At 40.3% G+C, this 228,398-nt stretch overlaps 6 protein-coding genes and 1 long non-coding RNA gene across 9 annotated transcripts; 1 reads left to right on the top strand and 6 right to left on the bottom strand.

Moving 5' to 3' along the window:
- Positions 1–2,396: 2,396 nt before the first annotated feature.
- Positions 2,397–23,230, bottom strand: LOC148112994 (cytochrome P450 2J2-like). 3 transcript variants are annotated; one of them, XM_087872415.1, is made up of 9 exons: positions 19,721–23,230; positions 15,960–16,122; positions 12,478–12,627; positions 12,107–12,267; positions 11,219–11,395; positions 7,792–7,933; positions 5,495–5,682; positions 4,649–4,790; positions 2,397–3,810 (listed from the first exon to the last, which is right to left on the bottom strand). In XM_087872415.1, the coding sequence occupies exons 2-9, from the start codon at positions 16,030–16,032 to the stop codon at positions 3,626–3,628; spliced, it is 1,218 nt and encodes a 405-aa protein (XP_087728541.1). In that variant the 5' UTR covers positions 16,033–16,122; positions 19,721–23,230; the 3' UTR covers positions 2,397–3,625. The 3 variants fall into 3 exon arrangements, with proteins under 3 accessions (XP_087728541.1, XP_087728539.1, XP_087728540.1); XM_087872413.1 differs by having other exon boundaries at positions 20,224–20,475; XM_087872414.1 differs by lacking the exon at positions 19,721–23,230 and adding an exon at positions 16,879–17,359.
- A 2,137-nt stretch (positions 23,231–25,367) lies between these two features.
- Positions 25,368–58,301, bottom strand: LOC148112995 (cytochrome P450 2J5-like). Its single transcript, XM_087872183.1, has 9 exons — positions 58,131–58,301; positions 53,566–53,728; positions 36,813–36,962; positions 36,450–36,610; positions 34,479–34,655; positions 30,290–30,431; positions 28,574–28,761; positions 26,725–26,866; positions 25,368–25,720 (listed from the first exon to the last, which is right to left on the bottom strand). Exons 1-9 carry the CDS (start codon positions 58,299–58,301, stop codon positions 25,536–25,538), a joined length of 1,479 nt encoding a protein of 492 aa, XP_087728309.1. The 3' UTR covers positions 25,368–25,535.
- Positions 58,302–67,818: 9,517 nt separating this feature from the next.
- On the top strand, positions 67,819–72,674 carry LOC148112996 (uncharacterized). The gene is made up of 2 exons (XR_015728557.1): positions 67,819–68,121; positions 70,940–72,674. It is a non-coding gene; the product is annotated as an uncharacterized LOC148112996 (long non-coding RNA).
- Positions 72,675–73,870: 1,196 nt separating this feature from the next.
- On the bottom strand, positions 73,871–93,545 carry LOC117659711 (cytochrome P450 2J5-like). The gene is made up of 9 exons (XM_087872416.1): positions 92,503–93,545; positions 86,726–86,888; positions 83,187–83,336; positions 82,831–82,991; positions 81,828–82,004; positions 79,492–79,633; positions 77,561–77,748; positions 77,252–77,393; positions 73,871–74,317 (listed from the first exon to the last, which is right to left on the bottom strand). The coding sequence occupies exons 1-9, from the start codon at positions 92,671–92,673 to the stop codon at positions 74,133–74,135; spliced, it is 1,479 nt and encodes a 492-aa protein (XP_087728542.1). The 5' UTR covers positions 92,674–93,545; the 3' UTR covers positions 73,871–74,132.
- A 10,516-nt stretch (positions 93,546–104,061) lies between these two features.
- LOC148112997 (cytochrome P450 2J2-like) lies at positions 104,062–105,989 on the bottom strand. The gene is made up of 3 exons (XM_087872184.1): positions 105,830–105,989; positions 105,483–105,643; positions 104,062–104,232 (listed from the first exon to the last, which is right to left on the bottom strand). Exons 1-3 carry the CDS (start codon positions 105,987–105,989, stop codon positions 104,062–104,064), a joined length of 492 nt encoding a protein of 163 aa, XP_087728310.1.
- Positions 105,990–112,305: 6,316 nt separating this feature from the next.
- LOC148112998 (cytochrome P450 2J5-like) lies at positions 112,306–145,177 on the bottom strand. The gene is made up of 9 exons (XM_087872418.1): positions 144,990–145,177; positions 140,515–140,677; positions 128,947–129,096; positions 128,590–128,750; positions 126,613–126,789; positions 117,576–117,717; positions 115,645–115,832; positions 115,336–115,477; positions 112,306–112,752 (listed from the first exon to the last, which is right to left on the bottom strand). The coding sequence occupies exons 1-9, from the start codon at positions 145,158–145,160 to the stop codon at positions 112,568–112,570; spliced, it is 1,479 nt and encodes a 492-aa protein (XP_087728544.1). The 5' UTR covers positions 145,161–145,177; the 3' UTR covers positions 112,306–112,567.
- Positions 145,178–169,056: 23,879 nt separating this feature from the next.
- LOC148112999 (cytochrome P450 2J5-like) lies at positions 169,057–215,802 on the bottom strand. Its single transcript, XM_087872419.1, has 9 exons — positions 215,605–215,802; positions 204,958–205,120; positions 190,030–190,179; positions 189,676–189,836; positions 182,257–182,433; positions 179,370–179,511; positions 176,618–176,805; positions 176,309–176,450; positions 169,057–169,502 (listed from the first exon to the last, which is right to left on the bottom strand). The coding sequence occupies exons 1-9, from the start codon at positions 215,773–215,775 to the stop codon at positions 169,318–169,320; spliced, it is 1,479 nt and encodes a 492-aa protein (XP_087728545.1). The 5' UTR covers positions 215,776–215,802; the 3' UTR covers positions 169,057–169,317.
- Between the last annotated feature and the right edge of the window lie 12,596 nt (positions 215,803–228,398).

A 228,398-nucleotide genomic window follows, 5' to 3' on the forward strand; every position in this document is an offset into this window, starting at 1 on the left:
CCTCCACCTCTCCAACTCTTGTTTGGCTGATATTCTTATCTTATTTTAACTGTTTTCTTTTCAATATATTTAATCTATTATTTAACTATTTCCTAACATACTCTTCCAGGGTGACTCCCAACATATTTTTAATATTAATCATTTCCAGCATACATTAAGTTCAATCACAATTGTATATCTTGTTTTATCATCCAATAATACATTAATCATTCAAATTTAATCATATTTACCATTCTCAACTTTGTTTACAATTTAAAATTAAAACATATTATATCAGGCATATTCTCTTCTTATTCTCTCATAATCTAATAAATTTTCTTAGGTTTATCTCTTATTAGTATATATTCTTGTATTTTTATAAAGATCTCATTTTTAACCATCTTTATATCAATTCTCTATTTTAATTACCTTCGTTTATTCTCCATCTTTATTATTCTATAAGCACCTCCTGTTTATATTTAAAAGTCATTTAAACATTTGAACATTTAAATATTACATTTTAATTTTATCTATTTTATTTCTTCATTTCCCTATCTGTCCATAAGCATTCGACTTCAAAATCCGTGTTTCCATGTTTCAAACTCTATGAGTCATTTTAATTCTTTTGTAACATCTGTTCCATATAAAATCCATCAGCTTCCCTTCTTTTGTTCCTACACCACATCTTTTGTTCTTGCGCCAGTTAGTGTCGATTTTAATAGTTCCATTATATTTCTTCTTTCTTTATCAAATCATCCATAGACAGAATAGGAATCTCCAAAATCCAAAAGTCCATAGGTATTTTCAAAATAATCCAAAACAAGTAGCAAGTCAGAATATTTCTTTTTCAAGCAGAAGGCGAGTCTCTACAATCCACACTTTCACTTAGTCACAGCAATCTCCATTTTGTATCCATTATGTAACCATCTGTTTCTCTCTCTTCTTTTAACTTTTAAAGGTGTTAAATCCATAGTTATCACTTTTTGCTATTTTCTTTTTCCAAGGATCAAATCAATTCCAATTTAAAGAAAAACCCAATTTTCTGGTATATTAATAATCAATTCTACCAAGTCAGCCTGTACCAAGGCAGATTCCTTAATGGGTCTTTGTCTCCTCTTATTACTTTGCCAGATCTTCATGCCCCACAAATCTACAGCCACTATTTAAAGCTGGGGGTCTTATTGGTAAAAGTCCATACTCAAGTGTTGTTTCCCGCCAGGGTTGGTGTCACTCACCTGGCTTCGAAGTACCCCGTTCTTTCTTCTTTCCTCCTGCACAATTTTTTCCCCAGTTTGTCACGACTTCATGGCAGCCGCCATGGCTGCCACCCCCCACCGCCGACTCAAAGAGTTCCTTCCGGCCTCCGAGGAATTTGCCTGTTCCTCTCGACCGTCTGAGGTGCCCCTCTTCTTCCCCTGTCCCTGCAAGATGGATTCGGTCCGAAGACCCATCGACAGCGGTTCGTCAGTCAGGGTTTTCGCGGGGCTTATCAGAGCCCGGTATTTCCCCGACTGCATCGCCGCGATGCCAAACCAGAAGTTCGTGTTGTAAATATGATCTTGAGGTGAGCTCAAATTGTATTTTGAATTTGTTAGGTACCTTTATTTTAATATGTATAGTAATTAATATGATCAAAGTATTACAGAAAAAGCTTTTATTAAAATTATTTTATATTTATGCATTTTAGTTCTCTATTATATGTTTTGAACCTTTTTTTGCTGTTTTTTCATATCCCTTCATACTATTATTTTTTAAGTTCCTAAGTACTTCTACTGTCTTTCATTCTTTTATTTTTCTCTTTCATGGATGCAATGTTCTTTGGAACCTTGTTTAAACCAAGTTAATGGCCTTTTAAGCTTCCTCCGCATGAGTAGGAGTTCACTTTTTGAATAGTAAGAATTATATGTCGGGGGGGGAGCATCAGGATTTTAGAGATGCTTAGGTGAGGCATGGTCAAAAAAAGCTTGGGAACCACTGACTTAGATGAAATAGGCCATGTATCAATTTGATAAATGAATAAAAAAAATATTCTGCATATGGAAATGATACTGCAAAGCTGGTTTATTGCTGCTATGGTTGTTTCTTTCAGACTTCACTCAGGATACATCTGTTGAAATGGCAACAGAAACTATTCTTGAGCTGAAATTTTAAAATCTATTCAGGGGAAAGGCAGGATTTTTTTCCCTGGGTGATCGCACTCTTAGACAAAAAGGGGAAAAAACATAGTTAAATCAGTCTCCCAGATAATGGTCTTCGGTAGTATTAAAGTCAGTGAACAGAATTTGCCAGTCAAGAGATGAGAGATCAGCATCTATGAGATCATAGTTGGCTTTTTTAAAGTTATAATTGAGGAACCCGTTGTTATGATTATCTTTGTAAGGACGTATATTGAGACAAAAATCAATCATGCTGTGATCACTGTTGGAAAAGGGTTCTTTTATTTGTAGGCCATACATTGAGTTTAAACTGTTGCAGAAGATAAGATCAAGGCAGTTGTTGAGTTGTTACTTACTAGATGATCCAGTCCTAGATTAGTGACAGCATTGTACAGGGTTGCATGTATGGGTTCAGTTGTACATTCATTTATGATCCAATTAATAAGAGGTAGATTGAGAGATAGATAAGAAAGATAAGAGGGTGTGGGCAGGAGGCTGCCCATGTTAATAGTGAAGTTAGCTTGTTTGCATGGTCAAGGTTGTAATCAAGGGCTCTGTAACATAGTAAGAAGCAAAATATGGTATTTAAGGACAGCTCGCAGATGATGGTCTTAGAAAGAGCGAGTTCTTGTGTAACTTGAATATTTTTTAGATTTATGGACTTTTTATAGAAGATAGCTATTTAGATCTATTTAAATCTATTTAGATCACTCTATTTAGATCAAATCATTCAGATGCAACTGGTTTTCAGGAAGCACTTGGGGAAAGGTCCCAGAAGCCTTCTGTTGGGAATCTACTCCAGAATACAGGGATAGAGACTAGGCAGGATTAACCCCAAGGGACCGCTTTCTTTGCATTGATTCAGAAGAAGATTTTGAATAATCAAAGAATTCTGGAAGAGGAATTGCCAGAAAATACAAGTGGAGCAATATTGGGAAAAATGTCTCCTATAGAAAATGATTATACTATAACTAGAAAGGGCTCTAGATGAGACATTTGGATCCAGTCTACATTCAGGCCTAAGTATGGGATTAAAAAAATGCATTGGTTGCTCTTGTAGATCTTCTGCCCTGGAATGTGGGTGGATAGAAGCCCCTTTCTTCTTCTGTTAATTCTGTCAGCAGCATTTCATCGCTTCAAGCATGGTATCATTTTGGATTATCTCTGAAGTTTGCTCTGGCTGGAGAATGTGAAGTTTATGGGAGAAATTTATTAAAAATGAAAATAGATACTAAGACTAAATGGAAAGTTAATACACTTTTTGGACACCCAAAAGTAACAAAGGGTAAACAATTGAAAAGCACATTTTTCATACACAGTTTCCGAGTCTTTGGTTGATCTTGTTAGATATGTTTTGTGATATATTGAACAAGTTTCGGTACAGACTAAATAGAAGCAAAGCACAATATTAAGTGAATAGATGTATAGAGGGAACATTTATCAAAATAGCTACTCCTTAATAATTGTTTGCTTTTGGGGGGGGTTTAAGTTTAATCTTTTGTGGGAATAGCACACAGTTTGTAAGGGTGTGGTGGCATTGCCACTTTTACAACAGGTGCTTCGTTGAGTTTTTTCACTCCTTCAGGCAACTGGAAGCTGAAGGCCCTCAACAGGTTGGTCAGAAAAATGAAGATCTCAATTCTTGCCAGCAGCTCTCCCACACATATGCGTTGACCTATAGATGAGACAAAGCATTCATAAAGGGAATAATAATCACTTTTCTAGAATATATCCCATTAGCAAGGGAATCTGAAAAGATCTGTAACAGATGAAATAGATTTTCATGTTGAATTCTGGTATCTTCTAGCAGATTCAATTCCTAGTGCTGCCTAGGAATTGGGGAGAAATAATCCAGAATCAGGGGTGGGTTCTACATTTTTTTACTACCGGTTCTGTGGGCGTGGCTTATTTTGTGGGTGTGGCTTGGAGGTCATGTGACTAGGTGGGTGTGGCTAGCTGGTCAGAGTCATTTCTGGAAGGTTCTCGCACTTACGACCAAGTCCTCAACTTACGACCAGACTCATTTGTTTGCTTTTAACACTGATCAGCTGTAGGACGGCCCTTTGAAGCCCCCCGGCAAGAGTTTAAACAGTTTTTTTCCCTCTAGTCATCAGCTGGGACTCAGGAGGCAGCAATAGATTGGGGGTGGGACCAAATAAAAGGTAAGAATAACGTGGGTGGGTGGGAGGGCGGGGGGGGGAAGAACCGGTTCGGTGACGTCATATCGTCACCGCTACCGGCTCGGCCAAACTGGACCGAACCAGGAGGAACCCACCACTGTCCAGAATGTCAGCTTTGCTGTGACTGCCATGGATCTGTCCAACTACTATTGGACCGCAGAGGCTGGTTTTTTGTTTATAGCCTAAGGGAAGTTCAGACTCTCTTAGTTTTGAAACTAGAAGGAATAAGGATTCCTTGCTTTCCTGTTCAGGCCATGATGACCTCAGAACATCTCAGGGGTGGGAATGGTGAGAATCTATAAGTAATAAGCTGCTTTGGGCTCATAGATGTACCTATTCCGAAGGGCAGAAACTCTTCCCGTTCAATGAACTTCCCATCCTTATCTAAAAAGTGATTTGGGTTGAATTCTTCAGGTGTCTCCCATTGCTCAGGATCAAGAAGAACAGAGCGCAGGTCTGGCCAAATAATGGTCTCCTACAAACAAAGAGATGATTAAACAGAACAGTTTCATAACTGCAACAGGTAAAAAAAGTACCAACAATATGGATGAAGCATTTGGTTTTAGCTTGCCTTTATGGACACACCTTTGTGCATTTCCAGAGCAGTTTCAGAGAGCAGTAGCTGCTCAATGTTTAGCTTCCTTTCTTTCATCCCGTCCATTTAAACAGAGAGGTGGATGCCTATTTATCACATCAAATTGCTCCAAGAAATGGACAAAAACCATATCCAGATATGACCAGTGATGCGATTCAAGTAATTTAACTGTCAGCTCTGGAAGCTATCTTTTTTTTGGGAGCTTCTGGGCTGCCACATTTAGTGTCTGGGAAAACAGGAGGGGGGATTTCAAGGAGTCAGTGGAGAATTAGCATTCCTTTCTCTGGGAACCAAGAATCTGAATCTGCTGAATCTCAACACTGGATATGACTACAATTTTTAACAATTTCAGCCATTAATCACTTATCATCTTCCTAGAATAAATAGAAAATATTATTGGTTCTAGCTTTAAAATCTGAGCTGTGTTTGGATTCAAACTCATAATCCATCCCCACAAGTTTGCTATTCTTGGTTATTCAATTTTGCATGACTACATTGGCAGTTTACAAACAGAGAGCTTATGTCAAATTCTGATTTTTCCTCCATGCTGGACTACTGCAATACTGCCTGAACATGTTCCTCACCTTTGGAATGTGGTAACCCCTGATCTTCACATCCTTTGTACTTTGCCTGGGAGCCCCAGCTAGCAAGACATATTTTAGACGCTGTACTTCATGAATCACAGCATTGGTGTAGGGCAGCTTCTTCCGATCCTGATAGGAAATTGACTGTGAGATGTCAAACACATCTTTAATCTCCTTCTGGACTTTCTCTAGAAAAAATAATGGAAATGAAGCTTTATTTTGTTCATTCAAGCCTGTTGCCACCAACGTTCTGGCCTTCTCCTTCAAGTTATTGCCAGCTTCTAGGCTCCATGTCAATTGGAATTCCAAATTTGCAGTCCCAGTTGGACCTCCAATGCCTGTTGCCAGCTCATGGACCTTTATGCTGCTACTTGCACCAGACCACCTGACCAAGGACTCCAAATCTATCTCTGATCTCTGGGCATTGCACGCTTCCCACTGGTCTCTGATCTCTGATCTGGGCCATGTACTTCACTGCCAAGGTCCCTGTTGACTCTCTGGGCCAGTTCTTGCTTCTACTTCCCCCAGATTCTCATTCTTCTGGGCTGCAGCTCTGATTCGAAGCTGGCTCTTCAATACACCTTCATCAGCCTTTCACTCTTAGCACAGATTCTCTACCTTGACCACTGGGTTAGACTCACTGTAGGCTCACTACCTCCTACCAGTCCCTCATTGTGCTGCCCCCCTCATGCACACATGCTCACAATGGAAAGTTCAAAAGTTATTATTCAAAACCCCAAAGGGTTTCAGTGGTTAAATCAAACGTTGAATACCAAGCTCAGCATGAGACAAAATCTCAATAAGATTCAGTCCAAGAAATACCAAACAAAGTCCAAAGCCAGTCCTAAATCCATACACAGGATTGCAAATCAAACCGCACTGCATATCGGACATAAATACAATCGAGAGAGTCCAGAGATATTTTACGAGAAGAGTTCTCCGTTTCTCTAACCGCAATAAAATACCTTAATGCCACCAGCCTCCAAATTTTGGGCTGAGACAACTTAGAACTACGCCGACTTCAGTCTGACCTAAGCATAGTACATAAAATTATTTGCCGCAATGTCCTTCCTGTGAATGACTACTTCAGCTTCAACCACAACAATACACAAGCAAATAATAGATACAAACTCAAGGTAAATCATTCCGCACTCGATTGCAGAAAATATGACTTCAGTAACAGAGCGGTCAATGCCTGGAATGCACTACCTGACTCTGTGGTTTCTTCCCCAAACCCCCAAATCTTTAACCTTAAACTGTCTACTGTTGACCTCACCCCATTCCTAAGAGGTCTGTAAGGGACCTGCATAAGTGCACCAATATGCCTACCGTCCCTGTCCTAATATTCCTTTTTTACTTACTCTTTTCATGTATTCAAATTATGTTTATACTTTTACCTGTTTTCATATATATGCTTGACTTATGTTTAAGTCACAAAGAACAGGAGGTAAGAAACCGGACACATTGTTCCAGCAACACCCATTACTTTGGATGGGATTCAATAGGCAATGCCAGTACAATCCCTCACAATGGGTGAGATTGCCTCCTCGTGAATACCCTGGCCAACCAGCATTGTGCCTGTCGGCCATGCATATCCTTTGATCAGGACGAAGTGCAGACTCCACCTCCTTAACCTCATTTGACTGCCAGCAGATACTCATGATCCCAGCCTGGATCATCCAGGCTCACCTGTCACAGCTGTGGCTCCCTCGGCTCTGTCTCAGACTGCCACTCATCCAATAGTCCTGGCTGTGGTTGTCCCATCAGGCTGGAACTCTCCGCTCCCTGATCCATTTCTCTCCGTTGCCGCCATGCTCTCTTTCCCCGAAATGTCAAGACCTGGCTCCTTCTTCTCTTCCTCCTCTGAATTCACATCAGGAAAGCGGTCTGCAGGAGGGTCTGTTACACTCATCCTGGTTATGTCCCTCAGTGCTTCAGACAATGGTCCTAGGTCTCAGCCCCTCTGGAACCGCCTGTTGGCTGGCTCTGCCTCTTCTACCCCAAGCTTGGTAGGCTTCTGCATTGAAAGTGTTAAATCTGACCTGATTTGCACTGATTTCCAGTTTTTAGCTAAATATTTTATTGAAAGAAGAAGGAAGAAGGCTCTATGTTCATTTATTTAGCATATGGCAGGCTTTCTCTGTCGACATTCTTAGATTTCCTTTAATCCTGCTAAATTCATAATTCTGCTTATAGAATCAAGAATCTACATTGGAAATTATTATGAAGAATTGATTTCAAATAATTTTGGTGTATTTTAAAACCTGAGAGTGACTCTTGTTCCATGCCTGTCTCACCTTGGATGTTGGGATGATTGGTCAAGAGGAGAAGTGCCCACATCAGAGTCATCATGGACGTCTCTGTTCCAGCAAGAAAAAAATCAAAAATACACAGAGCCAGGTTCTCTTCATTGTAGGTGGATTCTGAGTCATTCTTGCTCTGAAGTTTAAAATGGAAAATAAAAATTACAACAAATTCTATCCAGGTTTTCTGTAGTAATTTTTTATCTTTGTATCTCAAATTTAGAGAATAAATACATTCCTAGTGGTTATGTAGGAATATCAATGCAGGAGAATAATACTATTACTGGTAGATTCACATTAAGACACAATCTTAGTTATGCCCAAAGTGATGCATGTGACTGCTCTAATTATCAGATTTTGTGGCTATTATGCAATACCATGACAATTTATGCAATGTTTAGAATGTGGATAATTCTCAACTTACTATCATTCATTTGGTGATCATTCAAAGTTTTAATGGCACTGGAAAAAAGTGACTTACAACAGGTTTTCATACCATTGCAGCATCCCTGATCCTAACCTTAACCCTAACTCTGGGGTCATGCAATCACCATTCGTAACCTTCCCAGCTGGCCTCTGACAAGTAAAGTCAATGGGGAAAGCCAGATTTGTTTAATGAACACATAATTCACTTAACAAATGCACTGATTCGCTTAATAGGTCTGGCAAGAAATGGGGCAAAATTCACTTAATAGCTGCTTTGCTTAGCAACAGAAATTTTGGGCTCAGCTGTGGTTGCAGGTTGAAGGCTACCTGTGTTAGATTCTTGTGAGACAACATTAACCTTGCAGCAAACCAGTGCAACTTTGTGAAGAATTGGGGGACAACTGATACAATACAGGCTATTTGTCTAGTGATAGAGAAATGTCAGAGTTTAGGCAGCGTGACTAGTATTATGAGATAAATCCAGGAGCAAAACACAGCACACAGAGCCTTTAGATAATTAACAGTGGTTTTATCTACAGCTAAATATATAGACTTATATGTGGTAAATACCTTATCATACAGCTACTGACACAAGGAGAGCAATGAGTTACACCATGAGAGAGAACATGAGTAGAAGAGAAAACGCCGTCTAATGGCTTCCCTTATATAGGCAGCTTCTTACCCAGCTTCTTAAAGCATCAGTAACCGTGTTGCTTCATTCCTATTGCATCAGCTTTCATCTTGATAAGCAACCCATCACAAATATGGCAGTCACTGAGCTAAAAAAAGCTTTTAAACAACTATCATATGGCCTATTTCTTTCTCAACCACAAATGGTCCAATTCTCACCATTGCTCTTTATACTTAGTACGTACACTGTAACCAGAAACCTTCAATTACAACACCCATGGATGCTATTATATGCTGATGATATCATGGTAGAGAGTGGAACCCTTGAACCATTCATTCAAAGGTGGAAAACCTGCCTTAATGGTTTAGGAATGAAGGCCAGTATTAAGAGGACTGTATAGCTTGAATGTGGTAACCAGACCAATGATCCACTCAAGACTGATGGAATGAAATTGTAAATAAAGTGACTCACGATAACTTCAAATCAAGAACCTTTTTCTGAAAACATTGGCGAGGAAGACCTTTTTTCCTTGTTTCAAACTGTTTTACATTTTACAGATGGTTAAGACTGTAAAAGTATCTGTCCTTTGCTGAACATTTCAGGGAAAATAATCATTTCAGTATAAATGAATCAAGAATCCCTGTTAATTCTTCTCCCTCTTAATGGAATTACTTTATAAAAAGGGGAAAGAAATGATAGGCAAACACGAGAGGATGACAAATGATAATAATTCTAGCTTACTCCACAAAGAATTTCCCTTGTTTAATGAGAGTTTAAGATTGCAAAAGTACGGACTTCTGGGAAGATGGCTAACTGAGCACAGGGAGAGATCTCTGAAGGATTTTTTCCTTGGGGTGTAGCTCTTCTGCCTTTTAACTGGCATCCCATCAGTTTTTATGACCCTCCCGGCCAGGTTGTGTTGAAGAACTTACCCTCTGAACCCTCCAATACAGCTGTAAACCGGCAAACAGCTTCTGGAGTTGAACCCCAAAGCTATCTGCATGTCAAAAGCTGGGAGGGGAGGGACTCAGTGGTGGGTTGCCCCCGGTTCAGTCCGGTTCTATAGAACTGGTAGTAAAACCAGCAGGAAGTTCCGCCCACCTGCCATGATGTCATAATTGTCGATCTGCGCGCGTTCCCATTGCAAACTGGTAGTAAAGATAAGTAGAACCCACCTCTGGAGGGGCTGCAATCTGTTCAAGATTGAGGAAGCAGTCATTTTGAAATTCACCTTTCAAACAGACAGTAAGTTATGTCTTTCTCTTCTTAATCACCTTCAACGACTTTTAATCTTTTTAAAGTCAACTTAAAAAGAAGCTTTTTCTAAGTACAGCCCGCTGTACCTTTTTGAAGACTTATGCCATTGTAGGGATTTCTTTTTGTCTCAAAGAACAAACAAGGCTTATAAGGCAAGCCAAATAAGGAAGTGTGGTGAAAGAAAAAAAGCTGATGGAGAAAGATGAAGGTTGGAAGCTGTGATTTTAGTTTACTATTGCAGTAACTGGTAGCTTGGTCTTCTTAGCTGTGGGTGCCTAAAATCTTCTGATTCTGATTAAAAGAGGAAGCCAAGATGGTGGAGCAAAGTATAAGAGATACGTTTGAAAGGTCTCTAAATAGAATGTGCCAATTTGTTGACCAGCTGTTCTCTGGTGATAAAAAAAATCCTCTCAAATTTGTTCAGAGATGCAACCATGTGGAGAATGTTACCAAATTGCCGAGGCAACTTCACAAGTAGCTGAACATGCAGAGGAGTTTATCACAGTTTTGGAAGAACCTGATATTAACTTTCAGTACTATGGTTATAAACCTCTCAACACAACTGAAATAAGAGTGTCGAGAAAGAAGATAAATTTGGGGCTTTTTCTTTAAGGACATTAACAAGGTTGAGGATCTCGTGATAAAAAGAAAGGCCTATAAGTCTTTGATAAAACTTCCAGAGAAGAAAAAAAATTTACTCCATGAAGAGCAGCTAGAAGGAATGACTTAAACTTAAAGAGTTAACTGGAATTAGGATGGAATTTTCTTCTTGTTATGTGCAACTGAAAGAAAGATTTTTCTTTCTTTTTCTCTTTCCCCCTGTATTTCACACCCTCTTTTCCCCACTCCATTCCCTCCCCTATTTTCTTATTTTTTTCTTCTTTTCTTTGTATTTTATATAATAAAATAAAACCTTAATAATAAAAAAAGATTGCAGAAGTACAATATAACTCTTATTTAGAAGTAACCTGAATTAACATCGGCTAAATTCAGAATAGAAATTGAATGCAAAAGAGGGAAAAATCCAGTGAAGACAATTTCAGTAGCCCCTCCTGTTTGCTTATAGCAAGGAACATAATAATTTCTCCTTTATGTATTAAACCATACCTTGTCAATCTGAAGAAGATAGTGATCAATGAAATCTTGTGGCTCATGCAGAGCGCTGGATTCCTTGTGTTTCTCTATTTCCTGCTTTGCAAAGGAAGTGATCACCTCTACAGAAGCCAATGCCTCCTTGTGAGGGCCTGGGAGGTAGTTCATTAATTGTCGAAACAAAGCAAACAGCTAATAGAAATGGAAAAGGAAAAGTTTATTTATTCCCCAACTACAACTAAAGAAAACTCTAAAGCAGCTCACAGTAATAGACCACACTTAATAAACAAAGAAAAACATTGCTAGCACATTAAAACATGGCAAAGTATTATTAAGCAGTACTAACTCTTCACATGATCTTAATTCTATCCCTCTATTAATACGGCCTAAGACTCTGTTGGCTTTTTTGGTGGCTACATTCAAAGAAGTTCTAGAAGTCTGGATGGAAGCAATGGGTTTAAATGATAAGGAAGCAGATGTTGGTATCATATTAGAAGAACTGTTCAATGACGGACTCACCCAGGAAGTGATAACCATCTTTTCGAGAGCAGTTTAAACATGGGGTGGACAGCCATCTACTGGTGAAACTGAAATGATGGATTTCTTCATGGGCAGAATCACTTTGGTACAGTGGTTAATGTACCAATCTAGAAACTGAGATATTGTGAGTACTACTCCCAACTCAAGCAACTCAACCTGGACAAGAAAACTGCAAAGATTTGTCCAGGTTTTCACCTTGAGTCAAGACTGATTTAAGGACAGACACACCTACTGGAAATAATAGTACAATACAATAGATGATTTCCAAGACGTCCTTCATGGATACTATTCATGTTTACATGAAATTATTGATATAAATATATGGTAGGCTTTGTGGGAGCTTTAATATAAAATATGACTCACCCCATGAAAAAAGCTACCAGAGAATTTCACAAGAATTTCAAGGGCTTGAATTAACTTCTGGAAGTTTTCATCGTCAGGAGCAAACTGATGTCCAAAACTCAAAGCACATATGACATTAGAAACTGCATTTATTACTGGAAGTGATGGGTCAAATGGCTGTCCTGAAAATGAAGGTATTTTATAATGAATGTTTAAGGAAGAGAGCTTGTAAGGGGATGAAGGAATATAATTGGGAACTCTACCAATTGTTTCAAAAAAAAAATTAAAAAATCAAATCAATCAAATCAAATATATGTGTTCTTTTTTGAAATACGCAGAATGGAAAAAAATTCTGCAGACAGAGACCTGAGCCATTACCCCAAATTACATACCTTTTGTTTGTCTAAAGATCTCCACCAATGTCTGAGCTCCATCTTCTATTTGATGCTCAATGCTTTTCTTGCCCAGGCCTAACATCCGCAGAGAACTGATGCCAATGTGTCGCTGCTGTTTCCAGATGTGACCATTGGAATTAATAATTCCTGAGGACATCAGCAGACAATGATAAATGATTCCTGATGACATTCATGTTAAAAAAACCACTTAAGTTTAGTTCTTGCTAAATATGTTTCTGGATTTCAGGTGGAAATACCAAAACCTTGTGGCATGTTGCCACTTTGTAAGATTCTGGCTATGTTATTTTTGATTTAAAAAATATTTATTCGTTTTGGGTGTCACAATGGGAGACACATGTGGTATAGTGACCCCAGATGCAATACCCCAGCTTCTATCTTATATGATGGACATCAGAAGCTTCTCAGTTGATGTAAACATTCATGAAAGAGAACATATGTGACAGGATCTTCTCAAGGGTGGCAGGATCCATCCACAATTTCCTCCTACAAGATTGAAACTAACCAGCAAAATAGGCAAATGGCTTTTTTATTCAACAAGTTTAATCAAATTAGCAATAAAGGAGAATATTTGTAGCTCAGGGTTGAGATGCAGGGTCCTTGGTGATCTTGAGTGTTTTCTTGCAGGCTTTTCACTACCCAAATTCTAGATAACATTATCAGTGCTTATGATCAAGTTATGCCAATGATCAAGTACAACATTTTAAATTGTTTTATCTAAGCTATCAATAAATTAAGAAACAGTTATAAGTAAAGTTTACTTAAAGTTAACTAAGCTTATTATATTGTGAGCCAGCATATGATAGTGCTATTTAAGCATGCGTGATAATAAATGATCAATACTTTATTTTTAAAAACTTCAAATTAAGGAGTTCGAGAATAATATATTTCAAAGATACAGTAGATGCAAGATGGAAGGGTAAAAAATGATTGAATAAATGAAGCAATAGGTTTAGTGTCACGTTCCGGTGTTTAGCAGACAAGAAATGCAGACAAGAAAGTTACTTGGGTACTTTTCATCTGGCAATCCGGAAACCTGGCACAGAGTGACAAACAGTAAACAAAATAAAGTCAGTGCTAGTGTGATTTAACCCTCCACCCCTTAAATGCCCTTTAACCCACCCCCACAGTTCCACCACCTGGGCCCCGCCCCATATAATTACCACCCCTCACATGCCACCACTTTGCCAGTGTCCTTGCAGCTGCAGAGTTTTCCATCTGGCATGCCATGTTTTCGGCATGCCAGGCTCCCTGTGCCTAGTCTGCCGCCCATATGGTCTACTGTGCATCAACTGTTTACGATGACGGCCTCCCGAGAGCTCTTTAGCTGTGGCAGGCTTGTCAGGGCTGTGCCCGCCCTCCCCACAGCATGAGAGGAGACCCGTGGTATGTATGGCCACTGCGTGGTTCAGCTGTGTGGCTTGCAGCCTGTCAGCAGGTGTTCGGCAGGCGTGGCTTTTGGTGTGAATTTCAGCAGGCGCGTTCCAGCTGGCGGCTCTCCATCCCCGCCCGAATGGCAGCCCCGGCATGGAGAGCCGTGGGCTGACATTTAGTATGTATAAACAAATTAAGAAAATGCCTAAACAAATGTATGACATTTTTGATAGTCCTTGTGAAAAGGATAAATGTCCAGAATCTCATATTTAAAAAGGACTCAAAACAATCTTCTGGGCATTAGACCATGTATGGATGATCTTCAGGATGAAATATTTGAATGCAGGGTGTCAGAGAAAACATTGCAAATGTTAAGATCAATCAATCAGAATAGAGCTGGAAGTGACCTTGGAGGTCTTCTAGTCCAAACCCCTGCTTAAGCAAGAGATGGTATTCAGCAGGTTCTGACCAGTTCTGGAGAACTGGTAGCGGAAATTTTGAGTAGTGCAGAGAACCACTAAATATCATCTCTGACTGGCTCCATCCCCATCTGTTCTATTCTGCAAAATCCCCATTTCCTCCTGATCAGCTGGGACTTGGGAAGCAGAGAATAGATGGGGGTGGTGCCAGTCAGAATTTTTACCACCGGTTCTCTGAACTACTCAAAATTTCCACTACCGGTTCTCTAGAAGGTCAGAACCTGCTGAAACCCACCTCTGCAATGGAGGTGATTGATTGAGTAATAACAGCCCATTGTTCCAGTCTGTCAAGATCTTTTTGGATCCTGAGCTTGTCTTCTAGGATGTTGGCTATTCTTGAAAGCTTAGTGTCATCTGCAAATTGAATGGGTTCCCCTTCTATTCTTTCATCTAAGTTATTTATGACGATATTAATGGGGCCTAAAACGGAATCAACTCCTGTTGACTTCTTTTTAAAAAAACTGTTGTCTTCTCTTTTTTTAGTTGTCATTTATTTTGGTATTGAATGTAGTTATTTAAATTGTTATTTTGATTTCAAGCAAGATCATTAAAGCTGCTGATTTTATTCCAATTTTAGAAATGTTATTAGCTTAGAATAGATCCCAATTAAATCTAATTCCATGACTATGTAGGTAATCAATATGAAAGTAATGCTTTAGGTGGTTTGATCCAGTGCTGAAATCCAAATTTTTTTTACTACCGCTTCTGTGGGCATGGCTTGGTGGACATGGTGTGACTGGGTGGGCATGGCTTGGTGGGTCTGGCAGGGGAAAGATACTGCAAAATCCTCATTCCCACCCCACTCTGGGACCAGACAGAGGTGGTATTTGCCGGTTCTCCAAACTACTCAAAATTTTTGTTACTGGTTCTCCAGAACCTGTCAGAATCTGCTGGATTTCACCCCTGGGGTTGATCATATAGAGAGAATTGGTTAAAATCAAATTTGCAAAATTTGAAGAAAGTGGCCAAATTTGAAGAAAGAGGAAAAAATATTACTCAAAAAGAAAGGATTAATGGAAGGAAAATGAAGGATTTTAGTTGAATGGGGATGTTGAGAACCTCAGAAGAAAAAGGTGGATGTTTAGTGAAAAAGAAGTAAATGTCTAAGAATATAGGAATGTAATGAACCAGATAGAATGCAATGGAGATGTATAATAATTTGGTAGAAGGTGAATTATAGCTATATATATTGCTTACCTCATGCCATTAAGTCATTTTGTTAACTATCTCTTACTTACCCCTGCCCCATGTTATGCATAATACCACCAAAAATTATAATAGTCTGATGGTTATTTAGGTACAGTTTCTTACTACTTTTTTTTTTTATTTGATTTATATGCCGCCCTTCTCTGGAGACTCAGGGCGGCTTACAATGTGTTAAGCAATAGCCTTCATCCTTTTTGTATATTTTATACAAAGTCAGCTTATTGCCCCCACAAACTGGGTCCTCATTTCACCTACCTTAGAAAGGATGGAAGGCTGAGTCAACCTTGAGCCTTGGAAGATTCGAACCAGCAGTAAATTGCAGGCAGCTGTGTTAATAACAGGGTGCACTAAACCACTGTACTATCAAGGCTCTAGGTACAATTTCTTACTACTTGCACTTACCCCTTCCTTTTCCTACAGTAGTCAAGAATGCACCCTCTGGTCGATCAGAGAATTCTTCTGGGAAGCTGGTCATTACTTCTTTCACAGTTTTGAATCCAGACAGCACTACTAGAAGGCGAGGTCCAAGCCACAAAGAGTATACATTTCCATATTGTTTTGCAGGCTGCCAAGTGAATCAAAGTTGAGAATGTTACAATCAAATAAAACAGATTGTTTATAGTTAATGTGCCAGAATGAATCCTCAATTCCAAGACCTTTCACCTTATTTTCTCTCTCTAAGATTCCTGCCCAGAACTTTTGCTCTTTTGCTTCATTTATTTTCCTCAGATGTTCCTTTCTCTATGTTTCTGCTTGAAATCTACCATCTCCTGATTGCTCGGATGAGAGATGATCTTCTTACTGCATCTATGACAACTCACCATGGCCAACTTGCTGCAGCCAACTCATCACGAGACAACTCACAATGGCCGATTTGCCACAGGACAACTTGCCGTGGGAAAAGAGTTCCCCTAATATTGAAGAAATAGTTTAATAGAATCATTAAAGAAAGGATGCCAAAGAAGGGACAAAATAAAATGTGAATGACAAAAATTAGAATAATTTTTAAATTATGTTAAATAATTAAATTGAATTGTTGAATTATCCTGTGGCGAGTTAGCCATGGGGAGTTGTCCCATAGTGAGTTGGCCATGGTGAGTTGTCCACAACAAATTGACTGTGTCGAGTTGGCCATGGCAAGATGACGGAGGCAAGCTGTCCCATTCTGCTTCTTACTACCCAGTCCTTCTGCAACTGACAAATAGCAATAGCACTCAGACTTATATATTGCTTCACAGTGCTTTACAGCCCTCTCTAAGTGGTTTACAGAGTCAGCCTATTTGCCCCCCCCCCCAACAATCTGGGTCCTCATTTGACCCACCTTGGAAGGATGGGAGGCTGAGTCAACCTTGAGCTGGTCAGGATCGAACTTCAGAAATGCAGCCAGCAGTCAGCAGAAGTAACCTGCAGTACTGCATTCAAACTACTGAGCCCCACATAGGTGAGCCATAATGTCAGGTATGCTTCCTTCAGTATCCAGGAAAGAAAACCCCAAACTCAAGCATTTTGAAGAATCTGGTACTTTTACTGAATATGAAAAGATTAACATCCCAGTGAAAAGCTGGAAGTGATCAAAACGCGCGAAATGCATCTACTAAGCTTCTTCCCCCCCTCGTGTTTATAGTTTCTCAGCCAATCTAAAGGTCTTCCAAAGGTCAGGTGGCAACACGTCTGGCAGCGTCATCCATCAGGAATGTAAAGACAGTTGGTCGGCCATCCCCTTCTGAAATTTAGTTTCGATTCCCACGAAGTCCCCTCCTACAAAGACAAACCCCCTCCTGCTCTCTCCCCCCCTTTGCTCCATACCTAATCCCTCCCCGTTTCTTATGGCAGCTAAAGCAGGAAAGCTGATGCTGACACATAGCTTGTCTATGAGTCACATCTTTTGAACACTACCATTTGGATGGTTTTCAGAGGCTTTCTCAACCTCTTTGCCTTCTGCTTTTTTCAGCCATCAACTCCTCAGCTTTCCAACTGCAATTACATTGCTAGTACATTCTACAGCAGGGATGTCAAACTCAACGCCTGCGGGCTGGATCCGTCTCATGGGGTGCTTAGACCTGGAAACAGCAAAGGACCAGCCCACAGTGCCTCTGCTAGCAAAAACGGAGCTCAAGAGCCCCCCACCCCCAATGAGCTTTGTTTCTACCTGCAGAGGGCTCCATTTTCTCTAAAACTAAAAACAAAAGGAAAAATGTTTCCCCTTTTGCATTTGAGCATGCAACAAGGGACAGGAAAGGTGAATGGGAAAGAGGAAAGAAAAAGAAAAAGATGGGAAGATGGGAAGAGAGCAAGGAAGTAAAAAATAAGGAAAGAGGGGAAGAAAGAAGAAAGAATGAAGAGGGAAGGAAAAAGAAAAAAGGGAGGGAGGGAGGGAGGGAGGGAGGGAGGGAGGGAGGAAGGAAGGAAGGAAGGAAGGAAGGAAGGAAGGAAGGAAGGAAGGAAGGAAGGAAGGAAGGAGATTATAATGAGAATGCAGGAGGATCTGAGGAAAGTCCTGTCTTAGCACTTGGCCACCACAGGTGCCCCGACACGAATGACGTTGAGCTGACCATGCCTATCCCAGCCACACCCAGCCCACCACTCGAGGACAAATACAACCCTGATGCAGCCCCCAATGAAAATGAGTTTGACACCTCTATTCTAGAGATTATGCACTGCCATGAACTATTGTTCTTCATCTAATGGATTGATGGAGTAATACAACCTCCATCTAAACAATTGGGTAAGCTGTTAAAACAATTGATCAACTTCCTTTTTTTTGTTCTATTTTTATTTTATTCAAAAGAAAAGTTAAAATACAAAATTCAAAAAATATGAAAAAAATGAAAAACTGCAAAACAAAAAGCTGTTTTAAAAAGTACATTAGAAAAAAGAAGAAAAAACTAACACACATGTACATATTATCTCCCCTAGTTGAATACTGATTAATTCATAAATAATAGTTTTCCACCCATTGTGAACAGGCTCCCAAAATTTTTAAACCAAACTTATTTACAAATTATTGACCTATCATCTTGATGCTATATTAATGAAAAAATAGATAACAACAAAAATAAAAAAGGCAAGATTAAAGCTTTAAATCCCTCTGTTAACAAACTGTTATTGTAATCAACTCATAGAAAATTTATCATGGCACCTTATCTATCCCAAATAATCCCAGGAGTTAACAATGATTCATCTGAGATTAAATATCCACTTTGTTTCTTAATACAATCTCTTGTTGTATGATTAAATATAATAAATTTAATATCCAAAATTGATCTATCTTCCCATATAAATCCAGCTCAAATTGTTTTCCAGTTAAGTGTGATAAATCCATTCCCCAATCACCTTCAATCCTCCTAGGGAAAACCAATTTTTCACTTCTCCACTCAGTTAAGTTTCTCCTGTTGTAAAGAATTCAGGGAGATGTGTGCAATCAACTCAGTTATTTCTAAGTCTGTACCCAAAGGTGCTTTTTCAAGAGGCAACTGGACTTTCTGGTTTTTCTAAGTCTGTACAGTCCATTTTTCTTTCCAATGAATCTGCTGCTTTCAAATCACATTCCTTTTCTGAATCTAATTTATCCACGGCTACATGTATCTGAATACTTTCCATAGCCATTATCATTTCATCAAACTTTTTAAATTTCTAAAAGGGCTTTCAACTAGGGATTCCATGTTTCCAAACTTTTTTTAGATATCCACATTTGCTTGTCTATAATCTAATACATTGTTATTCTTTAATTTAGCAATAATAGATAAAAGAACACAGGAAACAAAAAATGCAGAAGTAAAGTAAAGAAATAGATAATGAAGCAGGGAAAATATTTTTCTGGATATTTTGATCCAAAATTAAAAGGAAAATTTAAAAAATAAGCTCCAAATATTGTGAAAATTAATAAAATGCAAAAACCCTGTGGTGAGTGTCCAATATAGTTGTAAATCAAATGAAAGCATTTTCACTACCCAAGAACACACTGTGTTTCCTTATACAAAAACAAACCTTATTTAGAACAACCACATAAGTTAAAGGGAGAAAAAAAGAACTGATACAGTCCAGCAGGAAGTTAAAATAAATCAGCATGCAGCCAGACAGTCAACTTTTAAAGATAAAAAGTAAAGTGAAGCAAACAATTCTAAAAGTGAAGTTAAAACTCAGGAATGCTTAAGAAAACTAACCTGCTGAGAGGAAGATGGATGAGTGGTGGCTTTTCTGACCACTCCCACAGGGAACTGGAATCTTCCCAGGAGAATCTATGGCTGTCCAAAAGCTGTCTTGGGTCATTTCTAAGTGCTTTCATTTAAATTGAGGAGCAGGACTGCCAAAAACCAGCTTTGGCAGCAAAATCAGCAGATCGGCAGCAGCAAAAAAAAATTAAAAATTCATACTGTTCAGCAGCCATCTTTAGGAGAAAATATTTAAGATTGAACTAGAATCTGCCTTCTAAAAATTCAGCCCCATTATTTCACATAGTGCTCTATGAAACAGCTATAAGCAAGTTTTTCCTGAATATTCTGGTATGTTGAGGAAAATAACTAATCAAGTGTCTTCACTAGCATTTGAAGAAATGTATTCCTCATTGTGTGAGAATATTTTACTAGATTAATACATTTGTCCATAAAGTTGGTATAAAGGAAACAAGTGAGAATGATCTTGTGTATTACTGGTTAGAATTAAATACCTTTAGGAAGTAATCTTCATGAAACCAAAACCCACTTGCCAAGGAAGTCCCAATGAGAGGTAGAGTGAAAGGACCGGGAGGCAAATGTCTTCGGGACCAGAGTTCTTTCAGGAAGAAGAGTATCAACAGAGCAAGCAGCAAAACAAACAAAAATATCCCTGTCACCATCATTTTCCTGCTTTTTCTTTGATGACCACTGGTGGATCTGAAGGTTGTGTGCTTTTGTCTTATATATTCCATTGATGGGAAACAAATAAGCAACGTGTCTTTTGACACTGTCTCATTAGTGATGGGTTTTTGTCAACAAGTTATTATCACATTAATTGGGTTAATGAGGTTACCTCTGACCATGTGCCATTCAAATAATAGAGGAAGAGATTAAAAAATAATAATCAAGGGTTGTGCAATCCATTTTATCCCAAACATTGACAACATGCCAGAATTATTTTAAAATCCTAGTGTACCAAGTATCAAATTATAGGTAGAGAGCTACAGATGTTTAGAAATACCTATCAAAACATGATGTCACCAATCAGTTGCCTAACCCATGAGCACATCTGAAAATGATTCATGCTAAAGTTTTAGCAGGGACAATCACCCATCTCTGAAGTATCACACTTAAAATGTTCCTTTTAGACAAGAGGCGATCACGCGCAAAGCGCACGCACAAAGAGAACCAGTAGTAAAGTCGGTTAGAATCCACCCCTGGACAAGAGTACATGAAAACTAGTATTTGGATAGAAATTTGTTGAAGAGAACTCAATTTATACATGTCAACAAATACACATTGTTAATGGGAGTAATGATGATTTAAATGAGCTGTGTGAAATCCAAAAAAGTATAAGACAAGGATGTCCTCTGACTCCACTGTTGTTTATTTTAGTACTGGAAGTTTTCAACAAAAAAATAATAATTAAGAATGAAACGTCTAATGAGAGCTTTTGCTGACAATTTAGTTATTTTTGTACAAAATGCCAAAAGCAATATGGAATATCTGATGAAGAAGCTAAATGACTTTGTAGGTTTAACCAGTTTCAAAATAAATAAGCAAAAAACAAAAATGCTGGTTAAAAATAGCCAAGACTGAACTTCTGATGAAGAAGTCACATTTTAAGGTGGAGAAAAGTTAAATATCCTGGGGTCATGCTTACAAATAAAAATTCTAAATTGTTTCTAAATAATTTGGAACGTTCATGAAAATCAGGTATGCCACTATCTGAGATTCTCCAGCCAGGATTTCAGCTCTTATACCAACCAAGATTCCAAGTCAGAGGAAGAGAGATGGAAATGAGAACAATACGGTATCAAGATATTTTGCTCCTTAGGTAACTGTTTGTGGGGCCCTGAATAAAGAATCAAGTATAAACTGTGAGTACTGCTGCTGTACTGTCTTCCTCATTGCCCAGGCCTTTGACTTCATTGCCCTGATGTTGGCAAATTTAACCAAATTTCTTATATGCTCTGCCTTCGATCTTCCTGACAAATTTGTGTTCACTTGCTAACAAGATGGATGAAATACTCCTTTTAAACAGATACAATTCTGATTTTCACAGAGCAGCTGCCCTATGCTTTATTGAAACCTGGTTACATGATGATATTGATAACAACAGCATGCAAATTCCAAGGTTTCAGATACATAGAGCAGACAGAATTGCAGAATCATCCGGTAAAAAGAAGGGAGGAGGCTTATGCTTATATATCAACAACAGCTGGTCTCAGAATATAACTATAATATATAAATTCTGTGATGAAAACTTAAGAGTCTTTACTTATCAACTGTAAACCATTTTATTCTCCGTGTGAGTTCTCCTCATTTCTACTAATTGCTGTTTATGTCCCCCCACAAGCCTGTGTAAACAAGGCATTATGAACTCAAACTCCAGATTATGGAGGCTGAAGCCAAATACCCCGATTCACTGGCCATTATTTTGGGAGATCTAAACAAGGCAAACTTAAGGAAAGAGCTACCAAAATACTTTCAGCATGTCAATTGTCCCACTAGAGGCAAGAATACTTTAGACCATTGCTACACAACACTAAAAGATGCTTATCGATCCTTACCATGAGCAGCTGTGAGACATTCTGATCATTGCATGATTCACCTTGTACCTGCTTACAGGCAAAGACTTAAAACCACAAAACCAACAATTTTTATTTTTATTTTTTAATTTGATTTATATGCCGCCCTTCTCCGAAGACTCAAGGCGGCTTACAATGTGCTCAGCAATAGCCTTCATCCTTTTGTATATTTATACAAAGTCAGCTTATTGCCCCCACAACTGGGTCCTCAATTTACCTACCTTAGAAAGGATGGAAGGCTGAGTCAACCTTGAGCCTTGGCGAGATTCGAACCTTGCAGTAATTGCAGGCAGCTGGTCTTAATAACCAGCTTAATAACAGGGTGCCTTAAACCCCTGTACTACCAAGGCTCAATTAAATCAGTGAGGACCAGGATGGAGGAGGCAAAGTTAAAGCTACAGGCCTGCCTTGACTGCACTGATTGGAATGTTTTTGAAAGTACCTCTGCAGACTTAGATGAACTCACAGAAACTGTAACATCATATGACAGCTTCTGTGAAGACCTATGTGTACCGACCAGGAACTTGCGAATATACAGTAACAACAAACCTTGGTTCACAGCTAAACTTAAGCAGCTATGTCGTTCCAAAGAGGAAGCCTACAAATAAGGTGATAAAATGCTGTACAATCAGGCCAGAAATGTATTAACAAGAGAGATCAGAGCAAAAAGAAGCTACTCTGAAAAGCTAAAGAATCAGTTCTCAACAAATGAACCAGCAAACATGTGGAAAACTCTTAAAAATATCATCGATTATGGCAAACTTCCTTCCCAGGCTGAAGGAAATCAACAACTGGCAGATGACCTGAATGTGTTTTACTGCAGGTTTGAAAGGAAACAACAGCCACCTATCTCCACAACCCCCATCTCAGACACACTAACAACAGCCAAGCCTCCTACAACTAACCCATCCCATTACCTTCCCAACCCCTAGTGATCACAGAAAAGTAAGTGCAAGACTTATTTCACAGACCAAAACCAGGAAAAGCTCCAGGCCCAGACAATTCCTTCTTGTTTAAAAGTCTGTGCTGACCAATTGGCCCCCATCTTCACCTGTATCTTCAATAAATAGCTAGAGATATGCTATGTTCCTTCTTGCTTCAAATGTTCTACTATCATCCCAGTGCTGAAGAAGCCCACCATCAAGGAACTGAATGACTACAGACCAGTTGCTCTAACGTTATGAAATCCTTCAAAAGGCTAGTGCTGTCCCACTTGAAAACAATCACAGATCCGCTGAAAGACCCCTTGCAATTTGTATACCGGGCAAATAGATCAACAGATAATGCTGTTAATATAGTTCTGCACTACATCCTACAACATCTTGAATCTCTAAAGACCTATGCAAGGGTCCTCTTTGTAGACTTTAGTTCAGCATTCAACACCATCATTCCAGACACACTTCTAACTAAGCTAAACCAGCTACAGGTACCTGAACACACTTGTAAGTGGATCATAAGCTTCCTAACAAACAGGAAGCAGCAGGTGAAGCTAAGCAGAATCGCATCAGATACCTGTACAACTAGCACAGGGGCCCCCAAGGATGTGTGCTCCCTCCACCTCTCTCTATATACCAATGACTACATCTCAAATGATCCATCTGTTAAACTACTGAAGTTCGCAGATGACACAACAGTGATCGGTCTCATTCGAGACAATGACGAATCTGCATATAGACGGAAGGTTGAACAACTAGCCTCGTGGTGCGACTGGAACAATCTGGAACTGAACATACTCAAAACCATAGAAATGGTGGTGGACTTTAGGAGAAACCCTTCCATACTTTCACCTCTCACAATACTAGACAACACAGTATCAACAGTAGAGACCTTCAAATTTCTAGGTTCTACCATATTGCAAGATCTAAAATGGACAGCTAACATCAAAAACATCATCAAAAAAGCACAACAATGAATGTCCTTTCTGTGCCAACTCAGAAAGCTCAAACTGCCCAAGGAGCTGCTGATACAGTTCTAGAGAGGAATTATTGAGTCTGTCATCTGCATCTCTATAAGTGTCTGGTTTGGTTCTGCAACCCAACAAGACAGACACAGACTTCAGAGGATAATTAGAACTGCAGAAAAAAGAATTACTACCAACCTGCCTTCCATTGAGGACCTGTATACTGCATGAGTCACAAAGAGGGCTGTGAAAATATTTACAGACCCCTCACATCCTGGACATAAACTGTTTCAACTCCTACCCTCAAAGCGACGCTATAGAGCACTGCACACCAGAACAACTAGACACAAGGACAGTTTTTTCCCGAACGCCATCACTCTGCTAAACAAATAATTCCATCAACACTGTCAAACTATTTACTAAGTCTGCACTACTATTAATCTTCTCATCATTCCCACCACCCATCTCCTTCCACTTATGACTGTATGATTGTAACTTTGTTGCTGGTATCCTTACGATTTATATTGATATTGTTTCCTAATTGCTTATTTGTACCCTATGACTATCATTAAGTGTTGTACCTTATGATTCTTGATGAACGTATCTTTTCTTTTATGTACACTGAGAGCGTATGCACCAAGATAAATCCTTGTGTGTCCAATCACACTGGGCCAATAAAGAATTCTGTCCTATTCTATTCTATATTCAAAATTATCAATCTCTAGGCCATCAGGGCAGGGTCTGAGTGACTCAGAAATTCATGATCAACAAGACAAAACCAAAACGTTATCATGATCCTCACTCACACTGAGCAGCACACACTTTGTCTGGTCTTTTTCTTAGCAAACATTCAGGCCTAAGTATGGGATTAAAAAAATGCATTGGTTGCTCTTGTGGATGTTCTACCCTGGAATGTGGGTGGATAGAAGCCCCTTTCTTCTTCTGTTAATTCTGTCAGCAGCATTTCATCGTTTCAAGCATGGTATCATTTTGAATTATCTCTGATGTTTGCTCTGGCTGGAGAATGTGAAGTCCACAAGAGAAATCTAGTAATAATAAAAATAGGTATTAAAACTAAATGGAAAGTAATACACTTTTTGAACACCCAAAGGAAACAAAGGTTAAACAAATGAAAAGCACATTTTTCATACAGAGCCTCCTAGTCTTTGGTTGACCTTGTTAGGTGTATTGTGTAAACTAAGCAATATATTTAACAAGTTTCGATACTGACTAAATAGAAGCAAAGCACAATATTAAGTGAATAGATATATAGAGGAAACATTTATCATAATAGCTACTCTTAATAATTGTATTCTTTTTATGGTGTTTAAGTTTAAGCCTTTGTGGGAATAGCACACAGTTTGTAAGGGTGTGGTTGCATTGCCATTTTTGTAACAGGTGCTTCGTTGAGTTTTTTCACTCCTTCAGGCAACTGGAAGCTGAAGGCCCTCAACAGGTTGGTCAGAAAGATGAAGATCTCAATTCTTGCCAAAAGCTTTCCCACACATATACGTTGACCTGCAGATGAGACAAAGCATTCATAAAGGGAATAATAATCACTTCTGTAGAATATATCCCATTAGCAAGGGAATTTGAAAAGATCTGTAACAGATGAAATAGATTTTCATGTTGAATTCTGGTATCTTCTAGCAGATTCAATTCCTAGTGCTGCCTAGGAATTGGGGAGAAATAGTCCAGGATATCAGCTTTGCTGTGACTGCCATGGATCTGTCCGACTACTATTGGACCCCAGAGGTTGGTTTTTTGTTTCTGTCTGAACAAGAACCAGGATAACTCTTATAGCCATAGATGGATGTGGATGCCATTATGTTGAATGGAAATAAATCTTTGCAATAATTGGAGATTACCTTCTACAGACCATGTTCTGCAGGGATGAAGGGCCACTAAAATAGTATCCCATATTTAATATTTTCTACCACCCAAGGTATGGAGATAGAAAGCTCTACCTCTCCTTGCCTAAAACCTCTCGAGAGGCCTTTTAATTGACTGAGAAAATGTCTATGGAGATTCTCAGGCATTCAGGTCATGGTTGTCTCAAAGGTGCTTTTTCAAAAGGCAACCAGACTTTGGGTGTTTTTTTTTTTTTGTTTGAAGATGTTTTGCTTCTCATCCAAGAAGATTCTTCAGCTCTGACTGAATGGTGGAGGATGGAAGGATTTGCTGCAAGGAATGTAATAACTCTGTGGTCCAGATCATCAGTAAGAAGCTACAACTAAGTGAGTGTTCTTTGGATTTAGCTAATAATTCTCCCCAAACACCAGAGTTAACTGTACAATCTAATCCATATCTTACAAAGCTCCAATGGTAGAATTGCCGTCTGATTGTTCCTTTGTAGTTCGAAGTTTATAGCCTAAGGGAATTTCAGACTCTTTTAGTTTTGAAACTAGAAGGAATAAGGATTCCTTGCTTTCCTATTCAGGCCATGATGACCTCAGAACATCTCAGGGGTGGGGATGGTGAGAATCTTTGAGTAATAAGATACTTTGGGCTCATAGATGTACCTATTCCGAAGGGCAGAAACTCTTCTCTCTCTATGAACTTCCCATCCTTATCTAAAAAGTGATTTGGGTTGAATTCTTCAGGTGTCTCCCATTGTTCAGGATCAAGAAGAACAGAGCGCAGGTCTGGAATAATAACGGTTCCCTGTAAAAAAATATAGGATGAAATAGAACAGTTTCATAATTGCAACAGGTAAAAAAGTACTAACAGTATTGATGAAGCATTTGGTTTTAGCTTGCTTTTATGGACCCACATTTGTACATTTCGGGAGCAGTTTCAGAGAGCAGTAGCTGCTCAATGTTTAGCTTCCTTTCTTCCATCCCTTCCATTAAAACAGAGAGCTGGGTGCCTATTTATCACATCAGATTGCTCCAAGAAATGGACAAAAAACATATCCAGATATGACCAGTGATGCGATTCAAGTAATTTAACAACCTGTTCTCCCTAATAACTTGCTGGGTAGGCATGGCTGGGGGGTTGTCATGTGTCTGAGTGGGCATGGCCAATTTGATGTCACTCTCGGCAAGGTGGGGTGGCGCAGGCAGGCCGAAGCGGCTGTGGCTGGAGCCGTAGTGTGGGAGCAAAGTGCCCCTGTGCTTGCATCTGCACAGCAACAGCAATGTTCCGTATTGCAGTACATTTGCACTCATGATAAACCACACTTTCTTCTGCTTCAGGCTCAGAGCTGTAAGCCGTGTCTGGGAAGCACTACGGCAGAGAGAAGCGGATGAGTCTGATTCTCTGGCGCCTCATCTCTTGCTGGATCTTGCTGCCCGACAGTCAGGGTTTTTGAAAGATTTTTGCCCAAGGAAACGACAGGTGGCCACTTCTGGCCTTTGTTGGTGCAGCTGCGCATACATCAGTCGCTCGGGGAGATGCACAACCTTCTCCCTGCCCCAAGACACTAGCCTGCCACGTTCATGGCCACTGCTGCAGCAAACATGGCAGGCCAGTGTCTTAGGGTGGAGAGCAGGTTGTGCGTCTCCCTGGGCGACCGATGCATGCCCAGCTGCACCAAGAATGGCCGGAAGTAGCTTTTCACTATTTCCTGCTGAATTTTTTTTTAAAAAACCCTGACTGTCGGGCAGTGAAATCCAGCATGAGATGAGGTGCCGGAGAATCAGAGACTGCCATTTCTCTCCACTGCAGTGCTTCCCAGACACGGCTTATAGCTCCGAGCCCAAAGCATCGGGAGGCGAGGGCTGCCTTGAGCGCAAATGTACCACGATGATGTTGAAACCCTGTGGCTGAGCAAAGGTAAGTACAGGGGTGCTTTGCTTCTGCACTAAGGCTCCAGCCATTGCCACTGCGCTTCAGCTGCCTGCGCTGCCCCACCTTGCCACAACAGTGCCATTACCTCATTCCAGCTGGCGAGGGCTGCAATAATCTTTCCACACTTCTTGTACAGTGGAGATTTCCAGCTGCACTCGGAGCAAGTCTCCCTCCCCCACCATCGCCCTTACCTTCTCAGGCCATGTGAGGAGCGACTGGGAGGGGAGGGGCCAGCCAGTGGTGGATTCAGCCGGTTCGTCAAACTATGCAAAATTTAACACCCGGTCTGGTTGAACCGGTGTGAACTGGCTGAACCCAACACTGGTCATGACTACAATTTTTAACTTAACTTCAGCCATTAATCACTTATCATCTTCCTAGAATAGAAAATATTAATGGTTCCAACTTTAAAATTTAAGACGTTTTTGGATTCAAACTCATAATCCATCCTCACAAGTTTGCTATTCTTGGTTATTCGATTTTGCATGACTACATTGGCAGTTTACAGAGAGCTTATGTCATATTCTGATTTTCCCTCCATGCTGGACTACTGCAATACAGCCTGAATATGTTCCTCACCTTTGGAATGTGGTAATCCCTGATCTTCACATCCTTTGTACTTTGCCTGGGAGCCCCAGTTAGCAAGACATATTTTAGACGCTGTATTTCATGAATAACAGCATTGGTGTAGGGCAGCTTCTTCCGATCCTGATAGGAAATTGACCGTGAGATGTCAAACACATCTTTAATCTCCTTCTGGACTTTCTCTAGAAAAAATAATGGAAATGAAGCTTTATTTTGTTCATTCAAGCCTGTTACCACCAATGTTCTGGCCTTCTCCTTCAAGTTATTGCCAGCTTCTAGGCTCCATGTCAATTGGAATTCCAAATTTGCAGTCCCAGTTGGACCTCCAATGCCTGTTGCCAGCTCATGGACCTTTATGCTGCTACTTGCACCAGATCACCTGACCGAGAATTCCAAATCTATCTCTGATCTCTGGACATTGCACTCTTCCCACTGATCTCTGATCTGGGCCATGTACTTCGCTGCCAAGGTCCCTGTTGACTCTCTGGGCCAGTTCTTGCTTCCACTTCCCCCAGATTCTCATTCTTCTGGGCTGCAGCTCTGACTCCAAGCTCGCTTTTCAATACACCTTCATCAGCCTTTTGCCTTTAGCACACACTCTCCATCTTGACCTCCAGGCCTGTAATGCCTTCTGACTAGAACTGGGTTAGACTCACGGTAGGCTCGCTACCTCCTACCAGTCCCTCATTGTGCTGCCCCTCTCATGCACCCATGCTCACAATGGAAAGTTCAAAAGTTATTATACAACATCCCAAAAAGTTTCAGCGGTAAACCAAAGGTCGATTACCAAGCTCAGCATGAGACAAAATCTCAATAAGATTCAGTCCAAGAAATGACAAACAAAGTCCAAAGCCAGTCCCATACACAGGGTTGCAAATCAAGTCACAAAGAACAGGAGATAAGAAGCCGGACACATTGTTCCAGCAACACTTTGGATGGGATTCAATAGGCAATGCCAGTACAGTCCCTCACAATGGGTGAGATTGCCTCATCGTGAATAACCTGGCCAACCAGCATTGTGCCTGTCGGCCATGCATATCCTTTGATCAGGACAAAGTGTGGACTCCACCTCCTTAACCTCATTTGACTGCCGGCAGATACTCGTGATCCCTGCCTGGATCATCCAGGCTCACCTGTCACAGCTGTGGCTCCCTCGGCTCTGTCTCAGACTGCCACTCATCCAATAGTCCTGGCTGTGGTTGCCCCATCAGGCTGGAACTCTCCACTCCCTGATCCATCTCTCTCTGTTGCCACCATGCTTTCTTTCCCCGAAATGTCAAGACCCGGCTACTCCTCCTCTTCCTACCTCTGAATTCACATCAGGAAAGCGGTCTGCAGGAGGATCCATTACACTCATCCTGGTTATGTCCCTCAGTGCTTCAGACAACAGTCCTAGGTTGGCTCTGCCCCTTCCATCCCAAGCTTGGTAGGCTTCTGCGTTGAAAGTGTTAAATCTGACCTGATTTGCACTGATTTCCAGTTTTTAGTTCCTCGCTAAATATTATATTGAGTATTCAAAGAAGGCTCTCTGTTCATTTATTTAGCATATGGCAGGCTTTCTATGTGTACATTTCCTTTAATCCTGCTAAGTTCATAATTCTGCTTATAGAATCAAGAATCTACATTGGAAATTATTATGAAGAATTGATTTCAAATAATTTCAGTGTATTTTAAAACCTGAGAGTGACTCTTGTTCCATGCCTGTCTCACCTTGGACGTTAGGATGATTGGTCAAGAGGAGAAGTGCCCACATCAGGGTAATCATGGTTGTCTCTGTTCCAGCAATAAAAAAATCATAAATACACAAAGCCAGGTTCTCTTCCTGGTAAGTTGATTCGGAGTCATTCTTGCTCTGAAGTTTAAAATGGAAAATAAAAATTACAACAAATTCTATCCAGGTTTTCTGTAGTTATTTTTTATCTTTGTATCTCAAGTCTAGAGAATAAATACATTCCTGGTGGTTATGTAGGAATAACAATGCAGAATAATATTGCTACTGGTAGGTTCACATTAAGACACTATCTTAGTTATGCCCAAATTGATGCATATGACTGCTCTAATTATCAGATTTTGTGGCTATTATGAAACACCATGATAATTTATGCTATGTTTAGAATGTGAATAATTCTCAATTTACTATCATTCGTTTGGTGATCATTCAAATGTTCAATGGCACTGGAAAAAAGTGACTTACAACAGGTTTTCATACCATTGCAGCATCCCTGACCCTAACCTTAACCCTAACCCTGGGGTCATGTAATCACCATTCCTAACCTTCCCAGCTGGCCTCTGACAAGCAAAGTCAATGGGGAAAGCCAGATTTGCTTAATGATCACATGATTCACTTAACAAATGCACTGATTCGCTTAACAGGTCTGGCAAGAAATGGGGCAAAATTCACTTAATAGCTGCTTTGCTTAGCAACAGAAATTTTGGGCTCAGCTGTGGTTGCAGGTTGAAGGCTACCTGTGCTAGATTCTTGTGAGACAACATTAACCTTGCAGCAAACCAGTGCAACTTTGTGAAGAATTGGGGGACAACTGATACAATACAGGCCATTTGTCTAGTGATAGAAAATTGTCAGAATTTAGGCAGCGTGACTAGTATTATGAGATAAATCCAGGAGCAAAACACAGCACACAGACCCTTTAGATAATTAACAGCTACTGACACAAGGAGAGCAATGAGATACACCACGAGAGAGAACATGAGTAAAAAAGAAAACGCCGTCTAATGGCTTCCCTTATATAGGCAGCTTCTTACCCAGCTTCTTAAAGTAGCAGTAACCCTGTTGCCTCATTCCCATTGCATCAGCTTTAATCTTGATAAGCAACCCATCACAAATATGACAGTCACTGAGCTAGAAAAAGCTTTTAAACAACTATCACATGGCCTATTTCTTTCTCAACCCCAAATGGTCCAATTCTCACCATTGCTCTTTATATTTAGTACGTACACTGTAACCAGAAACCTTCAATTACAACACCCATGGATGCTATTATATGCTGATGATATCATGGTAGAGAGTGGAACCCTTGAACCATTCATTCAAAGGTGGAAAACCTGCCTTAATGGTTTAGGAATGAGGGCCTGTATTAAGAGGACTGTATAGCTTGAATGTGTTAACCAGACCAATGATCCACTCAAGACTGATGGAATAAATTATAAATAAAGTGACTCATGATAACTTCAAATCAAGAACCTTTTTCTGAAAACATTGGAGAGGAAGACTGATAAGGCAAGCCAAATTAAGGAAGTGTGGTAAAAGAAAAAAAGCTGATAGAGAAAGATGAAGATTGGAAGCTGTGATTTTAGTTTACTATTGCAGTAACTGGTAGCTTGGTCTTCTTAGCTGTGGGTGGCTAAAATCTTCTGATCCTGATTAAAAAAGGAAGTCAAGATGGTGGAGCAAAGTATAAGAGAAATGTTTGAAAGGTCTCTAAAAAAAATGTGCCAATTTGTTGACCAGCTATTCTCTGATGATAAAAAATCCTCTCAAATTTGTTCTGAAATGCAAACATGTGGAGAATGTCACCAAACTGCTGAGGCAACTTCACAAGTAGCTGAAAATGCAGAGGAGTTTATCACAGTTTTGGAAGAACCTGATATTAACTTTCACTACTATGGTTATAAACCTCTCAACTGAAATAAGAGCATCAAGAAAAAAAAAATTGGGGCTTTTCTTTAAGGACATTAACAAGGTTGAGAATCTCATGATAAAAAGAAAGGACTATAAATCTTTAATAAAACTTCTAGAGAAGAAAAAGATTTTATTCCATGAAGATAAGCTGGAAGGAATGACTTAAACTTAATGAGTTAACTGGAATGACAGTGAAATTTCCTGCTTGATATGTGCAACTGAAAGAAAGGTTTAACCCAAGATTTCAAAATGTACATCTTTTTACATATCTATATAGATATATAGATATATAATGCTTAAGTAATTCTCAACGTAGGCAAAAGGTACTGAAAATGTAATCGAGCGTACCTGTATTAAGAGAAAGTTAAAGAAAATGATGTGCCAGTTTAAAGAAAAACTCTGTATTAAAAAGGATGTTTATGTAAAAAAATATTATTCTATAGGGTAGTTTGGAGGGAGTGATCTAAACGTAATACTGAAGTTTAAAGCTTATATGTTAAGAAGTCAAAGAAAAAATGTATTAGAAAGATTTGATTTTAAAAAGTGTTTTTTTTAAAGTTTATTACTTTGAAGGGAAAAATGGGTAAAAAACCTTTTTTTTCAGTAAGGTCAAAGAATTTGAAAGAATACAATGAATTTTGTAAATAAAAATGGTAACAGTTCACAAAGGTTACTAGGTGCAAATACAAAACACATTATTTTCATAGGAAGGAACATAAAGCAGGAATGGTTAAATTGATTATTATTATTTTTTTATTGCAAAAGTTTTACAATTATTACATTTTCACCCTTTTCCCCCCCCTCCACCCCCCCAAACTTCCCAACCTCCCTAACCCTCCCCTCCCCCCAGACTTCCCTATAATATACTCATAACTCGTAAAAAAAAACACACACAAAAAAACCCTTAATATGACACTTATGTGTAAACTTGAACCCCTCCCTCCCCTGTATAATTTTTCTTTTTACCTCGTTACATTAAAATATTTCTAAAACATTATTTTCAAATAAAAGCTATTTGATACTTTCTAGTTTGATATTTGTTCTGAACATATTCTATCCATCTTTTCCATTCCCATTCATAAGTCTCTTGTGAGCAATCTTTTAAGTATGCTGAAATCTTCGCCATCTCTGCAAAATTGATTATTTTATTCAAAGAGGAAAGTATGTTTTTATTTTGATATCACTTCTGGAATTTGTGCTTGTGAAGAAAAAAAATGAAACTCTGACTTTGGCTTTGTTGATTAGAAAGATTTGGTATTATAGGAATGGCTAGTTATATATTAATGTGTAAAAGCCCAAAGTTGAAGTTGGAGTGTGTTTATCTTGTACTGAGCTAGGAAGGGTTGGAAGTCAATGCCCCCTTTTCTTTCTTTTTCTCTTTCCCCCTGCATCTCACACCCCCTTTCCCCCACTTCCTTTCCCTCCCTTATTTTCCTGTTTTTTCTTCTCTTCTTTGTATTTTATATAATAAAATAACACCTTAATAATTAAAAAAGATTGCAGAAGTACAATATAACCAGTGGTGGGTTTCAATTTTTTTTTACTACAGATTCTGTGGGCATGGCTTGGTGGGCATGGCATGGCTTGGTGGGTGGGACAGGAGAAGGATACTATAAAATCTCCATTCCATCCCCAATCCAGGGGAAGGATACTGTAAAATCTCCATTCCATCCCCAATCCAGGGGAAGGTTGCTGCAAAATCCCCATTTCTTCCTGATCAGCTAGGATTTGGGAGGCAGAGAATAGAGGGGGGTGGGGCTGGTCAGAATTTTTACTACCGGTTCTCCAAACTACTCAAAATTTCCGCTACTGGTTCTCCAGAACTGGTCAGAACCTCCTGAAACCCACCTCTGAATATAACTCTTATTTAGAAGTAACCTGAATAAACATGGGCTAAATTCAGAATAGAAGTTGAATGAAAAAGAGCCTGGTGGCGCAGCAGACTAATAGCCTGTTATTAACATTTAGCTGCCTGCAATTACTGCAAGTTCGAATCTCCCCAGGCTCAAGGTTGACTCAGCCTTCCATCCTTTCTAAGGTAGGTAAATTGGGGACCCAGTTTGTGGGGGCAATAAGTTGACTTTGTATAAATATACAAAAGTATGAAGGCTATTGCTTAATGCATTGTAAGTCGCCCTGAGTCTCCGGAGAAGGGCGGCATATAAATAAATAAATAAATAATCCAGTGAAATAAATTTCAGTAGCCCCTCCTGTTTGCTTATAGCAAAGAATATTCCTTGTTTATGTATTAAACCATACCTTGTCAATCTGAAGAAGATAGTGATCAATGAAATCTTGTGGCTCATGCAGAGCGCTCGATTCCTTGTGTTTCTCTATTTCCTGTTTTGCAAAGGAAGTGATCACCTCTACAGAAGCCAATGCCTCCTTGTGAGGGCCTGGGAGGTAGCTCATTAGTCGTGGGAACACAATAAACAGCTAATAGAAATGGAAAGGAAAAGTTTATTTATTCCCCCACTACAACTAAAGAAGACTCTAAGCAGCTCACAGTAATAGACCACACTTAATAAACAAAGAAAAACATTGCTAGCACATTAAAACATGGCAAATCATACATGATGTCAGACCTCAAAAATCCTCCAGAAAAGGCCATCCCAAATTCTTGGAGAAAAGAATAATTATAGAGGCAGTATTATAAATCTATTATAAAATTATCTTATTCTCTCATTCTCTCCAGGAGACTTTGTAAATATGATTACCGATAGCTAAGTAAGCTATGATTCAAAAAATTAGACTAACTGGATTCACATGCCAAGCTAAATCATGTATTAACTAAATGGGTTGGAGTTTCAATCTGCTAGCTTTTCATAACAGAACAACAGAGTTGGATGGGACCTTGTAGGTCTTCTAATCCAACCCCCTGTTCAAGCAGAAGACTCTATATATCATTTCAAACAATGGCTGTCCAATCTCTTCTTTAAAATGTCCTGTGAGGGAACACCCACAACATCTGAAGACAAGCCATTCCATTGATTAATTTTTCTCCCTGTCAGGAAATTTCTCCTTAATTCTAGATAGGTTCTCTCCTTGATTAGTTTCCATCTATTGCTTCTTTTCCTGCCTTCAGGTGCTTTGGAGAACAGGTTAACCCCATCTTCTATGTGGCTGCTCCTCAGATATTGGAACACTGCTATCATGTCAACCCTTCTTTTCACTACATTAGACATACCTACTTCCCTCTATGTTTTATCCTCTATCCCGATCATCCTAGTTCTCTTTTCTGCATTCTTTCCAGAGTCTCAAGATCTTTTTTTTTTTATCCTGGTGACCAAAATGGGATGCAATATTCCAAGCGTGGTCTTACCAAGGTATTATTAAGGGGTACTAATGCTTCACATTATCTTATTTGTACCCTTTTACTATCATTATGTGTTGTACCTATGATTCAAATGTATCTTGTCTTTTTATGTACGCTGAGAGCATATGCACCTAAGACAAATTCCTTGTGTGTCCAATCACACTTGGCCAATAAAGAATTCTTTTCTATTCTATTCTATTCTATTCTATTCTATTCTATTCTATTCTATTCTATTCTATTCTATTCTATTCTATCCTATCCTACTCTACTCTACCCTACTCTACCCTACCCTACCCTATCCCTCTATTAATACATCTTAAGACTCCATTGGCTTTTTTGGTAGCTACATTCAAAGAAGTTCTAGAAATCTGGATGAAAGCAAGAAATTTAAATGATAAGGAAGCAGATGTTGGTTTCATATTAGGAAAAATTTGTAGGAACTGTTCAATTATGGACTGACCCAGGAAGTGATAACCATCTTTTCGAGAGCAGTTTAAACATGGGGTGGACAGCTATCTACTAGTGAAACTGAAATGATGGATTTCTTCATGGGCAGAACCACTTTGGTACAGTGGTTAACGTACCAATCTAGAAACTGAGAATTGTGAGTACTACTTCCAACTCAAGCACTAAGTCAACTGGGTGATGGTGGACAGGTCCTGCTCTCTCAGCCCTAGGAAGTAGGCAATGAAAAACCACTTCCAAAACCTGGACAAGAAAACTGCAAAGACTGGTCCAGGTTTTCACCTTGAGTGAAGATGATTTAAGGGCAGATACACCTACTGGGGATAATAGTACAATACAATAGATGATTTCCAAGACGTCCTTCATGGATACTATTCATGTTTACATGAAATTATTGATATAAATATATGGTAGGCTTTGTGGGAGCTTTAATATAAAACATGACTCACCGCATGAAAAAAGCTACCGGTGTATTTCACAAGAGATTCAAGGGCTTGAATTAACTTCTGGAAGTTTTCATCATCAGGAGCAAACTGATGCCCAAAACTCAAAGCACATATGACATTAGAAACTGCATTTATTACTGGAAGTGATGGGTCAAATGGCTGTCCTGGAAATGAAGGTATTTTATAATGAATGTTTAAGGAAGAGAGCTTGTAAGGGGATGAAGGAATATAATTGGGAACTCTACCAATTGTTTCAAAAAGTAAAAAAAAATCAAATAAAATACATGTGTTCTTTTTTGAAATATGCAAAATGGAAAAAAAATTCTGCAGACAGAGATTTGAGCCATTACTCCCAAAATTACATACCTTTTGTTTGTCTAAAGATCTCCACCAATATCTGAGCTCCATCTTCTATTTGATGCTCAATGCTTTTCTTGCCGAGGCCCAGCTTCCGCAGAGAAGTGATACCAATGTGTCGCTGCTGTTTCCAGATGTGACCATTGGAATTAAGAATTCCTGAGGGCATCAGCAGAAAATGATAAATGATTCCTGATGACATTCATGTTAAAAAAACAGTTAAGTTTAGTTCTTGAGAAATATGTCTCTGGATTTCAGGTGGAAATACCAAACCCTTGTGGCATTATTATTATTATTATTTATTGGATTTATATGCTGCCCTCTCTCCAAAGGACTCAGGGCAGCTCACATCAGCGAAATAATCCCAATAAATACACATTAAAACATAGTAAAACAGACTAAAACCAATTTAAAACCAATTTAAAACAGTAGACCCCATCAGTCCAGGCTAGGGCATTTAAACAGCCATGTCTTAAGCTCGCGGTGGAAGGTACGAAGGTCCGGGGCCAATCGGAGACCCAAGGGAAGTTGATTCCAGAGGGTGGGCATGCCCACAGAGAAAGCTCTACCCCTGGGGATCACCAGTCGACATTGTCTAGCCGATGGCACCTTGAGTAGGCCCTCTCTGTGAGAACGCACCGGGCGATGGGAGGTCAATGCTGGTTGCAGGTGGTCTGACAGATATCCTGGGCCTAAGCCATGAAGGGCTTTATAGATCAACACCAGCACCTTGAATCTCACCCGGAGGGCAACCAGCAACCAATGTAAGTCGCGCAGGAGAAGTGTAACATGGGAGTATCGGGATCCTCCCATCACAACCTGCGCGGCCACATTCTGCACCAGTTGAAGCCTCCAAGTGGTCTTCACGGATAGCCCCAGGTAGAGAGCATTGCAGTAATCAATCCGGGAGGTGACTAGCGCATGAGTGACTGTGCATAGGGCATCGCGGTCCAAGTATGGGCACAACTGGCGCACCAGGCGAACCTGGGCAAATGCCCCCCTGGTCACAGCTGTTATATGCTCCTCCAAGCCCAGCCTTGAATCCAGGAGGACACCCAACTGGCATGTTGCCACTTTGTAAGATTCTGGCTATGTTATTTTTTTATGTAAAAATATTTATTCATTTTGGGAGTCACATAGACACCGGGAGAGGCATGTGGTATGCTGACCCCAGATGCAATGCTTGTCAGTCTCTATCTTATATGATGGACATCAAAAGCTTCTCAGATGATGTAAACATTCATGAAAGAAAACATATTTATTTATTTATTTGTTTGTTTGTTTGTCAACAAGTACAAGGAAACAAGTAACAGTATAGACATAGACATGGACACATGAAAAAAAATTCTCACAAATAAAAGGAAATAAATAAGCAAAACATAATCATAAACACATAAGATGAGTACATATAAATGGGAACAGTAGGACAAGGATGGTAGGCATGCTGGTGCGCTTATGCATGTCCCCTTAGGGACCTCTTAAAAAACATGAAAGATCTACGGTAGACAGTTTAAGGTAAAAAGTATGGGGATTAGAGAAACTAACAACAGAATCAGGTAGAGTGTTCCAGACATTAACTACTCTATTGCAGAAGTCATATTTCCTACAATCAAGATTTGAGTGAATTATATTGAGTTTGAATCTATTGATAGCCCTTGTGTGTTATTACGGTTGAAATTAAAGTACTCATTTACAGGTTGGACGTTTTGGTAAATAATCTTATGATCTAAGCTTAGGTCGGAACGTAGACGGTGTAGTTGAGGCTATCGAGGCCTAAAATTTCAAGCCTGGTGGGTTAGGGAATTTTATTTTGAGCAGAGGATTTGAGTACTCTTCTAGTAAAATATCTCTGGACCCTCTCTAATGTATTGATGTCTGAAATACAGTGAGGGTTCCAGGCAGGTGAGCAGTATTCAAGTATAGGTAGGGCAAAAGTTTTGTATGCCCTAATTTATATGTGACAGGATCCATCTGCAATTTCCTCCGATGAGATTGAAACTGTCAGATGTAAATGCCTTATTCTCCAATGTGTAAATAATGTATATATGGAACATCAGAGGTTAACTTATTCTTTGGACTTTAATGTATTCATAACTTACCACTCCCATTCCTAGCTCCACCCCTTGTATATATAAGGAGCCACCCTCACCATTCTCGTTGCTTCTACCTTGAATATTCAGTGAATATAGAATGCCTATCATAATTAAAAAGAAATATATTTAAAGCTTTAACTTCTATTATCTTTATTGAGTCTGATCCTGGAAATATTGCAACAAGCTGGTAGCAGAGGATGGTTAATTGACTCAATAAGTAATTAAAAATGTCCAAGAAAGATAGGCCCAACACCAGGGCCTACAGCAAAGAAATAGAAACTGATCAAGAGATGATCAACGAATCCACCAATGCGATTTCGAGAGAATCCGAAGAATACACCACTGAAGAAGAAGAACTAATGAGTGAAAATAATGACCAGAAAGAAATCGAAATAGAAAATAACGAACTCAGGTCAGAGATATTAAAGATACTAAAAAGCCAAAAGAATGATGAAAGTCTCATCGCGGACCTCCAGGAGATGCTGAAGAACAGCGGAGCAGCGAGAGAGAAAAACGTCATTAAAGAAAAACCCAAAGATCAAAAAATCGTAAGTGAGATGACTACTGAGAAAATAGTTGTTAAAAAGAAAAGATGTGATCCCGCGCGAAATTTTGAATGGCAGCCATCTTGGTTTCAACGAACTTCAAAAGAGAATGGAGCAGAGCCAATCAAAACGCTCAGTTCAAAATTTCTGGCGCGAAAAACACTATCAGACGAAGAAAGTGAGAAAGAAGTCTCAAACTCTTCAGATGATCCAAAATCAGAAAGTGAAGACGATTTAACAAAATCTCAAGTAAAATCAGCAATGAAAACGCTTTTTGCTGCTTTTGGGCCAAGACTGAAAATTACCAAGACATCTACGAAGAAGCAAGAAATCAAACCGGCGACTCAAGACCTGCACGCTCCCATCCTGACTTCGAAAGCGACGACGCCCGAGCCCAGAGAGCCATGCCGATTTCACCCTACACCACAGACAAAATCGAATACCAACGCACACAAAAAGAAGAAAAGAACCGTCACCACCACCAGAACCCCAAAAACCGAGCCAGAGACCGACTCATCTGAGGAGGAGCGGATCGAGAGAGCTGAAAGGGAGAGAACCTTCCACGACGCCACCAAAGAAGAAATGAACAACGCGCATGTGCGAAACTACGTAGACGACCCAGAAGGACTTGAACTGGCCAGAGAACCGCGCAGACTCATTGCAAGCATCCCAATGCCGTTCTGTAATTTCCTGCACTTGAGAGATCACGGACTGCCCCAGGTTGTAAGTAATGGACAGAATAATGTAGGTAACTTACCCAGTGACTTCCCAAAACTTAGAATTGATGGCATTAATTTACAAGAGTGGTATCAACAGCTTCAGGTTATTTTCATGAAAGAAAATTTACTATTCTTTATAACTAGCCCTCCAAGAAGACCTTGGACTTTAAAAATAGATTGTTTACATCATAGAGCATTTTTCATAATAATATCTAGCGTGTCTCCTGCAATGTATCATAGCATCAAACCAAACCTAACTGTATCAGAAATAATTCAATGCATGTTTAATCTATTTCACAGCGATAGCGTAGCTACAACCACAAGAATGTCTAAGGATTTCTTTTCCTCTAGAGTAAAACCAGGGGTTTCTATAAGTGAGCATTTGATAAATCTAAACAAAATAAGAGCTGAGCTACAATTGAGGGGGGAAGTGATTTCAGATCAAACAATGAAAAGTGTTATTATCAATTCACTTGATCCATCATGGGATAGCTTTATGTCACACTTAGATACCATTAATTTGGGATATTTATCCATAGAAAGTCTATCTAACAAATTGATAGCAGAAGACAATTCAAGAAAAAATCGATCCAGTAACCAAACAGACCACAAACCTTTTAGGAAAGTAGTCTTTCAAGATAAACATAATGAGGCCTTTAGATGCTACAATTGTGGATCCAGGGAACATAGTAGAAGAGACTGCCCCAAAGTCTCAAGAGAGAGACATAGACCAGAATATAGGAGCAAATATAATTACAGACAATCTTCCACAGATAGACACAAATATAGAAGCCCACCAAATTACAAAGAAGGTAGAGGGGGTAGAGAAAATTCAAAAGAGAGGAAATCTGGGTCACTGAATGGGCTAAATAAGCAAGACAGCACCAGAACACAGCAGGATGAGAATAACAATTGGCTTATTGATTCTGGTGCAACAAATCACACCACCAACAACAAAAGTATATTATCTTCATTTATAGAAGATAAGTTTGTGATAAAGGTAGCTAATCAAGAAAAGGTTCAAGTACTAGGCAAAGGAAATGTGACCTTGCCTGGTCTAGGGAAAATAGAGGGGGTATTATTAATCCCAGAAATACCTCACAACATACTAAGTGCCATAAAATTAAGCAGAGAATCTGATATCAATATAGTTTTCTCAAAGGGGAAAGCAACTATAGAAAAGAACAAAACAAATGTAGGTACTGTAATGATAAAAGGAGGTCTACCCTATCTGATAACTAAAGAAAGATGTTTACATAACATTGATTCAAATATGGAAGATTGTATTGAAGCAGATGATGAAAATGTCAGTAACAGTGACAATGATGAGTGTAGAATAACTCATAATCACAAAAACACATACAAGGAAAAGAAACCAAAAATAGGTAAACCAATTCATGATGAGTGTGCTCACATCTTACACAGGAAGTTAGGACATGCAAGCTTTCCTGTAGTACAAAAAATGACTGAACACGCAGAAGGTGTCAAAATAAAAAATTGTGAAAATTATTTGGAATGCTCAGTATGTAAGTCCACCAAACTAAAAACCAGTCCCAGACCAAAAAAATCTAACAGATCAACTAACAATATTTTTGATTTGGTACATATGGACTTAGTTGGTCCATTAAGTCCCTCAATTACCTATAGAAAACGTTACTTCCTAACAATAGTGGATGACTACAGCCGATATGGTTTTGTTTACACATTAAAGCACAAGGATGAAACATTTCAGAAATTTAAGGAATTCTACAAACGTATAGAAACACAACATAATATCAGAATAAAGCAAATTATGACAGATAGGGGATGTGAGTTCATGTCTAAAGAATTCTCCCAATGGTTAAAGGATAGAGGAATGTTACATTTCACGTCCAATCCTTTTTCTGCATTTCAAAATGGAGTTGCAGAGAGGAAAAATTCCACACTACAAACCATGATTAGGTGCACATTAGAGGATGCTGGTTTAGGCAAACAATTTTGGTCAGAGGCATTACATTATTCGAATTACACTCAAAATAGAACCTGGTCCAGTATTGTGAATAAGACACCATATGAGGTGATGTACAATAGAAAACCCAAATTATCACACATGCACATATTTGGAGTCACTGCAGACGTACACATACCTAAACAATTGAGGAGAAAGGGAGAAAACGTATCCAGGAGATTAAGATTCATGGGATACGAAACTGGAACCAAAGGGTACAGATTTATTGATAGTAATAACAAATTTATAGTATCCAGAACAGCTGTGTTCCATGAACAGGCCAATTGGTCAAAATTGCACCTTAATGAAATATTTCCTAATAAATGTAAAGATACGATATCTTGCGAGGAAGGAACAACAGAAAATCAAAATATTAACAAAAGTAAGAACAAAACCAAAACTTGGACTAATAGTCAGCATAAAATAAAGACAGACACATTAACAAAAAAGGAAGCTAGATATTTGCATGATAACCATAGCAAGCCTGAAAGAACTATTAGAAACAATAGAAACCAAATACCAAATAAATACAAAGATTACATAATGCATATGAATGGAGAACAAATAACACCTAATACATATGAAGAAGTATTGAAACTTCCACATGAAGAAAGAGAAAAATGGGAACTAGCTATGGAAAAAGAGATGGAAAGTTTACAAGGATTAAATGTATTCACACCTGCGATCGCACCTAAGGATAAAACAATTATAGGTACCAGGTGGATTTATAAAATTAAGAACTTAGAAGGAGGCAATACCTTATACAAGGCTAGACTAGTTGCACAAGGCTATGCACAAAAATATCCAGAAGACTATACTGATACATATTCACCCACAGTGAGAACAGAGAGTGTCAAAACAGCCCTTGTAGTAGCATCTGCACTCAATCTGGACGTATTCCAATATGACATACAGACCGCATACTTACATGCAAAATTAGATAAGGAAATATATGTAAGAGCACCACACAGTCAATACACTAATAAGAACGAAATTTGGTTATTAAATAAGAGTCTGTACGGATTAAAGCAATCCGGCAAAAGATGGTACGATTGCTTGGTAAAAGTACTTAAGACCATGGATTTCAACGCCACCACTGCTGATAACTGTTTCTTTGTAAAAAAGAGTAATGATCATATTGAATTTGTATTAATTTACGTGGACGATATTTTATACATTGGAAAGCATAAAGAGAGCAGGGAAATCTTTGTAAATAAGTTAAATGAACACTTCTCACTGAAATCTCTGGGTAAAGTGAATAAATACCTTGGTGTGCAAATTAACAAAACTAAAAGGGGATTCAAACTTACACAGAAAGATAAAATCATCGAACTCCTAAACAAATGTAACTTAAATAATGCTAAAACCTGTGACACCCCTATGCAAACTGATTTTCTTAGAAACACTGATGAATCTTCCCCTGAGTTTAAAGACAACACATTTTACAGATCAGTTATAGGTTCACTCCTTTATATATCTAATTGGACTAGGCCAGATATTGCATTACCTCTCAATCTATTGTCAAGATATGTTAGTAAACCAACCTTGTATCATTGGGAAGCTGTCAAAAGAATTCTAAGATATCTGAAGGGTACATTAGATTTTTGTTTAATGTTGGAACCCAATAATGACAGAGAACCAAAAATTACTTGTTATGCTGATGCAGATTGGGCTGGTGATACATCATGCAGAAAGAGTACTTCTGGTTATGTTTTTCTATTGAATGATTGTCCAGTTTACTGGTATACTGGTAAACAAGAACTAGTAGCCACTTCTACTACAGAAGCGGAATATGTTTGTTTGTCCAAAGCTGCAAATAACCTTGTATGGTTCAATGATCTGATCACTGATGTTTGGAAGAAACCCACCTTACCATTTATTATGCATGAAGACAATAAAGCGGCCATTGAAATATCCAGATCCGATGCAATTGGACAAAGGTCCAGGCATATTGATATAAAGTTTAAGCATGTGAGACAACTGTCTCAAGACGGATTCATTAAAGCAATACATTGCGATACTTCTGAACAATTAGCTGACATATTAACAAAACCCTTACCTTCTAAACAACACAAATATTTAACTTCTAAATTATATGTATTATATTGTCCTGAATCAGAATGTAATTGGTGTTGTGTAACGAACCGGCATTTAGAGGGGGATTTGTCAGATGTAAATGCCTTATTCTCCAATGTGTAAATAATGTATATATGGAACATCAGAGGTTAACTTATTCTTTGGACTTTAATGTATTCATAACTTACCACTCCCATTCCTAGCTCCACCCCTTGTATATATAAGGAGCCACCCTCACCATTCTCGTTGCTTCTACCTTGAATATTCAGTGAATATAGAATGCCTATCATAATTAAAAAGAAATATATTTAAAGCTTTAACTTCTATTATCTTTATTGAGTCTGATCCTGGAAATATTGCAACAGAAACTAACCAGCAAAATAGGCAAATTGCTTTTTTTATTCACCAAGTTTAATCAAAATACTAATAAAGGAGACTATTTGTAGCTCAGAGTTGAAATGAGGGGGTCCCTTGATGCTCTCTGAGCTTGAGTGTTTTCTTGCAAGCTTTTCACTACCCAGATCCTAGGTCTCAACATCTTTTCTGTAATGTGGTGACTAAAACTGGAAGCATATTCCAGGTGTGGTCTCACCAAAGATTTATAAAGCAGTACTAATACTTCATGTGATTTTGATTCTATGCCTCTGTTTATACAATCAAGGGCTGTATTAGCTTTTTGGACTGCAGCCACACACTGCTGGCACATGTTTAAGTCATTATCTACTAGGACTCCAAGGTCCCTCTCAGAGTTACTGTTTTTGAGCCAGGTTTCACCTAATCTGTACTTGTATCTTTGGTTTTTCTTGCCTAGGTGTAAAACCTTGCTTTTCTCTACATTAATAGGGCAATGGAGGTGATGGATTGAGTAATAACAGCCTGTTGTTCCACTCTGTCAAGATCTTTTTGGATCCTGAGCTTGTCTTCTGGGGTGTTGGCTATTCCTGCAAATTGAATGGGTTCCCTTTCTATTCCTTCAACTAAGTCATTTATGAAAATATTAAAAAGTACTAGGCCTAAAATGGAACCCTGTGGCATTCAACTGCTTACTTCCTTTCATGTCGATGTAGTACCATTAAGGATTACCCGTTGAGTACAGTTTGTCAGCCAGTTACAAATCCATCTGGTGGTGATGCTGTCTATCCCACATTTTTCTAGTGTACCAAAAAGTAGATTATGATCTACTTTGTTGAATTCTAACTTCACTATGTCCACACCATTTCTCTGGTTTGCTAATTCAGTCACTTTATCAAAGAATGAAATAAGATTGGTTTGGCCTTGTTAGCTTCATTGCCACATAGCAAAATGATTATCTGTTGGACATCATTAATGTCTCAAGGAAATCACCTGTAGAGTTTATGAAATCAGGCAGCAAGGTAGAAAAACCCAGGATGTATTAACTTTGCTAATGCCCATTTGACAGAAAATATTAGCTAAGTTCATGGGCTGGAAGATATAAATCAGGAAGATATAGGAGTGCCGTTTTATCAAGATATTACTAAATTACATTATGAAAAAAGGACCACTTTCTAATCCCTAAGGAACCAATTGCTTAAATTTAGAATTTAACTACAATTTTGGTTTCTTCTTAATCATATACCAGTCAGAAAATGTAGAAGAAATTTCAATTCACTGACAAATGCAATTTGTCTCCCTGCACTTAAGAAAACATGAATCTTCCTAGAACAGGCTATAGCTGCAGGTTGGTAATAGGAACAACCAAGCTATCATCAATACAAATAAAAATAGCTTGAGAGATTACAGGGTCATAAAAAGAAAAAAAAGATGAGAAATACTACTTATACAATTGTATATTTAGTTACAGAAAAACAAGCTATGAATCATAGAAGCCTGGAAGCCTAGCATGGAGGTATACTAGTCCAATCCTAAACTCAAGGCAGGACCCTTATACTGTACGATCCCATGCACATGATTCTACAGTCTATTCTTGAAAACCTCCAGTAATGGAGCCCCTGCAACCCCAGGAGTCAAGCTATTCCATTAATTAATTGCTCTCACTGTCATGATATTTGTCCTTATTTGTAGGTTGGATCTCTTTGACAAGTTTCCACTCATTACTTCTGGTCCTGCCTTCTGGTGCAGGTTATTCTAGAGAATAACCAAATCCTGGACTTCCGGTTTTACTTCCGTTGCCTTCGGAGCCTGATCCGCGAGCTCTGTGATCAGCTCTGATCTCTCCTTATCAGAGGGTCCAAATCCAGACCATAGCCACCCCGGAGGGTTGGTGAAGCAAAGGGGGACCACCTAGCAGGTAGAGGGGAGACGCATCCCCCCCCAACTAGAAAAGCCCCCTCCACCAACAACAAGGAGCAGCAGCAGCAAATATGGCTGCCATGAAGCCGAAGATGACCTGAATACACAAGACTGAGCAGGAGCAGAGAAAGTCAGTCAATTGTGAACTGGGCAAAAGAATAACTTTCTTTGAAAATATCCCCAAGAAATACAAGGGGGAAGCATACTGGAACTTAATAATTATATATTAATAAGCATACTGGAATTTAATAATTTTAAATTTTGTATTGGTATGTGTTTTAGTTCTGGCTATGCACCTCCCTGAGTCCACTAGGAGAAGGGCGGTATACAAATTGAATTAAATAAATAAATAAATAAACTATTTGCTAGAGGCGGAATAAGCACATTTACAAAAAAAAAAGTCATAATATTTAAGAAGAGAAACTTTGTAAAGAAAACTAAGTTAAAAAATTGAACTCTCAAAGTGAAGGCGTGACATTGAAAAGGTATTTTAAAAAAAATATTGGAATTTGATCTGGAATTTGTTTACATTTTATTACTATCAAATTTTAGTACTATTTGTTCACCCACCTATTGTATTTAAAACCTAAAATAATTAAAACTGGATTATCAGCAGTAGGCAGAGAGGCAACACCAAGCTGAATCATGAGCGCCATCTGCTGCTAAGAGGAGAACTATGCACCTATGGGAATTTTTATCTTTGTTGGATTATAACAATTTATTTATTTATTTATTTATTTTATTGGTTCGATTTATATGCCACCCTTCTCCGGAGACTCAGGGCGGCTTACAATGCGTTAAGCAATAGCCTTCATACTTTTGTATATACCTGCTTAGTAGGGCTTTCGGGCCCCCCCCAAGCGGTGTTCTTTTTTATACAAAGTCAGCTTATTTACTTCAAATCTACTTTAAATTTCAAAATTACAAAACTGTTGAGCAAATAAAAATGATTGGAAAGGACGTGAATAACCCCCTGGATGTGTTTGTTTTTTTTTAAATTGGACAGACTGTAAAATAGAAATAAGTGAAGATAATGATATAGAGCCGACATACCTTTGGGTACATTGACCTACATTTGGGTCAATATTAAAGTGGGGGGGAGGAAATGACATTGCCATAGGTCTATACTACAGGCCACCCAACCAATCAGAGGAAGTAGATGAACTTTTTGCTAGTCAGCTAACTAATGTATGTAGGAAGCACATGACAATAGTAATGGGGGATTTTAACTATCCTGACATCAACTGGGAGACAAACTCTGCACCAAGTGGAAGATCTAACAGATTCCTAACAAACCTAGCAGACAACTTTGTTTCCCAAAAAGTAGAGAAGGGAACAAGGGGGTCAGCCATATTGGACTTAATTCTCACTAACAGAGATGAAATGATAGAAAGTGTTGAAACTACAGGAACCTTGGGGGCAAGTGATCACACAATATTGGAATTCAACATTATGCAAACACAAGTAGTAGAACAAAGTCAAACTAGAGTCTTGGACTTTAAGAGAGCTAATTTCGATAAACTTAGAGAGAGCTTGAGAAGGATTCCATGGATGAGAATCCTCAAGGGGAAAACAACTCAAGAAGCTTGGGAAATTTTGAAAAGTGAGATTATAAAAGCCCAGTCTAGCACAATACCAATGAAGAAGAAAAATAATAGATCTCAAAAGAAACCAGCATGGCTGCATAAAGAACTCTCTAACAAATTGAAAGACAAAAAGGACAAGTATAAAAAGTGGAAAGAGGGGCAAATAACTAAGGCAGAATATCAGCAAATAGCCCAAGCCTGTAAAGATGAAGTGATGAAAGCTAAGGCTCACAATGAACAAAGGCTTGCGACTAAAGTAAAAAATAACCAAAAAAAAAAAAAAAAAGCTTCTTCCAACATATTTAAAACAAGAAAGAAATCAAGGAAACAATTAGCCCATTGCTGGGAGAAAGTGGCAAGAAGCTGACAAGCAACAGGGAAAAAGCAGAACTATTTAACTCATTTTTTGTCTTTACACAAAAGGAATACACAGTCCAACCTATCAAAAACAGCACCATAAAAAACAGATTAGGAACACAAGTTAAAATAGGGAAGAAAATGGTAAGTGAACACCTGTCTACCCTAGACGAGTTCAAATCACCAGGACCAGATGGATTACACCCCAAGGTTCTGAAGGAACTGGCAGATGAGATCTCAGAACCACTGAACTATATCTTTCAAAGAGCACAGAGGAACTGCCAGAGGATTGGAAAAGAGCTGATGTAGTTCCCATCTTCAAAAAAGGAAAAAAAAATAGATCTAGGAAACTACAGACCTATCAGCCTGATCTCAATACCAGGGAAGATTCTGGAAAAGATAATCAAACAACGAATCACCAAACACCTAGAAGCAAACCAAGTAATAACCAAAAGCCAACAAGGGTTTGTCAAAAACAGATCATGCCAGACTAATCTTATTGCATTCTTTGACAAAGTGACAAAATTAGTGGATCAGAGGAATGCTGTCGATATAATTTACTTAGACTTCAGTAAAGCATTTGATAAAGTAGACCATAACCTACTACTAGATAAAGTAGAAAAATGTGGGTTAGACAGCATCACCACCAGATGGATTCATAGCTGGCTGACCAACCACACTCAATGTGTAGTCCTCAATGGAACTGCATCTACATGGAGGCAAGTATGCAGTGGAGTACCCCAGGGCTCTGTTTTAGGCCCAGTGCTCTTCAACATCTTCATCAATGACTTGGACTAGGGGATAGATGGGGAACTCATCAAACTTGCAGATGACACCAAGCTGGCAGGAATAGCCAACACTCCAGAAGATAGGCTCAAGACACAGAAGGATCTTGACAGACTTGAACATAGGGCGCTATCTAACAAAATGAAATTCAACAGTGAAAAAGCAAGGTTCTACATTTAGGGAAGAAAAACAAAATGCACGGGTACCATATATGTGGTACCTTGCTCAATAGTAGTAACTGTGAGAGGGATCTTGGAGTCCTAGTGGATAACCATTTAGATATGAGGCAGCAGTGTGCAGCAGCTGCCAAAAAAGCCAACACAGTTCTGGGCTGCATTAACAGAGGGACAGAATCAAGATCACGTGAAGTGTTAATACCACTTTATAATGCCTTGGTAAGCCCACACTTGGAATATTGCATTCAGTATTGGTCGCCATGATGTAAAAAAGATGTTGAGACTCTAGAAAGAGTGCAGAGAAGAGCAACAAAGAGGATTAGGGGACTGTAGGCTAAAACAAATGAAGAATGGTTGCAGGAACTGGGTATGTCTAGTTTGATGAAGAGAAGGATCAGGGGAGACATGATAGCAGTCTTCCAATATCTCAGGGGTTGCCACAAAGAAGAGGGAGTCAAACTATTCTTCAGAGCACCTGAGGGTAGAACAAGAAGCAATGGGTGGAAACTAATCAAGGAGAGAAGCAATTTAGAACTAAGGAGAAATTTCCTGACAGTTAGAACAATTAATAAGTGGAACAACTTGCCTGCAGAAGTTGTGAATGTTCCAACACTGGAAATTTTTAAGAAGATGTTGGATAACCATTTTCTGAAGTGGTGTAGGGTTTCCTGTGTAAACAGGAGGTTGGATTAGAAGACCTCCAAGGTCCCTTCCAACTCTGTTATTCTATTCTATACCAAGATATTAAGGATTTTATAAAAGAATAACCTAAGGAGATGATGGAAATATTTGGCTGTATGGATCATATAGAGCAAAAACTGGAAAAGATAATACAAGGAATAACAAGTAAAGACCAAGACAATGAGGAAAGAACGGAAATAACTGAAATAGAAGAGGAGACTGTAGAATCAGAAAATCAAAAAGAAGAAAAGGAAAATATCTTAGAAGATGTGAAAAGGAAATGGGAGAAACAGGAAGATAACGGGGGAGAAGAAAAAGGGGCTAGAATAAGTAGTCATAGAACAAAACAACAGGGGAAAAGGATGAGGGGAGAGAAAGTTAGAAGTCATAGTCAAAATACAGACCTAAAAGTAGATGGAATAAATGAACTAAAAGAAGTATATGGGAGGCAACCTAAAATAAAAAGATTAAAAATTTGGATGAGGGTGAAAGATGTGGGATAAAGGAGAATGAAAAGAAAGGGAGTGTGAAGCAAACATTTTAATGATAGTATTTTAATAATGTGCATGAATATTAGAATCATATAACTTGGATAATTGTTTATATGTGGTGTAAGAGATAAAAAATATTTTTGAATATATGTTAGGAATGTAGTAACATAATGAATATAAGAAATGAAGGATTAGAGAAAACATTATAAACAAAAAAAATGTGATTACTAAAGAAAAACTAGAGATAGTTTGATATATTGGAATATTGAATAAGGAAGAAAGGAAAGATCACGTCTTTGATTATTAGAATGATAAGCAAAAGGGAAAAAAAGAGGGCTAAAATAGAAGTAGAAATATGAGGGAAAAAATAGTAAAAATAGATAGTAAGATGATATGAAGTATGATAGAATTATGAGGAGGTTTAGAGTTTAAAGATGACAGTAGAAACTATATGTTAGCTAAATTAAAAATGAAAATGGATTGTAATTATTAAGAAAAATATTGTAATGTTTATTGAAATGTATATTGAAATGTATGAAACCCAGGAATCAAAACATTCACGAAATGAGATGTATAAAATTAAAAATTAAAAACTTTTTTAAAAAAGAGGGAATAATCAAATCTTCTTTGTGACAGCCTCTCAAGTTCTTGAAGACAACTATCATATCCCTCAATCTTTCCCTTCAAATAGGCTAGACATAGCTATTGTCATACAATTTAACCCTTTCTCATCTTCTCTGCACACTTTCCAGGATCTCAACATCTTTTTTGTATTGTGGTGACTAAAACTGGATGCAGTTATCTTAGTATGGTCTCACCAGCATGGTGTAAAATTATAGTGTCAATTCTCATTGTCTGGACAGTATCCTTGTGCTGATGCAACCTAGAATTGCACTGGCTTTTTGGCAGCTGCAGCACAACACTGGCTCATACCTAAGAGGTGATCCACTAGAACACCTAGATCCCTCTCACAAACACTACTGTTGAGCCAGGGACCATTTTTCTATACTTATGCACCTAGTTTTTCCTGACTAGGTGCAGGACCTAATGTTTCTCACCTTTGAACTACATCTTATTGGATAAGGCCCAATGCTCAAGTCTGTCAAGATCCTTCTGCATCTTGAGCCTATCTTCTAATGTATGGGCTATTTCCCCCCAATGTGGTGTCATCTTCATATTTGATGAGTTTACCTTCTGTCTATAAATTAGAATAAAAATAGAGTTAAAAATACATTATTCCATTCTCTTTAATAAAACAAAGGATAGAGGTATAAGAATTCTAGCAAGTCAACTAATTTTCATTTTAATCATATACCAGACCAGTTCGTTCTCACAGGGAGGGACTACTCAGGGTACCGTCAGTCAAATTATGCCGACTGGCGACTCCCAGGGGGAGGGCCTTCTCTGTGAGGGCTCCAACCCTTTGGAATGAACTGCCCCCGGAGATACAGAATATCCATGATCTCCGTGCTTTCCGCCGTGCCCTCAAGACGCTGATGTTCCAACAGGCGGGGCTAATCATATGAACATGTGAATGATTTTTTTAAAAAAATGTTATCTAATTCTGGGTTTTATTTAATTGACCAAACTAAGTAATAATTTTAATTAGTAATTTTATGATGTTTGTGTGTCTATATTTTTCTTGACTGTACACCGCCTTGAGTCCTATGGGAGAAAGGTGGTATAGAAATATAATAAATAAATAAATAAATAAATAAATAAATAAATAAATAAATAAATAAATAAATATACACCCCTCTCTCCAAATATACTATTCCACAGTGATGATGTGAAGGATGGAAGGATTTAATGACTAGATGACTGCAAATAATATAAATCCTTCCATTCTGTACCATTCAGTCAGAAGTGAAGAAGATTCTTGGATGAGAAGCGAAATGTCTTCAAGGGAAACGAAAATCCAGTTGCCTTTTAAAAAAGCACCTTTGGGATAATCAAATTTATAACTCAATTTGGTGTGAAACTTTTTGTATTGGATTTATTCATAAAAGGAACTATTTCATAGGGGAAGAGGAGAGCTCAAAATATAGAAGGATAGTGCGGGAGGAAGAGAGAGAGAGAGAGAGATATTTCAGCCCTTGGTATGAGAACAAAAGTATGATGTTAATTACAAACCATCAAATTTATTATCTGGCAAATTGAGAATTTGAAAGCCTAAATGACTGCACTAATAAAAGACCCCAGAAACAAAAGTACTGCTAACTTTTAAAGAGATGATCATACTGTTATACAAACGTTGCTTTCTGTGCAATTCCTTTGGAACAACCTTGCGCTGATTTGCTCACTTCGTGCTCAATTTAGGATCTATCAAGTACCAACTCCTGTTGGCTTAATTTTTTTTTCTTTTTTAAACAGTTTTCTTCTCTTTTTTTAGTTGTCATTTATATTGGTATTGAATGTGGTTATTTAAATTGTTATTTTGATTTCAAGCAAGATCATTAAAGCTGCTGATTTTATTTCAATTTTAGAAATGTTATTAGCTCAGAATAAATCCCAATTAAATCTAATTCCATGACTATGTGGGTAATCAATATGAAAGTAATGCTTTAGGTGGGTTGATGATCATATAGAAAGAATTGGTTAAAATCAAATTTGCAAAATTTGAAGAAAGTGGCCAAATTTGAAGGAAGAGGAAAAAATATTACTCAAAAAGAAAGGACTAAAGTGATAAAGGAAAATGGAGAGTTTTAGTTGAATGGGGATGTTGAGAATCTCAGAAGAAAAAGGTGGATGTTTAGTGAAAAAGAAGTAAATGTCTAGAATATAGGAATGTAATGAACTAGATACTGTAGAATGCAATGGAGATGTATAATAATTTGGTATAAAGTGAATTATAGCTATTTGCTTACCTCATGCCATTAAGTCATTTTGTTAACTATCCCTTACTTCCCCCCGCCCCATGCTATGCATAATATCACCAAAAACTATAATAGTCTGGTGGTTATTTAGGTACAATTTCTTACTACTTGCACTTACCCCTTCCTTTCCCTAAAGTACTCAAGAATGCATACTCTGGTCGATCAGAGAATTCTTCTGGGAAGCTGGTCATTACTTCTTTCACAGTTTTGAATCCAGACAGCACTACTAGAAGGTAAGATCCAAGCCACAAAGAGTATATATTTCCATATTGTTTTGCAGGCTGCCAAGTGAATCAAAGTTGAGAAATATTACAATCAAATAAAACAGATTGTTTATAGTTAATGTGCCAAAGTGTATTTTATTAATAATAAAATACTTTAATGAAGTATTTTAATAATAATAAAATACATTCTTTCCTAAATCCTCAATTCCAAGACCTTTCACCATATGCAACTGTCTACTCTTTAGAAACTTATTTTCTCTAAGATTCCTGCCCAGAACTTTTGTTCTTGTGCTTCATTTATTTTTCTCCGATGTTCCTTTCTCTATGTTTCTACCTAAAATCTAGTGTTATATAAGTCTAAATCCTAGTGCTATTGCTACTCTAGAGTTTATGGGCTGCCCTGAAAAATTGTTCTTCAACCCTATAGGTTGTAATCTGAATTAAAATTGGGCCACAAGAGCAATTATCCATCTGAGTTATTGGGTGAGTTGTTAAAAGAAAACAACTATGAAACAAACAAGAAATTTAAAAAAATGCATTACAAAAAGAAAAAAACAACTAACACACATACATATATACATAAAACTACTACACCCATCTCCACAATCCCCATCGCAGACACACCAACAACAGCTAAACCTCCTACAACCTACCCTATCCCATTGGGCCCACCACCTCTGGTGATTACAGAGAATGAGGTGCAAAGCCTATTTCACAGACAAAAGCCAGGAAAAGCACCAGGTCCAGACAAGATAACACTTCTTGCTTAAAAATTTATGCTGAACTGGCCCTCATTTTCACCCTTTAATAAATCACTAGAGATGTTTGTGTTCCTTCCAGCTTCAAATGCTCTACTATGAAGAAGCCCACCATCAGGGAACTGAACAACTACAGACCTGTTGCTCTAACATCTGTAGTTATGAAGACCTTTGAAAGACTAGTGCTCGGCCACCTGAGAACAATCACAGATCCACTGTTAGACCCCTTGCAATTTGCATACCGAGCAAATAGATCAACAGATGATGCTGTTAATATGACTCTGCACTACATCCTACAACATCTTGAATCTGCAAAGACCTATGCAACGGTCCTCTTTGTAAACTTCAACTCAGCATTTAATACCATAATTCAGATATTCTTCTAACTAAACTAAATCAGCTAGCTGTACCTGACCATACTTGTAAGTGGATCATAAGCTTCCTAACAGACAGGAAACAGCAGGTGAAGCTAGGCAAAATCACATCAGATACCTGTACAATTAGCACAGGAGCCACCCAGGGCTGTGTGCTATCTCCACTTCTCTCTATAAACCAATGATTGCATCTCAAAAGATCCATTTGTTAAATACAGAAGTTTGCAGATGATACAACAGTGATTGGTCTCATTCAAGACAACAATGAATTTGCATACAAACGGGAGGTTGAACAACTAGCCTTGTGGTGCAACCAGAACAATCTTGAACTAAACACACTCAAAACCGTAGAAATGGTGGTGGATTTTAGAAGAAAACCTCCTATACTACCACCTCTTACAATATTAGACAACACAATAACAATAGTACAGTCCTTCAAGTTTCTAGGTTCTATCATATCTCAAGACTTAAAATGGACACCTAACATCAAAAACATCATCAAAAAAGCTCAACAAAGAATGTTCTTTCTGCGCCAACTCAGAAAGCTCAAACTGCCCAAGGAGCTGCTGATCCAGTTCTACAGAGGATTATTGAGATCATCTGCACCTCCATAACTGTCTGGTTTGGCTCTGCAACCAAGCAAGACAAACACAGACTTCAACAGATAATTAGAATACAGAAAAAACAATGGCTACCAACCTGCCTTCCATTGAAGATCTGTATGCTGCACGAGGCAAAAAAAAGGGGACTTTGAAAATATCTACAGACCCCTCACATCCTGGACATAAATTGTTTCAACTTCTACCCTCAAAAAGACGCTATAGAGCACTGCACACCAAAACAACTAGACACTAGGACAGTTTTTTCACCAGTTGTTTTTCATTAGTTGTTAAGCTCTGCTTAACAACTAATTCCCACAACACTGTCAAACTAAGACTGTATTCCTATTATTACTGTGTTACAAACTAAGACTATATTACTCACTATCTGACTCTGTTGTTACATCCTCAAACCCCCAAAACTTTAACCTTAAACTGTCTACCATGGACCTCATTCCATTCCTAAGAGGTCTGTAAGGGGGCGTGCATAAGCGCACCAGCGTGCCTACTGTCCCTGTCCTACTATTCCCATTTATTCATACTTATTTAATATGTATATCAGTGATGAAATCCAAATTTTTTTACTACTGGTCCTGTGGGCGTGGCTTGATGGGCATGGTGTGACTTGGTGGGCGTGGCTTGGTGGGTGTGGCTTGGTGGGCGGGGAAGGGGAAGGGGAAGGATACTGCAAAATCTCTATTCCCACCCCACTCCAGGGAAGGATATTGCAAAATCTCCATTCCCACTCCACTCCAGGGGAAGGATACTGCAAAATCTCCACTCCCACCCTACTCCAGGGGAAGGATATTGCAAAATCTCCATTCCCACCCCACTCTGGGGCCAGCTAGAGGTGGTATTTGCTGGTTCTCTGAACTACTCAAAATTTCCGTTACCAGTTCTCCAGAACCTGTCAGAACCTGATTGATTGCTTATTTGTTCCCTATGACTATCATTAAGTGTTGTACCTTATGATTCATGACGAATGTATCTTTTCTTTTATGTACTCCGAATGTGCTGGATTTCACCCCTGATGTATATACTTATACCTGTTTATACTTATATGTTTATATGTTATGTTCATACTTATACTTGTTTTCTCATACATGCTTGACAAACTAAATAAATAAAAATAAAAATAAAATAAATTATTCTTCTCTTCCTTACTAGTATCTATCTCTTCCCACTTGTATCTTTCAATTATATTGTTTTTATTTGTTTCCTAGTACAATTTGATAACTTATTAGTAACCTTGACTATCACGTTGTTGTATCTTTTTATTTTATATTTTATTCTCCTTATATACACCGAGAGCATATACACCTAAGACAAATTTCTTGTGTGTCCAATCTTAATTGGCCAATAAAGAATTCCATTCCATTCCATTCCATTCCATTCCATTTCTTATTCTATATTATTCCCTCCAGTTCTATACTGATTTATTCACTGCTACAATTAGTTTCCTAAAATTTTTAAACTAAATCTATTTGCAAATTATTAAACTATCATCTATATATTATATTAATGAAAAAATAGTTAACAAGAAGAACAATGATAATACAAAGGGCAAGATTAAAGCTTTAAAGCCCTCTGTTTACAAACTGCTATTGTAGTCAACTCAGAAAATTTATCATGGCATCTTATCTATCCCAAATCATCTCAGAAATTAACAGCGATTCAACCAAGATTAAATATCCATATTTGTTTCTAAATACCATCTCTTATCAATTGTTGTCTGATTAAATATAATAAATCCAATCTCCAAAGTTGGTCTATCTTCCCATAAAAGTCCAGATCAAATTGTTTTCCAGTTAAGTGGGATAAATCCATTCCCCAATCACCATCAATCCTCCTAGAGAAAACCAATTTTTCACTTCTCCACTCAGGTTTCTCCTGTTGTAAAGAATTCAGGGAGATGTGTGCAATCAACTCAGTTATTTTTAAGTCTGTACCCAAAGGTGCTTTTTCAAGAGGCAACTGGACTTTCTGGTTTTTCTAAGTCTGTACAGTCCATATTTCTTTCCAACGAATTTGCTGCTTTCCAATCACATTCCTTTTCTGAATCTAATTCATCCACAGCTACATGCATCTGAATATTTTCCAAAAACTTTTTGTGGAAAAGTTCATCAAACTTTTTAAGTTTTTAAAAAGGCTTTCAAGTTTCAAAACTTTTTTAGATACACATTTGCTTCAGCAGCCATCTTGAGGAGAAAATACTTCCTTGTCATACTGTATATGACTCATGCAGATAGTGGAAATAAATTTTGTCTAGAATTCAGATCCAAAAAGCTTTATAAATTATTATGGAATTGAAGAATTATAAGGGTCTATTTAGACTATAAAGTTCCACCTATTGTCCACCGCAGGAATATAGAACAAAGCATCTTCAACAGAAGAATGTCTAGATTCATTTGAACAAAATGAAGGGGAACCCACCCTCTCTCTGAAGAATTGGTTCCATTATCAAATATTTCTGATAAGATTGAACTAGAATCTGCCTTCTAAAAATTCAGCCCCATTATTTCACATAGTGCTCTGTGAAACAGCTATAAGCAAGTCTTTCCTGAATATTCTGGAATGGTGAGGAAAATAACTAATCAAGTGTCATCCCTAGCATTTGAAGAAATGTATTCTTCATTGTGTGAGAACATTTTACTACATTTGTCCACAATTTTGGTATAAAGAAAACAAGTGAGAATGATCTTGCGTTTTACTGGTCAGAATTAAATACCTTAAGGAAGTAATCTTCACGGAGCCAAATCCCGCTTGCCAAGACAGAGCCAATGAGAGGTAGAGCCAAAGGACCAGGAGGCAAATGTCTTCGGGACCAGAGTTGTTTCAGGAAGAAGAGAATCCGCAGAGGAAGCCGCAAAAAACACAAAAATATCTCTGTCACGATCATTTTCCTGATGATTTTTTTTTCTTTGATGCTCACTGATGGATCTGAAGATGCTTTTGTCTGATGCTTTTTTTTCTTCCTGTTTTATACACTCTATTGATGGGAAAAAAATAGGAAGGTGTCTTTTGATGCTGTCTCATTAGTGATGGATCTTTGTCAACAAGATATTATCACATTAATCCGGGTTAATGAGGTTACCTCTGACCATATGCCACACAAATAACAGAGGAAGAGATTTTTTTAAAAAATAATCAAGGGCTGTGTAATCCATTTTATCCCAAACTTTATAGTATGTCAGAATTATTTTAAAATCCTAGTGTATCCATGAAATCTACCTAAATACAAAAAAGAACCTTGTTGGGTCAGAGAGATGTTATCTAGTCCAGGATTATATCTTATGCATAGTTAGAGAAGCCCAGCATCAGGATTTTATCATGAAAAACCTCACTCAACTTTGCTTACAAATAAGGGAACAGCTTCATGAAGGCTTCATACTGTTGAACATCATCTCTGGTTGCTGTGCAGCCTTTTGCAACTAAAATAAGTGTAATCTTCATGCTAATAAGGAGAGCTGTTGTAACAGATTCTGCAGCAACTGTTATTGATTGAAAGGTATCCTAAATCCAAGCAGAAAATTATAGGTAGAGAGCTATAGATGTTTAGAAATACCTATCACAACATGATGTCACCAATCAGCTGCCTAACCCATGGCCACATCTGAAAATGATTCATGCTAAAGTTTTAGCAGGGACAATCACCCATCTCTGAAGTGTCATTAAACCTAATGAGATCAGGTGGCTTGAATAGGATCTAATTATCCTTTATGACATTATGGCCCAATACTTTTATTATTCTTATTATTCCTTACAACTAAATTACTGATTGCTGTGATGTATCTTATTCTGAGCATAGCCTGAAAGCTGAATCTTTAAAAACATTTTTTTGAAGTTCACATCTGTCCTTGTTCCTGAGCTCCAGATGTTTTTTTGTTCTCCTTAGGTAAAGAGCAGCTCTCTAAGAATGACTCATGTTTCACTTGGTTCCTAGAGTCATTCCACAATTATCCCTTCACAGGACCTTTAATTGGTAATTTGGCCCATGTCACCAGGATAAGAATCCTCCTGTTCTCTCCTTGAATTATCCTCTCAATTGTTATTAATTTGCTTATTCATTAAATGTATAAATTGTCCCGTTCACCAAAGGGACTCTAGGTGTTCTTCAATAAGTGACTTTCCCTGACTGATTTTGCCTCTACCCCAGTCCTTGTGATACATTTTTTTAAAAAATACCCTTCCCGTCCTATTTGCAGTAAGTGAAGCATGATCAAAAGTATATGAATTAATGTGATAATATCTTGTTGAAATAAATACCAGCAGTGATTTGATGGAGCAAATATGGGTTGCTATTACTTTCCAGTCAATGGAGTACAGCAATCAGAAGAAAAAGCTAAAGCATCAGACTGAACTTTGCCCACCAGGCTTCCGGGTGCTGCACCAGCCAAGGGCCTAGGGGAGGGGAGGGGGGGTGACGGTTGTTATTAGGGAGACCCTTAGTCCGTGGGAGGTCACTGCTCCTAAGATAGACGGGTGTGAGATCCTCCTCATGAAGTGGGGCCCTCATGGGCAGTTGGGCTTGTTGACTGCGTACCTGTCTCCCAGCTGCGTATCAACAGCCCTGCCCGGGCTACTCGACGCCCTATCAGGGTTGGTGGTGGAGTTTCCCAGACTCATTGTTCTGGGGGACTTCAATCTGCCATCCCTGGGTGGGGCGTCGGGGGTGGCTCGGGAGTTCGTGGCTTCCATGGCAGCTATGGACCTGACTCAGATTATTCTGGGCCTGACACATGAGGGGGGCCACAAGCCCAATCTTGTTTTTGTCTCGGAGAGTGGCAGGTGGAGTTCAGTGGGGGATTGTCTTCCATTTATCCTCTGTCATGGACTGATCACTATCTCCTCTGGCTGGGTTTCCAGTATACCACCCTCCTCGCTGGGTGGCAGAGCCAACCATCTGGTTCCGCCCCAGGCACCTGATGGACCCGGAGAGGTTCCAGACAGAGCTTGTGATGATGCCTCTTTCTCTCTCCTATACCCTGGTCACAACCCTGGTGGATGCCTGGGATGAGGCTGCTGCCGGGGCTCTTGACCGGGTTGTTCCTTTGTGGCCTCTGACACGATGCAGATCCTGGTTGGCACCTTGGTTTACCAAGGAGCTCCGGGGGATGAAGCGATGTAGGTGAGGCCTAGAGAGCCGTTGGAGAGCCAGTCGTTCCGAATCTGACCGGTCCCAGATAAGGTCGGCCACACAGGCCTACCTGGTGAAATTGGTGACGGCAAAACATCGCTACTTCGCCAATGTCATTATATCTGCAAAGAATCACCTGGCTGCCCTGTTCAGGATGTCCTGCTCCTTCTTGAATCAGAGGGTGAGGGAAGACCCTCTGCGAGGGCGAGCCAAGGAGTTTAGCCAGCACCTGTTGGACAAGATCGCTCAGATTCGGGATGGCTTGGACTCTGACTGGACAGAGTCAGATGGTGAGGAGGCAGCGGGTCCTGTGCTTTGGGAAGAGTTCAATCCTATTACCCCAGAGGAAGTGGACAGGATCATGGGGAAGCTGAGTGCGGCCACTTGTGTACTGGACCCGTGCCCCTCCTGGCTGGTTTACTCAGCTCGGGAGGTGACACGCGGCTGGATCCAGGCAGTGATAATGGCTTCCTTGGGGGAGGGAAGCTTTCCGGCTGCCTTGAAGGAGGCGGTGGTGAGGCCCCTCTTCAAGAAGCCGGCTTTGGATCCAGCTGTTTTGAGTCATTTTCGTCTGGTCTCCAACCTCGACTTTCTAGAGAAGGTTGTCGAGAGTGTGGTGGCACGTCAGCTCCAGCTGGCCCTGGATGAAGCGGATTACCTCAACCCATGCCAATCGGGTTTCAGGCCCGGGTACAGCACAGAGACGGCATTGGTCGCACTGGTGGATGATTCTGGAGGGCTCGGGACAGAGGTTATTCCTCTGTTCTGGTCCTATTAGATCTTTCGGCGGCTTTCGATACCATCGACCACGGTATCTTGCTGTGGTGCCTCGAGGGGCTGGGAGTGGGAGGCACCATTTTACGGTGGTTCTCCTCCTACCTCTCAGGTCAAACGCAAGCGGTGTTGGCAGAGGGGCAGAGATCAACCTTGAGGCCCCTCACTTGTGGGTTGCTCCAGGGGTCGGTTCTCTCACCCCTTCTGTTCAACATCTATATGAAACCGCTGGGGGAGAACATCTGTGGTTTCAGGGTGAGGTACCACCAGTATGCTGACGATACTCAGCTCTTTATATCCACCCCGAACCAACCCAGTGATGCCCTCGACGTGATGGCCCGATGCCTGGAAGCAGTATGGGTCTGGAGGGGAAGGAACAGGCTTTGGCTCAACCCTGCCAAGACTGAATGGCTGTGGGTACCAGCATCTCGGTCCAAAGGAGAGATTCCATTGTTGGCTATAGGGGGTGAAGTTTTACCCCCTGTAGACAGGGCACGCAACTTGGGTGTTCTCCTGGACTCACGGTTGAGTTTAGAAGACCATATAACGACCGTGACCAGGGGGGCATACGCCCAGATCCGTCTGGTGCGCCAGTTGTGCCCCTACTTGGACCGAGATGCCCTATGCACAGTTACTCATGCGCTAGTCACCTCCCGTATTGACTACTGTAACACTCTCTACATGGGGGTGCCCTTGAGGACCACTCGGAGGCTTCAGCTGGTACAAAATGCAGCCGCACGGGTTGTGATGGGAGAATCCCGATACTCCCATGTAACACCTCTCCTGCGTGACTTGCATTGGTTGCCGGTTGCTGTCCGGGTGAGATTCAAGGTGCTGGTGATGACCTATAAAGCCCTACATGGCTTAGGCCCAGGATATTTGGCGGACCACCTGCAGCCAGCAACAACTTCCCATTGCCCAGTTCGCGCCCATAGGGAGGGCTTGCTCAGGGTGCTATTGGCTAGACAATGTCGGCTGGCGGCCCCCAGGGGTAGAGCCTTCTCTGTGGGCATGCCCACCCTCTGGAATCAATTCCCCTTGGGGCTCCGGCTGGCCCCTGATCTTCGCACTTTCCGCCACGAATTAAAAACTTGGTTATTCAAGTCCTCCAGCCTGGACTGATGGGGTTTAATATGGGTTTTTAACTTTTATCTGGTCTAATTAGGTATTTTAACTTTGTACTGTGATTATTGTGGATTTTATTGTTGTGAGCTGCCCTGAGTCCGTTGGAGATAGGGCGGCATATAAATAAAATAAAATAAAAATAAATAAATAAATAAAAGGAAGCAACAGCAATGGTAACACAAATAAGAGAGAGAATTCCCAATCAGGGTCTAGGACCGTGATGGGGAACCTATGGCATAGGTGCCGAAAGTGGCACCCAGGGACATCTCTCTGGGCACGCCAGACGTTGCCCGTTGCCCTTCCAGGTTCTGATGTGCACATCTGTGCTAGCCAGCTGGTCTTTGCACATGTGGGAGCACTGGAAACTGGAAGAGCAGCTCCCTGGTGAGCATGCATCCACCAGGAAGCTGAGCTTCCAGTTTCTGGCATGGACATGCGCACCAGCCAGCTGGTCTTCATGCACGCATGCATGCCGGAAGCAGGAAGATCAGGTGACTGGAGCACATGTGCATGCTGGAAACCAGAAGATCAGGTGACCAGCATAGAAATGCATACCGGGGAGCTGCTCTTCTGGTTTTTGGTGCTCCCCCCCCCCCCCGGTGCACACTCCATTTTGGTGACAAAAAGGTTCGCCAACACTGGCCTAGGATAACTCATCCTGGCCAACTTGCCATGACCAACTTTCTGTGGCCAACTGGCTACAGTCAACTTAACATGGCCAACTCTATTTGGGCCAACTCGCCACAGGACAAGAGTTATACTAATATAAAAGAAATGGTGGGATATTATCATTATTAAAGAAAGGATGTAAAAGGAGGAACAAAATGCAATGTGATTTTAAATAATTGAATTGAATTGTCCCATAGAGAGTTGTCACGTGGTGAGTTGCCCGTGGTGAGTTGTCCCATTCTGCCCCAAACACTATGTGATGAGAGGAAAATTTGGAATGCCTGAATCCTTCAAACTAGCTTGGTCCACATATATCTCTTAATAGAGTTAACATGGATCATTGGAATATCAGAAATAGAGATTGTTTTATCATTAAATCAACATCTTGACAGTCAGAACAATTAATCAGTGGAACAGCTTGACTCCAGAAGTTGTGAATGTTCCAACACTGGAACTTTTGAAGAGATCGGACAACATTTGTCTGAAATAGTATAGGGTTTCCTGCCTGAGCAGGGGGTTGGACTAGAAGACTTTCAAGCCCCCTTCCAACTCTGTTGCAGAAGCAAGACACGCGCGAGAGCAAAGCGGTTGCGTGTGTGCGAGCCCGTTGGGAACCAGTAGTAAAGGTAAATAGAACCCATCCCTGTTCATTACCATGCTGAAATTTGGTCTTCTATATGTAATTTAGGGCAAAAGCAAGTAGCATATCTGAAAGCCATGGTGTTGTGACTCCGGCTCCCGAGCCTGTCCTCACGGAGGAAGATGACTCTGAAAGTGATGGGGAGGAACTGACAAGGCCTCCCTCTCCAGGACCCTCCTTTCTGGCAACGCCTCAGGTTCCATCCGAAGGCCAGGAGGAAAGCATGTCGGGGCACCCACTAATAGGGAGTGATGAAGATCAATCTTGGATTGATCCCAGGCAGCGTCGGAGGGAGAGGCGTGCGCAGCAAAGGAAGTGGTGGGGAAGGGCCAGAGATTGCTGAGTCACTGAACCATGCCCCACATGGGATAAGGTGGCTCAGCAATAGGAGCTCTAGTGGCTCAGCAGACTAATAGCCTGTTATTATCATCCAGCTGCCTGCAATTACTGCTAGTTCAAATCTCACCAGGCTCAAGGTTGACTCAGCCTTCCATCCTTTCTAAGGTAGGTAAAATGAGGACCCAGTTTGTGGGGGCAATAAGCTGACTTTGTATAAATATACAAAAGTATGAAGGCTATTGCTTAACGCATTGTAAGTCGCCCTGAGTCTCCGGAGAAGGGCAGCATATAAATCAAATTTTAAAAAAAAAAAGTGGGTGGGGTTGCTCTGCAGGCTCTGTGACGGACAAAAACTGCATATCGTGAGCTTTGGATGGGATATTTTTCGGAATTAAGGTTTGGACTTTGTGAATGACTTCTGACTACTCTTTGAACTCTTGGTTGCCCCAGCAACGGAATACAGATACGCTGACTCTTATTTCTAGAGGTGATAAGAAACTTGGCAGGCATTCGGAAAGTAGCTGCCAGAATTTTTATCTGCCAAAGGGATTCAGGTCGGCTTGTAAAAATAAATGACTGGTAGACATCTTTTGCTCGTGTGTCTGCCTATGTGAGGTGTGGGGACAGAACACATGGTAGATTTTCGCATTGAAAGTGTTAACTGGAGTACCCCAGGGCTCTGTTTTAGGCCTAGTACTCTTCAACATCTTCATCAATGACTTGGACGAAGGGCTAGATGGGGAACTCATCAAATTTGCAGATGACACCAAGCTGGCAGGAATAGCCAACACTCCAGAAGATAGGCTCAAGACACAGAAGGATCTTGACAGACTTGAACATAGGGCGCTATCTAACAAAATGAAATTCAACAGTGAAAAAGCAAGGTTCTACGTTTAGGGAAGATAAACAAAATACATAGGTACCGTATATGTGGTACTATGTTCAATAGTAGTAACTGTGAGAGGGATCTTGGAGTCCTAGTGGATAACCATTTAGATATGAGGCAGCAGTGTGCAGCAGCTGCCAAAAAAGCCAACACAGTTCTGGGCTGCATTAACAGAGGGACAGAATCAAGATCACGTGAAGTGTTAATACCACTTTATAATGCCTTGGTAAGGCCACACTTGAAATATTGCATTCAGTTTTGTCGCCATCATGTAAAAAAGATGTTGAGACTCTAGAAAGAGTGCAGAGAAGAACAACAAAGATGATTAGGGGACTGGAGGCTAAAACATTTGAAGAAAGGTTGCAGGAACTGGGTATGTCTAGTTTGATGAAGAGAAGGATCAGGGGAGACATGATAGCAGTCTTCCAATATCTCAGGGGTTGCCACAAAGAAGAGGGAGTCAAGCTATTCTTCAAAGCACCTGAGGGTAGAACAAGAAGCAATGGATGGAAACTAATCAAGGAGAGAAGCAATTTAAAACTAAGAAGAAATTTCCTGACAGTTAGAACAATTAATAAGTGGAACAACTTGCCTGCAGAAGTTGTGAATGCCCCAACACTGGAAATTTTTAAGAAGATGTTGGATAACCATTTGTCTGAAGTGATGTAGGGTTTCCTGCCTGGGCAGGGGCTTGGACTAGAAGACCTCCAAGGTCTTTTACAACTCTGTTATTCTATTCTATTCTATTCTATTCTATTCTATTCTATTCTATTCTATTCTATTCTATTCTATTCTATTCTATTCTATTCTATTCGTTTCAGATTTGTACCGATTTCTAATTTTTAGTTCCTCACTGAATATTTTACTGAGGATTCAAAGAAGGCTCTCAGTTTATTTATTTAGCCCATGGCAGGCTCTCTGTATATACATTATTTGCTTTCCTTTAATCCTGCTAAATTCATACATCTGCTTATAGAATCAAGAACCTACATAGGAAAATTATTATGAAGAATAAATTTTAAATAATTTCTGTGCTTTTAGAACCTGAGAGTAACTCTTGTTCCACTAGCCATGTCTGTCTCACCTTGGATGTTGAAATGATTTGTCAGGAGGAGAAGTGCCCACATCAGAGAAAACAAGGTTGTGTCTGTTGCAGCAGAAAAAAAGTCTAAAATACACTGAGCCAGGTTCTTTTCATTGTAGGTAGATGTTTAAAATGGAAAATTACAATGAATTCTATCCAGCTTTTCTGTCATTTTTACTTCTGTATCTCAAGTCTAGAGAATAAATACATTCCTAGTGGCTATATAGGAATACCAATGCAGAAGAGTAATAATTAAAGTCATAGAGTCACACTGAGACACTTATCTTAAAATAGACAAGATGAAAGACAGTCTCAGGTTCTGAAGAACTTTAATGTGTTTTGTTTTAATTGATAGATTACCTCAGGAAATGTTTGCAGGTGGAACAGTGACTAATCTGTACTTATTAGAGTGAGTCACAAAAATTCAGAAGCAGCATTACTAGAATTGCCGCATGCATTCATACATTTAAAGTCATGCCCAAATTGACACCTATGACCGCTCTAACTATCAGATTTTGTGGCCATTATGCCATATCACAATAATTTATGCAATTTTTAGGATACAGGTAGTCCTCGAGTTACAATCATTTGTTTGGTGATCATTCAAAGTTTCAGTGACACTGAAAAAAGTGATTTATAACAGCTTTTCATACAATTGCAGCATCCCCATGGTCACTGGCAACTGGCATGCTTTAATTGCATTGTCCTGGGATAATGCAATCACCATTTGTAACCTTCCCAGCTGGCCTCTGACAAGCAAAGTCAATGGGGAAAGCCAGATTAGCACATGATTCACTTAACAACTCCAGTGATTCGCTTAACAGCTATGGCAAGAAAGGTCATTAAATGGAGCAAAATTCACTTAACAACTGCTTTGCTTAGCAACAGAAATTTTGGGTCCAGTTGTGGTTGCAAGTCGAGGACTACCTGTGCTGGATTCTTGTGAGACAATATTAACCATGCACCAAACCAGTGCAATTTCACGAAGAACTGTGGGACAACTGACACAATACAGACCATTTGTCTAGTGATAGAGAAGCATCTTGAGAAGCAAATCACCACAGATATGGCAGTCACTGAGCTAGAAAAAGCATTTGAAGAATTATCACATGATCTATTTCTTTCTCAACCACAAATGGTCCAATTCTCACCATTGCTCTTTATACACAGTACGTACACTGAAACCAGAAACCTTCAATTGCAACACCCACGGATGCTATTATATGCTGCTGAACATGAAGCAACCTTGAATCGTTAATACAAGGGTGGAAAACCTGCCTTAATGGTTTAGGAATGAGGGCCTGTATTAAGAAGATTGTATATCTTGAATGTAGTGACCAGAACAATGGTACACTCAAGACTGACAATGCCAATTTGTAAATAAAGTGAGCCAGCTCAAAGTCATTTCAAATCGATAAAAGTTGTTTCTAAAAAACAAAAAAATCATTTTTTTTTCCTGAAAGCATTGGAAAGGAGGATCTTTTATCCTCGTTTCAAACATTTTACTTTTTTACTGATGGTCAAAGCAGTAAAAGTATCTGTTGGGGAAAATTGTGCAGCAGTTGTCTAGATGAAATCAGAGGCACTAACACAAAAGTGTAGTCTTTTATATGTGTACATAATATATATTTAACATTCAACATCCCAGAAGGAGAAAAACACAAGAGAGTCAGGAATATCATGAGGTAAATTTTGCAATATACAGAACACAGAGAAGAAAAAAGGCGGGAAAAATGGGAAATGCCCCCCCCCCTTTATACTTAAGGCAACCAATCATAGCGTAGATTGCCTCATGCATGAGTCAGCACCCTCTAACTAAGCAATTTTCAGCTACTAAATTCAATATCCTAACAGTATCTGTCCTTTTCCCAACTTTTCAGGGAAATTATTTCTTTAACTATGAATTAATCAAAAGTCCCTGTTAATTCTTTTCCTTCTTAATGGAATTTCTTTAGAAAAAGGGGAAAGAAGTGATAGGGAAACATGAGATGATGAGAAATGATAATAAATCTAACTTCCCCCACAAAGAATCTTCCTTGTCTAATGAGAGTTTAAGATTGCCGAGGTACAAATATAGTTTTTATTCAGAAGCAACTCAGAATAGTAGCTGAATATAAAAAAAAATCATTTGTTTAAGTATGAATTAATCAAAAGTCTCTGTTAATTCTTTTTCTTCTTAATGGAACTTCCTTAGAAAAAGGGGAAAGAAGTGATAGGGAAACATGAGATGATGAGAAATGATAATAAATCTAACTTCCCCCACAAAGAATCTTCCTTGTCTAAATAGAGTTTAAGATTGCAGAGGTACAAATATAATTGTTATTTAGAAGCAATTCAGAATAGGAGCTGATTGAAAAAAAAATCCAGTGAAGACAATTTCAGTAGCCCTTCCTGTTTGCTTATAGCAAGGAATATAATAATTCCTTTTTGATGTGTTGAATCACAATAAACTCATACCTTCTCCATCTGAATAAGATAGTAATTAATGATAGATAGATAGATAGATAGATAGATAGATAGATAGATAGATAGATAGATAGATAGATCAGAGTTAGAAGGGACATAATAGGTCATCTAGTCCAACCCCCTGCCCAAGCAGGAAAACCTACACCATCCCCGACAAATGGCAGTCCAATATCCCCTTTAAAGCCTCCGGTGATGAAGCTCCCACAACTATTGAAGGCAACTTCTGTTCCATTGGTTGATTGTTTTCACTGTCAGAAAATTTCTCCTCATTTCTAGGTTGAAGCTCTCCTTGATCTGTTTCCATCCATTATTCCTTGTCTGACCTTTCAACGAAATCTTGTGGCTCATGCAGAGAGTAGGATTCCTTGTGTTTCTCTAGTTCCTGCTTTGCAACAGAAGTGATCACCTTTATAGAAGCCAAGGCCTCCTTGTGAGGGCGTGGGAGGTAGCTCATTAATCTTGGAAACACAACAAACATCTAATAGAAATGGAAAAGGAAAAGTTATTTATTTCCCACTACAACTAAAGAAGACGCTCAGCAGCTCACAGTAATAGACAGGATTTAATAACCAAAAAAAAAAAAAAAACATTGCAAATTCATTAAAACATGGCAAACCATACATGGTGTCAGACCTCAAAAATCCTCCATAAAAGCTGTTCCCAAATTCTTAAGAATTATGTTGTAGGCAGATAGATTATCATAAAGATATTATAAAATTCTGTTATTCTCCTATTCTCTCCAAGAGCATTTGTAAATATGGTTACCCACAGATAACTGATTTAGACCAACTGGATTCACATGCCAGGCTAAATAATGAATTAACTACATGGGTTGGATTTTTGGTCTGCTTGCTTTTCATAACAGAATAAAAGAGTTGGAAGGGACCTTGTAGGTCTTCTAATCCAACCCCCTGTTCAATCAGGAGACTTTATACCATTTCAGAGAAACAGCTGTCCAATCTCTTTTTAAAAACTCCAGTGGTGGAGCACCCATTTGGAGGCAAGCCTGGTTATTCTCCTGCTCAGCAAATTTCTCCTGAGTTCTAGATTGCTTCTCTCCTTGATAAGTTTCCATCCATTGCTTTTTGTCCTGCTTTCAGGTCCTTTGCAAAACAAGGCTTGACTCTCTCTTCTTTGTGGCAACCCCTTAGATATTGGAACACTGCTATCATGTTATCCCTAGTCCTTCTTTTCACTAGACTAGACATACTCAATTCCTACAACCATTCTTCATGTTTTAGCCTCCAGCCACTTAAATCATCTTTATTGCTCTTCTCTGCACTCTTTGCAGAGTCTCAGGACTTTTTTATATCATGGTGACCAAAACTGGATGCCTTATAAGGCCTTATAAATCTGTACTAACCCTTCATGTGATCTTGATATCCCTCCGTTAATGCAGCCTAAGATAGGATTGTCTTTTTGGTGGCTGCAGCAGAAGTTCTGGATGGAAGCAATGGGTTTAAATCATAAAAAAGCAGATGTTGGTTTAGTATTAGGACGTTTGAAAGAACTGTTCAATGATAGACTGACCCAGGAAGTGGTGGATCATCTTTTCTAGAACTGTTTGAACATGGGATGGACAGTCATCTAGTGGTGTTACTGATATAATGGATTTCTTTATGGGCAGAATCATTTTGGTACAGTGATTCATGCACAAGCCTAGAAACTGAGATATTCTAAGTACTAGTGATAACTCAAGCACTAAGTCAACTGGGTGATGCTGGAACAGTCCCTTTCTTCCAGCCCTAGGAAGTAGGCAATGGACAGCCACTTTTGAAATCTTGACAGGAAAACTGCAAAGACTTGTCCAGGCTCTCATCTTGAGTTAAGACTGATTCAAGGACAGACACACCTATTGGGAATAATAGTACTGTCTATCCTGAAGCTGACATATATGGTTTCCAAAGCTTCCTCCATGGATTCCATTCATGATTACATGAAATTACTGATGGAAACATAGGTTTGGGGGAGTTTTAATATAAAATATGACTCACCACGTGAAAAAAGCCACCAGAGAATTTCACAATAATTTCAAGGGCTTGAATTAACTTCTGGTAGTTTTCATCTTCGGGAGCAAACTGATGTCCAAAACTCAAAGCACATATGACATTAGAAATTGCATTTATTGCTGGAAAGGAAGGCTCAAATGGCTGCCCTGCAGATGAAGATATTTCATAATTAATTATTAAAGAGCAGGAATTCTAAGGGGATGAGGAAAGAGAATTGGTTCAAAACTTTAAAAAAATAAAAAAAATACTGTACATCTTCTTTTGTTCCAAATACACAGAATGGAAAAAAATTCAGCAGATGGGGACTTGAGTCATTACCCCAAATTACATACCTTTTGTTTGTCTAAAGATCTCCACCAATGTCTGAGCTTTGTCTTCTATCTGATGGTCAATGCTTTTCTTCCCCAGGCCCAGCTTCCACAGAGAAGTGAGACCAATGTGTCGCTGCTGTTTCCAGGTGTGGCCATTGGAGAAAATAATTCCCGAGGGCATTGGCAGACAGTGATAAGTGATTCCTTATAAAATTTATGTTTAAAAAAAAACCAGTTAGGTCTGATCTTCCAAACATCTTTATGGATTTCAGGTAGGAATACGATTCTGGCTATGTTATTTTTTCTTTAAAAATATTTATTGGTTTTGGGAATCACAAGGACACTGGGTGACATATGTGGTATGGTGACCACAGGAGCATTGCTGGCCAACCTCTATCTTATATGTCCAGAATCCTTATATTAAAAGGAGTCCCTTCAGGTTTTACTCTGCTAGTCGTGCTCATCTCCATTTCTAGGCCGTTTCTAGGCTATTGAGCCAACCTTATCCAAAGATATTTCTGTGATCATGTGGCCAGCATGACATCATGCCACAGTGCAATGCATGTGGCAAAATATGGACTGCTTTTATCTTCGCACCGAAGTGGTACCTATGCGTTCAAACTGCTAGGTTGGCAGGAGCTGAGTCAAGTGATGAGAGTTCACTCCTTCATGTGATGGTAGGACTCAAACTGCCAGAGCACAGACCTTCTCTGGCACCTTTTAAGCCACTGAGTTTAAACTGGGGTATTAATTGTCCTTAAAACCAAAGTATTCACATCTCGGTCTTTTATCCACCTCCATAGAGTAGATCTGTTCTTTGTTATGCTGTCTAACTTTAGTGGTCTTCTGACCATTCTGGAACTCCATAATGAAATGCCTAATGCAAGAATTGATGTTTCTTCTATCATGGTTCATTAGTGATAGTCCTCAACGTACAACCACAATTAGGACCACAATTGTTAAGCAAGGTAGTTGTTAAATGAGTCATGTCCAATTTTATGATTTTTTTTAATAAGGTTGTTAAACGAAGTCATTTTTTTTCAGTCCATTGTAACTTTGAATGGTCATTAAATAAATGGATGTAAGTGGAGAACTATTATAATCGTTCCCTCCTAAAGCTCTCTCTTTCCAGTCACTTTTCCTCTCACCTGAGAACGTTTCTGTGTATGTGTAGTCGGTTACATGCTCAGAACAATTCTTTTTCTAGGCCAGTTTTCCACCTTGCATTTATCAGAGAACAAAAATGATTGGCCTGTTTGGGTGATTATGGATGGAGGACAGTGTTGCTACTGTACTTTCTCCATTCTGTCAGAGGTTTAGGAGTTCTTACTGAAGGTATCTAAAAATTGTATCTGAAATAGTATGAGTCTTCTATTGCAATGTTATAAGAAACTTGTAAAGCAGAAATTTCGGATTTCCAGTCAAAGGTTAACATATACACTGTATTTGGAATATTTTGAGTCTTCTCCTGCAATGTTATATTGTAAGAAACTTGTAGACCACAACCTACTACTTGGTAAGCTAAAAAAAAAGTGGGATATCACCACTAGATGGATGTGTACCTGGCTTATCAACCATACTCAATGAGTAGTCCTTAATGATACGACATCTACATAGAGGGAAGTAAGCAGTGGGTACCACAAGGTTCCATCTTAGGCCCAGTACCCTTGAATATATTCATAAACGAATTAGATGAGGGACTAGAAGGGGAACTCATCAAATTTACAGATGATACTAAGCTGGCAGGAATAGCCAACACCCTAGATGATAGGCTCAAGATCTAGATTGATCTTGACAGACATGAACACTGGGACCTATCTAACAAAATGAAATTCAACATAGAGAAAAGTAAAGTCTTACACTTAAGCAAGAAAAACCAAAGTTACAAGTATAGTTTAGGTGAAACCTGGCTAAATAGCAATAACTGTGAGAAGGATCTTGGAGTCCTAGTGGACAATCAATCAAATATGAGTTAGCAGAATGTGGCAACAGCCAAAAAAAGCCAATGCAATTCTAAATTGCATTAACATAGCGAGTGAATCAAGATCACGTGAGATGCTGGTACCACTTTATAAAGCCTTAGTAAGCCCACACCTAAAATACTGCATCCACTTTTGGTCATCACATTATAAAAAAAAGATGTTGACACTCTACAAAGGGTGAAGAGAAGAGTGACTCAGAAATTCAGGGCCACCAAGACAAAATCAACAAATACTTCATCTGGTGGGGTTTTTTTTTTCCTTAGCTAACATATGATCTGAAAATCAAGGACATTCATGTCACTCAGCTGTGATCACTTTCCGTATACCAGGAAGCTTTGCTGCTACCACACACCTCTTTATTTAGATCATATCATTCAGATGCAACTGCAATTTCTAGGAGGCACCTGGGGAAAGGTCCCAGAAGCCTGGCAGGCCCTTCTGTTGGGAATCTACTCAGTCTCCAGAATGCAGGGATAACAAAGGGACTAGGCAGATTACTCTGAAGGGACCACTTTATTTACATTGATTCAGAGGAAGATCTTGAATCATCAAAGAACTCTGACAGAGGAATTGCCAGAAAAGACAACTGGAGCAAGACTGACAAAAAATATTTGGGGAAGGTTGTAGAGAAAGTGATTAGGCTGCAACTACAGAGGGCTTTAGATCACGGCTGTCAAACTCGCAACCTGCAGGCCGGATGCGTCACGCACTGGCCACCCCCACCCCCCGGTTTGGTGAAGGGGATAAAATGTCATGATACGTCACGTGATGCTGCCGTGACAACGCAAGTGTGACACCCCTGCTTTAAATGAAGCTCATAATTAGATCCAGTTGAGGTTCAGCTGGGATGAAAAATGCATTGGCTGCTCTTGTCTTGTGGATGTTCTGCACAGGGATGTGATGGGGGCATATTTTCTTCTTTTGCTAATTCTCTCAGCATCATTTCATCCCTTCAAGCATGGCATCATTTTGGTCTATTTACGAAATCTGGTTGGGGAACATGGTCCATAGGAGAAATTTAGTAAAAATGAAAAAGATACCAAAAATAAAAGAAAATATGTTTTATTGGCATCCAAAAGGAAACAAAGATAAAGCATGATAACCTTAGTTTTTTTCACACACATCCTCCCAGTCTTTGGTTGACCTTGTTAGGTATGTTGCATGAACCCAGCAATAGGTTGAAGAAGTTCAGTATTGAGTAAATAGAAGCAAAACACAATATTAAGTTAATTTGTATATGTATGAAACATTTATTGTACTGAACAGCTCTTCTGTATTTAGTTTTATGCTTTTTTGTGGTGTTTAGGTTTAAGCCTTTGTGGGAATAGCACACAGTTTATAAGGCTGTGGATGCATTGTCACTTTTACAACAGGTGCTTCATTGAGTTCTTTCACTCCTTCAGGCAACTGGAAGCTGAAGGCCTTCAACAGGCTGGTCAGAAAGATGAAGATCTCAATTCTTGCCAGTTGCTCTCCCACACATACACGCTGACCTGTAGGTGAGACAAAGTATAAAGGGAATAATGATCACTTCTCCAAAATATACCCCGTCAGCAAGGAAACGTGAGAGAAGATTTGTAACGGATGAAACACATTTCCCTGTTGAACCTTGCTATCTTCTAGTATTGCTTATTATTTAGCATGTTATTATTTAGTCATAGGAATAGCTTTTGGGGATAGTGCTTTGAATCTGTTGGTGTGCTGAGCCATTGATCAAACTGCTTTGTTAAATCAGTTCATGAGCCATGATGACACAGTGGTTAGAATTCAATATTGTAGGCTAACTCAGCTCACTGCCAGCAGTTCGATTCTGACCTGTTCATGGTTGTCTCAGCTTTCCATCCTTCTGAGGTCACTAAATTGAAGACACAGATTGTTGGGGGCAATATGCTGATTCTGTAAACCACTCATAGAAGGCTATAAAAGCACTATGAAGAAGTATATACTGTATTTTTCGGACTGTAAGACACACCTTTTCCCCAGTGGATGGAAATGTCCCTGCATCTTATAGACTGAATATGGCCCTGTTTTTAGCCTCCCAAAACACGGGGGTGGGGGTGTTTTGGGAGGCCAAAAGCAGGGCCATATTCGAATGTCCTGTTTTCGCCAAAAACAAGCCTGTTTTTGACGAAAATGGGACACATGAAGGGTTTACGAGGCTTGCAGAGTGTTCCTGCAGGCTGGGGAGGGCAAAAATGGGACACATGAATCAGGAGGCCAAAAACGAGCCTGTTTTTTCATGAAAATGGGCCCGTATTTCACAAAAATGGGATGCGCAGAGGGTTTGGGAGGCCTGCAGAGTGCTCCTGAGGGCTGAGGAGGGCAAAAACTGGATGTGTGGAAGCCAAAAAACTAATTTTTTCTCGTCATCCTCTTCGAAATCATATTCCGAAAAATATGGTAAGTGCTAAGTGCTTGCTATTCCTAAATAGACAGAATGCCAATCTGAGCAGACCATCTGTTTCCTGCTCAGGAATGCCTGACTATAAAGGTGATCCTTGCATAGGAAGGTTTATAGTAAGGAAGAATGCTATTGATAACATTGATAAAATCTTAATCTACCTTATAACCTTTCACTTATAACCTTTAGCACTAGCTAAACCTTTAATAAATCTATTGTTCTTAGTTTTATATACTACTCCATAGGGATTTACTGCACTCTGAGAGTGATTTACAATGTCAGCACATTGCCCCCAAAAATCTGGCTCCTCATTTTACTGACTTTGAAAGGATGGAAGGTTGAGTCAAATTTGAGCCAGTCAAGATCAAACAGCTGGCTGTGGGCAGAGTTTTTCTGCAATACTGCATTTTAACCATTGCCCCACCATGGTTCAAGCTTTAGCTGAACTAAGCCACCTAAATTCTTTTTATTATAAGATGGATGGCATACTGTATTAATTACTTGTCTTACTATGACCCTGATGATGTATGCAAGATACTGCTTTTAATGATTGTTTTATAAAGATATGTATTTCCATAATATGTATCAATATTTCTTTTTGAAATACATTTATTTTTCCCTGTTGAAGCATTTTGCCTTATTTTGATGGATCAAAAAGTTATTCAGTAATCTACCAGTCCCAAAATCTCAGTTATCTGTAACACCAAAAAGCCAATATTGAAACAGTTTACTCAGACCCAAAATTATTTCTCAGGATGCCCAATATTTATAGTTATTTATAGTCCTCAACAGGTCAGTTTACTTCTAAGTTCTCCAAAAAGTTTTTTCTTCTTCTTCTTTCACCTCTTAAGCAGTTATCAGACAATGTTTATAATCCTAGGTGAATCCATCAGATTTCACCATGTCTTCTTAAGTCACACAGTCAACTCTTCAATTTCAGTGATAATTCCTGGTATTTGTATCCACTCTACTTAGAAATCTTCAAAAAGTCTCACAATTTGTTCCGCATCAATCGTGAAGCAAGTAAGTATAAAATAATATGCTAAAAGGCAGTCTTCCAGATGTTGTTTGTCTCCACTCTCTTTTCTGCCTTATCAATCCTCAGATTATTCCAATGTTATTCCCAGCCTTGTAAAAATATAATATATATATTCTTTCACCAGTGGATGGCACCTTCTCCTAAAATTTCAACATTACACAAAATCTAACAGTTGATTGTTGTTCCAATTTTCTTCAAGCAATTTCTTCCAATAATCAACCAAATATTCCCAGCATTTCAAAATGCCTTTTCAAAATATTACCAATAAAATATTTGAATCCAGTCTTTCTGTATTTTAAAACTTCATATTCTCCCCTTAGGTTTCACTTTCGGTAATTTTTCTCTAAGTGTTTATTCGCCACTTTCTCACCGCTTTAGAGAGTCTTTCTTTTGGAATTTCTTTTCTTTGGGATTAGATCTCTAGTATAGAACTTGAAAATCACCTCACCCAGTTCCAGGCCACTGTTCACAAACTGCTCCAGCACATTTCCTTCTTCAGTTGCCCCAGCTTCTCGGTGGCCATAATGGTCACCTCTCCACTTCATTGTTGGATGGGAGGGCACCTCGGATCAAGCAGAAGAGCCGCCGCTCTCCGTGATCTGCAAGGGCCCCCCTCCTTTCTTTGTCATCCCTTCAGGGTGAGTTTAGTGCCTTAGGGCCCTCCAACGATGAGGATTCGGCCTAGGTTCACAGAGCCCCGTTACCCACGACCGTCCCGCAGCAATGCCAAACTGGAATTCCTAATCTTGTAGCTATCTTACAAAGCTCTACTGATTACAATCTAAATATAAAATCTAAACGTAATTAATATTTCTTTGTAGTTTAAACTTGGTAGCCCAAGAGGAATTTCAGACTCTCATGGTTTTCAAACTAGAAGGAACTTAGATTCCTTGATTTTCTATTCAGTCCATGATGAATTCAGAACAACTCAATGTTGGGGCGGTGGGAATCTATAAGTGATAAACTGCTTTGGGTTCATATACGTACCTATTCCGAAGGGCAGAAACTCTTCTCTCTCTATGAACTTCCCATCCTTATCTAAAAAGTGATTTGGGTTGAATTCTTCAGGTGTCTCCCATTGTTCAGGATCAAAGAGAACAGAACGCAGGTCTGGGAAAATAATGGTCCCCTGCAAACAAAGAGATGATTAAACAGAGCAGTTTCATAAGGGAAAAAGGCAGAAAAGTTCAAATAATATTGATGAAACATTTGGTTTTAGTTTGCCTTTATGGACCCATATTTGTTCATTTCCAAAAAGAGTTTCTGAGAGCAGTGGCTGTTCTTAGCATGTCTCACTTTTGGAATGTGGTAATCCTTCATCTTTACATCTTTTGTAGTTTGTCTGGGAATCCCAACTATCAAGACATATTTTAGACGCTGCATTTCATGAATCACAGCATTGGTGTAGGGCAGCTTCTTCCGATCCTGATAGGAAATTGACTGTGAGATATCAAACACATCTTTAATCTCCTTCTGGACTTTCTCTAGAAAAAAAATGGAAATAGAAGCTTAATTTCCTTCATTTGTTTCCAAATTTTAATCCTTAGAGGCCTATTGCTACCAATGTTCTTCAGAGTATGTGATCTTCTCCTTCAATTTATTACTGGCTTCTGAATTCCTTATCTATTGGAATACCAAAGTTCACAACCCCAGCTAGGCCTCCAACCCCAGTTGCCAGCTCATTGACCTTTATGTCACCATTGTCCCTGGCCCACCTTACCAGAGGGCTCCAAATCCATCTTTGGTCTCTGGGTTTTGCACTCCTCCTTCCAATCCCTGACCTCTGATTTGGGACACATACTTCACTTCAAAGGCCCCTGTTGACTTTGGGCAAGTTCTTGCTTCCAGTCCCTGCCAGTGTGTCATCCTTCTGGGCTGGCTTCAGCTCCAGCTCCAAGATAGCTCTTCACTACACCTCTATCAGCCTTCCACCTTCAGGACACACTCTTTGGCATGGCTTCCAGCCATGCAACCCCTTCAGACTGGCACTGGATCACACTCAGGGCCACCTCTCTACCTCCCACCAGTCCCTTAGGAGTGCGGTGGCACATGCATTTAGAATGCTGGGTTGACAATTACAAGCCTGCGTTCGAGACCTGAGTGCTGCTCTATGCTTGGGTGAGCGCCTGTCATTTGCTCCAGCTCCTGCTGATGTAGCAATTTGAAAGCATGCAAACATGAATAGATAAATAGTTACCACTTTGGTTGGCTCATTTAGGGGATATGAAAGGCATCCCCAACTGGGCATCCCCCAGACAACAGTGATGGCACTGGTTAATACTTTTAACCTGGAAGCACCTCGGTACTTCCAACATTTTATGACGATGAACAGTCCCTTGTCCTGATCATGTCCCTCAGTGCTTCAGACAATGGTCCTAGGTTGGCTCTCCCTGTCCACACCAAATCTTCACTGGTTGGCAGAGTGAAAATACAAGTCTCAGCTGCCTCTGGACTCTAGATCAATCCCCTGTCTTTGCCAGGCCATCCCAGTTTGGTCCCTTCAGTCTCTGGACTCCAGTCAAATAGCAGGAAAGGCAGTAGCAGGGCAGGAAGAAGATAAGGTTAAGGGGAAGATTGAGGGCTTCCTTTGGTGCTCCAAGTGGTGAAGAATCTCCCACAATTTCCCCATCCCTTCTGTTCATGGCAGGGAGCCTTGTGTCATGCATCTGCTTGTTCCCACCATCTTGATTTATTATTGTTTGGAAATTTAGTCTTGTATATGCAATTTAGTCCAGAAACAAGTAACAAATCTGAAAACCACGGTAGATTTCTATGTTGAACATGTTAGATGTTTCAGATTTGTATTGATTCCAGTTTTTAGTTCCTTGCTCAACATTTTATTGAGAAATCAAAGAAGGCTCTCAAATTCTTTCTGTGTATGTATGTATGAACTCGATTGCAGAAAATATGACTTCAGCAACAGAATGGTCAATGCCTGGAATGCAATGCCTGACTCTGTGGTTACTTCCCCAAACCCCCATAACTTTAACCTTAAACAGTCTACTGTTGACCTCACCCCCTTCCTAAGAGGTCTGTAAGGGGCATGCATAAGCGCACCAACGTGCCTACCATCCCTATCCTACTGTCCCCAAAAAGGATTTGTATCCTTTTTCTGAATTCATAATCATGTTTATACTTATATCTGTTACCTTATGTGTTTGACAACATAATAAATAATAATAATGTTATGAGAATGGCACTTGTTCCCATTGCCAGATATGTCTCACCTTGGATGTCAGGATGATTGGTCAAGAGGAGCAGAGCCCACATCAGAGTAGCGAAGCTTGTCTCTGTTCCAGCAGCAAAAAAATCAGAAATACACTGAATCAGGTTTTCTTCATTGTAGGTAGAGTTGGGGTCCTTCTTGCTCTGATGTTTAAAATGGACAATGAAATTTACAACAATTCTAAGAAGATTTTTTCTGAAATCTCAACATCTATTTTGTAATGTGGTGACCAAAACTGGATGCAGTATTCCAGGTGTGGTCTTATTAAATATTTTTAAAATGGAACTAATACTTCATGTGATTTTGATTCTATGCCTCTGTTTATACAGCCAAGGATTTTATTAGCTTTTTTGCCTCACACTGCTAACTCATGTTTAAATGATCATCCACTAGGACTCCAAGGTCCCTCATGGTTACTGTTTTTCAACCAGATTTCACCTAATCTGTACTTACTTTGGTTTTTCCTGCCCAGGTGTAAAACCATGGTTTTCTCATTTATGTATTTTTTTTTAGTCCTCAATTTATAACTGTTCATTTGGTGATTATTCAAAGTGTCCTCAGCACTGAAAAATGTGACTTATGACCACTTTTCATATTGTTGCAGCATCCCCATGGCCATGTGATCAAAATTCAGGTGCTTGGCAACTGGCATGTATTAATGATGGTTGCACTATCCTGGGGTCATATGATCACCATTCGTATCCTTCCCAGATGGCCTCTGACAAGCAAAGTCAGGGGGGAAGCCAGATTCGATAAACGATCACATGATTCATTTAACCACTGCAGTGATTCACTTAACAACTGTAGTAAGAAAAGTCATAAAATGGGGCAGAATTCATTTAACAACTGCCTTGCTTAGCAACAGAAAGTTTGTGCCCAGTTGTGGATGTACATCAAGGACTAGCTGTACTGGATTCTTGTGAGATATCAATAAGCTTTCACCAAACCAGTGCAACATCATGAAGAGTTATGGGACAAATGACACAATGCAGTCCATCTGCCTATTGATGGAGAAGCATCTTGAGAAACAAAACACCATAGATACGGCAGTCACTGAGCTAGAAAAAGCATTTGATCATGTACCACATGACCTATTTCTTTCCCATCCATAAATGGTCCAACCACTCACCATTGCTCTTTATAATTAGTGTGGACACTGTGACCATAAAGCAACCGTGGATGCTGTTATATACTGATGATACCATGATGGAGAGTGAAAGATGAATTGAAGCATTGAACCATCCTTGAACCATTAATTCAAAGGTGGAAAATCTACCTTAATGGTTTAGGAATGGAGGTCAGTATTAAGGAGACTGTATATGGCTCAGTGGCTAAGACACTGAGCTTATTGATCGAAAGGTCAGCAGTTCAGCAGTTCGAATCCCTAGTGCCACATAATGGGGTGAGCTCCCATTACTTTTCCCAGCTTCTTCCAACCTAGCAGTTCGAAAGCACGTAAAAATGCAAGTAGAAAAATAGGGACCACCTTTGGTGGGAAGGTAACAGCGTTCTGTGCACCTTTGGCATTTAATCATGCCGGCCACGTTACTACGGAGTTGTCTTAGGACAGCGCTGGCTCTTCAGCTTTGAAACAGAGATGAACACTGCCCCCTAGAGTCAGAAACAATAGCACATATGTGCGAGGGGAACCTTTACCTTAAATGTGGTGACCAGACCGATGGCCCACTCAAGACTGATAGTATCAAATTGTAAATAAAGTGATCCACTATAACTTCAAATCAATAAAAGTTGCTCTTTAAAAAATCAAACTTTTTCTGAAAATGTTGGAGAGGAGGCCCTTTAGTCCTTGTTTCAAACTGTTTTACATTTTTACTTATGGTCAAAGCTGTGGAAGGATCTGTCCTTTTCCGATCATTTCAAGATAAGTTTAAGTTTACTTTATTGTCATTGCACCTTGTACAATGAAATAAATGCCATCTTCAGTGTACATCATACATAAGAAAACTATAAATAAAAAAAAACATCCTTTACGTTCTATACAATTAAATTGAGGACCCCTGATACTGCATTAATATTACACTATACAGTGCAACAAGTGTAATAAGTATGTGTGTATGTATGTATGTATGTATTTGTCTAGTGCGCATGATTTTTTAACAAATTTATTTATTTTGTCAAGAATGTACAAGATAACAGGGATAAGTATAAGCATGATTATGAATACATGAAATGGGTACGAATAAATGGGGACAGTAGGAATTGAATGAAAAAGAAAAAAAAATCCAGTGAAGACAATTTCAGTAGCCCCTCCTGTTTGCTTATAGCAAGGAATATAGTGATTCCTTTTTCATGTATTGAACCACAGTAAAACCATACCTTCTCCATCTGTAGAAGATAGTGATCAATGAAATCTTGAGGCTCATGCAGAGCGCTGGATTCCTTGTGTTTTTCTATTTCTTGCTTGGCAAAGGAATGGATTGTCTCTGCAGAAGCCAAGACCTCCTTGTGAGGACCTGGGAGGTAGCTCATTAATCTTGGGAACATATTAAACATCTAATAGAAATGGAAAAGGAAAAGTTTATTTATTCCCCACTACAAATAAAGAAGGCTCTCAGAAGCTCACAGTAATAGACAGCACTTAATAGCTAAAAAAACCCACTACAAGCACATTAAAATATGGCAAACCATGTTTTAGTGTCAGACCTCAAAAGTCCTCCAGAAAAGCTGTTCCCAAATTCTTCCAGAAAAGAATTATGTTAGAGGCAGATTGATTTTTATAAAGCTATTATAAAATTCTCTCATTCTCTCCAGGAGCCTTTCTAAATATGGTTAACCATGGCTAACTAATCCATTCTTCAAAAAATCTGGATTCACATGCCAAGCTAAAAAATGAATTAACTACATGGATTGGATATTCGGTTTAAATCAGAATGAAGCAGATGTTGGTTTGGTATTAGGAAAAAATTGTAAAAACTGTTCAATGACGGACTGACCCAGGAAGTGGTCATCTTTTCTAGAACTGTTTAAATATGGGATGGACAGCCAACTGCTGGTGAATACTGAAATGATGGATTCCTTCATTGGCAGAACCACTTTGGTACAGTGGTTAATGCACAAATTAGAAACTGAGTATTAGTCCCAACTCAAGCACTCAGTCAATTGGGTGAAACTGGACCAGTCCCTCTCTCTCAGACCCTGGGAAGTGGGCAATGGCAACCCACTTCCAAAATCTTGACAAGAAAACTTAAAGACTTGTCCAATCCACTGGAATAATAGTACAAAAGATGATTTCCAAGGCTTCCTCCATGGATTCCATTCATGATTACATGAAAATACTGAGGGAAACAGTTTTGCCTCTTTAATAGAAAACATGACTCACCAAATGAAAAAAGTGACCACAGAATTCCACAATACTTTGAAGGGCTTGAATTAATTTCTGGAAGTTTTCATCTTCAGGGGCAAACTGATGCCCAAAACTCAAAGCACATATGACATTAGAAACTGCATTTATTACTGGAATTGAAGGGTCAAAGGGCTGTCCTGTAAATGAAGATATTTCATAATGAATTATTAAAGAACAAGACTACTACAGGATGAAAAAAATTATTGGGAACTCCTATCAATTTTTTCAAAAATGTAAAAAAAAATTCATATCAAATACACATATCAAATACCCATTTCTTGTTCAAAATACACAGTATGAAAAAATGTGAGCCATTACCCCAAATTACATACCTTTTGTTTCTCTAAAGATCTCCACCAACGTCTGAGCTGCGTCTTCTATTTGATGCTCAATGCTTTTCTTGCCCAGGCCCAGCTTCCGCAGAGAAGTGATGCCAACGTGTCGCTGCTGTTTCCAGGTGTGGCCACTGGAGAAAATAATTCCTGAGGGCATCAGCAGACAATGATAAATGATTCCTTATAACACTCATATTTTTTTTAAAAAAACCTTATAACACTGCCTTGTCAGGATTTGGAAAAGAGACCAGAAAGACAGCAGAATGGTTTGGCTATCTGGATCCGAGAGCAAAGCTGCAGCCAATAATCGTTAGCACATCTCCTGTCTGTCTGTTGGACTTTGCTATGAGCAGCTCGCAGAACCTGTAGGTTGCGCTCACTGGAACAGGCTTTATATGCAATTAAAGCTCTCATTTTTTCCTCGATGGCTGGTGTCAACTCCTCCGAATGGGCTTCAAACCAATCTGCTGTCTTTCTGATCTCTTTACCAAATACTGACAAGGCAGTGTTATAAACAGCATTCTTGAAATATTCCCATCGTTCAGATACATTTACTTCAGCCTGGCCTGGGAGAGTTTCCTTGAGTGCTTGTGCAAATTCCTCCACTTTGCCCTGATTGCGGGTCTTGTTGATGTCAATTCGTGGTCTTCCCGTCTTCTTCGAGTGATGAAATATCTTTGTTTGCAGTTTTATTCTGCTGCACACCAAGGAGTGGTCTGTATTGCAAGCAGCACCCTGATAGCTGCGTGTGATTGTAATATTGGGGTGGTTGGAGCGCCTGGTAAGAATCAAGTCAAGCTGGTGCCAATGCTTCGATCTTGGATGTCTCCAAGAGACTCTGTGTTGAGGCTTTGTTTTAAAGTATGTATTGCTAACGCAAAAACCATAGTAGCAGCAAAACTCCAGCAGGCATTGGCCATTTTCGTTCATCTTCCTGACACTGAACTGACCTAAACAAGTGGGCCAAGGTTTGAGATCAGAGTTTTCCTTCACCTACATGAGTTGCCTTTCAAGGCTGATGGACACCATCTAACCACTTTTTCCCACACACACAGCTAACAAGACTTCCCACTTACACTCAATCAAACAGCCACTCTCCCCTCCTCCTAGAAACAAGCAGATTCATTCATGAGGTGAACTGGAGCACTTTCCTCCCTGCAGTCACTTGATTCACTCTCTCAAACAGACACTCCCCTTTCCCCTAAAACAAGCAGATTTACCCATGAGGAGAGCAGTATTGACAGCAGTATTTCAGTATTTGAGGGGTTGCCACAAAGAAGAGGGGGTCAATTTATTTTCCAAAGCACAAGAGGGCAGGACAGGAAAGAATGGATGGAAACTAATCAAGGAGAGAAGCAACCTGGAATTGAGGAGAAACTTCCTAACAGTGGGAACAATTAACAAGTGGAACAGAAGTTGCCTTCAGAAGTTGTGGGTGCTTCAACACTGGAGGTTTTTAAGAAAAGACTGGACAGCCACTTATCTGAAAGTGAGCAGAGGGCTGAACTAGAAGAACAAATGCTCTGTCTTACACATTGGCAAAAATAAATAAATAAATAAATAAATCAGAACACCAAATACAAGCTGGGCGGATACGACTTCATAGACCACCCTCACTCTGTCAAGGACCTTGGAGTACTCATGTCAAATGATCTAAACACCAGAGCTCACTGTAATAGCATTGCCAAAAAGTCATTAAGAGTTGTCACCTTAATCTTGCGAAGCTTCTTCTCCGATAATATTGTACTGCAAACTAGGACATACAAAACCTTTGCTAGACCAGTTCTCAAATACAGCTTGTCTGCTTGGAATCCGCACTGTATATTGGATATTAATACAATTGAGAAAGTCCAGAGGTATTTCATAAGAAGAGTACGCCATTCATCTACTTACAACAGAATACCTTATGCCACCAGGCTTGAAATTTTGGGCTTGGACAACTAGGACAACGCCACCTACAGTCTGACCTAAGCGTAGTACACAAAATTATCTTCTAAAATGTCCTACCTGTCAATGACTACTTCAGCTTCAACCGCAGTAATACACAAGCACACAATAGATACAAACTCAAGGTAAACCACTCCAAACTCGATTGCAGAAAATACGACTTCAGCAACGCAATGGTCAATGCCTGGAATGCACTACCTGACTCTGTTGTTATATCCCCACCCCCCATAACTTTAACCTTAGACTGTCTACTGTTGACCTCACCCCATTCCTCAGAGCTCTGTAAGGGATGTGCATAAGTGCACCAGGGTGCCTAGCATCCCTATCCTACTATCCCCATTTATTTGTACACATTTCCTATGTTCATATTTATGTTTATACTTATACCTGTTATCTTGTACATGTTTCTCTAAATAAATAAATAAATATCCCTTCCAGCTCTGTTATGATTCTGATTCTGATTCTCTCTTTCCAACCACTTTCCCTCCCACCTGGGAACATTTCTGTGCACATGTAGTATGTTATATGCTTAGAGCAACTCTTTCCCCAGGCAAGTTTTCCACCTTGCATTTATCAGAAAAAAAAAATAGTTGATGCATCTGGTTGGTCATGGATGATGGAGAGTGCTGTTACTTTCTCATTCTGTCTGAGGTTTAGGAGGGTGGTGCTCATCTCTGTTTCAAAGCCGAAGAGCCAGCACTGTCCGAAGACATCTCTGTGGTCATGTGGCCAGCATGACTAAATGCCAAAGGCACATGGAACACTGTTACCTTCCCACCAAAGGTGGTCCCTATTTTTCTACTTGCATTTTTTACGTGCTTTCGAACTGCTAAATTGGCAGAAGCTGGGACAAGTAACGGGAGCTCACCCCATTATACGGCACTAGGGATTCAAACCGCTGAACTGCCAACCTTTCAATTGACAAGGTCAGCGTCTTAGCCACTGAGCCACTGTGATCCTCAATCCAAGGTATTTAAGTGTTTAAATTGTTTTCTTGGTTTCAGGTAAAATAACTATATAAAATAGCTGATTTTATTTCAATTTTGGACATTTTATTAGCTTAGAACAGATCTCAACTAAATCTAATTTTTATACATAGAAAGTACTGAAAGCTGATGGTTCTGTATGTGGGTAGTCAGTATGAAATTATTGCCTTTAGGTGGGTTGACCATATAGAGAGAATTGATGAAAATCCAAGCTGGAGAAAGTGGCAAAATTTGAAAGAAGAGGCAATTTTTTTAAAAAAAAGGTAAAATATGAAACAAAGGAAAGGATTGAAGAGGTAAGGGAAGATTGAGAAAGTTTTTGTTGAATTGGGATGATGAGAGCCTGAAAAAACAGGTAGATATTTAGTGAAAAAGAAGTCATGTCTAAGTCAATGTATGAATGTAATCGACAAGATAAAATGCAATTGAGACATATAATAATTTGGTGAAAACTGGATTATAGCAATATTTCTTTTGCTTACCTCATTACTTTAAATTATTTTGTTAACTATCCCTTGCTTATTCTCCCCATGTTATGCATATTATACAAATTGTAACAGTGTGATGGTTTTTCAGATACAATTCCTTATTATTTGCACTTACCCCTTTCTTTCCCTAAAGCAGTTAAGAATGCATCATCTAATCGATCAGAGAATTCTTCTGGGAAGCTGGTCATTGTTTCTTTCACAGTTTTGAATCCAGACAGCACTACTGCAAAGCGATGTCCAAACCACATGGAGTATATATTTCCATATTGTTTTGCAGGCTGCCAAGTGAATCAAAGTTGAGAAATGTTACAATCAAATAAAACAGATTATTTATAGTTAATATGCCACTTACAGGCTTTCCTAAATCCTCAATTCTAAGAATTTTTATTTTTATTTATTTATTTATATTTACTTACTTATTTATTTATTTTTATTTATTTATTTATTTTGTCAAGCATATATAAGATAACAGGTAAAACCATAAACATAATTTGAATACATGAAAAGAGTAAAAGTAAAAAGAAAGATTAGCACAGGGACGGTAGGCACACTGGTACACTTATGCACGTCCCTTACAGACCTCTTAGGAATGGGGTGAGGTCAACAGTAGACAGTTTAAGGTTAAAGTTTTGGGGGTTTGGGGAAGAAACTACAGAGTCAGATAGTGAATTCCAGGCATTGACCGCTCTGTTACTGAAGTCATATTTTCTGCAATTGAGTTTGGAACGGTTTACCTTGAGTTTGTATCTATTATGTGCTCGTGTATTGTTGTGGTTGAAGCTAAAGTAGTCATTGACAGGTAGGACATTGTGGAAGATAATTTTATGTACTAGTCTGTCAGTCACATCCTTTGAATGCTACCGTTTGGATGGTTATCAGAGGCTTTCTCAATCTCTTTGCCTTCTTTTTTCAGCCATCAATTCCTCAAATTTCCAACTGCAGTTACATTGACAGAGCTTGGTGGTGCATGAGCCATGATGGTACAGTGGTTAGAATGCAGTACAATGCCAGAAATTAGGCAGTTCAATTCTGATCGGCTCAAGTTTGACTAAGTTTTCCATCCTTCCGAGTTCGGTAAAATGAGGGACCCAGATTGTTGGGGGCAATATGCTGACTCTGTAAACTGCTTAGAGAGGGCTGTGAAATGATATATAAATCTAAGTGCTATTGCTATTCTAGGGATTATGGACTGCCCTGAAGAATTGTTCGTCATCTGATGGATTGTAATCTGAATTAAAATTGGCCACAAGAGCACTACTATCCATATAAATTATTGGGTGAGTAAGTTGTTAAAACAATTGATTAACTTTCTTTTTTTCAGTTCTATTTTTATTTTATTCAAAAGAAAAGTTAAAATACAAAGCTCAAAAAAAAGGAAAACTACAAAACAAACAAGACATTTTAAAAAGTGCATTACAAAAAGAAAAAACAACTCACACACATAGACATATTATTCCCCCCTAGTTGTATACTGATTAATTAATTGCTACAATATTAGCTTCCCACCCATTGAAAAAAAAGAAAGGCTCCCGAAATTTTTAAACTATTTGCAAAGTATTAACCTATTATCTATATATTATATTAATATATATATGTTATATTAATGACAAAATAGTTAGCAAGAAGAACAATAATAATAAATAGGCAAGGCTAAAGTTTCAAAACGCTTTGTAAACATACTGTTATTTTAATCAACTCGTAGAAAATTTATCATGGCATCTTGGCTATCCGAAATTTATTTATTTATTTTATTTATTTGTCAAGCATGTATAAGATAACAGATATAAGTATAAACACGATTCTGAATACAGGATAAGGATACCAATATATGGAGAGAGTAGGACAGGGACGGTAGGCACATTGGTGCACTTATGCACGCCCCTTACAGACCTCTTAGGAATGGGGTGAGGTCAACAGTAGACAGTCTAAGGTTAAAGTTTTGGAGATTTGAGGAAGAAACCACAGAGTCAGGTAGTGCATTTCAGATGTTGACAACTCTGTTACTGAAGTCGTATTTTCTGCCGTCTAGTTTGGATCCATTTACCATCAGTTTGTATCTATTGTGTGCTCTTGTATTGTTTTGGTTGAAGCTAGTAGGACATTGTAGCAGATGATTTTATGTACTATGCTTAGGTCAGACCAAAGACAGCAACGTTCTAAATTGTTTAAGCCCAAAATTTCGAGTCTGGTAGCATAAGGTATTTTGTTGCGAGTAGAGGAGTGGAGGATTCTTCTTGTGAAATATCTCTGGACTCCTTCGATTGTATTACTGTCCAATATGCAGTGCGAGTTCCAGACAGGTGAGCTGTCTTCAAGAATTGGTCTGGCAAAAAAATTTTATGCCCTAGTTTGCAGTTCAATATTACCAGAGAAGAAACTGGTAATAACCTAATCCTAACCTAAGATTAGGTTAACAACTCTTAATGCTTTTTTAGCAATGCTGTTACAGTGAGCTCTGGCTCTTAGATCATTTGAGATGAGTACTCCAAGGTCTTTGACAGAGTGAGGGTCATCTGTTAGGTCGTATCCGTCCAGCTTGTATTTTGTGTTCTGATTTTTTTTGCCAATATGTAAGACAGAGCATTTGTTGGATGAGATTTGGAGTTGCCAACTGTTTGACCATTCTGACACATAGTCGATGTCTTTTTGTAGAGTAGCAGCATTGTCAGTGGTGTTGAATAGTTTTACATCATCCGCAAAGAGAACACAGTTGCTTATAATATGATCACAAAGGTCATTTATATAAAGTATAAATAGTGTGGGTCCTAAAATGCTGACATGGGGGACACGGCTGTTAACAAGTGCAGGGTTTGATAGGGCGCTCCCTATTTTGACTACTTGTTGCCTGCTTGATAGGAACACAGCTATCCACTTATGCAGGGATCCGTAAATGCCATACATTTTTAGTTTTAGGAGTAGTTTGTTATGTACCACTGAATCAAAGGCCTTAGAGAAGTCTATGTAAATTGAGTCTATTGCTTTGCCCTGGTTGAGTTGTGTAGTCCATATGTTTTTGCAGTGTAAGAGTTGCAGATTACAGGACAAATTTTTCCTGATACCAAATTGTTTGTTAGAGAGTAGGTTGTTTGTCTCTAAGTGGAGGGTAATAGATTGGTTTATGATTGATTCCATGACTTTGAAGGTGACGCAACATAAAAGAGTAACAGTGATTCAGCCTAGATCAAATATCCACATTTATTTCTAAATACCATCTGTTATCAATTTTTGTCTGGTTAAATATAATAAATTAAATCTCCAAGTCAGTCTATCTACCCAAAAAAGTCCAGATGGATTTGTTTTCCAGTTAAGTGTGATAAATCCATTCCCCAAATTGCCTTCAATCCTCCTAGGGAAAACCAATTTATTACTTCTCCAATTAATTAGGTTTCTGCTGTTGTAAAATAATTCAGGCTTGAACTTCATGGAGGTATGTGCAATCAACTCAGTTCTCAGTGTGTACAGTCCATATTTCTTTCCAATGAATCTGCCACTTTCAAATCACATTCCTTTTCTGAATCTAATTTATCTCCAGCTACATGCATCTGAATATTTTCAACAGCCATTATCATTTCATCAAACTTTTTAAAAGGCTTTCAACTAAGGATTGCATTTTACCAAACTTTTTTTCAGATATCAGCCAGATGCTTGTCTGTAATTTGGTATATTGTTGCTCGGTATAATTTAACAATGATAAATAAGAGAACAAAGGAAACACAAAATGCTGAAGCAAAGTGAAGAAATAGATATTGAAGCAGGGAAAATATTTTCTGGCTATTTCGATTCAAAGTTGAAAGAAAAATTTAAAAAATAAACTTCAAATATTTTGCAAATTAATAAAATGCAAAAACTCTCTGGTGAGAGTCAAATATAAATGTCAATCAAATGAAAGCACTTCCACTATCCAAGAAAATGCTGTGTTTCCTTACAGAAAAGCAAAACTTATTCAAAACGACCACATAAATCAGAGGGAAAAAGAAAAAAAGAACTGATAAAGTCCGACAAAGGATTAAAATAAATCAGCATTCAGCCAGCCAGTTAACCTTTAAAGATAAAAGGAAAGTGAAAGAAAAGATTCAAACAGTGAAGTTAAAACCCAGACACGCCTAAGAAAACAAACTGCTAAGAGGAAGATGGATGATCTTTCTGATTGCTCCCACAGGGACCTGAAATCTTCAATATTCCCATTCCCAGGAGAGTCCATGGCTGTTCAAAAGCTGTCTTGGGTCATTCCTAAGTGATCTCATTCAAATCCAGGGAGCAGCACTGCCAAAGAACCAGCTTTGGCAACAAAATCAGCAGGTTGTCAGCAGAAAAATGAGAAATTCCTACTATTCAGCAGCCGTCAGGAGGAGGAAATACTTCCTTGTAATACATGACTCATGCAGTTAGTGGAAACATTTGTCAGCGTTGAACACAGATCCATAAAGCTTTTGAAATCATTATACAATTGCAGAATTAGCAAGGGACATTTAGGCTATCAGGTTCCACCTATTGTCCACTGCAGGAATATAGAATAAAGCATCTTCAACAGAAGAATGTCTAGCTTCATTTGAGCAGAATGAAGGAGAAACCATCCTCTCCTCTCTCTCTCTGAAGAATGGGTTCCATTATCAAACATTTCTTGGTAAGACTGAACTAGAATTTGCCGCCTAAAAACTTAGCCCCATTATTTCATATCCTGCTCTGTGAAACACTGATAAGCAGGTCTTGATCTGGATATAGTGGCCTGATGAGGAAAATAACCAAGTGTCATCACTATCATTTGATTAATTAAATTTCTCATTATGCAAAAATATTTTACTAGGTTAATATATTTATATAGAGTTATGATACAGAGAAAATAACCGAGAATGTTTTTATATAATCATCTTCTTCTTCTTCATTTAACGACTCCATAATCCCTTGCGGGGTAGAGTCTGGGCAACTGAATGGAGCTAACTAAGTTTTTATGGCCAGATGCCCTTCCTGTCACCAATGCAGAATTTTTGTTCGGCAGATATATTCTCAGTGTGCCCAGAGAGAGAAATATCTGCCTCCACCTGGGATCAAACTCACAGCCTCCTGATTGTGAGGCGAGAGCTCCACCTCTAGGCCACCGCACCACTCCTGAGAATTATTTTATATATTGTTGGTTAATTATTTAGAACAAAATACCTTACGAAAATCATCTTCATGAAGCCAAAACCCATAAGCCCACAAGATCCCAATGAGAGGTAGAGCCAAAGTCTTTGAGCCCAAAATTGACTCAGGAAGAAGAGAATCAGCAGAGCAAGCAGCAAAACAAATAAAATTGTCCCTATTGCCATCATTGTCCAGTTGGTTTTTTTTCTTTGATGCTCATTAATAGATCTGGAGATGGTTGTATCATTTCATCTCATTCTTTTAACTTTTCTTCCTCTTTTATATACTTTATTCAGCCCCGTTATTTCACACAGTGCTCTGTGAAACAGCTATAAGCAAATCTTACCTAAATATTCTGGTACCATGAGGAAAATGATCCACGGTGAGAAAATGAGTGGTTAGAGTACAATACTGCAGGCTACTTCTGCTGACTGCTGGCTGCCTGCAATTTTGGCAATTTAAATCTCACCAGGCTCAAGCTTGACTCAGCCTTCCATCCTTCTGAGCTTGGTAAAATGAGGAACTGGATTGTTGGAGGCAATATGCTGACTGTAAACCGCTTAGAGAGGGCTGTAAAGCACTGTGAAGCGGTATATACTGTAAGTCTAAGTGCTATTGCTATTGCTAAAATAACTAATCAAGTTCATCACTAGCACTTGAAGAAATGTATTCCTCATTGTATTTTACTTGATTAAGTACATTTATCTATAATTTTGATATAAAGAAAACAAGTGAGAATTATCTTGCATATTACTGGTTAGAATTAAATACCTTAAGGAAGTAATCTTCACGGAGCCAAAGCCCACTTGACAAGACAGATCCAATCAGAGGCAGAGCCAAAGGACCAGGAGGCAAATGTCTTCGGGACCAGAGTTCTTTCAGGAAGAAGAGAATCAGCAGAGCAAGCAACAAAACACACAAAAATATCCCTGTCACCATCATTTTCCTGCTTTTTCTGGTGGATCTGAAGATGACTGTATGCTTTTGTCTGATACTTTTTTCTTTTCTTCCTCTTTTATATACTTTATTCAGCCCCGTTATTTCACACAGTGCTCTGTGAAACAGCTATAAGCAAATCTTACCTAAATATTCTGGTACCATGAGGAAAATGAGCCATGGTGAAAAAATGAGTGGTTAGAGTACAATACTGCAGGCTACTTCTGCTGACTGCTGGCTGACTGCAATTTTGGCAATTTAAATCTCACCAGGCTCAAGGTTGACTCAGCCTTCCATCCTTCTGAGGTTGGTAAAATGAGGAATTGGATTGTTGGGGTCAATATGCTGACTGTAAACCGCTTAGAGAGGGCTGTAAAGCACTGTGAAGCGGTATATACTGTAAGTCTAAGTGCTATTGCTATTGCTAAAATAACTAATCAAGTTCATCACTAGCACTTGAAGAAATGTATTCCTCATTGTATTTTACTTGATTAAGTACATTTGTCTATAATTTTGATATAAAGAAAACAAGTGAGAATTATCTTGCATATTACTGGTTAGAATTAAATACCTTAAGGAAGTAATCTTCACGGAGCCAAAGCCCACCTGCCAAGACAGATCCAATCAGAGGCAGAGCCAAAGGACCAGGAGGCAAATGACTTCGGGACCAGAGTTCTTTCAGGAAGAAGAGAATCAGCAAAACACATAAAAATATCCCTGTCACCATCATTTTCCTGCTTTTTCTGGTGGATCTGAAGATGACTGTATACTTTTGTCTGATACTTTTTTCTTTTCTTCCTCTTTTATATATTCCATTGATGGGAAACTAATAGCAGCATGTCTGTCTCATTAGTGATGGAACTTTGTCAAGAAGATACTATCACATTAATTTGGGTTAATGAGAGGACCTCTGACCATGTGCCACACAAATAACAGAGGAAAAATTTCAATCAAGGGCTGTGTAATCCCTTTTGCCATAAACATGACAGCGTACCAGAATCATTTCAAAATCATACTGTATCACATGCCCATCAAATCTATCTGAATATAAAGGAGAATCTTTTTGGGTCAGGGAGGGATTATCTAGTCCAGGATTATGTCTCATGCAAAGTCATGTAAACCCAGCATTGGGACATTATCATAAAAAAAACTTCACTCAACTTTGCCCTCAAACGGATTTGACCGGAAGCATCGCGGCAAGACAGATGGGGAACAGTGGGCTCTGATGAGCCTTGCGAAATCCCGGGCTGATAAACCACTGTCGAGAACCTTCTGTTCTATGCAGATGAGGTCTTATTAATGTCATGCACAGGTAGGGATGACAGAATTGCTGCACAGGTTTAGTTCACATTGTGCACCCAATGACATAAAGATCTAAAGTAATTGTTTTGAGGAAGAGATGGAGTGGAGTATGGATAATTGGAGCCTGGGTAGGGAATGTACACATCAAGTTAAGATCTGCCTACACAAAGGACTGGTTTTCACAAAAAGCAAGGTCCTTTGCTCCCACATTTTAAGAAAAAGGGCTACAGCCTGTGCCAATCCCATAGGGCAGCTTGTCAACTATAGTTACTTGTGTTGTCTACTTCCAGTCATCAAAATATATAACAGCAAAATAGTGTCAATGATGACAAATGGCACAGAGCTGTGGGAATATATAAATGCCCCTTTACTGGAAACGATGCAGTCTACTTTTCTGAAATGTATCCCAGGGGTGGATAACTCTACACTGTTTCCAGCAATAAGGGTTGACTTGGATATACCTCCTATACAGGTAGTCCTTGATTTTCAACAGTTCGCTTAGTGACCATTCAAAGTTACAATGGCACTGAAAAAGTGATTTATGACCATTTTTCACACTTATGACAGTTGCAGCATCCCCAAGGTCACATGATTTACATTTGGATACTTGACAACTGACTCATATTTATGACGGTCGCAGTGTTCCAGGATCATTTGATCACCTTCTGCACCTTTTTTTTTTATTGCAAAAGTTTTACAATTACATTTTCACCCCTTCCCCCCCCCTCAACCCACCCCAAACTTCCCAACCTCATCCTCCCTAACCCTCCCTAACCCTCCCCTCCCCCCGGACTTCCACACAATATACTCAGATCAAGAAAAAAAAAACCCTTTGTATAAAACTTGAACCCCTCCATCCCCCTTATAATTTTTCATCTTCATTCTTCTGCACCCTTTTGACAAGCAAAGCCAATGGGGAAACCAGATTCACTTAACAACCGTGTTACTAGTCTAAGAACGGCAGTGATTCACTTAACAAATGTGGCAAGAAAAATCGTAAAATGGTGCAAGACTCACTGAACAAATTTCTTGCTTAACAACATAATTTTTGGGCTCAATTGTGGTCATACATTGAGGGTTACTTGTACAAAGCCATCTAGTAATTAAAGTATTCAACTAGAAAACTTGGAAAACATATTGTGGCTGAAGATCCCCGTCTGTAGACCCAGATAGATTGCCTGAGCATGCTACTTCGCAATTGGGCTAACCAGTTTTCAAAAGTCTTCACAATGTGGCTTCTCTATCCAAATTTCAGTCCAATTTTATCTAAAAGCCAAAGAAGGAATGCCTGAATCCTTCAAACTAGGTTACTCCACATATATCTCTTAATAGAGTTAACATGGATCAGTGGAATATCAGAAAGAGAGATTGTTTTATCACTAAATCAACATCCTGACAGTCAGAACAATTAATCAGTGGAACAGCTTGACTCCAGAAGTTGCGAATGCTCCAACACTGGAAGTTTTGAAGAAGAGATTGGACAACATTTGTCTGAAATAGTATAGGGTTTCCTGCCTGAGCAGGGGGTTGGACTAGAAGACTTTCAAGCCCCCTTCCAACACTGTTATTCTAATTCTGATTCTAATGTATGGTTGAGGAACTTGGTTGATGGATTATGAATCCCAGGGCCCTCTACCCTCTACCCTTTATCATATTATCTGGGACTTCATGGCACAGTAGTTCAGAAATATATTCAGAAATATGGAACAGCTTGCCTTCAGATGTTCTGGGTGCTTCACCACTGGAGGTTTTTAAGAAGAGACTGGACAGTCACTTCTCTGAAATGGTATATGGTCTCCCCCTTGAGGAGGGTGTTGGACTAGAAGACCTCCAAGGTGCCTTCCACCTCTATTCTGATTGATTGAATATAAGGAATCAAGTATAAACTTTGAATACTGCTGCTGTACTGTCTTCCTTGTTGCCCAGGCCTTTGACCTCATTGCCCTGATGTTGGCAAATTCATCCAAATTTCTTATATTCCAAAATATCAGTCTCTAGGCCATCAGAGCAGGGTCTGAGTGACTCAGAAATTCATGACCACCAAGACAAAACCAAAAAGTTATCATGATGCTCATCACACTGGGAGCAGCATAGACTTGGTCTGGTCTTTTTCTTAACTAACATGTGATCTGAAGATCTAGGACATTCATATCACTCATGGTGAGATCACTTCCCCTATACCAGGAATCTTGCTGCTATCACCCACCACTCTATTTAGATCACATCATTCAGATTCAACTGGTTTTCAGGAAGCACTTGAGGAAAGGTCTCAGAAGCCTGGCAGGCCCTTGTTGGGAATATACTCCAGATTATAGGGTTAACAAAGAGACTAGGCAGGATTAACCCCAAGGGACCGCTTTCTTTGCATTGATTCAGAAGAAGATTTTGAATAATCAAAGAATTCTGGAAGAGAAATTGCCAGAAAATACAAGTGGAGCAATATTGGGAAAAATGTCTCCTATAGAAAGTGATTATACTATAACTAGAAAGGGCTCTAGATGAGGCATTTGGATCCAGTCTACATCCCATAAGTATGGGATAAAAAATGCATTGGTTGCTCTTGTAGATCTTCTGCCCTGGAATGTGGGTGGATAGAAGCCCCTTTCTTCTTCTGTTAATTCTGTCAGCAGCATTTCATCGCTTCAAGCATGGTATCATTTTGGATTATCTCTGAAGTTTGCTCTGGCTGGAGAATGTGAAGTCCACAAGAGAAATCTACTAAAAATGAAAATAAGTACTAAAACTAAATGGAAAGTAATATGTTTTACTGGCATCCAGAAAGAAACAAAGGTTAATAACAAGCTTAACGTGTATGGAGATTCCCAATCATCCAGATCGTGGTTATTTCAGAGATGCTTTATTCCAAAAGACAACTGAACTTAATTGGGTTTTTTTTTAATTTGAAAATATTTCACTTCTCATCCAAGAAGCTTCTTCAGTTCTAAACTGACCGGTGGGGAATGACTGCCAGAAGCTGCTCACATTCCCCACCTCACCTGCCACCACTGCAGCTCAGCAGTCCGATTGTCCTGACTGAAGCTGCTCTGTCAGGCTGGTGCCCTCCGCGCCCCAGTCCACCTCTCTCTGAACCTCCATGGTGTCTTTCCCCAAAATGTCAAGACCCAGCTCATCCTCCTCCTCCTTTTCTGTTTCATGTCCAGAAATGAGTCCATATGCAGGTCCATTACACTTATCCTGGTTGTGTCCCTCAATGCTACAGACAATGGTTCTAGCTCGGCTGTGCCCCTTCCACTCCAAATCTGTGGCCCGGGGTCTTCACTGGTTGGCAAGGTAAAAAAAATACAAGCCTCAGCTGGATCCCAACTCTGGACCAATCCTGTCTTCTCCATCCCATGCCATCCCAGCTCAGTGCCTTCAACTTCTAAGTCTCCAGTCAAGTAGCAGGCCAGGTAATAGTAGAGCAGGACCCCCCCTTTGGGCCCAAACAAATATTTCCCTCCTCGAGTCCATTCAAAGCCAGTTCTTATGTCACCTAATGGGAGTCCCCCCCCTGTGTGAGCAATGCTGCAATCTGCCTGGAACTGGGCATACCATCACTCGCTACTGTTCTGTGGAAGCGTGCTATTGGCTACTGGCTGACCCTGTGGGTCAGACTTCCAGATTACTGTTTAGGCCAGTGCTTATGGCGGGACGACTTCCACAGTCCTTGGGCCAGCAATATTCACACCAAACTTATGAAGATAGGTATTCCCCCTATTGAAGCCCTTATGCTTGGCCCAGATGCAGCCAAATCACTGATATTCCAGCGATTGGATGATATTGAAAGACAACAGAATCTGGTATTTGGTGTGGGAGTATGTTCTCCGTTTTCTCTCGGTATTACTCCCCGAACACACACCCCTAAATATCTCTCTATGCTATCCTTTGTCAAATACAGGTTGGCCTTTCTAAAGGCATGTTTTAATGTGATCCCCTTGAATGTCCTAGAAAGCAAGTGCTTAGGGAGTGTGAAATCCACCCACTGTTCATGTGACGGCCGATCTCCGGAATCGTTGGCTCACATTGTATTTATATGCCCCCATTATCGGGAGGTAAGGTCAGAACTTATTTCTCCCATTTGCCAAAGATTTCCTGGAACATCTGAAAATCTTAGCCTTCTCTTCTTACTCCAGGATACTGATTCTAAGATTACATTAAAGGTAGCAAAAAATTTTGCTGCAGTATTGGTATGTAAGAGTCAGGGGAAGGGACAGGCTGGACCCATTGACTGAGGAGAGCCTCACTGATCGTCAGCAGTTGAGCTAGCTGGTGGTTGTATAAAGTGCCGATGTGTAGATTTTATGCAAATTGCAATATAGTATTTTCTACCTATGTATAATTTTAATCAACCATAGTCCATATAGATTGGAGCTAAAAAGAATTATAACACATGAACTATGAGCTTGACAGAGTGGTTTTCTACCACTGATCTTGTTGTCGTTTTGCACTTCAGTCTGGTCATGTGCCAGCTACGTGCCTTGGATATTTTGGTTTTTTGGTCTATGACCGCAATAAAGTATGCTGCTGCTGTAGAGCAGGAAAAAGGTAGGTTTAAGGAAAAGATTGAGGGGTTTGTTTGGTGTTGTGAGTAGCAAGAAACCCCCTACAGTTCTCCCATCTCTTCTCTTCATGGCAGGCAGCATTGCACTGTATAGCTGCTCGTGTCCGCCATTTTGATTTTTTTCTATATTCATTACCAGTGGTGGGTTGCACCCGGTTCGGACCGGTTTGCAAGAACTGGTAGTAAAACCGGCGGGAGGCATGTGCAGAAGCAAGGCACGCGCGAGAGTGAAGCGGTTGCACATGCGCGAGCCCATTGCGAACTGGTAGTAAAGGTAAATAGAACCCACCCCTGTTCATTACCATGCTGAAATTTGGTCTTCTATATGTAATTTAGGCCAAAAGCAAGTAACAAATCTGAAAACCATGGTAGATTTCTTCATTGAAAGTGTTAAATGTTTCAGATTTGTACCGATTTCCAATTTTTAGTTCCTCACTGAATATTTTACTGAGGATTCAACGAAGGCTCTTGGTTTATTTATTTAGCCCATGGCAGGCTCTCTGTATATACATTATTTGCTTTCCTTTAATCCTGCTAAGTTCATTCATCTGCTTATAGAATCAAGAACCTACATAGGAAAATTATTATGAAGAACAGATTTCAAACGATTTCTGTGCTTTTAGGACCTGAGAGTAACTCTTGTTCCACTAGCCATGTCTGTCTCACCTTGGATGTTGGGATGATTTGTCAGGAGGAGAAGTGCCCACATCAAAGAAGCCAAGGTTGTGTCTGTTGCACCAGAAAAAAAGTCTAAAATACACGGAGCCAGGTTCTTTTCATTGTAGGTAGATGTTTAAAATGGAAAATTACAATGAATTCTATCCAGCTTTTCTGTCGTTTTTACTTCTGTATCTCAAGTCTAGAGAATAAATACATTCCTAGTGGCTATATAGGAATACCAATGCAGAAGAGTAATAATTAAAGTGGTAGATTCACACTGAGACACTTATCTTAAAATAGACAAGATGAAAGATAGCCTGAGGTTCTGAAGAACTTTAATGTGTTTTGTTTTAATTGATAGATTACCTCAGGAAATGTTTGCATGTGAAACAGTGACTAATCTGTACTTACTAGAGTGAGTCACAAAAATTCAGAAGCAGCATTACTAGAATTGCCGCATGCATTCATACATTTAAAGTCATGCCCAAATTGACCCCTATGACTGCTCTAACTATCAGATTTTGTGGCCATTATGCCATATCACAATAATTTATGCAATTTTTAGGATACGGGTAGTCCTCGAGTTACAATCATTTGTTTGGTGATCGTACCAGCATCCCCATGGTCACTTGGCAACTGGCATGCTTTAATTGCATTGTCCTGGGATAATGCAATCACCATTTGTAACCTTCCCAGCTGACCTCTGACAAGCAAAGTCAATGGGGAAAGCCAGATTAGCACATGATTCACTTAACAACTCCAGTGATTCGCTTAACAGCTATGGCAAAAAAGGTCATTAAATGAAGCAAAATTCACTTAGCTTTGCTTAGCAACAGAAATTTTGGGTCCAGTTGTGGTTGCAAGTCGAGGACTACCTGTGTTGGATTCTTGTGAGATAATATTAACCATGCACCAAACCAGTGCAATTTCACGAAAAATTGTGGGACAACTGACACAATACAGACCATTTGTCTAGTGATAGAGAAGCATCTTGAGAAGCAAACCACCACAGATATGGCAGTCACTGAGCTAGAAAAAGCATTTGAAGAATTATCACATGATCTATTTCTTTCTCAACCACAAATGGTCCAATTCTCACCATTGCTCTTTATACACAGTACGTACACTGAAACCAGAAACCTTCAATTGCAACACCCACGGATGCTATTATATGCTGCTGAATATGAAGCAACCTTGAATTGTTAATACAAGGGTGGAAAACCTGCCTTAATGGTTTAGGAATGAGGGCCTGTATTAAGAAGATTGTATATCTTGAATGTAGTGACCAGAACAATGGTACACTCAAGACTGACAATGCCAATTTGTAAATAAAGTGACCCAGCTCAAAGTCATTTCAAATCGATAAAAGTTGTTTCTAAAAAACAAAAAAATCAACTTTTTTTTCTGTAAACATTGGAAAGAAGGATCTTTTATCCTTGTTTCAAACATTTTACTTTTTTACTGATGCTCAAAGCAGTAAAAGTATCTGTTGGGGAAAATTGTGCAGCAGTTGTCTAAATGAAGTCAGAAGCACTAACACAAAAGTGTAGTCTTTTATATAAGGTGACCAGATTTTAACATTGGTAAAGAGGGACATTGTGGGCGTGGCTTATTTTGTGGGCGTGGCTAGCTGGTCATGTGACTGGGTGGGCGTGGCTAGCTGGTCATGTGACTGGGTGGCCATGGCTATGTGTATAGGGTAAGGTGAACAGATTTTAACATTGGTAAGAAGGACACCATTGTGGGCGTGGCTTATTGTGTGGGCGTGGCTTGGAGGCCATGTGACTGGGTGGGCATGGCTAGCTGGTCAGGTGACCTGGTGGCCATGGCTATGTGTATAGGGACTACTCAGAGGGCTGAAAAGTCATTTCTGACAGGTCCTCGCACTTTTGACTGGTCCTCACACTTATGACCATCCTCACATTTATGCCTGTGCAGCATTCTTAACAACCATGTCACTCATTTCACAACTGCTTCTCTTCACCATGGTGATAAGATAGGGCAAAAAACGTAAAATGTGAGGACAGTCGTAAGTTCGAGGACTGGTCAAAAGTGCGAGGACCAGTCAAAAATAACTTTTTCAGCCCTCTGAGTAGTCCATATGCACAAAAGGACTAACCAGAGGGCTGAAAAAAGTCATTTCTGACAGGTCCTCGCACTTTTGACTGGTCCTCACACTTATGACCATCCTCACATTTATGCCCGTGCAGCATTCTTAACAACCATGTCACTCATTTCACAACTGCTTCTCTTCACCATGATGACAAGATAGGGCAAAAATGTAAAATGTGAGGACAGTCGTAAGTTCGAGGACTGGTCAAAAGTGCGAGGACCAGTCAAAAATAACTTTTTCAGCCCTCTGAGTAGTCCATATGCATTAAAGGATACAGCAATAGAGAGGGATGAAGGAAGAGAAATTAGAGTAGGAGTGAGGGTAAGAGAGGGAAGAAGAGAGGAGGAGGAGGAGAAAGGAAGAGGAAATAGGGAGGAGAAGAAGAGGGTGGGGGGAAGAGAAAGTAAGAAGGAAAGAAAAGAGAGGTGGTAGGTTTGAGGAGAAAGATTGCTGTACAATAAAAAAGATGAAAGGGAAGAAAGCCAACCCCAAACAAATATAAAGATATTAAGATAAAGAATGAATTGTTAAACTTTAAAAATAAAAGAGAACAAATATGAATAAATAGCAATAATTAGAAACACACATACAAACATACAATGTATTTTCTTTGAACAGAATATTTGGCTGGTTCACAAATTTAAACAGTGTTTAGTCATTTCAATTAAATTTACAATTTCTATATTTCCTTTTTGCCATATTTATTCCTCATCTATTTTTTTTAAAAAAACAATATTACCCTTCATCCTCATCTCTAATCTTAATCAAATTCAATTTTTCCCTTCTATTCTATATTATACCCCTTTCCATTGTCATCTATTTTTATATCCATCCTCACATTGGTTAATTATGTAATTATGTAATACAGTTGTTTAATACAAATTCAACATTTTAATATAAATCAATTAGTTATATAACTATCTTTTTTGTATATTAATATGAACATGAATATTCCAATTATTTCCATGCAATCCAATTTCTTACAAATCAATTAATTATATTTACTAATAATAATAAACCAAATAATTTCCCCCATATATTCCTCCAAACCAGAACTTAACCATTTCTGCTTTCAACACAGTATACAATTAATAGTATCTCAATTATTACAATTCCCTAGTTAAAAAGAGCTTTTTTTTCTTTTGTGTTTTAAAATCTTGAACTCTCCTCTTTTGCCCTAAATAATTTCCCATTGTTTCCACCTACCTTTTTTGGTGAGGAAAAGGAAAATAAATCTGCTGCCTAATTTTCCAACGTTGCAAGCAAACACCAAAGCCAACAGCCTGTTTTACTTTCATTTTCGTTTTGAGCTTGGTTTGCACAAAGAGAAAAAAAAACTGCTGGAGCAATTTAGGAAGAGCAGAGCCCTGCGCAAATCAGCTGAGAGGGGGAAGCCGAGCTAATCAACATAGGGCGGCCCTTTGAAGCCCCGCGGCAAGAGTTTAAAGAGTTTTTTTTCCCTCTAGCCATCAGCGGGGACTCAGGAGACAGAATGAAAAATCGGGACTTTTTTAAAACGCCGCGGGACGCGGGACAAATTGCTCAAAAGCGGGACTGTCCCGCCAAAAGCGGGACGTCTGGTCACCTTACTTTTATATGTGTACATAATATATATTTAACATTCAACATTCCAGAAGGAGAAAAACACAAGAGAGTCAGGAACATCATGAGGTAAATTTGGCAATACACAGAATACATAGAAAAAAAAGGCGGGAAAAATGGGAAACCCCCCCCCCGCCCTTTATACTTAAGGCAACCAATCATAGCGTAGATTGCCTCATGCATGAGTCAGCACCCTCTAACTAAGCAATTTTCAGCTACTAAATTCAATATCCTAACAGTATCTGTCCTTTTCCCAACTTTTCAGGGAAATTATTTCTTTAAGTATGAATTAATCAAAAGTCCCTGTTAATTCTTTTCCTTCTTAATGGAATTTCTTTAGAAAAAGGGGAAAGAAGTGATAGGGAAACATGAGCCGATGGTGAAATGATAATAAATCTAACTTCCCCCACAAAGAATCTTCCTTGTCTAATGAGAGTTTAAGATTGCAGAGGTACAAATATAGTTTTTATTCAGAAGCAACTCAGAATAGTAGCTGAATATAAAAAAAAATCATTTGTTTAAGTATGAATTAATCAAAAGTCCCTGTTAATTATTTTCCTTCTTAATGGAATTTCTTTAGAAAAAGGGGAAAGAAGTGATAGGGAAACATGAGATGATGAGAAATGATAATAAATCTAACTTCCCCCACAAAGAATCTTCCTTGTCTAAATAGAGTTTAAGGTTGCAGAGGTACAAATATAGTTGTTATTTAGAAGCAATTCAGAATAGGAGCTGATTGAAAAAAAAAATCCAGTGAAGACAATTTCAGTAGCCCTTCCTGTTTGCTTATAGCAAGGAATATAATAATTCCTTTTTGATGTATTGAATCACAATAAACTCATACCTTCTCCATCTGAATAAGATAGTAATCAATGATAGATAGATAGATAGATAGATAGATAGATAGATAGATAGATAGATAGATAGATCAGAGTTGGAAGGGACATAATAGGTCATCTAGTCCAATCCCCTGCCCAAGCAGGAGACCCTAAACCATCCCTGACAAATGGCAGTCCAATATCCCCTTTAAAGCCTACAGTGATGAAGCTCCCACAACTATTGAAGGCAACTTCTGTTCCATTGGTCGATTGTTTTCACTGTCAGAAAATTTCTCCTCATTTCTAGGTTGAAGCTCTCCTTGATCAGTTTCCATCCATTATTCCTTGTCTGACCTTTCAATGAAATCTTGTGGCTCATGCAGAGAGTAGGATTCCTTGTGTTTCTCTATTTCCTGCTTTGCAACAGAAGTGATCACCTTTATAGAAGCCAAGGCCTCCTTGTGAGGGCGTGGGAGGTAGCTCATTAATCTTGGGAACACAACAAACATCTAATAGAAATGGAAAAGGAAAAGTTATTTATTTCCCACTACAACTAAAGAAGATGCTCAGCAGCTCACAGTAATAGACAGGATTTAATAACCAAAGAAAAACATTGCAAGTGCATTAAAACATGGCAAACCATACATGGTGTCAGACCTCAAAAATCCTCCAAAAAAGCTGTTCCCAAATTCTTAAGAATTATGTTGGAGGCAGATAGATTATTATAAAGATATTATAAGATTCTGTTATTCTCTTATTCTAACCCGGAGCATTTGTAAATATGGTTACCCACAGCTAACTGATTTAGACCAACTGGATTCACATGCCAGGCTAAATAATGAATTAACTACATGGGTTGGATTTTTGGTCTGCTTGCTTTTCATAACAGAATAACAGAGTTGGAAGGGACCTTGTAGGTCTTCTAATCCAACCCCCTGTTCAATCAGGAGACTTTATACCATTTCAATGTATACCTGTCCAATCTCTTTTTAAAAACTCCAATGATGGAGCACCCATTTGGAGGCAAGCCTGGTTAATTATTCTCCTGCTCAGGAAATTTTTCCTTGGTTGTAGATTGCTTCTCTCCTTGATAAGTTTCCATCCATTGCTTTTTGTCCTGCTTTCAGGTCCTTTGCAAAACAAGGCTTGACTCTCTCTTCTTTGTGGCAACCCCTTAGATATTGGAACACTGCTATCATGTTATCCCTAGTCCTTCTTTTCACTAGACTAGACATACTCAATTCCTACAAGCATTCTTCATGTTTTAGCCTCCAGCCACTTAAATCATCTTTATTGCTCTTCTCTGCACTCTTTGCAGAGTCTCAGGACTTTTTTATATCGTGGTGACCAAAACTGGATGCCTTATAAGGCCTTATAAATCTGTACTAACCCTTCGTGTGATCTTGATATCCCTCTGTTAATGCAGCCTAAGATAGGATAGTTTTTGTTTTGTTTTTTTGGTGGCTGCAGCAGAAGTTCTGGATGGAAGCAATGGGTTTAAATCATAAAAAAGCAGATGTTGATTTAGTATTAGGAAGTTTGAAAGAACTGTTCAATTATAGATTGACCCAGTTAAGACTGATTCTTGAGTTAAGACTGATTCAAGGACAGACACACCTATTGGGAATAATAGTACTCTCTACCCTGAAGCTGACATATATAATTTCTAAAGCTTCTTCCATGGATACTATTCATGATTACATGAAATTACTGATGGAAACATAGGTTTGGGGGAGTTTTAATATAAAATATGACTCACCACGTGAAAAAAACCACCAGAGAATTTCACAATAATTTCAAGGGCTTGAATTAACTTCTGGAAGTTTTCATCTTCAGGAGCAAACTGATGTCCAACACTCAAAGCACATATGACATTAGAAACTGTATTTATTACTGGAAAGGAAGGGTCAAATGGCTGCCCTGCAGATGAAGATATTTCATAATCAATTATTAAAGAGCAGGAATTCTAAGGGGATGAGGAAAGAGAATTGGTTCAAAACTTTAAAAAAATTAAAAAAATACTGTACATCTGCTTTTGTTCCAAATACACAGAATGGAAAAAAATTCAGCAGATGGGGACTTGAGTCATTACTCCAAATTACATACCTTCTGTTTGTCCAAAGATTTCCACCAATGTCTGAGCTTTGTCTTCTATCTGATGGTCAATGCTTTTCTTCCCCAGGCCCAGCTTCCACAGAGAAGTGAGACCAATGTGTCGCTGCTGTTTCCAGGTGTGGCCATTGGAGAAAATAATTCCCGAGGACATCGGCAGACAGTGATAAGTGATTCCTTATAAAATTTATGTTTTAAAAAAAAACAGTTAGGTCTGATCTTCCAAACATCATTCTGGATTTCAGGTAGGAATATGATTCTGGCTATGTTATTTTTTCTTTAAAAATATTTATTGGTTTTGGGAATCACAAGGACACTGGGTGACATATGTGGTATGGTGACCACAGGAGCATTGCTGGCCAACCTCTATCTTATATGTCCAGAATCCTTATATTAAAAGGAGTCCCTTCAGGTTTTACTCTGCTAGTCATGCTCATCTCCATTTCTAGGCCGTTTCTAGGCTATTGAGCCAACCTTATCCAAAGATATTTCTGTGATCATGTGGCCAGCATGACATCATGCCACAGTGCAATGCATGTGGCAAAATATGGACTGCTTTTATCTTCGCACCGAAGTGGTACCTATGCGTTCAAACTGCTAGGTTGGCAGGAGCCGAGTCAAGTGATGAGAGTTCACTCCTTCATGTGATGGTAGGACTCAAACTGCCAGAGCACAGACTTTCTCTGGCACCTTTTAAGCCACTGAGTTTAAACCGGGGTATTAATTGTCCTTAAAACCAAATCACATCTCGGTCTTTTATCCACCTCCATAGAGTAGATCTGTTCTTTGTTATGTTGTCTAACTTTAGTGCTCTTCTGACCATTCTGGAACTCCTTAATGAAATGCCTAATGCAAGAATTGATGTTTCTTCTATCATGGTTCATTAGTGATAGTCCTCAATGTACAACCATAATTAGGACCACAATTGTTAAGCAAGGTAATTGTTAAATGAATCATGTCCAATTTTATGATTTTTTTTAATAAGGTTGTTAAACGAACTCATTTTTTTCAGTCCATTGTAACTTTGAATGGTCATTAAATAAATGGATGTAAGTGGAGAACTATTATAATCATTCCCTCCTAAAGCTCTCTCTTTCCAGTCACTTCCTCTCACCTGAGAACGTTTCTGTGTACATGTAGTAGGTTACATGCTCAGAACAATTCTTTTCCTAGGCCAGTTTTCCACCTTGCATTTAACGGAGAACAAAAATGATTGGCCTGTTTGGGTGATTATGGATGGTGGACAGTGTTGCTACTGTACTTTCTCCATTCTGTCGGAGGTTTAGGAGTTCTTACTGAAGGTATCTAAAAATTGTATCTGAAATAGTATGAGTCTTCTATTGCAATGTTACAAGAAACTTGTAAAGCAGAAATTTCTGATTTCCAGTCAAAGGTTAACATATATGCTGTATTTGGAATATTTTGAGTCTTCTCTTGCAACGTTATATTGTAAGAAACTTGTAGACCACAACCTACTACTTGGTAAGCTAAAAAAAAAAAAGGTGGGATGGATAGCATCACCACTAGATGGATGTGTAACTGGCTTATCAATCATACTCAACGAGTAGTCCTTAATGGTACGACATCTACATAGAGGGAAGTAAGCAGTGGGTACCACAAGGTTCCGTCTTAGGCCCAGTACCCTTGAATATATTCATAAATGAATTAGATGAGGGACTAGAAGGGGAACTCATCAAATTTACAGATGATACTAAGCTGGCAGGAATAGCCAACACCCTAGATGATAGGCTCAAGATCTAGATTGATCTTGACAGACATGAACACTGGGACCTATCTAACAAAATGAAATTCAACATAGAGAAAAGTAAAATCTTACACTTAAGCAAGAAAAACCAAAGTTACAAGTATAGTTTAGGTGAAACCTGGCTTAATAGCAGTAACTGTGAGAAGGATCTTGGAGTCTTAGTGGACAATCAATCAAATATGAGTTAGCAGTATGTGGCAACAGCCAAAAAAAGTCAGTGCAATCCTAAATTGCATTAACAGAGCGATTAAATCAAGATCACGTGAGATGCTGGTACCGCTTTATAAAGCCTTAGTAAGCCCACACCTAGAATACTGCATCTGTCAGGTTCCAATGTTATCTCAAATAAATTTCATTCTCAAACACAAAGTCTTTGATGAAATCTATTATTTATTGAAGAATAACGATCTAGTCCTGAACTCATTTGCAGCCGAAACTGATCCTCTGATCCCAAACCCCTCCCTTTCCATTCCTCAAATCTCAGTGTCTCATTGGCCATCTTCCAAGTCCATCTTTCATTTCAGTTACTTCAAGTCAAGGAATTTCCCCCCTCCTCCCATCACCTAGGTGATGTTATCTGCCGGGGGGAAAGAACTGGGTGAAAAGTCAAGCTACTACTTCTAACAGGCTCTTTCCCACTCATTCATGTCAGTGCTGGGGAAATCATAGTTTGGAGCGCTGATATCCGGCCCTTCTCCCTTCATTTCTCCAGAGCGGCCTGCCGCAAAAGAAAAAAAACACAACAAGTTAAGTATCGTTATCCCCTCCGAGGGTATGTCCCCCCCCTCCTGACTTCCCCGGGTGATCTGCATGGAATTTGGCTATAAGGCAGTCACTTGGGCAATTCTCTTATCTAGGCTTGTCCTAAAGAAGTACACCAGTTGTCGCTCTGGTAGGGGAGGCAGGGTCCCAATGACTCTCCTGAATTCACGGATATGCTCTCTGATGGGCTTCCCCTTCTGCATTAGGTTTCTGAGCTCATCCTCCACATAGGAAGGATGCAGATCTTCTTGCGCTGCGAGATTCCCCCTTCTCGCAGATGTGGCCCTCCTCACTATCGAGAGCCCACCTCAAGGAAGGGTTTTGGGACCCAGAGAGGTGGCATGTGAAAACGAGGGGATTGAGGGGTTTTCTAACAAAATTTTTAGTGAAATTTTTAAGGGGTCCTAGGGAGGGGGAGGGTCAGATTGGAATTCAGGCTGTGGGTATGGGGGATAACCCATAAGGGGGAGGGTCGGGTCTGGCAGTGAAGCGTGGCATGGGGGATGGGGGACCCGGGATCGAGGGGGGGTTAGAGCTTCTCCAGATAGTTTTTAGAACATCAGTACTGTAGGTGGGAGGGGTAGATATGGCGGGAGCAGGGGGCCATATCGTGTTAGGGGAGTGCGCACTCGCTGTCTATGAGCGGTGGCGTGCTCCAGCCCCCAAGGCTCTACTCGCTTCTCAGGTTGCATAGACCCTCAGGACCCAGGCCTTCGGCTGATGCTGTGCAATGCCAGGTCCGTAGTAAATAAAGCCCCCCTCATCTGTGATCTTGTTCAAGAGGGGGGTGCGGACCTGGCAGGTATTACGGAGACCTGGTTGGGCCAGGAGAGGGGGGGTTCCCCTCGTTGAAATGTGCCCGCCAGGTTTCCAAGCATTCCATCAGCCGAGGTCACAGGGGAGGGGCGGGGGGTAGCGGTTATCATTAAAGAAGGTCTGAGACCGAGGGAGGCCACTGTTCCTCAGACGGCCGGCTGTGAATCCCTTTTTGTGAAATGGGGTCATGGGGCTCAGATGGGTTTGCTGATCACGTACCTGGCTCCCTGCCACGTGGCAACAGCCCTGCCCGAGCTACTCAACGTCATCGCCACAGTGGCGGTTGATTCCCCTAAGCTTATGGTCATGGGGGATTTCAACCTGCCGTCCGTGGGTGAGACATCAGAGATGGCTCGGGAGTTCATGGCTTCCATGACAGCTATGGACCTGACCCAGTTAATTCATGGCCCTACCCACACAGGGGGAAACACGCTGGATCTGGTTTTTGTCTCTGGACAGTGGTTGAGGGATCTTGACATAGGGGATATAGTTACTGAACCCTTGTCATGGTCAGATCACTCTCTCCTTTGTCTCGACTTTCGAACCGCTGCACCCCGCCGCAGGGAGGCGGAGCTGGTAAGATGGTTCCGCCCCAGGCGCCTGATGGAACCTGACAAATTCCAGATGGAGCTTGGGCCATTTCCTGAGGTTCTGGCACACGCCTCGACTGGAGACCTAGTGGCCGCTTGGGATAGGGCGGCTGCTGGTGCTCTGGATCGGGTCGTGCCTTTGCGGCCTCTGACCCGGTGCCGATCTCAATTGGCTCCTTGGTTTACCGAGGAGCTGAGGGAGTTGAAGCACCGGAAAAGACGCCTAGAGAGTAATTGGAGGGCCAGTCTTTCTGAATCTGACCGGACACTAGTAAGATCCCACATTAGGAATTACTTAGTGGCGATAAAAGCAGCGAAATGTAGTTATTTTGCTGCTCTTATTGCGTCATCAGATAATCGCCCGGCCGCCCTCTTTAGGGTGACCCACTCCCTGCTCCACCAGGAAGCGCGGGAGGACCCCTTGGAGGGTAGAGCCGAGGATTTTGTTCAGTATCTGTATGACAAAATCACTCAGATTCGGGAAGATTTGGACTCCGACTGGGTAGTCTCAGGGGGAGAGACAGGGGCAGGCCTTGAGAATGTTATCTGGGATGAGTTTGATCCTGTGACCCCTGAGGACGTGGACAGGATTCTGGGTAGACTGAATGCGACCACTTGTTTATTGGACCTGTGTCCTTCCTGGTTAGGACTGGCTTCCCGGGAAGTGACACGAGGCTGGCTCCAGGGGATTATAAATGCTTCACTGAGTGAGGGTGACTTTCCCGCCGCCTTGAAAGAGGCGGTGGTGAGGCCTCTCCTCAAGAAGCCTTCCCTGGACCCGGCAATGTTGGTAAATTATCGTCCGGTCTCCAACCTTCGCTTTGTTGCGAAGGTTGTTGAGAGTGTGGTCGCGCAACAGCTCCCCCAGCACCTGGATGAAACGACGTATCTGGATCCGTTCCAGTCGGGCTTCAGGCCCGGGTACAGCACGGAAACGGCATTGGTCGCGTTGGTTGATGATCTCTGGAGGGCTCGGGACAGGGGGTGCTCCTCTGTCCTGGTCCTGTTAGATCTCTCAGCGGCTTTTGATACCATCGACCATGGTATCATGCTGCACCGGCTGGAAGAGTTGGGGTGGGAGGCACTGTGTTGCGGTGGTTCTCCTCCTTTCTCTCTGAAAACATCCTGAAAAAAAGGTTGAAATTTAGTCCTCAATTGTTTTTATTGGGTATAACTACGGATTGTACAGCATTAGAGACTAAACTGATTTTAAACTTAATATCAGCAGCTAGGCTGTTGGTAGTGCAATACTGGAAGAAGGACTCTTTGCCTACTATTGAAGAATGGACACTGAAAGTAGCAAATTTAACGGAAATGGTGAAAATTTCAGCGTCTTTGAAGGACTATACACAAGAAAGATATATATCGGAATGGAGAAGATGGATTGATTATATTCAAAATAAGTATCAGACAACAAAATATCAAATAGCTTATGAATGAATATTAAACTTTAGAAGTATTATGTGATCTATAGTGGAGTTAAGGTTTCAGGGGAGGATTTGGTAGTTTAAGAATAGTTAGGTTAATTTAACTTATGATTGTTAATTGAAATACCCTGTATTTTGCTCTGGGAAGTCTGGGGGGGAGGGTGGGATGGGAAGGGAGGAAGGGGTGGAGGGATGGTGGGGAGGGAAAAAGGGTGGGGGGAATATTGGGGGGGATTTCTTTGTAAAACTTTTTAATAAAAAAAAAAGAAAGAAATACAGGGCCACCAAGACAAAATCAACAAACACTTCATCTGGTATGTTGTTTTTTTTTTTTTCTTAGCTAACATATGATCTGAAAAGCAAGGACATTCATGTCACTCAGGTGTGATCACTTTCCGTATACCAGGAAGCTTTGCTGCTACCACACACCTCTTTATTTAGATCATATCATTCAGATGCAACTGCAATTTCTAGGAGGCACCTGGGGAAAGGTCCCAGAAGCCTGGCAGGCCCTTCTGTTGGGAATCTACTCAGTCTCCAGAATGCAGGGATAACAAAGGGACTAGGCAGATTACTCTGAAGGGACCACTTTATTTACATTGATTCAGAGGAAGATCTTGAATCATCAAAGAATTCTGACAGAGGAATTGCCAGAAAAGACAACTGGAGCAAGACTGACAAAAAATATTTGGGGAAGGTTGTAGAGAAAGTGATTAGGCTGCAACTACAGAGGGCTTTAGATCACGGCTGTCAAACTCGCAACCTGCAGGCTGTCAAACTCGCAACCTCACGCACTGGCCACCCCCACCCCCCGGTTTGGTGAAGGGGATAAAATGTCATGATACGTCACGTGATGCTGCCGTGACAACGCAAGTGTGACACCCCTGCTTTAAATGAAGCTCATAATTAGATCCAGTTGAGGTTCAGCTGGGATGAAAAATGCATTGGCTGCTCTTGTCTTGTGGATGTTCTGCACTGGGATGTGATGGGAATTCTCTCAGCATCATTTCATCCCTTCAAGCATGGCATCATTTTGGTCTATCTACGAAATCTGGTTGGGGAACATGATCCATAGGAGAAATTTAGTAAAAATTAAAAAGATACCAAAAATAAAAGAAAATATGTTTTATTGGCACCCAAAAGGAAATAAAGATAAAGCATGATAACCTTAGTTTTTTTCACACACATCCTCCCAGTCTTTGGTTGACTTGTTAGGTATGTTGCATGAACCCAGCAATAGGTTGAAAAAGTTTCAGTATTGAATAAATAGAAGCAAAACACAATATTAAGTGAATTGGTATATGTATGAAACATTTATCGTACTGAACAGCTCTTCTGTATTTAGTTTTATGCTTTTTTGTGGTGTTTAGGTTTAAGCCTTTGTGGGAATAGCACACAGTTTATAAGGCTGTGGATGCATTGTCACTTTTACAACAGGTGCTTCATTGAGTTCTTTCACTCCTTCAGGCAACTGGAAGCTGAAGGCCTTCAACAGGCTGGTCAGAAAGATGAAGATCTCAATTCTTGCCAGTTGCTCTCCCACACATACACGCTGACCTGTAGGTGAGACAAAGTATAAAGGGAATAATGATCACTTCTCCAAAATATACCCCGTCAGCAAGGAAACGTGAGAGAAGATTTGTAACGGATGAAACACATTTCCCTGTTGAACCTTGGTATCTTCTAGTATTGCTTATTATTTAGCATGTTATTATTTAGTCATAGGAATAGCTTTTGGGGATAGTGCTTTGAATCTGTTGGTGTGCTGAGCCATTGATCAAACTGCTTTGTTAAATCAGTTCATGAGCCATGATGACACAGTGGTTAGAATTCAATATTGTAGGCTAACTCAGCTCACTGCCAGCAGTTCGATTCTGACCTGCTCATGGTTGTCTCAGCTTTTCATCCTTCTGAGGTCGCTAAATTGAGGACACAGATTGTTGGGGGCAATATGCTGATTCTGTAAACCACTCATAGAAGGCTATAAAAGCATTATGAAGAAGTATATACTGTATTTTTCAGACTGTAAGACACACCTTTTCCCCAGTGGATGGAAATGTCTCTGCATCTTATAGACCGAATATGGCCCTGTTTTTAGCCTCCCAAAACATGGGGGGTGTTTTGGGAGGCCAAAAGCAGAGCCATATTCGAACGTCCTGTTTTTGACGAAAATGGGACACTGAAGAGTTTACGAGGCCTGCAGAGTGTTCCTGCAGGCTAGGGAGGGCAAAAATGGGACACATGAATCTGGAGGCCAAAAACGGGCCTGTTTTCTCATGAAAATGGGCCCATATTTCACAAAAATGGGATGTGCAGAGGGTTTGGGAGGTCTGCAGAGTGCTCCTGAGGGCTGAGGAGGACAAAAACTGGATGTGTAGAAGCCAAAAAACTATTTTTTTCTCCTCATCCTCTTTGAAATATAGGTGCATCTTATACTCTGGTACGACTCATATTCCGAAAAATATGGTAAGTGCTAAGTGCTTGCTATTCCTAAATAGACAGAATGCCAATTTGAGTAGACCATCTGCTTCCTGCTCAGGAATGCCTGGCTATAAAGGTGATCCTTGCATAGGAAGGTTTATAGTAAGGAAGAATGCTATTGATAATATTGATAAAATCTTAGTCTACCTTATAACCTTTCACTTATAACCTTTAGCACTAGCTAAACCTTTAATAAATCTATTGTTCTTAGTTTTATATACTACTCCATAGGGGTTTACTGCACTCTGAGAGTGATTTACAATGTCAGCACATTGCCCCCAAAAATCTGGCTCCTCATTTTACTGACCTTGAAAGGATGGAAGGTTGAGTCAAATTTGAGCCAGTCAAGATCAAACAGCTGGCTGTGGGCAGAGTTTTTCTGCAATACTGCATTTTAACCACAGCCCCACCATGGTTCAAGCTTTAGCTGAACTAAGCCACCCAAATTCTTTTTATTATAAGATGGATGGCATACTGTATTAATTACTTGTCTTACTATGACCCTGATGATGTATGCAAGATACTTCTTTTAATGATTGTTTTATAAAGATATGTATTTCCATAATATGTATCAATATTTCTTTTTGAAATACATTTATTTTTCCCTGTTGAAGCATTTTGCCTTATTTTGATGGATCAAAAAGTTATTCAGTAATCTACCAGTCCCAAAATCTCAGTTATCTGTAACACCAAAAAGCCAATATTGAAACAGTTTACTCAGTCCCAAAATTATTTCTCAGGATGCCCAATATTTATAGTTATTTATAGTCCTCAACAGGTTAGTTTACTTCTAAGTTCTCCAAAAAGTTTTTTCTTCTTCTTCTTTCACCTCTTAAGCAGTTATCAGACAATGTTTATAATCCTAGGTGAATCCATCAGATTTCACCATGTCTTCTTAAGTCACACAGTCAACTCTTCAATTTCAGTGATAATTCCTGGTATTTGTAATCCACTCTATTTAGAAATCTTCAAAAGTCTCACAATTTGTTCCCCATCAGTTGTAAAGCAAATAAGTATAAAATAATATGCAAAAAGGCAGTCTTTCAGACTTTAGAGAGTCTTTCTTTTGGAATTTCTTTTCTTTGGGATTAGATCTCTAGTATAGAACTTGAAAATCACCCAGTTCCAGGCCACTGTTCACAAACTGCTCCAGCACATTTCCTTCTTCAGTTGTCCCAGCTTCTCGGTGGCCATAATGGTCACCTCTCCACTTCATTGTTGGATGGGAGGGCACCTCGGATCAAGCAGAAGAACCGCCACTCTCCGTGATCTGCAAGGCCCCCCCCTCCTTTCTTTGTCATCCCTTCAGGGTGAGTTTAGTGTCTTAGGGCCCTCCAATGATGAGGATTCGGCCTAGGTTCACAGAGCCCTGTTGCCCACGACCATCCTGAAGCAATGCCAAACTGGAATTCCTAATCTTGTAGCTATCTTACAAAGCTCTACTGATTACAATCTAAATATAAAATCTAAATGTAATTAATATTTCTTTGTAGTTTAAACTTGGTAGCCCAAGAGGAATTTCAGACTCTCATGGTTTTCAAACTAGAAGAAATTTAGATTCCTTGATTTTCTATTCAATCCATGATGAATTCAGAACAACTCAATGATGGGGGCAGTGGGAATCTATAAGTGATAAACTGCTTTGGTTCATATACGTACCCATTCCGAAGGGCAGAAACTCTTCTCTCTCTATGAACTTCCCATCCTTATCTAAAAAGTGATTTGGGTTGAATTCTTCAGGTGTCTCCCATTGTTCAGGATCAAAGAGAACAGACCGCAGGTCTGGGAAAATAATGGTCCCCTGCAAACAAAGAGATGATTAAACAGAGCAGTTTCATAAGGGAAAAAGGCAGAAAAGTTCAAACAATATTGATGAAACATTTGGTTTTAGTTTGCCTTTATGGACCCATATTTGTTCATTTCCAAAAACAGTTTCTGAGAGCAGTGGCTGTTCTTAGCATTTCTCACCTTTGGAATGTGGTAATCCTTCATCTTCACATCTTTTGTAGTTTGCCTGGGAGCCCCAACTATCAAGACATATTTTAGACGCTGCATTTCATGAATCACAGCATTGGTGTAGGGCAGCTTCTTCCGATCCTGATAGGAAATTGACTGTGAGATGTCAAACACATCTTTAATCTCCTTCTGGACTTTCTCTAGAAAAAAAATGGAAATAGAAGCTTAATTTCCTTCATTTGTTTCCAAATTTTAATCCTTAGAGGCCTATTGCTACCAATGTTCTTCAGAGTATGTGATCTTCTCCTTCAATTTATTACTGGCTTCTGAATTCCTTATCAATTGGAATACCAAAGTTCACAACCCCAGCTAGGCCTCCAACCCCAGTTGCCAGCTCATTGACCTTTATGTCACCATTGTTCCTGGCCCACCTTACCAGAGGGCTCCAAATCCATCTCTGGTCTCTGGGTTTTGCACTCCTCCTTCCAATCTCTGACCTTTGATTTGGGACACATACTTCACTTCAAAGGCCCCTGTTGACTTTGGGCAACTTCTTGCTTCCAGTCCCTGCCAGTGTGTCATCCTTCTGGGCTGGCTTCAGCTCCAGCTCCAAGATAGCTCTTCACTACACCTCTATCAGCCTTCCACCCTCAGGACACACTCTTTGGCATGGCTTCCAGCCATGCAACCCCTTCAGACTGGCACTGGATCACACTCAGGGCCACCTCTCTACCTCCTACCAGTCCCTTAGGAGTGCGGTGGCACATGCATTTAGAATGCTGGGTTGACAATCACAAGCCTGTATTCGAGACCTGAGTGCTGCTCTATGCTTGGGTGAGCACCTGTCATTTGCTCTAGCTCCTGCTGATGTAGCAATTTGAAAGCATGCAAACATGAATAGATAAATAGTTACCACTTTGGTTGGCTCATTTAGGGGATATGAAAGGCATCCCCAACTGGGCATCCCACAGACAACAGTGATGGCACTGATTAATACTTTTAACCTGGAAGCACCTCGGTACTTCCAACATTTTATGACGATGAACAGTCCCTTGTCCTGGTCATGTCCCTCAGTGCTAAAGACAATGGTCCTAGGTTGGCTCTCCCTGTCCACTCCAAATCTTCACTGGTTGGCAGGGTGAAAATACAAGTCTCAGCTGCCTCCGGACTCCAGATCAATCCCTTGTCTTTGCCAGGCCATCCCAGTTTGGTTCCTTCAGTCTCTGGACTCCAGTCAAATAGCAGGAAAGGCAGTAGCAGGGCAGGAAGAAGATAAGGTTAAGGGGAAGATTGAGGGCTTCCTTTGGTGCTCCAAGTGGTGAAGAATCTCCCACAATTTTCCCATCCTTTCTCTTCATGGCAGGGAGCCTTGTGTCGTGCATCTGCTTGCTCCCACCATCTTGATTTGTTATGGTTTGGAAATTTAGTCTTGTATATGCAATTTAGTCCAGAAACAAGTAACAAATCTGAAAACCACGGTAGATTTCTATGTTGAACATGTTAGATGTTTCAGATTTGTATTGATTCCAGTTTTTAGTTCCTTGCTCAACATTTTATTGAGAAATCAAAGAAGGCTCTCAAATTCTTTCTGTGTATGTATGTATAAACTCGATTGCAGAAAATATGACTTCAGCAACAAAATGGTCAATGCCTGGAATGCACTACCTGACTCTGTGGTTACTTCCCCAAACCCCCATAACTTTAACCTTAGACTGTCTACTGTTGACCTCACCCTATTCCTAAGAGGTCTGTAAGGGGCATGCATAAGTGCACCAACGTGCCTACCATCCCTATCCTACTGTCCCCAAAAAGGATTTGTATCCTTTTTCTGAATTCATAATCATGTTTATACTTATATCTGTTATCTCACGTGTTTGACAAAATAATAAATAATAATAATGTTATGAGAATGGCACTTGTTCCCATTGCCAGATATGTCTCACCTTGGATGTCAGGATGATTGGTCAAGAGGAGCAGAGCCCACATCAGAGTAGTGAAGCTTGTCTCTGTTCCAGCAGCAAAAAAATCAAAAATACACTGAGCCAGGTTTTCTTCATTGTAGGTAGAGTTGGGGTCCTTCTTGCTCTGATGTTTAAAATGGACAATGAAAATTACAACAATTCTAAGAAGATTTTTTCTGAAATCTCAACATCTTTTTTGTAATGTGGTGACCAAAACTGGATGCAGTATTCCAGGTGTGGTCTTATTAAATATTTTTAAAATGGAACTAATACTTCATGTGATTTTGATTCTATGCCTCTGTTTATACAGCCAAGGATTTTATTAGCTTTTTTGCCTCACACTGCTAACTCATGTTTAAATGATCATCCACTAGGACTCCAAGGTCCCTCATGGTTACTGTTTTTCAACCAGATTTCACCTAATCTGTACTTACTTTGGTTTTTCCTGCCCAGGTGTAAAACCTTGGTTTTCTCATTTATGTATTTTTTTAGTCCTCAATTTATAACTGTTCATTTGGTGATTATTCAAAGTGTCCTCAGCACTGAAAAATGTGACTTATGACCACTTTTCATATTGTTGCAACATCCCCATGGCCATGTGATCAAAATTCAGGTGCTTGGCAACTGGCATGTATTAATGATGGTTGCACTATCCTGGGGTCATATGATCACCATTCGTAACCTTCCCAGTGTCAGCGTTCCAAATTAGGCTTTCTTCCAGCGCTGACATAACAAGTTGAAGCAGAAAGAGCGGAAGCTTGATTTATTGCTGAGATGAACTTTTACCTAGTTTTGTATGTACAGATAGTGTTTCCTGGGAGACGAGGATGGGGGCTGCATTCCTGTGAAAAGAACGTGCCGGGATGTAGAGAGGGATCTGTATGATGGCCAATGGGACATTGGGGTTGGAGAGCGGAAGAGGAGGGGGTTGGAAGGAGGGGCCAGTTTGGCTCCAATTTGAATCAGAAATGTCGGATTCTGCTATTCTTAAAAATAAAATGATTCATTAGACAGCTTGCGCTTGAGAATGAAGTTTATTCAAGATAGCACCGAAACCTGACACCCAGATGGCCTCTGACAAGCAAAGTCAGGGGGGAACCCAGATTCGATAAACAATCACATGATTCATTTAACCACTGCAGTGATTCACTTAACAACTGTAGTAAGAAAGGTCATAAAATGGGGCAGAATTCATTTAACAACTGCCTTGCTTAGCAACAGAAAGTTTGTGCCCAGTTGTGGATGTACATCAAGGACTAGCTGTACTGGATTCTTGTGAGATATCAATAAGCTTTCACCAAACCAGTGCAACATCACGAAGAGTTATGGGACAAATGACACAATGCAGTCCATCTGCCTATTGATGGAGAAGCATCTTGAGAAACAAAACACCATAGATACGGCAGTCACTGAGCTAGAAAAAGCATTTGATCATGTACCACATGACCTATTTCTTTCCCATCCATAAATGGTCCAACCACTCACCATTGCTCTTTATAATTAGTGTGGACACTGTGACCATAAAGCAACCGTGGGTGCTGTTATATACTGATGATACCATGATGGAGAGTGAAAGATGAATTGAAGCATTGAACCATCCTTGAACCATTAATTCAAAGGTGGAAAATCTACCTTAATGGTTTAGGAATGGGGGCCGTATTAAGGTGACTGTATATGGCTCAGTGGCTAAGACACTGAGCTTGTTGATCGAAAGGTCAGCAGTTCAGCGGTTCGAATCCCTAGTGCCACATAATGGGGTGAGCTCCCATTACTTGTCCCAGCTTCTTCCAACCTAGCAGTTCGAAAGCCTGTATAAAATGCAAGTAGAAAAATAGGGACCACCTTTGGTGGGAAGGTAACAGCATTCTGTGCACCTTTGGCATTTAGTCATGCCGGCCACATTACCATGGAGATGTCTTCGGACAGCGCTGGCTCTTCAGCTTTGAAACAGAGATGAGCACTGCCCCCTAGAATCAGAAACAATAGCACATATGTGCGAGGGGAACCTTTACCTTAAATGTGGTGACCAGACCGATGGCCCACTCAAGACTGATAGTATCAAATTGTAAATAAAGTGATCCACTATAACTTCAAATCAATAACAGTTGCTCTTTAAAAAATCAAATCTTTTTCTGAAAATGTTGGAGCGGAGGACCTTTAGTCCTTGTTTCAAACTGTTTTACATTTTTAATTATGGTCAAAGTTGTGGAAGGATCTGTCCTTTTCCGATCATTTCAAGATAAGTTTAAGTTTACTTTATTGTCATTGCACCTTGTACAATGAAATAAATGCCATCTTCAGTGTACATCATACATAAGAAAACTATAAATAAAAAAAAACATCCTTTACATTCTATACAATTAAATTGAGGACCCCTGATACTGCATTAATATTACACTATGCAGTGCAACAAGTGTAATAAGTATGTATGTATGTATGTATGTATGTATGTATGTATGTATGTATGTATTTGTCTAGTGCAAATGATTTTTTAACAAAATTATTTATTTTGTCAAGCATGTACAAGATAACAGGGATAAGTATAAGCATGATTATGAATACATGAAATGGGTACGAATAAATGGGGACAGTAGGACAGGGATTACACAATTTTGTGTACTAATCAAAAATCCCTGTTAATATAGTGAAGGATGTGTGTATGTCCTTTTATTTTTATAGTTATAATGTACACTGAAGGTGGCATTTAATTTTGTTCTACAATGTGCAATGACAATAAAGTAAACTAAACTAAACTAATTATTTTCCTTCTTAATGGAATTTCTTTACAAAAAAAGAGGAAAGAGTGATAGGCATACATGAGAGGATGACAAACAAAAATAATTCTGGGACATCCGGTTTGCTAGCCTTCGGCGAAGACGGTCCCTTCTTAAGGACCACCAGCCCCGCCGTCTGTAGAGCCGCCTCAAGATCGAGAAGCGGCTCGAAAACTCTGAAATCTGAAGGATTGAAGGAGGAGAGATAGCAGGGCACAGGTTGAGCCCCTGTAAGCCCCCAGAGAATCGCTTCTGGGGAGGAAACAGGCGCGGCTCCCTCCCAACCTGCTGAGACTCCGGACGGCGTGGAATGATTCTGCTTTCTGCAGAACAAGCCGGCTGCAGCAAACGTTCAAATTGAATGAAACCAACCTTAACAAGCAGCGGAAACATTAACTTGAACTCTTAAACTTGGAAATCGCAAGTATTAGCGCTTTCTTGACTTTTTAACTTAAGAGAAAGTATGAGAGAGTGAAAGTGATTTGGAAAAAAATATGGCGCCCAGCAGCAGAGTTAACGAGCTTGCGAGAGTGGATTTGTGAAGTTACTCTGCTTTGTTACAAAGTTGCTACAAAGTTGCTCTGCCTGTAATAAAGAGAAACAGGAGAAGAGGGGGAGGAAAAAAAACTCTTTCTTTAAAATCTGAGTTTGCTTCAGTCCTGGGGGACTTTTTCAGAAGTCTTTGTGGAGGTGGAAAAGGAAAAGGGATTTCCCTTCTTAGAAAACCTAACTTACATGGCAGGATGGCCTCAAAGAAGCAGGAAGGAAAGGCAGCAGGGGGGGGATCCCCCACACACAAACTGCAGCTTCCTCCCCCCCAACAGACTCAGAAAAAAGATTTTGACTTTGAAAATTTAAAAGAATTTATTTCTCAGGCTTTGGATGATAAATTTCAAAAATCTCATCAAGAAATAGATGATAAACTTCAAAAATCTCAACAGGAAATTATGCAGGAAATTAATGAAATTAAAGATATGGTGAAACAGGATTATGGCAAGGTGACTAAAAAAATATCAGATGTGGCGTCTGGCCTTGCAGAATTTATTATTAAAGTGGATTCCAAAGTGGAAGAATTCAAATCAGAAGTCGATGTTAAGATTAAGGACAATGATTATAAAATTTTTGATGTTGATGAAAAAGTGCAAAGAGTTGAAAACGAAATTGTAATGATGCAATTCAGGGCCATGGAATTTGCTATAAGGCTCAGAGGAATTAGAGAAGATGACAGGCAGGATTTGAGACAGATTTGTGCTGATGCCCTGGCTGTGTTATTAAAAATTAATCCTGAAGTGGTTTTTTACAAAATAGATAAAATTTATAGAGTGAATTCCTGGGTGGCCAGACAAAGACAATTGCCTAGAGATGTGGTGATATATTTTACAGACAGAACAATAAGAAATGACATCCTGCAAAAATCTTTTCTCTCTTCTGTGCAAGTGGGCGGGGCCGAAATTGGAGTTTTTAAAGAATTGCCACCCAAAATGTTGAAAGCTAGAAAAGATTTTGGTTTTCTAGTAAATGAATTGAAAAAACAAGACATACCATTTCGGTGGGATGCCCCAACTGGTATAATTTTGAAATACAATGGAGAAAGTCATCGGTTGAATACTGTTGAGAAGGCGGAGCATTTTTTTTCTGCTAATTTTAAAGAAAGAACTCCATCTCCACGTACGTCTACAGTGTTGGAGATTAAGGAGAGTGATAAGAAGCAACCCCAGCAAGAGATGCAAGAACAGTCTAAGCAGGTGGACCCGGAGGAAATGCAAGGTGCTATAGGAGGTTTTCTGGAGGAGCCCCTGCTAGAACCTTCTCCAATCCTGGACCCGGTCCAGATGGTTGAAGTCAAAGACCAGCGTATAACTCGTGCAAAATCTAAGCAACTTAAAGAAAAGCAACAACAGGAAAGACAATACAAAAAGGGAGCTAAGAGTACTGCACAAGAGATTGAAGCCATGGGGGGAGCAAAACCGAAGATTTTGGAAGATATTCGGTTATTCTGCTCGTTGCTTCAAAAAGATAAAAATGACAATTAAGTGCCTATCTTGGAATATAAATGGGTTGAATTCATTACAGAAAAGGAAGAACTTATTTGCATATTTGAGACAATTTAATAATGATATAATTTGTTTACAAGAAACTCATATTAGAACTCAAGATCAAAAATACTTGATAAATTCTAAATTAGGAACACATTTTGTAGCTTCAACTTTGCAAAAAAAGAATGGTATGGTTATCTATGTAAATAAAAGACTGACAGCTAAAATTATAGAGGCAGATGAAGATGGCAGGTTTATAGCAATTGAATTGTTCACAGTAAACGGCCAAATTCTTTTGATTGGAATTTACGCTCCCAACCAACAACAGGATCATTTTTATAAAATGCTACACACTAAAATACTGCAATGGGACTATAGATCTATTTTAATTATGGGAGGTTGGAATGGAGTAATCGATTCTAAATTAGATAAAAAGAGTTTGGCGAAATCCAGGATTAGATTACCACAGACTTTTTTCAATATGAAAGAGGACTTGGAATTAAAAGATATTTGGAGAATACATAATCCAAAAGAATTGGACTATACTTTTTTTTCCGATAGACACAGATCCTTCTCTAGGATTGATTTTATTTTGTTGTGAGATGATCTACTTGTTAAGACAAAAAGAACAAAGATTTTTCCAAGAACTCTGACCGACCATAGCCCAGTATGGATAGAATTTGAGATGGGTAAAATTGAAAGACGATCATGGAGATTAAATGAAAACTTGTTCAGATATGAAAAAAAATATAACAGAACTTAAGAAGCACTTGAAAGAATTTTTTGAAATGAACTTGAATAAGGGTACCCCACTTGAAATTGTGTGGGATGCGAGCAAAGCTTATATGAGAGGGGTACTCATTTATATGAATTCTAAACATAGACTGAATCGACAAAAGAAAAGATCTGAATTGGAAGCAGAAATAAAGAATAAAGAACAGCTACTTATTAAGAACCCAACAGATGAAAGAATACGTGGTGCTATAAAACTTTTGAAAGATCAATTTCAAATGCTTATGGTGGAACAAGTTGCAACAAATCTACAATATGCGAGGCACAATACATTTTGTAACGCCAATAAACCGGGCAGATGGTTGGCCTATACATTAAGGAAGAAGCAGAGTATTCGGACTATTGATAGCATTGATATTGGAGGGAAAGAAATCTTTCAACAAAAATTAATTAAAGAAGCTTTTCTGGACTATTATACTAAACTATATGCTAAAGATGATATGCAGAATGGACTTATAGAAAAATACTTAGATAATAAAAGAGTTACAAAAATTACTAATCAACAAAAGGAACGAATGAACTATCCTATAACAAAGGAGGAGATAATAGTAGCAATTAAACAATTAAAAACAGCTAAAGCTCCTGGAACGGATGGTTTGACTGCAGTGTATTACAAAACTTTGCAAGCAGAAATGGTGGAACAACTTAGAGACTTATTTTGCAATATTCAACAAGGGGGTAAAATACCCCCATCATGGACAACAGCTTATATTTCTTTGATACCAAAAGAGCAAGTAGGTCCTAAAAAACCGGAGAATTATCGACCAATATCTCTTCTGAATACTGATTATAAAATTTATGCAAAAGTACTAGCCAACAGGTTGATGCCAGTAATCCAAAAGGTGATTCATGATGATCAAGCGGGATTTATCAAGGGTAGATACATGAAGGACAATGTAAGGCAAGTAATAGACTTATTGGAATATCTTGAGAGGAATAAACAGGTACCTGCAGTGCTGGTCTTTTTGGATGCGGAAAAGGCCTTTGATAGAGTGGATTGGAATTTTCTATTAAAGACTTTAAAAAAGATGGACTTTGGGGATCAATTTATACAGGCGGTTTCAGCAATTTACCAAGAGCAAAAGGCACAGATTATCATTAATGGAAGCTTGACAACAGAGTTTAAAATTGAAAAAGGAACAAGACAGGGGTGTCCATTATCCCCATTGCTATTTATTTTAGCATTAGAAGTCTTGTTAAATACAATTCGGGACTCTAATATCCTGAAAGGTATAATGATAAGGCAAGAGGACTACAGAATAAAGGCATTTGCAGATGATCTGGTTGTTACCCTAACACAGCCAATGGAATCAATAATCCAGATGAAAGACATTATACAAGACTATGGTAAAGTTTCAGGTTTCAGATTGAACCAGAAAAAAACTAAAATGATAGTTAAAAATATGACACAAGATCGTAAACACGAGCTTGAAAGGAGGGCAGGTTTTGAGATTGTACCAAAGGTAAAATATCTAGGAGTTCAGGTTGCAGAATCAAATATGAAACTGTTTCAAAATAATTATGAGGTGTTGTGGCGAGAGGTGCAGAAAGATATGGAGACTTGGAAAAAACTGCAGCTGTCTTTACTTGGAAGAATAGCAGCAATTAAGATGAATATTTCGCCAAGATTTCTTTTTTTGTTTCAAATGATTCCGGTGCTTAAAAGTGATAAACAATTGAAAGTATGGCAAAGTGGAGTGAATAAGTTTGTCTGGAACGAGAAAAAACCGAGAGTGAAATTGAAAATTATGCAAGATGTTCCAGAAAGGGGAGGTCTTAAACTTCCAAACCTACAATTATATTATGAAGCAGCAGCTTTGACTCAAGCAAGCGATTGGTTTGGAAGGAAAAAGACTGGAATATTGAATATAGAAAGTTTTGATCTTGAATTTGGATGGCATGCCTACTTATTTTATGAGAACAAAGTGGATAAAGTATTTAAAAGCCATATACTTAGAGACTCTTTGATGAGGGTTTGGAAGAAGCACCGACTCAAATGGGATTACAAAATACTGCTATGGCTGGATCTTGGTCATATTATTTGGAATACAAATATAATGTCACTCGGGGGGGTTCTATACAAAGAGGTTCTTTTTACAGATGCGGGCAGATGGCAGTTGAAGACATTAGAGACACTGTGGGACGAAGGGATCAACTTAACTTGGTTATAATACAATCAACTTCAACTGAGATGGAAAGAGGACCAAAAAACTGGTATTATGTTGCATGAGGAAGAATTGGTTAGACATATAAAAGAGAAAGGTCCAATGCATATTAAAAGGCTTTATAATGTTTTGTTAGAAAGGGATTCAGAAACTGAATTGGTTAAAGATTGTATGATTAAGTGGGCACAAAATTTGGAAGAACCAGTGATGTTGGAAACATGGGAAAAAATTTGGGTTCAGAACGTTAAATTTACACAGTCGCAGAATTTGAGGGAAAATTTCTATAAAATGTTTTATAGATGGCATTTAGACCCCAAAAAATTGTCGTATATGTACCCTAATGTTCAGCCAAAATGTTGGAGATGTGATTGTTTAGATGCTACATATTATCATGTTTGGTGGACTTGTAAGAAAGTTAAGGCTTTTTGGATAAAAATTTGGTGAGTTATGCAGAATGTTTTGAAGAAAAAAATTCAATTTTCTTCACAACTTTTTTTATTGGGTATAGTTAAGGGTTTTACATTGGGTGAAACAAAGCTGATATTGTACATGATAACAGCAGCGAGATTATTGATAGGTAAATACTGGAAAAATGAAGCTTTGCCCACTATCGAGGAATGGACTTTGAAGATGGCCAGTTTTGCAGAGATGGCGAAGATTTCAGCATATTTAAAAGATTGTTCACAAGAGACTTATGAATGGGAATGGAAAAAGTGGATAGATTATGTTCAGAACAAATATCAAACCAGGAAGTATCAAATAGCTTTTATTTGAAAATGTTATATTAAGATAGATATATTTTAATGTAATGAAGATGAAAAATTATAAGGGGGAGGGAGGGGTTCAAGTTTTATACAAAGGGTTTTTTTTCTCTTGATCTGAGTATATTGTGTGGAAGTCCGGGGGGAGGGGAGGGTCAGGGAGGGTTAGGGAGGGCGAGGTTGGGAAGTTTGGGATGGGTTGAGGGGGGGGAAAGGGGTGAAAATGTAATTGTAAAACTTTTGCAATAAAAAAATAATAATTCTAACTTCCCCTACTAAGAATCTCTCTTGTTTAAGTTTAAGATTGCAGAAGTACAATATAGCTCTTATTTAGAAGCAATCTGAATTAAAATGAGCTAAATTTAGAATAGGAATTGAATGAAAAAGAAAAAAAAATCCAGTGAAGACAATTTCAATAGCCCCTCCTGTTTGCTTATAGCAAGGAATATAGTGATTCCTTTTTCATGTATTGAACCACAGTAAAACCATACCTTCTCCATCTGTAGAAGGTAGAGATCAATGAAGTCTTGTGGCTCATGCAGAGCGCTGGATTCCTTGTGTTTTTCTATTTCTTGCTTGGCAAAGGAATAGATTGTCTCTATGGAAGCCAAGGCCTCCTTGTGAGGACCTGGGAGGTAGCTCATTAATCTTGGGAACATAATAAACATCTAATAGAAATGGAAAAGGAAAAGTTTATTTATTCCCCACTACAAATAAAGAAGGTTCTCAGAAGCTCACAGTAATAGACAGCACTTAATAGCTAAAAAAAAAACCACTACAAGCACATTAAAATATGGCAAACCATGTTTTGGTGTCAGACCTCAAAAGTCCTCCAGAAAAGCTGTTCCCAAATTCTTCCAGAAAAGAATTATGTTAGAGGCAGATTGATTATTATAAAGCTATTATAAAATTCTCTCATTCTCTCCAGGAGCCTTTCTAAATATGGTTAACCATGGCTAACTAATCCGTTCTTCAAAAAATCTGGATTCACTTGCCAAGCTAAAAAATGAATTAACTACATGGATTGGATATTCGGTTTGCTAGGTTTTCATAAGAGAATAACAGAGTTGGGAGGGACCTTGGAGGTCTTCTAGTCCAACCCCTGTTCAAGCAAAAGATTCTATATCATTTCAGACAATAGTTGTCCAATCTCTTCTTAAAAACCTCCAGTGATGAAGCAGCTGCAATCTCTTAAGGCAAGCCATTCCACTGGTTAATTGCTCTTCCTGTCAGGAAATACTTTCTTAGTTCTAGTTGCTTCTCTCCTTGATTAGTTTCCATCCATTGCTTCTTATCCTGCCTTCAGGGGCTTTGGAGAACAGGTTAACCCCATCTTCTATGTGGCTGCCCCTCAGATATTGGAACACTGCTATCATGTCAACCCTACTCCTTCTTTTCACTACATTAGACATACCTACTTCCTTCTATGTTTTATCCTCTATCCCGATCATCCTAGTTCTCTTTTCTGCATTCTTTCCAGAGTCTCAAGATCTTTTTTTTTATCCTGGTGACCAAAATGGGATGCAATATTCCAAGCGTGGTCTTACCAAGGTATTATTAAGGGGTACTAATGCTTCACATTATCTTATTTGTACCCTAATACTATCATTAAGTGTTGTACCTATGATTCGAATGTATCTTGTCTTTTTATGTACGCTGAGAGCATATGCACAAAAGACAAATTCCTTGTGTGTCCAATCACACTTGGCCAATAAAGAATTCTATTCTATTCTATTCTATTCTATTCTATTCTATTCTATTCTATTCTATTCTATTCTATTCTATTCTATTCTATTCTATTCTACCCTACCCTACCCTACCCTACCCTACCCTACCCTACCCTACCCTATCCCTCTATTAATACATCTTAAGACTCCATTGGCTTTTTTGGTGGCTACATTCAAAGACATTCAGGAAGTCTGGATGGAAGCAAGGGATTTAAATGATAAGGAAGCAGATGTTGGTTTCATATTAGGAAAAATTTGTAAGAACTGTTCAATTATGGACTGACCCAGGAAGTGATAGACCATCTTTTCGAGAGCAGTTTAAACATGGGGTGGACAGCTATCTACTAGTGAAACTGAAATGATGGATTTCTTCATGGGCAGAACCACTTTGGTACAGTGGTTAATGTACCAATCTAGAAACTGACATATTGTGAGTACTACTCCCAACTCAAGCACTAAGTCAACTGGGTGATGGTGGACAGGTCCTGCTCTCTCAGCCCTAGGAAGTAGGCAATGAAAAACCACTTCCAAAACATGGACAAGAAAACTGCAAAGACTTGTCCAGGTTTTCACCTTGAGTCAAGACTGATTTAAGGACAGACACACCTACTGGGGATAATAGTACAATACAATAAATGATTTCCAAGGCGCCCTTCATGGATTCTATTCATGTTTACATGAAAGTATTGATAGAAACATATGGTAGGTTTTGGGGGAGCTTTAATATAAAATATAACTCACCAAATGAAAAAAGCTACCAGAGAATTTCACAAGAATTTCAAGGGCTTGAATTAACTTCTGGAAGTTTTCATCGTCAGGAGCAAACTGATGTCCAAAACTCAAAGCACATATGACATTAGAAACTGCGTTTATTACTGGAATTGAAGGGTCAAAGGGCTGTCCTGCAAATGAAGATATTTCATAATGAATTATTAAAGAACAGGACTACTACAGGATGAAAAAAAATTATTGGGAACTCTTATCAATTTTTTCAAAAACGTAAAAAAAAATTCATATCAAATACACATATCAAATACACATTTCTTGTTCAAAATACACAAAATGAAAAAATGTGAGCCATTACCCCAAATTACATACCTTTTGTTTCTCTAAAGATCTCCACCAACGTCTGAGCTGCGTCTTCTATTTGATGCTCAATGCTTTTCTTCCCCAGGCCCAGCTTCCGCAGAGAAGTGATGCCAATGTGTCGCTGCTGTTTCCAGGTGTGGCCATTGGAGAAAATAATTCCTGAGGGCATCAGCAGACAATGATAAATGATTCCTTATAACATTCATATTTTTTTTAAAAAAACCTTATAACACTGCCTTGTCAGTATTTGGAAAAGAGATCAGAAAGACAGCAGAATGGTTTGGCTATCTGGATCTGAGAGCAAAGCTGCAGCCAATAATCGTTAGCACATCTCCTGGCTGGACTTTGCTATGAGCAGCTCGCAGAACCTGTAGGTTGCGCTCACTGGAACAGGCTTTATATGCAATTAAAGCTCTCATTTTTTCCTCAATGGCTGGCGTCAACTCCTCCGAATGGGCTTTAAACCAATCTGCTGTCTTTCTGATCTCTTTACCAAATACTGACAAGGCGGTGTTATAAACAGCATTCTTGAAATATTCCCATCGTTCAGATACATTTACTTCAGCCTGGCCTGGGAGAGTTTCCTTGAGTGCTTGTGCAAATTCCTCCACTTTGCCCTGACTGTGGGTCTTGTTGATGTCAATTCGTGGTCTTCCCATCTTCTTCGAGTGATGCAATATCTTTGTTTGCAGTTTTATTCTGCTGCACACCAAGGAGTGGTCTGTATTGCAATCAGCACCCTGATAACTGTGTGTGCTTGTAATATTGGCGTAGTTGGAGCGCCTGGTAAGAATCAAGTCAAGCTGGTGCCAATGCTTCGATCTTGGATGTCTCCAAGAGACTCTGTATTGAGGCTTTGTTTTAAAGTATGTATTGCTAATGCAAAAACCATAGTAGCAGCAAAACTCCAGCAGGCATTGGCCATTTTCGTTCATCTTCCTGACCTAACTGACCTCAAGAAGTGGGCCAAGAACTATAAACAGCTCCAACTCTGGCATTAAAATTGCCAAGGATAAACAGTGGTTCTTTCTCAGGGATTTTCTTGATAGTAGCAGCCAGATCATCATAGAATTGGTCTTTGGATTCTACTGAATATGATAACGTCAGTGCATATGCGCTAATAAGAGTAACCAGCCCTGCTGATGAGTGAAGCTGCAAGGGCAGAATTCTTTCACTTCCTGCAGCAGGTTCAGTAATGGATCCTAGTAGGGTGTTTCTGACCACGAAGCCAACCCCATATTCCCTAGACTCGTTTGATGATTTTCCCTGCCAGAAGAACGAGAAGTTTCTCTCCTTAACACATCCCGAGTCTAACAGTCTTGTCTCTTGAAGGGCAATGATGTCCATTTGCAGTCTGCTCAACTCCATGTCAATGGCAGCTGTCTTACGTACGTCATCTATCTCTTGTAAATCGTCAGAAAGGCCAGGGGTCATTCTCCGAACATTCCAGATGCCCAACTTTAGGGGTAAAGTTTTCTTCTGTTTGTTGCATGGTGCAAAGTTATCAATCTGCTTGTTGGCTTTGACCCTAAACCCCACGCACCCTGTGAGGTTAACAGACCATGCCGGGGCAGCACCTTACTGGCTGGGGGCTGCCCAGGTTAAGGTGGGCAGTAGCTGCTCAATGAGGTACAGTGACCTCTCCCATCGACAAAAGTGGCCCCTGGCGTCACACTCTACGCCAACGAAGCAAAGACTTATAACCAGTAACTGCCACTTCCTGTGTTGTTTCAATGCTGTATGCAAAGCTGGAGTGCCCTCTCCAGAGCACGAAGCCTGGGTAGATTAATATGGAGGATAGACTGTTACCCAAACAGCAGATCCCCCTTCTCCACATTGCTGAAATAGTCCAATGGAACAGCAAAGCCAATACGATTAATTCCAGCTGCATTGCAGGTGTTACCAGAACGTGACTGTAGACAGTCACGAACTGCTTCTGGGACTCCGACTCTGGATTTTGCCTCAAGGTTGACTCCTGAAGCTTTTTCTGTAGTAGATATAGCCACAAGGCAGTGGAGGTTTGTAATCAGAGTTTTCCTTCTCCTAGAAGATGGTTCTGCCGTTTTATCTGCCATTGGGGCATAAAGCCCTCTTCCGCCTTCAAAACAATTGACCATCTTCTCTTGGAACCCTGGAAAGGGGCCCTTACGAGGTGCTACCAGCCGTCTCAGCTGGACCAAGGTTTTTTAGAGAGGTATTACTCCTCTAGCACTCCTCCTCAGTCCAGGACTCCTGCTCCAGGTTTTGCCTCGAGGTTGACTCTTGAAGACTCTCCCATAGATGGGTATAGCCACAAGGCAGCGGAGGTTTGAGATCAGAGTTTTCCTTCACCGACATGAGTTGCCTTCCAAGGCTGATGGACACCATTTAACCATTTTTTCCCATGCACACAGCTAACAAGACTTCCCACTTACACTCAATCAAACAGCCACTCTCCCCTCCCCCTAGAAACAAGCAGATTCATTCATGAGGTGAACTGGAGCACTTTCCTCCCTGCGGTCACTTGATTTACTCTCTCAAACAGACACTCCCCTTTCCCCTAAAACAAGCAGATTTACCCATGAGGAGAGCAGTATTGACAGCAGTATTTCAGTATTTTAGGGGTTGCCACAAAGAAGAGGGGGTCAATTTATTTTCCAAAGCACAAGAGGGCAGGACAAGAAAGAATGGATGGAAACTAATCAAGGAGTAAAGCAACCTGGAATATTATTATTATTATTATTATTATTATTATTATTATTATTATTATTAAAATTAAAATTAAAATTTTTATACCGCCCTTCTCCCGAAGGACTCAGGATGGTGAACAGCCAGGATTAAAATATATACAATATGAAAATTAAAATAATTTTAAAAATAATTAAATCAATTTGGCTTCCCCAATTTAAAACCCCTTACCCATAAAATTAACCAATTAAAATTTTTAAGCCAGCCCAGTTTGCTGAAATAGAAAAGTCTTCAGAGCCCGGCGGAAAGTACGGAGGTCCGGGATCAGTTGTATCCCTGGGGGTAGCTCGTTCCAGAGGGCGGGTGCCCCCACAGAGAAGGCTCTCCCCCTGGGGGTCACCAGTCGACATTGCTTGACCGACAGCACCCTGAGGAGACCCTCTCTGTGGGAGCGTATTGGCCGCTGGGAGGTTATCGGTGGCAGAAGGTAGTCTCGTAGATACCCAGGCCCTAAGCCATGGAGCGCTTTAAAGATGAGAACCAATACCTTGAAGCGCACCTGGAAGACCACCGGAAGCCAGTGCAGCTCACGCAGGAGAGGTGAATTTAGGAGAAACTTCCTAATAGTGGGAACAATTAACAAGTGGAACAGAAATTGCCTTCAGAAGTTGTGGGTGCTTCATCACTGGAGGTTTTTAAGAAAAGACTGGACAGCCACTTATCTGAAAGTGAGCAGAGGGCTGAACTAGAAGAACAAATGCCAAACTAGAAGAACAAATGCTCTGTCTTACACATTGGCAATAAAAAGAAAAATCAGAACACCAAATACAAGCTGGGTGGATATGACTTCATAGACAACCCTCACTCTGTCAAGGACCTTGGAATACTCATGTCAAATGATCTAAACACCAGAGCTCACTGTAATAGCATTGCCAAAAAGGCATTAAGAGTTGTCACCTTAATCTTGTAAAGCTTCTTCTCCGATAATATTGTACTGCAAACTAGGACATACAAAACCTTTGCTAGTCCAGTTCTCAAATACAGCTTGTCTGCTTGGAATCCGCACTGTATATTGGATATTAATACAATTGAGAGAGTCCAGAGGTATTTCATAAGAAGTGTACGCCATTCATCTACTTACAACAGAATACCTAATGCCACCAGGCTTGAAATTTTGGGCTTGGACAACCTAGGACAACGCCACCTACAGTCTGACCTAAGCGTAGTACACAAAATTATCTTCTAAAATAATTTTGGAATCCTGAGTGGTGGCATGCTTCTAAGCGTGGTCTGAGGGGTTTTTTAATTAAGTCTTTTAACCAAATTTTAAGGGGACCCGGGAGGTGGGTGGTGAGGGATGAGCCAGGGGCAGCTTCTATGGTTCAGCAATTGGGCCTGTCGGATGGTTGTGGGGGGAGGGGGGAGGGGGAGGGAACGAAGAGGCTCGGTGGAGAGAGGGTCTTCCAATCCCTGTGACAGTTGGGAGAGGCGGAGGTTGGGAGAGGGGGGCTTGGAGAGCGCCCCCGCTTTGTTCAAGCGGTGGGGCTCTCCTGCCCCCTCAGCTCATCCTGCTCCCGCAACGGTGACGGAGTGCGGAGCCCTGGACTCCGGCTGGTATACTTGAATGCCAGGTCCGTGGTGAACAAGTCCCTCCTTGTTTGAGATCTTATTGACAAGGAGGATGCGGACCTGGCTTGTATCACTGAGACCTGGCTGGGACCGGAGGGTGGTGTCCTTCTCGTGGATTTATGTCCCCCAGGTTTCCGGATACTTCACCAGCTGCGACCCCAGGGGAGGGGCGGAGGAGTGGCGGTAGTTATTAAGGAAAGTCTCAGTCCTAGGGAGGTCACTATTCCTCACATAGGTGGGTGTGAATCCCTTCTTTTGAAATGGGACCCTGGAGTTCAGTCAGGGCTGTTGATCACGTACCTCTCCCCCAGCTGTGTAGCCTCAGCCCTGCCCGCACTACTAGATGTCTTAGCCGAACTGGCGGTGGAACTCCCCAACCTTTTGGTTGTGGGAGATTTCAACCTGCCATCGGCTGGTGAGACATCTGAGTTGGTGCGGGAGTTCATGACCTCTATGACAGCCATGGACCTAATTCAGATTGTACAGGGCCCAACTCATATTGGAGAACACACACTCGACCTGATTTTTCTCTCTGGACAGTGGATAAATGATCGTGGGGAGGGGACTTTATCTATCAACCCTCTGTCATGAACCGATCATTCCCTCCTTAGGCTTGACTTTCCCACTACCATTCCCCATTGCAGGGGTGTGGAACCGGTAAGATGGTTCTGCCCCAGGTGCCTGATGGAACCCAAAAGGTTCCTGATGGAGCTTGGGTCATTTCCTGCCTCCTTAGCCCACAATTCATCTGAGGCCCTTGTCACAGCCTGGGAACAAGCTGCAGTGGGGGCCCTGGATCGAATCGCGCCTTTGCGGCCTCTGATCCAACGCAGATCCCGGGCGACTCCTTGGTTCATCACGGAGCTCAGGGAAATGAAGCGTCGGAAAAGACACCTGGAGGGTGATTGGAGATCCTCCCGATCCGACTCCGACCGAACACAATTAAGAACCCATATTAGGTCTTATCTTGTGGCGATGGAAGTGGCGAAACGTAACTATTTCGCCACTCTCATTGCATCTGCAGAAAACCACCCAGCAGCCCTGTTTAGAGTGACCCGCTCCCTCCTTAATCAGGGAGTGAGGGAGGACCCCTTGCAGGGCCCTGCTGAGGATTTTGCATAGTTTCTGCAAGATAAAATCACTCAGATTCGGACCGGGCTGGACTCTGACTGGACAGAGTCCGTTGAGGTGACAGGGGCTAGTCTTGGTGGAAACATCTGGGTTGAGTTTGAGCCTGTTTCACTGGATGACATGGACAGGATTATGGGTAGGCTGGGGTCCTCCACATGTTTATTGGACCCTTGTCCCTCCTGGCTAGTTTCGGCAGTCAGAGAGGTGACTGGAGACTGGATCTGGGCTGTTGTCAATGCTTCATTAAAGGAAGGGGTCTTCCCTGCTGCACTCAAAGAGGCGGTGGTTCAACCCCTCCTTAAGAAGTCAAACTTGGACCCTGACGTTCTTAACAACTACCGTCCAGTCTCTAACCTTCGCTTTTTAGCAAAGGTTGTTGAGTCCGTGGTGGCGCAGCAATTCTTTCAATTCCTGGAGGAAACAGACTACCTCGATACTTACCAATCTAGTTTCAGGTGTGGCCACAGCACGGAAACGGCATTGGTCGCCCTAGTAAATGATCTCTGGTGGGCCAGGTATGGGAGTTGTTCCTCCATCCTGGTCCTTCTTGACCTCTCAGCGGCTTTCGATACCATCGACCATTGTATTCTGCTGCAGCAGCTCAGGGGGATGGGGTTAGGAGGCACTGTTTTACAGTGGTTCTCCTCCTATCTCTCTGGTTGTCTGCAGTCTGTTTGGGCGGGGGGTCAGGGATCCTCCCAGAGGCCTCTCACTTGTGGGGTGCCTCAGGGATCAGTTCTCTCCCCTCTGCTCTTTAACATCTACATGAAACTGCTGGGTGAGATCATTCGTGGTTTTGGGGTGAGGTATCATCAATATGCTGATGATACCCAGCTTTACATCTCCACCCCTGACCACCCTAGGGATGCCCTTTCCGTGATGTCCCACTGCCTGGAAGTGGTGCGGGTTTGTATGGGGAGGAACAGACTTAGACTCAACCCTTCCAAGACTGAGTGGCTGTGGATGCTGGCATCGTGGGATCTGGAGGTTCCATCTTTAATGATCAGGGGAGAAACTCTTGCTCCCTCCGATAGGGTCCGCAACTTGGCTGTCCTCCTGGATTCTCGGCTGTCCTTAGAGGACCATCTGATGGCTGTAACCAGGGGGGCCTTCGCACAGGTGCGTCTTGTGCTCCAGTTGCACCCTTTTCTAGACCGGGATGCCCTTGCCACGGTCACTCATGCCCTCGTTACCTCTAGATTGGACTACTGTAACAGCCTCTACATGGGGCTGCCCTTGGGATGCATCCGGAGGCTCCAGCTAGTCCAGAACGCAGTCGCACGGGTAGTTATGGGGGCGTCTAGATACTCCTGTGTAACATGTCTCCTGCGTGAGCTGCACTGGCTGCCGGTGGCACTCCGGATACATTTCAAGGTGCTGGTGCTCTCCTATAAAGCCCTTCATGGCTTAGGCCCGGGGTACTTGCAGGACCATCTCCAGCCGCTCTCCCACTGTCCTGTGCGCTCTCACAGAGTCAGCCTCCTCAGGGTGCCGTCGGCCAAACAATGTCGGCTGACGGCCCCCAGGAGGAGAGCATTCTCTGTGGGAGCCCCGACGCTCTGGAATGGATTGCCCATCGAGCTCAGGAGAGCACCCGACCTTCTTTCCTTCCGTCAGGAGCTGAAGAAGTGGCTCTTTCGTCAACTCAACTGATCCATTTGGGGGTACACTGTCATAATTTTAAACTGTTTTTAATAGGGTCGCTGATTTTAATTTTATTTCATTGTGATTTGTATTGGAATTTGGCATTTTGTAAAATGCCTTGAGTCCCCAGGGAGAAAGGCGGCATATAAATCGCAATAATAAATGATTAATAATAATAATAATAATAATAATAATAATAATAATAATAATAATAATAATAATAATAATAATAATAATAATTTTATTTCTATACCGCCCTTCTCCCGAAGGACTCAGGGCGGTGTACAGCCAATTTAAAAACACAAGACACAACAATAATTAAAAATTAAAATAATTAAATAGATTTGGCCGATTTAAAACCCCAAGAATTTAAAATATCCCAATTTAAAATTATTAAGTTGATAGCCCGGCCTGGCGGAACAACAGGGTCTTCAAAGCGCAACGAAACACCCGGAGGTCGGAGATCTTACGTATTTCCGGGGGCAGTTCATTCCACAGGGCTGGGGCTCCCACAGAGAAGGCCCTCCCCCTGGGTGTCGCCAGCCGACATAACTTGGCTGATGGCACCCTGAGGAGACCCTCTCTGTGGGAGCGGACTGGTCGGTGGGAGGCTATTGGTGGCAGAAGACGGTCTCGAAGGTACCCGGGTCCTATGCCATGGAGCGCTTTAAAGGTGGTAACCAACACCTTGAATCGCACCCGGAAGACCACTGGGAGCCAGTGCAGCTCGCGCAGGAGGGGTGTCACGCGGGCACAACGAGTTGTGCCCATAACCACCCGTGCGGCCGCATTCTGGACCAGTTGGAGCCTCCGAGTGCTCTTCAAGGGGAGTCCCATGTAGAGAGCATTACAATAGTCCAGCCGGGAGGTGACAAGGGCATGAGTGACTGTGCGCAAGGCGTCCCGGTCCAGAAAGGGCTGCAACTGGCGGATCAGGTGAACCTGATAAAAGGCCCCCCTGGCCACGGCCGTCATATGCTCTTCTAAAGACAGCCGTGCGTCCAGGAGGACACCCAGATTGCGAGCCCTCTCTGTGGGGGGCAACGATTCACCCCCAATAGTCAGCGATGGCACCTGCTGACTATATCGGGACGCCGGAAGCCACAGCCACTCGGTCTTGGACGGGTTGAGTCTGAGCCTGTTCCTCCCCATCCAGACCCGCACGGCCTCCAGGCAGCGAGACATCACATCAAGGGCATCGTTGGGGTGGTCTGGGGTGGAAATGTACAGCTGAGTATCATCAGCGTACAGATGACACTTCACCCCAAAACCACGGATGATCTCACCCAGCGGCTTCACATAAATGTTGAACAGAAGGGGCGAGAGGACTGACCCTTGTGGCACTCCCCATGCGAGATGCCTCGAGGTCGACCTCTGCCCCCCTGCCAACACAAACTGCGAGCGGTCAGAGAGGAAGGAGGAGAACCACCGCAGAACGGTGCCCCCTATTCCTAATCCTCTTAACCGCCGCAGCATGATACCATGGTCGATGGTATCAAAAGCCGCTGAGAGATCTAATAGGACTAGGACAGAGGAGCAACCCTTGTCCCGAGCCCTCCAGAGATCATCCACCAACGCGACCAATGCCGTTTCTGTGCTGTGCCCCTGCCTGAAGCCCGACTGGCACGGGTCTAGATAGATAACTTCATCCAGGTGCCCGGGCAGTTGTCGTGCCACCACACTCTCAACAACCTTCGCCACAAAACGAAGGTTGGAGACCGGACGGTAGTTAGCTAATTCCGCCGGGTCCAGGGAAGGCTTCTTGAGGAGGGGCCTCACCACCGCCTCTTTCAAGGTGGCGGGAAAGGCACCCTCACTCAGAGAAGCAGTTATAATCCCCTGGAGCCAGCCTCGTGTAACCTCCCGGGAGGCCAGTACCAACCAGGAGGGACACGGGTCCAATAAACATGTGGCGGCACTAATCCTACCCAGAACCCTGTCCACATCCTCGGGAGCCACAGGATCAAACTCCTCCCAGATAATATTCTCAAGGCCTGCCCCTGTCTCCTCCCCTGGACTCATCCAATCGGAGTCCAAGCCATCCCGAATCCGAGCGACTTTATCATGCAGGAATTGCACAAAATCCTCAGTGCGGCCTTGCAAGGGATCTTCCCGCACTCCCCCCCGAAGAAGGGAGTGGGTCACCCTAAACAGGGCAGCTGGGCGGTTCTCTGCAGATGCGATAAGAGTGGAGAAATGGTTAGATTTCGCCGCTTTTATCGCCACTAGGTAGGTCTTGATATAAGACCTCACCTGTGTCCGGTCGGAATCGGATTGACTAGTCCTCCAAATGCTCTCTAGGCGTCTTTTCCGACGCTTCATCTCTCTCAGCTCCTCAGAGAACCAAGGAGCCAATTGAGATCGGCATCAGGTCAGAGGCCGCAAAGGCACGACGTGGTCCAAAGCTCTGGCGGCCGCACTCTCCCAGGCGGCCACCAGCTCTTCAGTCGAGTCGTGTGCCAGAGTCTCAGGAAACGGCCCAAGCTCCATCAGGAACCTATCAGGCTCCATCAGGCGCCTGGGACGGAACCATTTTGTCGGTTCCGTCTCCCTGCGGCGGGGGAAAGCGGTAGGAAAGTCTAAGTGAAGGAGCGAATGATCTGTCCATGACAAGGGTTTGATGTCTAGATCCCCTCTACCAAGATCATTCAACCACTGACCAGAGACAAAAATCAGGTCCAGAGTGTGTCCCCCTATGTGAGTTGGGCCTTGAACTAACTGGGTCAGGTCCATGGCCGTCATGGAAGCCATGAACTCCCGAGCCGCCTCTGACGCCTCACCCGCAGACGGAAGGTTGAAATCCCCCATGACAATAAGTTATTATAAATAATAAATAAATAAATAAATAAATAAATAAAATGTCCTACCTGTCAATGACTACTTCAGCTTCAACCACAATAATACACAAGCACACAATAGATACAAACTCAAGGTAAACCACTCCAAACTCGATTGCAGAAAATACGACTTCAGCAACACAATGGTCAATGCCTGGAATGCACTACCTGACTCTGTTGTTATATCCCCACCCCCCATAACTTTAACCTTAGACTGTCTACTGTTGACCTCACCCCATTCCTCAGAGGGATGTGTAAGGGATGTGCATAAGTGCACCAGGGTGCCTAGCATCCCTATCCTACTATCCCCATTTATTTGTACACATTTCCTATGTTCATATTTATGTTTATACTTATACCTGTTATCTTGTACATGTTTGTATAAATGAATAAATAAATAAATAAATAAATAAATAAATAAATAAATAAATAAATAAATAAATATCCCTTCCAGCTCTGTTATGATTCTGATTCTGATTCTCTCTTTCCAACCACTTTCCCTCCCACCTGGGAACATTTCTGTGCACATGTAGTATGTTATATGCTTAGAGCAACTCTTTCCCCAGGCAAGTTTTCCACCTTGCATTTATCAGAAAACAAAAATAGTTGATGCATCTGGTTGGTCATGGATGATGGAGAGTGCTGTTACTTTCTCATTCTGTCTGAGGTTTAGGAGCTCCAATCCAAGGTAAAGGTAAAGGTTCCCCTCACACATATGTGCTAGTTGTTCCCAACTCTAGGGGGTGGTGCTCATCTCCGTTTCAAAGCCGAAGAGCCAGCACTGTCCAAAGACGTCTCTATGGTCATGTGGCCAGCATGACTAAATGCCAAAGGCACATGGAACACTGTTACCTTCCAACCAAATGTGGTCCCTATTTTTCTACTTGCATTTTTTATGTGCTTTTGAATTGCTAAATTGGCAGAAGCTGAGACAAGTAACGGGAGCTCACCCCATTACACGGCACTAGGGATTCAAACCGCTGAACTGCCAACCTTTCAATCGACAAGGTCAGCGTCTTAGCCACTGAGCCACTGTGATCCTCAATCCAAGGTATTTAAGTGTTTAAATTGTTTTCTTGATTTCAGGTAAGATAACTAAAGCTGCTGATTTTATTCCAATTTTGGACATTTTATTAGCTTAGAACAGATCTCAACTAACTCTAATTCTTATACATAGAAAGTACTGAAAGCTGATGGTTCTGTATGTGGGTAGTCAGTATGAAATTATTGCCTTTAGGTGGGTTGACCATATAGAGAGAATTGATGAAAATCCAAGCTGGAGAAAGTGGCAAAATTTGAAGGAAGAGGCAATTTTTTTTTTTAAAAAAAAGGCAAAATATGAAACAAAGGAAAGAATTGAAGAGGCAAGGGAAGATTGAGAAAGTTTTTGTTGAATGGGGATGATGAGAGCCTGAAAAGAGGTAGATATTTAGTGAAAAAGAAGTCATGTCTAAGTCAATGTGTGAATGTAATCGACAAGATAAAATGCAATTGAGACATATAATAATTTGGTGAAAACTGGATTATAGCAATATTTCTTTTGCTTACCACATTACTTTAAATTATTTTGTTAACTATCCCTTGCTTATTCTCCCCATGTTATGCATATTATACAAATTGTAACAGTGTGATGGTTTTTCAGATACAATTCCTTATTATTTGCACTTACCCCTTTTTTTCCCTAAAGCAGTGAAGAAAGCATCATCTGATCGATCAGAGAATTCTTCTGGGAAGCTGTTCATTGTTTCTTTCACAGTTTTGAATCCAGACAGCACTACTACAAAGCGATGTCCAAGCCACATGGAGTATATATTTCCATATTGTTTTGCAGGCTGCCAAGTGAATCAAAGTTGAGAAATGTTACAATCAAATAAAACAGATTATTTATAGTTAATATGCCACTTACAGGCTTTCCTAAATCCTCAATTCTAAGAATTTTTATTTTTATTTATTTATTTATATTTACTTACTTATTTATTTATTTATTTATTTATTTATTTATTTATATTTATTTTGTCAAGCATATATAAAATAACAGGTAAAACCATAAATATAATTTGAATATATGAAAAGAGTAAAAGTAAAAAAGAAATATTAGGACAGGGACAGTAGGCACAGTGGTACACTTATGCACGTCCCTTACAGACCTCTTAGGAATGGGGTGAGGTCAACAGTAGACCGTTTAAGGTTAAAGTTTTGGGGGTTTGGGAAAGAAACCACAGAGTCAGGTAGTGAATTCCAGGCATTGACCACTCTGTTACTGAAGTCATATTTTCTGCAATCGAATTTGGATCCATTTACCATGAGTTTGTATCTATTGTGTGCTCTTGTATTGTTTTGGTTGAAGCTGGTAGGACATTGTAGCAGATGATTTTATGTACTATGCTTAGGTCAGACCAAAGACAGCAAAGTTCTAAATTGTTTAAGCCCAAAATTTCAAGTGTGGTAGCATAAGGTATTTTGTTGCGAGTAGAGGAGTGGAGGATTCTTCTTGTGAAATATCTCTTGAGTCATTCGATTGTATTACTGTCCGATATGCAGTGTGGGTTCCAGACAGGTGAGCTGTCTTCAAGAATTGGTCTGGCAAAAAAATTTTATGCCCTAGTTTGCAGTTCAATATTACCAGAGAAGAAACTGGTAATAACCTAATTCTAACCTAAGATTAGGTTAATAACTCTTAATGCTTTTTTAGCAATGCTATTACAGTGAGCTCTGGCCCTTAGATCATTTGAGATGAGTACTCCAAGGTCTTTGACAGAGTGAGGGTCATCTGTTAGGTTGTATCCGTCCAGCTTGTATTTTGTGTTCTGATTTTTTTTGCCAATATGTAAGACAGAGCATTTGTTGGTTGAGATTTGGAGTTGCCAACTGTTTGACCATTCTGACACATAGTCGATGTCTTTTTGTAGAGTAGCAGCATTGTCAGTGGTGTTGAATAGTTTTACATCATCCACAAAGAGAACACAGTTGCTTATATGATCACAAAGATCATTTATATAAAGTATAAAAAGTGTGGGTCCTCAAATGCTGCCTTGAGGGACACCGCTGTTAACAGATCCAGGATTAGATAAGGCATTCCCTATTTTGACTACTTGCTGCCTGTTTGATAGGAATGCAGCTATCCACTTATGCAGGAATCCATAAATGCCATACATTTTTAGTTTTAGGAGTAGTTTGTTATGTACCACTGAATCAAAAGCCTTACAGAAGTCTATGTAAATTGAGTCTATTGCTTTGCCCTGGTTGAGTTGTGTAGTCCATATGTTTTTATAGTGTAAGAGTTGCAGATTACAGGACAAATTGTTCCTGAAACCAAATTGTTTGTTAGAGAGTAGGTTGTTTGTCTCTAAGTGGAGGGTAATAGATTGGTTTATGATTGATTCCATGACTTTGCAGGTGACGCAACATAAAAGAGTAACAGTGATTCAGCCTAGATCAAATATCCACATTTATTTCTAAATACCATCTGTTATCAATTTTTGTCTGGTTAAATATAATAAATTAAATCTCCAAGTCAGTCTATCTACCCAAAAAAGTCCAGATGAAATTGTTTTCCAGTTAAGTGTGATAAATCCATTCCCCAAATTGCCTTCAATCCTCCTAGGGAAAACCAATTTATTACTTCTCCAATTAGTTAGGTTTCTGCTGTTGTAAAATAATTCAGGCTTGAACTTCATGGAGGTATGTGCAATCAACTCAGTTCTCAGTGTGTACAGTCCATATTTCTTTCCAATGAATCTGCCACTTTCAAATCACATTCCTTTTCTGAATCTAATTTATCTCCAGCTACATGCATCTGAATATTTTCAACAGCCATTAACATTTCATCAAACTTTTTAAAAGGCTTTCAACTAAGGATTGCATTTTACCAAACTTTTTTTCAGATATCAGCCAGATGCTTGTCTGTAATTTGATACATTGTTGCTCGGTATAATTTAACAATGATAAATAAGTGAACACAGGAAACACAAAATGCTGAAGCAAAGTGAAGAAATAGATATTGAAGCAGGGAAAATATTTTCTGGATATTTCGATTCAAAGTTAAAAGAAAAATTTAAAAAATAAACTTCAAATATTTTGCAAATTAATAAAATGCAAAAACTCTCTGGTGAGAGTCAAATATAAATGTCAATCAAATGAAACCACTTCCACTATCCAAGAAAATGCTGTGTTTCCTTACAGAAAAGCAAAACTTATTCAAAACGACCACGTAAATCAGAGGGAAAAAGAAACAAAGAACTGATAAAGTCCGACAAGGGATTAAAATAAATCAGCATTCATCCAGCCAGTTAACTTTTAAAGATAAAAGGAAAGTGAAAGAAAGATTCAAACAGTGAAGTTAAAACCCAGACACGCCTAAGAAAACAAACTGCTAAGAGGAAGATGGATGATCTTTCTGATTGCTCCCACAGGGACCTGAAATCTTCAATATTCCCCTTCCCAGGAGAGTCCATAGCTGTTCAAAAGCTGTCTTGGGTCATTCCTAAGTGATCTCATTCAAATCCAGGGAGCAGCACTGCCAAAGAACCAGCTTTGGCAACAAAATCAGCAGGTCGTCAGCAGAAAAATGAGAAATTCCTACTATTCAGCAGCCGTCAGGAGGAGGAAATACTTCCTTGTAATACATGACTCATGCAGTTAGTGGAAACATTTGTCAGCGTTGAACACAGATCCATAAAGCTTTTGAAATCATTATACAATTGCAGAATTAGCAAGGGACATTTAGGCTATCAGGTTCCACCTATTGTCCACTGCAGGAATATAGAATAAAGCATCTTCAACAGAAGAATGTCTAGCTTCATTTGAGCAGAATGAAGGAGAAACCACCCTCTCCCCTCTCTCTCTGAAGAATGGGTTCCATTATCAAACATTTCTTGGTAAGACTGAACTAGAATTTGCCACCTAAAAACTTAGCCCCATTATTTCATATCCTGCTCTGTGAAACACTGATAAGCAGGTCTGGATCTGGATATAGTGGCATGATGAGGAAAATAACCAAGTGTCATCACTATCATTTGATTAATTAAATTTCTCATTATGCAAAAACATTTTACTAGGTTAATACATTTGTATATAGTTATGGTACAGAGAAAATAACTGAGAATGTTTTTATATCATCATCTCCTTCTTCTTTATTTAACGACTCCATAGTCCCTTGCGGGGTAGAGTCTGGGCAACTGAATGGAGCTAACTAAGTTTTTATGGCCAGATGCCTTTCCTGTCACCAATGCAGAATTTTTGTTCGGCAGATATATTCTCAGTGTGCCCAGAGAGAGAAATATCTGCCTCCACCTAGGATCAAACTCACAGCCTCCTGATTGTGAGGTGAGAGCTCCACCTCTAGGCCACCGCACCACTCCTGAGAATTATTTTATATATTGTTGGTTAATGATTTAGAACAAAATACCTTACGAAAATCATCTTCATGAAGCCAAAACCCATAAGCCCACAAGATCCCAATGAGAGGTAGAGCCAAAGTCTTTGAGCCCAAAGTTGTCTCAGGAAGAAGAGAATCAGCAGAGCAAGCAGCAAAACAAATAAAATTGTCCCTATTGCCATCATTGTCCAGTTGGTTCTTTTTCTTTGATGCTCATTAATAGATCTGGAGATGGTTGTATCATTTCATCTCATTCTTTTAACTTTTCTTCCTCTTTTATATACTTTATTCAACCCCGTTATTTCACACAGTGCTCTGTGAAACAGCTATAAGCAAATCTTACCTAAATATTCTGGTACCAGAGGAAAATGATCCATGGTGAGAAAATGAGTGGTTAGAGTACAATACTGCAGGCTACTTCTGCTGACTGCTGGCTGCCTGCAATTTTGGCAATTTAAATCTCACCAGGCTCAAGCTTGACTCAGCCTTCCATCCTTCTGAGCTTGGTAAAATGAGAAACTGGATTGTTGGAGGCAATATGCTGACTGTAAACTGCTTAGAGAGGGCTGTAAAGCACTGTGAAGCGGTATATACTGTAAATCTAAGTGCTATTGTTATTGCTAAAATAACTAATCAAGTTCATCACTAGCACTTGAAGAAATGTATTCCTCATTGTATTTTACTTGATTAAGTACATTTGTCTATAATTTTGATATAAAGAAAACAAGTGAGAATTATCTTGCATATTACTGGTTAGAATTAAATACCTTAAGGAAGTAATCTTCACGGAGCCAAAGCCCACCTGCCAAGACAGATCCAATCAGAGGCAGAGCCAAAGGACCAGGAGGCAAATGTCTTCGGGACCAGAGTTCTTTCAGGAAGAAGAGAATCAGCAGAGCAAGCAACAAAACACACAAAAATATCCCTGTCACCATCATTTTCCTGCTTTTTCTGGTGGATCTCAAGATGACTGTATGCTTTTGTCTGATACTTTTTTCTTTTCTTCCTCTTTTATATATTCCATTGATGGGAAACTAATAGGAGCATGTGTGTCTCATTAGTGATGGAACTTTGTCAAGAAGATACTATCACATTAATTCGGGTTAATGAGATTACCTCTGACCATGTGCCACCCAAATAACAGAGGAAAAATTTCAATCAAGGGCTGTGTAATCCCTTTTGCCGTAAACATGACAGCGTATCAGAATCATTTCAAAATCATACTGTATCACATGCCCATCAAATCTATCTGAATATAAAGGAGAATCTTTTTGGGCCAGGGAGAGATTATCTAGTCCAGGATTATGTCTCATGCAAAGTCATGTAAACCCAGCAGTGGGACAATATCATAAAAAAAACTTCACTCAACTTTGCCCTCAAACGGATTTGACCGGAAGCATCGCGGCAAGACAGATGGGGAACAGTGGGCTCTGATGAGCCTTGCGAAATCCCGGGCTGACAAACCACTGTCGAGGGGTCTTCGGACCAGATCTGTCCTGTAGGGATGGAGAAGAAGGAGAGGCACCTCGGACGACCAAGAGGAACAGGCAAGTTCCTCAGAGGTCAGAGGAAACTCTTCAACTCAGCGGCAGGGGCAGGGGCGATTGCGGCCGTCATAAAGCTGGTGCAACCGGACCACGTTTTGAGCAGGACGGTGATTTGAACGGAGTACTGATGCTGGGTGAGTGATTGCCAGCTCATAGGCAAAAAATAAATATTTTTAAATTGTTAAAAGGTGCCCCAGTGAAATAACAGCAGCTAATGGGCCTGAGGGAAATGAAGGAAGAAGAATAAAGAGGAAGTTGGACTTCCTGTTTGCTGCTGGCCGCCGCCAGACGTTCCTTTGGGATCGTCAGCTTCCACTGCCTGTCAGAGCCGCCTTCACAACGGAACGGCGGCTCGAAAAAACTCCGTTCCCATGAGGAAACGGAGATAGAGCCGGCAGGGGTGGGTAGAACTCTCTGCAGAGTCCCAAAAGTTTTTCTTTTACTTTTGGGATGGAGCGGATGAGATGCCCCATATCCCCAGCCGCTGCTCCGGGCTTTGGGAGACCTCTGCTAATGCAGAGCCAGGCGTCAAAAGCAAGCCTGCGAATTTGACAGATTACTCAAAGAAAATGTGAGCTGGACCTGTAATACTGAAGCGCAAGTATTTTACTTATCTTTTAAAAATTACTTAAGAGAATAGAGGAAGAGAAAGAGGAAAAAAGTTTCTTTTTAAAATGGCGTCTGCCGCGGCTGGAGAAGAGTTTGAGAGGGAAAGTTCTTCCGTTTTTTATTATTACAATGTAGCGGAATAAATACCACTGGCTACATTTGTAGACAAAACTCCGCTCCTGTTTTTGTTTTTCTCTTTTTTCTCTTTTTCCCCTGGAGGCCTGATTGTTGCTGGCTGGAAGTCTTTTGTCTTGTTTTTTTTTTTTTTCTTCTAACAAAGCCTGCTTAGGCGGAAACATGGCACTGAGGCTTGTGAAGTCAGACAAACAAATAGGTGGGGGGGATTCCCCCACTAAGAATTTAAAGGAACAAGTTTTAACTCTTCAGTCCCAGAAACCTGATTTTAATATAATAGAATTTCTCTTAGAGGAGATTGAAAGAAGGGATGAGATTGTGAATCAGCAACTTGAAAAATTTAAGCAGGAAACTAAGGAATTGGTGAAATCCAAGTTTGACTTTTTGCAGCAAAAAATTTTAAAAGTGTCAGAATTCATGATTCGGTTGGATACAAATACTAATTTACTAGAGTCAAAAATGGATGAAATTCAAGATAAATTGGACAATAGAATTCAAAAAATTGAAAATGATTTGTTAAATATTCAGGATTATAGTTCAGAAGAAAAATTTAAAATGGATGCTGACCAAAAGTCTGGTAATGTAGAAAATCTGCAACAGAGGATTGAAAAAGAGGTTCTAAAGATACAATATAATTTCACAGAATATGCAATAAGACTTAGAGGTTTGCAGGAAAATAACAGAGATGACTTAAGGAAAATATCTTCTGAATTTCTAGCTGGGATTTTAAAGATTCAACCTGAGGAAGTGTTTTGTAGGATTGACAGAGCTTATCGAATAAACTCCTGGACTGCCAAGCAAAGGCAACTGCCTAGAGATGTGGTAATCTATTTTTCAGATAAAGAAATTAGGAATAAAATTGTGCAAAATTCCTTCAATTCTAATTTGCAATTGTATGGAAGAAAGATTTGGATTTACAAGGAACTCCCACCTAAGATATTAATGGAAAGGAAGAAATTTGGCTTTCTGGTGTCTGAGTTAAAAAGGAGAAATATTCAATTCCGGTGGGACGTCCCAGTTGGTATTATATTGAGATATCAAGGAGAAAGATACCAGTTAAATACTGTTGAAAGAGCGGAAGAATTTTATCAAAATAGGTTGAAAATGAATTTAACGTCTTCAGATATAATACAGGATAAGCAGAAGGAGCTGGAACTAAAGACAGAGACTGTACCAGATAAATTGCCTTTGGATTTATCGGATACCCCAGCTGGATTATCTACAAATTTGAGAGAAGTGCCATCTGATTTTAATGTGATGACTTATCAAGGCAAGGACAAGCATGGAAACCAATTAGAGGATATACAAGGGATAAAAAAGAAATGCGAGACACAAAAAATTAGGATGGAAGTCAAACCCACAAAAAGAAAACAAAAAAAGAAATAGGTTGTACAAAAATAGAAATTTCTAACCCAAGCAACAGTGAAGCCAGTGATTTTAAAATATGAATGATTATGTGAAAACATAGAGGAGGCGACATATTGGTCAATATCATCCTGAGGATAGTGGCAGATCTCTGCATTGCCGTAATTTTGGGACATGGAAAGAGCCTCAAATTGATGGTTTTGAATTATCTACTTTGAAACTTCTTTTTGTGTTGATAAATATATTATAATTATCTTGAATTATAAGGCAAGAGAATCACATTGGGACATGCAGAAGATCGGGTTGTTACCCAATACGATGATGGAAATTAATAATCCTGATGAAACCCACAATTATTATTATATGGAATATAATTATAATGTCACTCGGGTGGTTGTTTTTACTTTTATATATATAAGAAGATGTTTACTACTGATGGGGGCAGATATGATTGGAGATCTTGAATAAACTGTTGCATCAGCAAGCTATGTTACCCTATTATGGATGTTGGTTTTAACAATCCAGTGGAAAGACTTCAAGAAGATATTATATGGACTATAAATTTAAAGTTATTGTCTTTTCTTTTTTTATTTAGATATAATGGAATATATATATATATATATTTTTAAGTAGTGTGGGCAGTGAATTAAAGATATCAAGAATTGTTGTGTATGGTAAATTTGTAAGACAGTGGGTGAATAAGCTAGCTACAGACTGATTAGTTTAAGAAAAGGGATTTTTAAGTGATACATTTAGGGGAGTGGAGGAAATGGATAGAGTGGAATAAATGTTAAATTAGATTTTATGGGGAGCCCGCTTTGAAATGTTATTAAAGTAGGACTTATCGTATAGTTTTAAAGTGGAAGGTGGTTTTGAATTGTTGCAATAATGTATAGATATAAAACACTATTATGCTAAATTAGAAGTTATTTTATAATAGTTATAGTATAATGTGTTTGTTTTTTTTTTGTTTTTTTTCTCTTCTTCTTTTCTGAAATGTATGGATAAAGGGGGATTTATAATACTTTTAGTAAGTAAAGGTCAGTATTTTGAGGAGGGAGTAAGTAATCTGTTATGAATTAGGGTTTTTTTTTGTTACGAAGAAGTCACAGGGGGGGAAGGGTGGGGAGGGGGGATTAGGGAGGGGGGGAGGGGGGAAAAAGGGGGAAAAATTTGTATTTGAAAACCTTTTCAATAAAAAAAAAAAAAAAAGAATAAAGAGGAAGTTTAAAGTGGCAAAGCCTGAAACAAAACTTGATTTTTGGATTAAAATGCATAGAGATAATTAAAAAATTAGAAGAAGAAAAAAACCCATAATAGGTGTGAAGAAGATTGGAAAGAATATAAAAAGATTTTTGTTGACTGCTGAGGAAAGAACAAAGGGAAACTTACAATTAAAGCTCTGTAATAGAAGATTTAAAAAAAAAAATTCTCCAGGCCAGAGAGTTGAAAGGGACATTGGGGGCACAGTTGGTGATAATAAAGGGACTCATATTGGTTCTCTGGCTGTGTTGCCTTTGTGTCACGCCCTAGGTCATCACAGCTTATCTGCGTCATCAAGATCTTCTGAGTGGTGCAAATGGGTGTGGAGAACTTCTCCTTAGAACTTGAAAGGACTGTGTTGTACACTGGAGATAGATGATGCCATTTCACTCTCCCTCTGTTGAAAGAGGGCGGTTCAATTTTGACATAGATGTCCTCCTTGACCCAGCTTTCAAACCAGCAGTCTTCTCTGTCCAAACTGTGGACTTTGCTTTCTTCAGAAGAGTGGGCTTTTCTTTTAAATGAAATGGACTGCTGAATCTAGTCTTGATGGGTTTGCTCTTGTATGTTCTCCTGCAAATGACCAGCTGCCTGCAAGGAGTATAAATCCTTCCATTCCCCACCATCCAGTCAGAGCTGAAGAAGCTTCTTGGCTCACGGTCACTTGATCAGAATTTGGACGCTTGGCAACAGTTGCAATGTCCCTCCATCATGTGAACACCTTTTGCAAGTTTCTGGCAAGCAAAGTCAATGGGGAAGCCAGATTCTCTTATCAACTCTGTTACTAAATTAACAACTGCAGTGATTCACTTAACAGCTGTGGCAAGTAAGATCATAAAATGGGGCAAAACTCACTTGACAACTGTCTTGTTTAGCAATGCTGCACAGGTTTAGTTCACATTGTGTACCCAATGACATGAAGATCTAAAGTAATTGTTCTGAGGAAGAGATGGAGTGGAGTATGGATAATTGGAGCCTCGGTAGGGAATGTACACATCAAGTTAAGATCTGCCCACACAAAGGACTGGTTTTCACAAAAAGCAAGGTCCTTCACTCCCACATTTTAAAAAAAAGGGCTACAGCCTGTGCCAATCCCATAGGGCAGCTCGTCAAGTATAGCTACTTGTGTTGTCTACTTCCAGTCATCAAAATATATAACAGCAAAATAGTGTCAATGATGACAAATGGCACAGAGCTGTGGGAATATATAAATGCCCCTTTACTGGAAACGATGCAGTCTACTTTTCTGAAATGTATCCCGGGGGTGGATAACTCTACACTGTTTCCAGCAATAAGGGTTGACTTGGATATACCTCCTATACAGGTAGTTCTTGATTTACAACAGTTCGCTTAGTGACCATTCAAAGTTACAATGGCACTGAAAAAGTGATTTATGACCATTTTTCACACTTATGACTGTTGCAGCATCCCCAAGGTCACATGATTTACATTTGGATGCTTGACAACTGACTCATATTTATGACGGTCGCAGTGTTCCAGGATCATTTGATCACCTTCTGCACCCTTTTGACAAGCAAAGCCAATGGGGAAACCAGGTTCACTTAACAACCGTGTTACTAGTCTAAGAACGGCAGTGATTCACTTAACAAATGTGGCAAGAAAAATCGTAAAATGGTGCAAGACTCACTGAACAAATTTCTTGCTTAACAACATAATTTTTGGGCTCAATTGTGGTCATACATTGAGGGTTACTTGTACAAAGCCATCTAGTAATTAAAGTATTCAACTAGAAAACTTGGAAAACATATTGTGGCTGAAGATCCCCGTCTGTAGACCCAGATAGATTGCCTGAGCATGCTACTTCGCAATTGGGCTAACCAATTTTCAAATGTCTTCACAATGTGGCTTCTCTATCCAAATTTCAGTCCAATTTTATCTAAAAGCCAAAGAAGGAATGCCTGAATCCTTCAAACTAGGTTACTCCACATATATCTCTTAATAGAGTTAACATGGATCAGTGGAATATCAGAAAGAGAGATTGTTTTATCACTAAATCAACATCCTGACAGTCAGAACAATTAATCAGTGGAACAGCTTGACTCCAGAAGTTGTGAATGCTCCAACACTGGAAGTTTTGAAGAAGAGATTGGACAACATTTGTCTGAAATAGTATAGGGTTTCCTGCCTGAGCAGGGGGTTGGACTAGAAGACTTTCAAGCCCCCTTCCAACACTGTTATTCTAATTCTGATTCTAATGTATGGTTGAGGAACTTGGTTGATGGATTATGAATCCCAGGGCCCTCTACCCTCTACCCTTTATCATATTATCTGGGACTTCATGGCACAGTAGTTCAGAAATATATTCAGAAATATGGAACAGCTTGCCTTCAGATGTTCTGGGTGCTTCATCACTGGAGGTTTTTAAGAAGAGACTGGACAGTCACTTGTCTGAAATGGTATAAGATCTCCTGCTTGAGCAGGGGGCTGGACTAGAAGACCTCCAAGGTCCCTTCTAGTTCTATTTTGATTCTGATTCTGAAAATATTTGGAGAATTTTAGGTTTCCCAGTAACCAGTTCCTAGCTCAGAATATCTAAATCTAATAAGGTAAATCCTTGCTTATGGAAGTTGTACAAGACATCTCCTCTGTTAACTTCTTCTAATAGGCCCCAAAAAAGCAGAATGACTAGCCACTAAAAGGGAAAATAAGATTTTTGCTGATATTTAAAAGCTGTACTATACCTTGAATATATCAGGTCCTCTTGATCTCAGATCTGTTGATGATTGACAGAATGAGATACATTACAATCCACCCCTAAAAAGCTCCTTTTAGACAAGAGTACAAGTAAAGTAGCATTTGGAATTATTCAAGAGATCAATTCAAATTTATACATCTCAACAAATACACATTATTGTTAATGGGAGTAATGGTGATTTAAATGAGCTGTGTGAAATCCAAAAAGGGATGAAACAAGGATGCCCTCTTTCTCCACTGTTGTTTATTTTAGTGCTGGAAGTTTTCAACAAAGAAAAATAATTAAGAATGAAAATTAAGAATGAAACTTATAACTGAGAGCTTTTGCTGATGATTTAGTTATTTTTCTATAAGATGTCAAAAGTGATATGGAATATCTGATGAAGAAGCTGAACAACTTTGGAGGTTTAACCAGTTTCAAAATAAACAAACAAAAAACAAATATGCTGGTAAAAAATCAAAATATCCAAGACTGGACTTCTGATGAAGAAGTCAAGTTTTAAGGTGGAGAAAAGAGTTAAATACCCTGGGATCATGCTTACAAATACAAATTCTAAATTGTTCCAAAATAATTTAGAACATTCATCAAAATCAGGTGTGCCACTCTCTGAGATTCTCCAGCCAGGATTTCAGCTCTTATACCAGCCATGACTCCTCTGACATGAATCAGAGGAAAAGAGATGGAAATGATCCTCTGGGATCTTGTTGGGAATATACTCCAGATTATAGGGTTAACAAAGAGACTAGGCAGGATTAACCCCAAGGGACCGCTTTCTTTGCATTGATTCAGAAGAAGATTTTGAATAATCAAAGAATTCTGGAAGAGGAATTGCCAGAAAATACAAGTGGAGCAATATTGGGAAAAATGTCTCCTATAGAAAGTGATTATACTATAACTAGAAAGGGCTCTAGATGAGGCATTTGGATCCAGTCTACATCCCATAAGTATGGGATAAAAAATGCATTGGTTGCTCTTGTAGATCTTCTGCCCTGGAATGTGGGTGGATAGAAGCCCCTTTCTTCTTCTGTTAACTCTGTCAGCAGCATTTCATCGCTTCAAGCATGGTATCATTTTGGATTATCTCTGAAGTTTGCTCTGGCTGGAGAATGGGAAGTCCACAAGAGAAATCTACTAAAAATGAAAATAAGTACTAAAACTAAATGGAAAGTAATATGTTTTATTGGCATCCAGAAAGAAACAAAGGTTAATAACAAGCTTAACGTCTATGGAGATTCCCAATCATCCAGATCGTGGTTATTTCAGAGATGCTTTACTCCAAAAGACAACTGAACTTAATTGGGTTTTTTTTAATTTGAAAATATTTCACTTCTCATCCAAGAAGCTTCTTCAGTTCTAAACTGACCGGTGGGGAATGACTGCCAGCAGCTGCTCACATTCCCCACCTCACCTGCCACCGCTGCAGCTCAGCAGTCCGATTGTCCTGACTGAAGCTGCTCTGTCAGGCTGGTGCCCTTCGCTCCCCAGTCCACCTCTCTCTGAACCTCCATGGTGTCTTTCCCCAAAATGTCAAGACCCAGCTCATCCTCCTCCTCCTTTTCTGTTTCATGTCCAGAAATGAGTCCATATGCAGGTCCATTACACTTATCCTGGTTGTGTCCCTCAATGCTACAGACAATGGTTCTAGGTCGGCTGTGCCCCTTCCACTCCAAATCTGTGGCCCGGGCAGTGGTGGGATTCAATTTTTTTAACAACCGGTTGTGTGGGCGTGGCTTAGTTGGGGGTGTGGCTTGGTGGTCATGTGACCGGGTGGGCGTGGCTAGCTGGTCATGTGACCGGTGGGCGTGGCTATCTGCATAGGGACTACAGAGGGCTGAAAAAAGTCATTTCTGACTGGTCCTCGCACTTTTGACCGGTCCTCGCACTTATGACCATCCTCACATTTATGCCCATTGCAGCATTCTTAACAACCGTGTCACTCATTTCACAACTGCTTCTCTTCACCATGGTGACAACATAGGGCAAAAACGTAAAATGTGAGAACAGTCGTAAGTTCGAGGACTGGTCAAAAGTGTGAGGACCATTCAAAAATAACTTTTTCAGCCCTCTGAGTAGTCCATATGCACAAAAGGACTACCCAGAGGGCTGAAAAAAAGTGATTTCTGACAGGTCCTCACACTTTTGACCGGTCTTCGCACTTATGACTGGTCATCATTTGTGCCCATTGTAGCATTCTTAACAACAGTGTCACTCATTTCACAACTGCTTCTCTTCACCATGGTGACAACATAGGGCAAAAACGTAAAATGTGAGGACAGTCGTAAGTTCGAGGACTGGTCAAAAGTGTGAGGACCAGTCAGAAATAATTTTTTCAGCCGTCTGAGTAATCCATATGCATAAAAGGATACAGCAATAGAGAGGGATGAAGGAAGGGAAGGGAAATTAGAGTAGGAGAGAGGGTAAGAGAGGGAGGAAGAGAGGAGGAGAAGGAGAAAGGAAGAGGAAGTAGGGAGGAGAAGAAGAAGGGGAGGAAGAGAAAGTAAGAAGGAAAGAAAAGAGAGAGGTGGTAGGTTTGAGGAGAAAGATTGCTGAACAATAAAAAAGATGAAAGGGAAGAAAGCCAACCCCAAACAAATATAAAGATATTAAGATAAAGAATGAATTGTTAAACTTTAAAGAATAAAAGAGAACAAATATGAATAAATAACAATAATTAGAAACACACATACAAACATACAATGTATTTTCTTTGAACAGAGTATTTGGCCGGTTCACAAATTTAAACAGTGTTTAGTCATTTCAATTAAATTTACAATTTCTATATTTCCTTTTTGCCATATTTATTCCTCATCTATTTTTGTAAAAAACCAATATTACCCTTCATCTTCATCTCTAATCTTAATCAAATTCAATTTTTCCCTTCTATTCTATATTATACCCCTTCCCATTGTCATCTATTTTTATATCCACCCTCACATTGGTTAATTATGTAATATTACAGTTGTTTAATATAAATTCAACATTTTAATCTAAATCAATTAGTTATATAACTACCTTTTTTGTATATTAATCAATATGAACATGAATATTCCAATTATTTCCATGCAATCCAATTTCTTACAAATCAATTAATTATATTTACCAATAATAATAAACCAAATAATTTCCCCCATATATTCCTCCAAACCACAACTTAACCATTTCTGCTTTCAACACAATATACAATTAATAGTATCTCAATTATTACAATTCCCTAGTTAAATAGAGCTTTTTTTCTTTTGTGTTTTAAAATCTTGAACTCTCCTCTTTTCCCCTAAATTTCCCATTGTTTGCATCTACCTTTTTTGGTGAGGAAAAAGAAAAGAAATCTGCCTGCCTAATTTTCCAACGTGCAAAGCCAACAGCCTGCTTTACTTTCAGTTTCGTTTTTCAGCATAGCTAGGGGGAAAAAAATCAGCACTCTTTGCAAGCAAGCAGCAGAGCCCTGAGCAAAACAGCTGAGAGCAAATCAGCTCAGAGTCGGGAGCCAATCTAAGCAAGGGCTAATTAGCCTATGCTGAAGCTCCGTGGGCCAATAAAATTACAAAAAAACACTGAACCGTTTGTTAAATTGCTGGCTCGCCCGCCCCTCGCCCACCACTATTTATTGGCAATAAATAGTGGTGCGGAGGGGCGGGGCAAGGGGTGGGGTGAGCCAGCAATTTAACAAAAGGTTCGGCCGAACCCCCTAGAACCGGCAGAATCCCACCACTGGGCCCGGGGTCTTCACTGGTTGGCAAGGTAAAAAAAATACAAGCCTCAGCTGGATCCCAACTCTGGACCAATCCTGTCTTCGCCATCCTATGCCATCCCAGCTCAGTGCCTTCAACTTCTAAGTCTCCAGTCAAGTAGCAGGCCAGGTAATAGTAGAGCAGGACCCCCCCTTTGGGTCCCAACAAATATTTCCCTCCTCGAGTCCGTTCAAAGCCAGTTCTTACGTCACGTAATAGGAGTCCCCCCCTGTGTGAGCAATGCTGCAATCCGCCTGGAACTGGGCATGCCATCACTCGCTACTGTTCTGTGGAAGCGTGCTATTGGCTACTGGCTGACCCTGTGGGTCAGGCTTCCAGATTACTATTTAGGCCAGTGCTTATGGCGGGATGACTTCCACAGTCCTTGGGCCAGCAATATTTACACCAAACTTATGAAGATAGGTATTCCCCCTATTGAAGCCCTTATGCTTGGCCCAGATGCAGCCAAATTACTGATATTCCAGTGATTGGATGATATTGAAAGACAACAGAATCTGCCAGTTATTGCGGGAGTATGTTCTCCGTTTTCTCTCGGTATTACTCCCCGAACGCACCCCCGTAAATATCTCTCTGCGCTATCCTTTGTCAAATACAAGTTAGCCTTTCTAAAGGCACGTTTTAATGTGATCCCCTCGAATGTCCTAGAAAGCAAGTGCTCAGGGAGTGTGAAATCCACCCACTGTTCATGTGACAGCCAATCTCCGGAATGGTTGGCTCACATCGTATTTCTATGCCCCCATTATCGGGAGGTAAGGTCAGAACTTATTTCTCCCATTTGCCAAAGATTTCCTGGAACATCTGAAAATCTTAGCCTTCGCTTCTTACTCCAAGATACTGATTCTAAGATTAAGGTAGCAAAATTTTTTGCTGCAGTATTGGTATGTAAGTGTCAAGGGAAGGGACGGGCTGGACCCATTGACTGAGGTCAGCCTCACTGATCGTCAGCAGTTGAGCTAGCTGGTGGTTGTATAAAGTGCCGATGTGTGGATTTTATGCAAATTGCAATATAGTATTTTCTACCTATAATTTTAATCAACCATAGTCCATATAGATTGGAGCTAAAAAAAATTTAGAACACATGAACTATGAGCTTGATGGAGTGGTTTTCTACCACTGATCTTGTTGTCGTTTTGCACTTCAGTCTGGTCATGTGCCAGCTACATGCCTTGGATGTTTTGGTTTTTTGGTCTATGACCGCAATAAAGTATGCTGCTGCTGTAGAGCAGGAAAAAGGTAGGTTTAAGGAAAAGATTGAGGGGTTTGTTTGGTGTTGTGAGTAGCAAGAAACCCCCTACAGTTCTCCCATCTCTTCTCTTCATGGCAGGCAGCATTGCACTGTATAGCTGCTCATGTCCGCCATTTTGATTTTTTTCTATATTCATTACCAGTGGTGGGTTGCACCCGGTTCGGACTGGTTTGCAAGAACTGGTAGTAAAACCAGCGGGAGGCATGTGCAGAAGCAAGGCACGCACGAGAGTGAAGCGGTTGCACATGCGCGAGCCCATTGCGAACTGGTAGTAAAGGTAAATAGAACCCACCCCTGTTCATTACCATGCTGAAATTTGGTCTTCTATATGTAATTTAGGCCAAAAGCAAGAAACAAATCTGAAAACCATGGTAGATTTCTTCATTGAAAGTATTAAATGTTTCAGATTTGTACCAATTTCCAATTTTTAGTTCCTCACTGAATATTTTACTGAGGATTCAAAGAAGGCTCTTGGTTTATTTATTTAGCCCATGGCAGGCTCTCTGTATATACATTATTTGCTTTCCTTTAATCCTGCTAAGTTCATACATCTGCTTATAGAATCAAGAACCTACATAGGAAAATTATTATGAAGAATAGATTTCAAATAATTTCTGTGCTTTTAGGACCTGAGAGTAACTCTTGTTCCACTAGCCATGTCTGTCTCACCTTGGATGTTGGGATGATTTGTCAGGAGGAGAAGTGCCCACATCAGAGAAGACAAGGTTGTGTCTGTTGCACCAGAAAAAAAGTCTAAAATACACTGAGCCAGGTTCTTTTCATTGTAGGTAGATGTTTAAAATGGAAAATTACAATGAATTCTATCCAGCTTTTCTGTCATTTTTACTTCTGTATCTCAAGTCTAGAGAATAAATACATTCCTAGTGGCTATATAGGAATACCAATGCAGAAGAGTAATAATTAAAGTGGTAGATTCACACTGAGACACTTATCTTAAAATAGACAAGATGAAAGATAGCCTGAGGTTCTGAAGAACTTTAATGTGTTTTGTTTTAATTGATAGATTACCTCAGGAAATGTTTGCATGTGAAACAGTGACTAATCTATACTTACTAGAGTGAGTCACAAAAATTCAGAAGCAGCATTACTAGAATTGCTGCATGCATTCATACATTTAAAGTCATGCCCAAATTGACACCTATGACTGCTCTAACTATCAGATTTTGTGGCCATTATGCCATATCACAATAATTTATTGTCCTCGAGTTACAATCATTTGTTTGGTGATCGTACCAGCATCCCCATGGTCACTTGGCAACTAGCATGCTTTAATTGCATTGTCCTGGGATAATGCAATCACCATTTGTAACCTTCCCAGCTGGCCTCTGACAAGCAAAGTCAATGGGGAAAGCCAGATTAGCACATGATTCACTTAACAACTCCAGTGATTCGCTTAACAGCTATGGCAAGAAAGGTCATTAAATGGAGCAAAATTCACTTAACAACTGCTTTGCTTAGCAACAGAAATTTTGGGTCCAGTTATGGTTGCAAGTCGAGGACTACCTGTGCTGGATTCTTGTGAGACAATATTAACCGTGCACCAAACCAGTGCAATTTCACGAAGAATTGTGGGACAACTGACACAATACAGACCATTTGTCTAGTGATAGAGAAGCATCTTGAGAAGCAAACCACCACAGATATGGCAGTCACTGAGCTAGAAAAAGTATTTGAAGAATTATCACATGATCTATTTCTTTCTCAACCATAAATGGTCCAATTCTCACCATTGCTCTTTATACTCAGTACGTACACTGAAACCAGAAACCTTCAATTACAACACCCATGGATGCTATTATATGCTGCTGAACATGAAGCAACCTTGAATCGTTAATACAAGGGTGGAAAACCTGCCTTAATGGTTTAGGAATGAGGGCCTGAATTAAGAAGATTGTATATCTTGAATGTAGTGACCAGAACAATGGTACACTCAAGACTGACAATGCCAATTTGTAAATAAAGTGACCCAGCTCAAAGTCATTTCAAATCGATAAAAGTTGTTTCTAAAAAACAAAAAAATCAACTTTTTTTTCTGAAAACATTGGAAAGGGGGATCTTTTATCCTCGTTTCAAACATTTTACTTTTTTACTGATGGTCAAAGCAGTAAAAGTATCTGTTGGGGAAAATTGTGCAGCAGTTGTCTAGATGAAATCACAGGAACTAACACAAAAGTGTAGTCTTTTATATGTGTACATAATATATATTTAACATTCAACATCCCAGAAGGAGAAAAACACAAGAGAGTCAGGAATATCATGAGGTAAATTTTGCAATATATAGAACACAGAGAAGAAAAAAGGCGGGAAAAATGGGAAATGCCCCCCCCCTTTATACTTAAGGCAACCAATCATAGCGTAGATTGCCTCATGCATGAGTCAGCACCCTCTAACTAAGCAATTTTCAGCTACTAAATTCAATATCCTAACAGTATCTGTCCTTTCCCCAACTTTTCAGGGAAATTATTTCTTTAAGTATGAATTATTCAAAAGTCCCTGTTAATTCTTTTCCTTCTTAATGGAATTTCTTTAGAAAAAGGGGAAAGAAGTGATAGGGAAACATGAGCCGATGGTGAAATGATAATAAATCTAACTTCCCCCACAAAGAATCTTCCTTGTCTAATGAGAGTTTAAGATTGCAGAGGTACAAATATAGTTTTTATTCAGAAGCAACTCAGAATAGTAGCTGAATATAAAAAAAATCATTTGTTTAAGTATGAATTAATCAAAAGTCCCTGTTAATTCTTTTCCTTCTTAATGGAATTTCTTTAGAAAAAGGGGAAAGAAGTGATAGGGAAACATGAGATGATGAGAAATGATAATAAATCTAACTTCCCCCACAAAGAATCTTCCTTGTCTAAATAGAGTTTAAGGTTGCAGAGGTACAAATATAGTTGTTATTTAGAAGCAATTCAGAATAGGAGCTGATTGAAAAAAAAAATCCAGTGAAGACAATTTCAGTAGCCCTTCCTGTTTGCTTATAGCAAGGAATATAATAATTCCTTTTTGATGTATTGAATCACAATAAACTCATACCTTCTCCATCTGAATAAGATAGTAATTAATGATAGATAGATAGATAGATAGATAGATAGATAGATAGATAGATAGATAGATAGATCAGAGTTGGAAGGGACATAATAGGTCATCTAGTCCAAGCCCCTGCCCAAGCAGGAAAACCTACACCATCCCCGACAAATGGCAGTCCAATATCCCCTTTAAAGCCTCCGGTGATGAAGCTCCCACAACTATTGAAGGCAACTTCTGTTCCATTGGTTGATTGTTTTCACTGTCAGAAAATTTCTCCTCATTTCTAGGTTGAAGCTCTCCTTGATCAGTTTCCATCCATTATTCCTTGTCTGACCTTTCAACGAAATCTTGTGGCTCATGCAGAGAGTAGGATTCCTTGTGTTTCTCTAGTTCCTGCTTTGCAACAGAAGTGATCACCTTTATAGAAGCCAAGGCCTCCTTGTGAGGGCGTGGGAGGTAGCTCATTAATCTTGGGAACACAACAAACATCTAATAGAAATGGAAAAGGAAAAGTTATTTATTTCCCACTACAACTAAAGAAGACGCTCAGCAGCTCACAGTAATAGACAGCATTTAATAACCAAAAAAAAAACATTGCAAATTCATTAAAACATGGCAAACCATACATGGTGTCAGACCTCAAAAATCCTCCATAAAAGCTGTTCCCAAATTCTTAAGAATTATGTTGGAGGCAGATAGATTATTATAAAGATATTATAAGATTCTGTTATTCTCCTATTCTCTCCAAGAGCATTTGTAAATATGATTACCCATATCTAACTGATTTAGACCAACTGGATTCACATGCCAGGCTAAATAATGAATTAACTACATGGGTTGGATTTTTGGTCTGCTTGCTTTTCATAACAGAATAACAGAGTTGGAAGGGACCTTGTAGGTCTTCTAATCCAACCCCCTGTTCAATCAGGAGACTTTATACCATTTCAGAGAAACAGCTGTCCAATCTCTTTTTAAAAACTCCAGTGATGGAGCACCCATTTGGAGGCAAGCCTGTTTAATTATTCTCCTGCTCAGGAAATTTCTCCTGAGTTCTAGATTGCTTCTCTCCTTGATAAGTTTCCATCCATTGCTTTTTGTCCTGCTTTCAGGTCCTTTGCAAAACAAGGCTTGACTCTCTCTTCTTTGTGGCAACCCCTTACATATTGGAACACTGCTATCATGTTATCCCTAGTCCTTCTTTTCACTAGACTAGACATACTCAATTCCTACAACCATTCTTCATGTTTTAACCTCCAGCCACTTAAATCATCTTTATTGCTCTTCTCTGCACTCTTTGCAGAGTCTCAGGACTTTTTTATATCATGGTGACCAAAACTGGATGCCTTATAAGGCCTTATAAATCTGTACTAACCCTTCATGTGATCTTGATATCCCTCCGTTAATGCAGCCTAAGATAGGATTGTCTTTTTGGTGGCTGCAGCAGAAGTTCTGGATGGAAGCAATGGGTTTAAATCATAAAAAAGCAGATGTTGGTTTAGTATTAGGACGTTTGAAAGAACTGTTCAATGATAGACTGACCCAGGAAGTGGTGGATCATCTTTTCTAGAACTGTTTAAACATGGGATGGACAGTCATCTAGTGGTATTACTGATATAATGGATTTCTTTATGGGCAGAATCATTTTGGTACAGTGGTTCATGCACAAGCCTAGAAACTGAGATATTCTAAGTACTAGTGATAACTCAAGCACTAAGTCAACTGGGTGATGCTGGAACAGTCCCTTTCTTCCAGCCCTAGGAAGTAGGCAATGGACAGCCACTTTTGAAATCTTGACAGGAAAACTGCAAAGACTTGTCCAGGCTCTCATCTTGAGTTAAGACTGATTCAAGGACAGACACACCTATTAGGAATAATAGTACTGTCTATCCTGAAGCTGACATATATGGTTTCCAAAGCTTCCTCCATGGATTCCATTCATGATTACATGAAATTACTGATGGAAACATAGGTTTGGGGGAGTTGTAATATAAAATATGACTCACCACGTGAAAAAAGCCACCAGAGAATTTCACAATAATTTCAAGGGCTTGAATTAACTTCTGGTAGTTTTCATCTTCGGGAGCAAACTGATGTCCAAAACTCAAAGTACATATGACATTAGAAACTGCATTTATTGCTGGAAAGGAAGGCTCAAATGGCTGCCCTGCAGATGAAGATATTTCATAATTAATTATTAAAGAGCAGGAATTCTAAGGGGATGAGGAAAGAGAATTGGTTCAAAACTTTTAAAAAATAAAAAAAATACTGTACATCTTCTTTTGTTCCAAATACACAGAATGGAAAAAAATTCAGCAGATGGGGACTTGAGTCATTACCCCAAATTACATACCTTTTGTTTGTCTAAAGATCTCCACCAATGTCTGAGCTTTGTCTTCTATCTGATGGTCAATGCTTTTCTTCCCCAGGCCCAGCTTCCACAGAGAAGTGAGACCAATGTGTCGCTGCTGTTTCCAGGTGTGGCCATTGGAGAAAATAATTCCCGAGGGCATTGGCAGACAGTGATAAGTGATTCCTTATAAAATTTATGTTTAAAAAAAAACCAGTTAGGTCTGATCTTCCAAACATCTTTATGGATTTCAGGTAGGAATACGATTCTGGCTATGTTATTTTTTCTTTAAAAATATTTATTGGTTTTGGGAATCACAAGGACACTGGGTGACATATGTGGTATGGTGACCACAGGAGCATTGCTGGCCAACCTCTATCTTATATGTCCAGAATCCTTATATTAAAAGGAGTCCCTTCAGGTTTTACTCTGCTAGTCGTGCTCATCTCCATTTCTAGGCCGTTTCTAGGCTATTGAGCCAACCTTATCCAAAGATATTTCTGTGATCATGTGGCCAGCATGACATCATGCCACAGTGCAATGCATGTGGCAAAATATGGACTGCTTTTATCTTCGCACCGAAGTGGTACCTATGCGTTCAAACTGCTAGGTTGGCAGGAGCCGAGTCAAGTGATGAGAGTTCACTCCTTCATGTGATGGTAGGACTCAAACTGCCAGAGCACAGACCTTCTCTGGCACCTTTTAAGCCACTGAGTTTAAACTGGGGTATTAATTGTCCTTAAAACCAAAGTATTCACATCTCGGTCTTTTATCCACCTCCATAGAGTAGATCTGTTCTTTGTTACGTTGTCTAACTTTAGTGGTCTTCTGATCATTCTGGAACTCCATAATGAAATGCCTAATGCAAGAATTGATGTTTCTTCTATCATGGTTCATTAGTGATAGTCCTCAACGTACAACCACAATTAGGACCACAATTGTTAAGCAAGGTAGTTGTTAAATGAGTCATGTCCAATTTTATGATTTTTTTTAAATAAGGTTGTTAAACGAAGTCATTTTTTTTCAGTCCATTGTAACTTTGAATGGTCATTAAATAAATGGATGTAAGTGGAGAACTATTATAATTGTTCCCTCCGAAAGCTCTCTCTTTCCAGTCACTTTTCCTCTCACTGAGAACGTTTCTGTGTACGTGTAGTCGGTTACATGCTCAGAACAATTCTTTTCCTAGGCCAGTTTTCCACCTTGCATTTAGCAGAGAACAAAAATGATTGGCCTGTTTGGGTGATTATGGATGGTGGACAGTGTTGCTACCGTACTTTCTCCATTCTGTCGGAGGTTTAGGAGTTCTTACTGAAGGTATCTAAAAGTTGTATCTGAAATAGTATGAGTCTTCTATTGCAATGTTACAAGAAACTTGTAAAGCAGAAATTTCTGATTTCCAGTCAAAGGTTAATATATATATAATATATATATATAATATGTATTTGGAATATTTTGAGTCTTCTCTTGCAACGTTATATTGTAAGAAACTTGTAGACCACAACCTACTACTTGGTAAGCTAAAAAAAAAAAGTGGGATAGATAGCATCACCACCAGATGGATGTGTAACTGGCTTATCAATCATACTCAATGAGTAGTCCTTAATGGTACGACATCTACATAGAGGGAAGTAAGCAGTGGGTAGCACAAGGTTCCGTCTTAGGCCCAGTACCCTTCCAAGACTGAGTGGCTGTGGCTCCCGGCATCCCAATATAGTCAGTTGACTCCATCACTGACTATTGGGGGCAAGTCGTTGGCCCCCACAGAGAGGGCTCGCAATCTGGGAGTCCTCCTGGATAGGCAACTGTCCTTGGAGGAACATCTGACAGCTGTAACCAGGGGGACCTTTTGTCAGGTTCGCCTGATCCGACAGTTGCGGCCCTTTCTTGATCGGGATTCCCTGTGCACAGTCACTCATGCCCTCGTCACCTCTCGCCTTGACTACTGCAACGCTCTCTACATGGGGCTCCCCTTGAGGAGCACCCGGAGGCTCCAACTGGTCCAGAACGCAGCAGCGCGGGTAGTGACGGGAGCAGCATGGCGCTCCCATGTAACACCGCTCCTGCGCGAGGTGCACTGGCTCCCAGTAGTCTTCCGGGTGCGCTTCAAGGTGTTGGTTATCACCTTTAAAGTGCTCCATGGCATAGGGCCTAGCTATCTTCGAGACCGCCTGCTGCCACCGACGACCTCCCATCGACCCGTGCGCTCCCACAGAGAGGGCCTCCTCGGGGTGCCATCAGCCAAACAGTGCAGGCTGGTGACCCCCAGGGGGAGGGCCTTCTCTGTGGGGGCACCTACCCTCTGGAATCAATTGCCTCCAGAGATAAGGAGAATCTAAGACCTCAGTGCCTTCCGCCATGCCCTTAAAACCTTCCTTTTCCAGCAAGCCGGGCTGGCCTAATTTTTTAGGTGTTTTTAAGTGTTTTGTTTATTGTTTTTAATTAATGGGGCCAAATTTATATATATATATATATTAACTGTATTTTAATATTTTTACTTGATGTTTTTACTTGGCTGTTCACCGCCCTGAGTCCTCAGGGAGAAGGGCGGTATACAAATTCAAAATAAAATAAAATAAAAAATAAAATACAATAAAATAAAATAAATGAGGGACTAGAAGGGGAACTCATCAAATTTACAGATGATACTAAACTGGCAGGAATAGCCAACACCTTAGATGATAGGCTCAAGATCTAGATTGATCTTGACAGACATGAACACTGGGACCTATCTAACAAAATGAAATTCAACATAGAGAAAAGTAAAGTCTTACACTTAAGCAAGAAAAACCAAAGTTACAAGTATAGTTTAGGTGAAACCAGGCTTAATAGCAGTAACTGTGAGAAGGATCTTGGAGTCCTAGTGGACAATCAATCAAATATGAGTTAGCAGTATGTGGCAACAGCCAAAAAAAGCCAATGCAATCCTAAATTGCATTAACAGAGTGATTGAATCAAAATCACGTGAGATGGTAGTACCGCTTTATAAAGCCTTAGTAAGCCCACACCTAGAATACTGCATCCACTTTTGGTCACCACATTATAAAAAAAGATGTTGACACTCTACAAAGGGTGAAGAGAAGAGTGACTCAGAAATTCAGGGCCACCAAGAAAAAATCAACAAATACTTCATCTGGTGGGTTTTTTTTCTTAGCTAACATATGATCTGAAAATCAAGGACATTCATGATCACTTTCAGTATACCAGAAAGCTTTGCTGCTACCACACACCTCTTTATTTAGATCATATCATTCAGATGCAACTGCAATTTCTAGGAGGCACCTGGGGAAAGGTCCCAGAAGCCTGGCAGGCCCTTCTGTTGGGAATCTACTCAGTCTCCAGAATGCAGGGATAACAAAGGGACTAGGCAGATTACTCTGAAGGGACCATTTTATTTACATTGATTCAGAGGAAGATCTTGAATCATCAAAGAATTCTGATAGAGGAATTGCCAGAAAAGACAACTGGAGCAAGACTGACAAAAAATATTTGGGGAAGGTTGTAGAGAAAGTGATTAGGCTGCAACTACAGAGGGCTTTAGATCACGGCTGTCAAACTCGCAACCTGCAGGCCGGATGCATCACGTACTGGCCACACACACCCTCCGGTTTGGTGAAGGGGATGTGCCCACCAGGCTTCCACGCATTCCATCAGCCGAGATCACAGGGGATGGGCGGGGAGTAGCGGTTATTATTAGAGAAGGCCTTAGGCCAAGGGAGACCACTGTTCCTCAGACGGCCGGTTGTGAGTCCCTCTTTGTGAAGTGGGGCCAAGGGGTTCAGATGGGCTTGCTGATCACGTACCTGGCTCCCTGTCATGTGGCAGCAGCCCTGCCCGAGCTACTCAACATTATCACCGCGGTGGCGGTTGATACCCCCAGACTTATGGTCATTGGGGATTTCAACCTGCCGTCCGTGGGTGAGGTGTCTGAGGTGGCTCGGGAGTTCATGGCTTCCATGACAGCCATGGACCTGACCCAGCTAATTCATGACCCTACGCACACAGGGGGAAACACACTGGACTTGGTTTTTGTCTCTGGACAGTGGTTGAGTGATCTTGAGATAGTCATCGAGCCCTTGTCATGGTCAGATCACTCTCTCCTTCGCCTTGACCTTCGAACCGCGGCACCCCGCTGCAGGGAGGCGGAACCGATAAGATGGTACCGCCCCAGGTGCCTGATGGAATCTGACAGGTTCCAGACAGAGCTTGGGCCAATTCCTGAGGTTCTGGCTCACGCCTCGACTGGAGACCTAGTGGCCGCCTGGGATAGGGCGGCCGCTGGAGCTCTGGATCGAGTCATGCCTTTGCGGCCTCTGACCCGGCGCTGATCTCGCCTGGCTCCTTGGTTCACCGAGGAGCTGAGGGAGATGAAGCGCCGGAAAAGACGCCTAGAGAGTAGTTGGAGGGCTAGTCTTTCTGAATCGGACCAGACACTGGTAAGATCTCATATTAGGAATTTCCTAGTGGCGATAAAAGCAGCAAAATGTACTCATTTTGCTGCTCTTATTGCGTCATCGGATAATCGCCCGGCCGCCCTGTTTAGGGTGACCCGCTCCCTGCTCCACAAGGAAGCACGGGAGGACCCCTTGGAGGGAAGAGCCAAGGATTTTGTTCAGTATCTGTATGACAAAATCACTCAGATTCGGGAAGGTCTGGACTCTGACTGGGTAGATCCAGCGAGGGTGAGGGAGGCAGGTCTTGAGACTGTTATCTGGGATGAGTTTGATCCTGTGACCCCAGATGACTTGGACAGGATTCTGGGTAGATTGAATGCGACCACGTTTGTTGGACCCATGTCCCTCCAGGTTAGTGCTGGCTTCCCGGGAGGTGACGCGAGGCTAGCTCCAGGGGATTATAAATGCTTCACTGGGTGAGGGTGTCTTCCCCGCCGCCCTTAAGAAGGCGGTGGTGAGGCCCCTCCTCAAGAAGCCTTCCCTGGACCTGGCAATATTGGCTAATTATCGTCCAGTCTCCAACCTTCATTTTGTAGCGAAGGTTGTTGAGAGTGTGGTTGCAGGACAGCTTCCCCAGTACCTGGATGAAGCGTCGTATCTGGATCCGTTCCAGTCGGGTTTCAGGCCTGGGTACAGCACAGAAACGGCATTGGTCACGTTGGTTGATGATCTCTGGAGGGCTCGGGACAGGGGTTGTTCCTCTGTCCTGGTCCTGTTAGATCTCTCAGCGACTTTTGATACCATTGACCATGGTATCATGCTGCACCGGTTAGAAGAGCTGGGGGTGGGAGGCACCGTGCTAAGGTGGTTCTCCTCCATTCTCTCTGACCGGTTGCAGTCTGTGTTGATGGGGGGGCAGAAGTCGACCCCAAGGCCCCTTATATGTGGGGTGCCGCAGGGATCGGTCCTCTCGCCCCTTTTGTTTAACATTTATGTAAAGCCGCTGGGCGAGATCATCTGTGGTTTCGGGGTGAAGTACCATCAGTACGCTGACGACACCCAGCTGTACATCTCCACCCCGGACCACCCCAACGATGCCCTTGAAGTGATGTCCCAGTGCCTGGAGGCCGTACAAATCTGGATGGGGAGGAACAGGCTCAGGCTCAACCCATCCAAGACTGAGTGGCTGTGGTTTCTGACGTCCCGATATAGTCAGCTGGTGCCATTGCTGACTATTGGGGGTGAATCATTGGCCCCCACGGATAGGGCTCGCAACTTGGGCATCCTCCTGGATTCACGGCTGTCTTTAGAAGAGCATTTGATGGCCGTGACCGGGAGGATTTTTCATCAGGTTCGCCTGATCCGCCAGTTGCGTCCCTTTCTAGATCAGGACTCCCTATGCACAGTCACTCATGCCCTCCTTACCTCTCATTTGGACTATTGCAACGCTCTCTACATGGGGCTCCCCTTGAAGTGCAATCGGAGGCTCCAACTGGCGCAGAGTGCGGCCGCGCAGGTAGTTATGGGAGCGACGTGGAGTTCCCATGTAACACCTCTCCTGCGCGAGCTGCACTGGCTCCCGGTGGTCTTCCGGGTGCGCTTCAAGGTTCTGGTTATCACCTTTAAAGCGCTCCATGGCTTAGGACCTGGTTATTTACGGGACCGCCTGCTACCACCAATAGCCTCCCACCAGCCAGTATGCTCCCATAGAGAGAGGCTCCTCCAGGTGCTGTCGGCCAAACAATGTCGGCTGTCAGCCCCTAGGGGGAGAGCCTTCTCTTTGGGGGCACCTACGATCTGGAACGAGCTCCCCCCGGAGATACGGAGGATCCCGGATCTGCGCACCTTCCGCCGCGCGCTTAAGACTCTTCTATTTTATGGCCTGGCCTAAATCTTCCCCCTTTTAATGTGGAAATTCTAAATTTGTTTTAATTATAGGGTTATAGGTAAGATGTTTTAAATTGGGGAGCCATTTCAGATTTAATTTTGTTTTAAATGTATTTTAATGTTTATATTGTATGCTTTTTAATCTGGCTGTTTACCACCCCGAGTCCTTCGGGAGAGGAGGCGGTATAAAAATTTAATAAATATAAATAAAATAAATATAAGGGGATAAAATGTCATGACACGTCACGTGATGCTGCCATGAAAACGCAAGTGTGACACCCCTGCTTTAAATGAAGCTCATAATTAGATCCAGTTGAGGTTCAGCTGGGATGAAAAATGCATTGGCTGCTCTTGTGTTGTGGATGTTCTGCACTGGGATGTGATGGGAGCATATTTTCTTCTTTTGCTAATTCTCTCAGCATCATTTCATCCCTTCAAGCATGGCATCATTTTGGTCTATCTATGAAATCTGGTTGGGGAACATGGTCCATAGGAGAAATTTAGTAAAAATGAAAAAGATACCAAAAATAAAAGAAAATATGTTTTATTGGCACCCAAAAGGAAACAAAGTTAAAGCATGATAACCTTAGTTTTTTTCACACACATCCTCCCAATCTTTGGTTGACTTATTAGGTATGTTGCATGAACCCAACAATAGGTTGAAGAAGTTTCAGTATTGAGTAAATAGAAGCAAAACACAATATTAAGTGAATTGGTATATGTATGAAACATTTATCGTACTGAACAGCTCTTCTGTATTTAGTTTTATGCTTTTTTGTGGTGTTTAGGTTAAGCCTTTGTGGGAATAGCACACAGTTTATAAGGCTGTGGATGCATTGACACTTTTACAATAGGTTCTTCATTGAGTTCTTTCACTCCTTCAGGCAACTGGAAGCTGAAGGCCTTCAACAGGGTGGTCAGAAAGATAAAGATCTCAATTCTTGCCAGTTGCTCTCCCACACATACACGCTGACCTGTAGGTGAGACAAAGTATAAAGGGAATAATGATCACTTCTCCAAAATATACCCCATCAGCAAGGACACGTGAGAGAAGATATGTAACGGATGAAACACATTTCCCTGTTGAACCTTGGTATCTTCTAGTATTGCTTATTATTTAGCATGTTATTATTTAGTCATAGGAATAGCTTTTTGGGATAGTGCTTTGAATCTGTTGGTGTGCTGATCCATTGATCAAACTGCTTTGATAAATCAGTTCATGAGCCATGATGACACAGTGGTTAGAATTCAATATTGTAGGCTAACTCAGCTCACTGCCAGCAGTTCGATTCTGACCTGCTCATGGCTGTCTCAGCTTTCCATCCTTCTGAGGTCGCTAAATTGAAGACATAGATTGTTGGGGGCAATATGCTGACTCTGTAAACCACTCATAGAAGGCTATAAAAGCACTATGAAGAAGTATATACTGTATTTTTCAGACTGTAAGATACACCTTTTCCCCAGTGGATGGAAATGTCTCTGCATCTTATAGACTGAATATGGCTCTGTTTTTAGCCTCCCAAAACACGGGGGGGGGGGGAGGCCAAAAGCAGGGCTATATTCGAACGTCCTGTTTTCGCCAAAAACAAGCTTGTTTTTGATGAAAATGGGACACATTTTATTAATTTATTATTATTTATTAATTTTATTTCTATACCGCCCTTCTCCCGAAGGACTCAGGGTGGTGTACAGCCTAATTAAAAACACAAAGACAGACAATATTTCAAAATAATTAAATAATAGGCCCAATTTATAAAACCCCGAATTTAAAATCCCATTTAAAACCAATTAAAATCTTTATATTGATAGCCCAGCCTGGCAGAACAACATGGTTTTGAGGGCACAGCGAAATACATGGAGATCAGAGATTTTACGAATTTTGGGGGGGAGTTCATTCCAAAGGGCAGGGGCTCCCACAGAGAAGGCCCTCCCCCTGGGTGTCGCCAGCCGACATAATTTGGCCGATGCCACCCTGAGGAGACCCTCTCTGTGGGAGCGGACTGGCCGGTGGGAGGCTACTGGTGGCAGAAGACTGTCTCGAAGGTACCCAGGTTCAATACCATGGAGCACTTTAAAGGTGGTAACCAACACCTTGAATCGCACCCGGAAGACCACTGGGAGCCAGTGCAGCTCGCACAGGAGGAGTGTCACGTGGGCACAACAAGTTGCGCCCATAACCACCTGCGCGGCCGCATTCTGGGCCAGTTGGAGCCTCCGGGTGCTTTTCAAGGGGAGCCCCATGTAGAGAGCATTGCAGTAGTCCAGTCGGGAGGTGACAAGGGCGTGAGTGACTGTGCGCAAGGCGTTGCGGTCCAGAAAGGGCCACAACTGGCGGATCAGGCGAACCTGATAAAAAGCCCCCCTGGCCACGGCCGTCGTATGTTCTTCTAAAGACAGTCGTGCGTCCAGGAGGACGGCCAGATTGCGGGCCCTCTCTGTGGGGGGTAAAGACTCACCCCCAATAGTCAGCGATGGCACCAGCTGACTATATCACGGCGCCGGGAACCACAGCCACTCGGTCTTGGAGGGGTTGAGTCTGAGCCTATTTGTCCCCATCCAGACCCGCACGGCCTCCAGGCAGCGAGACATCACATCAAGGGCATCGTTGGGGTGGTCTGGGGTGGAGATGTACAGCTGAGTATCATCAGCGTACAGATGGCACTTCATCCCAAAACCACGGATGATCTCACCCAGCGGCTTCACATAAATGTTGAACAGGAGGGGCGAGAGGACCGACCCCTGCGGCACTCCCCATACAAGGCGCCTCGAAGTCGACCTCTGCCTCCCTGTCAACACGAACTGCAAGCGGTCGGAGAGGAAGGAGGAGAACCACCGCAAAACGGTGCCCCCTATTCCTAACCCCCTCAACCGCTGCAGCATGATATCATGGTCGATGGTATCAAAAGCCGCTGAGATATCTAATAGGACCAGGCCAGAGGAGCAACCCCTGTCCCGAGCCCTCCAGAGATCATCCACCAACGCGACCAATGCCATTTCTGTGCTGTACCCCTGCCTGAAGCCCGACTATTACAGGTCCAGATAGATAGCTTCATCCAGGTGCCTGGGCAGTTGTCGTGCCACCACACTCTCAACAACCTTCGCCACAAAATGAAGATTGGAGACCGGACGGTAGTTGGCTAATTCAGCCGGGTCCAGGGAAGGCTTCTTGAAAAGGGGCCTCACCACCGCCTCTTTCAAGGCAGCAGGAAAGGCACCCTCACTCAGAGAAGCACTTAAAATCCCCTGGAGCCAGCCTCGTGTAACCTCCCGGGAGGCCAGTACCAACCAGGAGGGACACGGGTCCAATAAACATGTGGCGGCACTAATCCTACCCAGAACCCTGTTGACATCCTCGGGAGCCACAGGATCAAACTCCTCCCAGATAATGTTCCAGTCAGAGTCCAAGCCTTCCCGAATCCGAGCGACTTTATCATGCAGGAATTGCACAAAATCCTCAGCTCGACCCTGCAAGGGATCTTCCCGCACTCCCCCCCGAAGAAGGGAGTGGGTCACCCTAAACAAAGCGGCTGGGCAGTTCTCTGCAGATGCGATAAGAGCAGAAAAATAGTTAGATTTTGCCGCTTTTATCGCCACTAGGTAGGTCTTGATATAAGACCTCACCAGTGTCCGGTCGGAATCGGATTGACTAGTCCTCCAAATGCTCTCTAGGCGTCTTTTCCAACACTTCATCTCTCTCAGCTCCTTGGAGAACCAAGGAGCCAATTGAGGTCGGCATCAGGTCAGAGGCCACAAAGGCACGACGTGGTCCAAAGCCCCAGCGGCCGCTCTCTCCCAGGCAGCCACCAGGTCTTCAGTTGAGTCGTGTGCCAGGGTCTCAAGAAATGGCCCAAGCTCCGTCAGGAACCTTTTGGGATCCATCAGGCGCCTGGGACGGAACCATTTAATCGGTTCCGTCTCCCTGCGGTGGGGGGAAACGGCAGGAAAGTCCAAGCAAAGAAGAGAATGATCTGTCCATGACAAGGGTTTAATGTCTAAATCCCCTCTACCAAGATCATTCAACCACTGACCAGAAATGAAAATCAAGTCCAGAGTGTGTCCCCCTGTGTGACTGGGGCCTTGAACTAATTGGGTCAGGTCCATGGCCGCCATGGAAGCCATGAACTCCTGAGCCACTTTTGACGCCTCACCTGCAGATGGCAGGTTGAAATCCCCCCATGACAATAAGTCTGGGGGTATCAACTGCCACCCCGGCAATAACGTCGAGCAGCTCGGGCAGAGTCGCCGTCACGTGGCAGGGAGCCAGGTACGTAGTCAGCAAACCCATCTGCAGAGTGTTCCTGCAGGCTGGGGAGGGCAAAAATGGGACACATGAATCGGGAGACCAAAAACGGGCCTGTTTTCTCATGAAAATGGGCCCATATTTCACAAAAATGGGATGTGCAGAGGGTTTGGGAGGCCTGCAGAGTGCTCCTGAGGGCTGAGGAGGACAAAAACTGGATGTGTGGAAGCCAAAAAAACTAATTTTTTCTCATCATCCTCTTCGAAATCTAGGTGCATCTTATACTCTGGTGCAACTCATATTCCGAAAAATATGGTAAGTGCTAGGTGCTTGCTATTCCTAAATAGACAGAATGCCAATCTGAGCAGACCATCTGCTTCCTGCTCAGGAATGCCTGACTATAAAGGTGATCCTTGCATAGGAAGGTTTATAGTAAGGAAGAATGCTATTGGTAATATTGATAAAATCTTAGTCTACCTTATAACTTTTCACTTATAACCTTTAGCACTAGCTAAACCTTTAATAAACCTATTGTTCTTAGTTTTATATACTACTCCATAGGGGTTTACTGCACTCTGAGAGTGATTTACAATGTCAGCACATTGCCCTCAAAAATCTGGCTCCTCATTTTACTGACCTTGAAAGGATGGAAGGTTGAGTCAAATTTGAGCCAGTCAAGATCAAACAGCTGGCTGTGGGCAGAGTTTTTCTGCAATACTGCATTTTAACCATTGCCCCACCATGGTTCAAGCTTTAGCTGAACTAAGCCACCTAAATTCTTTTTATTATAAGATGGATGGCATACTGTATTAAATACTTGTCTTACTATGACCCTGATGATGTATGCAAGATACTGCTTTTAATGATTGTTTTATAAAGATATGTATTTCCATAATATGTATCAATATTTCTTTTTGAAATACATTTATTTTTCCCTGTTGAAGCATTTTGCCTTATTTATTTTTTTTTAAATTTGATTTATATGCCGCCCTTCTCCGGAGACTCAGGGCGGCTTACAATGTGCTCAGCAATAGCCTTCATCCTTTTGTATATTTATACAAAGTCAGCTTATTGCCCCCACAAACTGGGTCCTCATTTCACCTACCTTAGAAAGGATGGAAGGCTGAGTCAACCTTTTGATCCATCCATTTTGATGGATCAAAAAGTTATTCAGTAATCTACCAGTCCCAAAATCTCAGTTATATGTAACACCAAAAAGCCAATATTGAAACAGTTTACTCAGTCCCAAAATTATTTCTCAGGATGCCCAATATTTATAGTTATTTATAGTCCTCAACAGGTCAGCTTACTTCTAAGTAAGTAAAACTGACTGGCCGTGCGGGTCTGGATGGGGAGAAATAGGCTTCGACTCAACCCTTCCAAGACCGAGTGGCTGTGGCTGCCGGCGTCCCAGTATAGCCAGCTGACGCCATCGCTGGTTATTGGGGGCGAATCACTGGCCCCCATGGAAAGGGCCCGCAACTTGGGTGTCCTCCTGGATGCACGGCTGTCTTTAGAAGGGCATATGACGGCCGTGGCCAGAGGGGCTTTTTATCAGGTTCGCCTGATAGGCCAGTTGCGCCCCTTTCTGGATCGGGACTCCCTACGCACAGTCACTCAAGCACTCGTCATCTCTTGTCTGGACTATTGTAATGCTCTCTACATGGGGCTCCTCTTGGGGTACACCCGGAGGCTCCAGCTGGTGCAGAATGCGGCTGCGCGGGGGATTATGGGAGTCCTCTCCTGCGCGAGCTGCATTGGCTTCCGGTGGACTTCCGGGTGCGCTTCAATGTGTTGGTGATCACCTTTAAAGCGCTCCATGGTTTAGGGCCAGGGTACTTACGGGACCGCCTTCTGCCACCAATAGTCTCCCACCGGCCAGTTTGCTCCCACAGAGAGGGCCTCCTCAGGGTGCCGTCGGCTAGACAATGCCGGCTGGCGATCCCCAAGAGGAGAGCCTTCTCTGTGGTGCCACCAACCCTTTGGAACAATCTACCCCCAGAGATACGAGTGATCTCCGACCTCCGGACTTTTCGTCGGGCCCTAAAAACTCATCTCTTTCAGTTAGCTGGTCTCTCTTGATTTTATGATTTTATGGTTGATTTTAAATTTTGATATGGATTTTAAATTGACAAATTTTAAACTATGGGCCAAATTTAATTATTTTAAATCTATTTTTAATCGTACTTTATGTATAAATGTTTTATTTTGGCTGTTCACCGCCCTGAGTCTGAAAGGAGAAGAGCGGTATTGAAACTTGAATAATAAACAAACAAACAAACAAACAAACAAACAAACAAACAAACAAACAAACAAATAAATAAATAAATTATCCAAAAAGTTTTTTCTTCTTCTTCTTTCACCTCTTAAGCAATTATCAGACAATTTTTATAATCCTAGGTGATCCATCAGATTTCACCATGTCTTCTTAAGTCACACAGTCAACTCTTCAATTTCAGTGATAATTCCTGGTATTTGTATCCACTCTACTTAGAAATCTTCAAAAAGTCTCACAATTTGTTCCCCATCAGTCGTGAAGCAAATAAATATAAAATAATATGCAAAAAGGCAGTCTTCCAGATGTTGTCTCCACCTTCTTTTCTGCCTTATCAATCCTCAGATTATTCCAATGTTATTCCCAGCCTTGTAAAAATATAATATATATATTCTTTCACCAGTGGATGGCACCTTCTCCTAAAATTTCAACGTTACACAAAATCTAACAGTTGATTGTTGTTCCAATTTTCTTCAAGCAATTTCTTCCAATAATCAACCAAATATTCCCAGCATTTCAAAATGCCTTTTCAAAATATTACCAATAAAATATTTGAATCCAGTCTTTCTGTATTTTAAAACTTCATATTCTCCCCTTAGGTTTCACTTTCGGTAATTTTTCTCTAAGTATTTATTTGCCACTTTCTCACCACTTTAGAGAGTCTTTCTTTTGGAATTTCTTTTCTTTGGGATTAGATCTCTAGTATAGAAGTTGAAAATCACCTCACCCAGTTCCAGGCCACTGTTCACAAACTGCTCCAGCACATTTCCTTCTTCAGTTGTCCCAGCTTCTCGGTGGCCATAATGGTCACCTCTCCACTTCATTGTTGGATGGGAGGGCACCTCGGATCAAGCAGAAGAGCCGCCGCTCTCCGTGATCTGCAAGGCCCCCCCTCCTTTCTTTGTCATCCCTTCAGGGTGAGTTTAGTGCCTTAGGGCCCTCCAACGATGAGGATTCGGCCTAGGTTCACAGAGCCCCATTACCCACGACCGTCCCGCAGCGATGCCAAACTGGAATTCCTAATCTTGTAGCTATTTTACAGAGCTCTACTGATTACAATCTAAATATAAAATCTAAATGTAATTAATATTTCTTTGTAGTTTAAACTTGGTAGCCCAAGAGGAATTTCAGACTCTCATGGTTTTCAAACTAGAAGGAATTTAGATTCCTTGATTTTCTATTCAGTCCATGATGAATTCAGAACAACTCAATGTTGGGGCGGTCGGAATCTATAAGTGATAAACTGCTTTGGTTCATATACGTACCCATTCCGAAGGGCAGAAACTCTTCTCTCTCTATGAACTTCCCATCCTTATCTAAAAAGTGATTTGGGTTGAATTCTTCAGGTGTCTCCCATTGTTCAGGATCAAAGAGAACAGAACGCAGGTCTGGGATAATAATGGTCCCCTGCAAACAAAGAGATGATTAAACAGAGCAATTTCATAAAGGAAAAAGGCAGAAAAGTTCAAACAATATTGATGAAACATTTGGTTTTAGTTTGCCTTTATGGACCCATATTTGTTCATTTCCAAAAACAGTTTCTGAGAGCAGTGGCTGTTCTTAGCATGTCTCACTTTTGGAATGTGGTAATCCTTCATCTTTACATCTTTTGTAGTTTGTCTGGGAGGCCCAGTTATCAAGACATATTTTAGACGCTGCATTTCATGAATCACAGCATTGGTGTAGGGCAGCTTCTTCCGATCCTGATAGGAAATTGACTGTGAGATGTCAAACACATCTTTAATCTCCTTCTGGACTTTCTCTAGAAAAAAAATGGAAATAGAAGCTTAATTTCCTTCATTTGTTTCCAAATTTTAATCCTTAGAGGCCTATTTCTATCAATGTTCTTCAGAGTATGTGATCTTCTCCTTCAATTTATTACTGGCTTCTGAATTCCTTATCTATTGGAATACCAAAGTTCACAACCCCAACTAGGCCTCCAACCCCAGTTGCCAGCTCATTGACCTTTATGTCACCATTGTCCCTGGCCCACCTTACCAGAGGGCTCCAAATCCATCTCTGGTCTCTGGGTTTTGCACTTCTCCTTCCAATCTCTGACCTCTGATCTGGGACACATACTTCACTTCAAAGGCCCCTGTTGACTTTGGGCAAGTTCTTGTTTCCAGTCCCTGCCAGTGTGTCATCCTTCTGGGCTAGCTTCAGCTCCAGCTCCAAGATAGCTCTTCACTACACCTCTATCAGCCTTCCACCCTCAGGACACACTCTTTGGCATGGCTTCCAGCCATGCAACCCCTTCAGACTGGCCCTGGATCACACTCAGGGCCACCTCTCTACCTCCTACCAGTCCCTTAGGAGTGCGGTGGCACATGCATTTAGAATGCTGGGTTGACAATCACTAGCCTGTATTCGAGACCTGAGTACTGCTCTATGCTTGGGTGAGCGCCTGTCATTTGCTCCAGCTCCTGCTGATGTAGCAATTTGAAAGCATGCAAACATGAATAGATAAATAGTTACCACTTTGGTTGGCTCATTTAGGGGATATGAAAGGCATCCCCAACTGGGCATCCCCCAGACAACAGTGATGACACTGGTTAATACTTTTTTTTTTATTGCAAAAGTTTTACAATTACATTTTCACCCCTTTTCCCCCCCCCACCTCCCCCCCCCAAACTTCCCAACCTCCCTAACCCTCCCTAACCCTCCCCTCCCCCCAGACTTCCCTATAATATACTCATAACTGGTAAAAAGAAAACACAACAACAACAACAAAAACCCTTAATATAACACTTATATGTAAACTTGAACCCCTCCCTCCCCTGTATAATTTTTCTCTTTACCTCATTACATTAAAATATTTCTAATACATTATTTTCAAATAAAAGCTATTTGATACTTTCTAGTTTGATATTTGTTCTGAACATATTCTATCCACCTTTTCCATTCCCATTCATAAGTCTCTTGTGAACAATCTTTTAAGTATGCTGAAATCTTCGCCATCTCTGCAAAACTGGCCATCTTCAAAGTCCATTCCTCAATAGTGGGCAAAGCTTCATTCTTCCAATATTTACCTATCAACAATCTTGCTGCTGTTATCATATACAATATCAATTTTGTTTCACCCTTAACTATACCCAATAAAAACAGTTGTGGAGAAAATTGAATTTTTTTCTTCAAAACATTCTGCATGACCCACCAAATTTTTATCCAAAAAGCCTTAACTTTCCTACAGGTCCACCAAACATGATAATACGTAGCATCCAAACATTCACATCTCCAACATTTTGGCTGAACATTAGGGTACATACATGACAACTTTTTGGGATCTAAATGCCATCTATAAAACATTTTATAGAAATTTTCCCTCAGGTTCTGCGACTGTGTAAATTTAACATTCTGAACCCAAATTTTTTCCCATGTTTCCAACATCACTGGTTCTTCAAAATTTTGTGCCCACTTAATCATACAGTCTTTAACTAATTCAGTTTCTGAGTCCCTTTCTAGCAAAACATGGTCCTAGGTTGGCTCTCCCTGTCCACCCCAAATCTTCACTGGTTGGCAGGGTGAAAATACAAGTCTCAGCTGCCTCTGGACTCCAGATCAATCCCCTGTCTTTGCCAGGCCATCCCAGTTTGGTCCCTTCAGTCTCTGGACTCCAGTCAAATAGCAGGAAAGGCAGTAGCAGGGCAGGAAGAAGATAAGGTTAAGGGGAAGATTGAGGGCTTCCTTTGGTGCTCCAAGTGGTGAAGAATCTCCCACAATTTCCCCATCCCTTCTCTTCATGGCAGGGAGCCTTGTGTCATGCATCTGCTTGCTCCCGCCATCTTGATTTATTATTGTTCTGAAATTTAGTCTTGTATATGCAATTTAGTCCAGAAACAAGTAACAAATCTGAAAACCACGGTAGATTTCTATGTTGAACATGTTAGATGTTTCAGATTTGTATTGATTCCAGTTTTTAGTTCCTTGCCCAACATTTTATTGAGAAATCAAAGAAGGCTCTCAAATTCTTTCTGTGTATGTATATATGAACTCGATTGCAGAAAATATGACTTCAGCAACAAAATGGTCAATGCCTGGAATGCACTACCTGACTCTGTGGTTACTTCCCCAAACCCCCATAACTTTAACCTTAGACTGTCTACTGTTAACCTCACCCCATTCCTAAAAGGTCTGTAAGGGGCATGCATAAGTGCACCAACGTGCCTACCATCCCTATCGTACTGTCCCCAAAAAGGATTTGTATCCTTTTTCTGAATTCATAATCATGTTTATACTTATATCTGTTATCTTACGTGTTTGACAACATAATAAATAATAATAATGTTATGAGAATGGCACTTGTTCCCATTGCCAGATATGTCTCACCTTGGATGTCAGGATGATTGGTCAAGAGGAGCAGAGCCCACATCAGAGTAGTGAAGCTTGTCTCTGTTCCAGCAGCAAAAAAATCAAAAATACACTGAGCCAGGTTTTCTTCATTGTAGGTAGAGTTGGGGTCCTTCTTGCTCTGATGTTTAAAATGGACAATGAAAATTACAACAATTCTAAGAAGATTTTTTCTGAAATCTCAACATCTTTTTTGTAATGTGGTGACCAAAACCGGATGCAGTATTCCAGGTGTGGTCTTATTAAATATTTTTAAAATGGAACTAATACTTCATGTGATTTTGATTCTATGCCTCTGTTTATACAGCCAAGGATTTTATTAGCTTTTTTGCCTCACACTACTAACTCATGTTTAAATGATCATCCACTAGGACTCCAAGGTCCCTCATGGTTACTGTTTTTTAACCAGATTTCACCTAATCTGTACTTACTTTGGTTTTTCCTGCCCAGGTGTAAAACCTTGGTTTTCTCATTTATGTATTTTTTTTTTTAGTCCTCAATTTATAACTGTTCATTTGGTGATTATTCAAAGTGTCCTCAGCACTGAAAAATGTGACTTATGACCACTTTTCATATTGTTGCAGCATCCCCATGGCCATGTGATCAAAATTCAGGTGCTTGGCAACTGGCATGTATTAATGATGGTTGCACTATCCTGGGGTCATATGATCACCATTCGTATCCTTCCCAGATGGCCTCTGACAAGCAAAGTCAGGGGGGAAGCCAGATTCGATAAATGATCACATGATTCATTTAACCACTGCAGTGATTCACTTAACAACTGTAGTAAGAAAAGTCATAAAATGGGGCAGAATTCATTTAACAACTGCCTTGCTTAGCAACAGAAAGTTTGTGCCCAGTTGTGGATGTACATCAAGGACTAGCTGTACTGGATTCTTGTGAGATATCAATAAGCTTTCACCAAACCAGTGCAACATCACGAAGAGTTATGGGACAAATGACACAATGCAGTCCATCTGCCTATTGATGGAGAAGCATCTTGAGAAACAAAACACCATAGATACGGCAGTCACTGAGCTAGAAAAAGCACTTGATCATGTACCACATGACCTATTTCTTTCCCATCCATAAATGGTCCAACCACTCACCATTGCTCTTTATAATTAGTGTGGACACTGTGACCATAAAGCAACCGTGGATGCTGTTATATACTGATGATACCATGATGGAGAGTGAAAGATGAATTGAAGCATTGAACCATCCTTGAATCATTAATTCAAAGGTGGAAAATCTACCTTAATGGTTTAGGAATGGAGGTCAGTATTAAGGAGACTGTATATGGCTCAGTGGCTAAGACACTGAGCTTGTTGATCGAAAGGTCAGCAGTTCAGCGGTTCGAATCCGTAGTGCCACATAATGGGGTGAGCTCCCATTACTTGTCCCAGCTTCTTCCAACCTAGCAGTTCGAAAGCACGTAAAAATGCAAGTAGAAAAATAGGGACCACCTTTGGTGGGAAGGTAACAGCGTTCTGTGCACCTTTGGCATTTAATCATGCCGGCCACGTTACCACGGAGTTGTCTTCGGACAGCACTGGCTCTTCAGCTTTGAAACGGAGATGAGCACTGCCCCCTGGAGTCAGAAACAATAGCACATATGTGCGAGGGAACCTTTACCTTAAATGTGGTGACCAGACCAATGGCCCACTCAAGACTGATAGTATCAAATTGTAAATAAAGTGATCCACTATAACTTCAAATCAATAACAGTTGCTCTTTAAAAAATCAAATCTTTTTCTGAAAATGTTGGAGAGGAGGACCTTTAGTCCTTGTTTCAAACTGTTTTACATTTTTACTTATGGTCAAAGCTGTGGAAGGATCTGTCCTTTTCCGATCATTTCAAGATAAGTTTAAGTTTACTTTATTGTCATTGCACCTTGTACAATGAAATTAAATGCCATCTTCAGTGTACATCATACATAAGAAAACTATAAATTAAAAAAAAACATCCTTTACATTCTAATTAAATTGAGGACCCCTGATACTGCATTAATATTACACTATACAGTGCAACAAGTGTGATAAGTATGTGTGTATGTATGTATGTATGTATTTGTCTAGTGCAAATGATTTTTTAACAAATTTATTTATTTTGTCAAGTATGTACAAGATAGCAGGGATAAGTATAAGCATGATTATGAATACATGAAATGGGTACGAATAAATGGGGACAGTAGGACAGGGATGGTAGGCACATTGATGCGCTTATGCACGCCCTTTAAAGACCTCTTAGGAATGGAGTGAGGTCGACAGTAGACAGTCTTATGTTAAAATTTTGGGAGTTTGAGGATGTAACAACAGAATCAGGTAGTGCATTCCAGGTATTGACCACTCTGTTGCTGAAGATGTATTTTCTGCAATCGAGTTTGTATCTATTGTGTGCTCCGTACAATTTTGTGTACTAATCAAAAATCCCTGTTAATATAGTGAAGGATGTGTGTATGTCCTTTTATTTTTACAGTTATAATGTACACTGAAGGTGGCATTTAATTTTGTTGTACGATGTGCAATGACAATAAAGTAAACTAAACTAATTATTTTCCTTCTTAATGGAATTTCTTTACAAAAAAAGAGGAAAGAGTGATAGGCATACATGAGAGGATGACAAACGAAAATAACTCTAACTTCCCCTACAAAGAATTTCTCTTGTTTAAGTTTAAGATTGCAGAGGTACAATATAGCCCTTATTTAGAAGCAATCTGAATTAAAATGGGCTAAATTCAGAATAGGAATTGAATGAAAAAGAAAAAAAATCCAGTGAAGACAATTTCAGTAGTCCCTCCTGTTTGCTTATAGCAAGGAATATAGTGATTCCTTTTTCATGTATTGAACCACAGTAAAACCATACCTTCTCCATCTGTAGAAGGTAGTGATCAATGAAATCTTGAGGCTCATGCAGAGCGCTGGATTCCTGGTGTTTTTCTATTTCTTGCTTGGCAAAGGAATGGATTGTCTCTATGGAAGCCAAGGCCTCCTTGTGAGGACCTGGGAGGTAGCTCATTAATCTTGGGAACATAATAAACATCTAATAGAAATGGAAAAGGAAAAGTTTATTTATTCCCCACTACAAATAAAGAAGGCTCTCAGAAGCTCACAGTAATAGACAGCACTTAATAGCTAAAAAAACCCACTACAAGCACATTAAAATATGGCAAACCATGTTTTAGTGTCAGACCTCAAAAGTCCTCCAGAAAAGCTGTTCCCAAATTCTTCCAGAAAAGAATTATGTTAGAGGCAGATTGATTTTTATAAAGCTATTATAAAATTCTCTCATTCTCTCCAGGAGCCTTTCTAAATATGGTTAACCATGGCTAACTAATCCGTTCTTCAAAAAATCTGGATTCACATGCCAAGCTAAAAAATGAATTAACTACATGGATTGGATTTTCGGTTTGCTAGGTTTTCATAAGGGAATAACAGAGTTGGGAGGGACCTTGGAGGTCTTCTAGTCCAACCCCTGTTCAAGCAAAAGACTCTATATCATTTCAGACAATAGTTGTCCAATCTCTTCTTAAAAACCTCCAGTGATGAAGCAGCTGCAATCTCTTAAGGCAAGCCATTCCACTGGTTAATTGTTCTTCCTGTCAGGAAATACCTTCTTAGTTCTAGTTGCTTCTCTCCTTGATTAGTTTCCATCCATTGCTTCTTATCCTGCCTTCAGGGGCTCTGGAGAATAGCTTGACCTCCTCTTCTATGTGGCTGCCCCTTAGATATTGTAACACTGCTATCATGCACCACTACTCCTCGTTTTCACTAGACTAGATATACCCAAATCCTGCAGCTATTCTTCATATGTTTTAGTCTCCTGCCCCCAATCATATTTGTTGCTCTTCTCTGGACTCTTTCCAGAGTGTCAAGATCTTTTTTATTTCATGGCCATATTGTCAGATGTAAATGCCTTATTCCCTAATGTGTAAATAATGTATATATGGGATATCAGGGGTTAACTTATTCTTTGTTTCTTAATGTATTCATAATTCACCACTCCTACTCTTGGCTCCACCCTTTGTATATATAAGGAGCCACCTTCGCCATTTTCCTTGCTTCTATCTGTGAATATTCAGTGAATATAGAATGCCTACTATAATTAAAGAGAAATATATTTGAATCTCTAACTCTAAATATTATTATTGAGTCTGATCCTAAAAATATTGCAACAAACTGGTAGCAGAGGATGGTTAATTGACTCAATAAATAACTAAAAATGTCCAAGAAAGATAGGCCCAACACCAGGGCCTACAGCAAAGAAATAGAAACTGAACAAGAAATAATCAACGAATCCACAAACGCGATTTCGAGAGAATCCGAAGAATACACCACTGAAGAAGAAGAACTAATAAATGAAAATGATGGCCAGGAAGAAATCGAAATAGAAAATAACGAACTCAGGTCAGAGATACTAAAGATTTTAAAAAGCCAGAAGAATGATGAAAGCCTCATCGCGAACCTCCAAGAAATGCTGAAGAACAGCGAAGCAGCGAGAGAGAAAAACATCGCTAAAGAGAAACCCAAAGACCAAAAAACTGTGAGTGATGCGACTACAGAGAAAGTCGTTATGAAAAAGAAAAGATGTGATCCCGCGCGAAATTTTGAATGGCAGCCATCTTGGTTTCAACAAGCCTCCAAAGTGAGCGAAGCAGAGCCAATCAAAATGCTCAGTTCAAAATTTCTGGCGCCAAAAACGTTATCAGACAACGAAAGTGAAAAGGAGGATTCAAACTCTTCGGAAGAGCCAGAATCAGAAAATGAAAACGACTTAACGAAATCCCAAGTAAAATCAGCAATGAAGACGCTTTTTGCCGCATTCGGGCCAAAATTAAAGATTTCCAAAGCGCCAACGAAGAAACAAGCGAACAAGCCGATGCTTCAAGACCTGCACGCTCCCATCCTGACTTCGAGAACGACGACGCCCGAGCCCAGAGAGCCATGTCGATTCCGCCCTACACCGCAGACCGAAGCAAGTGCCAACGCACCCAAAAGAAAGAAAAGAACAGCCGCCGCCATCAGAACTCCTAAGACCGAGCCAGAGACCGACTCGTCTGAAGAGGAACGGAGCGAGCGAGCTGCAATGGAGAGAACCTTCCACGACGACGTCAAAGAAGAAATGAACAACGCGCATGTGCGAAACTACGTAGACGGTCCGGAAAGACTTGAACTGGCCAGAGAACCGCGCAGACTCGTTGCGAGCATTCCCATGCCGTTTTGCAATTTTCTACACTTGCGAGACCACGGACTGCCTCAGGTTGTAAGTAATGGACAAAATAATGTGGGTAACTTACCCAGTGACTTCCCAAAACTTAGAGTTGATGGCATTAATTTACAAGAATGGTATCAACAGCTCCAAGTTGTATTTATGAAAGAAAATTTACTATTCTTTATCACTAGTCCCCCAAGAAGACCTTGGACTTTAAAAATAGATTGTTTACACCATAAGGCATTTTTCTTAATAATATCTAGCGTGTCTCCTGCAATGTATCATAGCATCAAACCAAACCTAACTGTTTCAGAAATAATTCAATGCATGTTTAATTTGTTTCACAGCGATAGTGTAGCTACCACCACAAGAATGTCTAAGGACTTCTTTTCTTCCAGAGTAAAACCAGGGGTTTCCATAAGTGAGCATTTAATATCTTTAAACAAAATAAGAGCTGAGCTGCATTTGAGGGGGGAAGTGATTTCAGATCAAACAATGAAAAGTGTTATTATCAACTCACTTGATTCATCATGGGATAGTTTTATGTCACACTTAGACACCATCAATCTAGGATATTTGTCAATAGAAAGTCTATCTAACAAATTGATAGCAGAAGACAATTCAAGAAAAAATCGTTATAGCAATCACACAGAACACAAACCTTTTAGGAAGGTAGCTTTCCAAGAAAAATATAATGAAACCTTTAAATGCCACAATTGTGGGTCCAGAGAACACAATAGAAGAGATTGCCCCAAAATCTCAAAAGAAAGACATAGGTCAGAATATAGGAATAAATACAATTATAGACAGTCTTCCACAGACAGACATAAATATAGAAGCCCACCAAATTACAGAGAAAATAGAGGGGGCAGAGAAAATTCAAAAGAGAGAAAATCTGGTTCACTGAATGGACTAAATAAACAAGATAGCACCAAAACGCAACCAAATGAGAACAATAATTGGCTTATTGATTCTGGAGCAACTAATCACACCACTAATAACAAAAATATATTGTCTTCATTTACAGAAGATAAGTTTGTAATAAAAGTAGCTAACCAAGAAAAAGTTCAAGTACTAGGCAGAGGGAATGTGACCTTGCCTGGTCTAGGAAAAATAGAGGGGGTATTGTTAATACCAGAAATACCTCATAACATACTAAGTGTCATAAAATTAAGCAGAGATTCTGACATCAATATAGTCTTCTCAAAGGGAAAAGCAACTTTAGAGAAGAATAAAACTAATGTAGGCACTGTGATGATTAAAGGAGGCCTACCCTATCTGATAACAAAAGAAAGATGGTTACATAACATTGATTCAAATATGGAAGATTGCATTGAGGCAGATGATGAAAATATTAGTAACAGTGACAATGATGAATGTAAAATATCTCATGGTCACACAGATACACACAATGAGAAGAAACCAAAAATAGGTAAACCAATACATGACGAGTGTGCTCATATCTTACATAGGAAGTTAGGACATGCAAGTTTTCCTGTAGTACAAAAAATGATTGAACACGCTGAAGGTGTCAAAATAAAAAATTGTGAAAATTATTTGGAATGCTCAGTATGTAAATCTACTAAATTAAAAACTAGTCCCAGGCCAAAAAAATCCACCAGATCAACTAACAAAATTTTTGACTTAGTACACATGGACTTAGTTGGTCCATTAACTCCATCAATCACTTATAGAAAACGTTACTTCCTAACAATAGTAGACGATTATAGTCGCTATGGTTTTGTTTACACATTAAAACACAAGGATGAAACCTTTCAAAAATTTAAGGAATTTTATAAACGCATAGAAACACAACATAATATCAGAATAAAACAAATTATGACAGATAGGGGATGTGAATTCATGTCTAAGGAATTCTCCCAATGGTTAAAGGATAGAGGAATGTTACATTACACATCTAGTCCATTTTCTGCGTTCCAAAACGGGATTGCAGAGAGAAAGAATTCCACATTACAAACCATGATTAGATGCACATTAGAGGATGCTGGTTTAGGCAAACAATTTTGGTCAGAAGCCCTACATTATTCAAATTACACTCAAAATAGAACCTGGTCCAGTATTGTGAATAAGACACCAAATGAGGTGATGTACAATAGGAAACCAAAATTAGCACACATGCACATATTTGGGGTCACTGCAGACGTACACATACCCAAACAATTGAGGAGAAAGGGAGAAAACGTATCCAGAAGATTAAGATTTATGGGATATGAAACTGGCACCAAAGGGTACAGATTCATTGATAATAATAATAAATTTATAGTTTCCAGAACAGCTGTGTTCCATGAACAGGCCAACTGGTCTAAATTACATCTTAATGAAATATTTCCGAATAAATGCAAGGATACCAAATCTCGTGAGGAAGGGACGATAGAAAATCAAAATATTAACAGAAGCAAAAACAAAACCAAAACATGGACAAATAGTAAACACAAAATAAAGACAGACACATTAACAAAAAAGGAAGCAAGATATTTGCATGACTACCATAGCAAACCAGAAAGAACTATTAGGAACAACAGAAATCAAATACCAAATAAATACAAAGATTACATAATGCATATGGATGGTGAACAAATAACACCTAATACATATGAGGAAGTATTAAAACTACCTCGTGAAGAAAAAGAAAAATGGGAACTAGCTATGAAAAAAGAGATGGAGAGCTTACAAGGATTAAATGTATTCACACCTGCGATTGCACCCAAAGATAAAACAATTATTGGTACCAGGTGGATTTATAAAATTAAGAATCTAGAAGGAGGCAATACCTTATACAAAGCTAGATTGGTTGCACAAGGTTATGCACAAAAATATCCGGAGGACTATACTGACACATACTCCCCCACAGTAAGAACAGAGAGTGTTAAAACAGCTCTAGTAGTAGCATCCACACTCAATCTTGATGTATTCCAATATGACATACAGACTGCGTACCTACACGCAAAACTAGATAAGGAGATATACGTAAGAGCACCTCACAGTCAATACACTAATAAAAATGAAATTTGGCTATTGAACAAGAGCTTATACGGATTAAAGCAATCTGGCAAAAGATAGTACGATTGCTTGGTAAAAGTACTTAAAACCATGGATTTCAACGCTACCACTGCTGATAACTGTTTCTTTGTCAAAAAGAGTGATGATCACGTTGAGTTTGTATTGATCTACGTAGATGATATTTTATATATAGGAAAACACAGAGAGAGAAGAGAAATCTTTGTAAACAAGTTAAATGAACATTTCTCGTTGAAATCTCTAGGTAAAATAAACAAATACCTTGGTGTACAAATTAACAAAACTAGAAAGGGTTTCAAACTTACTCAGAAAGATAAGATTATTGAACTTCTAAACAAATGTAATTTAAACAATGCCAAACCCTGTGACACTCCTATGCAAACTGATTTCCTTAGAAATACTGATGAATCTTCCCCTGAATTCAAGGATAATACATTCTATAGATCAGTAATAGGTTCACTTCTTTATATATCTAATTGGACCAGACCAGATATTGCATTACCACTCAATTTATTATCAAGGCACGTTAGTAAACCAACAATGTATCACTGGGAAGCTGTCAAAAGAATTTTAAGATATCTGAAAAGTACATTGGACTTTTGTCTAGTATTAGAGCCTAGTGATAACAAAGAACCAAGACTTACATGTTACGCAGATGCGGATTGGGCTGGAGATACATCATGCAGAAAAAGTACCTCTGGTTATATTTTTCTGTTAAATGACTGTCCAGTTTACTGGTACACTGGTAAACAAGAATTGGTAGCCACTTCAACCACAGAAGCGGAGTATGTTTGTTTATCCAAAGCTGCAAATAATCTTGTATGGTTTAATGATTTAATTTCAGATGTTTGGAAAAAACCTGCTTTGCCTTTTGTTATGCATGAAGACAATAAAGCGGCCATTGAAATATCTAGATCCGATGCCATTGGACAAAGATCCAGACATATAGATATAAAATTTAAGCATGTGAGACAATTGTCCCAAGATGGATTTATCAAAGCAGTACATTGCGATACCTCTGAACAATTGGCTGACATATTGACGAAGCCTTTACCTTCTAAACAGCACAAATACTTAACTTCCAGATTGTATGTATTATATTGTCCTGAATCTGAATGTAATTGGTGTTGTATAGCGAACCGGCATTTAGAGGGGGATTTGTCAGATGTAAATGCCTTATTCCCTAATGTGTAAATAATGTATATATGGGATATCAGGGGTTAACTTATTCTTTGTTTCTTAATGTATTCATAATTCACCACTCCTACTCTTGGCTCCACCCTTTGTATATATAAGGAGCCACCTTCGCCATTTTCCTTGCTTCTATCTGTGAATATTCAGTGAATATAGAATGCCTACTATAATTAAAGAGAAATATATTTGAATCTCTAACTCTAAATATTATTATTGAGTCTGATCCTAAAAATATTGCAACAGATATAAAACTGGATGCAATATTCCAAGTGTGGTCTTACCAAGGCCTTGTAAAGTGGTACTAACCCTTCATGTGATTTTGATTCTATCCCTCTGTTAATGCAGCAAAAGAAGTTCTGGATGGAAGCCATGGGTTTAAATCAGAATGAAGCAGATGTTGGTTTGGTATTAGGAAAAAATTGTAAAAACTGTTCAATGACGGACTGACCCAGGAAGTGGTAGACCATCTTTTCTAGAACTGTTTAAACATGGGATGGACAGCCAACTGCTGGTGAATACTGAAATGATGGATTCCTTCATTGGCAGAACCACTCTGGTACAGAGGTTAATGCACAAATTAGAAACTGAGTATTAGTCCCAACTCAAGCACTCAGTCAATTGGGTGAAACTGGACCAGTCCCTCTCTCTCAGACCCTGGGAAGTGGGCAATGGCAACCCACTTCCAAAATCTTGACAAGAAAACTTAAAAGACTTGTCCAGTCTACTGGGAATAATAGTACAAAAGATGATTTCCAAGGCTTCCTCCATGGATTCCATTCATGATTACATGAAAATACTGAGGGAAAGAGTTTTGCCTCTTTAATAGAAAACATGACTCACCAAATGAAAAAAGCGACCACTGAATTTCACAATACTTTGAAGGGCTTGAATTAACTTCTGGAAGTTTTCATCTTCAGGGGCAAACTGATGCCCAAAACTCAAAGCACATATGACATTAGAAACTGCATTTATTACTGGAATTGATGGGTCAAAGGGCTGTCCTGCAAATGAAGATATTTCATAATGAATTATTAAAGAACAGGACTGCTACAGGATGAAAAAAAATTATTGGGAACTCTATCAATTGTTTCAAAAATGTAAAGAAAAATTCATATCAAATACACATATCAAATACACATTTCTTGTTCAAAATACACAGTGGAAAAATGTGAGCCATTACCCCAAATTACATACCCTTTGTTTCTCTAAAGATCTCCACCAACATCTGAGCTGCGTCTTCTATTTGATGCTCAATGCTTTTCTTGCCCAGGCCCAGCTTCCGCAGAGAAGTGATGCCAATGTGTCGCTGCTGTTTCCAGGTGTGGCCATTGGAGAAAATAATTCCTGAGGGCATCAGCAGACAATGATAAATGATTCCTTATAACACTCATATTTTTTAAAAAAAACCTTATAACACTGCCTTGTCAGTATTTGTTAAAGAGATCAGAAAGACAGCAAATTGGTTTGGCTATCTGGATTCGAGAGCAAAGCTGCAGCCAATAATCGTTAGCACATCTCCTGGCTGTCTGTTGGACTTTGCTATGAGCAGCTCGCAGAACCTGTAGATTGCGCTCACTGGAACAGGCTTTATATGCAATTAAAGCTCTCATTTTTTCCTCGATGGCTGGCGTCAATTCCTCTGAATGGGCTTCAAACCAATCTGCTGTCTTTCTGATCTCTTTAACAAATACTGACAAGGCGGTGTTTTAAACGGCATTCTTTTTATTTATTTATTTATTTATTTATTTAAAACAATACATCAAAAAAAAAAGAAATAGTCAAACAAATGATCGCGACAGGAACTTTACATGATATTTACACTTTCTACGGTATGTAGGCTTCAGTCAGATTTAACATATATTAAACATAATCCTGGTTATACTTGACTTTTTGGGCGTCTGTTGTTCAACCAAACATACCATTTGTCCCAACATTGGAAATATACGGAGTCCTTTTGATCTCTCAATGCTTTACTCAGCCTGTCGGCTTCCGCATAATCCAAAATTTTCTCCAAAATCTAATCTTCAGCCGGCAGGTCTTTCCCCTTCCAATGTTGGGCGAAACATATTCTTGCTGACGTGGTGATAAATACACACAGACACCATATATTTGTGCCTATGTTGTCTGGCCTGATGTTCAGTAGATAGTACTCTGGTTTCAGAATTAGGTTATAACCTGTGATTTCCATGATCCATGCCTGTATAATTTTCCAGAATTCAGTCGTCCTGGAGCAGGTCCACCACATGTGGAAATAGGTGCCAATCTCCCCACACTTCCAACAGTTTGGTGAGAGATTTGAATACATTTTAGAAAGACGAGCAGGTGGAAGGTGCCATCTATACAGCATCTTGTACACATTTTCTTTGTATGATGTTGCCCACAGGAATTTCATATGTTTAAGCCAGATTTCTTCCCATTTTGTCATATCAATTGGATAGCCAATATTTCTCCCCCAGGCAATCATAGAGTCTTTAACTATTTCATCCCCTATCCAATAGTCTATTAAAAGTTTATAGATCCTTGATAACATTTTGTCCTCTTTTCCTAGAATGATATTGTCCAGATCATGCTGATTCAAATTAATACCATCTTGTTCCCTATCTTTTTTTAAATTTCGAGCAAATTTGGGCATAATGTCTCCAAGAGACTCTGTGTTGAGGCTTTGTTTTAAAGTATGTATTGCTAACGCAAAAACCATAGTAGCAGCAAAACTCCAGCAGGCATTGGCCATTTTCGTTCATCTTCCCGACACCGAACTGACCTCAAGAAGTGGGCCAAGAACTATAATCAGCTCCAACTCTGGCATTAAAATCGCCAAGGATAAACAGTGGTTCTTTCAGGGATTTTCTTGATAGTAGCAGCCAGATCATCATAGAATTGGCCTTTGGATTCTACTGAATATGATAATGTCAGTGCATATGCGCTAATAAGAATAACCAGCCCTGTTGATGAGTGGAGCTGCAAAGGAAGAATTCTTTCACTTCCTGCAGCAGGTCGAGTAATGGATCCTAGTAACGTGTTTCTTTTTTTTCTTTTTCTTTTTTTTCTAATACACAAATAAAATATACAATCCTGCCACCATGGTATAATATGATTACATTGTCCATAAGTATAAAATCATTCCTTTATACATACATATTTGCCATCATATATATACATCATCATATGTCTATTCTATCCCACCTTTTCTGGACCCAATCGTATCATACTTTCCAACTGTTATAAAATTCTGAATCTTTTTTACCATTGATCAATCTAGTTAGTCTATCTGATTCCGCACACTCATTAATTTTATATATTATTTTCAAATCTATCGGTAAGTATTGATTTTTCCACTCCTGCGCATACGCTAATCTTGCTGCAGTGATAATGTGAATCAACAAGAACCATATATCTGACTTAACATTCAAAGGTTTTGCCCCCAATAGGAAAATCTCAGGTCTTAATTCCAAATTAATCTGTGTAATTTCCAAAATCCATTGCCGTATTTTTTTCCAATATTTAACCGCCTGCAGGCAGGTCCACCATTGGTGAAAATAGGTTCCATTGCTGTAACCACACTTCCAACAGCAGGCAGATGTCCCGGGAAACATTTTAGCTAATCTCGCCGGGGGTAGATGCCACCGGTAGATCATTTTATATATGTTTTCTTTATATGAGGAGGCCATGGTTAATTTCATATTTTTCAACCAAATCTGTTCCCATTGCTGGAAGTCAAGGGGATATCCAAAATTTTGCCCCCATGCTATCATACAATCCTTCACTACATCCTGTCCTATCTGCAGAGACAATAAATATGCATAACATTTAGATAATATCCCTTTCCCTCCTTCTAATAAGATCTTATCCAATTCTTGTCTTTTACTGTAGATTCCTTCACTATGTAAATCTTTTTTATACCTGGAGTACACTTGCGAATAAGACCACCAGTCTATCTTATATCCTTGAAGAGTTAATAATTCTCGTAACTTTGGATTACCCTGAACATCCAAGAAACCTTCATACGTCAAGGTTTTCTCCCCTTTATACAATGTCGGGTAAACCTGAGCTTCCTGCGCCGAAATCCAACATGGAACTTTTGTATATACTCTTCTTCTAACCTTTTCCCAAGTGTACCCAAGCATCCTACATAAATAGTGATCATCAAAATGTCTAGGACGGCCGGATGCTCCCGGCCATAGAAAATAGTGCCAGCCATGTTGAAGACCGGCTCCCTCAAATGTCAAAAGTCGTCTCTTTTGTAGGACCATCCATTCTTTCACCCAAATCAAGTTCGCTGCTTGGTGATAGAGCTCCCAATTTGGGAGTCCAAATCCTCCTCTATTTTTGGGTTCTTGTAACATTTTAAGTCTAATCCGCGGCCTCTTTCCCTGCCAGATAAATTTAGATATACTCCTATCCAAATTTGTAAAAAACTCTTTATTCAACCTTACCGGGGCTGTTTGGAATAGAAATAACCATTTGGGTAACACGCACATCTTAATGGTTGCCACCCTTCCCAAAATTGATAGCTGGAGATTTTTCCATCTTTCTAGTCTCTGAGCATCTGGCTGTAAAGAGGAAGATAGTTATCCTCCTTTATGGAGGAACATCTGGCGGTCAACCATATACCCAGATACTTAATTTTATTTGTTATTCTTAAGCCCATTAACTGCTCCAGCTGTTGCCTTTGCATCTGAGTCATATTTTTCACTAGGATTTTAGTTTTTTCTTCATTCATCTTTAACCCCGCTACCTTCCCATACTCTCTAATCAAGCATAATAATTTCAGGCCCGAGTCCAGTGGTTGATCCAAGATAAATACAAGATCGTCTGCATAAGCCTGAACTTTAACTTCCTCCTGCCTAATCTTCATTCCTCTTACTTCCGTGTTTCCTCTCACTTCTCTAAGCAGGGGCTCTAAAGTTAATACAAATAGCAATGGGGAAAGGGGACATCCCTGTCTTGTACCTCTACGAATTTGAATTCTCTCCGTCTCCTCTCCATCTATGAGAACTCTTGCAGTCTGCTCCCGGTAGATAGCTCGAATTGCCCGAATAAAATTCCCACCAAACTCCATATATTCCAATTGAGAAATCATAAATTCCCAACTGATTCTGTCAAACGCCTTTTGGGCGTCAACAAAAATTAGGGCTAATTGTTTATCCGGGCGATTTTCGAAAAATTCTAATGTATTCATGATAATTCTAAGATTATCTCGTAGATATCTATTAGGAAGGAAGCCGTTTTGGTCTGAGTGAATGAATTGGTTAAGGAAGCAGCTAAGCCTAGCTGCAAGAACCCCCGCAAATATCTTATAATCGGAGTTTAATAATGATATTGGCCTATAGTTCTTAATAAGAGATAGATCAGTTCCTTCTTTTGGGATAATAGAAATATAAGCCTCAGTCCAAGATACTGGAACCTGAGCCTCTTTCATAACCGCATTGAATAAATCCGTCATGTGTCTTCCTATCACGTCAAACACTATTTTGTATAATTCAGCTGGAAGGCCATCTCTACCCGGGGTTTTGCCATTCGCCTGTGCTTTCATAACTGTTTCTACTTCCTCCATCGTAAATTCCGCATTAAGAATTTCCTTCATTGTTTCCGAGACTTTAGGCAAGTCTGTCTTTTCCAAATATTTCCGAATTTCACAGATATTTTCCTCTCCTTTCTGATAAAGCTGTGTGAAAAAATCCTGAGCTACCATTCTCTTGCCTTCCTTAGTACAATGGAAATTCCCAATTACATCTTTCAGCCCTTCTATTCTCCGTTGTTCCTGCTCCTTTCTAAGCCGGTAAGCCAACCATTTTCCTGTTTTATTCGCCCTTTCAAAAAAATTTTGTTTAGTCCACTTTAGTTTATTTGCTAATTCCTCTTGATCTAATAATTTAATCTGGTGTTGCCAGTACTCCCTTTCCTCTATCAATGTTGTCTGGGTTAATCCATTTTGCATCCTTTCTTCCACCCGTTGTAATTTATTCAAGAGGTTGTCTCGGTGTTTCCTACCCGCCCTACGTTTGTCAATCATATATTTGATTAACCATCCCCTCATCACTGCCTTAACCGTGTCCCATGTATTGTATATTGAAGTATCCTCTTTCTTATTTTCCTGGAAAAAAAGATATAACTCCTTCTTAAATTTACTCATGAATTCTTCATCTTTCAGGATACCTATATTCATTCTCCATCTACTCTTCCTACAATGTGGGATCTTCCAAGTTACCATTAGCGGGTTATGATCCGCCCACTGATTGGGCCCTATTTCCACTTCTGAGACCAGCCCCCTCAACTCAAGAGACATCCATATCATATCTATTCGGGTCCACGAGTGGTGTCTGGGAGAGAAATAAGTATATTGATTTTTATTGGGATTTCTCAACCTCCATATATCCTGTAATCCAAATTCCTCCCTTAAATCATTACATATTTTTGGTAATGTTCTCTTAATATCCTTTAATCTTCCTTGTATGTTTCCCGGGACATAATCCTGCATTTTATCCATTACAGCATTGAAATCCCCCACTAGACAGACATGTTCATATTCCAGTTTCCCCAATTTAACATATAAGTTTTGATAAAAAGTCCTCTGATTATCATTAGGGGCATAAATACAAACCAATAAAGACTTCCACTGGGCAATTTCTATTTCGAGCATGAGAACCCAGCCTTCCTGGTCAGCAAAAACCTGTTGGGATTTCAAATGATGTCGTACATATACCACTATCCCTCTTTTTTTTTGACCTGCTAATGAGGTATAAGTTCTACCCAACGCCCGGCATTCTAACAAATGGTTTTGATCTTTTTTTATATGAGTCTCCTGCATACAGACAATATAATACTTAGCCTTTCTTAATTTATTCAAAATCCTACTACGTTTATTAGGAGCATTTAAACCGTTAATATTTACAGATATCAAATGCACTAATTCCCCCATTTTCTTTTCTCACCTAAGTTTTTATTTTCCCGCTGTTATAGCCTTCTTAACTGTTTGTCTTGTCTCCCTCTGAGGTGCTGTTAATTCCTCGGCTTTTCATATTCCCCCACCCTTCTTTCCCGCCTTTCCTTCTCTCCTCTCCTCTACCTCTTCTTCCTCTTGCGATTCCTCCAAACTTCTACTTTCCCCTTCTCCTTCAACATCTAATTCTGACAAATTAAATTGTTGTTCCATGAATTCTCTTGCTTCTTCCTAGTAACATGTTTCTGACCACGAAGCCAACCCCATATTCCCTAGACTCGTTTGATGATTTTCCCTGCCAGAAGAACGAGAAGTTTCTCTCCTTAACGGATCCCGAGTCTAACAGTCTTGTCTCTTGAAGGGCAATGATGTCCATTTGCAGTCTGCTCAATTCCATGTCAATGGCAGCTGTCTTACATACGTCATCTATCTCTTGTAAATCGTCAGAAAAGCCAGGGGTCATTCTCCGAACATTCCAGATGCCCAACTTTAGGGGTAAAGTTTTCTTCTGTTTGTTGCATGGTGCAAAGTTATCAATCTGCTTGTTGGCTTTGACCCTAAACCCCACGCACCCTGTGAGGTTAACAGACCATGCCGGGGCAGCACCTTACTGGCTGGGGGCTGCCCAGGTTAAGGTGGGCAGTAGCTGCTCAATGAGGTACAGTGACCTCTCCCACCGACAAAAGTTGCCCCTGGCGTCACACTCTACGCCAATCAAGCAAAGACTTATAACCTGTAACTGCCACTTCCTGTGTTGTTTCAATACTGTATGCAAAGCTGGAGTGCCCTCTCCAGAGCACGAGGCCTGGGTAGATTAATATGGAGGATAGACTGTTACCCAAGCAGCAGATCCCCCCTCTCCACATTGCTGAAATAGTCCAATGGAACAGCAAAGCCAATACGATTAATTCCAGCTGCGTCGCAGGTGTTACCAGAACGTGACTGTAGACAGTCACGAACTGCTTCCGGGACTCCGACTCTGGATTTTGCCTCAAGGTTGACTCCTGAAGCTTTTTCTGTAGTAGATATAGCCACAAGGCAGTGGAGGTTTGTAATCAGAGTTTTTCTTCTCCTAGAAGATGGTTCTGCCATTTTATCTGCCGTTGGGGCATAAAGCCCTCTTCCACCTTCAAAACAGTTGACCATCTTCTCTTGTAACCCTGGAAAGGGGCCCTTACGAGGTGCTACCAGCCGGGCCAGCTGGACCAAGGTTTTTTAGAGAGGTATGTTGCCCTGGTGTTGGGTCTTTTTCTTTTGTTTCTGGAGTTTTCTTTCTTTGGCATTTTCGTTTATTTATTGAGTCAGTCCAACCATCCTCTGCTACCAGATTGTTGCTGTAATTCGAGGATCAGACTCAATAATAAATTCAGACTTCTTATATTCAAACAGAAGGTATTTTATTTACAGAAGGCATTCTTTATTCACAAAGTAGTTGCAGAAAGAAGCAAGGAGAATGAGTGTGCATCATCTTTTATACCAGGGAGGCGGGATTAGAAGTGGGGAGTGGTTAGTGAGGAATACATTAGAAAGGAGAGAATGAATTAACTCTTGACACTCTATGGATATGTGTTTCTTTCATTCAAGGATGAGGCATTTATACATGACAAATCCCCCTCTAAATGCCGATTCGAAGCACAACAATAATTACATTCAGAATTAGGACAATATTGAACACACAATTTTGAAGTTAAATATTATGTTGTTTGGATTGTAAAGGTTTAGTCAATATATCAGCTATTTGTTCTGTAGTGTCACAATGAACAGCTTTGATGAACCCATTTACAGATAATTGTCTTACGTGTTTGTATTTGATATCTATATGCCTAGACCTTTGGCCAATAGCGTCTGCTCTCGATATTTCTATTGCAGCTTTATTATCTTCATATATAGTGAAAGGTTGTGATGGACTCTTCCAAACATTAGTCAATAAATCATTGAACCAGATGAGGTTATTAGATGCTTTTGACAGACAAATATACTCTGCTTCAGTGGTTGAAGTAGCTACCAAATTTTGTTTCCCAGTATACCAGTAGACTGGACAGTTGTTAAGGAAGAATACATAACCAGAAGTGCTCTTCCTACTCTTAGTGTCACCTGCCCAGTCAGCGTCAGCGTAACAAGTAAGAATAGGCTCTTTAATATTGTTTGGCTCTAATAATAGACAGAAATCTAAACTGTGTTTCAAATATCTCAATAGCCTCTTAACTGCTTCCCAATGGTAAATTAGAGGTTTACTGACATATCTAGACAATAAGTTAAGGGGTAGAGCAATATCAGGTCTGGTCCAATTAGCAATATACAAAAGAGAACCAATAACTGATCTATAAAGCGTATTGTCATTAAATTCAGGAGATGATTCATTCATATTTTTTATGAAATCAGTTTGCATTGGAGTGTCACAAGGTTTTGCATTATTCATATTACATTTGTTCAAGAGCTCAATTATTTTATCCTTTTGTGATAAGCTAAATCCTTTCTCGGTCTTACTTATGTGTACTCCAAGATATTTGTTTACTTTTCCCAATGACTTTAATGAGAAATGTTCTCCTAGTTTTGTTACAAAAATATCTCTCTTGTCTTTATGTTTGCCAATATACAAAATGTCATCCACATAAATTAATACAAATTCTAATGATTCACCTTCTCTTCTAACAAAAAAACAATTATCTGCCGTTGTGGCATTGAAATTCATGGTCTTGAGTACGTTGACCAAGCATTCATACCAACGTTTGCCGGATTGCTTTAATCCATACAAACTTTTGTTCAGTAACCATGTATCATTTCTATTTGTGTTTTTACTGTATGGAGCTCTTACATAAATTTCTTTATCAAGTTTGGCATGTAGATATGCAGTTTGTATATGATATTGAAAAACTTCAAGATTAAGAGCTGAGGCTATCACTAAAGCTGTTTTAACACTTTCAGTTCTCACTGTGGGAGAATACGTGTCGGTATAATCCTCAGGGTATCTTTGAGCAAAACCCTGTGCTACTAGTCTTGCTTTATATAGTGTGTTACCCTCTTCTAAATTTTTAATCTTAAATATCCATCTAGTGCCTATAACTGTTTTATCCTTTGGGACTGGTGCTGGAGTGAATACGTTGAGTTCTCGTAAGCTGTCCATTTCTTTGGCCATGGCTAGTTCCCATTTGTTTCTTTCTTCCAAAGGGAGTTTTAATACATCATCATAAGTGTTTGGTGTTGGTGTTTCATTATGTATGTGCATTATATAATCTTTAAATCGTTCAGGTATTTGATTTCTGTTACATCTAATTGTTCTTTCTGGTCTATCATTATCATGTAAATATCTCGCTTCTTTTTGTGTCAATGAATCTATTTTGATTTTGGGACTATTTCCTATCCATGTTTTGGTATTGTCCTTTTGTGTGTCACAATTTTGTTCTTTTTGTTTTGTTTTACCTTGTGTTTTGATATTGGGCCTTGTTATTGGGAGTATTTCATTGAGATGTATCTTGGACCAATTGGTTTGTTCGTGAAATACAGCGGTCCTAGAGATTATGAATTTGTTGTTACTGTCAATAAACCTATATCCTTTTGTACCTGTTTCATAACCCATGAATCTAAGCCTTCTGGACACATTATCCCCCTTACGCCTTAATTGTTTCGGTATATGTACATCTGCTGTAACTCCAAACACATGCATGTGGGCTATCTTAGGCTTTTTACTATACATCAATTCGTATGGTGTTTTGTTTATGACACTAGACCAAAGTCAGTTGAGTGTATAATTGGAATATAACAGGGCTTCTGACCAGAAATGCTTACCTAAACCTGCATCCTCTAATGTACACCTAATCATGGTTTGTAGTGTCGAGTTTCGTCGTTCTACTACTCCATTTTGAAAAGCAGAGAAAGGACTAGAGGTGAAATGTAACATTCCCTTTGATTTTAACCACTGAGAGAATTCTCTTGACATGAATTCAGATCCTCTGTCTGTCATGATTTTTTGGATTTGTGTGTGATGTTGTGTTTCTACACGTTTATAAAATTCTTTAAATTTTTGAAATGTTTCATCTTTATGATTTAAGACAAAACCATAACGACTGAAGTCATCTACAATAGTGAGAAAATATCGTTTTTTATATGTAATTGATGGAGTTAATGGACCAACTAGATCCATATGCACTAGATTAAAAATATGATTTGATGACCTTGTTGCCTTTTTGGGTCTGGGCTTAGTTTTCAGCTTTGAAGACTTACATACTGAACATTCCAGGTAATTATTACAGTCTTTTATTTTAACACCTTCAGCATGTTCACTCATTTTTTGTATTACAGGAAAACTGGCGTGTCCTAATTTTCTATGTAATATATGTGCACATTCATCATGAATTGGTTTTCCAATTACGGGTTTTCTGTTTATGTGTGTATTGTTGTCAGATGTAGTTTCATCATCATGTTCTGGTTCATGTTCTTCATTGTCACTATCTATATCATTTTCTGTTTCTGCGTTAGTGTTAGTTTCTATGCTTGAATTAATGTTGTGTAGCCATTTTTCTTCTGCAATTAAGTATGGTAGATCCCCTTTGGTAATTATATTACCTATGTTCATTTTGTTTCTCTCTAGAGTTACTTTTCCCTTTGAAAATATTATATTTATGTTTGAGTCCCTGCTTAGCTTTACTGCACTGAGAATGTTGTGAGGTATTTTGGGTATTAATAGTACCCCCTCTATTTTCCCTAGACCGGGTAAATCTACATTTCCTCTCCCAACAACTTGGACTTCCTCTTGGTTAGCTACTTTAATCAAAAATTTATCTTCGACGAAGGAAGACAATATTTTCTTATCATGTGTTGTGTGATTTGTTGCTCCGGAATCAATGAGCCAAGCATTGTCTTTTGAGTCTTGATTTTTGATTATTGTGTGTTTATCTATTCCGTACAAGGATCCGGACTTCCTGTCCGTTGAGTTATCTCTGCCCCCTCTATGTTCTCTAAAGTTTGGTGAATTTCTGTGTCTATATCTATCAATGGATGATTGTCTATCATGATATCTGTTTCTTGTGTCATGTCTTTGTCTCTCTCTAGGAGGTTTTGGACAGTCTCTCCTATAATGTTCTTTAGACCCACAGTTATAACACTCTATTGTGTCCTGATGCCTGTCTTGGAATACTACCCTTTTGATCTGTCTATGCTCTTTATGCACACTGTAGCGACTTCTTCTCAAATTGTCTTCAGCAATTAATCTGTTTGACAAACTCTCTATAGATAGATAGCCTAAGTTAATTGTGTCTAGATGTGATATGAAGTTATCCCATGATGAGTCTAATGAATTAATAATAATGCTTTTCATTGTCTGGTCAGATATTATTTCTCCCCTTAAATGAAGTTCTGCTCTAGTAGTGTTTAGTAATAGTAGATGTTCACTTATAGTAGTACCAGGCTTTATCCTGGCTGAGAAAAAGTTTTTAGACATTCTATTTGTGGTTGCCACACTTTCACTATGAAATAGTTTAAACATACAATGAATTATTTCTGAGACAGTTAAGTTATGCTTAATACTATAGTAAATAGCAGGTGAGATACTAGAGATTAGTAAGTAAAATGCTCTGTGATGTAGGCAGTCCAATTTCAGTGTCCATGGTTTTTTAGGAGGGTTAGTTATGAAAAACAATAAATTTTCTTTTAAGAAAACAACCTGGAGTTGCTGACTCCATTCCTGTAAGTTAACACCATCTATTCTCAATTTTGGAAAATCATTAGGCAAATTTCCAATGTTATTTGTTGCATTACTTACAGCTGGTGGCTGTCCATGGTCCTGTATATGCTGATAATTGCAGAATGGTGTAGGGATACTCGGTTCCCTCTGTCTTTTATTATCTCTAAGTTCGTCTGGGCATATTTGCGCATGCGCATGGATCATTTCGTTCCTGAAGCTGTCGGGGAAGGGTCTCGCCGCTGCGGCTCCCTCGTAGCACTCTTCCTCTGAAGATTCGCTTTTTGGCTCGACCTTAGGTGTCCAGGCGTGGATTGGATTCTGTTTCTTTTCACTGTAGTCGTCTCGGCTGAGGTTTCTGGCTCCCAGAAGCGTCTGCGGTGTGGGCGAGTACCTGCAAGGCTCTCTGGGTTTGGGCGTTAGCGCTCTCGTCGGTCGGATCGGAGTAGGCTTTAATTGATGCTGGGATGCTTGTGTGTTCGTTCCTGTGTCTTCGTCATTGGATCGTGTAGTTTGTCTTTTCTTGATTATTTGATTGGCTGTCTTTGGTACTTTCGTTGATTCTTTTGTGATTTTTAAATTTGGGCCGAAGGCTGCGAAGAGTGTTTTCATAGCTGCTTTGATTTGTAGTTTGGTTGATGTTTCTTCGGTGTCTGTATCGGATTCTTCTGATGAACAGAATTTTTATTTTTTATTTTTTATGTTGTGTAAAGTTTTTCGCGCCAGCCATTTTGAACTCTGCTTTCTGATTGGTTCTGGGTCAGTCATTTTGGCGGGCTGACAAATCCAAGATGTCTGCCATTCAAAATTTTGCGCGGTATCGCTAGTCTTCTCTTTAGTTATGTTTTCATCTATGGGTAATTTGCTCACCGTTTCATAGTCTTTTGGTTCTGATGTGTTGATGTAGTTTTCTCTCGCTGCTCTGCTATCTTTTATGATGTCTTGGAGGTTCGCGATGAGATTTTTGTCATCTTTTTGGCTTTTCAGTAGTCTTAGTATTTCTAGTCTGAGTGAGTTGTTTTCTGTCTCGCTCGCTTCTTGGTCGCTGGATTCATCTATTACCTTTTCGTCGTCTGTGGTGAGGTTTTCAGATTCTTCTGTCATTTTAATTGTAGTTTCGTTGGTTATTTCTTGATCTGTTTCCATTTCTTTGGTGTGTGCCCTGGTGTTGGGTCTTTTTCTTTTGTTTCTGGAGTTTTCTTTCTTTGGCATTTTCGTTTATTTATTGAGTCAGTCCAACCATCCTCTGCTACCAGATTGTTGCTGTAATTCGAGGATCAGACTCAATAATAAATTCAGACTTCTTATATTCAAACAGAAGGTATTTTATTTACCGAAGGCATTCTTTATTCACAAAGTAATTGAAGAAAGAAGCAAGGAGAATGAGTGTGCATCATCTTTTATACCAGGGAGGCAGGATTAGAAGTGGGGAGTGGTTAGTGAGGAATACATTAGAAAGGAGAGAATGAATTAACTCTTGACACTCTATGGATATGTGTTTCTTTCATTCAAGGATGAGGCATTTATACATGACAAGGTATTACTCCTCTAGCACTCCTCCTCACTCCAGGACTCCTGCTCCAGGTTTTGCCTCGAGGTTGATTCCTGAAGACTCTCCCATATATGGGTATAGCCACAAGGCAGTGGAGGTTTGAGATCAGAGTTTTCCTTCACCGCCATGAGTTGCCTTCCAAGGCTGATGGACACCATCTAACCATTTTTTCCCATGCACACAGCTAACAAGACTTCCCACTTACACTCAATCAAACAGCCACTCTCCCCTCCTCCTAGAAACAAGCAGATTCATTCATGAGGTGAACTGGAGCACTTTCCTCCCTGCAGTCACTTGATTCACTCTCTCAAACAGACACTCCCCTTTCCCCTAAAACAAGCAGATTTACCGATGAGGAGAGCAGTATTGACAGCAGTATTTCAGTATTTCAGGGGTTGCCACAAAGAAGAGGGGGTCAATTTATTTTCCAAAGCACAAGAGGGCAGGACAAGAAAGAATGGCTGGAAACTAATCAAGGAGAGAAGCAATCTGGAATTGAGGAGAAACTTCCTAACAGTGGGAACAATTAACAAGTGGAACAGAAGTTGCCTTCAGAAGTTGTGGATGCTTCATCACTGGAGGTTTTTAAGAAAAGAAAGGACAGCCACTTATCTGAAAGTGAGCAGAGGGCTGAACTAGAAGAACAAATGCCAAACTAGAAGAACAAATGCTCTGTCTTACACATTGGCAAAAAAAAAAAAAAAAACAGAACACCAAATACAAGCTGGGCGGATACAACTTCATAGACCACCCTCACTCTGTCAAGGACCTTGGAGTACTCATGTCAAATGATCTAAACACCAGAGCTCACTGTAATAGCATTGCCAAAAAGGCATTAAGAGTTGTCACCTTAATCTTGCGAAGCTTCTTCTCCAATAATATTGTACTGCAAACTAGGACATACAAAACCTTTGCTAGACCAGTTCTCAAATACAGCTTGTCTGCTTGGAATCCGCACTGTATATTGGATATTAATACAATTGAGAAAGTCCAGAGGTATTTCATAAGAAGAGTACGCCATTCATCTACTTACAACAGAATACCTTATGCCACCAGGCTTGAAATTTTGGGCTTGGACAACCTAGGACAATGCCACCTACAGTCTGACCTAAGCATAGTACACAAAATTATCTTCTAAAATGTCCTACCTGTCAATGACTACTTCAGCTTCAACCACAATAATACACAAGCACACAATAGATACAAACTCAAGGTAAACCACTCCAAACTCGATTGCAGAAAATACGACTTCAGCAACGCAATGGTCAATGCCTGGAATGCACTACCTGACTCTGTTGTTATATCCCCACCCCCCATAACTTTAACCTTAGACTGTCTACTGTTGACCTCACCCCATTCCTCAGAGCTCTGTAAGGGATGTGCATAAGTGCACCAGGGTGCCTAGCATCCCTATCCTACTGTCCCCATTTATTTGTACATATTTCCTATGTTCATATTTATGTTTATACTTATACTTGTTATCTTGTACATGTTTGTCTAAATAAATATATATATATATATATATATATATATATATATATATATACATATATATATATATATATATATATATATATATATATATATATATTCGTCTTCGTTGAAACGTCGCCAAGACATTTCCAATTTTACGTGGGAGAAGACCCGAATAACCAAAGACCTACATACAAACACCCGCAAAAATGATGAGAACCTGAAAAAGCAGGTAGATATTTAGTGAAAAAGAAGTCATGTCTAAGTCAATGTATGAATGTAATCGACAAGATAAAATGCAATTGAGACATATAATAATTTGGTGAAAACTGGATTATAGCTATATTTCTTTTGCGTACCTCATTACTTTAAATTATTTTGTTAACTATACCTTGCCTATTCCCTCCATGTTATGCATATTATACAAATTGTAACAGTGTGATGGTTTTTCAGATACAATTCCTTATTATTTGCACTTACCCCTTTCTTTCCCTAAAGCAGTGAAGAAAGCATCATCTGATCGACCAGAGAATTCTTCTGGGAAGCTGGTCATTGTTTCTTTCACAGTTTTGAATCCAGACAGCACTACTGCAAAGCGATGTCCAAACCACATGGAGTATATATTTCCATATTGTTTTGCAGGCTGCCAAGTGAATCAAAGTTGAGAAATGTTACAATCAAATAAAACAGATTATTTATAGTTAATATGCCACTTACAGGCTTTCCTAAATCCTCAATTCTAAGAATTTTTATTTTTATTTATTTATTTATATTTACTTACTTATTTATTTATTTTATTTATTTATTTTGTCAAGCATATATAAGATAACAGGTAAAACTATAAACATAATTTGAATAAATGAAAAGAGTAAAAGTAAAAAGAAATATTAGCACAGGGACGGTAGGCACACTGGTACACTTATGCACATCCCTTACAGACCTCTTAGGAATGGGGTGAGGTCAAGAGTAGACAGTTTAAGGTTAAAGTTTTGGGGGTTTGGGGAAGAAACCAGAGAGTCAGGTAGTGCATTCCAGGCATTGACCACTCTGTTACTGAAGTCATATTTTCTGCAATCGAGTTTGGAACAGTTTACCTTGAGTTTGTATCTATTATGTGCTCGTGTATTGTTGTGGTTGAAGCTGAAGTAGTCATTGACAGGTAGGACATTGTGGAAGATAATTTTATGTACTAGTCTGTGAGTCACATCCTTTGAATGCTACCGTTTGGATGGTTATCAGAGGCTTTCTCAATCTCTTTGCCTTCTTTTTTCAGCCATCAATTCCTCAAATTTCCAGCTGCAGTTACATTGACAGAGCTTGGTGGTGCATGAGCCATGATGGTACAGTGGTTAGAATGCAGTACAATGCCAGAAATTAGGCAATTCAATTCTGACCGGCTCAAGTTTGACTAAGTTTTCCATCCTTCCGAGTTCAGTAAAATGAGGTACCCAGATTGTTGGGGGCAATATGCTGACTCTGTAAACTGCTTAGAGTGGGCTGTGAAATGATATATAAATCTAAGTGCTATTGCTATTCTAGGGATTATGGACTGCCCTGAAGAATTGTTCGTCATCTGATGGATTGTAATCTGAATTAAAATTGGCTACAAGAGCAGTACTATCCATATAAATTATTGGGTGAGTAAGTTGTTAAAACAATTGATTAACTTTCTTTTTTTCAGTTCTATTTTTATTTTATTCAAAAGAAAAGTTAAAATACAAAGCTCAAAAAAAAGGAAAACTACAAAACAAACAAGACATTTTAAAAAGTGCATTACAAAAAGAAAAAACAACCCACACACATAGACATATTATTCCCCCCTAGTTGTATACTGATTAATTCATTGCTACAATATTAGCTTCCCACCCATTGAAAAAAAAGAAAGGCTCCCGAAATTTTTAAACTATTTGCAAAGTATTAACCTACCATCTATATATTATATTAATATATATATGTTATATTAATGACAAAATAGTTAACAAGAAGAACAATAATAATAAATAGGCAAGGCTAAAGTTTCAAAATGCTTTGTAAACAAACTGTTATTTTAATCAACTCGTAGAAAATTTATCATGGCATCTTGGCTATCCGAAATTTATTTATTTATTTTATTTATTTGTCAAGCATGTATAAGATAACAGATATAAGTATAAACACGATTCTGAATACAGGATAAGGATACCAATACATGGAGACAGTAGGACAGGGACGGTAGGCACATTGGTGCACTTATACACATCCCTTACAGACCTCTTAGGAATGGGGTGAGGTCAACAGTAGACAGTCTAAGGTTAAAGTTTTGGAGATTTGAGGAAGAAACCACAGAGTCAGGTAGTGCATTTCAGATGTTGACAACTCTGTTACTGAAGTCGTATTTTCTGCAGTCTAGTTTGGATCCATTTACCATGAGTTTGTATCTATTGTGTGCTCTTGTATTGTTTTGGTTGAAGCTGGTAGGACATTGTAGCAGATGATTTTATGTACTATTCTTCAGACCAAAGACAGCAAAGTTCTAAATTGTTTAAGCCCAAAATTTTGAGTCTGGTAGCATAAGGTATTTTGTTGCGAGTAGAGGAGTGGAGGATTCTTCTTGTGAAATACCTCTGGACTCCTTCGATTGTATTACTGTCCAATATGCAGTGCGGGTTCCAGACAGGTGAGCTGTCTTCAAGAATTGGTCTGGCAAAAAAAAATTATGCCCTAGTTTGCAGTTCAATATTACCAGAGAAGAAACTATGCAAGATTAGGTTAACAACTCTTAATGCTTTTTTAGCAATGCTGTTACAGTGAGCTCTGGCTCTTAGATCATTTGAGATGAGTACTCCAAGGTCTTTGACAGAGTCAGGGTCATCTGTTAGGTCGTATCCGTCCAGCTTGTATTTTGTGTTCTGATTTTTTTTTCCAATATGTAAGACAGAGCATTTGTTGGTTGAGATTTGGAGTTGCCAACTGTTTGACCATTCTGACACATAGTCGATGTCTTTTTGTAGAGTAGCAGCATTGTCAGTGGTGTTGAATAGTTTTACATCATCCGCAAAGAAAACACAGTTGCTTATAATATGATCACAAAGGTCATTTATATAAAGTATAAAGAGTGTGGGTCTTAAAATGCTGCCTTGGGGGACACGGCTGTTAACAAGTGGAGGGTTTGATAGGGCGCTCACTATTTTGACTACTTGTTGCCTGCTTCATAGGAACACAGCTATCCACTTATTTATTTATTTATTTATTTATTATTCAAATTTCTATACCGCCCTTCTCCTTTCGGACTCAGGGTGGTGAACAGCCAAAATAAAAACATTTATACATAAATACGATTAAAAATAGATTTAAAATAATTAAATTTGGCCCATAGTTTAAAATTTATCAATTTAAAATCCATATCAAAATTTAAAACCAACCATAAAATCATAAAATCAAGAGAGACCGGCTAACTTAAAGAGATGAGTTTTTAGGGCCCGACGAAAGGTCCGGAGGTCGGAGATCACTCGTATCTCTGGGGGTAGATTGTTCCAAAGGGTAGGTGCCACCACAGAGAAGGCTCTCCTCCTGGGGGTCGCCAGCCGGCATTGTCTAGCTGACGGCACCCTGAGGAGGCCCTCTCTGTGGGAGCGAACTGGCCGGTGGGAGGCTATTGGTGGCAGAAGGCGGTCCTGTAAGTACCCTGGCCCTAAGCCATGGAGCGCTTTAAAGGTGATCACCAACACCTTGAAGCGCACCCGGAAGTCCACCGGAAGCCAATGCAGCTCGCGCAGGAGAGGAGTCACATGGGAGTGCCCAGTCGCTCCCATAATCCCCCGCGCGGCCGCATTCTGCACCAGTTGGAGCCTCCGGGTGTACCCCAAGGGGAGCCCCATGTAGAGAGCGTTACAATAGTCCAGACGAGAAGTGACGAGTGCTTGAGTGACCATGCATAGGGAGTCCCGATCCAGAAAGGGGCGCAACTGGCGTATCAGGCGAACCTGATAAAAAGCCGCCCTGGCCACGGCCGTCATATGCCCTTCTAAGGACAGCCGTGCATCCAGGAGGACGCCCAAGTTGCGGGCCCTTTCCGTGGGGGCCAATGATTCACCCCCAATAACCAGAGATGGCGTCAGCTGGCTATACCGGGACACCGGCAGCCACAGCCACTCGGTCTTGGAAGGGTTGAGTCGAAGCCTGTTTCTCCCCATCCAGACCCGCACGGCCTCCAGGCACTGGGACATCACTTCCAAGGCATCGTTGGGATGGTCTGGGGTGGAGATGTACAGCTGAGTATCATCAGCGTACTGATGGAACTCCACCCCAAAACCACAGATGATCTCACCCAGCGGCTTCACATAAATGTTGAACAGGAGGGGCGAGAGGACCGACCCTTGTGGCACCCCACAAACAAGGTGCCTCGGGGTCGACCGCTGCCCCCCTGTCAACACGGATTGCGACCGGTCGGAGAGATAGGAGGAGAACCACCGCAAAACGGTGCCCCCCACTCCCAGTCCCTCCAGCCGGCGCAACATGATACCATGGTCGATGGTATCAAAAGCCGCTGAGAGGTCTAACAGGACCAGGATAGAGGAGTAACCCCTATCCCGAGCCCTCCAGAGATCATCCACCAACGCGACCAATGCCGTTTCCGTGCTGTACCCAGGTCTGAAACCGGACTGGAGCGGATCCAAATAGACAGCTTCATCCAGGTACTGTGGAAGCTGTCGCACCACCACACTCTCAACAACCTTCGCAATAAAGCGAAGGTTGGAGACTGGACGATAGTTAGCCAAAACAGCCGGATCCAGGGATGGCTTCTTGAGGAGAGGCCTCACCACCGCCTCTTTCAAGGCGGCCAGCAGGACACCCTCACTCAAAGAAGCGTTGATAATTCCCTGGAGCCAGCCTCGTGTAACCTCCCGGGAAGCCAGCACCAACCAGGAGGGACACAGGTCCAATAAACATGTGGTGGCGTTCAGCCGTCCCAAGATCCTGTCCATGTCCTCGGGAGCCACAGGATCGAACTCCTCCCAGATAACATTCTCAAGGCCTGCCTCAGTCATCTCGTCTGAACTAACCCAGTCAGTGGCCAAGTTTTCCCGAATCTGAGTTATTTTATCATCCAGATACTGTACAAAATCCTCAGCTCGGCCCTGCAAGGGGTCCTCCCGCGCTCCCAGATGGAGAAGGGAGCGGGTCACCCTGAACAGGGCGGCTGGGCGGTTATCTGATGACGCGATAAGAGCAGCAAAATAGCTAGATTTCGCCGCTTTTATCGCCACTAGGTAGGTCTTAATATGAGACCTTACCAGTGTCAAGTCGGATTCGGAACGACTGGCCCTCCAACCGCTCTCTAGGCGTCTTTTCCGGCGCTTCATCTCTCTCAGCTCCTCGGAGAACCAAGGAGCTAAGTGAGTTCAGTGCCGGGTCAGAGGCCGCAAAGGCACGGCCCGGTCCAAAGCCCCGGCAGCCGCACTATCCCAGGCGGCCACCAGGTCATCAGCCGAGTCGTGAGCTAGAGTTTCAGGAAATGGCCCAAGCTCCATCTGGAACCTATCAGGATCCATCAGGCGCCTGGGGCGGAACCACCTGGTCGGCTCCGCCTCCCTGCGACGGGGTGCGGCGGTCAGAAAGTCAAGTCGAAGGAGCGAGTGGTCAGACCATGACAAGGGTTCAGTATCTATATCCCCTATATCAAGGCCACTCAACCACTGACCAGAGACAAAAACTAAGTCCAGAGTGTGTCCCCCCATGTGAGTAGGGCCGTGAATTACTTGGGTCAGGTCCATGGCCGTCATGGAAGCCATGAACTCCCGAGCTACCTCAGAAGTTTCACCAATGGATGGCAAGTTGAAATCCCCCATGACCAGAAGTCTGGGGGTATCAGCCGCCACCTTGGCTATAACATTGAGGAGTTGGGGCAGGGTCGTCGCCACGTGGCAGGGAGCCAGGTACGTGATCAACAGACCCATCTGCACCCCACGACCCCACTTCACGAAAAGGGACTCACATCCGGCTATCTGAGGCACAGTGGTCTCCCTCGGATCAAGACCCTCTCTTATAATGACCGCCACCCCCCCCGCCCCTGCCCTGAGCTCTCGGCTGATGAAATGCACGGAAGCCTGATGGGCACATCTCCACGAGGGGAACCCCCCCCCCTCATGGCCCAACCAGGTCTCCGTAATACCTGCCAGGTCCGCTCCCCCCTCCTGAATAAGATCACAAATGAGGGCGGCTTTATTTACTACGGACCTGGCATTACACAACATCAGCCGGAAACTCGGGCCCTGAGACTCTAAGCAGCCTGAGGAACGGGAAGAGCTAAGGGGACCGGGGCACGCAATCGCTCGGAGATAGCGAGCGCGTGCCCCCACCACATGATGCGGCCCCCTGCTCCCGCCATACCTGCCCCTCCCACTCAGCGTATTGATGGAAAAGCCCTCAATAGAGGGCATTCTAACAGTCCCCTTTCCCCCAGAGTCCGTACCCACTATGGCACCATTAACAGCCAGACTGGCCTCCCTCCCCACCCCCTCCCCAAACCCCTTAAAAATTTACACAAAGACAATTTTAAAAAACCCCTCAGCCCCCTCTTTGCGGCATGCCACCTCTCGGGATTCCAAAATCCATCATCGAGGTAGGCCCTCGATAACGTGGGGGGCCAAGCCTGCGAGAGGGGGGAATCTCGCAGACCAAGAAGCTCCGCTGCTGTGTACATCTTGCCACAGGGATGGGGTGACCGTCCCCTAAAGGGTCCATACAGAAAAGTCCGAGGGAGAACATAAAAAGACAGGAGCCACAAAAGGATTCAAGACCCAGTCCACTGTTCTCTCACAACAGAGGCCAAGTCCGTCTCCAGGTCGACACAGTCCAAGGGGGGAGGAAGAATAAATCATACCGCCCTCTCACAGCGGCTTGGCTCGATGGTCTACCCCCTTTACTGGTGAGATGGAAGTAATGGTTCAACTTGCGCACTTGGCACCCATAATATAGGTCCAAAATCCGCCCTCTCACGGCGGATTCGATGATCCGTCCCTCTGCCAGCAAAGTGTAAGTGTAAAGTGCAGGTGCCGAATGATGGTACAACAGAGACAGTACAGCACCCAGGATATAAGTCCCCAATCTGCCCTCTCACAGTGGTTTGTCCGATGGTCATTCCCCTGCCAGCAGGTACAAGGTGCAAAGTGCAAAATAGCTAATGCCATCCCAGCTCAGCCCGTGGGGCTCAGAGCCCAAGTCACTTTCTCACAGTGGTTAGGCTCTTGGTTGGTCCTCTCAGCTGGTGGGATGGAGTCATATACCAGCTCCTGTTCAGATGATATTAGTCCTCCAAACAAATAGGGGAAGGGCTCAGGTGGAATAAGCGAGCTATTTATGTCAGCGAGGTGAAGCCAAAAGAGGGCGCAAGTCCGAGAAGGGCGTGTTCCAAGGGGGGAGAGATGGAAAGGGGGGGGTTACACTTTAACCCCCCCAGTCCCCGAGGGCACTCTAAAACACCCCAGCGGAGACCCCCCCTCGATAACACACCCAATCCTCGTCTATCCTGGCTCGAAAAGATGGTCCTCGGCCACATTAGCGCCCCTCATCAAGGCCATGGGGCGCTCCTCTCCCCGCCAGAGCCAGCTGGAAGTCTTCGCGGTTGTTGCCCTCGTCGCCATCCCCCACTGCCGTAATGAAATCCCGGCAGCATCCCTGAGATTTTTTAGGGAACTGGCAGCCCCAACAGCCCCGACAGCACCTCAACAAAGCCAGAGCCTGGGGCAGTGTCCACGTGGTAGGCGCCCCCAGCGCAATGCCACCGCCGCCGCTTCCACTCCCAGCGAGCTCCAGCTGGGGGGGGGAAACGCCGCCCCGCCGAATCTCAGCTGTTCCGAGGCTTCCGAGCCTCGCCGACGCTGTGCTCTCTGCTCTCTGCTCTCTGCTCCCACCACGATGTTCAAGAGGGAGCAGAAAGCCATCCCCGGAATAGGAGGAAGTTCCCCCAACTGGACCCGGGTCGCCAGGTCTTCAGGGCGAGCCTCAGAGGGTCCCAAAAGGTAGGTCAGTGCCCATCCTCACGCCGCGATCTCAGCTAGCGTCGCCATCTTGCACATGCTTTAGTCCGCTGCTATTATGTATATACAATATACAATATCTTATGTCTCTTATACACTTATGCAGGGATCCGTAAATGCCATACGTTTTTAGTTTTAGGAGTAGTTTGTTATGTACCACTGAATCAAAAGCCTTACAGAAGTCTATGTAAATTGAGTCTATTGCTTTGCCCTGGTCGAGTTGTGTAGTCCATATGTTTTTGCAGTGTAAGAGTTGCAGATTACAGGACAAATTGTTCCTGAAACCAAATTGTTTGTTAGAGAGTAGGTTGTTTGTCTCTAAGTGGAGGGTAATAGATTGCTTTATGATTGATTCCATGACTTTGATGGTGACGCAACATAAAAAAGTAACAGTGATTCAGCCTGGATCAAATATCCACATTTATTTCTAAATACCATCTGTTATCAATTTTTGTCTGGTTAAATATAATAAATTAAATCTCCAAGTCAGTCTATCTACCCAAAAAAGTCCAGATGGATTTGTTTTCCAGTTAAGTGTGATAAATCCATTCCCCAAATTGCCTTCAATCCTCCTAGGGAAAACCAATTTATTACTTCTCCAATTAGTTAGGTTTCTGCTGTTGTAAAATAATTCAGGCTTGAACTTCATGGAGGTATGTGCAATCAACTCAGTTCTCAGTGTGTACAGTCCATATTTCTTTCCAATGAATCTGCCACTTTCAAATCACATTCCTTTTCTGAATCTAATTTATCTCCAGCTACATGCATCTGAATATAGCCATTATCATTTCATCAAACTTTTTAAAAGGCTTTCAACTAAGGATTGCATTTTACCAAACTTTTTTTCAGATATCAGCCAGATGCTTGTCTGTAATTTGATATATTATTGCTTGGTATAATTTAACAATGATAAATAAGAGAACAAAGGAAACACAAAATGCTGAAGCAAAGTGAAGAAATAAATATTGAAGCAGGGAAAATATTTTCTGGATATTTCGATTCAAAGTTGAAAGAAAAATTTAAAAAATAAACTTCAAATATTTTGCAAATTAATAAAATGCAAAAACACTCTGGTGAGAGTCAAATATAAATGTCAATCAAATGAAAGCACTTCCACTATCCAAGAAAATGCTGTGTTTCCTTACAGAAAAGCAAAACTTATTCAAAACGACCACATAAATCAGAGGGAAAAAGAAAAAAAGAACTGATAAAGTCCGACAAGGGATTAAAATAAATCAGCATTCAGCCAGCCAGTTAACCTTTAAAGATAAAAGGAAAGTGAAAGAAAAGATTCAAACTGAAGTTAAAACCCAGACACGCCTAAGAAAACAAACTGCTAAGAGGAAGATGGATGATCTTTCTGATTGTTCCCACAGGGACCTGAAATCTTCAATATTCGCCTTCCCAGGAGAGTCCATGGCTGTTCAAGAGATGTCTTGGGTCATTCCTAAGTGATCTCATTCAAATCCAGGGAGCAGCACTGCCAAAGAACCAGCTTTGGCAACAAAATTAGTAGGTCGTCAGCAGAAAAATGAAAAATTCCTACTATTCAGCAGCCGTCAGGAGGAGGAAATACTTCCTTGTAATACATGACTCATGCAGTTAATGGAAACATTTGTCAGCGTTGAACACAGATCCATAAAGCTTTTGAAATCATTATACAATTGCAGAATTAGCAAGGGACATTTAGGCTATCAGGTTCCACCTATTGTCCATTGCAGGAATATAGAATACAACATCTTCAACAGAAGAATGTCTAGCTTCATTTGAGCAGAATGAAGGAGAAACCACCCTCTCCCCTCTCTCTCTGAAGAATGGGTTCCATTATCAAATATTTCTTGGTAAGACTGAACTAGAATTTGCCGCCTAAAAACTTAGCCCCATTATTTCATATCCTGCTCTGTGAAACACTGATAAGCAGGTCTTGATTTGGATATAGTGGCATGATGAGGAAAATAACCAAGTGTCATCACTATCATTTGATTAATTAAATTTCTCATTATGCAAAAATATTTTACTAGGTTAATACATTTGTATATAGTTATGGTACAAAGAAAATAACCGAGAATGTTTTTATATCATCATCTTCTTCTTCTTCATTTAACGACTCCATAATCCCTTGCGGGGTAGAGTCTGGGCAACTGAATGGAGCTAACTAAGTTTTTATGGCCAGATGCCCTTCCTGTCACCAATGCAGAATTTTTGTTCGGCAGATATATTCTCAGTGTGCCCAGAGAGAGAAATATCTGCCTCCACCTGGGATCAAACTCACAGCCTCCTAATTGTGAGGCGAGAGCTCCACCTCTAGGCCACTGCACCACTCCTGAGAATTATTTTATATATTGTTGGTTAATGATTTAGAACAAAATACCTTACGAAAATCATCTTCATGAAGCCAAAACCCATAAGCCCACAAGATCCCAATGAGAGGTAGAGCCAAAGTCTTTGAGCCCAAAGTTGACTCAGGAAGAAGAGAATCAGCAGAGCAAGCAGCAAAACAAACAAAATTGTCCCTATTGCCATCATTGTCCAGTTGGTTCTTTTTCTTCGATGCTCATTAATAGATCTGGAGATGGTTGTATCATTTCATCTCATTCTTTTAACTTTTCTTCCTCTTTTATATACTTTATTCAGTCCCATTATTTCACACAGTGCTCTGTGAAACAGCTATAAGCAAATCTTACCTAAATATTCTGGTACCATGAGGAAAATGATCCACGGTGAGAAAATGAGTGGTTAGAGTACAATACTGCAGGCTACTTCTGCTGACTGCTGGCTGCCTGCAATTTTGGCAATTTAAATCTCACCAGGCTCAAGCTTGACTCAGCCTTCCATCCTTCTGAGCTTGGTAAAATGAGAAACTGGATTGTTGGAGGCAATATGCTGACTGTAAACCGCTTAGAGAGGGCTGTAAAGCACTGTGAAGCGGTATATACTGTAAGTCTAAGTGCTATTGCTATTGCTAAAATAACTAATCAAGTTCATCACTAGCACTTGAAGAAATGTATTCCTCATTGTATTTTACTTGATTAAGTACATTTGTCTATAATTTTGATATAAAGAAAACAAGTGAGAATTATCTTGCATATTACTGGTTAGAATTAAATACCTTAAGGAAGTAATCTTCACGGAGCCAAAGCCCACTTGCCAAGACAGATCCAATCAGAGGCAGAGCCAAAGGACCAGGAGGCAAATGTCTTCGGGACCAGAGTTCTTTCAGAAAGAAGAGAATCAGCAGAACAAGCAACAAAACACACAAAAATATCCCTATCACCATCATTTTCCTGCTTTTTCTGGTGGATCTGAAGATGACTGTATGCTTTTGTCTGATACTTTTTTCTTTTCTTCCTCTTTTATATATTCCATTGATGGGAAACTAATAGCAGCATGTGTGTCTCATTAGTGATGGAACTTTGTCAAGAAGATACTATCACATTAATTCGGGTTAATGAGAGTACCTCTGACCATGTGCCACACAAATAACAGAGGAAAAATTTCAATCAAGGGCTGTGTAATCCCTTTTGCCGTAAACATGACAGCGTACCAGAATCATTTCAAAATCATACTGTATCACATGCCCATCAAATCTATCTGAATATAAAGGAGAATCTTTTTGGGCCAGGGAGGGATTATCTAGTCCAGGATTATGTCTCATGCAAAGTCATGTAAACCTAGCATTGGGACATTATCATAAAAAAAACTTCACTCAACTTTGCTTTCAAACGGATTTGACCGGAAGCATCGCGGCAAGACAGATGGGGAACAGTGGGCTCTGATGAGCCTTGCGAAATCCCGGGCTGATCAACCACTGTCAAGGGGTCTTCGGACCAGATCTGTCCTGTAGGGATGGAGAAGAAGGAGAGGCACCTCGGACGACCAAGAGGAACAGGCAAGTTCCTCAGAGGTCAGAGGAAACTCTTCAACTCAGCGGCGGGGGCGGGGGCCATTGCGGCCGTCATAAAGCTTGTGCAACCGGACCATGTTTTGAGCAGGACGGTGATTTGAACGGAGTACTGATGCTGGGTGAGTGATTGCCAGCTCATAGGCAAAAAAGAAATATTTTTAAATTGTTAAAAGGTGCCCCAGTGAAATAACAGCAGCTAATGGGCCTGAGGGAAATGAAGGAAGAAGAATAAAGAGGAAGTTTAAAGTGGCAAAGCCTGAAACAAAACTTGATTTTTAGATTAAAATGTATGGAGATAATTAAAAAATTAGAAGAAGAAAAAAACCCATAATAGGTGTGAAGAAGATTGGAAATAATTAAAAAAAGATCTTTGTTGACTGCTGAAGAAAGAACAAAGGGAAACTTAAAATTAAAGCTCTGTAATAGAAGATTTTAAAAAAAAAATTCTCCATGCCAGAGAGTTGAAAGGGAAATTGGGGGCACAGTTGGTGATAATAAAGGGACTCATATTGGTTCTCTGGCTGTGTTGCCTTTGTGTCACGCCCTAGGTCATCACAGCTTATCTGCGTCATCAAGATCTTCTGAGTGGTGCAAATGGGTGTGGAGAACTTCTCCTTAGAACTTGAAAGGACTGTGTTGTACACTGGAGATAGATGATGCCATTTCACTCTCCCTCTGTTGAAAGAGGGCGGTTCAATTTTGACATAGATGTCCTCCTTGACCCATCTTTCAAACCAGCAGTCTTCTCTGTCCAAACTGTGGACTTTGCTTTCTTCAGAAGAGTGGGCTTTTCTTTTAAATGAAATGGACTGCTGAATCTAGTCTTGATGGGTTTGCTCTTGTATGTTCTCCTGCAAATGACCAGCTGCCTGCAAGGAGTATAAATCCTTCCATTCCCCACCATCCAGTCAGAGCTGAAGAAGCTTCTTGGCTCACGGTCACTTGATCAGAATTTGGACGCTTGGCAACAGATGTCTATTTACAACAGTTGCAATGTCCCTCCATCATATGAACACCTTTTGCAAGTTTCTGGCAAGCAAAGTCAATGGGGAAGCCAGATTCTCTTATCAACTCTGTTACTAAATTAACAACTGCAGTGATTCACTTAACAGCTGTGGCAAGTAAGATCATAAAATGGGGCAAAACTCACTTGACAACTGTCTTGTTTAGCAATGGAAATTTAGTACTTGATTATAGCCTTAAGTTGAGGACTACCAGTATTAATGATATCCCAAAGTCCCTCCGTTCAACCAATATGTTTATCCCCAGAGTTAAAAATAAACATGTAAACCTTCTGTTCTATGCAGATGAGGTCGTATTAATGTCATGCACAGGTAGGGATGACAAAATTGCTGCACAGGTTTAGTTCACATTGTGCACCCAATGACATGAAGATCTAAAGTAATTGTTTTGAGGAAGAGGTGGAGTGGAGTATGGATAATTGGAGCCTGGGTAGGGAATGTACACATCAAGTTAAGATCTGCCCACACAAAGGACTGGTTTTCACAAAAAGCAAGGTCCTTCACTCCCACATTTTAAAAAAAAAGGGCTACAGCCTGTGCCAATCCCATAGGGCAGCTCGTCAAGTATAGCTACTTGTGTTGTCTACTTCCAGTCATCAAAATATATAACAGCAAAATAGTGTCAATGATGACAAATGGCACAGAGCTGTGGGAATATATAAATGCCCCTTTACTGGAAACGATGCAGTCTACTTTTCTGAAATGTATCCCGGGGGTGGATAACTCTACACTGTTTCCAGCAATAAGGGCTGACTTGGATATACCTCCTATACAGGTAGTTCTTGATTTACAACAGTTCGCTTAGTGACCATTCAAAGTTACAATGGCACTGAAAAAGTGATTTATGACCATTTTTCACACTTATGAGTGTTGCAGCATCCCCAAGGTCACATGATTTACATTTGGATGCTTGACAACTGACTCATATTTATGACGGTCGCAGTGTTCCAGGATCATTTGATCACCTTCTGCACCCTTTTGACAAGCAAAGCCAATGGGGAAACCAGGTTCACTTAACAACCGTGTTACTAGTCTAAGAACGGCAGTGATTCACTTAACAAATGTGGCAAGAAAAATCGTGCAAGACTCACTGAACAAATTTCTTGCTTAACAACATAATTTTTTGGCTCAATTGTGGTCATACATTGAGGATTACTTGTACAAAGCCATCTAGTAATTAAAGTATTCAACTAGAAAACTTGGAAAACATATTGTGGCTGAAGATCCCCGTCTGTAGACCCAGATAGATTGCCTGAGCATGCTACTTCACAATTGGGCTAACCAGTTTTCAAATGTCTTCACAATGTGGCTTCTCTATCCAAATTTCAGTCCAATTTTATCTAAAAGCCAAAGAAGGAATGCCTGAATCCTTCAAACTAGGTTACTCCACATATATCTCTTAATAGAGTTAACATGGATCAGTGGAATATCAGAAAGAGAGATTGTTTTATCACTAAATCAACATCCTGAGAGTCAGAACAATTAATCAGTGGAACAGCTTGGCTCCAGAAGTTGCGAATGCTCCAACACTGGAAGTTTTGAAGAAGAGATTGGACAACATTTGTCTGAAATAGTATAGGGTTTCCTGCCTGAGCAGGGGGTTGGACTAGAAGACTTTCAAGCCCCCTTCCAACACTGTTATTCTAATTCTGATTCTAATGTATGGTTGAGGAACTTGGTTGATGGATTATGAATCCCAGGGCCCTCTACCCTCTACCCTTTATCATATTATCTGGGACTTCATGGCACAGTAGTTCAGAAATATATTCAGAAATATGGAACAGCTTGCCTTCAGATGTTCTGGGTGCTTCACCACTGGAGGTTTTTAAGAAGAGACTGGACAGTCACTTGTCTGAAATGGTATAAGATCTCCTGCTTGAGCAGGGGGCTGGACTAGAAGACCTCCAAGGTCCCTTCTAGTTCTATTTTGATTCTGATTCTGAAAATATTTGGAGAATTTTAGGTTTCCCAGTAACCAGTTCCTAGCTCAGAATATCTAAATCGAATAAGGTAAATCCTTGCTTATGGAAGTTGTACAAGACATCTCCTCTGTTAACTTCTTCTAATAGGCCCCAAAAAAGCAGAATGACTAGCCACTAAAAGGGAAAATAAGATTTTTGCTGATATTTAAAAGCTGTACTATACCTTGAATATATCAGGTCCTCTTGATCTCAGATCTGTTGATGATTGACAGAATGAGATACATTACAATCCACCCCTAAAAAGCTCCTTTTAGACAAGAGTACAAGTAAAGTAGCATTTGGAATTATTCAAGAGATCAATTCAAATTTATACATCTCAACAAATACACATTATTGTTAATGGGAGTAATGGTGATTTAAATGAGCTGTGTGAAATCCAAAAAGGGATGAAACAAGGATGCCCTCTTTCTCCACTGTTGTTTATTTTAGTGCTGGAAGTTTTCAACAAAGAAAAATAATTAAGAATGAAAATTAAGAATGAAACTTATAACTGAGAGCTTTTGCTGATGATTTAGTTATTTTTCTATAAGATGTCAAAAGTGATATGGAATATCTGATGAAGAAGCTGAACAACTTTGGAGGTTTAACCAGTTTCAAAATAAACAAACAAAAAACAAATATGCTGGTAAAAAATCAAAATATCCAAGACTGGACTTCTGATGAAGAAGTCAAGTTTTAAGGTGGAGAAAAGAGTTAAATACCCTGGGATCATGCTTACAAATACAAATTCTAAATTGTTCCAAAATAATTTAGAACATTCATCAAAATCAGGTGTGCCACTCTCTGAGATTCTCCAGCCAGGATTTCAGCTCTTATACCAGCCATGACTCCTCTGACATGAATCAGAGGAAAAGAGATGGAAATGATCCTCTGGGATCTTGTTGGGAATATACTCCAGATTATAGGGTTAACGAAGAGACTAGGCAGGATTAACCCCAAGGGACCGCTTTCTTTGCATTGATTCAGAAGAAGATTTTGAATAATCAAAGAATTCTGGAAGAGGAATTGCCAGAAAATACAAGTGGAGCAATATTGGGAAAAATGTCTCCTATAGAAAGTGATTATACTATAACTAGAAAGGGCTCTAGATGAGGCATTTGGATCCAGTCTACATCCCATAAGTATGGGATAAAAAATGCATTGGTTGCTCTTGTAGATCTTCTGCCCTGGAATGTGGGTGGATAGAAGCCCCTTTCTTCTTCTGTTAATTCTGTCAGCAGCATTTCATCGCTTCAAGCATGGTATCATTTTGGATTATCTCTGAAGTTTGCTCTGGCTGGAGAATGGGAAGTCCACAAGAGAAATCTACTAAAAATGAAAATAAGTACTAAAACTAAATGGAAAGTAATATGTTTTATTGGCATCCAGAAAGAAACAAAGGTTAATAACAAGCTTAACGTCTATGGAGATTCCCAATCATCCAGATCGTGGTTATTTCAGAGATGCTTTACTCCAAAAGACAACTGAACTTAATTGGGTTTTTTTTAATTTGAAAATATTTCACTTCTCATCCAAGAAGCTTCTTCAGTTCTAAACTGACCGGTGGGGAATGACTGCCAGCAGCTGCTCACATTCCCCACCTCACCTGCCACCGCTGCAGCTCAGCAGTCCGATTGTCCTGACTGAAGCTGCTCTGTCAGGCTGGTGCCCTCCGCGCCCCAGTCCACCTCTCTCTGAACCTCCATGGTGTCTTTCCCCAAAATGTCAAGACCCAGCTCATCCTCCTCCTCCTTTTCTGTTTCATGTCCAGAAATGAGTCCATATGCAGGTCCATTACACTTATCCTGGTTGTGTCCCTCAATGCTACAGACAATGGTTCTAGGTCGGCTGTGCCCCTTCCACTCCAAATCTGTGGCCCGGGCAGTGGTGGGATTCAATTTTTTTAACAACCGGTTGTGTGGGCGTGGCTTAGTTGGGGGTGTGGCTTGGTGGTCATGTGACCGGGTGGGGGTGGCTAGCTGGTCATGTGACCGGTGGGCGTGGCTATCTGCATAGGGACTACAGAGGGCTGAAAAAAGTCATTTCTGACTGGTCCTCGCACTTTTGACCGGTCCTCGCACTTATGACCATCCTCACATTTATGCCCATTGCAGCATTCTTAACAACCGTGTCACTCATTTCACAACTGCTTCTCTTCACCATGGTGACAACATAGGGCAAAAACGTAAAATGTGAGAACAGTCGTAAGTTCGAGGACTGGTCAAAAGTGTGAGGACCAGTCAAAAATAACTTTTTCAGCCCTCTGAGTAGTCCATATGCACAAAAGGACTACCCAGAGGGCTGAAAAAAAGTGATTTCTGACAGGTCCTCACACTTTTGACCGGTCTTCGCACTTATGACTGGTCATCATTTGTGCCCATTGTAGCATTCTTAACAACCGTGTCACTCATTTCACAACTGCTTCTCTTCACCATGGTGACAACATAGGGCAAAAACGTAAAATGTGAGGACAGTCGTAAGTTCGAGGACTGGTCAAAAGTGCGAGGACCAGTCAGAAATAATTTTTTCAGCCGTCTGAGTAATCCATATGCATAAAAGGATACAGCAATAGAGAGGGATGAAGGAAGGGAAGGGAAATTAGAGTAGGAGAGAGGGTAAGAGAGGGAGGAAGAGAGGAGGAGAAGGAGAAAGGAAGAGGAAGTAGGGAGGAGAAGAAGAAGGGGAGGAAGAGAAAGTAAGAAGGAAAGAAAAGAGAGAGGTGGTAGGTTTGAGGAGAAAGATTGCTGAACAATAAAAAAGATGAAAGGGAAGAAAGCCAACCCCAAACAAATATAAAGATATTAAGATAAAGAATGAATTGTTAAACTTTAAAGAATAAAAGAGAACAAATATGAATAAATAACAATAATTAGAAACACACATACAAACATACAATGTATTTTCTTTGAACAGAGTATTTGGCCGGTTCACAAATTTAAACAGTGTTTAGTCATTTCAATTAAATTTACAATTTCTATATTTCCTTTTTGCCATATTTATTCCTCATCTATTTTTGTAAAAAACCAATATTACCCTTCATCTTCATCTCTAATCTTAATCAAATTCAATTTTTCCCTTCTATTCTATATTATACCCCTTCCCATTGTCATCTATTTTTATATCCACCCTCACATTGGTTAATTATGTAATATTACAGTTGTTTAATATAAATTCAACATTTTAATCTAAATCAATTAGTTATATAACTACCTTTTTTGTATATTAATCAATATGAACATGAATATTCCAATTATTTCCATGCAATCCAATTTCTTACAAATCAATTAATTATATTTACCAATAATAATAAACCAAATAATTTCCCCCATATATTCCTCCAAACCACAACTTAACCATTTCTGCTTTCAACACAATATACAATTAATAGTATCTCAATTATTACAATTCCCTAGTTAAATAGAGCTTTTTTTCTTTTGTGTTTTAAAATCTTGAACTCTCCTCTTTTCTCCTAAATTTCCCATTGTTTGCATCTACCTTTTTTGGTGAGGAAAAAGAAAAGAAATCTGCCTGCCTAATTTTCCAACGTGCAAAGCCAACAGCCTGCTTTACTTTCAGTTTCATTTTTCAGCATAGCTAGGGGAAAAAAAATCAGCACTCGTTGCAAGCAAGCAGCACAGCCCTGAGCAAAACAGCTGAGAGCAAATCAGCTGAGAGTCGGGAGCCAATCTAAGCAAGGGCTAATTAGCCTATGCTGAAGCTCCGCGGGCCAATAAAATTACAAAAAAACACTGAACCGTTTGTTAAATTGCTGGCTCGCCCTCCCCTCACCCACCACTATTTATTGGCAATAAATAGTGGTGCGGAGGGGCGGGGCAAGGGGTGGGGCGAGCCAGCAATTTAACAAAGGGTTCGGCCGAACCCCCTAGAACCGGCAGAATCCCACCACTGGGCCCGGGGTCTTCACTGGTTGGCAAGGTAAAAAAAATACAAGCCTCAGCTGGATCCCAACTCTGGACCAATCCTGTCTTCGCCATCCTATGCCATCCCAGCTCAGTGCCTTCAACTTCTAAGTCTCCAGTCAAGTAGCAGGCCAGGTAATAGTAGAGCAGGACCCCCCCTTTGGGTCCAAACAAATATTTCCCTCCTCGAGTCCGTTCAAAGCCAGTTCTTACGTCACCTAATGGGAGTCCCCCCCTGTGTGAGCAATGCTGCAATCCGCCTGGAACTGGGCATGCCATCACTCGCTACTGTTCTGTGGAAGCGTGCTATTGGCTACTGGCTGACCCTGTGGGTCAGGCTTCCAGATTACTATTTAGGCCAGTGCTTATGGCGGGATGACTTCCACAGTCCTTGGGCCAGCAATATTTACACCAAACTTATGAAGATAGGTATTCCCCCTATTGAAGCCCTTATGCTTGGCCCAGATGCAGCCAAATTACTGATATTCCAGTGATTGGATGATATTGAAAGACAACAGAATCTGCCAGTTATTGCGGGAGTATGTTCTCCGTTTTCTCTCGGTATTACTCCCCGAACGCACCCCCCTAAATATCTCTCTGCGCTATCCTTTGTCAAATACAAGTTAGCCTTTCTAAAGGCACGTTTTAATGTGATCCCCTCGAATGTCCTAGAAAGCAAGTGCTCAGGGAGTGTGAAATCCACCCACTGTTCATGTGACAGCCAATCTCCGGAATGGTTGGCTCACATCGTATTTCTATGCCCCCATTATCGGGAGGTAAGGTCAGAACTTATTTCTCCCATTTGCCAAAGATTTCCTGGAACATCTGAAAATCTTAGCCTTCGCTTCTTACTCCAAGATACTGATTCTAAGATTAAGGTAGCAAAATTTTTTGCTGCAGTATTGGTATGTAAGTGTCAAGGGAAGGGACGGGCTGGACCCATTGACTGAGGTCAGCCTCACTGATCGTCAGCAGTTGAGCTAGCTGGTGGTTGTATAAAGTGCCGATGTGTGGATTTTATGCAAATTGCAATATAGTATTTTCTACCTATAATTTTAATCAACCATAGTCCATATAGATTGGAGCTAAAAAAAATTTAGAACACATGAACTATGAGCTTGATGGAGTGGTTTTCTACCACTGATCTTGTTGTCGTTTTGCACTTCAGTCTGGTCATGTGCCAGCTACATGCCTTGGATGTTTTGGTTTTTTGGTCTATGACCGCAATAAAGTATGCTGTTGCTGTAGAGCAGGAAAAAGGTAGGTTTAAGGAAAAGATTGAGGGGTTTGTTTGGTGTTGTGAGTAGCAAGAAACCCCCTACAGTTCTCCCATCTCTTCTCTTCATGGCAGGCAGCATTGCACTGTATAGCTGCTCATGTCCGCCATTTTGATTTTTTTCTATATTCATTACCAGTGGTGGGTTGCACCCAGTTCGGACCGGTTTGCAAGAACTGGTAGTAAAACCGGCGGGAGGCATGTGCAGAAGCAAGGCACGCGCGAGAGTGAAGCGGTTGCACATGCGCGAGCCCATTGCGAACCGGTAGTAAAGGTAAATAGAACCCACCCCTGTTCATTACCATGCTGAAATTTGGTCTTCTATATGTAATTTAGGCCAAAAGCAAGTAACAAATCTGAAAACCATGGTAGATTTCTTCATTGAAAGTGTTAAATGTTTCAGATTTGTACCAATTTCCAATTTTTAGTTCCTCACTGAATATTTTACTGAGGATTCAAAGAAGGCTCTTGGTTTATTTATTTAGCCTATGGCAGGCTCTCTGTATATACATTATTTGCTTTCCTTTAATCCTGCTAAGTTCATTCATCTGCTTATAGAATCAAGAACCTACATAGGAAAATTATTATGAAGAATAGATTTCAAATAATTTCTGTGCTTTTAGGACCTGAGAGTAACTCTTGTTCCACTAGCCATGTCTGTCTCACCTTGGATGTTGGGATGATTTGTCAGGAGGAGAAGTGCCCACATCAGAGAAGACAAGGTTGTGTCTGTTGCACCAGAAAAAAAGTCTAAAATACACTGAGCCAGGTTCTTTTCATTGTAGGTATGAAATGTAGCTATGGCAAGAAAGGTCATTAAATGGAGCAACATTCACTTAACAACTCTTCTCTGCACTCTTTGCAGAGTTTCAGGACTTTTTAATATCATGGTGACCAAAACTGGATGCCTTATAAGGCCTTATAAATCAGTACTAACCCTTCGTGTGATCTTGATATCCCTCTGTTAATGCAGCCTAAGATAGGATTGGTTTTTTTTTTTGTTTTGTTTTGTTTTTGGTGGCTGCAGCAGAAGTTCTGGATGGAAGCAATGGGTTTAAATCATAAAAAAGCAAATGTTGATTTAGTATTAGGAAGTTTGAAAGAACTGTTCAATTATAGATTGACCCAGTTAAGACTGATTCTTGAGTTAAGACTGATTCAAGGACAGACACACCTATTGGGAATAATAGTACTGTCTACCCTGAAGCTGACATATATAATTTCTAAAGCTTCCTCCATGGATACTATTCATGATTACATGAAATTACTGATGGAAACATAGGTTTGGGGGAGTTTTAATATAAAATATGACTCACCACGTGAAAAAAGCCACCAGAGAATTTCACAATAATTTCAAGGGCTTGAATTAACTTCTGGTAGTTTTCATCTTCGGGAGCAAACTGATGTCCAAAACTCAAAGCACATATGACATTAGAAACTGCATTTATTGCTGGAAAGGAAGGGTCAAATGGCTGCCCTGCAGATGAAGATATTTCATAATTAATTATTAAAGAGCAGGAATTCTAAGGGGATGAGGAAAGAGAATTGGTTCAAAACTTTTAAAAAATAAAAAAAATACTGTACATCTGCTTTTGTTCAAAATACACAAAATGGAAAAAAATTCAGCAGATGGGGACTTGAGTCATTACCCCAAATTACATACCTTCTGTTTGTCTAAAGATCTCCACCAATGTCTGAGCTTTGTCTTCTATCTGATGCTCAATGCTTTTCTTCCTCAGGCCCAGCTTCCACAGAGAAGTGACGTCAATGTGTCGCTGCTGTTTCCAGGTGTGGCCATTGGAGAAAATAATTCCCGAGGACATCGGCAGACAGAAATAAGTGATTCCTTATAAATTTATGTTTAAAAAAAAATCTGTTAGATCTGATCTTCCAAACATCTTTCTGGATTTCAGGTAGGAATATCAAAACCCTGTGACATTTTGCATTTTATATGATTCTGGCTGTTTTATTTTTTCTTTAAAAATATTCATTCATTTTGGGAATCACAAGGACACTGGGTGACATATGTGGTATGGTGACCACAGGAGCATTGCTGGCCAACCTCTATCTTATATGCGTTCAAACTGCTAGATTGGCAGGGGCCGAGTCAAGTGATGAGAGTTCACTCCTTCATGTGATGGTAGGACTCAAACTGCCAGAGCACAGACCTTCTCTGGCACCTTTTAAGCCACTGAGTTTAAACCGGGGTATTAATTGTCCTTAAAACCAAAGTATTCACATCTCGGTCTTTTATCCACCTCCATAGAGTAGATCTGTTCTTTGTTATGTTGTCTAACTTTAGTGGTCTTCTGATCATTCTGGAACTCCATAATGAAATGCCTAATGCAAGAATTGATGTTTCTTCTATCATGGTTCATTGGTGATAGTCCTCAACGTACAACCACAATTAGGACCTCAATTGTTAAGCAAGGTAGTTGTTAAATGAGTCATGTCCAATTTTATGATTTTTTTTAATAAGGTTGTTAAACGAAGTCATTTTTTTTTCAGTCCATTGTAACTTTGAATGGTCATTAAATAAATGGATGTAAGTGGAAAACTATTATAATTGTTCCCTTCTAAAGCTCTCTCTTTCCAGTCACTTTTCCTCTCACCTGAGAAGATTTCTTTGTACGTGTAGTAGGTTACATGCTCGGAAAAATTCTTTTTCTAGGCCAGTTTTCCACCTTGCATTTAACGGAGAACAAAAATGATTGGCCTGTTTGGGTGATTATGGATGGAGGACAGTGTTGCTACTGTACTTTCTCCATTCTGTCAGAGGTTTAGGAGTTCTTACTGAAGGTATCTAAAAATTGTATCTGAAATAGTATGAGTCTTCTATTGCAATGTTACAAGAAACTTGTAAAGCAGAAATTTCGGATTTCCAGTCAAAGGTTAACATATACGCTGTATTTGGAATATTTTGAGTCTTCTCCTGCAATGTTATATTGTAAGAAACTTGTAGACCACAACCTACTACTTGGTAAGCTAAAAAAAAGTGGGATATCACCACTAGATGGATGTGTAACTGGCTTATCAACCATACTCAATGAGTAGTCCTTAATGATACGACATCTACATAGAGGGAAGTAAGCAGTGGGTACCACAAGGTTCCGTCTTAGGCCCAGTACCCTTGAATATATTCATAAATGAATTAGATGAGGGACTAGAAGGGGAACTCATCAAATTTACAGATGATACTAAACTGGCAGGAATAGCCAACACCCTAGATGATAGGCTCAAGATCTAGATTGATCTTGACAGACATGAACACTGGGACCTATCTAACAAAATGAAATTCAACATAGAGAAAAGTAAAATCTTACACTTAAGCAAGAAAAACCAAAGTTACAAGTATAGTTTAGGTGAAACCTGGCTAAATAGCAGTAACTGTGAGAAGGATCTTGGAGTCCTAGTGGACAATCAATCAAATATGAGTTAGCAGTATGTGGCAACAGCCAAAAAAAGCCAGTGCAATCCTAAATTGCATTAACAGAGCGATTGAATCAAGATCACGTGAGATGCTGGTACCGCTTTATAAAGCCTTAGTAAGCCCACACCTAGAATACTGCATCCACTTTTGGTCACCACATTATAAAAAAAGATGTTGACACTCTACAAAGAGTGAAGAGAAGAGTGACTCAGAAATTCAGGGCCACCAAGACAAAATCAACAAACAATTCATCTGGTATGTTGTTGTTTTTTTCTTAGCTAACATATGATCTGAAAAGCAAAGACATTCATGTCACTCAGCTGTGATCACTTTCCGTATACCAGGAAGCTTTGCTGCTACCACACACCTCTTTATTTAGATCATATCATT

The sequence above is a fragment of the Pantherophis guttatus genome, chromosome 6 (genome assembly GCF_059756535.1).
Source record: "Pantherophis guttatus breed Tessera chromosome 6, ASM5975653v1, whole genome shotgun sequence".
NCBI lineage: Eukaryota > Metazoa > Chordata > Lepidosauria > Squamata > Colubridae > Pantherophis > Pantherophis guttatus.

What these genes read in the sequence shown, in the direction of transcription:
- LOC148112994 (XM_087872413.1), bottom strand. Translation starts at nt 20,463, where the DNA reads ATGGAATATATAAGACAAAAGCACACAACCTTCAGATCCACCAGTGGT. An exon ending in CTGGTAGCTTTTTTCATGGG is followed by an intron (nt 11,396 to 12,106) that starts GTGAGTCATATT and finishes CATTTCTATTAG; the next exon opens with CTGTTTGCTTTGTTTCGACA. An exon ending in GGGGTTACCACATTCCAAAG is followed by an intron (nt 4,791 to 5,494) that starts GTGAGGAACATG and finishes CTTTGTTTGTAG; the next exon opens with GAGACCATTATTTGGCCAGA.
- LOC148112995 (XM_087872183.1), bottom strand. Translation starts at nt 58,301, where the DNA reads ATGATCGTGACAGAGATATTTTTGTGTTTTTTGCGGCTTCCTCTGCGG. An exon ending in TACTTTAGGGAAAGGAAGGG is followed by an intron (nt 36,963 to 53,565) that starts GTAAGTGCAAGT and finishes TGATGCCCTCAG; the next exon opens with GAATTCTTAATTCCAATGGT. An exon ending in GGGATTACCACATTCCAAAG is followed by an intron (nt 26,867 to 28,573) that starts GTGAGGAACATA and finishes ATTTTTTTACAG; the next exon opens with GGAACCGTTATTATTCCAGA.
- LOC117659711 (XM_087872416.1), bottom strand. Translation starts at nt 92,673, where the DNA reads ATGATGGTGACAGGGATATTTTTGTGTGTTTTGTTGCTTGCTCTGCTG. An exon ending in GTGAAGATTACTTCCTTAAG is followed by an intron (nt 86,889 to 92,502) that starts GTATTTAATTCT and finishes TTCACTTGGCAG; the next exon opens with CCTGCAAAACAATATGGAAA. An exon ending in AGGATTACCACATTCCAAAA is followed by an intron (nt 77,394 to 77,560) that starts GTGAGACATGCT and finishes CTTTGTTTGCAG; the next exon opens with GGGACCATTATTTTCCCAGA.
- LOC148112997 (XM_087872184.1), bottom strand. Translation starts at nt 105,989, where the DNA reads ATGTCCTCGGGAATTATTTTCTCCAATGGCCACACCTGGAAACAGCAG. An exon ending in AATCTTTGGACAAACAGAAG is followed by an intron (nt 105,644 to 105,829) that starts GTATGTAATTTG and finishes CTTCATCTGCAG; the next exon opens with GGCAGCCATTTGACCCTTCC. An exon ending in CTGGTGGTTTTTTTCACGTG is followed by an intron (nt 104,233 to 105,482) that starts GTGAGTCATATT and finishes CATTTCTATTAG; the next exon opens with ATGTTTGTTGTGTTCCCAAG.
- LOC148112998 (XM_087872418.1), bottom strand. Translation starts at nt 145,160, where the DNA reads ATGATGGTGACAGGGATATTTTTGTGTGTTTTGTTGCTTGCTCTGCTG. An exon ending in GTGAAGATTACTTCCTTAAG is followed by an intron (nt 140,678 to 144,989) that starts GTATTTAATTCT and finishes TTCACTTGGCAG; the next exon opens with CCTGCAAAACAATATGGAAA. An exon ending in ACCTTCTACAGATGGAGAAG is followed by an intron (nt 117,718 to 126,612) that starts GTATGGTTTTAC and finishes TTTAAACATCAG; the next exon opens with AGCAAGAAGGACCCCAACTC.
- LOC148112999 (XM_087872419.1), bottom strand. Translation starts at nt 215,775, where the DNA reads ATGATGGTGATAGGGATATTTTTGTGTGTTTTGTTGCTTGTTCTGCTG. An exon ending in GATCTTTAGAGAAACAAAGG is followed by an intron (nt 189,837 to 190,029) that starts GTATGTAATTTG and finishes CTTCATTTGCAG; the next exon opens with GACAGCCCTTTGACCCATCA. An exon ending in GTTTCTGCCCTTCGGAATGG is followed by an intron (nt 169,503 to 176,308) that starts GTACGTATATGA and finishes TCTCACCTACAG; the next exon opens with GTCAGCGTGTATGTGTGGGA.